At 48.6% G+C, this 263,904-nt stretch overlaps 9 protein-coding genes across 14 annotated transcripts; 3 read left to right on the top strand and 6 right to left on the bottom strand.

Moving 5' to 3' along the window:
* The first annotated feature begins 1,183 nt into the window (after positions 1-1,183).
* EIF4E2 (eukaryotic translation initiation factor 4E family member 2) lies at positions 1,184-19,546 on the top strand. Of its 4 annotated transcripts, none has more exons than XM_050308250.1 (8): positions 1,184-1,307; positions 2,015-2,129; positions 3,388-3,522; positions 5,782-5,886; positions 8,735-8,887; positions 8,978-9,114; positions 16,503-16,581; positions 19,066-19,546. In XM_050308250.1, the coding sequence occupies exons 1-7, from the start codon at positions 1,288-1,290 to the stop codon at positions 16,546-16,548; spliced, it is 711 nt and encodes a 236-aa protein (XP_050164207.1). In that variant the 5' UTR covers positions 1,184-1,287; the 3' UTR covers positions 16,549-16,581; positions 19,066-19,546. The 4 variants fall into 4 exon arrangements, with proteins under 4 accessions (XP_050164207.1, XP_050164208.1, XP_050164205.1 ...); XM_050308248.1 differs by lacking the exon at positions 1,184-1,307 and adding an exon at positions 1,819-1,862; XM_050308251.1 differs by lacking the exon at positions 16,503-16,581.
* Positions 19,547-23,990: 4,444 nt separating this feature from the next.
* On the bottom strand, positions 23,991-28,405 carry CHRNG (cholinergic receptor nicotinic gamma subunit). The gene is made up of 12 exons (XM_050308177.1): positions 28,360-28,405; positions 27,822-27,961; positions 27,674-27,718; positions 27,357-27,466; positions 27,107-27,262; positions 26,745-26,842; positions 25,780-25,983; positions 25,390-25,504; positions 25,017-25,131; positions 24,474-24,678; positions 24,238-24,371; positions 23,991-24,158 (listed from the first exon to the last, which is right to left on the bottom strand). The coding sequence occupies exons 1-12, from the start codon at positions 28,400-28,402 to the stop codon at positions 23,991-23,993; spliced, it is 1,533 nt and encodes a 510-aa protein (XP_050164134.1). The 5' UTR covers positions 28,403-28,405.
* A 1,055-nt stretch (positions 28,406-29,460) lies between these two features.
* CHRND (cholinergic receptor nicotinic delta subunit) lies at positions 29,461-33,418 on the bottom strand. Its single transcript, XM_050308174.1, has 12 exons — positions 33,367-33,418; positions 32,565-32,710; positions 32,347-32,391; positions 32,147-32,256; positions 31,876-32,031; positions 31,544-31,659; positions 31,094-31,294; positions 30,646-30,757; positions 30,409-30,523; positions 30,011-30,212; positions 29,787-29,905; positions 29,461-29,701 (listed from the first exon to the last, which is right to left on the bottom strand). The coding sequence occupies exons 1-12, from the start codon at positions 33,416-33,418 to the stop codon at positions 29,519-29,521; spliced, it is 1,557 nt and encodes a 518-aa protein (XP_050164131.1). The 3' UTR covers positions 29,461-29,518.
* A 1,057-nt stretch (positions 33,419-34,475) lies between these two features.
* Positions 34,476-40,887, bottom strand: PRSS56 (serine protease 56). The gene is given in 16 exon segments (XM_050308267.1): positions 34,476-34,649; positions 34,779-34,885; positions 35,145-35,231; positions 35,356-35,503; positions 35,852-36,014; positions 36,241-36,304; positions 36,453-36,675; positions 36,678-36,916; positions 37,002-37,161; positions 37,302-37,444; positions 37,575-37,734; positions 37,814-37,922; positions 38,530-38,583; positions 39,103-39,288; positions 39,901-40,066; positions 40,866-40,887. Coding segments are annotated over 16 exon segments (2,205 nt in total).
* Positions 40,888-43,444: 2,557 nt separating this feature from the next.
* SLC12A9 (solute carrier family 12 member 9) lies at positions 43,445-52,653 on the top strand. Its single transcript, XM_050308455.1, has 13 exons — positions 43,445-43,674; positions 45,810-45,944; positions 46,117-46,254; positions 46,462-46,761; positions 46,986-47,093; positions 47,199-47,310; positions 47,420-47,577; positions 47,837-47,919; positions 48,223-48,347; positions 49,703-49,895; positions 50,057-50,231; positions 51,003-51,149; positions 51,580-52,653. Exons 1-13 carry the CDS (start codon positions 43,494-43,496, stop codon positions 52,416-52,418), a joined length of 2,694 nt encoding a protein of 897 aa, XP_050164412.1. The 5' UTR covers positions 43,445-43,493; the 3' UTR covers positions 52,419-52,653.
* Positions 52,654-58,109: 5,456 nt separating this feature from the next.
* On the top strand, positions 58,110-68,455 carry ECEL1 (endothelin converting enzyme like 1). Of its 2 annotated transcripts, none has more exons than XM_050307971.1 (18): positions 58,110-58,390; positions 59,776-60,662; positions 62,525-62,593; positions 62,751-62,861; positions 63,405-63,497; positions 63,714-63,838; positions 64,223-64,445; positions 64,595-64,693; positions 64,781-64,855; positions 65,310-65,413; positions 65,621-65,679; positions 65,834-65,885; positions 66,015-66,082; positions 66,193-66,317; positions 66,593-66,658; positions 66,867-66,962; positions 67,495-67,571; positions 67,810-68,455. In XM_050307971.1, the coding sequence occupies exons 2-18, from the start codon at positions 59,919-59,921 to the stop codon at positions 67,907-67,909; spliced, it is 2,286 nt and encodes a 761-aa protein (XP_050163928.1). In that variant the 5' UTR covers positions 58,110-58,390; positions 59,776-59,918; the 3' UTR covers positions 67,910-68,455. The 2 variants fall into 2 exon arrangements, with proteins under 2 accessions (XP_050163928.1, XP_050163927.1); XM_050307970.1 differs by having other exon boundaries at positions 59,773-60,662.
* Positions 68,456-68,786: 331 nt separating this feature from the next.
* Positions 68,787-72,046, bottom strand: LOC126636101 (intestinal-type alkaline phosphatase-like). The gene is made up of 11 exons (XM_050307973.1): positions 71,857-72,046; positions 71,241-71,357; positions 71,010-71,125; positions 70,604-70,778; positions 70,290-70,462; positions 70,057-70,191; positions 69,895-69,967; positions 69,661-69,809; positions 69,365-69,569; positions 69,136-69,246; positions 68,787-69,049 (listed from the first exon to the last, which is right to left on the bottom strand). The coding sequence occupies exons 1-11, from the start codon at positions 71,918-71,920 to the stop codon at positions 68,787-68,789; spliced, it is 1,581 nt and encodes a 526-aa protein (XP_050163930.1). The 5' UTR covers positions 71,921-72,046.
* A 662-nt stretch (positions 72,047-72,708) lies between these two features.
* On the bottom strand, positions 72,709-76,886 carry LOC126636350 (intestinal-type alkaline phosphatase-like). The gene is made up of 11 exons (XM_050308439.1): positions 76,814-76,886; positions 75,143-75,355; positions 74,873-74,988; positions 74,623-74,797; positions 74,351-74,523; positions 74,143-74,277; positions 73,994-74,063; positions 73,745-73,877; positions 73,439-73,632; positions 73,199-73,315; positions 72,709-72,995 (listed from the first exon to the last, which is right to left on the bottom strand). The coding sequence occupies exons 1-11, from the start codon at positions 76,884-76,886 to the stop codon at positions 72,709-72,711; spliced, it is 1,686 nt and encodes a 561-aa protein (XP_050164396.1).
* A 425-nt stretch (positions 76,887-77,311) lies between these two features.
* DIS3L2 (DIS3 like 3'-5' exoribonuclease 2) lies at positions 77,312-260,529 on the bottom strand. Of its 2 annotated transcripts, none has more exons than XM_050307968.1 (22): positions 260,486-260,529; positions 257,431-258,132; positions 242,103-242,261; positions 241,660-241,802; positions 236,711-236,764; positions 232,494-232,595; positions 202,558-202,792; positions 190,090-190,196; positions 188,649-188,896; positions 182,617-182,790; positions 167,092-167,171; positions 151,507-151,619; positions 144,432-144,539; positions 139,692-139,925; positions 114,344-114,423; positions 87,837-88,020; positions 86,586-86,672; positions 81,913-82,060; positions 81,667-81,797; positions 81,322-81,426; positions 80,538-80,639; positions 77,312-77,851 (listed from the first exon to the last, which is right to left on the bottom strand). In XM_050307968.1, the coding sequence occupies exons 2-22, from the start codon at positions 258,110-258,112 to the stop codon at positions 77,753-77,755; spliced, it is 3,375 nt and encodes a 1,124-aa protein (XP_050163925.1). In that variant the 5' UTR covers positions 258,113-258,132; positions 260,486-260,529; the 3' UTR covers positions 77,312-77,752. The 2 variants fall into 2 exon arrangements, with proteins under 2 accessions (XP_050163925.1, XP_050163926.1); XM_050307969.1 differs by lacking the exon at positions 260,486-260,529 and adding an exon at positions 242,825-243,045 and having other exon boundaries at positions 257,431-257,560.
* Between the last annotated feature and the right edge of the window lie 3,375 nt (positions 260,530-263,904).

Genomic DNA, 263,904 nt, shown 5'->3' with positions numbered 1-263,904 from the left:
CCAGGGAATTCTTTGTGAGTTTTTAATCTATTTCTGCTACTATGTATTTATAAATAATTTTTTATGTCTTATTAGATTATGAACACAGTTTTGAGCCCATAAAACAGCAGGATGGGGGTGACAGTGGTAAGGATATTCGGCCTAGGACTTAGGAGACCTTTTTCCCCCTGTTCTGCTGTACTTCTGTGATTTCAGTCATATTGCTGAGACATCCATTGCCTTTGCTTTCAAATAGTAAAATAGCATCACATCACTGTGCTTTGCAAGGGCGAATACACTCAGTATAGAACAGAGGACATGTAGGACCTTACATATGTCAAACACACTTTTTTCATACCTCTGACAGAGTGTTGAGAGATATTAGTTGTTTAGGATAAATAAGTAAAAGTAGAATAAGTTACACAGCATTATAATACAGTGTGATTTATTATATTTTTTGTTTTACTTTACTCGCTTGAGTAAAGGATTACACAGATGATGAATTATCTATTACTCTCTCCACATGAAAAACCGGTGGACAAACAGAATCAGTCAGAAGTCCATTAACTAACTCTGCCAGATAGGAGAAATTATTGGTCAGATATTTGCAAAGTACTGTGAGAAGATTCCGTGCTCGTGGAGTAACCTGGGGATGGATTCACGAAGTGCAAGAACACGCTGGAGGAGAGACTATCTCCCTTGTCCTCTATATAGGGTGTCCGTTATCCTTGACTAGCACTCCAGGCGTTGCAGGCTCTTTACAGGGACAGCGTTTTTCCCACTTTCTGTGCCACCCCCTCACTGTGCATGAAAGGGATGGGGATGGCGGCCGGGACGGGGTTTGCGTGTCAACCACAGGAGGCAGGTCGGGCAAACCCTCTGACGCGTAACTGTGCTTACCAAAGCCAAATGAACTGTACGAATAATTTGTGAACCCACTTTACAAATCACGATGGGACAGCCCAGCGCCAGCCACGCCGCACCCAACATGGCGGCTCAATCCCCCACGCCACACTCAACATGGCGGCTCAATCCCCCACGCCACACTCAAGATGGCGGCTCCATTCCCCACGCCACACTCAAGATGGCGGCCCTGGCCCTAGCCTCGCCCAAGATGGCGGCCCTGACCCTCAGGGGAGGTCCCAGTAAAGCGTTCCCGCCCCGTCCCGCCGTGCGCCGCACTCACGGCTCCGGGGGGAAACGTGGGCTGTGTCCGCGCTGGCGGAAGCGGCGGAGGGCTCTGGCGGGCGGACCCGGCGGGGCGGAAGGCGCTGAGGCGGACGGGGGTGGCGGCGGCAGCGAGCGACGATGAACAACAAATTCGACGCGTGAGTGTCGCCCCCGCGCCCCCCGGGCGGCCCGCGGCGCAGGGCCCGCACGGCTCCGCGCCCCGCCGGCGCCTCCCGCCGCTGCCCCGGCGCCCCTCGGGCCAGACGCGATGAGTCAGGGCGCCGCACAGCCCCGTCCCCGCAGCCGGGGCCCGGCCCGGCCCCGAGGGGGTGCGGGCCCGAGGGCTGGGGCCGTGGGACGGCAGCAGTCCCGCACCGGGGAGCCGCGGGCCGCCTCGTGGCCCCGCTGCGCGCTCGCCTTTCCCGGCGCTTGGCAGGGAACGGGGCGGGCGGAGAGACTCGTGGGTGCCGGGTGTGTGTGCTCGCCTGTGCTGTGCCGAGGGGCGTGGGGAGCGGGGTGGGAGAGTCAACAGAGTTACAGACTTACGGTGACGGCTCTTCGTGCGGTCCCCCTCTAACAAGTGGCTGTGGTTTTCTCTGGCAGGTCAGTATTAGTCAAAATTACTTGAGTTTGTTCTAAAAAGCTGTTTTGTTGCTCTCTTTAGCTGAAAAGTGTGTGCTCAAGATGCCTGTGGTGGGCGCTGGCCGTGCCAGGTAGAAGTAGTTTTTACTGTGTGGGCTGTCAAGTGCAGATTCCCAAAGCCTGGGGGCCCTTGTGCCACGGGGGAGCCTTGAAGCAGAATTTGGTATGAACCTGCCCAGCTGCGTGGTGCCAGACTGGCTTTCTTTGTCCTTTCCTTTACCAGATTGAAAGATGATGATAGTGGAGACCATGACCAGAATGAGGAAAATAACACACAGAAAGACAGTGAGAAGGAAAAGAATGATCGGGAGAAGCCACAGAGTACTACCAAGAGGAAGGTATGGTGCTGCCATCTGCAATCAGTCCACTGCCAGGGCGTGATGGGGGAGTGCTAGAGAGTCAGCCCTCAGTTCAGGGATAAGGAAAATACGTCTTGGAGGGCTGTGTCTCTTAACGCACTGTCACTGCTGTGATGAAGACAGAGGGACTGTGTCACATTTTCACAATTTGATGTAGCATTTGGAGGTCTGTAATCTGAGGGGTGAATGCTCCCTTCACAAACACAGCTAGTGCTCTGTCAGGCTTTTGAAGAGGAATGAGAAATAAACCTTTATTTTGGAAGGGGGTGTTGGGGGGGAGGATTGGTTGACTGGGCAGTAGAGGCTTGCAGTTGGTTTACCAGGCAGTGATGAAGTAACTCATAAGATGTGTCTGTGTGCCTAGTATAGCATGGTCAAGAAGGCATAGGGCATGTATCTGTTCTGGTTTGGGGTTTTTTAATCTTGTGTTTAGGAAAGGCGCTCTGTCTAAATTAATGCAATCCTTGTAAACTTGCAATAGAGGAGAGGAGGGATTTAAGCCTTGGCAACCTGTAACAGCATCAACTGATACACGATAAGGGCTTTGGTTGGGTTTTCTGTGTAAGTTTTGACTCTTGGGTAATGAGCTCTCATTAGCCTCTTTTATGCTCATTAGAAGTCTTTTAAATCATTAATCAGTGTTTTGGAAATTGAAAAGTGATCGCTGCCCACTGCTGGTGATGGGTTCTGCCAAAGCTGACATAACGAGTTCCAAGCCTAATTCTCCCAGAGCACTGGGGTGTTGGTTGCTTAAGGCAGTTGGTGTCACCAAAGACTTATAATTGCTTTTGAATCATGGGTTAGTGTAAGTGGGGTTTGTCCTTCCCAGAGGGAAAGAATGTCTTTTTTATTTTTTCTCAATTTGAAAAAGCTCTTGCATTGCCCTTTTTAGTTTGTTTTTTATTGCCTTTGAGACAGGCACAGTTAAGGACTAAAGGAAAATTCAGTAGTGCTGCCTCTAATTGTTATAACAATGGCTTTTGTTGTGATGCTCTGCTTGGTTAAGTTATTCTTTTCTTTATTCTTCCCTGCACTGCAAATTTCCAATATTTCTGAACTAGCCTAATCGTCGGGCTGTTTTGGGCAATTAAGAGAGGCAGACCTTTTCTGTAAGAACAAGGATCGCTTTGTTTATAGAACAGGAACATGTGGACTTCTGATGCTGTGGATGCAATTTTTCCCATTCCCCTTTTAGAGGTGCACATCAGGGGTAAGCCAAGGTCTTCCTGTCTTGCAGGCTGTTGTCCCCGGGCCAGCTGAGCACCCCTTGCAGTACAACTACACCTTCTGGTACTCCAGACGCACGCCCGGGCGGCCCACGAGCTCCCAGAGCTACGAGCAGAACATCAAACAGATCGGCACCTTTGCCTCGGTGAGTGCACCCTGCTGCCGTGGCTGCTCCGTCCCTGCGTGCGCACACAGGCTGTGCTCTCGCCGTCAGGAGCAGGGGGGAGTGACGTGCCAGGACTTACAGATGAGCTCTTGAATTGACAACAGCAGGTGATGTGTCTTGAGCAGTTCTTGCTCCGTGCTAGACCTCCGTGCCTGCAAGTAATGGTGGCAGCTGGGATAATAATAGCAAAAAAAAGAGAGCTCCCACGTAGCTCAGATGTGCTGGCTGGGGCAGGACTGGACAGGCCAGCAAGAGAAAAAAGGAACATCTTTTTTGGGTGTATGTGTGAAGGAAAGACTGTACAGACCCCCACATGCTTCCTTTATTCCCACCACAAAGATCCTGTGTTTGGATCAGGCATTGGCTTGCTGTATTTGCAAGCACCTGGAGGTCTGTTGTCTGTCTGGAAGTGATGGACAGGGTGCAGTTTGGTTTTGCAGTGAAGTTCATTAAAAGGCAAACTGCTCTCCCTTTCCTCTTACACTCTTTGTGGTTGTTTATTCCTTGGATAAAATTGAATATGTCCTTGAAAGGCAGTGTTGGCTTGTTGTGTGGTACTGGGAATGCAAAACAGTCATGAAGAACCCAAGATATATAAGCAAAATATATCTCCATTGAAATACCATTCTCAAAGCCAGGAAGTCTGTTGGCTGTTTTCTTTTTTTTCTTTTTTTTTTTTTTAAATCTGGTAGTTGTCCAGTTTTTTCAGGGTCCCTTGTTAATTTTTGCCCCCAGTAGAATTTGTAGAAATACCCCTTTATTCCTTCTGGAGGCTGCATAAAAGTCTGCCCATCAGAGCAGCTGGGTTGTGTTGTTGCATCCACGGAGGATAAGAGTGAAGAGCTTGTTGTTGTGGATAGTTACTGCTTCTATTACCCTGTGTGAGCAAGTGCTTTCAGTTCAGTGATTGAAAAATGTGGCTACTGCTTGATGACCTGGTAATAACTTTTCAGTCTGTTAAATCAGTACTGATTTTTAGCTCCTTAGAGGAAAAATGTCACATATTCTTTTGTCTGTTGTTTCCTGCAAAGAATTTGTGGGTGCTGTTGTAGGCTGGAAGTGCTGAAGTCAGGATGGAGAGAGACTGGCCAGCAGATATGATAACGTGTTTGGTTCCAAATTCTGTTTAAGGAGAAGGAAGTGCAAGCTTCAGAAGGAATTGCCTGAGCTAAGTCTGGGTTCAGATTTATTCTTGGCTTCTTTAGAAAGCTCTAAAAGCTGTGAAATGTGAACCACTAGAGGGCATGTTCCCCCACTCTGGAGTGCAATTTCCACGCAGCATTTGTATGTGTCTGGCAAAAACAGATTGCTTCTGACCCCTCCTCAGCCTTGGTTCATAATTTTATTGGCTATAAAAGGGATGGCAGAGGTCACAGATTGGAGCAGAATTCCAACTGCTGACCGAGTCATTAAGGTCTCTGAAAAAGCACTTGGGGTGGTGTCTGACCTCTCCAGCTGCACTGCTGATCTGCTTAATAGCTGTTGTCTTTAATGAGTAGAGTCCTCTTCAGCTATGGAAATTAGTATAATGTCTTCCATTGCCTTGTTTTGTTTGAAAAATCTATATCTCTAAAATCCTTTCTTACCCAGAGATTCTCAAAGGATGAATATGTTATTTTTAAGAACTATAAAAGATAACTCCCTTTCTTTGCAGACAGATTGTCTGACCCAGGGGTGCCAGAATGGAACTGGTTAAAGTGAAGTGGTCCAAGTGTACAGATCTTAAACTACTACCAGAGCATGTTTTTTGTCTTAAAATCTAGATACAGTAAAATTAAATTTAAAAAATGTCTCATTTGGAAGCTCCTGCAGTCTCCATGGTCACAGAGAGCAGTGGTTATGCAGGGTAGAGAGGCTTGGCTGTAGCTGATGCATTTGACACATATCCAGCAATTGAAAGTTTGGGCAGTAGGGTTTACAAGATATGTTTGGAACTGTTCTCCAGAGCAGCTGTTATCTTAGCACAGATTTCTTCAGGCAAACACCGAATGACTTTTGAGGCACTTGTTGAATATTTCAAGTGGTGATCTGGGAATGGAGCCAGTCAGAAACAAGCACCCAAGCTCTGATCCTACTGCTGCCTTCCGTGTTTCCTAATCAACATCCGTGTGACAGGAGAGTAGAACAGAAGAAGGGAAGGTGACTGGCCAGCTGGTGTAGAAATGGAAGCCTATTTCTGTAGGAATCTGGACTGTGAACAGTTTGAGCAGCCTCACTGTGTGGTTCCTGTTGTTGCAGGTGGAGCAGTTTTGGCGGTTTTACAGTCACATGGTACGTCCTGGGGACCTGACAGGCCATAGTGACTTCCATCTTTTCAAAGAGGGCATCAAACCCATGTGGGAGGTGAGTTGGAGCTCTCGTTTCTGCCTGGATATTTTCCCAGAGTATTTTGGAGGGGACCTTCTGCAGTAAAGGGACTCTTGTCGTTAAATGGCACTCCACTGGCTGCTTTTGGGTGCAGTCCTTTCTTCAGGGTTTCCTGTTAACTTGTCCTGAGAGGTCTGTCCCATAGCAGTCCTGGGACGTGCTGCCAGAGAGGGAATGTGTGGTATTTGCTGGTTGCACCCACACAAAGGCTGCTGGATTTCCTTTGCCTGTGGGTCCGAAGGGTCTCTGGGCAGTGTTGCCTGGACCCCAGCTAAGCTCTGTGCCTCCCAATACAGACACTTGTCCCTTAGTGCCTCCAGTGACACCAGTGCAGGGCTTTCCTCTAGAAGGTCTGGACCTCTGTAAGTGCAATTCAACAATGCTTATGAAAACCAACCCTCCTTTTTCAGTCAAGGAAGGCAGAGGTGCATGTGGTTAAAAGCCTACAGCTGCATATAGAGCTGGAAATGGAAAAACGACTTGGCCCTTTATTTTTCTTTTTTTTTTGTTCCAGGGCACTGAGTTTGCTTCTATTCCTATCTAAATCTGTTAAAAAAATTTAAAAACATCTTGGCCCAGCAAATCATTCTTCCAGTTCCTGGCCTGCTCCCAGCAGTGACCAATAGCATTCACAATATGAGGATTTTATGTGTTGCTCTGAAGTACCTAATTATACCGCTTGGTCCTGAGAAATTTATATGTGACCCTTGTTGGCAATTATTTTAAGCAAGGTGTTTTATAGCCAGTTACTGCAAATACAATTTATATAAAATGTTTAACCCTCTTTGGACTCCTGGTGATTCAGCCGCTCTGATAATGTGTCAACCAGAGAGTCCACAAGTTAATGATATCAGAATTTCTATAAAGCATTTCCCTGTAGCCATTTTAAGATGAAGGTGGAGAGATTCTTTGTGGTTTTTTTACTGTGGCCCCACTCACTTCTTTTAGTTCTAGAAAAGGACCTGGGCTCTTACTGCTGGCCTTCCCTTTGCTGTATGGTTTGTAGGGTTTTGTTTATGCTCTTTTCTCTTCCAAACCAATCCTCAGTTGCTCTCATTCTTGTAGGCACATATGTGTCTGTATGTAGCTGATCTCTTTTTCTGCATCCATCTGAGCCTTTTCTGGTAAAGTCAGAAGCACTAAGCATAATGTTCCCTGGTGATTTACTGGGCTGCAGATCATTGTTATTCTGGTAAAGGAAAATCAAATGCTTGACTGAACTGAAGCTTGTTTAACCTGAAGGAAAACTAACAATAACCATAAGGCACATGATACAGCATCTGCCTCCCAGTCACTGCTCTCTTTGTAGCCTTGAACCTACTTAAGCCACCTTTGAGGTATTTCAAACAACGTCAGTGTCTCTTCTGGTGCCCATAGTCATTGTGGAAAGCTTGAAGAGTTAAACCCAACTCCCAGCTTAAAGGCCAAAGTGTGATGTTCACGACTTGGAAAACAAGGACATTTAACAGAAAGTAGTTTGGATCTCATGGGAGTATGCCACATTCCCAGAACTTGTGTTGTTTTGGATGGCTGCTGTCGTGCTTTGAGGTTTGTCTGGAGCTGACACCTTCCCCTTTCAGTGCAGGCTTTAGCACATACATGAAAACTAAGAATCAGGTGAATGCTGCCATTATTCTGGCCCTTTGTGTTTCCTCAGGATTGCTTTGTTAGCAGTTGCTGTCTCTGAGAAAGCACACAAATGTTTAGTTTTATCTGAGCTCTAGAGAAGCTTTAAGGCTAAAATAAAGTTAATTTTATTTCATCAAGAAGGGTTGGGCTGCCTTGCCTGGCGTCTTTGAGATGTGTCCGAACTTGGCAGAAGGGGTTGCTAGTGATTTGACCAGGGATGTCCTGTTTTCTGCAGTCCTCCCTGAGTCATCCTTTGTTCTTCTCTGTTTCTGTTCTATACCTGTCTTCCCTTCCCCTTCCTAACTGCCACCTCTTTGACTTGTTACTACCTCTCTGTCTTCAGCTTTGGATGGAATTTGTTCGCTCTTCATCTTGTAAGATTTCCCAGCTACAGTGTTTTACGAGACAATGCCACAGTGTCCTGCTGTTCTTTGACACGGCTCTATGTTCTGGGGAGCAGGGGAGGCTGTAGCAGTTTCCAGCTGTTTATCAGGTGCAAAATACAGAATGACAATATTTAGGTGATAGACTGGGTGCTTAGCATAATTTTTTTCTTTTACTCTCTCCCCTCATTTTTGGTTATTTCCCTGACTCACCACAGCCTGCAACAAACATTCAGCTGTATAATGTGTGATACTGTCAGTGGTTCCCAGAGAACAGACTGGTTCTTTCTTGTAAGCCCTAGAAATGTGGAAGGAAAACGTTTATTTACTTTTTGCTTGCTTTTAAATATCACTTTGCAAACTCTTTCCTGGCCTTCCATGTTCTGGGATGAGGGATTTTTCCTGTTTTACAAGCAGAACTACATACACAGGGAATTAGACAAATGGGGAATCAGTCTTAGGTTTAGGAATAGTTTTAAGGTCCTTTCTTCCCGGTCTGTGTGTAGGTTGGTAGGCTGGTGTTAGTCCTTGCTAGTGAGATCAAAACACTAGAGCTCAAGTCTTCAGAGAATAGAGCTTTGTCTGGAATGCTGAGAGCCATTGTTTTCAAATACTTCGTATTCAAAGTAAGTCTTTCACCTCTGTCTCCGCTTCTATGGGGAGAGAAGCGAAATGCTTTTGCTTGAAAATACCTCCATTCTGTCCCTTGCCCCACCCAATCAATAACTGCTCCTATTTGTGGCTCTGCTGTCTTATGGGTAGCAGAAAAACAGCTCGAAGAAAACAAATCAATTTCTTGCCCCTCTTCCTAGGATGATGCCAACAAAAACGGTGGTAAATGGATTATCCGTCTGCGGAAGGGCTTAGCGTCACGATGCTGGGAGAATCTCATTCTGGCCATGCTGGGAGAACAGTTTATGGTGGGGGAAGAAATCTGCGGGGCAGTCGTCTCTGTCCGATTCCAGGTAGGTGCTTTTGAGAGCTGGCACGTGCTTCCATTTGGCAGGGCTACAGAAAGTGCATGGCCCGCTCACCCCTCACGTGCTGTTCCGCAGGAGGACATTATCTCGATATGGAACAAGACAGCCAGCGACCAGGCCACGACAGCGCGGATACGCGACACGTTACGACGAGTGCTCAACCTACCTCCCAACACCATCATGGAATACAAAACCCACACCGACAGCATCAAGTACGTGTGGGGGCAGGGGGGGTGTTGCAGGTTGCATGTGTTGCTTGAGCACGTCAGCGCAGGCTGTGGGGACTGAAAGAAGTGCTCGTGTGCGTTAGGGCTGTTCCCTGCAAATAGCAGCAGTTGTTGCCAGCGTGCTTTGAAAGCCAAATACCTGTGTTGTTATGGTGCTGTTGTTAGGGACATCTGGTTCTAACAGCAAAACCTTATTTTTTGAAATGTGTGGTCCGGGGGTATTTCAGCAATCCACCCAGCCTGTCACCTGGGCGATGGGCAGCCCAGGGTGGGACTGTGGCCTGATATACTCAAAGACAAGATTGCAGTGGGGGGGGACAAGATCATTTGAATAAATAGAGATTCTGGGGAATAAAGTGCGGAAGCTAACGGGGATTTATAGTGCCATTAGACTTATAAATGGTCTTGGGAAAGTGCTGTGTGAATTTACAGTGCTGTACAAATGATTTCTAATCATAATAAACGTCGTATATTAAGTCTTTCAGGCTCTGGTGACAGAGGCTCTTTAACAAGACTAGAAGATCACGGTACACAGAGAGGACAGCTGTATTTTTAAATAAATGTGTTATACCTTACCATACCAGGCCATTCAGGGTGACTTTTATTTCCCACAAGGTGACAAAAAATTGCATATATAGGTAGTAATTAGAGGTGAGTTATGTATTTTTTTTCTTTTTTTTTCTTTTAAATTTTATAAACCAATACACTGATTAGGTCCTATTGGTTAAATTAACACTTGAAAAGGTGCACCTGGAAGAAATGAAACAAATTAATAAGACACTGATAGGGCAATGAGCTTTCTAATCTAGCCTGTAATCAGGGTGCCAAGTACTTTTCATGACTTCCTTTCATTATGCTGGCTTGTCGTTTCCACGTAATCACCTTGTCATCAGTGTGCTGTCAAACAGTTTGGTGACATCAGTCTTGGTTTTAGTAGACAGCTAGCTTCTGATTGTGGCCAGTTTTGAGTGTGGGTCATAAGTAATTATACAGAGATCTTGTTGAAACAGCCTAGTGTTCCATGTGGCCCTCCCTCTGGAGTGCATGGGAAAGAAAAAGGAAGGAGAAGATTTTTTTCCATGACTTTGTCAGTAACATTTCTCATGCAGTTTCTGCCAGGAGAGGGCACTATGGACTCTCTATGTTGGAAAATATCAAAGTGCTCTCCTGGACACATAGCAGAGTATTTTACTCTTGTTCAGCAGCAGCAGACTGCAGACTGGTGATGCGGCTTTGTGGTGAGAAGAAGGAGGTGTTTGACTTCTCTCAGTCTCTGTAGGGAAAGCTGTGTATGGAGCCAGCTGTCCTAAGTTGTGGTGGTGGTTCATGTAGCAAGTGTAGAATGGGAATGTTGTGGCCTTTCTCATTTACACTATTGCCACTAGCACTTCCTAGCACAGAAGATGCATCTGTAAAATGTTTGTAACTGTTTTCTGCTCTGGCAGGTGTCAGGCCTTGAGTGATGGTGCATCCAGTAGTGTGGCCTTATTTCTCTACACCAGTGTAATGTGTTGTGCTTCCTGCCCTCTCTTCCTGCATAGCATCCAAGTTTCATTTTGTGTTGCTGACGTATGGTGCAAAATGAGCTTGTGTGAGAATAACAGGTGTTTGGGGTATCAAGTTTAGTAGTTCAGATTACAGCTGGGAGCAGTTCTTAAACAGAGGCTGACTGGCTTGTCTCCCACTCATTCTTCTGTGGGTAGGAAGGTTAGACAGAAGCTGGTTTGATGGTGTCCTAATCAGGTAGGTCTAAGCAATTAACCTTTTGCCATGTAGGGCATCAAGAAAGCCCTTTTTTTCCCATTGTCTCGCTTGAGCTGCAGCAGTCTGATTGCAGTGCTGTCCAACATCCCCTTCAAATGGCACTGGTGTAAATTCAGAGCAGAACTGCTGTCAGTGGAGTTTCTGTGTAGTGATGCACAGACTGACCTCTTGTGCCTCCCTTGCCTGGTACCAGCAGGCAGCAAAGGGGCAGCAGCTGCAGAGAGGTGACGGTGGCTGCTTTGTGATGGAGGAGAGCAGGACAGCCCCAGCTTTCAGTCTGACTCTGCTTGGCTTCGCTTCATATCATTAAGGTTCTCTCACTAATGAAGAATCTCTTGTGTAACTAGGTCTATCCTCCATGAAGTCTGGCTCCTTTTCCTCACCCATCTATCAAGCCCTGTTGAAATACTGTCCGTCATGAATAAACTCCACTTATGCTGCACATGTACCATGTGATTTATGACTCGGGAGGGCTTTCTAGCCAGCACTCTATATTCACACTCTGGCTGTGTTTCATGAAAAGCTCTAATGGAAGAGCTGTGCTGTAGGCTTTGTCAGGGCTGCCTTTTGAGGGGGGGCTTGTGGCATTTTTCATTTGTATGGGCTGCATCTCTCCACTAGAGCTCTGCTCATGTGCGGGGTTTGATTGGCATTGATTGTGCTTCAGGGAAGGGAGCACGCTTAGCAAGAAAAGAATAGGCATTTCTCAAAACCTTGACTTTTAGGTGGTGAATTGACCTGGATTAGCTTTTGACACACTGTAAATGAACACTTCTGTAGAAATTACTAGCATGCCCCTCACTGTGGAACCTGAGACCCGTGTTTCAGGTTTTATGTATTCCTTTTGTGATGATGCATTTCATATTAAATCATTTTTAGACACCGTTTTTCATGAATTGTCAGTGAGGCTGCAGCCCCTTTTGTTTCAGAAAGCAGCAGTGCTACCAAGGGGCATCTGAAAAGTACCTGTTGCATCCCAGCTATTCCAAGGAGCTGTTCTGCATTCTCTCCTTCTTGCTTTCAGTGGTGGGGCTTGTGCATTTAGCTAGATAAGCAGATCTTTCATTGCAATTTTCTTGTGTTTGTCCTTTATCTTGCTTGTGATATTGACAAGCTGCCTAAATCCCAGCGAGTGGAAGGGTCAGCTTAGTCTGTATGAATTTCCAATCTTGCTAGGAGAGCTAGAACAATCTCTTGGACTCTGTTTAATTCCAAGGGATTTATAGTACCTTAGACGTTACAGTGCTAAGCACCTGAAGAGTACATATGTGATGTTTTGTGGGCTACCTTGTTTCATAAACATATTGTTTCAGTAGCTCTTTGTTCCCTCAGAGGTGGACTGAGAGAGGTGCACTCAGATGCAGTGAACCACTTAATGGGTTCTGTTCATCAGCATTGTTAACCTTGAAGGTGACATGGTCCAGAAGTGACAGTGGGTAATGGACAGTGGTACTTCCTGTGGTTTGGAATTAAAGAAAAAAAAAACCAACCTCTTTTGCTGCCATAGGAAGTGCACTGTGCTTTTTTGAAAGCAGGATGTTTGCAGACACAGCCTGGCCATGTCTCAGTGAAGCCACTGAAAACAGGTGTCTGTAGTCAGTGAACCGCAGTTGGGAGAGGGGTGGAAGGGAAGTGAACATTGTAATATTTGACTTTTGAGCACTGCAGCATGAAGTTCTTGTCTGTCTGGCATACACCTTTGCCCGATCTGGGGTAATCAGCCTTTCTTTTCTGCACTGATAATTTTGTGGTCAGTGACCATCTCCTGTGGTGAGAGCTCCCACCCGCAGTACCATCCAAGAATCCCAGGCAAATTCAGCAACATTTCTTCCTGTGCCAGGAGGGAGCAGAGCAGTGGCCATCAGCAGGCTGCCACTGAGAGGGCTGGTCTGGAAATGTGTTGGTTGCTGTGTGACGTTATGGATCGTCCTGTCAGCTCTAAAGCAAGGCTGCTTTTTCTGAAAACAAAGCTTCAGTTATTCGCAAGTGCCTGCTGCAGTGAGAGCTGAGCAGAGTATAAAACTATCCTTTCCTTTCAAAGTCACCACTGATAACTAATGGGATGGCTCGAGTAAATGAGAAGAATAGTTGATCTTAATAGAGCTGGCACTGGGTTCATTTCACTGCAGGCAGCTGGAGGAAATGGCCTCAGACTATTTTAGCTAACAAACAAGCAGATACCCTATGAAGGCAGTAAGGGTATGGACTGTAAGAAGACCACAAGGTTGAGGTTCTCAGGACAAAAAAAGTGACAAATGACAAAAAAAGTGACAAAGAAGAAAGAGAAATCCCCGTGGAAGTAGCAGGTGTTGGACAAGAAGATCAGCGTTTGTGAGACAGTCAGGTGGTGGTAGAGTTCTTGTGAGGTCTCCCTTGTCCCAGCAGAGTACAGCTAATTCTATAACTATTATGGTTTTGTAGCACTGGTTTCCATTTGCTTGCCAGTTTCCAAAACCTTGGGGGAACTCCTGAATATTGCTGGCCTACTTGTGTCAACCTGTGCCTTTGACTGTGTCTTAAATGATGTGTTCAGGGTTAATCTTTTCTGAAGTTAGGTGGTTGGCCAGTGGGACCCTTACACACTGTCTGGTGCCTGTCAGGGAAAGGCAGGTTGCCTTGGGTCATGGCAGTCTGGAGAGCTGCATTTCACCCTCGTTCCTTCAAGTCTGAGAGCAGGAATAAAATCTAGAGGAGAGCAATGAGGTTCCAGATCTGATAGCTGTCCTCTTCTCCTGAATCTCTGCAGTTCTGGCTTAATTCATTTATCACTCCATTCTCCAATTCCAGTAATGTTTCCAGGTGCTGCAAGTCTAAGAGCACTTCCATAGACCTAGGCTTTGAATTGATGGATTCATTGATTTGTTCTCCATCACCCATAGCATGCTTTATTTATAAGTGTCCGTGACTTTGAGAAAGGCTTCCTTATCTTGGGGAACTGTCTCTTACCAAAGAAGTGACAGTTCAGTTTTGTTCATTTGAGAGTCATGATGGCTTCTCTATTTGCTTTTGCTACAGGTACTGCCAGGTAGGTGAAAGAATAATATCAGGCTAGGAGATTATCCTAGATTATTTTTTTTTAAAGCTGTTAGTCACAAAGTTTTTGTCTGGCTGCGAAGAAATCCCAAGGGGAGCACCCATGAAGAGGCTGTGCTGCCCTGGGCACCTGCAGAGCATAGTGAGTGGTCAGTGTGCTGGGAAGTTGCATGTGGGCTGCCAGAAGGGCCAGACCTTGGTGCCTGTTGTGAGGTGCATAAGTGCACTATGAACTCTCTGAATCCCTTAAGGGGCAGGGCTGCACAGGGAAATACTGAAGGGAAACTGCTATGACATACAGATTGAGGGTGGTTGGAGAAAACAGCTAGTGCTGCTTGCATAATGGTGATTTGGAAAGTCCCTTGAAGTGGATGTGACTGTTCTGTTCTTCCTCTTTTTGCTGGAGTCTTCCTCTTTTTCTTTTTTTTTTTTTTTGGTTTGGTTTTGAGGAGATAGCGGCTCTTTTTTTGCATTTTTTTTTTTTACTCCAACTTACTGAAGATAAAGGGAGCCTTGCCTAGGTCCTGACCCTTGGCAGTGGGGAAGATGGTGGGAAGTTTCAGCAATTGTGGGTCAGGAACGAGTGTGGAAGAACAGCACTGGCTGGTTTTATTTAGCCTGCTAATGTTTCTATTTCCCATCTGTTCAATGGGAATAATCTAAGTGTTGGGGATCAATTCACTGAGTATCTGATGGCTGGGCAGACAGTATGGCAATAAGGTACTAAAAATGTCTATACATAAAAATAACCTCTTAGTCTCTCTGGCGCTGTGCCTTTGGCATGTCACAGGTCGTAAAGATTCTGCCAGACGGAATGAACTGGCAGAACAGCCTCGCTCGGTGCGGGATGGAGAGCAGTTCGCTCTCTAGCATAGCTTCGGTACATCAGGGCGGACACATCCTGGTGGATTTTTTCAGTCAAGTCAGCAGATAGTCATTAGTACTATAATATGTATGAGGGTCTTGGCTTAAAAATTCTTGGCTGTAAGAGCTTTTTCTCTACGTCTGTGAGGACTTGGCAGATGAAGGGCTGTGTGCATGATGTTATTGGGTTGTTGGAACAGGGAACTCCTTAGTTTGAAAGGGGTAATAAATTACCGATTATATTGACAGATAATCTGCCCTTGTGTCCGTCCTGCTGAGAACAGAAGTTACAAGTTTGGGGAGGACTGTGGGACAGGAAAAAGAGAAGATGTGATTGTGGATGATGGGAATGTGGTAGAAATACAAGGCCTGGGAGATTGGAGGGAAGACACGAAGGTGGAGACTTTTTATTTAACAAGGCTGGAGATGTGCAAAGCTTTCCAGCCCCATATTCAGCAGCTAAGAGGGCTTCACATCCAGAATTTCTCTTCTCCCTAACTTTCTTCTGGAGAGAGACAGTTGTACCCACAGTGTCTCTGTGTTTATTTGGGCTATGATTTTGCTGGGAAAGAGCATAAGAACTGAGCTGCTTTTGCAAATACTGATTTGGAGCTTGATTCTGAGGCTCAGGGAAGAACCAGTCGAGTGGTCTGGTTTTGGCACAGATGCTGACTAACCAATGGTTTCCATTTCTGGAATCTCCTGTTGTGTTGTAGTGGCCTGATGAGGCAATGCACAAATCAAAATGTGAGGTAGCTGGTAAGTATTAGCAACAAAAACTGCAGAGCCATCTGAGTTTATGGTTAACCTAGGTTTCCTTGAAGGTCCCTCCAGCTCCACTGGACTCTGGATCCAGAAAATGGCTTGGCGTGTGCTGTAGGCACCAGTACTGTTTCGCTGGGCATGGAGAGCTGTGAGGTTCTTTGATATCTCTGATCCCAGAAGATAATAGTCATGCTCACATTAACCTCAGCATCTTTTCCCTGAGAGGGCTCTCAGTATGCTGCCTTCGTAAAACCGACAGCAATTTCTCAGTCTGCTAACTTCATCCATCAGTAATGTTCTCCACCAGGGAATGCAGCGTTAGGCCTGTCCCTCCAACTTTATCTGAAAACGTTTTCATTTCAAGTGGCTGTGATGTTTTTACTGGGTTGTCATTAACAATGCAGGTTTACAATAGGAAGTAAGACTTTCTAATAACAATTGGATTCTGCTGCCTGATTGAAGAATTTCGTAATAACTAAAGAAGCATTAAAAGAAGCCCCTTTTGGGGGGATTACCTGCATATGCAGTATGTGGTGAAGCACAAGGCCAGTAACTGGCTGAGTTTAACCAGCCAAGGAATGTGATAATCCTCCAGGAAGATGTAACATCGGCTATTTTATTAGCAATAGGAAATGGATATTCCATTTGTGACTAGGAAGGTCATACCTGTCTCTGGGTATTAATGTGGCTTTATCACCAGCAGCCAGTGGGAACGCTTCATGTCTGTGCAGAACGCTAAAGCTGCCTCGCGCTGTCAGATGTTTGGCTGGGTTTTAAGGATGCTTCTATCCACTAGGGCTATCAGAGAATATTGCCTTGCTCTCTGAAGACAAGTGCCTTTCAAATGCCATTGAATGTTTCTGCTCTCCTTAAAAGTTAAGAAGCCTTTGATCTGAAGTGCTATTTTTTTGTTTTTTGTTTCATTTTTTTTCCCTCTGGCTTGCCAGGGCCTGGGAGGAGTTTCATGGCCTGGTGAACAGCAGTGGCCGCTGATCGAAGGCTTCCCCTCCCTCTGTCACACCCAGGGTAGGGCCTCATCTTTTTTCCTATGTGACTTCATGGCATACCTCTCAGCTTCCAACCTTCATCCCGTGGGCTGGCATGTTCTCTTGCCTTATGGGCCTGATGGTGGGCCCATTCTGCTATTCGTTCTTTCTCAAAGGTCAAAATGATTTTTTTAAATTCATTTTTTTTGACCAGACATCAGCATTTTCTGTTGTGCTGTTTTGCTGTGTGCTATTTTGCTGATGTGTCCTTCCTCTGTGTGAGGCATTTGCATCCCAGACCTGGTCCCGGGAGGCTGAGAGGTATGTCTTCAGCTTGGGTGTGTTGCCTAGGGTTGACTGTAAGCAGGTGTGGAGTGGTAAATGAATCCTAAGCACATCCAGGTGATGGACACAGAGAGACAGCTAGAGCTTGACATACTGCCTTTGCTCTTAACAGTGGGCTGGAGCAGAATAAATTAGCAGGTCAATAAAAGCTTGTTTAGAAAGGACACAGAGTAGCTATTATATGTAGAAATAAGGTTGTGGCTAATGAGAAGACCACCAGCTACCGCTGGTAGCGGCAGCCGAGATGTGCAGAGAAAGTAGCCCAGGTGAGCTCAGGGCGGTTGGGAGCCTTGCAGCTTAGATTGTTTTTCCCCTCCAGTGTCCACCTCCCTGCTGGCAGGCCCTTTCCTTAAAAAGGGACAGCAAGAGGGCTGGCCATGAGAGTTGCTTTTGGTAGTAGCCAAGTAGGATCACTGCACTGCCGAATGCCAAAGCAGAGGAATCCGCTGGAAGGAAGCATTTACATTCCTGGGCAGTGGTATGTAGCTGCTCCAACACAGCTGAGCTCTGAGGAGCTGCTTGGGATCCCAAAACCTCCCCCAACAGTGTTGGGCAAGCAGTGTTCCCATAGTTTGCTCTGAAGTCATGGGTGAAAATAATATCTCTCTTCCCAGGTTTGGCTTTTTGTGAGGATCAGTGGTTACAAAATGTTATACAGGCCCTTAGTAGTGTTGCTATTCTTAGATGACATTCAGGTGATCTTCCAGAAGAGGAAACCAACTCACTTGATGAAACACCAGCCTCTGAAGGCAGTAAATGTGCCAAGGGTGTAGGAAAGCAGTGGCAGAGTTGATTTAGCTCTCAGCTGTATTGGGTTGCCTGTGCTGAGCAAGGATGAGCAGAGGGACTGGGGCACCCCAGTAAAGGCAGAAGAAGAGGAAATGTCCAAGAAAGAGCTGACCAAAGTGTACTGTCACGGGTGAAAGTCCAGTATGGGATAGAAAGCCAAACGACTGTTGCAAATTAACTGGAATCCAGTTAATGAATCCTGAATCGTGTTCCCAAATGGCAGCACAGCCTACTTTGCTGGCAAGTGCAAAGGTGAACCCTAATCTTCTGCAGATGGCCTCCAGCATGGTTTTTGCTGTCATGTCATAGCAAAGTAACTTTTTTAACTCTACAAAGTGTTTTTCACTTCCTTCTACACTTCCAGCTCCCCAGCCCAATTCCTGGAGGCGTTCCAGTCTGCATTGTGCTGTGCTGGTACAGCTGCTGTGCAGCTCTCAGCAGCGCACACTGCTAGCTCAAGGGTTTAAGGGATTTCACAATCCTGCAGAGCACCTTGCTACTGAAGCTGCTGCCTTTGCTCTGCAACCCAGCTCTGCCCGTTTGGTCTGCTTTGTGCTGGGACATCCTGGGGTGTTTGGTTTGGGCAGCTTGCTGCCCTATCCCTGTTTATGGGAATAGCTGCCAAACCTATCCTCTCAAAGTACTTGTAATCTCCTTTGTTTCCAACACACCACCTCTCAATGTGTAAATAGGCTTGCCTGTTGCTGCTGCTCCGAGGCTGGCAGTGAGCATTCACACAGGTTTGTGTAACCCCACCTTCCACTGCTGCCCCATGCTGCAGCTCTGTACGGAGGAAGGCTGTAGACCAGCAGTCCTTTCTTTGTCAGTAGCCCCTGTGACTCATGGCTGTACTCATGTGAGTAGAAGCTGCTGAAGAAACTCTTTTATTTAAACTTGAGAGAAACGCCCTTGTCAGATTAGATATTCTTTTAAGGTAGTAGAGACCAGGGAACTAAATTCGTTGACAGTATGATTAAATACAAGGGACAGAGGCAGGAAGAGGTTGGTCTGACGGTATTTTGTGCTCCAAGCAGAATCCCTGAAATCAGATGTTTGGTAAGGAAGAGGCTTTGCAAGTTGTTTAAACAACAGAATCCATCAGGGAGGTTGCCAGATTCTATTATATGCTTTGCTCACAGGAGATGACACTTCTTTCTTGTCATTGAGTGAGGATGAACCAGGATCTCCCGCTGTTCCAAGTGTTCTGGAGTGACAGGTTGACTTGTGTGAAAAGTCTGTAGTTAGGAAGCAGATCTGCACAGGAGGTTTAATAAGCATTTGAGTGACATCCTGGGATGGCAACACTGGTAGCTGTGGTGGGTAGAATGGGGAGGTGCTGTGATCTGAAGGAATGCACATCTCTAACCTCTTTCTTCCCTCTGTTTTCCAGGGATAATTCAAGCTTTCGAAACACAAAAATCACATTGTGAGAACAAGAGTTGGCACTAAGCTCCTCTCTCCATGTTGAAAGCACTGAGGGGTCTCTGCCGGTGCCCTCGACCTCTGAAGGGACTCATGGGCCACTCTCGCACTCCTCCCTGGAGGAAGGATCCATCTGCAGCCCTCCAGCAGCGGTGATAATAGAGGCCGATTTTGTCTTACACAAACTTTTTTTAGCAGTGGGGCGGGAGGCCAGCCTTTCAATTAGCAGCGTGCCCTTGGGGCCGCATCTTGCAGCACTTTCCTCTCTTTCTCTACATGGCATGCAGGATCTCTGGGATTCTGCCTCAACATCAGAGCCTTTTGCTGAGGGATACCAGTATTATAAATCTCTCTGCAGCTGGGCAGAGCATCCCAGTTGAGAGTCAGCCCTGTGGTTTTCAAATGCCCCTTTTCAGTTCTGCCAATAAATTATTGGGTCTCTTTGTTTCTTTCAGTCTCTTTTTTTTTTTTTTTTTTCTCTGAAATTTGGTGGGGTGATATTTCTGTAGGCAAATCCACAGGCCTGCTTCTGCCAGCTCCATAAAGCATCTTCCCCTGAGCTGCCCACCTGCATGAAGCTGCAGAGCATCCCAAGTGCAAGTGATGGCCAAACTTCACTGTATTTGTGGAGTTATGTGAGCAGAGGGGTTAGAGATGTAGCATCTTGCTTAAAAAAATGAGATGCTTTCTTTGTCTTTGCCTCTGCTGGATTAGCAGCGCCTTATTTGTTGGGAAGAGGGATCTGAGCTTCCCTTAAACTAAGACAAAGAGACATTTGGTGTCAGTTGCCTTGACTCTGGCTGTCATGGTGGAGAGCCAGCAGTGCTGTCCTGTGTTGAATCCAAGGAAAGGCTGAATTTGGGCCAGACCTGTTTCTGGGGTGCAGTGGGGTTTGCAAGTCTCTGGCCACCTGGGAAACTGGGCCCCCAGTGGGGGTAGCAGGAGAGGGGGGATGGCCCAGGCCGCTGCTCATAGCTGCGTGACAGCTGTGACCAGAAGAGGGGCTGTGAGTGACCCCCTGTCCTCTGGGGTGAGGTTGGAATGAGGGGTTGTTGCCTGGAAAGCCAGCATGGCTGCAATTTGGATGCCACGGAAACAATAGGAGCTAATTATTTCCTCTGATTCTGCTTGACTACAACACTAATTGTACTCATTAACAGCTCCAGCCTTTTCCCCTTTTCCTTGGGGAATCGCACAATTGCCTTTCATTTCTAATAGAGCCTTTGCACTGGGCCCAGGAGGGGAGTCTGCAGTCAGTGCTGGGACACATCTCCTGCCCCACGTGCTCTGCACAGTCCCCCAGGAGAAGGGGCTGCTTGGGCCAATTTGGTCGTGACCGCAGAACTGTCAACCCGTGTCTGGGACAATTACCAGCCTTGGGGACTGGGAGACCTTCAGCCTCATGACTCCAATTGCAAATTCCTTGTCTTACTACTGAAGTCTAGACTGAAAACAACCAGGACTGGCAGAGAAAGCAGTTGAAAATATTCAGTCTTCTGAAGGGTTTGTTTTCCGCATTGAGGGTGTCAGTCCTAGGCTGTCTCTAGAGACGTTCAGTGCTCTGACAGCAACAACTAACTGCTCCCTGTGGTCAGGCACTTGGCATCTGGCTGTGTTCCCCAAGCTGTGGTGGCATCCCTCTCCATGTTTCTTGAGACCCCATGGTCCTGTTCCTGCTCTTGCCACATGTTTGTCACCAGCTCTCAACCAAATGCTCTATTCCAGGCACAATTTGTTTTCCCTGCTGTGATCAGGTATTACTATGGCTGCTACTTAAGATTCCTTTTAAATACAACTCTCCCCTGCTGCTCTCCAGTATTTGTTAGGGGGGATTTAGTTGTAATTACATTCTGGCAATCTAAGCAAAAATAGCCTTGCAAGGCAGGACTGAAATACTAGCTGCAGGCTCCTTTATTCACAGCACATTTAGCTTCTTGCAGATGACATCACTTGAGGTTTTAGTGCTGTTGTTGTGCCCAGCTGCGTGTCACGTCCACCTCTGCTATTTCATGTACTCGCCCACTTCTCGCCTCTGATGCCCCGCGTCTAAGCTGGTGCTGATGAGTGCAGGCTTGCTATTAAATCTGAAAGTGCTGCGGTCCTGCTGTGCTCGCCCTCAAATATGCTTTGCGAGTGAGCTGTGGAAGGGCCCTTCTCTGGGAGGCTGTTCCTCTCCTCCCACTGCCGCTGTGGTTGAGATTTGGAGGAACTCAGCAGTGGTTCCTGTTGCTCAGCCCTGAAGGGAGAGAGCTGGCTGGGGGTGGAGTTTGTCCTCTTTAAGGCTACAACTTTTCCAGAGGTCAGGAGGAAAGCAATGTGCGATCAGTGCCAAGCACCAAGTCTGGTGCTTCCTATGGCCTGGAGAGCCAAACCGGTTTTTGGGCAGGACTTTTGGTTTGTGGTCTGCTGTGTCCTGCTAATAAGAGTGGTGAAAACAGAAGCATGGGGTTGTTTGGGAGCAGAAGGATCCTCTGTCAAGCTCTAGAAAAAGATTTCAGGTCCTCTTCACTCTGTAAGGAAGCCTCTAGCCACAGAAGCCCCAAATTTGCAGTGAGTCAGGACCTTCCCTGCTTTCCTCATCCTGAAGGCTTTGTACACCCTTAAGGGTACTTCCTCATATTCCTGCAAAGTGGCCTTTGGGGAAACTGGAAGGGCTTTGAACCCCTTGAGGCCCTGGAGCCCAAAGAAGAGCATCCCCTTGGGCTTTTTTTTCCTAAGGGGATGTTGAGCTGTGGTGGGCTTATGGGTCCTGGGTGTTTCTGGCTACAACTGATCAAGTGGGGGCTGATGGCTCTTCCCAGCCCACAGAATAAAACGAGTTCCTGTTTTGGAGGGGTGCAGTTGGGGAATGCTTAGAGGATGCTATTGTCTTGTCTTAGTGCTTCCTGATGGAGTGTGGGCACATGAGGCTGATATAGGGCTGGGGAGGCTTTTCCTCTCTCACTGCAACTCACCCCAGCACCCTGCACCTGCAAGGTATTCCCTCAGCAGATCCTGCAAGGCACATCTACTGCTCGAGACTGTGACATGCTGGCTGTTGCTCTGTTCTTATCTCTGGTGTGGTGATAAACCTCAGAGATCTCCTGAGGGCTGGTAAAACCGCTGCTTGGGAATGGTAGAGAGTGTGGTTTCAGTCATGTGCTCTTGGCAGGCTGGAAGAGCTCATCTCTTTCCACTTGTGCTGTTCACTGAACTCACTGGAAGAAGCAGCGTATCTGTAGAGTGAGGAGAACGAGGTGATAGTACCTGCCCCTAGAGACTGGCAGAAGGGCAGTGGGGATACAGGAATCAATGGGAAATGGCCAGGCAAAGACAGACCAGAGCTCATTAATTCTGCACCTTCTCAGGGACAGAGGGCCCAGGGGCTGCAGGTGTGCCTAGTGCTCTGGTTTGGGCAGCTTACAGCAGCTCCTGGCTCTCACTGGGCTGGGAACACGTGGTCAGGAGAGTGTCCCTTTAGGCACTGAGAGGACATAGCTGTGGTGGGAGTACGGTGCAGTGCCATCACTTACCAACAGGAGGTCAGTGGCTTGGATTACAGTGCTCCGGGACTGGTCACCTCACCTGGTTCGTGGCCACAGGGCTGCCCCCAGGGGAGGTGACCCAGGCTGGGAACAGGATCCAGATAAGGTCCTCTGGGCACCTCTGCCTACACTGGTGAGCACCATCCCCACCTCCTTCAAGGTGCCAGCCTGGAGCACCGGATCCACCCAATCTCAGTGCTGTGGGCACTCCACATCTTGTAGGGATAGGCAGAAAAAGCCACCTTGTGATCTCACAGCTACTGGGTATTTGCCTCCCTCCTCCATCCATGCCTGCAGTGCCCTCACCTCTGGCAGGCAGTGCCAGGAGCAGTTGTGAGCAGTAACCAACTGGTTTTCTCCCAGCAGCAGCAGAGACAACCAGTACTGGGACCATGAGGCGGATGGAGACACAGCATGTCCCAGAGCCAGGCACAGGTGGCATGAGCTGGATCACAGAGGAGCAGATGCTGCTTCTCACCATTCCCAAGCTGACCTCTCTCATCTCCCCTGCCAGCAGGGACAAAGCCAGGGGGCCCCAGAGGTCACTGAGGGGTCTGGGGGAGATGCGGCATTGCTGGGAGGGGGGGAAGGGGCTGTGCTTGACAGAGTTGATCGCGTGGGGCAAGGAAGGCTGGTGGGGGAGGGAGTCATGTGCTGATGCTCGTAACAGAATAGATACCAAGGGGTACACATCACTGAGGAGGTTTTAGTGCCTGGTGGCCCAAGGTCTTCTCACCTCAAGCTGCTTGCTAGGGATCAAGGACAGCACTTCAGCTGTCCCCAAGAGCACAGCCAGGGCATAAATGGAGGGAGGAGTTAGCTGCCCACCCCTGGCTCTGCTGCTGCCCCAGAATGGTGGGCTGTAGCTGTCATTCCTGCCCCATTGCTATGGCAAGGGATTCCAGGGACCCCATTTGCTGTGGGTTTGAAGCTGTAAATTTGCAGTGGGGAAATGTGGCTCTTGCTGCCAGTGCTGCTGCCCTGCCCGTTAGATGCCTGTCTCTGCTCTGAGCCCCCCGTGTCTCATCTCACAGGACTGTGTGGCCTAGAGGTGTGTGGCCAGCCCACACAGGTGGCACATCCAGCCTGCCCAGGAGGGTTTGGCATGGAGAAAAGATCCCATTGAGGATTGCAAGACTGTCACAGGCTTTATTTCCACAGTTAGCACAGCATGGCGACCCCGTGTTCCCATTTTCCCCATCTCCACCCACTGTTGGGGTGTGGCAGACCCACCACTCCCAGCCCTCCCTCTTGGCACCAGGTGCTGCTGTGCCCATAGAGATCTTGGCCAGCCAGGGCACTTTAGGGGTGGCCAGCTCCTGGCTCCAGCAGTCCTGGCAGCAGGAGGACTGGTGGGCACCTGCGGGTGTCACTGTGGCTGGTACGGCTTGGGGTCTCCGGGGAAGGGCAGGGCAGGTGCCTGGTTGAAGTGAGCCACGAGGAAGATGCCAACAGTGCCACAGACGAAGAGAGAGGCCATGATGAAGAAGCAGACACGGTCGATCACCTGTCCCACCATGATCCACTCGTCGCTCTCCTGCCGGTGGTACAAGGAAGGTGAGGGCTGTCCCCAGTGCCCCCCATGTGAGTCCCTCTCCCCCCTGGTCCTGACTCACGCTGCCGAAGTCGTTCTGCTCCCGCGTGGCATTGGCGATGTGGTTGCAGGCATCCACGCATGCACGAATCTCGGGACCTGCCTCCTCCAGGCTCTGGCAGAAGTCCTGTGGACTGCCACTCTCCAGGCCACGTCCTACGAGCAGCAGAGGCAGCACAGCAGGCACCACTGAACACTCAGCCCCCTGGCACATTGCCCAGCTTGATGGGAAGGTACCAACCCCATGGGGGCACTCACCAATTTTCTCCAGCACAGTTTTCATCAATCCATCCCTCTCCTTTTGCTTCTCGAAGAGCAGCTCAGTCCGGGCTTTCCAGAGCATGTACTCATCAGCTTTCACCATGAGCCCCAGGGAGCTGCATCTCCGGACAGCTTGTGGTGGCCCTGGTGTCTCCTCTGACACGGACATGCCCAGGTAGCGAGGCAGGAGGTGCAGGAACACCTGGACACAGTGTTACCTGAGGGGATGTGACCCACTCACACCCAATGGGTGCGATTGGGTCCCCTGGCATTGCCTGGAGCATCCCCATGGAGTACCCTTGTCCTACTGGGATGTTGGGTGTGTTGACACCTGCTGCTCCCCACTGTTGGGAGTGGCTTGGAGGGGTTTAGAGGCACTCTGTGATCCACTGGGGACATCTAGGGGGCCCCTCTTTGTGCCAGGACTTGCACTCAGATGAAGACATTCCTGCCACCCTGCTCCATGAAGGACCTGGCCTCAAACCGCAAATACCCATCCCGTTCCCCATGTGTAAAGGGTAGGGGGATGATGGCAGGTACCTGGCGGACTCTTGGGGACATGGAGTGAGTGTTGGGCGTTCTCAGGGAGACATTGAGGACAATGACAGCATTCACCACGATCACCACTGTCACCACCATGAGGAAGGTCAAGTACCTGGAGAGAGGGCACAGACCCTCATGTGGGGCTGCTGGGTCACAAGCTATGGACATGCAAGGTCCTTCTCAGTGCCCTCCTGGACTGGGAGTTGGGGACTGGCAGTGGGACATTAGGAAGTTATAGCCCTACCTGGGCTAGGGGTTATTTCTGTGCCAGAGTCCTGTGCCTGGGCACTGGCTGCTGCACAGCACCTGGAGACTCTGCTGGCACAGTGTGACAACAGGGCTGGCACCCCTGTCCCCATGTGTCACTTACTTCCCAATGAGAGGCACAGCCTGAGAGGTCTCGGGCACCTTCTGGGCAATGAGGAAGAGAAAGACAGTCTGGGCCAGAAGAACGTTGATGGAGACGGTGCATTTCTGCCCACCCGCTGCCAAGGAGGGAGAAAGGCAGAGTTTGGCATGGGGCAGTGGTGTGGGCATTGCCCTCCTTAGGCAAAAAGCCCCCACCCCAAAGCTGAACTGGCCAAGTCCTGCCTTGAGGCTTTAATCAGGGGGTACCTAGAAATTCACACGGTCCCCCCCAGATATCACAGGAGCAGGTGAGAGATGACACTGATGGTCCCCAAGCACAGATGAGACAAGAAGCCCTTCCTGGCGTGTTTGCTGCCCCCGTGCCCGCAGTGGGCACAGCACCAGTGCGTACCTTTGGCAGGTAGAAAGTAGACAAGCACGGCCATGGCGGAGATGAGGACACAGGGCACGATGATATTGATGATGTAGAAGAGCGGCTTGCGCTGGATGATGAGGTAGAAGACGATCTGCTGGTACTGGATGTCATCTGGGGTGAGGTGCTCCGAGTTGATGATCTTCCGAGCAGGGCGGTGCTTGATGGCCCATTCGCCATTCTCTGCATCACCACAGCACCACGTGAGCCCCACTGCCCTGGTGGGGGCGCTGGGGCTGCCAGCCTCCCAGTCCGGGTACAGGAGGAAGGGTAGGACTGGTGATTATCACGAGCCCCACAGGGCAGCCAGGCTGGGCACAGTGCTAGAGCCACTTGGAGATGAGCACTGTGCAACATGCCATGGTGCCTGTGCAAAATACCCCAAAAAAATGGTGGATGGGGCAGCTGGGCACATATGGGGAACCGTGAGCCCCTTGGGCGCTCCCAGGGCTTTAGTGTGGGGCTGGGGTCTCCCCATCTCCAGGGTGCCACGGAGGGAAGCTGAATGTGACACTGGGTGATAGCACACTGCTCTCCCCTGCTCTCCACAGGAGCGATAGATTTTTTCCCAGTCAAGATCGCAACTCAGGCCGGTAATGAAAAAATAAATCTCGCTGCCCGAAAAGCATTTCGTTCCTTCAATATGCAATTAAAATGTGATGGAAAACGTCATTGTTTGGCCATGACAGCTACGTTCTCAGCATCAATCAAGCTTGCTCTACAGGAGCGGCTGCCAGGCAGCGAGAGCCCTGAGCCGGGGGGGTTAGAAAAACAAATCTCTCCTACACTCCCGCTTCCACTAATAACTTAAGTGCCCATGTAATGGTGGGAGCTGCTAATAGTCCCTGAAGCCCTGCTTTTGGCAGCCACCAGCACGGCAGCAGACTGCTACTTGGATGCCCCTCATGGTGGGACACCCTTATGCCGTGGGGGGCTGCAGTTACCTGTGAAAGCCTCGGGGTCGATGACGATCCACTCCACGGTCTGGCCTTCCTCCACTGTCAGCAGCAGGTTGATTTCATTTGCACTGTATGTCTGGGACCTGGAGAGGGACAAGACAGTGGCAGAGGCTGGCATGCAACGGCCTGGGTGGGCAAAGGGTGCCAGTGTGGCACCAGGTCATGCTGGCCACCTCCAACTCTGCTTTGGGGTGCTTGGCTTGTCCGTGGTTCTACTGCCAGGTAGCAGGGGACAGGTAGGTGGCATTTATCTGCCATTTATCTGGGCTCAATGCCCCAGGGCAAAGGTGGGCATCCCATGCTAACCCCTGTGTCCCAGGAGGACCTGCCACAGAGCCCATGCTCACTGGAAGACCATGGTGCAGTTCTGCCAGTCGAAGGGGAAGTAGGTGACGTGGATGACGCAGACACTGCGGTAGATGGCAGGGGGCAGCCAGTAGATGCTGCCATCAGGAGATATCAGCACATTGGCGTAGAGAGTGATTTCAAATGTCCCGTCGATGCTGAGGGGGAAAAGGGTGGGTTCAGCCCCAAACTGTGCCTGGGGGCAGCTGCCACCCTTGTGTGGGATTATGTCCCCATTGCCCTGTCACCTACTTGTTCTCCAGAACAATGTCAGGCAGCCATACCATGGTGGAGGGCACCCGCAGCTGCTGGATATTGTCGTATTTCTCAGGGTCCCACTGCAGGCGATAATCGGACCATTGCTGCGGGAAGGAGAGCAAAGGAGGAGGAGTCTTGGTGCTCCCCAAGACAAGGGAGACTGTGAGCTGTCCTGTGCTGCCCACAAAATGGACTCAGCTGGGGCTACCCACAGAAGGGGATGCAGATTACAGTGCCAACCCTCCATGGGGTGCCACCCTGAGGTGCAAACGTGGCAGAGCGTGATCCTGCCTGGAGGTGAGGGGTCTCACCATCTCGATCCAGACGTTGGTGGTGAGGGTTTCCTCTCGCTCATTCTGGCAGGGGATGAAGGAGGGAGATTGGTTTAGTGTCCTGCCTGCTGACCCACATGTGGGAACAAATCCTCTCCCACTATGGGTGCCAGGGGGCATCTCTCACCAGGGAGATGAGGTTGGTGAGGGTGAGCTTGAGGGAGACATCGATGATCTCATCCCCTCGCAGGGCTGGTCGCAGTTGCCGGTTGTAGTTGCTCATGAGGTCCTGGAGCAGCTTCTCCTCCTGGTTTCTGCAGCCCACCCCTGGAGAGGGCACATGCCAAGGGAACACCCTGGAGTGGGGACAATGGGGCCACCAATGCCCCAGAGACCAGATATGTTGAGGGGGAGGCAGGGGGTGTGCATGAGGAGGGCATGCCCAGGTATGTTACTGTGAGTGTGCACACTCGGCTTTGTGAGCCTGAATGTCAAGTCAGTGCCCCACAATGCAAGCAAGGGGGGTGCTTGCCCCCTATATCTCCCACCCCACTCACCCCAGGGACCTCTCCAAGGGCAGGACACAGGGACAGCAGGCTGCTAGCAGGACACCCAGGTAGGAGGGTGCATGGCACTGTACTCCCAGGGGGGACAAACCCTCCAGTGCAAAGGTGGGGGGTGGCCAGGTCCCTCCCAGGCCTCTCCCTGGGGCGGGCACCCCTTACCTGCCAGGGCGCAGAGGACGAGGAGGAGGCCGTGGCAGCGCATGGCGGTGCTGTGGGGCGCCGGGGCTGGGGCTGTGCTCCACTGCCTGCCTGACGCTGTTCTGGGCTGGGCGCCCGGAGGGATGGGACAGCTGTCCCCTGCCACTGTCAGCTGTTCCCAACAGCCACGGGGACTGGGGAGGGACGGGTGACCACCCACCTCCCCCCGCTGGTGGGGTGATGCCAGTTTACTGCGAAGCTTATCTGGCGTTTTGTGCCAGAGGGGTTGGGGTTGGGGCTGGGGGCAAATTAAGCTCTGTGCCTCAGTTCCCCCATGCTCCCCATGGAGATTTGCATCCCCATGCAGTGGAAATCCAGGTACCCATGGGTTATGGAAAACAGGTGCCAACCTGCCAGGACCTCCTGTCACCACCAGGGCAGTGGCTGCTTGCAGGCTATAGGGTGAGGAAGGGGCAGGCAAGTCCCACCACGCCTGGAGATTAATGCCCACCCTGGAGGTTCAAATGCTGCCAGACCACATGTAGGGGGGCCACACTGCGGGGGAATGGGGGTGTGGTGAGATTCCTGGCTCAGCAGAGAAGATATGACAGCTGTCCTGGGCCACTGCTGGTGGGGGGACGTCAGCTGTGCCCCTGAAACCACAGCCCTCGCATCCCACTGCTGAGCTGGGGAAGGAGAGAGCCCTCTGGGCCCCCAGCTCTGCACTGCGGGATGGGCTGTGCTGGGGGGGAACACTGTGGGTCTGGCTGGGGAATCACAGGGCAAGGGGGGTTATGTGGGCACTGGTGGCATCTCTGATCACTGCAGTGTGTCTGCAGGGGATAGTGCCACGTTAGGGAGGGATACATCCCCTTCCCCAACCCATCCTGCCCCCAGTGCCCAGCCCACAGGGGTAGCAGGGCTGGTACCACCACACTCCTCTGGAAAGCACCCCTTCCAGCCACAGCTGAGGTTCACCATGCTCAGGACACCCACATCACCCATTCCCTGGATGGACATCACCCTCCCCAGCACACACAGTGCTCAGGGTGGGCACTGTGCCCAGCGGGGGACTCTGAGAGAAGTCACAAGTTCAGTGCCCCATGGCAAGAAACACCCAGCTTTATTTTACCAAGCCAAGGCAGGCGAGGGAGAGGCACATGGGACCCCCACACACCCCTTAGACAAAGCGCTTGTTCTCCTCCTGGTAGTCATAGGGGTCTCCGGCGAAGGGCAGTGGTGGAGGATGGTTGTAGATGCCCATGAGGAAGATCCAGAGGGTGCCCACCACCAGCATGGGGGTGATGAGGAAGAGGCAGAGGCGGTCCAGGGTCCGGGCCACACGATTCCAGTTGTCGATCTCCTGGGGAGAGAACCGAGAGCCAGGCAGTGGGGGGCACAGTGGGCACAGGGAGGCCCCTCTGCCCTCCCAATGCCTATGGTCCCACCTCATTGTAGCTGTTTTCGTCCCGCATGTGCTTGACAATGTAGTTGGCGTTGTCAACGACAGGTTTTATGTGCTCGTAGAGCTGCTCGTCGCCTGTGACCGTGCCCTGCGGCGCCAAACCTGGGGGCAAGGGGGGCGGTGAGGTGGGCTCCGAAGGGCTGCCACCACTGCAGACCCCCGCTCCGCCACCCTTCCCCTTGTCCCAGCGGAGGGGCTGTGGCTCACGGGCAGGGGTGACGCGGCTGACCAGCCCGTGCCTCTCCGACTGCTTCTCGAACATGAGCTCGCTGCGGGACTTGACGCTGAAATACTCCTCTGCCTTGGCGATGTAGCCGGCGGAGCTGCAGCGCCGGATGCACGGGGCGCCCGCCGGGCTCTCGTCCGGCTGCGTCATGCGCAGCAGCCGGGGCAGGCTCTCCAGGAAGATCTGGGACACAAGAGGGGTTGTTGGGTCCCTTGGACACCTCCCCAGTGAGATGCCACCCCGTCCCCACTTTCTGTCCACAGACTACATGTGGCAGAGATGGGACACCCTATTGCAATGCCAGGGCTGTGCTGTCCCGAGTGCTCCGTGGGGCACGGGGTCACCCCTGTACCCACCAGTACCCCCACGCCCTGCTCACCTCTTTGACCCAGTCTGACATGACATGGGTGCTGGGGGTGCGGAAGTGGAAGTTGAGGACCACAACAGAGATGATCACCACAGCTGTCACCAGAAGCATGATAAAAAGCAGGTACCTGGTAGGGAGCATGGACTTGGAGCTGGCATCGCCACAGGGGCTGGGCACAGCAGAGCTGCCCTCTGGCACCACGAGGACCTCACAATGTCCCCACTGCACCCAGTGGTGCCCAGGACTCACTTGCCGATGAGGGGGACGGCATGGGAAGTGGCAGGCAGGCGCTGGGAAATTAGCAGGAGGAAGACAGACTGGGCCAGGAGCACTGAGATCACGAGGGTCATCTTCTCACCACCTGGAGAGCAGTTGAGCTCAAAGAAAACCCTGCCCCATGTGCCTTTCCCAGTGTCTCTAGTGCCAGGGTTGCCCTTGCAGTGTCCCACCATACAATGCCCCATATAAGGGTTTTCTATTATGGGGGTACCCCAGGGTCCCACATGGGGTATCCTGTCCCCAAGTGTGCCTCTACTAGGGTGTCTGGCTGAGATGATGGTGTCTTACATGGGGATATCCCAGTTCTAGGATATCCCCGTGCTGAGCATTGGGGTGTCCCCCTGTCCCAGGGCCTGGTGCAGGTGTGGGACATGGAGTGCCCCGGGGCTGTGACTCCCATGCCACAGGGCTCACTCACTGTCGGCAGGCAGGTAGAAGACAAGGATGACCATGAAGGCAATGAGGATACAGGGTATGACGATGTTGATGACATAGAAGAGCGGCTTGCGCTTGATGATGAGGTAGAAGGTGATGTCCTGGTGCTCACTGGTGTCAGGGGGAATGTCAGGGTAGACGTTCTTGCGGGCTGGGCGGTGGATGATTTCCCATTCCCCATTCTCTGCCAGGGCACAGGGAACAGCACACGGCATGGGGACATCTGCCATGACCATCCTCACCAGCACCACCAGCACTGGTCTCCCCATCCAGGGTCTGGGTAGCTCCAAGCCTGGTGGGTTGGGTGCCAGGGTGCAAGAGTCCCGGGTACACGGGTGTCTCTATGACAGGGTGCCCCAACTCCAGAGTGACCCCCAGCCCTCCACAGGGTGTCCCGCTGCCACATGGACATGGCAGAGAGCACAAGCCTTACCTGTGAAGCCTTCGGGGTCGATGATGATCCACTCCACCGGGTAATCCTTGCCTGTGTCCGGGTCGGTGTCTGTCTTCAAGTGCATGTTGATCTCCAGAGCACTGTATGCCAGCGACCTGGACCACAGGGCACAGGCAGTGAGGAGCTGCAGCTGCTACTGAGCACACACCACCCACCCACCCTGACCTCCAGCATGATGGACTCAGGCCACCGGGTCACCCGCAGACCCCCACCTTGCTGTGCCCCAAGAGCAAGGGGAGGGTGCTGGCAGCAGCAGGCACCACAGGGGGATGGGATGCCCACCCTGCTGCCCTGACCCAGCTGCCCGGCACCTGAATCTGAGGGTGCAGTTCTGCCAGTCGAAGGGGAAGAAGTCGACGTTGATGAGGCAGGTGCTGCGGAAGATGGCAGGTGGCAGCCAGTAGACGTAGCCCGTGTTGTAGATGAGGACATTGCAGTAGTAGGCAACCTCGAAGAGCCCATCATTGCTGCACCAGGAGAGAGACAAGGTGCTGGTGGGGCTGGGAAGGGGCCAGGGGAGCTCTGGGCATGCACCAGGCACAGTTCAGGGGGTTTGGGAGGGGAAACTGAAGAACAGCTCACTTGTTCTCCAGGACTATCTCAGGCAGCCACAGCATGTCTGGCGGCAAGCGGAGCACCTCAATGTCCCCAAATTCTGACTTGTTCCACTGCAGGCGATAATCGGTCCAGCCCTGGAGGGGAGGAACCCCAGATTACCCCCTCACCATGCTGGGCCACCCCACGGTGGCACAACTGATGCCGTGACACCTGTCCCTACTCACGTGCTCGAGCCATACGTTGGTGGTGAGCGTCTCGTCCACTTCTTTCTGCAACAACAGTGTGGGGCAGTGAGATGCCAAGGTGTCCCCACAGCTCAGGACCCCCAACACTCAGCAGCAGGGTGGAGGGGAAGCAGCCTCAGGGATAGCATCCAGCCAGCCCTGGGGGTGAGGCATGGCTGTGGGGCCCCCCACAGTCGGCACTGCCCACTGGGGCTCACCAGTGAGATTAGGTTGGAGAGGGTGAGGGCCAGGTAGACGTCCACGACCTCATCAGTGGAGACAACAGGACGCACCTCTTTGTCATAGCCCTTCTCCTCGAAGAGGTAGTGGATGAGCCTCTCCTCCTGGTTCACGCAGAGCCTGCCTGGGGGTGTGGGGTCAGGCAAACCAGGGAGCTGGTGGGGCTACTGGGCCCAGTGCCACCCCATAGGGTGGTATAAGAATGGAGGAGACAGGAACAGGCCAGGACACTGCATGTCTGCTGCACAGGAGCACAGCCATGGACATGGGCATGCAGGAATGACAGACTTGTGGGAGCTCATGGGCACACGTGGGCATAGGACGAGGACGTGGGCATGGACACAGGGACACACAGGTACGGACCCAGCACACAAAGGGACATACAGACACAAGACACTTGGGTACAGATCCAGTGGCATTGTGCACACAGGTGTATGCACACACAAAGGCACACATGCACTCATGGACATGGACCCAGTGTATGCAGGGACACGTGGTCAGAGATTTGGTGTCACTGTGCACACAGACAGGCACACACAGGGACACACAGATGCAGTGACACTGGGAACAGACAGCACATGACCTGGGCTGAGATACAGCTTTGGGAAAGAAGCACAAGGGATGCACAGTGAGGGGACTCTGACAGGTAATACCCAAAAAGCAGCCCTGGGGACCCTTGTGCCCTGTTTGGACCCTGCCACCGTTATCCCCCACCAACCCCATTGAGGGGGCCTGGAACGCCCCAGCAATAGGGCACCCCATGCCCCAGACCCCGCTCACCCGACAGCATCAGTGCCCCGAGAAGGGCCAGCTGCTGCAGCAGGTTCCCCATGCGGTGCCCGCGGTGCCCTCACGCCGTGCCAGGCCCTGGCTGCCTCCACCTGGCCTGGCCGAGCGGATGTCCGGCTGCCGGACAGCCGAGGAGATGGATGGTGCCAGGTGCTGAGGGGGAAGGGTACCGGCACCGGATACCCATTCCCAGCCCTCTCTTCCGGCACCCTGGCGTGCAGAGAAGGGGAGACAGGCAGGCACAGCTGGACTCACCAGCCCCACGGGTGACAGCCCATCACCCTGAGCCTGGGCACCCCAGCACAGGCTCAGGGAGGAGCGGTCACTTCCCTGCTGCTCAGCAGTCCCAGCGATGCTGCTCGGGGTGGCAGAGTCCCCACAGGCGGGAGGTGTTGGTACCCACTGATGCCCAAGCACAGGGGTGGCACCACCCCACCACCCACTGATGGCCCAGGGCACACTTGGCCCCTGCACTGTGAGGTTTAATGTGGGTCCCTGATGGGGTATTACCAGGGATGAGCACCAGTGCTGTGCCGTGGGTGCTGCAGTGGGCAGGAGTGTCCAACTGGAGGATCTAGAGAGTCTGTTCCAGGCTGGACCCAGCGGGAATCAAGGATGGGGGCATCACTTTGGGGTTCAGGGTGGATGAAAAGGGGGAGACGCAATGAGATGTCATAGCCCCACTGTAAAGTTCCTCCACTGTCACCCACCTCATCAGCACCGCATGGCACAGCACTTGCTTCACACTCACTGGCTACTGGAAAATAGAGCCCTTCTTTATTGAAAAATAAACGTTTTCTGTACAAATAAATAACAGCTTAGATACCTTTGGGGAAAATGGGGTGAGGATGGGGTAAGGATTGTCAAGGTGGGGGTCCCAGGAGAGAAGAGGACTGTGATTCCTGGCTGAGATGCTCCAGGTAGCACCTGGGGCACCACTGCCCTGGGGGGAAGGCAGGAAGTGCTGGTGGGAAGAGGGAAACTGAGGCACAATGAGGGTGGAAGAACCTAAGACAGGGAGAGGACTGTGTTTGAAATACATAAGGGACACCTGCCCCAGTGCCCTCTCCCCTTGCTGGAATGCTGCCCCAGGGGCACCATTAGGTTTTCAGCGCTTCAAGTGCCAGAGCGACGAGGCCGGGCATGCTGCGGGCCAGCGAGTCGCTCTCCAGCCCCACGAGGCCAGTGAAGGCCGTGGGGCGGCCCCCTACAGTGGCCCGCACCTGTGCCCGGTACAGTCCCTTGGTGTTTTTGGAGCCCAAGTCCACCAGGATCTGCGGGGAGACGACAGCACCGTGAGTCCCCTGGGGGAGCCAGGGGCAGAGCAGGACAGTGATGGGCTGGGGGGAGCACTTACTGGTTGCCAGGGTGGGGAGATCAGAGCAGATGGGTGAGGCACTCACCTCCTGGAAGGTCATGGCCAGGTCGGTCTCGGGCACCCGCAGCACCCAAGCGTACAGCTCCCGCACCGCACCCACCCGCACTGCCGACTCGTTGAGGCCGGGGCAGGCTGCAATCCCAGGAATGGGCAGGAGAAACATGGAGGGGGACATCAGGGTGAATTGCGGGGACACCATGCTGTGGCCCAGCCCAGGGAGGAGCCCTGGGGACATTATGGGAGCATGGATCCCTGTGGAAGGGGATATAACCAAGGGCTGTCCCACTGAAATGGGACTACCAGTCCTGGGACCAGGGTGCAAGGCTGAGGCTGGGGTTGTCACTGTTCCCATGGTGGCACATGGCATCCCGTAGGGTTTGTGGGAGCTTACCTCTGCCAGTGCCTGCCTCCTCCTCCTCCTCCTCCACCCTGGGCAGCTCTGTGGACACCAGCTCACGTTTCTCCCTCAGTGCGGACCCTGCCACCGAGAGAGGTGTGAAACTCCCAGCAGGGACGCGTCCGGTGGGCACTGCCCGGGCACGGAGACGGCCAAAGAGTGGACATCCCACTGTCCCCAGACCCTCCAGGCTCACAGGGCTCACGGCTTGGCAAAGAGGTCCCTGCCAGCTCTCCGGGTGCCTGTCGTGGCTCCGTAGGTTCCAGGGCGGTGCCAAGGTCCAACTCTGCCTGCAGCTGGGTGAGGAAGGCTCGTCCCTGTCCCACCATCTCCTCCACCACATCTTCACCCTGCTGAAGGGAAGGTGGGGTGATGGGGCACCCACAGGACACCTCTGAGAACAGCCAGGTGCCCGGTGACAGAGTGCAGGGCATGGCTGGGCTTGTGTCAGATGGGGCACTGGGGACATGCAACTGCTTTGTGGCTGTGTTGGGTTGGAGGCCGAGCTGCAGGGTCAGACCCATGGCTGGCTCTGCACTGTCTAGACTGGGAGCACTGGTTTCAGCTGGGGAGGATTAGATGCCCCCTTTGTAATGGTAAAGTGAGATGGTTGCACAGGGGACAACGGACCCATGGGATGTCCCTGGCAGCACAATCACCAGAGGAGCAGGGGGTTCTGCAGCCTGTCCCTCCCCACATACCTGCAGAAAGAGCTGCATCTCCCCGGGGAGCTGTTTCCTGTCCCTTGTGGGCACCAGAGGGCTGCCCCCTGCCATGGCCCTCAGTGCCTCCACCCAGTCTTGCAGTTGGGGCCCCACTGCCTCAAAGAGGTCTGCAAAGGGGGGGAGCCGCCTGGCCCTCCACCTGCAAGCACATGAGTTGAGCTCAGACTGGTGTCCAGTAGCACCCATTCCCAGGGCAGTGCCACCCTGTGCACACCACTGGGCACCCCTGGGAGGGTGCCCTGGTTGCAGGAGGAACAAGACCCCAGTGTTTGGGCTGTCCCCAAAAAGCCATACCAGTGTCCACTGGCATCTTGACCACCTCCCCAACCCCTTTAGCCCATCATCCCATGCCCACCATGCCTCACCTGGTGGGGACTTTCTGGGGTCCCTCTGCTGTGGGCCTTGAATGGCCCCCTGCCACAGCCAGGTCTGAGGGGACAAGAAGGGGAGAGGAGAGACAAAGGGCAGGAGAGTCCCATGGGGATGACAGGGCAGGCTGCTGGTGCTCCAGCCATCAGCTCTGGGGAGACTGATGGGACCCCAAGTGAGTGTGGGGTAGTCCAGCTCAGGAGAGTACCTGGGATATCCCTGCGGACACGGGGAGGGAAGAAATGCCCATAGATCTTGCCCAGGAGCTGGGGCAGAGTGCGGGTGAGGAAGGAGAAATCAAACTGGTTTCGGATGAAGTCCCCAGCCTGGCGCAGGAGATCCACCAGGGTCTGGGCGTAGGAGTGCAGCTCTGTGGGCACAGAGGACCCTGTGTGCACATGGCCCTGGCACCACACCAGCCTCACGCTACCAGAAAAGGGGTCCCTCCCCACACCCTAGCTCTGCCACAGTCCCCCAGCTCACCACATCGTCTTATCCTGGCACGGCAGGTCTCCTCAGCCAGGTGGGCACAAGTGGTCCGGCCCTGAGGTGCCCGGCAGGATCCAGCGTAGAAGGTGCAGAGACGGGCACGCTCGGGTTTCTGCCGCTCTGGGGGCAGCTGGGCCAGCGCCAGCAGGTCAAAGCAGCTCGGTTCTCGGCTGCCAGGGGCAGCTACGAGAGAACCGGGGCTGCAATGAGGTGCTAAAACCTCCCTGAGTGTCTCTGTCCCCACTATGGTGCAGCCAGTGGCACTCACAGTCCATCTGGAGGCTGAGCCAGTCCGTGAAGGCAGTGACGCGGGTGTAGACTCCTGGTTTGCCCCGCTCACCACAGCCATCACCCCACGAGGTGATACCGTAGAGGACAAAGTGGTGTGAAGTGGGGTCCTGGCACGCCAGTGGGCCCCCTGAGTCGCCCTGTGGGGGAGATGCCCATGCATTGGGCTGGGCTGGGACCCCAGTCACACTGACTAGCTGTGGCACGAGCCCAGCAGCCCTGTGTGCCCCAAGGGATTTTTGAGGTGGGGTGATGACAGTCCCTCAGGCCCGGGTGTTACCTGGCAGGAGTCGATGCCTCCAGACAAGTACCCAGCACAGAACATGGCACTGGTGAGCAGGTCCTTGCCCAGGGCACCCCGGCACGTCTCCTGGCTGAGCAGGGGCACCTGCGCCTCCATCACCACATCGGCCACTGGTCCCTCTGCCAGGCAATGCACCCATTGCAGGGTCCACTGTGCCTGGACATCTCTGGCCCTGGCTCGGTGCACTGGAACTTGGCACACGAGAGGGCACAGAGGGGGACACCCCACAGGATGTCAGAGTGGCTCTACCTTCGTAGAGGGAGCCCCAGCCCGCGATGTAGCAGGGGGTGCCAGGGCTGGGCTCTGTGGGGCCACTGGGAAGGCACACAGGGCTGACGGTGGGTGACAAGGCTAGTGGCACCGCCAGCTCCAGCAATGCCAGGTCCCCGTGAAACGTCTTGGGGTTAAACTGGAAGGAGATTTGGGGGTGTCAGTGGGGGGCCCTGGGGCATGCTCAGGGGGGTCTTGGGGTGCTCACCTACACCCACCTTAGGGTGAGGCAAGATGCGCCGGACGGGCACTGCCCTCTCGCCCACACCCGGCTTGCCCAGCTCGTGGTCGCCCACCACCACGGTCCACGCCAGCTCGTTACGGTTCCTGGCAGGGTGGGGGGCAGCTAGTTACAGGGATGTCAGGGTGCCACCCCGTGCACCCCTCTGCAGGGACCTCGTCCCCGCGTTGCCATGCCCCACGCCATACCCGGCAAAGCAGTGTGCCGCGGTGAGGACCCAGGAGCGCCCCACCAGCACCCCTCCGCACATCAGCTCCCCGTGCAGCCGCACCGACACCAGCCAAGGCCAGGCGCCCCGCGGGGCCACGCTGCCGCCCATGATCCGTCCTCGGAGGGCCGTGGCGTTGGCTTGTGGACCCCCGCGGCGCCCACAGCTCCCTGGCAAACAAAGCCGGGGTGAGAGGGGGCCCTGCAGCCCTACTGCTGGGACACCCCCTCTGCCAGGTGGGCACGGGGCGTCCGGGGATGGTCGCGGCAGGTGGAGGGGGTGGCGGGGGCTCAGGCGCGTCGGGCGCGCTGTCAAGCCTCATCGTGCTCACAGAGGCGAGCGGGCGGAGGGCCGGGGGCACCCCGCAGCCCGGCAGCTGCCGACGCTAACCTCTGCCCCCCGGCCCAGCAGGCAGCCGGGGGCCGGGGGCGCCCGCTGGCGTGGTGGGGGGATGGCGTGGGCACCGCGGGGCCGCCCCGGCTCACCTGGCGTTGCCACCTCTGCTGCTGCGTCCGGACTCGGGACTGCGGCTGCCGTCTCTGCAGGGACAGGCTGTCAAAGCACGTGGGGACACTCCCCTCCGGTGTCACCACCACATCCCTGCTGTCCTCAAGTCCCCCTCAGTTCTTTTCAGTGCCCCCAGAACCCCATCACCCCGAACAAACACCCCTGTACCACCCCAGGATGGCTTGTCACCCCCAGTTACTCAGCGTCTGCAATCTCTCAGCCACCTTCCCTTGCCCGCTTCTCCCATCCCAGATTCTCCATTACCTCTCAATGTCCCATTCCCCCCAATGTGCTCATCGTTCCCAATGCCTCCATCCCCCAAATCTCCACCTCTAACCCAGATCCCAATATCCCCTCCAACCTTCCATCCCACCAAAGATACCCCATCACTCTATTGCACCCCTACATTTCCCATTCCCCCACTCCATCCCAGCATCCCGTCACCCCCAATGTCCCATATCCCCTCCAAGCCTCCCCTGGGAATGCCCCGCTTTTCATCATAGGGTCTTCCCTCTCTGGGAGGAGCCAGGGGGATGCGGGTGCCCACTCACGGCACTCCTGGAGGCGGTGCTGGCAGAGCCGGGCGCTGAGTGGGGCACAGGCTTGTGGGGCCCCCTCAGGTGGGCACAGGTGCTGGTAGGGGGCACAGGCCTGGCTCAGTGCCCAGTTGCGCTGGGGCAGCTCGGGCAGTGCCTGGGCATCCAGCAGGGCCTGGCAGCTGGGGGGCACGGCTAGTGCTGCAAGGACAGCAGGGCTGTGGGCATCACCATGTTCTCCCTGCCCACCTCTGCCCAGGCCACCCCAAGCTCTGCTCTGGTGTGGGTGGGAAGGGGGCATGATGGGCTGTGTAGTCAGCACATTTTGGTAGGGTCTTCTGTGTGCTGGGGTATTTTTTTGAGGGGGTCTCTGAAAAGGAGACAAGGGATCACGCAATGTTTTGGATAGGGCTCCAGGTGATAGGCTACGATATAGAGAAGATGGGAACTGCTTGGGTAGGGTCTTCAGATGGTGTTTTGGTAGGGTCTCTAGCAGTTAGAGATACATTTTGGGAATCTGGGCACTGTTTTGGTAAAGCCTTTAGGGTAAGCCTATAGGGGAGAAGGTACAGTTTAAGTAGGATCTTGGGGTCCAATTTTGTTAGGATTTCTAGGGGATGAGGGTGTGCTTTGGTAAGGACTCAAAGAAATATTTGGGAAGGGTTTCTAGGCATGGGTGAAGGTTTTGGCAGGGTCTTCTGGGCATGGAATGGTCTTAGGACAGGACCCCTGGACTGTGTTTGGGTGGGGATCCTGGGCTCTGTTTGGGTAGGGCCTCCTGGGGATGGGGCAGTGGGGCCATGGGGTCATGACTCACGTGGGCAATGGCTGGTGATGTTGGCGCAGGGTGGGAAGAGGCAGGGGGCACAGAGTCCACAGGCCCCCCGCTGCCGCTGCTGCTCGGACAGCGCCCGTTCCAGTGCCAGCAGTGCACTCCTCAGTGCTGCCTCCAGCACCAGCGTCCCACGGCTCGACAGTGCTGATGGACATACATACAGGGTGCTCAGACCCCCAGAGCCCCCACCACTGCCCCCTACCACAGCCACCGAGTGCCCCCAGCCCACCTGGTGCCTGTGCCCCGATATCTCTGTGGTGGGTGTCAGGCTGGGCATGGCCTGTCACCTGTTGACATTGCCTAGGGTGACAGTCGCTAGTGTCACCTCTCTGCTGGTTGGCACATGGGCACCTGGGTGTTTGCCCAGGTCTCTCTGTATCCATCGTACATGGAGACCCCGTGGACACGTGTGTGCAAATATGGGCATACAGCAGGGTGTGAGCCTGGGCAGGTGTGCCCACGTGTTGGTGTGCAGGTACCTCTGCACACTTGTGTCTGCACTGTGAGTGAATACTTGTGTGTGCCAGGGTCCATGTGCCCATGTCTGCACGTCCCCATGTGTGTGCAGTCCTGTATGTGCCCTGTATGTGCATCCCCCCCTGTGTCCCTACCTGTGACCACCTTCCTGCTGGCCATGCCCTGGTAGAAGGTTCCCTGGGGCTGGCAAAGGTACCTGGGCAGGAGGTAGCACTGGTGGCCGCAGGGCATGAACCACAGCACTCCCTGCATCCCCTGTGCCCCCTAGTGCCACTGGTAGCACTTGACACCCAGTCCAGGCAGCACAGCTGTGTCCCAGGATCTGGGGTCTTCACCAGGGACCTGGCCATTCTGCTTGTGCTCCCTCCCCTCCTGAAAGTGAACCCAGAGGTCCCAGCTCCTACAGCAGCCCTGTTCACAGCTAAACCGTCCCACAAAGATGCCCCCGTTCCCGTGCCCCACTGACCTTGCAGGATGCTGGATGGCATGGGGTACAGCCCCTGGCCCAGGGGGGCCCCCCGCACCAGCTGCAGCAGCGGCAGGAGCGGCAGAAGCAAGGGGGGGACGAGGCGGACCCCGAGGAGAGCTCCCCGCGTCCTTTTCCCTCCTCGCTCCATCCCCGGGCGGGCAAAGGGGGGCAAGAGGGGGGAGCCCCCGAAATGCCCGAGGCGGGCGAGGAGGGATGGATATATACGGTGCCCCCCGGGCGGTGGGAGGAGAGAGGGGCCGGGGGAGCACAAACAGGCGAGTTCATTAATGTCGCGCCAAGATGCCAGCTCGGGGCGGGGGGCGCGGGGGGGGGACGCAGCCGGGGCCTCAATGCCGCCTTTGTTCGACGGGGCCTCCGGGCGGGCAGCATCAGACGGGCGCTGCGCTCCGGCGCTGCCCGCGGCCCTTGATCATTTTCACGCCAAGCCCCGGCCGCGCCACCCTCCCTCCTGCGGGCCCCGGGCGGGTGGGAACGCACCGGCGGCTGCGGGCGCGGGGGGCCCGGGCTGGGCGTGGGAGCCCCGCCGGCGGTTTCAAAGGCGGGCAGCGGGCCGGGAGCGGCCGGGCGGACAAGGCGGGGGAAGGGAGGCGTGGGGGCTCGGCGGGGGTGTCCCCGTCTCTCTGTGCCAGCCCAGCCCTGGCTGAACGGGCCATCCCGTGCCCAGCACCGCCCCCCTCCCCGTGCTGAGCACAGGTTGTCCTCGGGAACCCCCCTCCGGTGTCTCTCCCATTTTTCCGTGTCCTGCCTGGGGTGCAGGAGGGAGGATGTGCCCCGGGGAGGGGGCTGGGGGCAAGTGGGGCCGGGGCACCGGCGGTCCTTCTTGCTTGCTCTTCTGCCCTTGTTAAGCCGCGGGCCCGGGTTGGCGGCAGACTTGGCCCCAGGAATGGGGGGCTGCACTCACCAGCCCAGCTGGAGAGGATGCCTCCCTCCGTGCCTGCCGCTCGGCTTGTCATTGGTCCCACACTTTTGAGATGCCACCGTCCTGCTCCCATTGCCATCCTCCTGTGCCCACGGGCTCAGTCTCAGTTCCTGCGGCGGGACAGGGTGCGGCTGCATGTCTATCACCTATTTGGGATGCAGGGGATGCCTGTGCCCCCATCTCTGTCCCTGTAAAGAGGACTGGGGTTTCTGGGTCCCACGTCCATTTGGAGGGTGCCCATGTCCTTTTTTTGTCGTTGTTAGGGGCAAGGGGTGCCCGTGTCCCCATGTCCACTGCGGGACAGCGGGTGTCCGTGTCCCTATCTCTGTTCTCCTTAGGGAGTACCTATCCCCCGCTCTCTGTCCCCATTAGGTGCAGGAGGTGCCCGTGTCCCCATCCGCATTTCGAGTCCAGGGGGTGCCCGTCCCCATTAGGGGCAGGAGCGCCTCCGTGCCCGCGCTCCCCTCGGCCCCCCCGGCTGCGATGGTGCCAGCGGGGCGCGGACAATGCCGCTTCAGTGGCACATCAAAGGCGCGGGCTGCCCGCGGCTGGCACGGCGACAGGCCCGCCGCAGATGAAAGCCCTGGCCCCGCCGGGCTCCCACCTCGGCCGCGGGGGCACGCTACGCCTCCGCCCCACGGGGGACGCGGGAACGGGGCGGGGGACACATGGTAGCGGGACAGCGGTCCCGCGCCCCGCCCCGGTGTCCCCGCGCGGATCCCCCTCCCCACCCGTGACACGTGGGGGTCCAGCCGCTCGGTGACCGCAGCCGGCGCCCACGCGGGTACTTGAGGTCGACGTGGGGTTCGGCTCCGGCCGCACCGTGCCCCCCGCTCCCGGCCCCGGTGCCGGTGCCAACCCCATTAACCTAATTGGCGAGGCGCTCGGCCGCCCCGGGCGGCGGCGGCAGTGGGACCCCGGGGCCCGAGCAGATCCCAGCCCCGGCGGCGGGCGGGGCGGGGTCGGCGCCCCCGGGGCCCCGATTGTCCGGTAATTGGCGCGGGCAGCCGAGCCCGGCCGGCAGCGCCGCGGGGCGGGGGAGCGGCCACTGGCGGCGGCTGTACCGGGGATCCTGGGGGTGCCCGGGGCGTGGCGGGCGGGATGGGGGTGCCGGGTCGGTATCAGGGTCTCGGCCGCTGGGGGGTCGGGAGCAAGGGGGCATGTGACGATGCAGGCGGCGGGTTTGGGGTGCCAGGAGGAGTGGGGCGAGTTCGGGAGTGCGAGGGGGATGCCAGTGCTGGGTATCAGAGTGCGGAGACCCCGGGAGGGCCGAGGGTTGTAGGGATTCGGGGTATGGGGTGACGCTGGGGCTGTGAGGGGATCACTGTGAGGGTGTCGGGGTGGGGCTGGGGGGAGGTGGAGGGGATCAGGATGGGGAAGCATTTTGGGACAAGGGGTCGTAATGAAGGCGGGGGCTGTGGGCAGGGCCAATAAAGGGGGACGGTATGTGGCAGAGGGGGCGGGGCCTCAATTGTTGAGCAGGGCTGTGGGCGGGGTCTGACCGGGTGGGGCGGGGCCCAATGACGGGGCGGGGCCATGGGCGTGGCCTGTTCTCCGGGGCGGGGCCATGTGCGGGGGCGGGGCCCGGCGGGTCGGGCCCGGGTCGACGGGGCGGGGCCGGGACCGGGACCGGGAGCGAGACCGGGAGCTTTTCGGGGCCGGCGGGGCCCGAGCCGCGCCGAGCCATGGAGAACTCGGAGCGGAGCGCTCTGCTCACGTACCGCCTGTGCGGCGGCTCGGCCGAGGAGGAACGGGGCCGGGAGCGCGGCCGGGCCGCCACCGCCCCCCGCAAGCTGCCCACATTCCTGGGCGTTGTGGTGCCCACGCTGCTCTCCATGTTCAGCGTCGTCCTCTTTCTGCGCCTCGGTGAGTGCCGCCGCCCCCGGGGCGCCCTCCGCTCCCCGCCGCGTCCCGGGGCCCCTTGAGACTCACCAGCCCTGCCTGGTACCCCCATCTCGGGCCTGGTATGTGTTACCCCCAGCCCCGGACCCCCCGCATCTGGAGTCCCGAGCCCCCCAGTCTGAGTCCCCAGTGCCCTCTTCTGAACCTCCGTCTCTGGAGTCCCAGTGCTCCCCTCCAGTGGTTACCCTAGTGCCCCCAGTCTGGAGTCCCAGTGCTCCCCTCCAGTGGTTACCCTAGTGCCCCCAGTCTGGAGTCTCAGTGCTCCCCTCCAGTGGTTACCCTAGTGCCCCCAGTCTGGGGTCCCAGTGCCCTCCTTGTGCCCACTCAGTTCTCTCCCGGGCTGAGGTCCCAGTGCTGTGTGTCCCTGCCTGACCCCACCAGTCTGGGGCCTGGGGACCCAGGAACAGGAGCCTGCAGGACAGGAACCCAGTTAGGAACCGCTGTAAGGGACCCTGGTCCAAAGCCCTAGTGTCCCTGGGGCAGAACTCCTGTGTCTTTTCAGTGCCTTCCCTAAATGGGATTCCAGTGCCCTCGTGTCCACCTGTCCCACAGTGCTGGGACCCCACTGCTTCCCGGGCATCCCCCAGTGCCAGGCTCCACCACCCCAGTTCTCTCCCACATCCCACCTGATGTCCCAAGAGCAGGACCCTGGTGTCCCCCGTCAGACACCCGGCTGCACCTCTGTGTGTGTAAAGGGTACAGACTGGTTCCCAGTCTGCCCCCAGTTTGGGTTATGAGTCTGTTACTGTGACCCCTGGGAGAACTCAGAGGACAGGTTGGGCATGGATTGGGGCAACTGGCAGCCTTTTGGGGGGCCCTGGGGTGCCCCTGCATGGCCTGGGGCAGGCAGAGGCCCGAGACATGCAGTGTCCGCTCTAGTCCAGGAACGGGAAAAGCTTTTCCTCTTTCACTTTCCGCCCACGGAAAGCCCAAGGCAGGAGTTGGCTGCATGCCCGGAGGCCCAGAAGGCCCTGGGGGCGGGGGCCTTGAGCCCCTTCCCCTGCCTGGCGGGCCCCCCACTCTGGGCGCAGGGCTCTCCCCTGCCATTACTGCTTCACTCCCCTGCTTGGAGTCCTCACACAGGCTCTGACACCCCAACCCCACAGCGGGCACCAGGGTCCCCCCACCCAGGAGTGTCTTGGAGGGGAAGTATGGGGTGGAGCAAGAGGGAAGCTGCCAGGAAGAGGAACTTTCCCCTTTTGCCCTCCCCGTCAGTTCCCCATGTCCCCTACGCCTCAGATGCTCCCCAGATCTCCAGGGTGAGCACCCCCTCCTACTCATCCCTGCACTGCTTTTGGGGCAGCCCTTTGTTTCCCCCAACCCCCCTGCTTGCCCTTGTTTTTGGCACTCGAGCACCCTCCAGCCCTTTGGGGACCACAGTGGGTGTCCCAAAACCCAGCCTAGTGCCCCGAGGGCTCCTTGTGCTGCCAGTGCCCCAGTCAACCCCCCCTTGCCTCCCCACAGGCACGTCTGTGGCCTGGCTTGTGGCTGAGATAGGGCATCGCCCACAGCCGCGGGTGTCCCCTTCCTGCCCACAGCGCTGTCAGCTGGGATCGCTCCCATCAGCCCAGGCAGGGCCGGGGGGGCTCTGGGTTCCCTCTCACCACAGAGTACACACTCCCGCCCACAGGGGAGTGGTGCCCTGGCTGGCAGGGACACCCAGGACTGCTTCTGCTTCCTGCTCAGCTGTAGGTAAGCAGGGCAGCAACAGGAACCCTGTGGGGAGCGCCTCACTCCCTTCACTGCGAGACAAGGGTGGCATCCAGGCACAGGGTTCCTAGCATCTCTGGGGTGGGCAGCAGAGCCCATGCCCTGTTTGTTGGGTTTCTGGACATGCCTGGGCCTGGCATGGCAGGAGGATGAAGATGCCCTGAGGTGGGGACACTGGTGAGTGCTGCTGTGGGTGGGAGGTGGGAACATCCCCACACTGGCAAGGAAGAGGCTGGCACATCCTCAGGGGAGCTGTGGGCGTGGGGATGGGAGCAGCCTCGTGCCTCAATGGGGTGAGCTCTTTGTGGTGGCTGTGCTCAGGGGCTCTGTCCTGGGGGTGACCCATGCCCAGCTAAGGGGCACGTTGACCTCTCCTCTGTCCTCGACAGGGTTTGTGGTGGGTCATGCCGGGTTGTACCAGGCCCTGGCCATGTTCGCAGTGGCCTATTTCATCATCGGCATGACGGTGCTGTCTGTGTGTGCCATCGCCACCAACGGGGCGCTGGATGCTGGAGGAGCCTACTGTATCCTTTACTGTGGGTGCTGCTGGGGCAGAGCATATGGGCCAAAGGTGGGTGACTACCCAGTGACCTCGGGGTGCCACGCTGAGGCTGGGACCCTGTTGGCCCATGAGAGAGGGGTGAGGGCACCTGATGGTTGTTTGGACTGCTGACATCTTCCCTTGACTCATGCAAGATATGATCAGCCGTGCCCTGGGCCCGGAGTTCGGGGGCAGCATTGGAATCATGTTTTTTCTGGCCAATGTGTGTGGCAGTGCCCTCTACGTGCTGGGGCTGGTGGAGGCAGTCGTAGACAGCTTTGGGATCCCACCTGGTGAGTAACCCCATGTATGATGGCAGGGGACAGCAGGTGTCCCTTACCATGCATGACAAGCACTGTGCCCAGCATAGCCAGCATGGCTCACCCAGCCCTCTGGATAATGAGTTGTTGCCCATCGTGCCTGGCACAATGCTGGTAGCTCTTGACTCCCAGTGATGCCCCCTCTGAGTCTCACTGATCCTGACTTGTCTCTCCCTATAGGGCAAAAAGAGGGCACAGGTGTCCACGTCCTGCCCCAGAGCTACTGGTACGAGCTGCTCTATGGCACTGTGCTGCTGGCGCTCTGCCTCCTCGTGTGCCTCGTGGGCGCCTCCATCTACGCCAAGGCCACCTTCCTCATCTTCCTCATCGTCGCGGGTGTCCTGGGCACCGTCCTTGTCAGCTTCTTTGCCAAACGGCCCATCAGGGTGCCCATCCGCCTGCCCCACCTCAATGGCTCAGAGATCGAGAACGGCTCCTTCACTGGCTTCTCCTTCGACACCCTGCAAAAAAACCTGGGAGGTGAGGAGAGGCTCCCCGCACCTGCCTGCCTTACCCACCATGGCACTGGCACTGCCCCATCAGCAGCGGCTTGCTAGAGGGTGGGGGCAGCTTGTGGGCACAAAGCAGGTGTCGTGGGGTTGTTTCTCCTGTGTTTTTTGTATGGGGACATTGAGGAGAGGGCATATGGTGGAGCAGTGCCACCCTGGACAGCCTGTCACAGCCCCTGCCTGTGTGTCCTGCAGGTGACTATGCGGTGGACTACACCACCGGGCAGCAGATGAGCTTCAGCTCCGTCTTCGCGGTGATGTTCAACGGCTGCACCGGCATCATGGCAGGCTCCAACATGTCAGGTATGGACAGGAGGTGCTGGGCTGGGTGGCACCAGGAATGGGAGCTGAGGCTGGAGGAGATTGGGGCTGCCTATGGGCACTAATGCTGCCTGCTCCTGTCCACAGGGGACCTGAAGCGCCCAAGCTACTCCATCCCACGGGGCACCATCTCCGCTGTGCTCTTCACCTACCTCGTCTACAACCTGCTGGCTTTCCTCATGTGTGCCACCTGCAACAGGTAAGGCCACCTGTCCCCTAGCCAGGGCCATCAGTACCAGGCTGTGCCTGGTGCCAGGTCATCCTGGCCTGAGCCAAGGCAGTGCCAGTGTGTCCATGTCCCTCTCCAGGGTCCTCCTGCAGAAAGACTATGGCTTCTTGCATGACATCAGTATCTTCCCTCCTCTGGTCACCGTGGGCATCTACGCTGCCACCCTCTCTGCAGCTATGAGCAACCTCATCGGGGCATCCCGCATCCTGTACGCCCTGGCCCGGGATGATCTCTTTGGTGAGTGCCCAGAGTGTGCTGGCACTTCTTGGAACCCACCCAGCAGGTCTTCCCTGCTGGGGACCAGCCCTGGTGTCAGGGAACTCCCTTTTTGGTATGGGGGTGTTGCTTTGTGAGTTGGAATGTGTCCATTTGGGTCACCTGTGTGTGCCCTGCAACTTGCCCCAGCACCCAGGGTGGGGATGGGACTTGTGGCTGGTGGCTGAGCCTGTTGATGCCCACTGGGGTGCCCCAGCCCAAGCTCCCACTCTGCCTGCAGGCCGGGCGCTGGCTCTGGCCAAGAAGACATCTGCCAGTGGGAACCCAGTGATGGCGGTGATCCTCTCCTGGCTGGTGGTGCAGGTGAGTTTGTTGGCAACACTCCTTTGCTGTCCTCGCTGGGTGATGGGGGGTTGGCACCTCGGCTGGGTGTTGTGGAGCCTGGCCTGTCCCGCTGCCCCTGGGGATTCCTCCCCCAGGCGCCCTGCCCTAGGTGTCCCACTGCGGTTATTCCCTTCCCTCCCTGAGGTGGGAAATATCCCATATATGAAAGATAAATCACAAGGGGCAGGGATTCCTGCCTGTACACTTTCCCATCATACCCCTTGGGTACGCCCCAAATAAACAGGGATGGCTCAGGTGTACATCACCCTGTGATCTCTGCAGCTGGTGCTCTTCTCTGGGAAGCTCAACACCATTGCAGGGGTTGTGACCACCTTCTTCCTCCTGGTTTACGCCACTGTTAACCTGGCCTGCCTGGCACTGGAATGGGCATCAGCCCCCAACTTCAGGTACCCATGGGCACAAGGGAGAGGGGCTGTGCTGAGATGCTTGGAGGCATCCATCCCTCCATCCTTCTGTCTTTGTTTCCCTTGCCTCCCTGTGCCTGGGCATTATGATGAGATGGTGGGCAGAGATGCTTAGCACCCCTCTTCTGGACATTAGGGGGGGCAGAGGCACACCTATCCCTGGGGACGGAGAAGGAGACAGGTCCCAGCACGGCACTGGCTTGGCACAGTTCTCATGCCCTGGCACCGCTTTGCTGAGTGGGTACAGATAAATCCAGCACCACTGGGTACCACCCGCCCCCTCCCCTTAGGCTTTCCAGAGGTAATTTATAGCCTGTGCCCGGCCGGCATCCCCCGGGCAGTTTGCCAAGCGGTGATGGAGACCACTTTCCATTAGTGCTAATTAAACTAAGGAGAAGGGGGAGGGAGGAAGGGGGATCCTGGGTGGGGGGAGGAGAAAAGATCTTCCAGGAAAGAGGAATACGTGTGGCAGGCAGCCCCAGCCTGCGGCACAGGGTGTGGGGTATTCTGGTATGGGGCTGGGTTGGCAGGGCTGCTCACATCTGGGATGTGAGGTCCTGGCAGAGCAACCAGGGGGAGCCTGATCTCCCCCTTGGGTGATGCCCACTGCCCTCAGTGCAGGATGCTGTGACTGCACATTAGGGGGAGTCCCCCAGGAGCACAGAGGTGGTGTCCTAGCAGGGCCAGGTGGCACTGCCCCAGGGTCCCCCAGAGCACTCCACTCCCAAGGGAGAGCTGGTGTCTGTGCCAGGATGGGGCTTGGCCCCCATCCACCCTGCCCAGCTACTCCCTTAGCCAGGCACGGATGGGGCAGGATCAGTGCCTGGGGTAAGCTACTGGGGTGGGGTAGCAACAGGCCCCTCGCCCACCCCACATCTGGTACCTCCCCCCCCCCCTGCACTAAGGTCTCCATCAAGCACAGCGGAAAAGGATTTTAATTACCTTTCAGGAAAAACAGCAATTAGAGAAAATAACAGCTTCTCGCCTCCCCGCCTCCACCTCCCTGCACCAGACTGAGCCGGCACTGTGGCTGCTAGCACTGCCACGCTCTGCCCAACTCTGCCTGAGTGTGCCAGGGCAGCACCAGCCCCATGGCCATCATTGCCCCTGTTGGCCAGGGGCTGGCAGCAGGGGGCTGCATGCTGCCCTGGGAGGTACCGTCTGCCCTCCATAACCTCTCCTGCAGACATATGGGGTACCCAACATGCCCTAGGATGGCACCGTGGGATCACTGGGGTGGCTGGTGTGTCCCCTTGGCACAGCTCCCCTTGTTGTGCCCTCCCTGCAGCCAGCATGGGCACCACCAAGTAGCAGGTGTCCCCTCCTCCCTGCTGCAGGCCCACTTTCCGGTACTTCACCTGGCATACTTGCCTGCTGGGCATCGCAGGCTGCTGCGTCATGATGTTCCTCATCAGCCCTGTGTCAGCCTCAGCGAGCCTGGGCTTCCTGCTCCTCCTCCTCCTCGCCCTCCACTACCTCTCACCCAGCAGCACCTGGGGCTACATCAGCCAGGCCCTCATCTTTCATCAGGTGAGCCCTGTCCTCCTGCTATCCCCTTATGGGGTGGGAAATTGGTGTCCCTGTGGCAGCTCAGCTCTGTCCTGGGCAGCACATCCTCAGGACTGGCATCCCCATGGGGTGGTTTGTTGAAAGAAGTGTTCCTCACCTTTTCCCCTCCCTTCCTCTTCCAGGTGCGCAAGTACCTGCTGATGCTGGATGTGCGGAAGGACCACGTCAAGTTCTGGCGCCCGCAGATGCTGCTGATGGTGCAGAACCCGCGAGGCAGCGCCCGCCTCATCGACTTCGTCAATGACCTCAAGAAGAGCGGCCTCTACATCCTGGGACATGTTGAGCTACAGGACTTGGGTGAGGATCTGCACTGTCCCCAGTGCTGGTGGACTCTGTCCCTTGCTGTGGTGTCAGTGTACTCTCAGTTTGTGGACTGATGCTGCTGCTCAGCTGTCAGTTTGGCAGAGTGGGCACAGCATGGGAATGTCAGCGTTTTGGGCACAGCTGTGGCACCATGAGCTTGGCTTTGGTATGAGGGACGTTGGTGGCTTGGGTCTGTCCCGTGTGCTGCAAGCTTGTACATGCGTGTGCTCAAATGTTCATCCCTGCATGTGCACATGGGGCTCCTGCCCGTGTCAGTGCTGTGCACACGTGGCACGTGCCACCCCATCAGCGCCTGTGCACACCCAGCACACGCATGGGCACACACTCAGCACAGCCCGACATGGGCATGTGCCTGTGTCCATCATCACCTCATACCTACTGCTCTGTGTCCAGGTGCTCCAGACATGTTCGCACCCTGGTGTGTGCTGGTTTGCACACCCCTGCTCCCTGGCACACGTCATGGCTGTCCCCATCCCACCCCAGTGGATGCACAGGCTCTGCTCCCCTGCTCCCCACTGTTGCTGTGGTGACTAATGGCCTGAAATTGGGGAGTGGGGATGGGGCTGTCTGGGTACTTTTTTACACATTTATGTATGATTTTGTATCTCTGTCTGTAAGCATCTGCTTCCCCCTCTCTGTCTCCTGGGTGCTGGAGTGGGTGCAGGGATTGGCACTGGTTTGCATCAGGGACAGACAACAGTATGGGGTACCCATCTTCTGATGCTGGTTTTGCTCCCCACCCAGACACGCTGCCCTCAGACCCGCTGCAGTCCCAGCAGGACTCATGGCTCAGCCTGGTGGACAAGCTGAATGTCAAGGCCTTCGTCAGCCTCACCCTTGCGCCCTCAGTCCGGCACGGTGTCCGGCAGCTCCTCTTCACCTCTGGCCTTGGTGAGTGACACCTGGGTTGGACATGGGTGAGGGTCCATCCTGCTGTCCCTGGGGGCTGAGAAGTGCCCAGAGGTTTGGAGGAACCTGGACAGAAAATGCCAGAGCCAAGTTTGCTCTTGGAGGCATCTGGGGTGAGCAGTGCTGTAGCCAAGTTGAGCCTTGGAGGCATCAGTGTTGGCAGTGTTGAGGGGCTTGAAGACACCTGGATGGGAGATGCCAAGGGGTTTGGAAGAACCAAGTGTGGGCAGTGCCAAAGCCAACTTGGAGAGATACTGGGTGGGTTATGCCAAAACCATGTTGGGTCTTGGAGGCATCTCTGTGTGTGATGCTGAGGGGTCTGGAGTCACCAGTATGAGCAATGCCAAAGTCAAACTTGGCTGGTGGAGCCCTCCACCTCTACTCATCTGGGTTGGCATGGTCTTTCTGGCAGGTGGGATGCGCCCCAACACCCTGGTGCTGGGCTTCTATGATGACGAGGCACCGCAGGATGGTCTAGCCCGGCACCCTGCCTTCACCAGCACCCGCGAGGAGGTTCCCTTGGGCTTCCCCCCGCTGCGGGCACCCACCTCCCCCAAGCTGCTCTCGGCCCGGGAGTACGTGGGCATTGTGGCTGATGCCCTGAAGATGCTTCGCAACGTCCTGCTGGCCCGGCAGCTGGAGAGTCTGGACAAGGCCTGGGAGCTGCGGCGGGCTGCCAGCCCCCCGCCCACCATCCACGTCTGGCCAGTCAACCTGCTGCGGCCCGACAGCGCCCGCTACGCCGACACCTGCAGCCTGTTCCTGCTGCAGATGGCCTGTGTCCTCAACATGGCGCGGGCCTGGCGCCGCGCCCGCCTGCGCCTCTTCCTCTGTGTGGAGGCGGGTACTATGCCCCATGCCCAGGAGGAGAAGCTGCGCCAGCTCCTCAAGGACTTGCGCATCCAGGCCCAGATCCAGCTGGTGCCCTGGGATGCCATCACCCGCCTGCACTGGCAAACCTACCGGGGACCCCCGGGGGGACCAGCAGAGGAGGAGGAGGAAGAAGAGGAAGGGGTTGTGAACTTCCCGACCAACACCACCCAAGTGTCCGATGAGTACGTGTGTGCAGCCAACAAACTGGTCCTGGAGCAGAGCCCCGCGCCGGCCGTGCGCTTCCTTTACTTGCCACGGCCGCCGGCCGACACCAGCCTCTACCCGCTCTACCTGCACCAGCTGGAGCTGCTCACCCGCGGACTGGGCCCCACCGTGCTGGTGCACGGGGTGAGTGCCGTCACCAGCACCCAGCTCTAGGTCACCCTGCTCCCTGCACCCTCCATTGCCCAGTGCCTTTTGCAACCTAAGCCTGGGGATGCCCCCAGCCCTGGTGTCCCCACCCTGGTGGGCAAAGAGGGGTTGGTACCCCACTGTGGGAGATAGGTAGGGAAGAGGGTTTGCTTTTTTGGGGTTGTCTCCTGCAGAGGATTAAAGCTGCCCTGGCAGGATCCAGACACAACCCTGGTGCTGGCCGGGCAGCACGGTGCATTCACGGTGCCTTTTCTGTGGGCTGGTGGTGGGGGTTAGTGGGGTTCCAGGAGGTGCCAAGCACTGGGTGCCCCAGTTGGCTGCTGGGAGGCCCTTGGTTGCACCCTGCAACCCCCCTCGCGCTTCCCCCCTGCCGCAGCCCCCATCCTCTTCTCCGCCAGCTCCTCCGGGCACCCAGCCAGCAGCGGGGATTGATTAAAGGCAGCCTCGACCTTGGTGCCCCGGCTCCCCGCCATCCTTCTGCCTTTCATTAGGAAAAATTAAATGGGAAAGGGTGGGGGAGGGGAGCCCAGAGGCCTGGGTTCCCTGTGTGAGGCTGGGTGGGTGGCTGGGGGGTGCTGGCCCTAATGGCTGCAGGGTATGGTGCCCCTGGTCTTGCTCAGCACCCCCAGTGCTGTTGAGTGGGGGGCACCCACATGCTTTAATCTGTAATCCCCCCCACCCCCATGGGTGCTGAGCTCCTGGTCCTGGCAGGAAGGGGGGAAGTGATTATGGTGGGGATCCTTCCTTGCACAAGACCCCCCTTGGTGGGGGTCTCCTGGCTTTGCTCTGGGCCCTGTTTCACGGGGCATTGTAATCTCCCATGACCTGCAGGGGGGAAGCTGGCCTTGCCCCCTGCCCCCCCTTATTGATTAGAGGAGGGCAGGAAATTGCCTGGGCGCTGGAGATAAATCCCTCGGGTGCCTGGCGGGTGGGCAGCGTGCCCAGAGCTGCCTGATTGATCACTTCCTATTAGCCCCAGGACACGGGGGTGGGGGGACTGTTCCCAGCCAGGCTGGCCTACAGCAGGGGTGACAAGCATGGCACTGCTGCCTGTGCCTGCTCTCACCAAGCCCGGCACTGCCGCCTGCCAGCTCTGTTCAGGCAAAGGGCTGGAAAAACCCAGCTGGGTGGGTGCTGCTGGTGGGGAAAAAATGGTGGGGACCCTTACTCCCCACATTTTGGAGTGGATTGTGCTCCAGTGGGTGGGCAGGGGACTGGAGCTGGATTGCTCCCTGCCGTGGGAGGTGGGTGCCCTGAGGTGGGCACCACACGGCCTGCGGGATTTATTTACAAACAGGCAGGAGCTGGCACAGGGCAGCCGGGCACCAGCGGGACCCAGCGGCCTATAATGTTAATTATCACCACGTAATTAAAAGCCCATAAAAAGCCTCACACTTCATTAAATTAAAGCTTCCCAGCACTGTGCCGATGGGCTCCAGCACAGTTAACCTTGGCCGTGCCAGGCACCAGCTCCTCTGCAACTGGGCACCCACAACTGAGCATGTGTGGGACCCAAGGCTGGGACTGTGCAGCCCCCCACAGTGTTGTGGGGTGCAGCATTGCACATGCATGGGCACCTCACAACACCATTCGTCACCCCTGTTTACCATGTGTGCTTGGGCACACACAAGGATGCTGTCCCTGTCCAAGATGCCCACACACACCGCATGGACATGTATGCCCGTGCCACTGCTGCAGACACACCGTCACACAGGCCAGGGGCTGACACGGACTGGGGGCTGACACGGGCACACACACAGCACCACGGCCGCTGCAAAGGCAGCATCTCACGCCAGCACCGCGGCTCCGGCAAACCAGCTCCGGCACGCAACGCCCACGCGGCACACACCTACACAAACAGCATTCTTCCTTCCTCCCAACGTACAGATGTGCAGACAAACAGCCACACATACCCCCTGCATCTCCTCCAGGCTCCCACCCATTGCTGTCAGTGCCTGCAGGCAACAGGCTGTGGGGAGAGCACCCACCTGTTCCTGCCCCCTCTGTGCCTCAGTTTCCTGAAGGGCTGTGCTGGAGCAGAGAGGAATGAATGGGGAACCTCCAAATCCTTCTGGTGGCTGGGTGCTCTGGGTTAGGGGTGCTATGCCAAGGTGTGGGGGGAGACAAAGTGGGGGGGACCCTCCAGCGCGCAAGAGTGGACATGTATGCATGTGTGTGTGTGTGCATGTGCACATGGGAGGGGGGTGCTGTGCTGGGGGATGTGCACACGCACCAGGGGTGTCTGTATGTGCACATGTGTTGGTGTGCGTGTATGTACCCACCCCAGCTGTGACGTGCTGATGTGCACACAGGGCTCAAGGAAGGGGGGAGTCAGGGAAGCATACACACCTGTGGACATGAACATGTGCAGACTGGCACATGTGTATGCCCAAGACCCCAGGGTACCACTGCCAAGCAGGGCCGTGGGCAGGGGGCTGCGGGGAGCAGGCACCAGTGGGGGCCCATGCCCTGGCCCTGTGGGGGTGGGCAGCCAACAGGGCCCCGGCTATTTCTTGGAAATTTCGCAGCATTCATTTCAGTGCAAATAAAAGCTGTCATTGCCGGAGAAATGATACTGATCGGGGTCTGAAAAGACAGCAAATTACCCGCCTGAAAATGCACCGCTGGAAAAAAATGCATATTAAACACACAAAAAGGCACTTTGCCATCAGCCGCGCTTCCCCCGCCGCTCCAGAATAACCACACTTTACATAATTCTCCCTCTCCACCTCCGAATTAATTTTGCAGACAGAGGCAGAGGCAACCCTCTGACAATAGTGGAGGGGAGACGTGGCGGCGGCGGGGGGAGTGAGGCTGGGGACTGCTGAGGGGTGCATGGCTCTGGGCTGGGGGCATGGTGGGTAACAGGAGCCAGGGTTGAAGTTGGGGGAAATGGAGGGGCTTGTGGGGGCCTGAGGGGTTTGGGAGAGTTGAGTCCATGGGTGCAGGTTATGGGTGCTGGGTGGATGTGCCCAGCTGTGGGGTGGAGCATTCTTATGCTCCCCACTTGGGTGCTGGGGATGGAATCCCTTGGGGTAGGGTTTTTGGGGCGATTAGTGTCTTGGGCCAAGCGTTTCCTATGAAGGGCAATTCCTCACCCCCTACCGCTAGAATGATCCTGCCACGTGCCCGCCCCAGAACCTGACACTGTCTCTGGAAGCAGGCAGGCCCTGGTGGGGTGCACATGCCCTACTTGGTGGGCACACCGAGGCACCCCCTGCCCTGCTCACCTACCCGCAGCGCTGGGCATTTGGGTGCACCCCAAGGACACCATGAGGCCATGCTGCCCACCCAGGCTGACACTCCTCAATAGCATCTCTCTAAGAAACCCCCTGGGAACCTGCCCCACTGGGCATGAGGGCACCATGCCCAGCATCCCAGGACTGCTGAGGGACAGCAGCGGGTGGAGCAGGGGGTCTAGCAGTGATAGTGGGGGAGTTCATCTGTCTGGGTGCTCAGCACTGAGAGGCTGACAGAGGTGAGGGCGGGTGGTGGAGGTTGGCACCGCACTGCTTTGCATTTTCAATGACAGACCCATGCCGGGTGCTCGGGAGAGTGGAAAAATCTTATTTGTCACCTGCTGGCGATGCGCGGAGGCTCCCGCGCCGCGGCTAATCTTGGGGAAAATGAGGATGCTGGCGGGGTGGCCCACAGGATGGGCAGGGCTGAGTGGGGCTGGCGAGGTGGGTGATTGAGGGGCCCTGCTCTGGATCGGAGCCCTGGGCTGTGGGGTGGGCAGGACCCCGGGGTCACACCTGCCTGGTGATCCCTGTGTATATTGACCCCATGACATGGATCCTGCCTGTTGGGGGTACATGGGCTGGGCATCACTTGTGGGATTCCTGGAGCAAGTGCCCTGCACCTGCAGCCCTGTCTGCTTAGGTATAAACTCTTTTTCTTCCATCCCAGCTGCAGCAGCAGCCAATTCCCTCACAGTGCCAGCTCTACAGGTTGGCAGTGCCTGTGCATCCTTTCAGGGCACTCAGTGGACTTTTTGGGGGTGAGTCAGGACATGGAAGTGGGTGCAGGCACTGCCTGATGTCCTGTATGTACATGCAGGTGCCCATCACACACCTGCCGTACCCTGGCTTTTTGAGATGCCAACACCTGCGGGACGCTGCAGCGCTCTGCGGCCGGCTCAGATTTATCCATTATTTTATATCCACACGCCTTTAATTTTTACAGCCCTGTTGGAGCAATACCCAGGGCTGTTAATAACACCAGGCCTTCCCCTGCCCCCTCCATGTGCATCCATCATGCTCCAACCAAGGTGCCAACTGTGTCTCAGCACTGGGTAAGTGCAGGCATGGGGAGGATGGAGCAGCAGGATTGGGCTCCCCATGCCCACCTGTGAAACAGCCTGACTCTGGGTGCCCTTGCACCCCACTGGGGTTGGTGGTGCCTGGCTGTTTGGGATGCCCACGCCTGGGGTGTCTCTCTGGTAGGATTCATGGAAACTCTGTGCCTTGGCATGAGCCCCAGGAAAGCTGTGCTGCAACACACTAATGTGCTTGTAAGTGTACGAGGGTACGTGTGGGTGCCAGTGAACGCCTGAGTGTGAGTACGTGTGTGGAGGCACAGCGTGTGTGTCTGTACAAGTGCGTGTCCATGTGTGCGGGTGTACATGTGATGCACACGTGTGCCACTACCTGAGCAGGTGTTGTTGTGTGCCTGCTGCAGCAGAAGGCACCTTGCCCAGGCCATGCCCAGCATCCTGGCATCCCAGCATAGGAGAGTGCAGCTTCAGCTGCCCCAGGCAGTGAGGGCTGTGCCTGGGGCCAGCTCATGGTGCCCACAGGGACTAGGCAGTGGGTCCCACATTACTGAGCCACCCGTCCCATGGCAAACAGGGCTCCATGACGTAGCACAGCACCCAGTATGTGCTGTCCCACCCCAGCACCCAGGAAGACTCAGAGCCCCCTCTGAGCACCCAGGGATGTGCTGGCTCGGGGTGGGGGGAGGGTAGCAGGGCACCCCTGAGCATGGCAGGCAGGACAGCCGTGCGGGGCCAGGGTACGCAGCCGCTACAGGGGACCACCGCGGGCGGTGGGAGTTGCTGGGCTATAAATCTCCGTGTTGGGCCCCCCCGTGGCAGAGCAGCTCACGATATTTATGTTGGGGATTTATCTGCAATGCAGTTTAATATTCCCGGACCTTCGCGTGTGTGTGTGTGAACGCATGGCCCCCTCCCTGTGCCACCCCATGCCACCCCCATGCCCACCCTCTCACCTGGAGCCTCCCAGGCTCTGTCTCCTACCCACCCACAGTCCTGTCCCCTTGCACCAACCGTGGCAGGACGGGATGGGCCACCCAGAGTGCCTGTGTAGGGCGAGGGGCACCGAGCTGCCGGGAAACTCCTGGCACAAGCCGTCGGCGGTGCCCACCCGTGCCCCTCCGAGGTGCCCGGCTGTCCGGGGAGTGGCAGCAGGGTCCCCGGACTGGCGATGTCAGGCGGAATGGCACTTCCAGCCGTGCTCCATCCCCGCGGGGTGGGGGGCCGAGGGACCCCCCTGCCCTGTCTCCCTGCCGGCGGGGATGAGGTAAGGCTGGCGGGTGGCACAGGGCTGCTCCATTTGCATAATAATCTCGTTAATGGAGCCTGGCCTGCGGGAGAGCCGGGCTGGAGACACCACCCCCTCCCCGCCCCGCCGCCTCCCTCCGGCCCCGCCGCTCCGCCAGCCGCGGCGCGGGGCGCGGAGCGCGGAGCGGAGTGCGGGGAGCGCAGCCGGACGGGCAGCGCGGGGCCGGCCGGCCCCCGGCAGCCTCCTGACACCCCCCGGGAGAGCCGGTGAGCACCCCCCAGAACCCCTCGAGCATCCCGGACAGCGTCCCCGAGCATCCCGGGCAGCATCCCTCCAGCATCCCGTGAGCATCCCCCAAGTGTCTCGGTGAGCAAACGGCGAGCGACCTCCGAGCACCCGCGGACATCCCGGGCAGCAGACCGAAGCACATACCCTCAACATCCCCCGAGCACCTCGGTGAGCACCCCGCGAGCACCCCGGGGAGCAGATCCCGAGCCTGCCGGGGAGCACTCTGAGAGCATCGCCCGAATATCCCGGGCGTCATCCCGGGGAGCACTTCCCCAGCAGCCTTCGAGCATGCCCCCGAGCATCACTGGCATCATCCCGGCAAGCACCTTCCCCGTCATTCTGGGCAGCGTCCTCCGAGCTTCGCGGGCAGCATCCCCCGTGAATCCTGGGCAGCGTCCCCCGGGCACCCCCGAGCATCCCCCGAGTATCTTGGGCAGCATCCCGAGCAGCATCCTCCGAGCTTCCTGGTCAGTTCCCTCCCCGCCCCCGCGCCCCGCCGTGCTCGCTGCCGTCTCCGCTAACTTTCCGACGGCGGCAGCTTTCCGGCACGGGCACCGCCGGTTTGCGGGGCCGGGGCACAACTTCGCCCAAGTTGCGGAGGGAACGGGGGTGCGGGGCGCGGGGCGGCCCCGCCGCGGGGATACTGACCACCTCCCGAGCGGGTCTTTATCCCCAGCCTGTCCTCCCCACCCTGCAAATCCGGATGCCATTCTACACCAAGCGAGACGCAGGGTCTCCTTTTGAAATCGCGCTCACAACTCATCTGTGCCCCCACCCTCCCTTCCCCATGGGCAGACCCCCTCCTCCCCAGTCACCCCTCGTAGACACCCCTGCCCATCGGGCAGCAGCCAATGGGGAGCAGTTGGGTGGATGGTGGTGGTGATTGTGAGGGAATGCTGTGAGATGTCCACAGGGTCCAGGGCTCCCCACGGACTGGAATTAACTTTGCTCACACATCACGCATCGCACCACGATTTGACACAACGCAATGCAACACGGCACACCAGCACCCAACCCAACACAATGCAATGGCACAGCGCAGGGCCACACAACCCCACCCAACCCACGACACCCCAACCCAACGCCTCCCCTCATAAATCTCCCCAAAGCCCCTCTTCCCCAAGCTGCTCACCCCATCCGTACCCCACCCAGAGGGACTGGCAACTCTGTGCACCCCGTGGTCAGGAAGGGTTCTCAAGGTGTTGTGTGAGGATGGACTCACTGGACTCCCCTGGATATCCACCCAGTGTGGATGCTCTTGCTGGTGCGCTATGTGGGCATGGAGTGTGTGTGAGATAAAGCTGTGACGGGCTGAAACCTACCTGGGATCATGCAGGCAGGCCCCTGCTCTGTCACCAAAGGAGCTGATAGAGGGGACAGCCATGGGATAGAGCTGTCACCAAGCTCTGGGCACTGGGGCCAGTCCCAGCACCACCAGTGGGGCGCACAGGCAGGGATGGTGATGCAGACAGCAATGACGACAAGAAGCAACCCCCCCGCCCTTGCTCCTCCCAACTCCCCCCCTCAATCATCTCCTCTGCCTTTTCCAGGAGCTTCCTGACTCACCCGGACACCCTCCACCACCTCCCTGTGCCAGGCACAGCTCCAGCATGAACCGTGGGGTGCCTAAGCCTGCCCTCCACTTGCCCTGAGCCCTCTGCACCTGTGCTGCTGGCAGGGAGCCTCATCCCCGGCCATGGAGAAGACCTACTCCTTGACAGCACACTATGATGAGTTTCAGGAGGTGAAGTATGTGAGCAAGTACCAGAGCGGCACCCTGCCCAATGGCTTCGCCCTCCAGCTGGGCACAGGGGCCAAGAAGCGCCGCGGGGGGCTGCCTCGCTGGAGCCGCCGGGAGGTCTGTTTGCTCTCAGGGCTGGTGTTCGCTGCGGGTCTCTGCGTCATCTTGACGTGCATGTTGGTCCTCAAGTACCTGGCGGCTGAAGGGGACAGCTACTGCCTGGAGGGGTGCCAGGAGAAGAAGGCCTTCCTGCGGGCGTCCCGCTTCCTGAGCGCCAACATGGATGCTACCATCGACCCTTGCCAGGACTTCTACTCCTTCGCCTGCGGCGGCTGGCTCCGGCGGCACGGCATCCCTGAGGACAAGCTGGTGTATGGCACCATCGGGGCCATCGCCGAGCAGAATGAGGCGAAGCTGCGGGCGCTGCTGAGCCGCCCCGTGCGGCGCCGAGCCCCTGCCTCAGCTGAGAGGAAGGTCAAGGAGTTTTTCCGCTCGTGCCTGGACCGGGCTGAGATCGACCGGCTTGGCCCCCGGCCCATGCTGGAGGTCATCGCGGAGTGCGGTGGCTGGGACGCCCCTCCAGACCGTGGGGACATCAACGAGCTGCTCTACAAGACGCAGGGGGTCTACAGCGCTGCCGTGCTCTTCTCCCTCACTGTCAGCCTGGATGAAAGGAACACCTCCCGCTACGTCATCCGGGTGAGGGCATCCTGCCCCTGGGGCTGCCCCCCATCCCAGCCAACCGCCAGTGCTGGTGACAACTGCCTGATGTCACTGTCCTTGATGCAGTGGCACTGGGTGTGTGGGCTTGGCTGCAGCATATGGCTGGGCTGGGGAATGCCTCTGTCCCTGGGGACCCTCCTGTCTCCCCACCATGGGATCCCTGTGTCAGGCTGCCCCGGGGTGAGGATGGCACCTCCAGAACAGGGGTGGGGATATGGGCAGGAGGATGCACAGAGTGAGGCAGTGCCACCCACCTGGGTGCTGAGGGCAGCCCAGCAGGGCACCAGGTTCTCCAGAGTGCTGGCATCCGAACCCCTCACCTTGGCATTCTGGCTGCCATCTGTACTCAGGGGCAAGCCCCAGGCAGAGGCAGGGGGATGCCCACCAACCCCACAGCACTATGTCAGGGTGCCAGGGCATCTGCCCATGGCTTTGTCAGCTGTTCCCACTCCTTCCAACCCATGTTCTTTGCCCTGTGGAGCCACCTGGGAACGGGTGGGCTTTACCAAGGTGGCCAAGCCTCAAAGACCTCTGGTGGGCGTGGGGGTGCAATGGCGGGCATGGTGGGAGCACAGCAATGGCACAGCAGAGATACCATGGGTGGCGTGGGGGTGGGCATAGCAGGCACAGGGTGGGCATAGCAGGGACATGGGTGCACGTGGTGATGGCGTGGTGGGGAGGAGGCGATGGTGCTGGCGGGAGCAGGGGGAGGACACAGCGGTGGGGACGAGCGGCCCCGTTCCCTGTGAGATGGTGGGGCTGGCGGGTGTGAATGTGAACGGGAGTGTGAATGAGTGTGCGGGGCTAGGGAGGCGCGGTGGCGGCTCCGGACCGAGCGTGTGTACACTAGAGGGAGCGTGTGTCACAGGGAAAGGGTGGGCGGGCTGAGCGGGGTCCGGGTGTGCCCGGGGTGGGACGGCGTGGGCGTGAGTGGGGGGAGATGGGTGTGACAGCCAGGACTGGGGGTCGGGGCTTGGAGGAGCGGTGTGTGTGTCGGGGCCGAATGTGTATATGTAGTGGGTGTGATTGGAGGTGGGTGTGTGATGGGTATGAGCGTGACAGGGGGGGTGTGAGGGGGCCGGGTGTGTGTGTGAGGACTGCAGGTGTGGCAGCACCCGTGTGGGAAAGCAAAGAGGGCAGGGGGTGATGAGGGAGGTGGTGAAGGAAGGCTGAGGGTTCCGCTTGGTTTTCCGGGCAGCATCGTGGCTGTGTGTGTGGGACACGGGAGGCTGAGACAGAGACAAGGGGAGGGGGTGTGCGTCTGTGTCTGTGCATGTGCACGGGGAGGGGGTAAGATGCATGGGTTGTGAGTATCCACAGGTGTGTGCCGTGAGGGATGAGTTACAGGTGCGTGTGTACACAAATGTGCAAATGTGTTCAGGTGTGTATGTGTTAGAGGCTGTGCCTGTGGTTACAGGATAGCAGAGGGTGTGGATGTCCATGCAGCTCATCCCTGTGGCCCCTCATGGGGGGATGCAGCACAGGATTGGGGCTGGCCATGGGACAGGTGTGGGGATACTATGGGGCAAGGTCGGGGTGGAGTGTGGTGGCATCATAGGGCAGGCTGTGGGGCAGCCTGGGTGCCAACCTGGAGCAGTGGCCTGCCCCTTGCCCAGCACTCCCACCCCACTGTATGCTGGCCAATGCAGCTCCAGCAGCCTCCAGCAGGAGGGAAACCGAGGCACCGATGTGCTCATGCCTGTGGCTGTTCCACTACACTGCCACCCATGGCTCCAGGGGCACCAAGGGCACAATGCAATACAGGAGAAGGCGAGGGGTGCCTGATTCAGAACAGCCCATTTCTCTGCTCATCCACTGCTCCCGTTTCTCCCCCCTAGATCGACCAGGATGGGCTGACTCTGCCCGAACGGACCCTCTACCTGGGGCAGGATGAGGAGAGCGAGAAGGTGAGGGGGGCACACTGTTGCATTGGGACACCAAGGAGAGGGACCAGCAGCCAGCATGGGTTGGCAGACAGAGGGCACCCCAGCTGCAGCAGTGTCAGGGCCTGGGGTGCTGCAGGGCGGTGTGGGGTGGCACTCAGCATCCCTTCCCTCTTCACAGATCCTGGCTGCATACCGGGTGTTCATGGAGCGACTGCTCACCCTCCTGGGGGCTGAGAATGTGGAGCAGAAAGCCCAGGAGATCCTGCAGCTGGAGCAGCACCTCGCCAATGTGAGGGGATTGCCAGCACTGAATTTCGGGGTACCCCTGCCCAGCCCTTGGACACCCCAGTTACAGATTTTTGGGGACCTCCCTTAGGACATCATTACAGTTCCTCCTTGGGGACCTCCACTCTCAGCTCTTGGGGACCTTCACGCCTGGCCCCTGGGGATCTCAGCCCCTTGAGAACCCCATGGTGGAGTCTCAGGGACTGAGAGCCACATCTTGAGAACACCCAGCCCCAGCCCTTGGGACAGCCACTCCAGCCCCGCATCCACTCCTTGAGAACCCACTCTAGGCCCTTGGGGACTCCATACCAAGGCCTTGGAAACCCCAGTCTGGTCCTTGGGGGACCCCTGTGTCCATCCTTTGGGTACCCCAATTCCTTGAGGACCCTACAATCAGCTCCACTGGCAGCAGAGGGTTCCTGGGGCAGGGAGCGGGAAGGATGTGGGTCAGTAACCCCTCTTGCCCCGAAGCTGTGCCCCATCCCAGTGCCCTATCCCTGTGTCCCCCTCAGGGTGGGATGGTGACAGCCATGCCCACTCTGTGCAGATCACGGTGTCTGAGTATGATGACGTGCGGAGGGATGTCAGCAGCATGTACCACAAAGTGACCCTGGGTGAGCTGCAGCGCATCACCCCCACGGTGAGTATCCCTCGTGCCAGCCTATCAGCCCTTTTCCCCATCTGCCCTGTGCCCCACACTTGTCCCTGTCCCCCTGCTCCATGCCCTCGCTGCACCTCCCCATTTTGCCCCTAGTTAAGTTTACTTGAGGGTGATGAATCCTGCACTTTTCTGGGTGGGAAGGGGTGGCAAGGAGTGGGGGTCCCTGTGCCCCCCTGACGGTACCTGCCCTGGCAGCTCAAGTGGAAGCGCTTGCTGGACCGCATCTTCCATGACAACTTCTCGGAGGAGGAGGAGGTGGTGCTGCTGGCCAGCGACTACATGCACAAGGTGTCCAACCTCATCCGTGTGACACCCAGCAGGTGAGGGGGGTTCGCACCCCCTGTGCCCCCAGCACCTTCCCCAGCCTGGCACAGTGTGGCTGTGGCTGGTCCCCCCCACTCCATCACCCTCTTCCTGGGAAGGCTGGGCTGGGCACAGGAAACCTGAGAAAGCTCCTGGAAGAAGGCACTGTTGTGAGCCCCATAGCATCCTGGTCATGCCTGGACACCTGCTGAGCCACCCATGCTGGAGGTTACCAGGCTCATCACACATCCGGGAGGGACAGTGCCAGACTGTTCCTGTACCCCCACAGGCCGTGGCCCCCCCGTGTCCCTGAGCAGGGGTATCCCCATCCTGGCGCATGATCCTGCCCTCCCTGTGTGCCCGAGGACATGCCCAGGGCTGATCTTGCCCCCTGTCACCAGGATCCTTCACAACTACATGCTGTGGCGCATCGTGGTGGTGCTGAGTGAGCACCTCTCCACCCCCTTCCGCGATGCCATCCACGAGCTCTCCAAGGAGATGGAGGGCAACGAGAAGCAGCTTGAGCCGGGTAAGATCTGCCTGAGCCAGGCCAACAAGCACTTCGGCATGGCCCTGGGTGCCCTCTTCGTTGAGGAGCACTTCTCCTCTGCCAGCAAAGCCAAGGTAGGTGATGCTGCCTATGGGCATGAAGCCACCACGACCCTCCCATCACCTTGCCAAAATGCCACTGCCACCCAGCACCCCACTGAGGGCTGTCTGGCAGGGGATGGATGGCGAGGATGCTGTGCCAGCACTGTGGTGACCCATCACAGGTGCAACAGCTGGTGGAGGACATCAAATACATCCTGGACCAACGCCTGGACGAGCTCGACTGGATGGATGAGGAGACACGAAGAGCAGCCAGAGCGAAGGTAGTGGCCACCAGCATGAACCACTGTCCTTGCCCCAATAACCAGCCTGGGCTGGGAGCCTGAACCCACCACTCACTTTGCCCACAGCTCCGGTACATGATGGTGATGATCGGGTACCCTGATTTCCTGCTGAAGCCAGAGGCCATTGACAAGGAGTATGAGGCAAGGAGTGGGCCAGGAGCACATGGGGGAGTGGGCATGTGTAGAGGGAAGATTTTCCCCACATAAGGGTCTGTGGAGATGCCACCCTAAAACAAGCCACCTCCTGGTGCTCATTGTACCCACCACTGGCAGGGTGCCCACACAGGCAGTGCTGTACTCTCCCTGGGGTCTGGGATGGTGTCTCCTTCCCCACATCACAACCCCCAGAGCTCAGCCCCATCCTCAGCAAGGTCTGGGATTGCCAGCATGATCCAGAGACCCCACAGAGACAATGGAGAAGCAGCTATTCCTGTGGGCACAGTATGGGATATGAGGACAAATTTGTGCCACATCCAGCCCATGGCCACAACCCCACACTCTCTCTCACTAAGGCTCATGGGGTGGGAGAATGCCCCAGCCCTGCTGCCCCCAGTCTTGGGGCTGGCATCCCCTCTGATGTGGCTGTGCCTCCCAGTTTGAGGTGGATGAGAAGACCTACTTCAAGAACATCCTCAACAGCATCGCCTTCGGCATCAGGCTCTCAGTGAAGAAGATCCGGCAGGAGGTGGACAAGTCTGCGTGGGTATCCCCTTGCCCTGGGAGGAACATGAGGGGGCACAGCATGGCCCCACCAATGCCCCCTGTTCCCATGCCCAGTGGCACCCCACAGGGTGAAGGGCAGAGGACAAGCCAGGAATGCCCCCTTTTTCCCCAGCTGTGCAAAGGGGTGGCCTGTCTACGCCCTTTGGTGCCCCCACAGCCCGGCACTGCTGTCTCTCTTTGCAGGTGGCTGCTGCCTCCCCAGGCACTGAATGCCTACTACCTGCCCAACAAGAACCAGATGGGTGAGCACTGCCCACCCCCTGATTACCCCTGGGGTGGGGGAGTGGCAAGGATCTGGGGCGGGGGCAGAGCCCAGGGTCTGCTGGCACTGAGTGATGCTGTGGGTGGGTAGAGGGCAGGGTAACCCCCAACTACAATGTTCTCCTGTGTCCCCAGTGTTCCCAGCTGGCATCCTGCAGCCCACTCTCTATGATCCTGAGTTCCCGCAGTGAGTGTGGGGCTGGAGGGTGGCCGGGGGGTGTAAGGGTGGGAGATGGGGTGCCAATGTCCTGGGGTCACCGCCATCCCTGCCAGCAACTTGCTCTCCACCCTCTCACCCCTGTTCCCCACCCAACAGGTCGCTGAACTACGGTGGGATTGGCACCATCATTGGGCATGAGCTGACCCATGGCTATGATGACTGGGGTGAGTGTACCCCCCATATCATGCCAGCGTGGGAGGTGGGCGGGCTGGGGGCAGCCAGGCAGGATGCCTGGGTCCCTTGGGACTACTGGAGATGGGGGTGGCCTTGGCAGGGGGACAGTACGACCGGCACGGGAACCTGGTGCACTGGTGGACAGAGCGGTCCTACAGCAAGTTCCTGAAGAAGGCGCAGTGTATCGTCAACCTCTACGACAACTTCACCGTCTACAACCAGCGGGTGAGAGCCCCCTCAACTGCTGGGCAATGCCCCCCAGGGCACACACTGCCCCGTGGGGGGGCCCTGACGCTCTGTTGCTGTGGCTTGGTGCCTGCAGGAGAGGCTGGTTCTGCCCGGCCCAGCTCTGAGACCCAGCAACTCATCACACCTCAGCTTGGAAATTCCTCAGGGTGCTGAGTGGGGGCAACTGAGGCACAGCCTCCATGCCAGGATGGGGATGAGAGGATGCTGGGCTGAGGAGAGATTTCTGTTCACTCTGTCATTTCTCCTGGCAGGTGAATGGCAAACACACACTGGGGGAGAACATCGCTGACATGGGGGGGCTCAAACTTGCCTACTACGTAAGTGTCCCCCCACCCTGGGGTGTCACAGCCACGGGACAGCTGCTTTTGCCATCCCCACTGAGTGGGCAGGAGACCCCCCAGCCCCCCCTTGCTCCCTGCAGCAGGGAGTGGGCATGATCCTGCTTACTGGTTGATGGGGGCCCTGAGGGGTGGGTTCAGGGTAGGTTTGGAGGAGGTCGTGCTGAGGGCACCCCTTGTTCTCCAGGCCTACCAGAAGTGGGTGCGGGAGCACGGACCTGAGCACCCTCTGCACCACATGAAATACACACACGACCAGCTCTTCTTCATTGCCTTTGCCCAGGTGAGCCCCTGTCCTCCCCACACATAACAAGTACTGGGGCAGGAGGGTCACCCTGTGTGGGTAGCCCAAAGGGATGGTGAGAGAGCTCTGGGGGACCCAGTGCCAATAGCCAGGAGCCAGGCTCAGCTGCATCAGCAGGTCCTGGTCTCAGGGTACAGGGCTCAGCCCCGCACAGAACACCCCATATTGCCCCATTGCCCCTGGGGACCCTACAATAACAAACGTGTGTCCTCCCCCCCATCACCTCCAGAGGCCCCACAGTAAGAAATACACGTGATCCCAAACTTCTAGGAGAACAATACAGCCAGGCAGCTCACAAACCAGGACACCCTACAACAACAAACGTGCCTCTATACTCTCTCAACCCACCTGCACCCCATACACAGACTCCTGGGAGACCCTATAATAACAAGCACAACTGGGGCATCGCTGGCTTAAACCCCCAGCAGCCAGAAGGGCCGTTGTGCCCTGGTAGGTGTTAGGACCTGAGGTGCCCCATCTGGCTCACCCATGGAACCTTTCTCCCCTGCAGAACTGGTGCATCAAGCGGCGGTCCCAGTCCATCTACCTGCAGGTGCTGACAGACAAACACGCTCCCGAGCACTACAGGTACTGGGTGCTCCCGAAATGGAAGGGGCATGGATGGTGCCAGCCTCCTCCACAGCTGTCAGTGCCATACAGAATGGGGTGGGCAACCTTTGGGGTGCTGGTGCCAGCAGATTTTGGGTGGATATCCCTGCGACAGGAGAGGGGGTAGTGCTGGGATGAGCAGGTGCCCTGAGCAGGGTGTGTGGCAGCAGTAGGAGCAGGGGGTGCTCAGCTCTGAGGTGCCCTCCTCTCCCGACAGGGTCCTGGGCAGTGTCTCGCAGTTTGAGGAGTTTGGACGGGTTTTCCATTGCCCCAAGAACTCTCCCATGAACCCGGTGCACAAGTGCTCAGTGTGGTGAGGCCAATACCCCTCTGGCAGGCTGGCAGCCCCCAACCCTGTCCCTGCCTGAGTGACACCCTGTGCCCACTCCCCACCTTCCCGTCTCCCTCTCCTACTCTCCAGGCATAAGGGGCACCCCTGTGTGACACAGGGGGTCACCCCAAAGACAAGCACCCGCCACAGGGGTGGAGGCAGCGAGGAAACACTTTTGTTGGGCAGCTGCCTCCTGCCCATCCCATTCCTACTAATTGCCCTGTGCACTGGGGTGGCGCACATCCAGGCACCCCTGAACCCCATCTTCTGTCCACCCACCCCAAACCCTTCACCCAGACCTACCACATCCAGCCCAGCATCCAAGGCAGGGAGAGCAATCCAGAGTCACCATGGGGCTGCCCCATGCCAAGTCTCCCCTCCCCCGTGTCCTCTCTGGCATCCCCCACACCAGCCTCATTCTGCCCCCTCACCAGCCCTGCCAGTGGGGGGGGCACAGTGGCAGAGCTGGGGGCCTGGCAATGCCAGCCTGCCTGGGAACACAAGACATCTGCTGTATTTTTCGCTGCTGTTTCTGGTCAATAAAGCACTGGATATGCCGGGCGGTTGCAAGGATCCATGGCTGGTATATGGGAGCAGTGGGCAGCATCCCCAGCCCTGCCCACGTGGCACCCCCCCTCTGCTAACATGCTTGTCCCACCAGTGTCACACCCCGTGTTTATTTAACACTCCCGGTTCGGGTGGTGTAGGACCCGCCCCATGCTCAGGATTTGGTGACCCTTTGGCTGCTGCATCCAGAGCAGGGATGCTTCGGAAAGCTGCTGCTCACCTGCAGGTGCCGCACCGTGGGGAGAGGAGGGAACATGGGTCTGGCAGCTCCCATAGCAGCTTCCACTGACACGGAGTCAGTGGAAGAGGGGCAGGAGGAGGATGGGCAGGAGCAGGACCAGGGGGGTGGCACGGATGCCAGGGGCAGAGTCCCGCTGGCGGCACTCGGTGTAGGGCTCGATGCAGGCGGCGTAGGCCATGACGTGGGCCACGTAGGTCTGCTCCTGCACCCCATGGAAGAGGTGGGCCATGGGGCCCTTGGCCAGGATGGCCACGTCCTCACCGCCGTGGGTCTCCGAGTCGAGGGGCACGGCCGCCTGCTGCAGGTACTCGAAATCCACTGCAGAGGGGAGAGAAGGGGTGAGAGGGGGCAGTGATTGCTCCCAGCCCCATCCCACCACCCAGCCATGGTCTCTGTGCTCTCACTGGCTGTGTCATGGTCCACATTGGGCCGGTCGGGGCCCGCGTGGCCTGGCCCGTTCCCGTAGAGGATGGATGTGTAGCTCTTCCCATCAATGGCCTGTGAGGGGGCCAGACCTGGGGAGGGGGTGGGTGATGGAAGGGAAGGATCAGCCAAGGAATGCCCGTATCACCCCTCTGGCCTCAGTCAGGGTGCCGCAGAGCCAGCAGTGCCCGGCACAGGGCAGAGCCCCACCGAAGATGGAGGTGCCACGCAGCGTGTAGCCACCAAAGGAGAAGACGTGTGAGTGGTCAGCAGTGATGACGGTGAGGGTCTGTGCCTCGTCTGTCAGGACCCCTGCCCGCTCGATGGCCCGGTCGAACTCCACCGCCTCCGTCAGCGCCTTCTGGGCTGCCCCGTCATGGTGGCCGTGGTCGATCCTGCCGCCTGCAGACGGGCACTCGCGGTGGGCTGGGACCGAGGGCAGCACCCCCAGCTCCTACCCCCACCTTGGGATGCGGGACCCCCCCTCTCGCCAGCCCCAGTGGCACCAGCCCCAACTTATCTTCCACAAAGAGGTAAAAGCCTTCAGGGTTCCTGCTCAGGATGGTGATGGCCGCCTCCATCATCTCAGTGAGCGACGGGTCCAGGGTGGTGTTACGCACCAGGCTGTACTTCATGTCCCCGGGTTCAAAGAGACCTGGGAGGGGACACATTGGGGACAACCTCAGTGCCTTCAAATGTCCTGGTGCGTGTTGGGTCCCGGCACACGGCACATTTGTTACCCATCAGATAATTCACACTGGGGTTGTCAGCAGCAGCCAGCATCTCTGTCTTATTCCAGACGTAGCGGGCACCCTGTGTGTGAATCCCACAGGGAGGTTAGTGGCTGCCTGGCCCTGTGCCAGGGGCAGTGGGCAGAGGACTGTCCCTGCTGCGTCACCCACCGGCCGCGCCTCCAGCCACGTGTCAATGAGGTTTATCCCATCCTCCCGTATCCCATTCTGCTGGCTGTTGGTGGGATACTCAGGGTCCGGCGTCCCCACAGGGGTCATGTATTTCCGACCACCCCCCAGGATCACCTGGAGGGGGTGAGACAGGTGCAGTGTTAATGGGGCTGCCCTGGGGTTGGGGGGGAGTGTCTACTCCTGCTCCCCCCGTCCTGTGCACGGCCACTCACGTTGATGTCGACGTTGTGGACCAGCTGCCAGGCGATGTCCTTGCATCCCTCCTGCCGTGCATCCATGGGCATGCTGGCGTCCGCATACCAGTTACGGTTCACCACGTGGGCGTAGGTCCCCGAGGGCGATGCGTGCTGCACCCGCGTGGACGTCACGATGCCCACCGACTTCCCTGCCAACCCCCCAGCCGTCAGACCCCATGAAGGGTAACAGGGTTCCCCACCATCCAGCTACGGGGTGCTCATGGGGGTAAGCCCCCAGTGTGATGCCCCTCGTCCCCATGGGGTCCCTCCAGCCCTGCAGCCCCTGTTACCAGCTTTGCGGGCTCGCTCCAGCACCGAGATCACCTCATTGCCTGCGGTGGTGCTGCACTGAGAGTGGCGGGCGGCCGCGCTCAGCCCCACTGTCTGGTAGTTGCCCTTCACCCCGCAGAGATAGGCTGTGGCTGTGCCCGCGCTGTCGGGGACCTGCCGGTCCACGTTGTACGTCTGCCGAGGACAGAGGGGCTCAGGGCAGGGGGCAGTTGGCAGAAGCACACAGGGGGGTGCCCCCCCAGCACTCCCTGCTGCACTCATTGCTCACCCAGGGACAAGTGTGAGATGGGCACGGACCCCACGCACTCCAGACGTGCATCCCTGTGCTGCCAGCAGCCCCACGGGCATCACCATGGCCCCGTGCCCGGGATCACTCTGGCCCCTGTCCAGTATGGTGGGGTTTACCTTGGAGAGAGCCACGTAGGGGAAAGAATCCAGAGCAAGAGGGGTCTCAGGGCCCAGCCTCCCCTGCAGCTGCCCCTTGAGGATGCGGGTGGCTGTGATGGTGGGGACCCCGAATCCTGGGCGAGGAGAGAGGGTCCTAGTCACCCTCTGGACTAGGTGCCCTCCTCACACCCCACTCAGCAGAGCACTGGCCATGCCAGCCTGCCTGCCGGGGGTGCCAGCAGGACTCACCATCCCCGAGGAAGAGAATGAGGTTTTTGGCTTGGCCTATCCTAGGCTTGATTTTCAAGGAGGCGTCGATGGCTGCAGCTGCCTGCTTGTACCAGAAGGATGGATTCTCCTCCTCCTCTAGGACAGGGTAAACACCTGTCAGTCAGTCCCAGCTCACCAGCACCTGCATCCCTGGGGCACACCAGCAGGGATACTCATTCCCTGGGCGTCCCTATGCTGGGGCCTTCTCTAACATGGACCAAGGGGTTCAGGGTGTTATTTGGGGTGGGAGGACACCACGCAGGCTTGCACCTACTGCCTGGACTGGGGTCCTGAGGCAGAGAAGGAGGGGAGTAGCAAAACCAGACATGACGGGGAGTGATCTTGCAGGTGGGATGGGGTCAAATCCATGGTAATGGGGTGGTGATAGAGGATAAAGGCATTTCCCCCAGCCCAGCCCCCAGCCCAGAAACAAGCAGGAACCCATGAGAAAACTGGCTCAAAGACCCCAGAGAAGCAAAGTTAAACCCTATTCACCCTTGCAGAGCTGGGCAGCCCCTGCCTTCCTCCCCAAGCCCTCCCTGTGGCCAGCCAGGCTGATGACCTGCTTCCCTGGACACCCCATCCCTGTACCCACCTGGGATGATAGCAGTGCTGAGTCCTGCCCAGAGGCAGAGGGTGAGGGATGCCAGGAGCTTCATGGTGGGGTCCGACAGCCCAATGACACTGGTAGTGTCTGCAACTCCAGCAGATCCAGGGAGGGACTTTGGACAGGGACCAGCCCTTGCAGGGTGTGTGGAGGGGTTCGGTACGTGTCCAAAAGTCGGGCGTTCGGCCGGGCAGCTCGCACAAAGGCCACAGGGCTGGGCTGCTGGCACCTCCCTGGCACTCCAGCTGGGGCTGCTGGGGCACAGATGGGCTTGGGGTGCAGACAGATGCAGGGACAAGAGGATGTGCAGTTCCTGGCAGCTACAGAGCTGCAGTGCCAGGCAGGGGAATGCCCTGTCCCCAGGTGCCAAGGGCAGTGCTGAGCATTGGAACTGCGACAACAGTGGTATCAGGAGCACCTAGGGTCACTTGTGCACTGAGCACCCTGCTCTGTGCCCAGACTTTCTTGAGTAATAAATCCATGGATGTGGACAAAAACTCTGCTCCTTGCTCAGCTCCTTTCCAGGAATGTGTACTTGTACACGTGTGTACTGTGTACTGTGCCCCAGCCTGGCAAAGCTGGGGAGGACATGGCCTCCTCTCACTGTCATTTCCTTACTTCCTTCACCCCAGTGCTTTCAGTGCTGGTCCCTGGGGGAACTAGGAGCCATGACCAGCTGGAAAAATGAAGGCACAGGGCAGCACCTCAGGAACTGACCACTACTTTGAACCTTTGCACAGTGGACTGAGACAAACAACATGTGTTTTATTGCATCCCTTGGTTCTGACCACAGTGGTGACCTGGCTGCCAAGACCCTCAGAGGGACTCAGCCAGGGGCTCTCAGCCCCCCACCATGAGGGCAGCTCCACAGAGGGCCAGGAGGGTGAGCGGGGTCTGTGGGGAGCACTGGGTGCTGTGGGAGGCCCTGCGGGCTGTCCTGCACCCGGGCTCTGTGGCATAGGGCTCGAGGCACGCTGCGTAGGCCATGGCATGGGCAATGTAGTGCTGTTCCTGCACCCCGTGGAAGAGGTGGGCCATGGGGCCCTGGGCCAGCACCACCACGTCCTCCCCGCTGTGAGTCTCCATCTCCAGGGGCACGGCTGCCTGCTGCCTGTAGTCCTTGTCCTCTGCAGGGGGAGAGGAGAAATGGGGCTGGGGACAGCAGGCTCCCTGAGGCTTCCCAAGGGGGGGGGGAGTTCCCATCACCTCAGTCAGAGCAATTCCTGCCCAAGTGACTCCTGAGCCTCGTGGTGTGTCCCCAGTGGCCGTGCCAGAGGGATGCTGTCCCCAGCCACCCTGTGCCTCCACCCCATCCCCAGAAGACTCCTACCCGCAGCGGGGAGGCTGGCGGCTGGACGGCCCCCGTCGCCGATGCTGTAGCCGGGACCATTGCCATAGAGGATGCTGGTGTAGGCTCGCTTGTCCTTGGCTTTCTTGGGGGCCAGCCCTGGCACAGGGAAAGACATTGTCACCTCACACCTCGCTCCACGTCTGGGCCAGCTGGGCCTTGGGTGGGAGCAGAAGGGTGAGGTGGGAAGAGGGATGCTCGCTGCCCTTCCCCAAGACCCACCGAAGATGGAATTGCTACGTGGTGTGCTGCCCCCGAAGGTGAAGACATGGGAGTGATCCGCCGTCACCACGGTCAAGGTGTCCAAGGGGGAGGTGAGCTCTCCCGCCCGCGCCACCGCCCGGTCCAGCATGACGGCCTCCATCAGCGCCTGCTTGGCCCGCCCGCTGTGGTGGCCATGGTCGATCCTGCCACCTGCACAGGGAACACAGCCTTCACCTTCCCCTGATCCCCTAGGAGCCCACCTGCTCCCAAGACCCACATCCCACCCCAATCCCAGCCACACTGCCCTCCTGGAGCTACTCATCTTCCACAAAGAGGAAGAAGCCATTGGGGTTCCTGCGCAGGATACGGATGGCCTTTTCTGTCATCTCCACGATGGAGGGATCTGTGGATGTGTTGCGGTTCAGCTCGTACCTCATGTCCTTGGGCTCGAAGAGGCCTGGGGGAGCAAGGCAAGGGGGGTCCATTTTGGGGCTGCTTTGTGCCCCTACCAGCACCTCTGTGGAGGGGTTGAGGAGGAAGCACTGCCAGTGGTGCAGGCAGTGATGCTCCTACCCATAAGGTGGCTCACAGAGTCATCTCTGACCGCATCCAGGCCCTTCTTGTCCCAGACGTAGCGGGCACCCTGCCAGCAACAGCAGAGCCAGTGCCAATGGCACGTGCCCCATGCACAGAGGCACATTCCCTCTGTCCCGACATGTTACCTGCTTGGCACTCAGCCATTCGGCAATCAAGTCCCGGCCATCCTTCCTGGTGCCATTCTGGTCTGAGTCCTCTGGGTACTCGGGGTCCGGAGTCCGCTTGGGAGTCATGTACATCCTCCCTCCACCCAGGATCACCTGCCCGGGAGCTCAGCAGACACTCCCAGTGTTCCTGGTGGCCCCTCCCTCCCACACCCGCTCCCCAGCTCACATTGATGTCCGTGTTGTGCACCAGCTGGTAGGCGATGTCCTTGCAGCCGTCCCGCAGTGCCTCCTTGGGCATGTTGGCATCCGCGTACCAGCTCCGGCTGGCCGAGTGGGCGTAGGCTGCCCCGGGGGATGCATGCTGCACCCTCGTGGTCGTCACGATGCCCACCGACTTGCCTGCAGCGTGGGCGAGGGTTTACAGGGAGCCCATCCAGCCCTGCATGGCACAGGGTGGCCATGCCAGGCCCTCTGACAGGGTCGCCTGCTGCCCCATACCCGCCAGCCTGGCCCGGTGCAGGATGGAGTCCACCTCGTTGCCGAAGGTGGTGCGGCATTTTCCATAGACAGCCGCCCCACTCAACCCCAGAGTCTTGGCATTGGCTTTCACCCCACAGAGGTAGGCAGTGCCTGTGCCAGCACTGTCGGGCACCTGACGGTCAATGGTGTAGGTCTGGAAGCAAGAGGGGTCCAGTTGGGTTTTGGTCGGGGGCAGCAAGAATGTCCCCCCTTGCACTGCCCCACTCACCTTGGCCAGGGCCATGTGGGGAAAGGTCTCCATGGCCAACACGCTCTCCTCACCTGAGCCACCAGCCAGCTGCCCCTTGTAGATCCGAGCCGCCGACATGGTGGACAGCCCCATGCCTGTGGGCATGTCCAAGTCACAAGGTGGCACAGGCCGGGACCAGGGACAGTCCTGCCCTTCCCAGGCACTGCCCTGGGACCTGCACCAGCCCCATCTTCTCATCAGCCACATACACCAGCTGTTGAGGGCCAGGCAGGGACCTGGGGCACTCACCGTCACCCATGAAGAGGATGATGTTTTTGGCCCGCTGTGCCTCTGGCTGCAATGCCAGGGCCAACTCCAGCCTCCTCCTGGCCCCTTTATTCCAGTAGCTTGGGGACTTCTCAGCATCTGGAGGTGAGAGCAGAGCTGGGGGTGTGCAGGGGCACTGAGCACCCTGAAGGTCTTCAGGGGCACACCCCAGGGGTCCAGAATGGGCATCTCCAACTGAAACGAATTCAGCTGCTCAAAGCCCCCTCCCAGGGATGACCAGGAATCCTCTGGGAATCAGCATGGCCTTTGGCACTCCAGCATTGTTCAGAACCCACCTGCAGAGGGGGAAACTGAGGCAGAGTTTGGTAGGGAAGCTCCTTGTGTCTCTTGGCAGAGGGAGTGGGGTGCCCAAGCACAGGCCCCCATGGTGAGGGTGTAATGGCCGGGCAACTCCCCCTGGCTGTGGCTACAGAGTCGCTTGATGCAAAGTCAGTGCTGGGGGGTTGGGGACAGCAGGGATGGGGGGAGCAGGGACAGGGCCTGCTTTGGGGGGAAGTTTGGGGTCTCAGACCGTCCTGAGGTGGCTGTGAGGGTTCCCCTTTGCTGGTATCCCATGGGAAGTCAACAGGGTCCCCAGAGACCCCTAGGGAAGTGACACCAGCCCCAGCACCCCCCACCAAGGGCTCTTACCCCACTGTCCCACACGTCCCCTGTCAGTGGCTGCAGCGGTGAGCTGAGCGAGGAAGCAGAGGAGAAGGTAAGTTCCAGGGGAAAGCGGCCGTCCCATGCTGCCCACCCCAGGTGCCTCCTGGAATGCTGCCTGTGTCCAGGGCAAGGGGACAGCCCTTTATGGCCCTTCCCTGTCCCTGAGACGATGGGCTGATAACATTCAGGGACTATCTCTCAGGCCTCCCAGGGCCCTCCCAATGCTCCCGACCCCCCTGGGGCCATCCCTGCCCCCACCAGCGAGGCAGGACCTCCAGGCCCATCCCCGGGAACCGACAACTCGTGGCCCTCAGCTCCACAGTTTTCTGCAGGACCCCGGGGAGCAGCAGGGAGGGCGCAGGGCAAAGGGCTGTTATTGCAGACAGGCTGAGCTGGGCTGGGCTGGATTTGCCTGCTTTTCCCCAAGACAAACCCAAGGAGGGGGACACTGGGCTGAGGGGTAGGGGATGGACATCTTGGCTTAGGTGTCAGTGTCCTCCAGTCCCTTCTCCCAGGAGAGTCACACACTCAGCCTGCCAGGTCCTGGGACAGCCCGTGCCCAACCTGCTGGGTGCACTGGGGCAGCCCATGCCAGCACACCTGCACAACGAGGTACTTGTTGCAGGCAGGGAACAGCCCCATGTCACCAGTACCAGGTGACATCCATCCGTGACTGTATCAGCCCCTCCGGAAAGACGCTGCAGGAGCACAACCCCTAGGGACTGCAGGTGTCCCTGATGGCTTTCAGGGCTCACCAGCTCCTGGGAAGTGTGTTTTACCCACTCCTGACCCATCCCAAGACCTGATCCTCCATTCTGAGCTGGGCATCCCAGATTTGGCCAGCTGCTGGTTCCTGCCAAGGGCAGATGTGTTGGTGCCAGCACCACAGCTGTCACCACTGACAAGGAAGAGTGATGCAGGGCTCCCTTCCTCCCTCCTGGCAGAATGGATCCATTCCTTCTTGCCAGACTGTCTACCAGCCACTACTTGTGATAAAATGGGAGCTGTCAGAGCAGCCCATGCCCTTGGAGACATCCTGCACACTGGGGAGGGTGGACATGGGGACGGAGGGCAGACAGAGGTGCCTGGAGGTTGCAGAGAGATCGGTCCATCTGCAAGATGGATGCTCTCTTGACTGGCATGGAGAAGCAAGAACATGGTGCTGCAGCATCCCCAAGAAGGGTTAGGCTGGAGGCCACGGTGTGAGGAACTGGAGCAAATACATGGGGACTCCTGGAGAAGGCTCAGACTGAGGGATTAGCCACCAGACAGGGAGAACCTATCCTGATCTCTCACACCTTCTGGACAAGCATACCTGGGGGCTGGGAAAGATGGTGAGATAACTTGGATTTCATAATGCCTGGGAAGCAGAGGCAGGGGAGGCATCAGACTGCCATGGAGATGAGTTACTGCTGGGATTCCCTGACTGCAGGACACATGGAAGGCACAAAATAAAACCTGCACAAGCTCCACATAGGGCTGCTGACCCGGCTTTTATTACATGACACACAACCCTGCAAGAAACCCTCCTGCATGGCCCCACAGCTGCATCCCAATGCATCCCACCACACATCCCACCTGGGATGATGGAGCCAGCCCCTCTCTGCTCCTGGGGACATGCATCCCCACTCGGCCTTCACCACGGGCACCAGAAGCTGGGGATGGACACCACTGCTTTTAAAAAAAAGTAAGAAAGCATCAAGCTAAAAATACCCGAGAGTAGAAATGCTCTGCCTGGGGCAGGCTCAAGCCTTGAGCCCTTCTCCCAGCTGGAGTTAAAATCCAAACCAGAAATAAAACCACACTGGTTTTAAAACTCAATCCCCAAAGTCCTCGTGGGTCCCTTCCGCCTCTGGCAGGTGCCGGTGCAGGGCCTGGGAGGTGAGGGAGCGTTGGCAGCGGGAGCACGTGCAGCCTCCTCCGAGCTCACTTCTCCGAGCTCGGTCTCTTGAGCAGGGCACTGTACTTGAGGGAGCCGCTGTCCGCCGTCAGCACCACCTCCACCAGCGTGAAAATGCTGATCACCTTCAGCCAGGGAGAGAAAGACAGAGAAAAGAGAGCTTTCAGGTGATTGGCAACACACTAAGATTTGCTTAGAGCCACGATGGCTTTTGCTGCCTCCACCAGTATACCTGTGGGGAGCGAAGGAATGGAGCAAGATGGATTCAGATAGCCCTGCTGGAGTCCAGGGTGCTCGTGGGGCTGGGGCTGGAGGCAGCATCTTTAAGAGCAATACCATAGGCTCTGAAGTCATACAGGGAACCCAAACTGACCTAAACGAGCCTTCCAAAACATCCTCACTTATTCCAGCCTGATCAGGCCCCATTTGTGTTTTTTGCACAGTCTGGGAAGGATTATGGGCAATTATGCCCTTGGCTGTGGATCCCAACCCCCCTCAAGCCTGCCCGTGCCTTCCCACTCCAGCCACATCATCCCTTAATGAAGCTTGGCCAAGTTCCAACAGGAGCTGCGGTCAGAAGCGTTTTCCACATCACACTGAGCATTTTATCAGCATCCCACAAGGAGGGAACAACCTGCCTGTGCTCCCACAGCAAGAGGAAACCCGGAGGAAGCACAATGGATGGGACAGATGCAAGGGAATAAAACTCCCAAAAAATCAATCCCTCCTGTTCAGGAATGGTGCTGCTGCTGCCACCTCCCCGCTCCTCTGAACCCAGCTCTTCCTGCAACTGTATGGATCAGAAATGTAAAGCATTGATTCAGTCTGCCCTTGAGGCAGAGTTCAGGGGCTGGCTGGGACACTGGGAAGGGCTTTCCTGGGGCCACAGCCAGGCACCTGGGGATTTGCTTGTTGGAGCCTGTCCCCAAGCCCTGTGCTGTAGCAGGGCTCGCTGGGGCCATCTGCTTGGGGCTGGCCCGCAGGACGAGAGAGCACGGAGCTACCGAGGTAACCTTGTCCAATCCTTCCCAGCTCATCCAGTGCCAGCTGCTCCCAATTAATCATTTAGAGCAGGAAAATCTCACTGAGACTTAAATGTACTGAAGTGGCCAGCAAGGAGCAACCTGCAGGGAAATCCTTCTGCAGTTGGCTGCCCAGAGAGTTGCTGGCTACTGAGCACCAGCCCCTGCCCACCCTAGCTGGCTGCAGTGCAGGGGGTGGTGGTCAAAGGGCAGCCCCCACACCTGGGGGAGTCAAATGGGGATTATCAGGATTCTCCCTTGCAATCCTGCCTCATCCCTTTGCTGAACTGCTGCAAAACAGCACAATTTCACATCAAGTTCCCACGAGTCTTAGATCCACTTCATACTCCGGTCCTGAGTGATGCACACTTGAGGTTCTGGTCATCTTGAGATCAGGGAGAGATGGGGGCACCACCTTCCCTCTGTGGCAGGGACAGCCAGCCCAGACCCCTGCACAGCTTTCCATTAACAGCCTTCACTGACATTCCCACTGCCTGGCCAGGCTGAGGTAAAGCGGGAAGCAGAGGCCAAGCACCGGGTCTGGGTGGGGAGGTGGGGTGATTGGTGCCATGGGGTGTCTGGGAGACATCTAACGTGGTTCAGCACAGCTCACAGGGAACTGGCTCATCCCAGGGCTGGAGATTTATCTACTCAATGATCTGCCTGCTCCCACGGGAGAGCTCTGGTGTTTTCTTAGGAGGTGTGGAGAGTTCGTGAAGGAGTTTCCTCTACCAACTGTTTGCTTAACCAAAATGGGCCCTGCTCATGCTGGGGCGTCATTTTTCATGCAGCTCTCTGCTTGGGTGTAAGTGATCCCTGCTCCTGTAGGAAAGGAGGAATGGAGGCCACTTCGGGCCACATCCAGGGAGCTTCTCTGAGCCAAGCTGAGAAAGGAAAGCTCAGCTTCAAAGGGAGGGAGGCCTGCAGAAACGTCTGCAGCAGCCAGGGACTTCGGCCAGCTCTGACCGCAACCTCACCCCTGGGAAGGGAAGGAAAGGACTGTGCTCTGTATTAGGAGCCCGGGGCTGTGCTGGGCTTGGATGGCAATGGGGCTCAAGTGCAGAGCCCCCAGAGTGGTGCAGGGAGAGGTTGGGATTCAGTCCTCCCATCCCCACCCTGGCAGCAGGCAGGGATCACAACACTCAACACAGCTGTGATTTTAGAGCGATGCCAGACAAAAGCTGGCAAAGAAGCACCACTTAATCAAGCCAGACAAATGCGATTGCTCCCTTTGATTGAGTTACCAAGTTAATAGATGACAGGGACACAAAAGAGAGATTTCTAAATGCTGTTAAAACATTTGACACTGCATCTCAGGAAGTCCGATGTAAAAAATTTCTCCTAATTGGGGCTCAACCCTGACAAAGGGACGGAAACCCCAAGAAAAGGCCATGTCAGTGAGGGGGCAAAGAATGCCAGGATGGGGGGAAGGGTCTAGACTGGAGCTGCTTTCAGCCTGATTTTACTTAACGTCTTAACTGATGATATGGAAAGAGGAAGTAAACAGCATGTTAATTCAGTTCCTGGAGGAAACTGAATTGGGATGCAGGACACACAGCAGGCAGGGCAGAGACTAAAGGGTGTAGAGAGGTCAGATGTGAGGGCAGTGATGGGATGGAGCAGGGTTGGATGTCAAAGGAGGTTAAGATTGAAGTTGGGCTCACTGGGGACACAGAGAGACAGCAGGACCCGATAGCCTGCGAGGCAGTCCTGCCTCCCAGACATCACAGGTGGGCATTGCACACCACCCTCATGGTGTTGAGCCTATCCCACGCTGTGGGGGTCTTACCTGGTGCACAGATTCTTCCTCCAGCTCCTCTGGTTCCCACACAAGTGTCAGCTCTGGCTTCTTCCCCATCTTCTGGAAGCGGAAGTCCAGCAAGGGCAGCGCCTGCAGGCAGGAAGAATATTGGGAACATTCCCCTACTCAGCCCTCCTCCTTCACTTTGCCTGTGGATGGGGCTGACGCTGCTTTGCCCTGCACGCTCTTTAACAACTGGGATGCAGCAGCCTGTGAGCCTGAGCCGAGCACGTAAATCAGGGGCTGCTGTGATACACCATCAGCCTATATATCATGCTCTATGTCCTGTTTAAAGATGTCATTGCCAGCCATATAACCAGGTTATTAAGAGAGGATGCTGTCACCAATCGCAGGTGCTGGTCCACAGCACTGCTGTCACAGCCCCAGATAAACCATCTGATTAAATGAAATGAAAACCAAGACTCGCTGCCTGCCCTCGCTTCAGATCCAAGCTCATCTCTGTTGGGCTGAATCTGGCTTTATTCCCTTTTACCTAGGCTACATCACCCAGTACGTCACAGGGAGAAGCTGGTCCTCAGAACCTGAGCTGATCCAGACCCTCAGCCCCTCGTGCCTGCCTGGGCTGAGGGATGGAGTGGAAACTCCAGGAAGGCTCCCTCCCCTCTGGCTGGCCTGGCTTGTGCGCAGCTCTGCTGGTTGCAGAGTGGCACAAAAGGGGCACTAGTACAGCAACTGCCTCCAGTGGCCCCAGGCTGCTGCAGCCACCTCTGGTGAGAGTGCTGGCACTGTCTCACACTGGTGAGGCACTTACATTGCAGTAGATGCGCTTCTGGATTCCAAACTTCAGCACCAGGACATCAAAGGCCTTGCTCAGGACACCCATCACCATGGCTTCTGACTCCAGAGGACCACATTCCTGTCAAGAGACAGGGCTGTCACTACACAGCAGCCCTCATCCATCCATCCATCCCCAAGGGGAGCCAGTGTCTCCAGCTCCTGGAATATGGCTGAGTGGTGGTTGCTGAGTGTGTCCCCTCACTGTTTGCCTTTCCTGAGGCCAAGTGGGCAGCCACAGCCCCCTGCCTGGTGGCATCTAGGCTGAGCCTTCAGAGGGAAATCCAGAGACGCCTTGAGGGAAGACAGTCTTGGCTCTCACCCTGACAAAGACGGAGAAGAAGAGGTCACTGCTGAGCTCCTGCACCCTCTTGGAAGCCATCTTCCGGTCGTTGCAGTGCTCCGCCTGCCTCTGGATGTCCTCTTTCTCCATCTTCATGGGGGAGCTGGCACCTGCAGAGGGGACAAGTGACAATGACATGCCCGTGTTCCCTCCTGCTACAGAGCCACCCCACGGCACCCTGGACCCAGGTGCCCAGGTCACCCCCGAGCAGCCGGGCAGACCCACCGAGCGAGGCGGAGAGCAGCCGGTGCACGATGATGTCGGCGTAGCGGCGGATGGGGGAGGTGAAGTGGGTGTAGAAGGGCACGTTCAGGGCATAGTGGCGAAAGAGGGTCTCGTCCTCCACGACACCAGTGCAGAAGTAGAGAGCCATCTGAAAGGGGGGAGAAACAAGGGAAGAGAGTGAGCAAGGATGGTGGCAGGACCCCGCGTGAGGCTGGCGCGGTCTGGGTCTGCGAGACAAGATCTCCAGCAGCCAATGGTCCTTCTAATGACATCCTGCATGCTGATGGCCCTTCACCTGCTGCTCAGTTCAGGCTGTGCAGGGACAAGGCAGGTGCTGCAGAAAACGAGCACAGAGCAAAAGGTGCGAAGCCACTGCTGGCTGCCAGCTGACCCTGCCTGGCCCCAAGGATTGCATGAACTTTCACATCACACATGGGTTTCAGCATTCTCCTGCTTCTGTTCAGGCCCTGTGTCTCATTAGCCATCCTCCCATCTTCCAGGGGAGAGCCCAGCTTGTTCCGTGCCCACCTCAGATGCTTTCCCAACAAGGAGCCTTGCAGAGTGGCTCCTGTGCAAGGCTCTTTGGTTCTGGGTCTGGCTGCAGGCTCTCCAAGTGCCTGCAAGTGGGGGCTGGGATAAGTGGCTCCTCTATTCACTAAGGAGGAAGAGACAGCCCCGCTGTGATCCCTGCTGCTCCATCCCACCATGACAGCTGGGAAGCCGAGCAGATGGACTGCCCATCTAAACCAACACCAGGGCGACAGCGGCACCGTGTTGCCCAGCAGCCTCTTCAGCAGGAACCTCTCCTGTGTCGCCCCTGTTATCCCACATGTTAAAGCTCTTATTTTTACATCTGTGAAACACCAGCTCTCAGGGCTGGGAAAACAACGGGGGCCGAGCCCAGGCGGGGAGGGGAGGCTGTGCAGGTCAGGGGGGTTGTGGCGGGGTCACGGCACAGTGGCGATTGAATGAACCCATTCGAAAATAAGAGCAAGTGATTTAAAAAAAACAGGAGTAGCCAGCTCTGATTACAGAGCTGTCCTGGGATCCTCAGTTTGGGCAGCTGTATCCTCTGCTCTCCAGCCCAGCAGCACAGCCAGCTCCTGCTGAGCAGCAATGCACTGATCCGGGCAAGTAAATAGAGCAGGTTAAAAAAAGCAGCATCAGTCCTGGCCTTATTATGAGACCCAAGAGCTGGGATAGGAGCTGTGGTGGCTGCCAATTTCCACAACCCAGAATTAAATTGTTTCTGATGGACTCCACAAAGTATGGTCTCCACTCAATTAGCTCGGCTCCCACCGAACGAGGCTTTGTTGGGCAGGGAGAGACGCCAAGCACTGGAAGCTGCTGCGGGAGAAGATGAGTGCCCTTGTGCAGACAGACAGCGTGAAATCACAGGGGGTTTACAGGCACTTGTGCCAAGCTTCTGGGCAGAAGGGAGGAAGGTCTTTACAATGCTAGCCAGGTAGAAAGCAGAGCACCAGTCAAAATCCCTGCTAGGAGAAAGCCCCTGGGAAGGGCCCCTCCCTGCCCTACGCCCAGCAATGTTTCAAGTTATGCTCTGCCTTGTTTCATGTTAGAAAAGATGCTGAAGGTCTTGGGCTGCTTGCTGTTGTCTGGGGCACTTTGTCTTGATGGATGTGCCGGCCAAACCCAGCCACTGCAGGGTCCAGCACCATTTTGGACACCCTTTTGGCAGCTCCTGACTCACTGACATTGGCATCAGCTTGGGTATCACAGCACAAATACTCCCTTGGGCTGTGGCAGGGTGACACACTGCAGGGAGCCCAGTCCAAGCCATATCTGATACCTGTCCTCACCACCATGACGACACTACCCAGTGACACTAGCCTGGCATAAAGCAGATGTTTTCTCATTAACAAATTTGACTCATAAGTGGTCTCAAATCCCCAGGGTTTGCTGCAATCCCCGGAGAACTGCGAGGAGCCTGGAAATAAATCAGCCCCAGCCAACCAGGGGCAGCTTTGCTCTCACGGACAGATTGAATCCCCAAGTGACTGAGCCCCTGAAAAATGGTATGTCACTGCTCCTTCATCTGTTACAAGGCTCCTGGCATGGCAATCCAAGCGCTCACCCAGACACACACATTACCAGTTGCTTCCCATCTCCCTCCTCCTTCAAGAGGCTGATGCTTTGATCACCAGCATGCAGTGAAGATGGAAGACACAGGCTTGGCACAATGAGGGGTTAAACCTGTGGACAGATTGTTTTGGCTGATTTAGCTGCAGCCTTGTCCCTGAAACACCAGCTTTATCACTGGGAGCTGAGACATGTGCAGGGATACAGGTGACTTCTCAGTGCCCTCACCAGACGGTCTCACCACACCATCTGTCAGAGCGATGGCCCAGCCCTCCACACCGTCCTGGGCCCCCATGTGGCTGTGCTCCACAGCTGCCAACACTCAAATCTGTCCTCTCCCCCACGAGGGACTGTGACATCCAGCAGGATGGGGCTGATTCTTCCATCTGCTCTAATACAGACAGCAAAAAATACTCCTCCCAGGGAAAGCTCCTTCCTCCCGGAGGCTGTCTGCCCTTTCCAAGGGGTACTGACACGGCTTTAAACTACCAACCCTCTGCATTTAGCAGTAGGAACAAGGGTGGGAATCTGAACTGCTCGGGATCTTGGGGAGCTGTGAGTCCACCCCACGACAAGTCTGGTCAGAGACCAGAGACCACGGCAGTGCCATGGTCCTTCCTTATGGACTGGAGGTCATATGGATCCTCTGCTGTAAGCACACACTGGGTGAGATTGGAAAGCTGCCCTGAAGACAGGAGGGGAGCGTCTGCTCACCTGGCCAATGGCTTTGGGCAAGTCTGAAACTCCATTTACAAACTAAATTGCATAAGCATATCCCAGGATCGAGACTGATTTCTGCTGCTTCTGGCTCATGCACCACTTCCCATAACGAGAGCACCCCATCACACGCAGCAGTACCACCCTGAATGCTGGGGAGTGACAGCCGGTGGGAATGCTGCTCACCATCCAGACACAGGCTGCCCTGCAGGGCCAACAGGCTCAGCTGTAAACAGGGTTTTGCCTATTATGGGAGTGTGCCAGGCAGCAGGTTTGCCAGGTACGAGTGGACCTAAACTCATGGGCACCTTGTTCTTCTGATGACAAAATGAGTCTAGTTTCTGCCAAAATCAAGTCTCATGGAATATTTCCTTTAAAAGTGCTTCTTTTTTCTTTCCCAGACTCTCTGTCAGGTATCTACTCTGCAGAAGACTTCATCCCCAAAACCTTGATATCTCTCTCACATAAGATCTAACGTGTATTCACAGGGTTAAATCTTAACAAGAGCCACTGTGAGGTATATCAGAGCACACACATCACTTCTCCAACCAAAGTCTCAGGAGACCACAGAGGCAAAATCTCAGCAAGACAGTGGGTCCGCAAAAGCCCATCTCCTTGGTGCCACTGCAGAACTGAGTTGCCTTCTCCTTGCTCATCCATCCTGGTCAACAGCCAGGCTTGCTCCATGTGCTTCTACTGGCAAAGCCCAGGCTTGTGCCAGTCAGCAGGACCAGTCAGGGACTCCAAGGACTGCATGTAACCAGTGCACCTTCCACCAGAAAAAAAAGATGTAACAGAAGGGACCAGAATAACCCAAAGCAGGCCACGGGATCTGGGACAACACAGCCAGCTCTAGAGGACACTCCCTGCTCTTTACAAAGCAGCACTCCTGAGCTGGACACATAGATGAGGGGGTGATTTATGAAATGGCTTCAGACCCCAATCCCAGTTGGAAGAAAGCATTAAGTCCCTGAAGCACAGCAGGACTTCAGGCAACTGCTAATGAGTAAATGAAGCAAATAAGCTAATTAGAAGAGAGACAGTCATGAGTGATGTTGGGAAGATGATTCATTCCTGCAGTGATAAGCAGGCCACAGCGGAGAGACCATTTCAAGAACGTTCTCCCCGTGGGGTAGGACTTCCCCAAAAACAGGCTGTGCTATGCCCAGCTCCAAGTGCAGCTGATGATTCACAAAAACTTTTTTGGATGGGGACAAACACCCAAATAAGTGTCCTGAGCTGCAGATACACCAAACATGACAATTGGTGTGAGCAGCACAAGCCTCCATTGCAGAGACTGTCACAGAAAGCCACTTGGGCTGGAAGGAGACCAAAGGTTTTCCAGAACTTCCCTGATTCTAAGAGAAAATACCAGACTGTGCTTATGGCCAGTTCCACACCCCTACATCATCCTCGCTCTTGATTCCTTCTTTGGACCAGTTGGGATACCATGGTGTGAAGAAATGGCACAAACATGAACCCTGGAGCCCACCACCAGCTCTTCATAGTGCAGGCTGGGTCCTTGTGAGTCTGCTGACACCCTGCATGCAGCTTCAAGGGTGAAACATCCAAACATGGGATGTCCCAACAGGGACACTATGGAGGGCGAGGAAAGACTCAGCCTGACCCTCCCATCCAGTGAAGCTCTGTTGCTCAGAGGATACTCCCACTGCCAGCTACACAAGCCTGGAAGCACTGGGGGAAGCTGCTGGCAGCCCCAGAACACCACGTTCAGTGTTCATTCACTCCCCCTGTGTGCAACAACCAGCCCAGTAATGCAGAAGGGGTGAGGATTGAAGATAGAGCCACAGCAGAGAGCTACAGCTACAGCCAGACGAGTCCGATGCTGTTCTCACCTGCATGGGCCTGGAGAACATGTAGGTCAGCACTTCTTTCCTTGCTCTGGAATATTTGTCAGCACCAAATATTTCATTTAGGCTTTTCTGAAGGAGAAAAGAGAGAGCATTCAGTATTGGCATGTTATGGTGGTAGAGGGACCCAGGCAGATCTTACTGAAGCAAACAGCAGCTTGTCAAAGCCAAATTGCTCCTTTTCCTGGAACTCCCCTCATAAACCAAAAGGTGCACATGAAACTGGGCTTTGCTGTGGTCCCAGCAGCCCCAGCAGGACTGCACATAGAGTCCTGAGGACTGACCCACCTCCTGGGCTCAGTGGTAGGGAGTACCCAGGGCACAGGGACTGCTGGCTTTGTCCCCAGTCGTGCAGTGTGCAAGAGTGCCTGTAAACCCTCTCCTGACCTGTGCCTGGCTCCCATCCAGCTACTGAGAGCTCCAGCACATGGACTAATGGGACTCTGGGGAGACATGGATATGGGAGGTCACTGGCTGGGGCTAGCAGTGAGGAAGGGCTGGGGGGTTCAAAGTGCAGGAGAGGAGCTGAGTGAGCAGCCCCAAGTCTGCTGACATAGCCTGGGTGCAGCCAGCAAGCAGGGAAAGCAGTCCCAGCTGACAGAGGGGTGTGCAGAAGGCCAGTGGGGATGAGATTAACAGAGGATTATCCACAGTCCAGTTGCTGCTGGAGTAAAGAAAATCCTGGAACCTGTGCTGTGCTGTTCAGCTGGAGTTCAGCCTCAGGACAAGCTCAGCAGAGGAGTGGTCAGATACCTCTCGTGCTGTCTGCATCTGACCTTTCCCAGAACCGCTCTCCAGTCCTTCCCAGTCACCCTGCTCCCCACCCAGCCCTCCCTGAGACCTGCAGCAGCCCAGACAGAAACACCCCCTTGCAGAGTTACTTTCCTTGAGGTATGGAGCAAATTCCCTGCCCAAGACCTAGCTAGAGAAGGCAGAGAAGGAACTCTGGGTGTCCCAGTGAGTGCTCCTGCACTGAAACATCCTTCCCATCAGGGAGGGCAGCACTGGGGTCACCTGCAAGGTCCTTGTTTCCCTGTTCTAACCTCTGTGCACAACATGGCAGACCAGGACAATAGGGAATGAGGGGGGTATTTTGTTTTGGCATGGGATAGCTGTCAGCTTTGCTTGGGCAGAGAGGGACAGGGAATAAACCACGCGCTGGCGCAAACATGCCATCACATAGCTGCCCACCCTCTGCCCCCAAGGCCCTGCTGCCTGCCAGGCCAGTGCACTCACCTGCAGGGTCCCTGCACTGCTGAAGTCGATGTCGAGGCCGACTTGGTTGCAGAAGTCCATGAGGTCTTTCAGCAGCTTGGTTTGGGGTGGGGGGTGGCGGCGAAGGAAGGCCTGCTCGGGGAAGAAGCGGTAGATCCGATGGGCCACAGCCATGTTGGCCAGCAGCATGAACTCCTCCACCAGCCTGCAGCACGAGAAACAACCCCAGGCCCCAGTTAGAGAGTGGAGTCCCCTGGCAAGCCAAGCCAGGCCCCAGTGATGGGAATTAACACGACACAGGGGGACAGGGGAGCAGCTTGTAGTTGCTGTCATAAGCTCAGATTAGATGTGGGACTGCAGTAAATCCCCCCCAAATTCTCACTTTCTAGCTGAGGTTTCCCAAGAGACTCAGAGTAAGCTGTCCTGCTGGCACAGACAAGCAGAAGTCAGTGAAAAATTGACAGCTTAAATTAGGATAAAATAATCTCCCTTTAGGTCATTTTATCTCCCGAAATGCTCGACAAGCAAAACAAACGCCGTGCGAAAGATAGCATGGAAAACAAACACACATCTCTGTCTTCCTGGGCCAGAGAAAACAGTGCCTCGCTCGCTCCCAATCCTGAGCTCAACATGTGTGGTCAGGCCCAGCCACCGAGCCCTGTCCCAAGCCGGCCTTCCACCCACAGCACAACCCAGCCAGTCCCTGTGCAGGGCAAGCCACCAGCATCTCTCAGGCAGGGCTGCCTTCGGCATCCAGGCAATGGTGAGCCCCTCACCTTCCAACTCTGAATGCACACACATTGAATGTAAACCTCAAGGGCTACACACCGCTAAGGAAAGCAATCCCAGCACTAGGGATCATCTTTGGTGCACTTTGGGTTGTGCTACCAGATGCAGGGCTGTGCCACAGGAGACTTGTTTAACCGGGCTTAGATAAGCAGAGATGTGCTTAAATGGGCTTCCTGCTATTTGCTGCATGTATTCCCAGGGCTGCTAACTGGTGTTAATTGCCAAAAAAGATAACAGATTTACAGAAGTAATCTCACCCTCCCAGCAATGCCTGAGCGAGATGTGCCTGATTATGCCGGCTCAGCCCTGTCCTCCTGCAGGCAAAGCAGTGATTTCGCAGGGCTGACTGGGGGACCACGGCGGGAGCCAATAATGCTGCAGCTCCCAACTGCACTCGACACTGCTGGTGAGACTGGTCAGGTGAGATGTGCAGGGTGCTGTGCTCCTGGGGTACTCGCTACAGCAGCAATACATTCTCAGCCTGGGAGTACTTGCCAAGAACTCAAAAGGGAAAGGAAATAAAGACAATCCTAGAGAAGGAATAAGCACCTGACAGTGATAATCTGCAGTAGAAATATTAGTCTTTAATGGGAAGGAGCTCCCTTATTAAGAGCCTTGTGGATTCTCCCAGAGTGTTTTGTGCCAGAGGCCAACACTTCAGGCACCACAGGGAGGGCAGAAGAGACATCCTGGCACAGGGACAGTGTGGGCAGGGGGGAGCAGCGCAGCCTAAATGGGAATGGGCTCCTTGCCCTGTCCCCTGGAACATCTGCCCATGGGGAGATGCTAACAGAGGCCAAGGGCTGGGTCGGGGGAGGGCAATGCCCGGCAGCCTGAGCAGGATCAGGACACTCTCCTGAGGGACCACTTCCAAGAGGGCTGAGCCAGGCTCTTGCTGCTCCTATGCAGCTGAGCCGGCAGATGGCAACCTCGGTCCCTCTATGGCCACCGGCTCCAGGGGTGCAGGACAGCGCTGGGCACCCTGGCGGTGGGGCAGCCAGAGCCATCCAGTGGGTTACGGCATGGCCATCCCCATCTCCTGGGTGTGGGTGACCCACCAGCTCTCACACCAGAGGCACGTGGGAACAGTGGCCTGAGTTCAGGTGTGAGGCTGTGCCAGCCCATGCTCACACCTGAGAAGCCCTTTCTGCCCAAGTCAGCTCACAGTGAGGAACAAAAAACAGTGTGGGCTGAGAAAGGCAGTGCCTCTCCCTCTGCTGGGCTTTAGTGAAATGAAACACGGAGACTTTTCCAGCTCTAGCCCCAGCTACACAGATGCATGCGTGGGCAAAGGTTGGCCATGGAGTCCCTGCCCATCCCTCGAAATGTGGCCTCTATGGAGTGAGATACAAACCTATATTTAAGGATAAAGCAATAAAAAACTGTGAACAAAATCTCTTATTTGCCACAAATATAATGGGTTCATCACATGTCCTAGAGACAAAAACTGCAAGTGAGGTCTCAAGCAGCTCCTGCCATTCCTGTTCCTGTTGAGCACTGGAGCGTGAAGCTTCATCTCTTACCTTCAGTGACACTTCAGGCTGGATGCAATTTCCACCTGATTATTAAGTTCTGCATTTTGTTTTACCACTCTGGGACTTGGGCTTTTACAATTTCCTGTAGATACCTTTGTTCTGATGTTGTAGGTAGCATTGAATGGAAGCTCGTAGCTAAGCACGCTCCTGCCAGGGATGTTTTTACTCTTGAAGTAAAACTAACAGCCCATATTACCCACTTTGCTCTGCAAAATCCCGTCCTGCGAAGCACCCAGGAGCTTTGTACCCATGACAGGGTGTGCAGGATGTGACTGTAGATATTCAGAACTGGAAAAGTACTCTTGCTCTCTCACCCAAAGGCAGAGGTAGGCTTTGGGAGATGCGCCTGCAGTTCGGGCTTTCAAGGAGCAGGTAACACAGATAAGGCTGGACACTGTCCTGTACCTGGGGGGAAAGGAAGCCCCAGGATCTGATGGGTTGGTTTGTGTCAGCTGAGGTTAATGAATCTAGAGTGCTCTGGGAAGGCTGCAATGCCCTGTGGGCTGATGCCAAAACGCTGCACAGACAGAGGGTCCTTCCCATCTCTGGATCACTGCTGGGTGTCACAGAACTGCTCCCTACACATTGCAGCAGTCCTGAAAGCTTGAAAGGGAACAACAGTGTGGGGCTGCTCCATAATAACTCCTAGACAGATTTGTTCTAAACATCAGGAGTTAGTCCCCAGGGAGAGGAAAGCAGCTTCCAGAAGGCAGAAATCATAGCTGGCTAATCCAGAGCATGTGAGAGCCTGCCAGGGTCAGAGGGAACAGGCTGGGGACAGAAAAGGAGCTGGCATCTGTGACTGGAGTTAAGCCACGTCACCTCCCAGCAGAGCAATGGGGTCTGTGGCTCAGAACATGAGGAAGGAGACAAGATCTGCATCAAACAGCTTAATGTGGTGGTCTCACTGCATCTAAAAGGAAAACCTTATTCCCAAGAGGAGCTCACGCTGCATGGGATGTTGGTGACTCAGTAGGATGAGCCAGGGTTAGGACAGCCCACAAAGCTGGCAAGGCTTCAGGTGCTGAGGCACAGGAGGGCACAGCAAAGCTGCTGCCTTTCTGCCCTCCCCACATGGCCTTTTAGTTACACTTTTAGCTCACCTCCTCCTCAGGGCTTCAACTCAGCCAGCACTATGCTGTGGCTTGGAGAAAAGCAATGGATGCTGAGGCTAGTGGGAGCAGAGGCTGGCAGCAGCCTGGATCCACACCAGTGCCTGGTGCTGATGTTACTGGGAGCTGTGCTGAAGCCCTGCTAACTTGTCAGTTAAACGTCAAGGCAGGTCAAATGACAAGAGCTTTTTGGCTTTGGGTTTTTTTTCTTGAAACAGCCTAGCTTGGAGTCTGGCTCAGTGCAGCTGGCAGACAGGAGTGCAAAGAAAAATATTTCATGGCTAAAAAAATGGAGACAGAAAGACTGGTCCATCTGAACATGCACTGAATGAATCCCATGTGAAATGCTTTCTAACGCCATCGCTACAGTTTCCTCTGGATTAGCTGAGCTATCCTTGGCTCCTGGCTCCATAAAATCTCATAAACAATTTGATCTGAACTTTTGCCCTTTCTGTGCTGATGTGAGGTTTCCTCTGCCATCCCACAGACAGGGCTAGAGGTCAGCAGGTGGCTGTCCCTCCCATAGGTGCCTGCAGATCTCAGCTGTCCTGTTCATTCAGGCTGCAGGAGGGAGCGTTTCCAAACCCGTTCAGTTCATCATTTAACATGTGCACATGTGAGAGGGAGGAGAGGGAGTGATGGGATGTCTTGTGAGCTCTGTAACATGTACATCTCCTGTTGGCTCTTTCAGTACCCTGATCTTTCTTATGAGTTATGTGAGTGAAACTCTACAACCTGCCTTATGCAAGAGGTCAACCCAAGCGTATGGTTTACACTTTGAGTTTCAAACATGACCAAGGCATACCAATGCCTAAATTTCACCAATTGCTGGGGAGATTTCAGGTTCCTGAGGTGCTCTTAAATGCAGGCAGGCCTTGGTGCTTTTCAAAGTATCCTAAATGATGGTCACAGCTACTGTAGGCAAAAAGCCACCTATAAAACCATCCAGCTGAAGAGGACTGATGTAATCTCGATGGCAGCTCCAAACCAAAGCTACTGGGCTGTAACTCCTCTTGGACAGCTCCTGCCAGAGCCAAACATCCATGGGACATGGGAAGAGGAGCTACACACTCAGATCCTGGAATTGCTTTAGTAGCAGCATTACCATTTGCTCTGCAAAAGGTTAGGTAGACACTTACCAATCTCTTGATAGCAATCTTGAAAAAATACCGACACCCTCAGCAAGTTGGTTGGTTGATGGCAAATAAAATACTGGTTTCTCATGCCAAATCTCTGCAGAGCGAAGCAGGGCGAGTAAAATGTCTATGTGGCTGCTTGTCTCCATGGCAATACAGCCAGGCTATACAGCAGCCATCAAAGTGCCCACTCTCCCTGATTAACTTGACAAACGACATTAGCTAAGCAAGGTTCGCTGAAAGGGAAAGACAAGGAGTACTTTGTTTGCAATCCAGTAAGTGCAGGAAGGAGGCAGGCAGCTTGCTTAAAGAGAAATGCCACTGAAACATCTGCTGTTCCACCAGTGCAACAGACTCACAGGCCTCAGAGCCAACAGCAGCAAGGTGGGGCTGGACACATGAGCACAGCTCTTCCCCCACACTGCCTTCTTCACCTCCATCCCCTCTGCAAGATGTAACTGATGGGTGCATGCAGGTGTTGGAAGAGTTATCACAGCTGAGGCATGAGAGACAAACCCAAAACACCATGCAGCTCTCCCATGGCAGGGTCTTTTGCTTTTCACAGGCTGGAGAAGTTGGTCTTTTCATCATGTGTAGCTCATTGTGGAAACCTGTTCCCAAAGGGACAGAGCTGAACTATTCTGATTTGCAGTCTGAGCCCCCTTTGGTCCCTCTGGCTGGGTGAGCTGCCACTAGGTAAATCCCCAGTATCTTTCCAGCAGCTCAGATGTGAGCCAAATGTAACCAGCCATTTCTGTAAAGGTTACCAAACTTCTTTCTCCTAACCCATCACAAAATCCCATGTGCCCCTCCTCATCTCGCCTCTCCCTCACAGGACTTGCTCCCTTCTGCACAGGGAACAAAGCTTTTGCTGCTCAAACTCCTTCCCATCTATGGATGGATTTACCATCCCAGCTCAGCATGGGTTTGTGCTTCAATCTGCAGTCAAGACCTCTGGTTTCTCAACCCATATCTCCGTGCCTGCCTCAGGTGTCCAGCTTCACGCTGGGTCCAAACAGGGTTAGGACAGTAGAGCTTTGAAAGCATCACACTTGGTTTGTGCTTGAACCAAACAGTGCCATCGAATGCAGCCCTGATGTGTCTGTGTGTGTTTGAGAGGGCTCTAAGGACAGTGATGGATATATATCCCTTTGCTAAGGGTAGTACACTGCTGAGAGCCTTTGCTCTCTGCTGGCTTGGAGGGGATTATAGTTACAGCAGACTGTCATAATAAACAGGAGATCTACAGCCACCTCCTGGGAATGGGACTCTAAATCCTGCTGCATTTGCCCAGAGAAAAGTCACCTTCCACAAAAGGCTGCAAACAGTCCTGTGCACATCCAACAGCAGCAGCAGCAGCAGCTGAAGGAAAGTGGTAAAGAAACAGCACCACGGTTCAACCAACAAACCCTCTCCAGGGTGTTAAGTCCAAAGACGCTGGATGTGGTACGACTTTTTCTTCTTTTCTTTAAATCATGTTCGTTTATTTTTGATTACAGCTCTTCCATGAAGCAAAGGAACTTGAGAGGTTTCTATAAAAGCTCCTCTAAAAGCAACATTACCTAATCCCGCATCTCCTGAGAGCGCAGCCAATGACAGAATCATGCTCTTTGGCAAGTAGCTGGACCGGCACTTGCAATGGCTCTTTTCCATGCAAAATTCTGCAAGAACAGTGTACTGTCTTCCTGGTGACACTCTGCCTAACCTACAAACAGGAGCATCTTCAGCCATCCTCTCTGGAGCAGCACTGCTGCTTGAAGAGTTCTGAAAATCAAGTCCCCTGTTATCCAAAAAAACTGGATTGCAGTGTTACATACGAGCCTTGCAATGTTGGTGTGGAGCTCCTGTTGCCAATGAGGGTTGCCAAAAGACCAAAAAACCTACTTTTTTCTGAAAGAAAAAGTAGTAAAAAGCAAGAACACTGGCGGTTCCTGGCTTGATGAAAGTAATTTTTGCTCCTCTTGCAGCTAGCAGTAGCCTTGTACAAAGCATAGCTGAATAATGGAATTACTCCACTTTCTGAGATTGCTCAATTAGCTCTTGGTTAAAACTGCTAACACTGAAACTTGATGAGAATAGCAGCTCTGAGGCAGTTTTAGATTCATTTCTTACTAAGCAAGAATGGCTTTTCCCTCTAATGAACTCCCTTTCTGGGGTATAAAGAATGCCCTTTTCATTTGCTATGGTGCCTTCCCAGTAATAGATGACTACAACACAAATGCATGGGAGGGTTCTCTGAATACAAATGTCACTTACAGACCACTCTCACACCTTGAGGCTGAAAATGCCATGAGACCACTCTCTTTGCTTTACCCAAATTATCTGCGGTGCGGTGGAAAACCGTTTTAAGCTCTCAATATTGAAGCTGGCTCCTGAAGGCATTTGGCATGATTAGGAATTAATTGCCTAAAGCCTGATGTACTGGTTTGCACACAGGGATTTAGCCCACTAGAAAAACCTCAGCCTGAGTTCCTCTGAAATTATCAGTGCCATTTTGCAGCCCCGTTACGTGAAATTGCTGCCCTGATCTGGCAGCACGACATCAGGGTGGACATCGGGGTGCTGGACGGCGCAAGTGGCCCCAGAGCCTTCAGCACCTCTTGGCTCTTGGCTGTGTGGGTGAAAAACGCACCCTGCCTGGCCTGGAGCTCCTCACTCTCATCTGTGGTTTGTATGGGAGGGATAAAGTCAACACCTGCCTGCCCTACCACCCTACATCCCATCTTGATCCAAATGGCAATGGAAGCACCACTGGACTGAAGAGTCAGTGTTGCAGAGGACACAGGCTCTGCGGGCTACGCCTCTTCATTAAATGTTAATATATCTGCAGTCTGCTCCTTTTCATGCAAATTGGCAACAACCTTCAGACTCCTGGCATGACGCTGAAGCGCCCCTCTGTGCCAAAACAGCACCTTGAGCTGCTGCGGGCCAGGGATGAAAGTTTAGACCTGCAACCATGTGCCGGGCCACACAGGACATGGAAGCACAACTTCAGCAGGCTCCCTCAGTCCCAGCTCCAGCGTTCTCTACAATTTTCTCAGGACTATCACATTTCTGAGCCCAGGGCAGAGGACTTCGGGACAGGGCAGAGGAGAGGGGAGATACCTCACAACCAGCCAGACTGGCAGTCCACATTCCTGAGACGTGCAGTCTGATATACCACTGGCTCCAAAAGCACAGCTTATGACAAGACACATAATATTAATGTCATCCAGAGTCTGGCTAAGAGGGGAATGGAAAGAATTCCTGAATGAATGCAGACAGCCCCTCTGCTGACAGGAAAGTCTCTGGCCCCACACATCAGGCCAGCACCGCCTGTTATCAGGCTGCACTTCCCACTGAAAGGAGGAAGCTGGAATGAAAGGCACTTTTCCTCACCATTAAAAGTTTATGCAAGTGATTTATGGGTCAGAAAAATTAGCAAGCCCGTCACTGAGTGCTCCATACAGCAGCGTGTGCTACGTGGTTGCTGACCAGAAATGCCAAGACCCATTAGGTGGAAGCAAAGGGCAGCACGATGGAAAGTTAAAGATGCTTTTTGCCGATTTAATTAATTAGCCAGGTCTTTTCTCCATCCCCTGCAGCCTTCATTAATGTAGCATTGAAGTGAAGAAATATTAACAATTCAGACAACACATTAATATTAACACAATACCTGCAAAATGCAAATGTAAGTCCATTAGGTAAACATGATCTTAAGCCATCAAGGCAGAAATAACATTCTGACATTTTGTAGCACAAGTATCCTGCAGAGATACTGTCCATCACTTATGCTCCATTATAAAGCCATGGCCCCTGGTACATGGGGGGCTCCTCATCTGTTACTAGTCCCTGAAAGGATGAGAAAAACTTACATTTCCATTAAGACATTTGCCTGTTCCATATGCAAAGTGTCTTACTGAAGCCATGTCATGAACCAGAAAGATCAAAAGAGATTTTTAAAAGGATTTTATCTCTAGCTAGCAGGGATAGAGATAAAACCTGAACCTGATAGCTTGTAAATATTAACCTACACTTGGGATCGCTCCAAAACATGAGCTTTCTATTACAGTGGTTTCATCTGAGACAAGTTTTCATTAAGGGAGAAACAAACAGTTAATCACCCAGAGAACTGATAGTGCCGTAGGGAGTCAGAGACTGCTAGAACCAGCCTTCCTATTCCACATTCCCCATCAGCTAATGCTCTCCCAGACATTCCTGCTGAGGAGACATTCACACCCTCTGTGTGTTTCTCCTTTCAGCCTTTGGATGTCTTTTTCCAGTTTACCTGGCATTAAAGAGTTGATTATTTCCAAAGTAGGAGGCAATCTGATAGACAAAGGGGACATAAAGAATAATGGATGAACATCCCAGACTAGAAGCATATTCTGAGATGGTCAGTTACTGGAAGAGCATCCATCTACCAACCCGGACGTGGCCCAGGGGCAAACAAGCAGGGGCCTGCAGAAGCTCATGAAGAGATAAACAACAAAAGATAACCAAGAAAAGTTTAAAATATCAAAACCATGGAAAGTAATCTAAATAATCTGGCATCCAAGGGCACCAGTGGCACAACAACTCAACATGTACCCCCTGATGTTCATAAAGTGCAAGCCAGGCAGTGACTTGCTAAGTAATATCCTCTTTTGCTGCAAGTCTCTGGTCCAAGCAATGCAGGATAACCAAAGTTTGGATCAGATTGGCCTTTTCCAGTAGAGTTCTAGCAATCTCCAAGGTCAACTTTCTTACAGCCCCTCTAGGTGCCTGTTCCAGTTACTAACCACGCTCACAAGTGTTGTTTGGGCTTATAGAAAGAGACCTCCAGGACAAGCAATCACCCAGACTGGCCAGCCTTCAGCAAGGGCCTTGCCAGAGGAGGAATGCTCAGGAGAAGCTGGCTGCAGATCAAAGGAACTGGAATGACCACTGGGATCACTGGTTCGGAGAAGATTTGTGTCAGAAAAACACACTCAACTTAACGAGGTCCCCAGCAGACAACACCCAAAGGCAGCTGCTCCCTGGCCGTGGGATGCTCTGCTGGGGGTGCTGCTTTCCAGGCAAGGTCAAGGAGCAGGGCTCCCAGCACTGCCCTGGTTCAGCCTCAGATTTGCAGTTGTAGCACTGAGTGTGGGCAGGTTAAGGGGAACAGTTGTATCAATACCGAGCGAGGGATCCAGCTGGCTCCCGCTGTATTATTCTTGGTCTGAAACAATTGCGAAGCACAACACATGAACCTTCTGGTTAGCAGGACTTTCAAAGACATGGAAACCCTAAGGGGAGGGGAGCAAGGTATGGGGGACACTGACAGCAGATCGGGGTTAAAACAACCAATAGAAGTTGGCAGGGAGATGAAAGGGAAATGGGCAACACAGAATTTGGGGGTGATGTTTTCTAAATACCCTACTGAAATACTCTGGATAACTTCTGTTTTCAAGTAGACTCTTGGCAGATTAAAACGTCCCAGAAGGTTTTATATCCAGCTCCTACAATCTTAAACTAAATATTAGGTGAGAAAAACATGCTGCTAAAGGAAAGTCAGACATAGCTCTGAGTGAAAAACAATGATCAGGAGAATGAACATATTGGGTTTGTTGAATATACAATCAACATCAGTTTTCTTGCCCAAAAAATAAAGCCAAGGGAATAAAATGCAGAGATGAGCAGAATGGAAAAGCTGTAGGAAATTTAGGCAATCTCCCCCCCACCCCATCTTTCCCAGGCAGGACTCTCACCCTGCCTGGCCTCAGCAGATGGGTTTGGAGCTTCGCCGGGAATTCCTGACAGAGCCTTACCCCCTCTGCAGCAGGACAGGCTCAAGGTACAATGGGTCTTTTCCATCTGTAACTTCTCTCTCTTGACTTTTATGTGAATTGATTCAAAAGCTATGTGATTTACTGACACAGGGGTTGTGAAGAGTCTGGCTTGGTCTAAGGACAGCCTGAGGTTAAAGGTAGCAATGCAATTTCACCACCCCGTCCATTACAAGAAAACGTTCAGATCTGGATTTACAGTCATGTTCCAGCAAGCCCACACATCATGGCAGGCTGAAATCACCCTCATTTACACATAGGATTGAGGAAAAACTGCTGAACATCCTACTGGAGTTGGGTACACCATGGAGAAAGCCAAGCAGCACGGATGGGAGTGGGTGATGAACGGCACCTCACTGCCAGAGGAGGATGTGCGGCCCTGGTGACAGAGGGTTGTTTGTCTCCAGCTGGAGCTACTTACAGTCAGATGGAAGATGAGGATAGATAAGGCAGTTTCAGTGAGATCATAACAGGTAAGGATGGGTGGCATCATTCAAGCAAGAAAGAATCATATTCTAAAGTCCAGAGATGGATATGACAACTCTCCAGAGCTGGATTAGTAACAAAGGACTTTGTTTCACATCACAGTCCCTCTACTGAGATCACATGAAAGTGAGAACAAGGTCTGTTAATACTGAGGTCTGCAAAACCTCACACACTGTTGGGAGAAGTTAGCAAATGCCTCTGTCCCTGGATCTCACTACCAGTGAGTAACCTGGTTACTCCTGCTAGTTCCTCCGCTGACTTTTATGGATCCCTCAGCTTCATCTAAGAGCAGAGATAAATCCACAATGATAACCTGAACTGCTCCTTTTTCACTAGATCAAGGCAGGTTTGGTTAAAATGAAGACCCAGGTGTGTCAAAAAAGAACTCTTGCTATGTTACCTTCCAGGCTCTGCAACCAGAGTTCAGCAGCACAGACCAACCTCCTGAAAAAATCTACCATCACCAAAAAGCAGACACACAGATCTGTCAGCACATTTGTGCTGCTGAAACCAACCAATCTAAGCACTGGATTGTGATAAGATTTGCAACACTGTCATCTTGCAAAGCCTTGGCAGTGCCTTTTAATCCTTGGAAAAGGAGCACGTCAGCCATCCATTCTTGCCTTTATATATTAATGTTGCAAAGCCAAAACAAAAACCTCTCTTGGAGCATGGGGCATATCCTAAGATGCCCTGGAGTTTTCTTGTCCTACAGACACTGAGTAGTAATCTCCAAATGACAAAACAGAAATAAAACCATATATCCTCATGCTTTGGTGAGCCTCCAATCCAGGCCTGACAGATACCTGGCTCTGAGTGCTGCATCGCTCAGATTACTTAACCCTTGAATGAACAAGGAAGATGGACATTTAGAAGAAGAAAGCCTGGTTCTATCCCCCTTTAAGACAGGTGTACCCTGCCTGTCACCAGCAGACCTGGTACTGTGTAAACCAACCTATAATCAAAAAAACCACAAATTCTCTCAGTGACCTCAGGCTCAGAATCAGGTATTGATCTGCTAGTTCTTTCTGTTCCTTCCCTCATCATTTCCTACAACTGGAAGGATAGAGGAAACACTATCTGTGCTCCTATCAGTCATCCCAAAGCCCTGAAATACCTCTTGAATGCCCTTGGACTTCTTGTTGAAAGTTCATCACTGCCTACCTGAAAAATCCATAATGGATAATATCCGAGGGCTGTACCAGGGTGGAAAGTTTCCTCTTCACACCTTTAACCTGGGCCCCAGGGAGGCAGCAGACTTCCCTAAGGAGTGGGTCTGGTCTGCATATTGGGCCTTCAGCTCTCTACCAAGGGTTATTCGATAACATTGAGTAAAAGCTTTGGGAGCTTCCTCCATCTGATCAACCTGTTAAATCCAGACAGCTGTGGAAGACAGCAAAGGAGGACAGATGCCCTTTCCTGACCTAGCAGGGGACAAACCCACCCAGAACCTCTGCCTGCAGCAGCAAGGTGACTGTGCCAAAAGGTGTTAAGAGAAAGGGGGCACACACTAGTTAAAACAGACAATTCAAGTACCTGGGGAAGGGCAGGGATTACAAGAACTTGGTAACCCACCACAGGGGATATAAAAGCTTCTGTTACTGCCCACATTTCATGTGCTCATATGTGCTGCCTGGACATGACAGTCACCAGAAGCTTCTGTGAATGCCTGTGAGGGAAAGTGTGTCCCTCCGTAGCAGGAGAGGTACGAACCCCATTTCAGCCTGAGCTTGCTCCACAACACACAGAGACAGATCCCATGTAGAAAGGAAAAAGTTCGAGAGTGATACATGGATGGGCTAAATGTGAAAGCATGGGAAACACAGCTTATGGTACGTGCAATCCAGGCACATTATACCCTCTTTGAAACTCACTCTCCCATTGTTATTTAACATCCTGCAAGTTTCAGCCAGAGACGCAGTCTCCCATCTGCGCCCCAAACTGGCCTGGGTATGGCTGGGAAGAAGAAAGGGAGCTTGAAATGAACTGTGGAAAGATTTAAGTGCTCTAACTGCTGCTTTCCAATACAATTTTCCACTTGGGGCAGGGGAAGGGAAGGAGGAAAGCCTGACAGTAGTTTAGAGCCAGTCACAATTGTGACAGGTTTTTCTTTTCCATTTCCAAGCAGCTCACAGGCAGAAGGAACACTTTAACTTCCATTAATTATCACAGCCTTATTCCAGCCTAGGGTTTCCGAGCAGCAGTGGCAAATTCTTAGGACCTACTAGGTGCAGGTCCTACCTCAAATTGTGTGCTACTCTGATCAGTACAGTAAAACTCTGTCATTCATAAAACCAAGAACTACTGCCACTCTCCCTAGAGTACCTTAGTTTGCAGCCAAGGGCATCTCCCATAGGCAGCGCCAGTACTGTCAGAGAAGAAGATCACACAAACAAATTCTTGCACTCCAGACTCTGAGAACAGGTTAACAGCCATTTAACAGACGGATCTCTTGCACTCCCAAGCTGTACACACAGAAAAAAAAGGAGCTTAACACAGGAATACATCACTTCTGTCTCCTCCCTGGCTATCAGAGACTCCTATTGTAACTCTACCACCATGTGAAATTTATTGCATTTATCAGTACTGATCACTGGATGTGAACCTTCAAAGGTTCACATGGTGCTTAGGGAGATGCAGACAGCTTGAACACACAGCCCTCACACAGCTGGGGTAAAACTATTATAAAGTATTTTTATGTGGTTTCTCCCACTTCTTGGCTTCATCACAAACTATCAATGAAATAGTCAGCAATGAAAATGTCAGCTGTAACTGACATGCGCCTGTGGAGGGGTAAGATGCCCTAGCTCAGCATTTCAGCCCACACTGCCCCATGTCCCTTCCTGCTTCTCTGCCAACAGGGCTGATCCATTCTCTGCTGGTATCCTCTGATGAGACCCAGATGCAGTCCCTGCTCCCACCCACTCCCAGTGCATGACTGCAGGTACCATCCCTTCATGCTCAGTGATGACAAGATATGTCACTCTCCCTTCCCCAGCCGATATCAGACCTTTGCAGAGCTGCCCCCTCTGACACTCACAGCTTGCAAACTGCTCACAGGTATTTTTAGGATTACCCTTTGGCACTGAGTAATGAATGGAGGGAGATGCTGCTGCTGGATGCAGACAGACCTCTTCGCAGTCACCCCACCGTCACCCCATGAGATGCTGGTGAGCAGCTGTCTTGAGCTTCAGGTGCTTCGTGGTTCTGAGTGGAAAACAAGCCCAACCACAAACAAGGTATTCATTTCCCTGCCTGCACACCTGGAAGAGCTGATGGCTCCAGCTCTGGCAAATTTTTGAGTACAGAGCAGGTAAGGAACAATGTGCGTCCGTGCCCTAAAGGAGGAAGGAGGACTGACTACAAGTTCAAATTTAGACTGATTGAGATATATTGTGCCAGGATGCCAAGGTTCACACAGCAGTTCCAATTCAACTCTGAATCACACAGGAACCAGCCTGGGGAGCAATTACTGGTGTACAAATGCTCTTGAGTTGCAAAAAAAGGATGGCATCAAAACTCCTTGAAGTCTTTATCTCACCCACTTAGGCTTGGGAGGATACTTCCTTCTGCTTAGACAAGTGAAGGCCCAGCAGAGCATCTGCTGGGGGGCCAGGGATGCTGGAGGGGAAGTGCCCAGTGACGTGAATCAGGGGTGAGCAGCAGCCACAGCAGCACAGCAGGTTCGTCCTGACAGCATCATTCCACTCCCACACCAGCACTTGTGACTGCAGGAACTATGCTGCATTAGGAACAAGCTGTTCCTCTAATTCAGTCCTCCTGACTCCTCTGTTAAAGACTTTCCTGAAACTGTCTGGGGCTCTGACTAGCCAAATGCACTTTTACATCTGACTTCAGTCCTCTAGCTGCCCCTGCACTATGCCCTGCAGCCCAGCCTGGGCTACAGAGAGTCACGGGTCAGGAGGAACCTCTGAACCACAGCCTGACCCCCAAACCAGGTCTGCAGCTCTTCACACTTTAATCCTTCCCCCTGCATCCTCACACACATAAGCTTTTCATTCTAGCAACCACAGACTACTCTAGGACTGAAGGGGAAAAACATAACAGCAATGCACGCCCAGTGGTTCATTTTGTATGTGCTGACAGTCTCAATTTAATTCTACTTTCCACGTTTAAGGTGTTAATGGGAACCTTGATGCATTTCAGAGGGAACATGCACAGATAGAAGATAGATGAGCGAGTCTAAAACCCTGCTCCCAAATTTCATATCAAGTGCTGGATTTGTTTATATCCATATGATACAATCTCCATAAAAGCAATCAACCACCACCGAAAGGAGATGTTTCAATATCTGCACAGCCTTCACACAGACTAGGCATTAGGTTTTCTTTTATGATGCAGAATAATATAATGGATTCCTTCCACAAGTTCCCGAATGTTGTTATTAAGTATTGCTTCTCTAATAAAATATGCTGCAACATACAGCAGTACATGATGTGGTATTGACACGAGTCTTTTCTCTATATAGGACTTGCTGGCTTTTAAACAAATCTGTCTCTTCTATACACTACAGAAGCACAAGATGAGTAATTATGTTCTCTGCTTAATAATGTTTTTGCACTGGCCAATTTAACAGCTAATCTCCACAAACCTCTGAGATAGTCCCCCAGCAGCTACATTTGCATGTTGTAATCAAGTCTTGCTATTAAATCACACTTTGCAACAATAGCTGAGCTGTCAACTACAAGCAATGGCTCTTGCACTGGCACCATGCAGGCGAAAACCCTGGATAAACATGCACAAAGCCACACTGCTCTGCCAGCTAAGAAAGCATCTCTTTGCAATTTTGGGAGCTTGGGAATGGCTACGTCCACCACAGATTTCAGGACAAACATCCTTTGTCTCACTCCGCTTTCTGGAGCGGTCAGTCAGCTTGCAGGTTGTTTTCTCCAGGCCTGTCTGCTGCTCTCAGAAGTGATGCAAAGCCCAACTGGTTTGGCTGTGGTGCTCTGTTGTACTCCTCAGTCTTTCTATGGCATCCTTAAAAAACTGAGCACTCTGGGTGCAAGAGAGAGAACTCTTTGTTGCAAAGGTCCTGCCTAGGCTGTGTGGGCAGAACAGCTCGTGAAGCTGTGCTGAGATCAGAGCACTGCACCCTTCAGGACTAACCACTCTCCTTGAAAATGGCCTGCTCAAATTTCCAGTTTCTTTGCTGTCCTTGTTGCTCACAGTGCAGCATGGAGATGTGGTTGACAGAGAGAGGGCATCCCGGCATCTGTTCAGTTAAGTGTCCCTCTTAGTGTCATCCTATTTTGGCTGTGGAGCCCCGGAATGGCAGGTATGACACATAGCATGAAGCAGATGTTTGATCTTCCTCTGCTGGCTTCGATCAAGGACTGAACTCCTGCTCCTCACTTCTCATTTGCCCTCCCAAAAAGTCATCCCTAAAGAGACTCAGATAAAATTGGCTTAGCTTGCCACCACACTTTTATTCCCATACACTCACGGGTGTGACATGTCCTTTCTCCTCTGCTCTCCCACAACCTCAGTTTTCACTCCAGGGGGATAGGGGCTGTGAATACCAGAGCAATCCAAATGCATCTGTCAAATAACCGCACCTAGAGGCTTTTCCTGCGAATTCCCTGCAGCAAACATCACCGCACCAGTCCACACTGTTATTGTTGCTGAAAACTCATGTTCTGAACCAGATTCTGACTCTCTGCAAAACACTGCAAAATGTGCAATAAATAGCAGAGCCCTTCTGAATCCTGTCTTTTGTAGTAGCCGTACCAGAGGCAGAGTTTCAACACAGCAATGTGGATCAGCCATGGCCCGGCTGCATAGGTAATGTCTCTGTCCTAATGATTCTTCCTACGCATTAGCACAACATTTATTTCTACCTTGCCCTGTGCCTCCCATTTATCCAGAAATCTGACAAGGCCTCCTTCCTTTTAACATGGAAACGGAGGGAACGGAGAATTTCTTGCTGGAATTGGCTCACTCTGAGAAAGTAGACAGATCAATCTAGATTCAATCTGTCTCACTAATTGTTGGGGGCTGGAACTGACCTGCTGTTGGCCGGGCTCCGAATGAGCATGTGAGCATGGGCAGCCAGCTCCCAGCCTCTCCTGCTTTATGCTGCAAACAAGTCACATCAGACATCTCTGCCTTTGGTGGACCCTGTCTACTCCCCTGTTACCTGGATGATTGTGCTGGGCAAGTGGCACCACACCAGAGAGAGCCTGTCTGGCAGCAAGACTGCAAATGAGCACTGAGCTTAAATAAAGCACGAAAAACACATTAATGATGACTCCTCCAAGAGGTGCCCTGTTTTATTGCTGCAGAACTGCCTCCTCACCATTTTAGGTCCTATTTAATCACTCAGTAGCCAGAGGTACTTCCAGAGGGGCCAAGCCAATGTGGCCTTTCTTGAAAGCCAGGACAACTGCATGTGTAGCTGCTCACTAATCTGATTATGTTGAGATGAGTAGAGTTTGCATGAACTCTTTTACTACATCAGACTGTTTAACCTGGACTGTCTCAGCAAAATGAGATTATGCCAGAGATGCAACACATACAAGAGCCCTGCCAGGGTTGACTTTCATCACAGGGGTGGTGTAATGAGCAGTCGGGATGTTGGTCTCTGCTCAGCTCAGTGGAGATGGAAAGAAGTATCTACGGGCACCCCAGAAGGAGGTAAAAGCTCTGCTGAACAAGGCAGGAGTGAGGAGTGATGTGATCAGCAAGAGATGCTCAGGAACAGTTAATCACCACAGTGTTCAAATGTCAAAGTTACCAGATTAGTAGGATGGCAGAGAGCAAAGAGAGAAGGAGGGGAAGCTGGGGATACTGTGCTGCTCAGCTCACAGGGCCAGAGTACTCAGAGTTGCACGGCCCTGCAGAAGCAGAAAAGCCAGACAAGACCTTACCCAGGCTAAAACCCAGGCTGAGCTCTGCACCTGCCTGTACCAACCAAACACTGCATGCAAGTAATCATGCCCAAAGCAACAGAGCTTTGCTGTAACTGAGAGTTGAGTGGCAACAATAAGTTTGCTTTTCTCTATTCCCTTCTGTTTGATGATTGCAAAGTGCTTTATAAATGCTAATTAAAAAGTCACTGAGGATTCTTTCTCTTTTCTGCTCTGCAGATGGTGGTGGAGCAGAGACCATGCAAGGGACAGCCTCTGAGTCAGGAGCTGACCCTGGACATCCTGCTCCACGTGTGGTGAGCTGGTGAGGGGTCCAGTGGGATCACCAGAGAACAGAACATTTCCAGAGGCAGAAAAATCTTACAGAACATCTTGGCCAATAATGACGCTGCTCATTTAAGGGTACTGCATTTCAGATGAGACAGGTGAAGGACACAAAATTTAAGATGTTCAAAGCTGATCTGAGAAATTTAGAAACATCTCCCATTAAAATTAATGGAAACATTAATGCAAAGTACACTCAGATCCTCAAGCAGGTTCTTTCCAAGCAAGATCTTTCCATTAACTTGAAAGGAAGTTGTGCCCAAATCCTCTTACGTTACTGGGAACGGCTCAGATAATACAGGCAAAGTCAGGTTACAAATCCATTAGGCTCCAGATTGACTAATGCATGGCAAATTGAAAGAGGTGAAAGTGCTAAGCTGTAACAGGAACCCCACTCAGGGTGACCTTGACATGGTGAGGAGCTGAGCACACAAAACATGCTTGTGACTTGGAGTTCCTTTTTTTGATGGGGAAGAAGCCGGGAGGTGTGGAGGGAGCAGACTCCACTGCCAGACTGATTTAGCTGCTCTGAACTGTGGAAAGAACACTGAAAAAGCAAAAGGACCCAGAACAAAGCACAGCAGTAACTGTATAAGTAGAACAGCAACCTTAGTTGCTCAGGATAGGGTAAGGAGAGATACTTCCACTCTCACCCTCTAATTTGTGAGGACATCATTTCAAACAATAAGGTACGTGGAATGCCCAGCTCGGCAGAGTACATGGAAAGAGAAGTGGTATGAATGCAAAGCTGATCCTTTACATTAACATAGAGCAGTGTGGCAGGAATTAAAGACTCGGAGGATTATTCCATCGGCTGATCTCCTGTGCCTGGAGGCCTTCAGGTTGCTACTGGTCTGTCAAATAAACTGATGTGTAGGGTCTAAAACTCCTTCCAGAACTACATTTGCCCTTGAAAAAGAATTCCCTGGTTTCTCTTGGCACAATTTGCCAGTTAATCTCTCTTGCCTTTCAAATGTGTGCTTTATTTCTAATCTGAACACTTCAGCTTTCAGCCAGTAGCTCTTTCTGAGAGAGCAATCCCAGCTGGCTGACAATCCACCCGGTTATTCCAGTTTACACTGTGGATTCCCTGGGGAACAAAGGTACTTAGTGCTGAACAGACTGTGGAGGTCCTGCCCGTGGCAAACTGAAACCCTCACTCCCTCCAGGCAGAAAGCACAGATCGAACAGTAGGATGGGGAGCAGGACTGGCAGGTCCACCCCCAAGGCTGGAGAGCTGGAATGGCAGGTCCATCCCCAAGCAGAGAGCCCCTTCATTGCCGCCAGTACTCATGATTCCCTTCATCACCTTGGGGTTACCCCACTGTCTGAGATCACATGCAACTCTCCACCCCTAGTTTGTACCTAAAGCACCTCCTGACAAAGCAAAAGAAAACAGCACATGCACTTACCCGCTGTCCCAGTGCTCCCTGCTTGTAACATTACAGGGTGGCCAGCAAAACCCACTACTGGCAGAGAAGTCACTGTGCACTATGCCTATATATTCAAGGACACAGAGACCAAGCCAAAACTAGGACTCCTTCTCCCTATTATGAAAAGAGTATGTCTAGAAATCCTACTGGGAGAGGGATAGCTAGGGGGATCTGGTGATTTTTCTAGCCAGATGTCAGCCCAGGAGAGGGCCTTCCTTGACACAAAAGTCAATCCAGCAACTTGGGTTCAAGGTGAAATTGAGAGGTGCTTCTTGTGGAAGGATGATTATTCATTCTTTCCCACGCCAGATCTGTCCTCTCCCATGTTCCTAAGGGCTAATCATAGACTCATCTAATTCAGGGCTGCTAAGAAACCCTCATCCATAGGTTAGTAATTCTAGTCCAGATATAGCTCACTGCCTTGGCCATTAGTCAGACACATAGGCCAGGGAAAATGGTGCTGAAATGCAGCTGAGGGCTTTCAAACCTATTGTTAAACAAATGGATATGTAAACAGATCTCAGAGGATGACACATGGAGACAGCATCTCTGACTCAATTACAATAGCAGGATATTTTCTCGCCTACCTGACTGCCACCAAATACCCAGACACCTAACACTGATAACGAGGAGGTTTTACAGCTCCTCCCCAAGCAAACACTGAAACAAATAAGATGACAAACTCCTTTGATTCAATCTAGGGAGAGAAAGGAGGTCTTGCACTCACTGAGATTCAAGATCCCAGTCCTTCCTGCCCCTTAAGGGTGGGAGCACACACTGACTGCTTTGGAACCACGATGAGGATTTAGAGAGGGCTACTGGTCACTGTGGGATATTGTGCAGGACACCAAAGAAGGCTTCAAACAATCATTTGGAAGGGATAAGGTTATCTTCGAATCCCATCTGACTGCTCAAGGGAAAGGTGGGTTTCCTTGATCACCTTTTCTATTTGCATCCCCCATATCACACCAACACTCCAAGGATTTGGCAGTTACTATTTCTACAGCTCTGATGGACTGGAAACCTGTTATTAAACAGCAGGGTGGCTGAAGGAGGCAGGTCTGTGTCAACAAAAGCAGTTAAGTAGTCCCCAGGCAGAGCCTTTTCCAAGAGCCCTTCTTCCCCAGCTACAAATGGCCATAGGGGCCCTTCTGCAAGGAAAGAACAGCTCTCTGCTCCTCCAAGTCTCAACTGACAAGGGCTGTTTTGCAGCACACATCCCAGTAGCCTTTGGAGGTGGCAGACAGAAAACCAATCTCATGCCTTAGGCAGGAAGGATTACGTATCTTTTGAAGTTTTAAAGGTCAACCTCCAGACTTATTCTCCTGGACAATTTACCCTTCACTGAACCAATACCAAAACCAGGAGGACTGGTTTATCTCCATGTAAAGTGACAGAATAATTCACCAGCCTTGCATGGCCAACTCCAGTGCTAATGCTTTGGTAGGTGAAGGGTGTACTTGGATAAAGTTTAGTGCCAATAAGTCAAACAAAAACCAAGACATGGTATCAAAAAATAAATTCCAATGTGCTCAGTCTTCTCTTTTTTTTTCCTGGAAATTACACTGATTTTATTTTGATGTGAAATCTAAACAAGGCATTTCAAGGCTACTAGACAGCATCCTATGATGTCAAGGGTCATGTACATGGATTTCCCCTGTGAAATTCCAGCCTACCAGACAAGACAAATATGAGAAGATGCCACTTTCAGAGACTTCCCTGGCCTTGCAGGTCTAAGTGGGGCAGAGCACATATTTGCTGATCACTAACCAGAAAATCAGATGACAGCAGGGAGCTCTTTTACACCAACACAAGCAGTGCTGCTCCACTGGGATGCGTGCCATGAAACAACCATGTAATAAGGCAGGTCAGGCATCCAGGGACTGTGTGAACTGTGCAGCAGCTCCTTGTGCAAACAACCCACTCTGCAAGCCTCAATTTCTCAAAAGGAACAAAACATCTTACGGTAAACCTGCCAGCTCATTGCAGAGCAACCAGGTCCACGCCAAAGTCCAACACATGAGCTGTGCACCCGGGAAGTACCTCTGAAAACAAATCAGTTACGCTGCGTCAGCTGCTTTACATATTTTGTTCCTAGCACTGCCAGTCAACAGCTCTTCTAGCAAAAAAGAATAAATTCCAAACAATTCTGCTTTGCTCTTTTCAGAAAAATAAACCTTCCCAAACCTCCACCCAAGCTCTGTTTACACCAAACCTGCTGCAGTCCTGAATGGGAGCAATAAATGGAGTGAGCTAATGTGTTAGTGACAAATAACCCGTTCAAACAATTCCAGCATAATTATAGGTTGGCTCTCCTGATGTAACACCGGGTACATCACTGCAGATATTACATTCACCTTATGAAAATACTGCACAGAGGAGCTCAGCTGGTAACCCAAACAGCATTATGTATCTCGAGCCTGTCAGCATCAGGAGTGCATGCACCCTGGCATTTGAAGTCCTGGTGTTTTAACTGATAATCCAATGTATCGGGTATCATTGATCTCTCTATAAAAGGGGGCACCACTTTTCCTTTCAACTGGAGCTATTTTTCACTCCTCATTCCGAAGAGTTGTGTGGTGCTGCCCGCAAGTGGCTGCACTGCACAGCAGCTCGATCTGCAGCACTCCGGGTCCCCAGGGAGACAAAATGATCAATACACCAACGCTGCTTTTGTAAGAGGTCTTTAAGTGCTTCCATGTGAGATGCTGCTCCTCTGGGTTTAGAAATTACTCTGAAGAGAACATGAAAGCCCCCTCTGCAAATTCATAATCCTGACACAAACCGCAGCTGCAGCAAGGAATTAAAATGAAATTCATTTGCGAGCTGTGAGCTGGTCTATCGGCAAAGGTGGAATCTGGGATGTAGGGAAGGGACCTCAAAAATAGACCAAAACCTGGAGGCTAAGAGAGCAGAAAAGCCATATTAGAGGAGAACCAGCTGGGGACAAGGAAGTGTCACATTTGACAGGGATTTATAGCTTCTCAGTAGGTCTGGGATGGCAGGGACCCTGAGCGCTGCATCATCTGAGAAAGGTGACAGTAACCAGAGAGTCTTGGGAGGAAAGACGAAGGCATTTGAAGGGTCAGACTTGCTGTGGGTAGGTGAGCAGAGCATAGGAGGTCTTCAGAGAAGAGTCTGGACAGTGACGGTGAATGTAGAAAACAGATTGAATTTTCTATTTCTTGGATACAGCCAAAAGAACTGGTCTTCTTGCAATTAATTTCTTCCAGTGGAATCTCAAATTGGCTTTGGCTCTTCCTGCACACAGCCTGGAAAAAGTCTTTCATGATCATCTGTATCCTTTATGGATCTCCTCCTTCCCACTGCCTGGAAGCCCACAGGAGCAGGACCAGTCACGCTGGGCCATCTCCAGAGTGGGCAGCTGGCTCTTCCTCAGCACAGCCAGAATCACATTCCTAGAGCAGGGACTGGTGACTGCATGTTGTAAGACAGGATTCATGAGCCATGGTGGTGGATGTGAATGGACTTGATGGTCTTTTACTGCCTGGCTGGGTTTTGCAATTGGATCCTGTGCAGGATCAGAGAAACGCGGCCTGTGTCAAGAGGCAGTGACAGAAAGCCATTCCCACTGTCAACACCCGACACATGCTGCAGTCACGCCACGGGATGGCTGGCAGGGCTGTCCTCTGCTGGATGTCATTGCTCTGGGGCCATGTGAAGGCTGACAGTACCCTCCTGTTCCAAATGTCATGGCACAGTGCTCCCATTGCAGGGCAGTGCCCCACAGAGCCCAGAGCAGCAGCCCAGGGCTCTGTCTGTGTTACACTGACTGATTCCCATTAGGGAGAATTTAAGCAACATGGTTGAAAAATGAGAAAGCAGATTGCTTGTTTCTGTGTTAGGTCAAGCCATTTCCTCCAGGGCCAGGAAGGATTGAAGGGTTGGGAAGGACGGGCAGTCAAGAGGATGGAAGTGCCTAGGTCTGAGCAGGAAGAAGAGGAGAAATGATGGCCCCTGGTCTCACTCCTGTAAACAGCAGTCTCGCTCCTCTCTACAGCTCCAAGTAGGGCACTTGGATCACTACTGGGACTATCAGGTGCCATTGGGTACCCAGATATTACAGCAGGGGTTGGAAAGGTGAGCAGCTGGCTGCTCAGCATGTCTTTTGCATCCAAGGCTTCTAAGGCTCCGCAGAGTCCGGTCTACACAAAGTGCTCGGCACCCAGGGTGCAATAGTGGAGCAGGCACTTGGTGAGCACTGTGCCCGTAAATGTTCCGGCAGGCAGGCAGGCAGGCAACAGGAAACTGCCAGGGGCAGGCAAAATTTCCTTGGGTTTTATCATTTTAAAGGGAACAAATTGCAATTGATTGCCCTTGTAAGAGCCTGCATGGTACTTGCACTTCTAGCCTAAGCAATAGAAATTTTAATTGCTCTGGTAATTACACTTCCAGCAATGCTGCAGTCCTTTGTTCTGCAAGTGGGAGACCAACATCCACTGTTCTCCGCTGGCCCCATCTGGCTGCAGCTTGGAACAGCATTTGCCACTTGGAGGGAAGGGACATTCCTTCAGTGACCAGGGTGACACCAAGCCTTGACAAGCACAGCCTGGCTTGCACAGATCTCTGGGGCACCGGGTACACTCCCCAGGTCAGAATGGGTTTTTGTTGACCAGAATCACCTCAGCTTCCTCCTGTTAAAACTGCTGCTCAAGATCCTTGCAGACCTGCACTCCTGCCCTAAGTCTTTCCCCGGAGCAGGTCCCAGGCCTGATGCTCTGCCAAGGGCACTGAGCTCTGGGGTGCACATTTCCAGTCTTTCCCATGCATGAGCTTGCAGTGTGTCACCAGTATTTCTTCTCTGGGCTGTAAACAGCTCCAAAACACAGTGTAGACACCAATCTTACATTGCTTTAACTTCTGGATACATCTTAAGAAGGAGGCAGAAGAGCTGTTACCCCCTTGGGTTCCAATGGATACCGTCAAGAGAATGTAAGCTCTACAATTTACCTGGAAAATTACTGTAAGGAAAAACTATAGTGACATCTGCTACGTTACTCTATGGATATCAAATAAATCCTATGACAGGCCCAGTGCTTGAGAAGAACCATCTTGGCTGAGCAGGAACCACATCCGGTGCTTCCCAAAACTACTCAAATGCAAAGCTCTGTTGCCAGTAAAGCTGCAGCACCTGTGAACTCCTCCAAAATCACCCAGGGTACAACCAGAACCAAGTGCACGTTTGGCTCAAGGGCATTTTATCTGCAAGAATACGTCAGCCATAGCACAGACCTTCACGCTTCAGTTCACCAGCCAAGGATTTTCGGAAGTGCTGGGCTGCACACACAGGGTTTAGGGGGATAAGTGTGTGTGCAAACTTAGCCAGGTTCTCCCCAGGAAACAGGATCCTGTTCCCCCCAGGTTGGCCAAGCAAGCTATAAAATACAGCACAGTGGATTGGGAGCCTGCAGGGAGATGTAGTTGCAGTTTAGATCCATCGGACATGTGCAAAGTCTGGGTTTATTTGCAATTCCACTCATCCTGCCCACGATGTATTTTTCTAAGTCATGATCCCGGTTGGCATGGCCCAGGGAGGCTCGGCTCTCACACTTGCCAGAAATGCAGGACACAGCCATACATCTCTAAATCAACAGCTGCCAACATGCCACAGCTACTTTGTCACATACTGGACCCCTCACAGCTAAAAGCAAGGCTTCCAAGTGGAATTGCTATTGGCCTTAGTGCTTATACAAAATAGCTCCACTCCTGTCCCTAGAGTTTCCTCAAACAATGGCACAAAACACCCACTGGAGCCTGGGGAGAGGAGGGTCTGTGGCAAAAAACCCACGGTTGCTGATTTTTGAGATACACACCACACAATTAGAAACACTGGTCTATAAACATCCTTAACAAACCCCAAAAGGCCTGTGGGGTTTCTTTTCCTCGCTTTCCATTGTGTGTCACCGACCTCAAAAACCTCAAAAACAAACGCTCCTCCCTTGTTGATTTTATGCTTTAGCGCTGAACTGCACGATTCCCTGTGAGCTTGGTGGTGCTGGAGGTACCAACTCTGCCCATACCAGCCTCTGGGGCCAGGATAGTTGGAGTGGGATCATGTGCTAATCACCCATACACTGGCAGGAAGGAGTCTGCCCCTAATGATGTCCCTTCTTGTTTAAATATTAAGATTTCTCTTGGCTAAGAAAGGGGTCTGTGCATTTGCAGATGTCCCTCTTCCTCACTGGAGCTGTTCCTGTCAGTGTTTCAGAGCAGATCTAATTACAGACTGTTCTGTTCATTGACAATTTCATATACCCTCCTTTTTCAGGTTAACTTCAGTAACTGGCAAGAAGAAGAACTACATGGGTGGAGTAACAGGCCATGGATTTATGACATGCTGGTATTCTGCTGCTGCTGTCAATTTGATAATGAGAATGTGATTTGATATAAAAACATCTTGGGTGCCAATTCACTACAGCAGCTAGTAAAAATAGGCAGAATACCTAGAAATAGAGGACTCTGTGCTCCAAACATCCAAAGCTTGAATATCATATAGTATCTTACAAAAACAGAGCATGTGGCTGCACTGGGGCTACAGTACCACAAAGGCCACTCAGTGAACCCAGGCATGAGCTTTAGCAGAGAGAAGGGGCTGCTGTGTGGGTCTAGGTGGGCACAGGTGAGGGCTGTCCTTTTCAGCAGTCTTTGGGTGCTTTCCCCCAGCCCATGCTCCCAGAGCGACCCCAGCACAAAACACATAGGGTGTGAGTTGCAAACACACCACGGCACAGCCTGGGTTTGCTCTGCCAGAGCCCGTGATACTCAAGAGGCCTTTTAGACAAATAAAAGTGACTTTTAAAAGCTGCAGAGAAAAGGGGGCTGCAGGGCCTCGTGCATTTTAAAGGATCTGGCCTTTACAGGAGCTGATCCCAGTTTCAGGTCAAGTCTGAGGCCTGCTTTAATTTACTTTTAAGTGGTACAAGAAGTTGCAATCCCTTTGCCAGAAGGCAGGGCAGTCTCCTTTCACTGCACCTTTCCTGTATTTGCTGCATGCAATCTTCCACAGGCCTTACCTGTTGCTGTCCCGGTACTGATAAACATAACAGCTTTGAGGCATCCCACTCTCCTGGTCCAAGGTAAACGAAAGCTTCATCTGCAGAGAGGAGAAGGGGTGTGGGACAAGGAAAAGGGAGAGAGAGAGAGAAAAAAAAGCAAAAAAAAAGCAACATTTTAGGCTCTCAGTCATCACAGCAACTTCTAGTGAGGCTTGTGGGGGAAAGCTTAACTCACCAAGCCTGACACGCAAACACCATGGCCTGGAACATACCGTGGGGTTCCAAACCTCAGGGAAAAGTCACATGCATTGCAGAAACCTCTTGCTTTTTCCACCCTTTGTTACTATAAAGTGTTCGTGGTTCCTCTGAAATGCATGGGTCATAACAGCTCACCCCTCCAAACCCACCCACACACACCACCCTTCACCAAAGCGATTGCGGTTCCCCTCAGACACTAAAGAAATGAGTTTCTCCATCGGCAGCTGTAGTTCCCACGAGTCTTTCTCTGAAAACTTTCCCGGCTCCATCTCGTTCCTCCAGTGCATTAGAACAGAGGAGAAACCACAGAGGGAAAGGTGACAGATTTTTCCTTCTGTGCAGAGTTATTAAAGAGCTGTTAGAAGGGTTTGCAGTTTGGATCCGCCTCCGGCAGCAGGCTATGATGGGACCTGGAAGCTGCTCTCTTTGCAGCTCCAAGAAGGCATTCAGCAAGGCTTTTCGGATTTCAAACATGGCTCATTTTATTTAAGGGGGAAAAATTAATCCTCTTTCAACAAGCAGCGGAATGGTTCTGTGGGGAGACTTTTTTGCTGAAAATGTCTCCAGTGATTTTATACACTGAACTGCCTAGAAACCAGCATGGAACTGAGTCCTGTAATAGCCCTGCACATCCAAGCAGCCCCTCATTCCCCAGGGGAAAGCTGCTGGCGCCCAGACCAGCGTCCCACAAGCTCTCACAGCCACAAGATGCAGCCCCTGGACTCAGTAAAACAGCTGCAGACACTGATCAGAAGCCAGCAGGCTGAGTAAGAGGGGTAGCATCCTCTGGAGGAGGCAGCTGCCAGTCTTCATGCACCTTTTTGGGGTCACAGAGGTTACTATCAGCAGGGCTGTTGCCACTGCTGGATCATGCAGGACTCCAGAAATGGTCTGGGAAGACCATCACAAGGGCTAAAAGTCAAAGGAGATTTGTTAGGATGAGCCTGACCTTTTTAAACAAGGGAAGGAGGAGAGAGTAGTATTGAGCCACTCCATTTGATCACAGACTCCTCTCCTCTGGGCTCCAAAAAAATTGCTAACTCAAATTAATGGCTTATTCAGGAATGAACACAGAATTAACAGCTTATTCAGGAATGAACACAGAATTAAAATGGTTTTCTCCTGTAGGCTGTTAAGAAACTCTGTGTGCTGAATCACTAGATGATGCACTGATTTTCCCTTCCCTGAAGGGTAGCAAAGTCATACACTGTGCTCTCACTGACCCAAATAAAACTGCATGCCACAAAATCATTGAAAAATTCACCATCTGGAACACTGAGAACCAAGTACCAGGCTGAGACCAAATTCAGCTGCTCTCCCTTGACTTCTACACCCCTAACACTGTGAGCCATTCTGAAACACATGATCATGCAACACCATGTCACACATGTGCCTGTGTGACAGTTACCACTGCCCAGACAGTGACTTCTTACACTCTCCACAATTCCTCTTCCTGAAAGCCCTGATCTTATGACAGCTTACCAGATCACTCAGTCCCAGTCTGGAGACTGGTGCCTCAGGCAGGACTAAGGCAGGCTGGTTGGGGATGCTTCGTTTGGCCCAGATTCATGAAGCCTGGCTGTGGATCCAGCCTCTCCAGATGCCACGATGGCAAACGGCAGCTACCCCACAGGAGCAGGAGGTCAGCGAGAAACAAAGGAACCTCTCCAAGGGAGACAGCCTTGTAGTCCATAACCAGAGTCCTCCCAGGTGAGCTGCCCTGGTTTGGGGAACTGAAGAAGGAACTGAGAACTTCTCAAAGCCATTTTTTCTGGGAGAGGTTTTCCAAAGTTTTCTTACTAGAATATCAGGAAGCACCTCTGAAGCAAAAGAGACAGCAGTTATCTCAGACACAGTTCCCCTGGATCCTTTGTTTTGTGGACTGGGCAGTGCGCTACAGAATCAGTGAAGACAAAACACGAAAGAAAGTGCAAAATTTGGGAAAAGTGTGACTTTGGCCACTTACAAAAATAATTTTGATCAGGACAAACTCAGCAGTGCCTGTCTTTTGTTTGCAGCTCTCTCCTAAGTGGGCTTTGGGGTAACTGAGTGGGCTTTTGCAGTAACTGAGCATCTCTGGTTACATCTCTGAGCATCACCAGCACAGCTCGAGGTTGAAGCCAGCTCTATGCAAGAAAACAAGTCCACGGTGAGGGAAGGAAGGAAAAGGGTTGGGAAGGAAAACAGTCTTGTCTGGACAGGCTGCCAGGGAAAGCTCTGGGCTAATCAGGTATGGGAAGGTGACCTTTCCACTATCTGGGGGGATGGGGTGCCATGGAACCTGCCTACCCAAAAAGGAAAAATCATAGTTCCCAAAGATAATGGGTTTTCAGTTTTCTGTTATTTTAACCCCTCTTTGTCTACTCATGGTATTTCAGACAAATAAAACACACCCTGTTTGGCAGGCTCAGCCATCTCTGCTACCCATCAGTGCCAGCAAGGCATGGGTAATGGAGACTCTACATGGCTTGACCATCTGGGGCAATACTGCCAGGCAAGAGGATGCTGCTGTCACCCACAGTGACAAGAGGACCCCACTCGGAGAAATGTCACACAGAGATGTGTAACTAAAGGTCTGTCCTTCAACCATAGCTCAAGGTAGCTGTGCTGTCACTGATGCACAAATCATGCTCTTATGCAGATCTGCCCTGCTGATGTCCTGTCATGGTCAGCGCGGGGGGAGAAGAGTGAACCTGTGATTGTTGCCCAGCCCAGGAGTCCTCACAGACACCAAATGAATAGGCCAAGCTCTGTGGCCACTAGCAACACTCCAGCTGCCTTTGCTCATTTGGTGGCATTTGGTCTCAGCAGGAAGCAGAGCCCTCAGGCAAAACTCCTCACAGGGTGGAAAAAGAGCTGGTAAGGCAGGTAAAGAAGGACTGCCTGAACACTGAAGGAGGCACAGTGGGATTCAGAGACTGTAAGCTTCCCACTAAGCTTAAAAAAATTGTCCACACTATTCAGCATCTTGCAGTTGGGTCTTCCCTGCCATTGGAGCTACAGGAGAGCTCCACAGATCACCCTCTGACATGTGCTCACTTCTGCACGGCCGTACTCACTGCAAAGGCACTTATGCCTCCCAGCACCTCAGTGCTTTGGAAGGTCAGCACAGATTTTTTCCTCCCATGCTAAAGCTAATCTATGAAGTGCTTGCTGCCACAGACCTCCAAGAACAGAACTCAAGTGTCCTTTCCCAGCTCTCTGCACCCCCCACGCTGCTGCTTCTCTCTGCTCCCATCTTCTGCAGCTGTCCTTCCCTTTTGCCTTCATTCACTACACACAAAACCTCTGGTTATTTCTGAATTACAGAAGGTTGCAGGGCAAGGCTGGGGCAGATGTCAGGAGCTGATCGACCACTTCATCATTCCTCTATCGGAATTCTGCCACACTAATGTCACGAGACATCCAGAGCCTCCTGGATACATGAAGCCCTACAAAACAAGCAACCTTTTGCAATCATCCCTCTGGCACAGCTTCAATTCTTAACCAATTTGACAACATTGCTCCAACACTACATTGCCGCTTTGAAGCTCCTTTTTGTGTGTGTCAGTGTTCCTTGTCAAAAGGAGCTTGCTGTAAAGTCAGCAAACAAACTAATACCCTGGCAAAAGAAAGGCCACTGCACCTCAAATACTGCATTTTATGCCTGCAGGGGCAATGGAGGATTAAGTTTCTTAGATAAATGCAAGTGCAGGGTGACCCCATCACAAGGATGGATCATCAGATCAGGGAATCTTTGCTGTTAAGCATATGAGAGAATTTCATTTTACAAGACACTGCTGGGCTTCAGTGGGAGAGGAGGGGGAGAGGAAATTTCCCAGCGCCGAGCTGCGGTGTGATTTGGCTTGCACTGCCCCCTTCGGTTGTGCAGCCCTGGAGCTCACAAGCTAATAAAGATCCCTTTCCACTTCAATGGCTCTGCACATAAAGAAGAGTTCGGCATGGTGTGTGCGTGAACTCTGCAGGAAGGGGAGCTGGAACACAACCATGCTGAGAACAGAGTGCTGCCTACCAGGAGAGCCCCATCAATAATTGAGACGTCAGAGGCACAGGGAGGTGCGTGAATAAGAGCTGTCAAAAGGAGTAATTGGGATCTCTTTGGATACAGTGATGGATAGGCTCGCTTGTCACCAGACACAACTGCAATACACCCGGAACAGAAGAGGAGCAGGGCACTGAAATTCAAAGGGGCTGGGGCAGGCTCTTTGATGGGCAGGATGATGTTGACTCCATGGATGGGAGTATCTCACTTAAGGTACCAAGCAGGTGTGAGCATGCTGTCCTGTGACTGGTCAGTGGAGCAAGAGAATGTACCCACAGCATACCCTTGGTGAAGTTTGGTGGCACATACTGCAGGCTCGAGGTGAAGGTAATGCCACATCCTTGAGAAAAGCCACCTCAAGGAAAGTCATCTCCCACCCAAGCATGAGGGCTGTGTGCACATAACGCTTGTTTGTGCAATGGCTCCACTCTTTGGATTAGTTAACACACTCCTGTTCTCTATTCCTATGTCCTTAAAGCCAGCAGAGTTGCCTGACAGTGGGATGCTACTTGTTTATCCATCAGACACTGACATGCTTCGTCTGCACCCAAGGGTTCCCACACCCCCTCAGTTGAGGTGAACAGACACCAAACCAGCACACAGACACGGACAGACACAAGACACCAGGGAAAGCAGAAAGGCTCAGGGAGCTGCCCCTCAGTGCACTGACGCCTATGGGGACGCCATGCCCTGCTCAGGAAAACAGACCTTGGTAGGGATATTGGGGAAGCTGCTCACATCTTGGGGCTTCCTCCACCAAGGCTGGAAAGAGGATTTTCAGAAAGGGGGAGCAGTGCTTCACACTGTCACAGACCGTCAGGTTGCCTGGGCTTCAGTGCAGCCAGCAGCCATCCTCATTTTAAAGAATTTTTTAGGCCTGCCATAGTTAGAGGCTCAGTCATGCAATAAAGCTTGGTAGCTCCAACAAGGAGAGAGCATGAGGAGTACTCTTCTGGCTGCTGAAATGCTGCCAGTACCTATACTGACCTGACTGGGCAAATTCTGCATGCCCCTTGAGTAAATGGTTTGGCTTGGATCCCCCCGTTCCCAGCCCTGGCTCTGAGCAGCAAACCTTCGTCAGGAGATGAAAAGTTTTCTCTACACATGCCCTGTATCAGAGAGGTATTACGGGTTCAGCCAAATAACCAGGTCAAAGACTTCAGCTGCCCCAATTGTAGGGCAATGTAAGGGCACACTCTGGCCAGCCTTGGTTAGAACTTCTCAAGGTAATTCCACTGATGTGATGGGGTATTCAAGCAGAAGGAGTTCACCCAGGGCAAGGAGGCAAGGCAGAACATGAGCCTCCAAGACAAAAAGCAGGGAACTTGATCTAAAGATTACACTAAAAACAGTCAGGGTTCTTTTTTACCCTTGGCACTCATTCAATTTTAACCCTATTTGCATGGAAGTACAAAAAAACTGGTAGCTGCTCCCTGTTGGAATAAAGACTCCCCTCTCCAGCAAGCTCTAGAAAGCTTTTTAAGAATAAACTTACTCATCAAGCAGGTTTTCATGCCCCGCCCAAACTTCGGGTTTGACCCAAAAAAAAAAAATAGTCCTGAAGTCCTGACACTCACTTTTAAAACCACAAAAAATGAGCCATGCTCCAGTAACGTAATCACAGAGTTTTCTGGCACCTTGTCCCTTAAAAATACATCCATCTGCCTCCACGCAGGCCATCAAACTCAATCTTGTTCACAATGGATTTCCCAATTCCTGCGTGCTGGAAGGACTGCAGCAGTGCTGGCTGTGCCGGCTGGACGAGCCCTTACAGAAGCGCAGGCTGCAAACCTCACAGCTGTGTTTTCACTTAAAGAAGCTGCTCTTGAGACCAAAGCACTTCTTCCATAAGCTTTTCTATTTGTGCTGCAGCTCAAAATTGCTGAAGAAAGACCCTGGGTAGCAGCAGAAGAACATGTGGTAAGGACAGGATGGGGGTAATAAAGGACAGACCAAAAGTCCTACAGTGGAAAAAGAGGAAAGACAAGGAAACTTGCTACCAGCTTAACTAGTTACCTCTCACACTGGGTTGGAGCAGTCCTTTCCTTTTGGCTTTGCAGACAGCAAACATTTGGACAATCTCAGCACCTTGTTATAGGACTGCTGTTGCTATTGTTTGAAAGTCAAAAACTGCTCCTAAACTGATACAATCACACCTATTGCCTCCTCAGAGAGACTCCTTCTCCCCATCCTTAAATGCACAATTTCCAGGTGAAAGTTTAAATTCTCTGGGAGGCTCTCGAAGCCGTCTCTGCTGCCCTGTGTCCTCAGCACATTAGTCAGCAAACTACTTTTCTTAACAGGCTACAAGCATGTGGCTAAGGACAACCCCAGTCCAGCCTAGGAAAAGGAGCTGAAGCTCATTTGGGGCATTACTCTGGTCTGAATGCCTCTGCTTACTTCTACAGGTGAAATACTCACAGAATCACAGAGTATTCTGAGTTGGAAGGGACCCATAAGGATCATCAAGTCCAACTGTTTGGTGAATGGTCCCTATGGGGATCAAACCCACAACCATGCTCTAAGCAACTGAGCTAATCTCAGGTGACTATTTTAAAATCTTCATCATTTACTTTGCTGCTGCCTGCATCATACAACTGCATAAAAAATATGCAAGGCCAGTGAATCCCTAACACAGAAAACGGAAGATAGCAGAGAGCTTTTGTCCCTTAAATGAATCTGGAAACTCAGAGGTTCCCAGTCTGGGACCCAAAGTCACAACAAGCTAAATTATCCCACAGGCTGCAGCAGGTCTTGCTCTCCAAATATCAGCCCTGGGATGCAGTGAGGACCCTCGGGTCTTCCCATCACAGGAGTGAAGTCACTAACACATATTCCCTAGCACATAAGAGCACTGCCCTGCTGATGTCTAGTGGCCCCAAAACCTCTACTACACATAGTCAGGTAGTACAGCAAACAGAAAGGAGCGTGGCTGAATGCTTTGCAAAGATCAGGGCAAGTGCTGACATCAAAATGGCAAGCTGGCTTCATACCCCTGGGCTTTTATCTCACAGCTGCAAGTCAAAGTTGGAGAGCCTTTTGGGTAAGACAAGGCACGAGGCAACTTTCACCACTTGGCAAAAGTATAAACTGCAAATGAGTTTATTTTTAAGCATTCTCACTTGCCCGCACGGGAGGTTTCGGACGCAATCCACAAAGAAATGGATCCAGATTTATTTAGAAAGAAGAGCTGAATACTTCCGTTCATTTTATAAACTGGATGAGCTCATTCTCTAGATGCACGATTAGGAAACCACAGAGCTAAAATGCGGATTACACAGTTGCAAAGAGTTTAAATTTGTGGATTAAAAATACCTTCTTCAGAAGCTAACAAACTGTGACACTGCACCACATGCCCTAGACCACTAGAGAACCGTCGATGAAGTTAAAAGTATTTTCTACGCATACATCAATTTGAAAATAGAAGCAAAACATCCCTAGGAAATGCCACATAAAAAAGCTGTGACACTAACAAGACACATGCCAACTTCCACTGCTTGGCCATTTTGTTTTCTTTTACTTGGAGCCTGTCTCCCAGGCTCTCCTTAAAGCATTCCTGACTCTTGCACCTCTCCCAGCACCGTCCATGCTCTGACAAAACACAATTTCACTGATTTCACTTGTGCAATAACATTCTTGCATTTTGAAGACTGATGATGACTACAGTCTTAGCAGGACAGTTAACACAATTATGTCCTACCCAGTCCCAATGATCTCTTCTTCACTGGAGAGATATGGAAATTCACTTGTGAGAGCAGGAATTTGGGAGAGGAGGATAATCAAGACTCTAATAAGATGCTAGATTGCAATCAGGAATTTGAAACAGCCCCGGAGACTCCTGGGAAGGTAGGACTGACCCTTGTCAAAGCCATTAGAGTTGATGGTAAGTGAACTTTCCCTGTCCATGAATAAGTTGATGGCTGCAGGGCAGCACTTGGACATCATGTACCTTATCAGAGGGTTAAAATTCCCCAGGAGAGATCAGAGGCAAACAGCCAGAGGCCAGGGAGCAGCAAAGGGACCTGTAACTGGTGTGAACAGGAACAGGCAAGACCAGGGTCTGCTGCCTGAGAAGAGAGATGGGAAATGGAGCTTCTGACACTACACTTCCAAAGCACCTGCAGTTGATGCGGAGCCCGGAGAAGGGGAGAATGACACCAGCAGCACCCACTGACACCCAGGACTGAGAGAGGCCCTGGGCCTCATAATCCCTGGCTCGTCCACCAGGGGCTGGCAGAGCAGCAAACACCACCACTGCTCTGAAAATCCTGGAGCAAACAGACAAACCAAGTGAGTTAAAGTAACCATGAGAAAAGGAAATATTTCTCACTATTAACAAGGAGAGGAACTTTTGGGGTAGAGCTGATGTAAAATTTCCCCTAAGCTGACCAGTGCCAGCGGCCAACAAAAGGGTGTTTCCGTGTGGCCACAGCACCTGTAGCCCAATTGGTCAGTCACAGGGAGGACCTGAGGGGTCTGTGGGACCTACACCAGCTTTGTCACAGGTGGGGCAGTGTGGAAATCTATGTATATGCCATCGTGATCTGATGGGAAAAAGAAAAGCCTGATCAGAAAGAGATCCCGAAGGCATTTCTGTCCCAAAATTGTTCAGTAAGAGCCTGAAGACTTGAAAAGCAATTGGTACGTTCCACTTCTGCGGTAGATGAAAAGTGACACAACCAAGCAGAAGCCCTCTCTAAAGTCACTGCTTGGTATGTCGTTATTAGAGGGTACTACAGGTAACAGGCCATTATCCCCAAGTGCTGTTATTTCAGACACCTGACACAAAACAGGTCTCAGCATACTGACCCCAGGTGTAAGCAGCCTGAATTTTAACTTGGCCCTGCTATTTTGTGAGAGCCCAGAGTCAGCAGAGAACAGCATTGCAGAAGCTGGCAGTTCCCAAAGGGAGGGCAGATCCAGCACTGCCACTGCCAGTGACAGAGCACATGGCAGTGGTTACCCGAAGGAGGACATGACATTGTGCTGTCTCCAAATGACTCAAGTCACAGGGAAATGCAAGGTAAGAGCCATGGGTGCAGATGTCTCTGTGTACATGGCAGGAGGAAAAATGGTTTGGTGTCTTTTACTACACCTGACCGCAGCACAACTTTCCCCCATCCCATGAGCTCTGGAGGGTGCTGCTACACATTTTACAAATCAGCCTATTTTGTGTCTTCCCTATGACTTTTGTGTGCCTTCCCATTACGTGCCCAGTCTTTGTCACTGCTATTGGGAGGATACAGGGAGCCGAGGGCAGATCAAACACAGCAAATCCTATTTTCTTAAGTTTGTTAATGCTAACTGCTTCCCTTGCTAAGCCACTAATGGAGCTGTGAGAATCCAGGAGCACAGATTAATTCAGCACCCAGGTACTGCCTCATGCCCGGAGGGATTTCCGTAGAGTTGCACTGAAGACAGATGAAAGCTTGTAATACCCTCCATACAAGAGATAAACCCATTAAAATATGAACAGCCCCTGTGCCACAGCGATAAGAGCTCTGCCAGGTAACAAGAGAGATCACAACAGTATTTCTAGGTTGTTATATCTGCCACTAAACTGGAGCTGGAACTACGAAGAGGCAGAATACCCCGATCACATCGTGCTGATCTCAGTTTGACAGACACGCCGTTCTCCCCCAGCCCTTGGGGTGATGCTGTGAAATATCTGGCAGTCCTGAAGTCCAGGCCTAGCACTGCTGACTCCAGCTTTGCTCATTCTCTGGGGATAATCTGGACTTTCTTGCAGCATTTTACAACCTGCCAGTACTGCAGGCAGCTGAGCTGTGTCCTTGGCCAAACCTTTTCCTTTGACACTGTTAGTAGCACGGAGATGGGAAGGCATCTCCTGCCACACACACTCAGCCCACCGCCTGCTGCAGAGCATCTTCTCAAACGTTGCATGCCAGGAAACACCATTCTGCATCCCACCACGGCAGTGCTGACTCCATCTTCCCTGGGCAGAGGTGGGTGCCATGACCTCCTTTCTCTTACTTCAGCAAATCTTGTGGTGTGTCTAAGCGCAGTTGCTCGGTGCACGAGCAGGAGATCCAAAGCTTTCCAAGGACATCCCTGCCCATTCCCATGGACAGCAAGTGCTGCTGCTGTTAGCGCAACCACCGGGCTCCCCTGGGAAGGGGCTGGCTGTGGCTCAGCTGAATTCCTCTGGCAACGACCTGATCCTGCTCACACTTTCCTAGGGACCCCGCAGCTCCTCTGTCACAGGGAAAGAAGGAAGCAGGAGTGGATGGGGGCCAGGAGACTTGTCCCAGCACCCCCGCTGGCAATGGGACGGGCACCCTGCCCTCCAGCTAACCCACAGCCAGCTGTCCTACTCCAGCTCCAACACAGCTGCGCTTCAGTGGAGAAGCAATTTCTGCGTGTAGGCGCTTCAGCAAGGGCTCTGGCAAGGTTCACACTGAAAAGGTGAGGTGTAAACTGTAAAGCATTTTTGCAGGGCCAAACTGATGTCAGAGCCCATGACGCTGCTGTCAATCCCTGGGTTGGAGTGTGAGGGGTAGGATCAGTGATCCTCTTCCAACGCTAATGCACAGCAGGCTGTTACAACGCTCTGTTCCACATGGTTATTTAACATATGTGAGGGGCTCGACACGGTTTATGTTCAGTAGCTGTGCTTTCCAAGCAGTATTGCATTTCTTCAAAATGAAGATGCATAATATTTGAAAGCTATTTTTAAAATCAGTCACAAACCTGCAATCTTCTACGTCATCACTCCTTCCTCCTATCAAACCCAAAACATAACAGTCACAGAAAATCAGTGAACTCATGCCCGAGAATTTGGCTTCAAGGATCTCGTGTGTGCATGTGTGCACACACACACACACACACACACACACACAGAGGGAAGTTCAAAGCTGTAATTCAGGTACAATCCATGTTTAAGGTTTCAAAGACATCCAGGATATAGTCCACTGCTGTGGGTACCAGCACACTGTATGCAGAGCAAGACAATCTAAGAGCTGAACAAAAGCATGGGGTTGTTTATTTAACAATCTGCCTCAGCAAGTGTAGGTTTTCTGCCCCTGGGAGTTCAGCATACTAACAACCTGACCATGTATCATCCTAAAATCTCACCATAGCTTTCACTTGCCAGGACTGATCCCATCCACTACTAAAGCAAATCACAACGCAACTGAACCGCAAATTCCCATTTTTATGCCTCCACATGGCAGCATCAGATGGGGCAGGGAAATCATAGAAAAATCTTTAGAAATTATCCTTAAAAGACATTCTGCAGAGCTCCACTCCCTAGAAATGCCTGGCTCCTGTGAAGCACAGCAGCTCTTGCAGAGCTCTTTTTTGCAGTAGTCTTGCATAAATCAGGCTTTGCAGTTCCCCAGCTTTATGGACTTGGGGCTTTGTTGGGTTAATTTTGTCCAGTCAGCCCTGGAATAGGAGTTGTCCATACCAAAGTGGTAAGTTTTAAAGGCAGAAACCAACATCATATTTTACAGAGACAGTCAAGTTCTTAAAATTAGTTATTTATTCCAACAATATTAAAAGGAGACACACGGCTTTCTCAGTCATTTTTCCATTCGTAGTATTTTTTTGTGTTTTTTTTAAACTCTTGAGTCTAATCCTGAATTTTTCTATGGAAAAGCTGGAAGAAAAAGATCACAGGGAAGAAGGATCAGTCTGCTAGTGCATCCACTGTGCTTGCTCTCCCTTTGGAGAGCTTGCTGGGTTTGTGGTTGAGACTTTATTTTTAAAATACATTCTGAAAGTAAATAAATAAATAAAAATATCTCCAGGCATCAGTATCAGCTTGTGAAGGAGATCCAGACAATGCACAGGAGGCTAGAAAGGAGCCAGTAAATTCTAAGAGCGTAGAACAGGAGAGGGGATTAAGCCTGGTGATTAAATTAGGCGATGCATGAATACATTCCAATGCACAACATCACTCAAGCACTGGACAAAACATATGGCAACAATGGAAAGCGCTGCCCACGAGGTCACCTTTAATATGATTAGCCATGGACGCCTGAAAGGAGATCTCCCAAGTACTGGCATGCTAACCCTCCTTTGAGCACCCTGTGAAAGCCTTTGAGGCTCCGTGAACCCGGCACAAACGGCTGCTGTGTGTTAAGGGATGTGCCCAAGCCCATTGAAAGAAGGACAAAAAAAAAAAAGAGCCTTGAGGCTGGGCAAGCGCACTGAGAGTAGTTTTTGTTCCCCTGCTCGCAGGGCACCGGCGGGATCTGTCCCCAGGGTGTCCTGCCTGACAGCTGGGTCACCACACGGGCTCTCCTGTTCCGCTTGGACTTTTCAACTCCGCTGGCCCACATTCACCGGCACGGCTCGCCCCTTTGAAGGGGGAGAAAGCGCCTCATCCATCACTGACACGAAGGCAGTTAATTCACTTCTTTACAACTGGAAGGGCTTTTGCTGCGAGCAGGAGGGAGTGCAGGAAGAGTAATGAAATCCAAAAGGGAGCCAAATGATGCTTTCCTCTGCTAGACGCCAGCACTGGCAGCACTTGCTGCTGGCACGGCCCATGGTGGGTGAAAGGAGACTCTTTTGTGGTATGCCATTAGCTACTTCCAAGGCCCCAGTTCATGTTTACCACAGCCACTGTGTTACTTCACTTGGTATTTTTTTCCAGTCCTGTTGATCATAATGCAGAACTGACCGAGTCCTTTTGGAAGCCTCTCTCACAGAAAGCAGAAGAAAACTGCTTTTTTGAAAAGACTATTTTTTTTTCTTCTCTTCTCTTCTCTAAACCAAACCTCACACTACTTTCCATAAACCCAACCTAAGGCTGAAATCCCCACTTAAAACTGAAAAGCAAAGATCTCTGCCAGGCTTTACCCACACTGGTTGTCATCCAGCCACGCCACTTGCCCCTGGAGATGCCACCAGCCATGGGAGCATCGAGCTGTGCTGCCTGGACTGCACGAGAGGGCATCTCACACCACAGCATTGCTCTGCAGCCCCATCCAGTAAAACCCTGTCACAACTGCAGCCAGCAGGTCGTCCTGTCGACTGTAACGGGAAGAAACACTCAGTGACATCAAAGATAATCTCATGTGAGTCACCCTGCATGATGACCTTGCTGCAATCAGGTGAGCCCTTCAGATGCTGAACTCTACCCCAGAGGACCTTGGCACACTCAGCCGAGTTCCTAGCAAGGTTTCTGCAGGCTTTTAGTATTTCAGATTCCAGGCGATGACTAACTGGGAACACGTGAGGGACAGGCCCAAAGGTAACTTCTTTCACACACTTTGTATCTGCATGGCTGAAGGGTGAAAGTCATAGAGAAAACCTCAGGAGGAACTCATTCTGGCTACACAGGTCTCAGCAGCTACGAATAACAAACTCGACACAGGACTGCCACCACCTGAACTCCTGATACTGCCAGGAAAAGGAAAGGATCATCTCCTAAAGCTCTTTCTAGTTTTACATTTCTGGGATGCCATAATTGCAGCTCAAGTCTTGACACAGCACACCCCAGGCACTGCACTGTCACAGCTGACATTCAATAAGCTGGGAGATTCCTACCCTCTCGTACCACAGATTCACTTTGGATCCTTCTAATAGATCTTTTAGACTCTCATGGGATCTGCCAAGACTGAAGATCAAGCCAGTTTCTAATGAGACAAAACAGACCAGGCAGCTGCACCCTAGTTCCAAAAACACCGGAGGTAGCAGCTCCACAAAGGAGGGTATTATTTTTCTTTATTTTAGACAAACAAAAAAACCCTTCCCCAAGCATAACTCTTTCACAATAAAGATTAGTGAGGGTTAGGAGAAAAGCCTGTGTGGCACCCATTTTTTGGCTGTTTAAGCTGTTTGTAGCAGAAAGTCTTCCTCCTCTGAATTATGTTTTGTACCCATTGCTCTGCTACTACTCTTACAAAGGCTACTTGTAGCAAAACCGCAGATCCTTGGTGCTGGGTCTGAAGCAAGCTACGGCAACCTACCAAACAGCAAGAGGAGGGATGAACCAGGCCGGGCAGCATACCAAGTCCAAAGAAGTCAGGTTTACTGTCCTGAAGGGATGACACCCACGTGATGTTACTTTACCCAAGTGCTTGGGGGATACGGCAAGTCCTCTCTCCCCTGCAGAGCCCAGCTGAGGGTGCTAGCTGTGAACTCAAAAGAAAGAAGGCCATGGATTCACCTCTGAGGAGTATCTATTTCTACCTACAAAGTAGGCACACAAGGGCAGATTTAACACACCTTTGTCTGCTGGGTTTCTTCATCCCAAAAAGCACGTACAAATTCCAGTTGGTCCTGGCATGTGGAGACCAACTGGCTTCTGTGCTGGGCCTGATCTATGGAAACTCCGGTTAGATACCATATTTCTACCTGACATCTCCCAGTGTTCATTGTCTGCTCAGTCTTTACCTTAAAACTCCTGGGACTCTGAGCAAAAGCATTCCTCCCGCATGGAGAACCTCCGAGGGTTTAATGCTGGTTTGCACTCTTTTAAGGAAAGACACACCTGTCTGCTATCACATCTGGTCTTTAAACTGATTTCAAGGAAACTCTATAAATGGTTGAGAATTTGAAAAGAGATGACCACACTGCAAAAGGATTTCAGGGTTGGTCCCCCAGGGTAAAGGCTATTTGTCAGCAGCTCCCCCTGGCACAATGTTATGGATCCATCAATACACCTACCTCTTACTCCTACCTAAACATGAGAAATCAGTAACTCCCCAGCTCATTTAACCACCTATATGCTGCCCAGTGTCTTCTTAAAAGAAAAAAAAAAAAGAAACAAACCAAAACTATAGAGAAAGGCAATGCAAGCACAGTATTAAAGACAATCAACCATCACTTTCAGTAATGTTTGAAAATAAGAGAAAACAGAGAGCTGAAGTGAGAATTCAAAACCTCAAAGTAATTTCAACCATACATACATGAGAAGGGAAAAGTTTATACATGATACAACAGAAAAAATGACTCACTTTCTGAAATGCCAAAGCCTGTTTTAGTTCATTCTGCCTTCTATACCTGCTAAACACATCACCGACCGAGAAATCATTTAATAAACTGCATTTTTTTTAAAACCCATTTTAGCTATTTAAGCATTTTATTTCCTAGTATTGTGGGTCAGCTTCTACTCTAACATGCTAATCAGAAGTGCTTGCTGGATCAGTGGGCTTTTTTTCTCAGAAAAACAAGTAGAATCTTGAGATTAAAACAGAGACCTTGAAATTGAGGTGAAACTGCAACCATAAAGCTAATGCAAAACCTCCCATCGACTCATGAGACTGCAAATTTCTCAGCATTGCCATAAGACACCAAATAAGCTACAGCTCTGCATTCCCCAGTTCTGCAGGATCAGATGGATCAAACCCATGGGGGCCAGTTTACTCCAATTGTCAAGGAAGGTATAAATTAAATTTTGTTGTATTCAGGCTAGGTTGTTTTAAAAAAAACCCCACCACCTCCCCCAAACAAAACAAAACAAAACAAAAGAAGCAAACAAACAAAAAAACCCGCACACGCACACAAAAAAACCCCAAGCATCAGTGACTGCTTGGTTACTTTGTATTTCTGTGACAGAAACAACTTTTTCAAGTCCAGTTAAAGGAATTACCCACAAAACCCCTTCCCAGGGATTTTGCATGGCTGGTTTCTTACAGATATCTCGAGTCCCTCACACCACTCCACTCCAACGAACTCGTGATGCTACTTTCTCACTACCTCTCGTACGGTTTTCATGTGAACATCACTTTAATGATAGCCCATCATAGATGGGCAATGGACTGTGCCCAGCTTAGTTGGCAACTAATTAGCGCAAATGCAAGATATCTGCTATCAGCTGAGATCCAAACTGGAACATGCTTCCTTCAGAGGGCAAAGTTTAATACGCTGGCAGGTTTAAGGTGCAGACAACGCAACAACTTGTGAACACTCATCTTTGGGGAGAGATGGGTGTTTGTGCCTCAAGCAGGAAGCACCAGGGAATCACAGTGTCTCCCACAAGCAAACGAAGCACTGCACAAAGAAGGAGCACTCTCAGGGAGGAGGACTTTCTCAAATCTCAACTATGGACAAATCTCAGAAACAAGTGGAACGTGGACCAACCACCTTATCTGGGATGTCATGCTTCGAGCTCCCATTTTACGCAATTCCATATTCAGGGGAAATCCATACTGTGAACTGTTAGTTTGCTTAAAAAACTTCCCTGTTACCACATGAAGATGCAGAAAAGAGCAAGATAAATGATCCAGACTGCTAAAGACAGATTCAAAGCCACTTGCTTTCAAAACAAACCCAAGAGGTTGCTCAACAAAATGTACTCCAAATGAATCACTGCAAACTTTAGCAGGGCATATAATTTCAGAAGATGTGAGCTTGGACTTGGAATGTTTAAAGATAAATCCTCAAGGGGACTTCAGCAGGAGTTGGCTTTCTCAGATGACACAGGATCAGCTCCATCCTCAGCTCAGCTGTTGGTATCTTGGATAAGGCTTCCGCAATCTCATTTCAGAGGGTTGTGAAAACCCCAGGTGCTTTCTGAGCTTCTTTGTACTTTAGCATCCGTATGCTATGGATCACAAAAGATAAAACATCCCAGGACTTCGAAGGAGTGATCCTGCCCAGAAACACCTGATAAAATGAACTGTGGTCATGGAAAGCAAGAATTTTTTCCCTTCTCACTTCGGAATTGACATGAGAAATCACAGAACTGTAATGTCTGAATCTTTCATCTCCTTCCAAACATTGTCTTTTGTCATTACACAATTAGCCTTTCTTCCATATACCATTGCATGAAACAGAAATGGCTCTGACAAAGAGCTGCTACATCTTCACCTATGGCAGACTGATCACATTTGAAGTTACATCACTCAACACCAAGTGACTCCATCTAAAGAGGATGACGGATTAGCCACGCAGTCAACTATAATTAATACCTGAAAAAAACCCTTGTCAAGTCTCTGTTCAAATATGTGATAAACAGAATCTGGAACAACAAGAGACTTTCTGATGACGTCTGTTCATCACCAGGGAAGAAAAACACCATCAACTGGAGGGCAAGACTCTCAGAGCAAGGATTGTTTCCTCAGCAAAAAATGTAAAATAAGAATTTCCTCCCAACACTCACCCCACTTGCACCTCTACACAAACACATGTTTTTCTGGGTTTTATCTTTCTATCAGAGACACTGAAGAACCAGTTTGTTTCTGCTTCATTAAGAACCAGTTCTTCCATCCTGAACCTCTTTCAGTATAGCCAGCAGAAGCCACTAATTCTCTCCCTACCAACCTCAAAAATACCAATGAGTGGTTTGCTCAGCTGGATCAAGCACTGAGTCCTCTGTTCACCTGAGCTATCAGTTTCACATTTGGGATACATTCCACCACACTAAGCCACCACCTGCCACAGATGACCTCTCTTTCCCCTAGAAATGCTATTTGGTGCTCTCTGAGGTCCCTGTGAGCAGATGACCCCAGGCAGCCACAAGCAAGGGCAGGATCCATCTGTGTCCAGCTAATCCAGGAAACCAAGAGATGTGTACTTCACATGTAAATTTGGAGTACTTGCAAACACCTTCAACCTTGCTTGCAGGTCAGTATGTGATGATTTCCAGCTCACCCCCCTTCTACAATGGCTGATCACCAACTGGATTCAATAGAAAAAGCCAAACAATTTGGAAGGTCTGATGATATACTGCCTACTGCACCTCTGTCCCACACAAGCAAGAGAGACTTCCATGGGATAGGAGCCCATTGTCTTGATCCTGGCACACATGGGTAAAGCCTGAGATCTGAAAAGACTGGAGAGAGTGGCCACTTGTGAAACACAGCAATTGCTTCTGCATTGCAGAGACATGCTGGCCACACTCAGCCCTCTGTGCTGATGTGCCTTGTTTCTCTGCTCTGCACTGTGAGATGTATCTGCTGGGGACAGGGATGAAGAAATCCATGTCCTTAAATGGGCCAGCAATACACAACAGAAACAGAAAAGCACCAGCTTTTATTCAGAAGCTGTCAGTAATAAATGTGAGAGGAGGAGAACGGTCAGCCTTGGCCTAAGGTGCTGGATTTGGTCTGGTAATCAGACCTGCCAGCTCTGCCACTGACGCACCGTGTGAGCTCAGGCAACTGCTTCACCTCTTCATGCCATACCCATTGTCTGGAAGGATGGAGCCAGCCTCCCCTCTGATACTTGCTCTTAGGCTGCCAGATGAAAGAACAACTGACACTGTTGCTGTGTCAAACAGCATCTCAAAACTAAACCGTAAGACCTCTTTTTTATGGAGAAGTTTCTCAGCTTGCAGGTCTGTGGTAGATTTAATAAAACTCAAGGGTTAAGCTGTGTTTGTTTAGAAGAAAAACACTTGTACATCACCAGAGGACTTGAATATCTGAGCTAGCGGCTGGAATATTTACTCCAGGAAGAATAAAGTCATAATCCACTCTTGCATTACTGATGGTAAATTAATGCCAGAGCACCACTGTGTGGGGAGCTCCTTCCTGGCTGTGTTTGCCCAGACATCTGGCTGCAGTGGCTCCCAGCACGATGCTCCACAGCCGAGCCCTGTGCTCCAGCGTCGGACTCTCCCCTCCTGCCAGAGCCAGCTCGACCACTTCACCACCTGCTCCTGCTGGGACACAGCTGCTCAGCTCTAAAAGAACGATCGGGGAGCGGCGGGACATGAGCGAGGACATCAATCCTACTCACACCCCTGGGAAGACTTCATTAAAATCCCAGGGCAAAAGATTAGATTCAGAGAGCTTTCCACTCAAAATCCTAATTTAATCAAAATACTTCAAAACCTACTGGCAATGCAAATATCTCCATGTGAGCTAAAAGATGCTCAGCCAACACATCCCCTCCATAACGTGATCCTGCAATGCCTCCATCCTTCATGGATCCTCGAACTGCCCAACCTAAGCCATCTCCTGCTCCTGACCACAACAGTGACACCTCATATTTGCCTGCCAAGTACCATGCTCCTCTGTGGTACTGTAGGAAAGACGTGCTGAAAATCGTTCCTACTTTGCTGACACACCTTTGCACGTGCACTTCAGGTACTCGTGCAAGGAAGGGCAGCATCCACCAGTAGGAAGCTGTGGCCTCAGATGCTCGTTTTGACATATTAACTGGGACTATGCAAAAGACATCAAATCCCCAGAGGAAATTAATCTCCAAATAAATCCAACATTCCCCCAGCTGCTTTATGTATCACACAGTATAAGCAACTGTCCATAATGATCGTATAGCACCTGCTGTCCCCATTCTGGGTTTCAGTGATGTCTCTTTAGCCAGACATCAAAGAGAAAGAGCAGACAATGGTGGAATTGTGATAGGAAGTGAATAGTGAAAGCTCCTTGTCAGTCTGAGTTTCCATTTATCTTACAGCACTGTACATATAGCCCACCCTGCCTCTGCTGTCACGTTCATGCACAGTTGCTGTAACAGCCTCGTTAGGCAGTTTTCAGGATTTTATAAATGGGCCTTTGGGATTTTCTCCTGGGCAAAAGCAAGTGCACAAGCAGGTACACACCTCAATCTATGCTGAGGGAACCAAATCCAAGATGAATTTGGCACCAAGGCCACATCCCAGGTAATGAACATCATGACTTTCTCTTTGAGACTGGCCAAGAGATGCAGCCAAGAATCAGGGGATGCAGCAAAGCCATTTACTCCTCCCCAGAAAGGTGCATGCACTGAGAGTGTGAAGGGGTAGCACATACATCAGCCATGGACAGAAAACCTAAGCATCACTCAGGCCAGGATGACCTTTCTGCCCCAAAAGCATTATAAGACATAAATTCAGATCATGCTATTAGGGCAAACATAGGCACACTCAGTTAACTGAGGTCTATGCCGTATTATAGCCCTTTGTTGTCCCATGTAAACAGTTCTCCCAGCCAAAATGGTCTTCCATTCATTTACTAATATATTGTATTTTGTGCACAATGGCTGTTTAACCAGGGTAGAAATATTTATTACTTTCACGTAGCAAGAACAAAAGACCTGAATATTTACTATATGGATACGAGGCAGGAAATATGACAAAACAATTTGCCATAATTATTTCCAGCAGTCACTCATATTGGAAAATTTTAATAGTGATAGTAATTAATCTGTGGTTCTTGGGATTTCCAATTAAACAGCATTAGCAGGAGCAACTCTCTAAAAATACGTGTTTCTGTCCTATCCCATTAGTCACAACTAAATATGAAATTTCCCAACATACAGTGTCACATCCTGCAGTGTCCTCCCTCCTCCTTGTTTTCCATGTGAATGGCTTGAGCTGTTTGCATCAAGTAGTCAGATTTGGTTCTGAGAGCTTCAAAAACTGTACAGAGCTGGTTACTATATCCAGTGTGCCATATACCTGGGTGGTTTGGAGCTGTCACTCTGCACACAGTCTGGTGTTTGTTCGGGATCTTTGTGCTTGTTTCTCTATGTTTCCAGAGGCAGAAAGACTCTACAACTTTAGGAGTTCCATCAGCCTTAAAGAAACAAAGCAATTGTCAAAGATCATCCGTCTTATCCCCAGCAGCCATGGGACAAGACCAATGGTAAGGTCTCCAGGGAGCTACAGAGTTACAATAACACAGTTTTACTACCTCTAAGTTATTCAGAACAATAGAGACCCACAGGTAACAGCAACCTTGCTCCGATGGTAAGACAGCGGCACAGTACACAGGCTGGGAGCAAGCAGAAGTGAGACCATTTCGCTACCAATTCAGCCCTTACACTTGTGTAATATTCTCATCTTTGCCATTTTTGTCCTTTTATTCCTTCCCTTTTCACATACACCTGCGAAGCTGAACATCTGCCTTGCAGAAAACAAGGAGAAAAGCTATTATACCAAATGATTCAGTGTCATTAACTGGCCTAATGCAGACGCACTTCGGGTTGTTCTCGCAAAGAACTCTGGTCAATGCTGATGTTTTGAGCACCCAGGTGTAAGTGTGCTGGCAAAGGTAGAATCACCAGCACAACAAAAGGCATTGCTCGGCTCACAGACAGTTGTCATAGAGACAAATCAGCATCCTGGGGTATTCTCATTTTAAATACGCACAGAAATCCTTTTTAACCTGTCTTCCTGTAGGCATCCATCCTCGTGATTCATTTATAAACTGCTGAGGCCAAAAAGAGAATCATTTATCAGAACGTCTCCTCTAGGCAGGCTGGAGCTAAGGAGCTTTTCTGCAAACTTCATGGGTTTTGTTGAAAGCAAGTTTCTATCTGATTCTCTGGCTACTGTTTCTAAAAGCTGTGGGTTGGGGAAGCGATCCAGCTTCCAAGTAACCTGGCCAGGAAAAAAAAGGAAAGTTGTGGGTTGTGCTCACTTTGCTTTTTAAACCAGGTCAGATCCCTGCTCCAATTTAGAGAGCGGGTGCACCAGGAGCTGTGAGAGGACAGCACAGGGGTGGTATTTCACAGACCCAGGTAGGCACGAGGTTTTGGGGGGAAGACAGTATTTTAAATATCTGAACATTTTTTTTCTTAAAGTCACATACAAGGCCTTTTGCCTTTACATCTAAAAGCTGCAGCTCTGAATGAGAAAGAAAAGAAATACATTAATCTCTGTCCGTGTGGACAAAGTTCCATAAGCTCCTTAGCCACTGAAGGTGCAAAGTCTTTAAACCTCTAAAACTCAGCTCAGCTGCTGTTTAGAGCTAGGGAGCACAGCAAACCATATTCCAGGGAAAAGGTTCCAGAAGGGGCCTATGGGGACAGCTGGATCCCACAGAATGACTGATGTGTGGCTCTGGTTGCACCCATGGTCCAATGCAGCAGGATTCCCTGCAATCTCATCAGGATTACCAGACCTCTGCAGAGACATGAAAGGAACTGAGGAGGGGGACAAGGAGGAGGCTGCAGGTATGAAGGTTGGCATGCCAGGACTAAGTTGAAGCAGTAATTAGAAAATACACAGCCCCAAAGAGACACATATATACTGACACCAAACCCACAAATCCTAAGCTTTCCAGACCATACGCTATCTCCACAATACCTCAAGGTCTTCTGTGCGACCCAGATATCTGATTCCTTAGTTATTAAAGGAAATAAAATATTCTTCATCTGTTGAACTACACAGATCCCTTCCTCTAAAATTGCTGCTAAAAGATAAAACCATGGGCAAGCAGATGCCGCTCTCACATTAGGTCATAAAAATTCAGCAGTGACATTCAAACAGAAAACATTCCCCTCACCACAGCACAGCCAGCCTGACACTGCTGCATCCTACTGGAGCCATCCTGTGTCAGGACCAAAGAGCTCCCTGGCCAACCAGTATTTCTGCTATTACAAAGATATGCCTATGAATGGATTCATCTGAGAGATGTTCTTTGTTTTAGGGAATAAATTCTAAATTATATGGATAGTATGGGGGAGATCAATATCATTCTAAAGAGAAAACTGAGGCAGACAGGGAGAGTACCAGCCCAGGGTCACCACAGCCAGTGGTAAAGGAGGATGGGAGATTCTTTCCCCCATGATTTACTCATACCAACAGGAAGCCCATGAGCACCTCACACTGAGAAATGGCACAGTGGAAGGAAGAAAAAAAAGTCGTCACTGTTCAATCAGGAGTGATCCCATGATAGAACTCTCAAACATAATGCAATGTATAGGAAGAAGGCTCACATCCCTTGGGAAAAAAAAGCACAGGAGTCATTCACGCTCAGCCATCCCCTCCCATAAGACTGTGGGATGATCATTTCCGTCATTCACGTATTTATTTGGAATTCGATAATTCATTGCCCCTAGTTTCCTGCTGGAGTTTGCCTTCCATTGTTCATGATTTACATTACTCAACAGGAAATCAGTGAGAGGTCCTGTGATTAGAAAGGTGTGTTTCCCATTCACACCCACCCTTGCTTGCTCACTTGGGGCTGGAAGTGGGAAATGGTGTACAGCTGTGTCCATGGAAACTCAGGGAAGTGGGGGAGCAAAAGCAGAGGGAGTTATCCCATTTTATTAAAAGATACAGATTGCTTTGTCTGGCCATCGCCGCTGGCCACGTCCACAAACGGATCCCTAACACACTGCTCATACTCAGGCCTTACAGCAACCACTTTCTCCATGGCTAGGGAGGGTGTAGTTTATCAAAACACAACTATCAGGGCAGTACTTGAAAAGAGTAAGTATGGTGAAAGTGTCCCTTGATCTGAAATATGCTTCCTTCTCAAAGACTATTACTTTGACACTCTTGCCAGGGGAGAGAGATTCTGCACAGTGTAAAGTGCCACTTGTGAGACATAACTCAGTTTATCATGGCGTTTAGGAACTAGGCTGAGCAAGAATCAGCCCTCTCTGGTGTCCTTAGCTGTGGCTTTTAACCCTGATCTCACAAATGATGCTCCAATATGTTCTCTTTAATGGCTCCTCTGTAACAGCACAGAGCAAAACAAAACACTGCTAATCTTTTATGGGGTATCATTGGAACAGGATGCTTCCCTGGCCAAATCCTCCCATTGGAAATGTCACAGCTGTTTTAAAACATATTTCCCCCTAAGTTACATTGATAACAGGTACTGAACTCAGGGTTACATGGTGACCCCTCAGCATTACACTGTAGCAGTGACTTGTGGAAAGCAGCAGGTGAACTTTCTGGGCCACAGGTCCCAGCCACACCGAACTGGTTTTCCAACCCAAACACTTTCAAGGCTTCCCAGTTAGGTAATCCCATGCAAAGGCTGGCTCTTTTATGTTCCTTTAGAATTTAGAGCGTGCTTGGAAAAAAAGGCCCAGCTTATTAGCCATTGTATGCTAAACCTCAGACAGGGAAGCCTCTGTTCCACAGAAGGTTAGGAAAACTCCGAAGTGGAAGTTTGATTTCCAAAAATTATTTAAATATAATTTTAAGAATTACTATTTCCTTTAAGCAAGGAAGGACCTTAAGTAAACGTCCTCTTCAGGCTCACTGGTGTGCCACACCAACCCTCCAAGATCTCCTACAACAGAGGGCAAGACAGCCCCCAGCCACCACAACGCCTATGCCAGAAGTTTTATCCTAAAGTAAAACCCCAATCTCCTCTAGCGGAACTGAAGATAAATGTGTGTCATTTTGTCCATTTTAGACATGGGGAAAAGCACATTGTCCCCTCTTCATGGCAGCTTTGACAGAATAAGCCACATGGTCTGTCGGGGAAGGACACAGATTACAGGCACTTCTTGCTCCTGTTGCTCAGCAATGATTTCTCTAAAATTACACCTTTCCTGCAACTGGAGACAACAATGCAATGCTGAGTAAAATGGAAGAGTTACAACATATGTCTTACATACAACAGTCCTGTTTACACCTCTTACATAGCTTCGGTCTCAGCAATACCCTCATGTTGACTCACGCTCCTTTTGCAAAATGAAACAATAGAGCTTCCTTATGTTAAGAGATTATTTTGTCTCCTGCTCAGGAAGACCACAGGGTTCTACAAATTACTGGAACCTTCTATCCAAAAAAACTATCAGAAGCCACCTCAGAGCAGCTGAACATCATATGCAAAAGTATTTTTGCTGTGATAGCCTAAAACATCTGGATTTCCTTGTAAAATAGAAAGGACACATACCACAACTGATACAAGATTATTTAAATCACCCCAGACAGAAAACCTCCCCACTAGCATTTCTTTCCCTGAAACACACCCAACACATATAAGTATTATCTTAGATAACACTTAGCCATTTTCCCAGCACAGAGAACTGCTATGAAAGCTGTGGAAAACAAGAGTATTGCAAGCACAGAAATAAATGTGGAGGATGAGCCTCTCACAGCGAAATGTGCACTAAGGATATCTGAACTGCATGATAATGAACGACACTGTCCTGATTTGTTTCACTGTATGAATTACTTACCCAGTCCAGCAGGGTTTTAGGATTTTGAAAAATGTTGAAAGATGGACCACTCCTTAAAAAACAGGGATTTTTTCTTTTAATCCTACTTTACTTAGTGCTTTTGGTACATAATTTGGTGCCTCTCTTAAGAAGGCATTGGCACCCAAACCTGCCCTTCTAATCCAGCCTTAACTTTACCCTTTGATGTCTTGGACCGACTGGGAAATTCTTAGGGGGTACAAGGTAAAATTGCTTCAGTGGAGTGGGAGCCCCTTAAGGGCTGTACTAACTCACCTGGTCTAAGTGCAGGGCACCATCAGTGAAGCGCTGCTTGCGGAGGTTCTGGGCAATTCGATGCAGGTTCAGCACAGCTTCCTGGATCTCAGCTATTGAGTGCTGAGGTGAGACAGGGGGCAGTTCTTCAGGTGATAACACCTTCCCGGGGCTTTCAATCATAATCTGTGCATGCTCGTAGCTTAGCTTCACGCAGGAGCAGATGACTGTCCGCCCAAACCACTCATCAAGGATCTGCAAAATTGGAAAGTGTACATTGATCTGAGGACTCATTCTGCACAAAAGCTTGGGAAGTTGTACAAACACTGGAAGGAATGAAACCAGACCTCACCACTGCCTGTGATCTTCAAGTGAAGATCTTGTCCTACTGAGACCTTCGGGCCTTTTGCCCATACAGATTGTCTAGCGTCAAGTAACTTGTACATGCATGTAATATATAACAATATATTGTGCATATACATAGGGAACTGCTTGGATCTCCCTTCTTTACCTTATTTCCCTCCTTCATAGAGCCCAAAGAACTACAGCCAATTAGGACGTTGAAATCAGTCCACTGACTGAAAGGTTACCAGGTGCAGGAGTGGCAACAGCCAGATACCCACATGCCAATCTCCTACCTAAAACATGGCAGAATGAATTCCACCACTTCAATTAAAGTGTGGCCACCAGGGTACGAGGGGCTGGCCTTCAAATATGCTGTTCTCAAGAGTACTGGAAGAATCTCAGTGTATGACTTGCACTTACGAAAGTACCCGAGGAGGACTTTGGTGGGTCTGGAGGAGAGATGGAGAGTCACTGACCCCTTGTTTCTCTAATCATGTTTATGGTCCTAGGCCCATACTCAAGCCAGGAACCTTTCTGGGCTTCCAAACTACTTTGGAATCAAAAGGAAAATATTCTATAAATTGCTTATAAAGCTCTTTTATTTTAAATCAGAAGTTACTCAATTTTAAACTCCCCAACAGAATACCAATGTAGAAGTAGCAATTCAGAATTATGTCTTAAAAGGGAAAGGAAAATCTATTTTCAGCTGAGATATAGAAGAGAATTCAACAGCTCATCAAGCCAGTGAGAAAGCGCAGAAGGACACAGGCAGAAGGCTCTTCACAAAAGTCAAGAGCATTGGCATGAGGGCTCTGGAGAGAGATGCAGTCTGTGATAAACCATTCAAAGCACAAGTGCTCAGAGAATGATTGGAGAATTACAATTCTCCCTTAGCTACCCCTTCATCAGCACAACAGGACAAGGTAAATTCTGCAAGTGACGGTGTCCAGGGAGAACAGCCAGATCTCTGTGACAGCCTCATCAAGGACAAGGCTTCAGAAAGACAAACCCTCTGCTTAGCAGCAAAGGACTGATCCCCAAAATACACTTGCTGCCTCACAGAAGATATGTGCAGTATAACTCTGCAGATCAGAGCTCTGAAAGTCACAGGGCATTTAAGCTCATTTCTAATTCAAAAGTGTTCTAAGAGTGGAGATGCAGGAAGTGACATCTTGCAATGTAAAGTGCTCTGACCCTCAGCTCATGGCTAGTCTATGTGTGTCCCTTCCTCTATGACGAGGAGAAAGAAAGGAAGAGAAAGCCACAAAGCTGAACAGAGATGCTGCGACAGTGCTGGCAGCACCTGCACTGTGCTCTGCTGCACCCCATTAAATGTGGTTCAGCTTCTTGTGGTGATGGGGGATGCGTATCTGGCAGGTCAGTAACATCTGATGAAATCTGCTGGACCCAAGAAATCTGATATTAAGCAAACACAATCTCTGGTGTGGAAGAGGCTGCACTGCTCTTTAAATGATCCACGTCCTGAGCACAGCATGTGATGGCAGCCAGTGCTGCTCTGCTGAAACCCTCCCAACAACACAGCCTCTGGGGCTACAGGTCTCTCTGAGGGTGCGGCATAGCTGCGCAGGGGGCTGAGGTCTTTCTCCACACAAGGCAGTGTCTGTATCATGTCTTGGCGGACGACAACAGTTTTGAGCCTGGAAAACACAGGATGTTTGAGACTGAAGCAATTTTTCCTTGTCAGTGTTAGAAGGAACCAGCAGGGCTGTGCTTCAAACATCAGCAGGTAGTAACTTAAAAAGAAGAGTTGCATTGTTTGTTTTCAAATATCTTTCTGTTGACTGCATCCCAACAAGAACGTGCTATATCGTTCCTATAAACGCCCAGCTCTGCTTCAGAGGAACAGCACAGATGTAACAATACCGTTAACGCCTCTGCCCTTAGAAAGTCATTTCTGATACATCGTGTCACACTATCTCGCTGGAGTCCACGGAGCTATCTGGAGTGCTGCTCAGGCAACATTTTGTTACAGTCAATGAAAACTCGAAGAGAAAAACTTCAGAAGCCAAGAGCAACAGCAGTAAGAAAGTGCCTGTCTCCCAGAAAAGGCTAAACCTGGCATTATTTTTCTAAAAGAAAACAAGAAATAAAAATCCCAACAAGTTATCAATAGTTACATTCAAACGTGGAATCTGCGTGTCTTTTCCTTGTGAGCAGCATAAGCTTTAGACTTATTTGCTTTGGAACAGGAACAGTGGAATCTCGGAGCAGCTCTCACCTCTGGTAGTGCTGCTGGGCTCTGCCTTGAAGGCTCAGGGTTACAGTACTGCTGTGCACTTGGGGTGCAATGAAGTGCCCTTCAGCCTCTGAGGAAGGAGGGCCACAGAGATGGTGAAGGGCCTGGAGGGGAAGCCGTGTGAGGAGTGACTGAGGTCACTTGGTCTGTTCAGCCTGGAGAAGACGAGGCTGGAGGGAGACCTCCTTGCAGTCTACAATTTCCTCGTGAGGAGAAGAGGAGGGGCAGGCACTGATCTCTACTCTGTGGTGACCAGTGACAGAACCGAGGGAATGGCTTGACGTTGAGTCAGGGGAGGTTTAGGTTGGATATTAGAAAAAGGTTCTTCACCCAGAGGATGGCTGGGCACTGGAACAGGCTCCCCAAGGAAGAGGTCACAGCACCAAGGCTGACAGAGCTCAAGAAGCATTTGGATGACACTCTCAGGCACATGGTGTGACTCTTGGGGATGGTCCTGTGCAGGGTTAAGGGTTGGACTCGATGATCCTTGTGGTTCCCTTCCTACTCAGCATAATTCTGTGATTCTGTGAACGTCCTGTCCTCAGTGTCAGTGCTCTCACGGCTCTCCACCAACAGCTGAGGTTCAAGGGCTGTGTTGAGGCCTTTAACTCACCTCCCATTCACCCAGCAGAGCGTGGGGGAGCATGTGATCCTGTTTACACTGAGATATGGACATAGTAACACCTAGAAATACAAGCTCTTAAAAGAATGTCCCCCCTAGGCAAAAGCCCTACAAGCACTTTTCCTCTTGGAAGGAGTAAATTCTTCTCCAGCCTTTACCAGGTATTCACATCAAGTGACCTCAATTAAGACTGAAACCCTGAAAGTCCTTGTAGGAGTGGCCCTGTAGGAAAGTCCTTTGCAGGGATGGCCACAGGCAGCCTGCTCTCCCAGGGGCAGCATGGCCAAGGCCCAGACCACTGCTCCTCCAGAGATCCACTCCCTGAGCCAGCAGAAGGCACACGCTACATCTATTTTCTCACTGGTCAGACAGGGTTGGACTGAGCACTGTTTAAAACACAAATAATGGATATATTGCGTGGAACAAGAGAAAAGATGTAATTAAAGGCTCATTTTAATTAAGACTTGACTATTAGCTGTTCAAAGATGACTCAGAGTCAATAAAAAGCCCACCAGGAAGCTTCTATTAGAAGGTCTCATAAGTAATCACACTGTTCTTGTAGGAAGTGGAACGCTTTTCACAGCAGACATACAACCCACCTCAGTGCCAGAGCAGGGACTTGCTGCAGAAATATAGAATCAGGACTGCAACTCTATTTTGCTAAACCACAAAGTTAGATTCTGTATGCTTTAGAGCAGCTGGGACCATAACAAGGAAGTAAAGTTAAACTTTGTGAAAAATTACCAAATTGGTACAATAGTGTCTATAGAAAGAGTTGTGGTTAAAAAAAAAAAAATCACAAAAAGTGATCAGAGAGTGCTCTGGTAGTGCCAGTCTTTAGCCCTTCTTGGTTAGTTAGGGGACCCTGTGATCTCCAAAGAGGAGATTTTAGGGTTACAAAGAGTGTGGGAAAAGAACAGGGAGAGAAATGAAGACCTAGGGAGCGCAGGCAGGCAGCTGAGGGCAGCTCACTGCACCAACAGCTTCCACAACTGCTCCCTGGAAATAACACATGCAGAGGATGTAGCTGTGCCTTTGCTGAAGGGCTATCACGCTTTATTTGGACTGATGTAATTTGCAGCTCTGAAGAAGAATTAAATAGTCTGTTTACCAGAGGGACACAGAGGGATACTGCCCACATCCACCGCATTGCACAACTGCCTGTGAGCACAAGGCAGGGCTGGAGTCAGGGGGCACATCTTGTGCCACCCAAAGCATTAGCTTTGAATTGCTGCTGGAGGCAAGACATTAAATGGTTGGGTGACCTGGCAAGGGGTAGGACATTCTCTATTCCTGAGATTCAAAGAAATATTCCTCCTTTCTCCACTATGCTGAGAGATTACTCCAGTTGGAAATTCCACAGTGTATCATCAGCAAGACAGGATACAGGGCTAGTTCTACATCCTCCAGTATTGTTCACCTTTGCTATCCACCTGGGTGTTAAGGGATGTCATGTTTACCACTCTCTCTACAAGAGTAGGGGCTGGCCACCAAGGGAGAACAGATTAGCAGGATGACTGCCTGCTGCTTGAGGTACCTTGCCTTCCGGAGTCAACTTCCACATCACAGAGAAAGTCAGTCTATCTTGCATAGGATTGAGACTGCATAACTCCTCACAGAGCAGCCTGGGAAGCATTGGGATCACCTGGAAGAGAAGAGAGCCTCGATGAGACACAAGCTTTTAGTGTGGTCAAGCTTCCCTGACCAGTTGGTAAAGGGCAGGCTCAACAACACACAAAAGGAGAAAAAGCGTTACACAGTCAGAATCACATTCTCGGTGGCAGGAGTGGCTACATCACAGCTCTGGGATGCATCATCCCTGCCAGAGCTACATCACATGGAGAACAGCATGCTGGCATGGAACAAATAAGTAAATCAAATCCTCTGGAATGAGAGGAAGTCAGACATGACACCAACACTCACATCCCTCAATGAGACCAGAGGCAGCTGTCAGTCTCCAGCCTGGGAATCATTCCCAGTGCTCCCCTCCAAAGAATGGAGTAAGCATCCTGCAGCATCCTGCATCCTCGGTTATGCAAACACTTACTCTGCAGCTTTTAAGGTCACAAAGTTTGCTTTGTTTTCCGCTTATTTCCCACTGCTGCTTTGGCACTGGGAAGAATGAGGAAGGCTCAACACATCAGGAAACTTAATGTTGAAGAAACATGGTCCTGGCAGTCAGGAGCTGAAGAGCTTGGATTTGAGAACTGTGTTTCTTGCTTTGACACTGAATACCATGTAATCAGGCAAGTAATGCAAGCCTGCTCTCTGCAAAGCATAAATGAATCTTCTCTCATGCATCACAGGAGCCATGTTTGACTTCAATAAAGACTGAACCATGCTTTGCAGCACAGACAGGAATGTGTAGATGCTGGTGAGATAAACAAAAGTGCCTGTTTTATGACTATTGACCATGGTGCTTGCAAATGGAGAACAATTATTGCTTTATTATACTCAACTCTGTTTAACAAAATGTCAGTCAACATAAATTTCTGGCAGGATTTTTTAAACCATGTTCTAATTCCTTACAACTAATCAATATTTCTGCTGCTGAACACTGAATTACCAAACCATGAATTAGCCACCTCACTACACCAACAAAGCTAAAGCTTTTCAGCATATTCATGTTAGAGTAAACCTGAGCAGCCCCAAGTGTTTCTACCATTCCTGAGTTATTTCTCAAGTGAAGTCTGCAGTAAAGATAATCTTTAGCAGCTGTTTAACGAAGCAAACCTAATTATTAGAGTTTCACTTCTTATTTCCCTTCTCATTATTTACCTTTGTGAAGAAGCAGTAAATGCCCTCAAAAAACCACCACGTTATTCCTCTTGTTTATTTTGAGTGGCAACGTGGGCTGGTGCATTCCAGAAAAACAGAGAAAAATGCTCTACTTGGTTGCCATAAAATAATTTAGCTGTTTAATTTAGTTTCCGTTTTGACTGCTCTGAGTGCCAGCCTGTAAATATAGGACCAGCAGGAAGCTGACTGGCATACAAATCCCAGCTCTTCCAAACTCTGTGACACCCATTTAGTGATTTCAGAGATACCTGGATGCAGGGGAATAACTGCTCTTCAAAGAACAGTCTCAGATGTCCATATTCTCCTCAAGTGCACACACTTTATACTTACCTTTTGTTTTGAAGGAAAGACTCTTAAGATATTTAATCACATTTGTGGTTTGGCACCAGATGATGGCTATAAATCCATTCTAACTGCAGTGCATGCTAATGCCAAAAGGTTAACTGTACAGTCTGGGACTGTCAGGGAGTCACAACATGAATCAGCAGCCTTGGTTCAGCTGGAAGGTCACAAGGGCACAGCCTATGATAAGCTGTTTCCCGCAACACAAAGGCCATCAACTCTGTTATTCCAGTTGTGAACAGAACGTTAACAATACTGGTACATTCATAACTCACAGATCCAGTACGTGAGCTCAGCCACGCTGCCTGGGAGGACCCGCACCACAAGCTTATAAATTTAGCATAAGTGGTGCCAACCCACACCAGGAAGGAGAGAAAATAGCTTTACAGACTATCGGAAATCCCTGCCTGCCTAAGATCACCCATGACCACCATGAGACCCTGACGTTCAGGTCACAGTGAACAAAGTGCTAGTAATTTAATAAAAGCTCCCATGCCCTTTTCCACCCAAATTAAAAGCTGCTTTTCTCTCTCTCCTTAACTGTGTGATTGATCATCTGATAATAGTCTGTACTTATTGAATATTTCTGTGCCTTAGCATGCCCTCTTTCCCTTCACGCTTCCTGCAGCAATACCAGTCTGCTAGAAAAACACCTACATGAAACACGAAAGCCCATCCACGAAGAATAGCCCAAACTAAACAATGGGATGCCCGTTTTAAGTGTACTTGAGCAGGATTAATATCCAATTCAAGAGGCTATAATTCAATGGAAGGGCTTTCAATGATGTGAAACACAAGCAAAGCTTTAACTCAGATCGTAATTACAGCACTAAACACTCAACAAGCAATTAGCTGTAACAAATCTACTGTTAAATAGGGAAGCATCAACGTGCGCTACCCTTGTTTTACAGGAGAAAAACTTTGGGCAAAGTAACTTAACCTAAGCCATTGAGGAAGTCTCATGGGAGAATAAGAATGCAATCAACTTTTTCCTGGGCTCAGCAAACACATACATAGCATAATGCGACCTTGAACTGAAGGTATTTCAGTTTTATCTACCTTACTGAATTAAAAGAAACCTGTTTTCAACACCACGACAGCCCTGGCTGACTGCCTCTCCCTGCTTTAACATCACGATTCCTCTTCACCCTCTACATGGAGAATAACCCAACTGTCACAAGGCACAGAAGTTTAAGTTATAAAGACACATTTCCTTTTTCCTTAACACGATACGGTCACAGCCTGAAAGGATTCCTAGTAATTGCAAGCCCAGCATTTAACAAACAAAGATGTCACAATTGTGTTACACTCAGAGAGTAAGATGTTTCAGGAGAGATCCCAGGGGCTGCCCAGAGGAACTATGGCAACACGATTATCTCCATCTCTTTCTGACGGAGACACGGGATGAGAGGAGATTTCCTTAAGTACGTCTTTCATGTCCAGATTTGCAAAATATCAGAGTTGCGTAGCATCACCTCGAATAATCCAGAGGTTGCTCAGCATCTTTTAAATGCTTTGCCCTTCCCATGACTGTCTGCCAAGAGACAGTGGTGCCTGCCAGCTGCCCTGTGGAGTGCCACGGCACGCAGAAATCCAGCGGGCTGAAACGCTGCCGAGGGATAGCACCTCCAGTGTGAGGTGGTTTCCTTGGCAAATTGCTACATTGGGGATCACATCAATTCAGCTCGGTTTTACTGCAGGTGGAAATAAAGTGACCTGGGCTTATACAGGGATCATAAACCTGGGATAAGGGGTCTATAAATGTAGCTGAATCTAGAAAGGCAGTTGGAGAGGATCAGCAGCGCTAGGTAAAAGAATTTTAGAACGTAAAAAAGGACCTACACCCCCCAGGAAGTCCTTTCTAATGAATGTGTCATAGAAACCAGGGCTGAAGAAAGGCTTGGGTGGTGGGAGCTTGTCTGGTTTTCATCCCCCTCTATCAGTCAGACTAATAAAAGACATCATCTCTCTCCATAAGCCTAACAAGGCTCAAGAGATACCGGAAAGGGCTCTTCTTTGAGTGAAAGGCTGATATCCACTATGCTGGCAGATGCAGGTCTGCATTTCAAATAAAACCACAGACAGAGGATTTCTCTCTTCCTATTTCCAAGTCCTACACACAAAATCTTCAGCACTACCCTGGAGACTCAGTGTTCCAGCAGTGCCTGATGGCCATTCTCTCCACGGATAGTCCCACATCCCAGCTAAAGCACTGGAAAACCAAACTGAGAGAAGGCACTGCTGGGGCTGGGGAGGTTCCTACACTTGATCATCCCAGCATTGTAAAATAGACAGACCTCTGACCATGGCTGGTCACACTGCTTAGCAGCTGGTTCCTCTGCATGGGAAGATCTAACCTCCTGATTGTGAGAGCCCTTGGGTTTGCTTCATTTAATCACTTCGACAAATAAAGTGCTTCCAGAAACCAAATGCCGAGTTTCCAGTCTCAGACTCATTCCTAAAGAGCTGCGCAGTGGGAGGGAGCACAGGCATGCTGAGATGATAAAAGTTCTGATAAAACCAGAAACAGCTGCTGCAGCCAGGACTGACTCTTTGGCCAGGTTCGGAGCAGGTTATCCAAGAGTGGCTCCCACCAATGGACTCATTGTAGCAGCTTTGCAAAGAACAGAAGGGGAAAACTGGCCAGTCAACCAAAGGGAAAAGGGAACAAACGCTGGAAGAATAACCCCTTATCCTCACAAAGTTACACGAACAATTTTACTCTCTTCAAACAACTCCATTCTGCTGGCATCCTGCTTTGGTTGCCCACTTGTTCTTCTTTCAGGTTGGTTATGACCACTGCTGACTCCCAGGGTGATTCCTTCTCCCAACATCCACCTGATGGGAAGGGATTGTATTAATCAAGAGTTTCCATCAGCTGCTCTCCCCAGAGTGGGAGGAGGATGCTGAAGTCCAGCAGTGGAGTGGGTTCAGCAAGTCTCTTGCTTATACACTAAAAGACACTCAAAGGAAACAGGCAATTTGTTTATGAGCCAAGATTTCTGCTCAGAAGTTGTATCAACACTTCCATGAATTCAGATTTTGAGCAACTCTTTGTTACTCAGCCTGAGATTATCAAAATATCAACACCCTGACAACCTGCTGGTGTCAAAAGTGAATGTCTTGAAGTCCTTGGACTCAACATGAAGACAGGCTTACAGTTCCGATCTTTGATCTCCAGTGTAAAATAGGACCAGTAAAATATTATAGGGATTTATGGCTGACCTCTCACTTTAGCTGCTTCACACCTAAAATAACAGTAGAAGATGTGCCAAAAAAGAGGAAACTGTTTAAGTTTTCTTGCTTCTTAAAACCTGATACATTCTTATTTCAAAAACTTTTGACTTTTATTAAAAAGACCACTAGCAATTACACAATAACTCCCCTTTTGGATACATGGTTCAGGAAAATTAAATATGTGGCTTTGTTTAACTTTTTGGGAGGATTAGCGTGGTGCTCTAACCTCTCGCAGAATCACAGCTGTCTCAGGAAACAGTTCCATCAAAGGAAAGCATATTTTCTACAAGAGTCATGCTACCATCTTGTTTCAGACAGCCTGGCTGCTTTCCTTTGCCCATCCCCTAGCTCCTTTTCATCTCTTGCAACTAAAATATTGACAATTTCATCATCTAACACAATTTACTTTTTTAAAATATATTTTCTGCAGGGCAGAAGTGTGGGTGAAACATTTATCCTGACTGGTAGGCCAAGGAGTTGAAGAGTAATTGAAGATTAGGGGCAACAGGTAACTTATGTTGGCATCACACAGGACTGACTGGCAGTGCTAGGGGGAAAAGGTGCTTTGAAAAGAAATTGAATTAGCTTTTGCATTCAACTGGATTTTTATGAAAAATGTCTCCTTCCTTTATAAAAATCTTCCTTCTCCTTTTAAAAAAGAACCAAATGCCTTCAAACCACAGTATTTTGACTTGGAAATACTGCCACAACATCCTCCTGGATTACAGCTTTGCTGCCCTCAGTGACATCCCCCCCTTGGTCAGCCCACATCTCCCACAGTGCTACAGCCATCGAGTCATCCATCAGAGGGGCAAGCAGAGCACAGCAGAAGGAAAGGGTCTATCACAGGAGAGACTACAGGATTGGGAAGACTGGTGCCAGAACTGCTGTTTCCATGAGATATGCATTGCTTCCCACTCCTGGAGAACAGCAAGTCACTGGGAACTGGGGTCTTCCAGTGCACGGCACCCATGTGGTGTTGGTGTCACTACCACCAATCCAGCTGGGACACTCTGGCATTGCTGCCATGGCTCTTCCACAGGGAGCTGGAATCCACCAGACCCATTGAGGCCCCCTAAAGCTGTGCCTTGCTGTTTCTACCCAAAGAAAGTTACAGAACAGATATTAAAGGTTAATGGCTTGATATCAAACCACTAATTTGATTTCACTAATGTAACATAAATCATTTTATCATCTGGAAAGTGTGGAGAGGACACAGGAAGCTACTGGAATAAGGATCATTACAAAACCCTCCCCAGATAACAACCCTGAAAACAACTAGGAAGGGAAGGGAAGAATCACTCCTAACCTAAGTAGCAAGTAGGATATGTTTATTTATTACAGAAAACATCCTGTCATCCTGGAAGAGGCTGTGGACAAAAGGACTTCAGCCTGACAGAATGGAAGTGTGAGCACAGGCAAATTAATCTGCTTCAACACTCCTCCTCATGCAGCTGATGACTCAAGCCTACACAGGACACTGACAGCCAAGTTCTCTAGCTTCCCTGCAAGCATGGTGCCCATGGTATCTGATGAGCTACGAAGCGTTTCTGCTCATTCAACTGAAAAGGAGACAGTCACAGACAAAACCTACATGTTTCCTTTCCAAGTGTTAAACTTGAACCTGTTCATTTTTCAAGTTTAGACAACAACATTAAACTTGAGTCTAACATTTAATTCTGATATGCTGAAATCCGTATTATTTCAAATATCTTTTCATTGTGTGATGAAGGAACACCATTCCCCACTATTTGTGATAGCCAGATAAAATAAGAGTGTAAGCCTTCTGTTTTACCTCAAGATGTTTGTTTGTTAGGGTGTTTTACACTCTACTCTGCCATGCATCCATCTGTGGGAGGGATGAGCTGTGCTACTGCACCAAACTCTCCACCACATCTGCCCATTTCAAGCTCCCAACAGCAAAGCAGAGGAGCCAGCTTGGGGCTGTCACGCTTGGCTCAGGTCAGCACTGAGCTGGTGACCCCTGGCAAATGTGGGTCTCTGATCACAGGCACAGGGTCACAAACTGCTCCACTCCCTGCTCTCCCCATTAACTCCAAGGTGGTCAGCAGCCACGTTAGCTCTTGTGTTTGCATCAGCTTGCTCATTTTTGTAGGTTTCCTGCAATAACAGCCAGATTTAGATCGTGAGCATCTGGCAACAAACCTTGAAAATTAATTTATGGTAAATGTAAGACACAGCCACAAGACAAAAACAGGAGAAGCTGTCCTTACCTTCTGCACTAGGTAGACACTCGTCGCCCTTTCGCTTGCCACTTTATCCAGTTCTGTTTCTTCCAGTACAAAGTAGCTCACGTCCGCGATGTGAACTCCCACTTCCAAGTTCCCTGGAATTGCACAAAGAAGTCAGTAGGCTGTGGGTAGACATAAACCGCTGACATATTTAACTCTAACTCTTCTCCCCTTCTCCCCAGTGCCAACTTTTTGCCTTATGCTGATATCTCACAAAAATGATGCGTCTTTCTATCTCTTCCATCTGAGATTAAAACTGTGGTCTCTCAGGACACTACCAAATTCACAACCAGTGTGGCTACAGCATACGAGGGAATACACATACAAGTGAATCCTTAAGCACACTGGTGGGAATGTGAAAACCCTTAAAAACCATGTGGATAAGTCCTTCCAGTTAGGAGCTTATAATAGCGAGCTCAGTCCTCATCCCTTTGCTGTCAGACAATGGTATGCAAGAAAAATGGGACCCCACCTTACAAGCACACAGGCAACGCAGGATCCCATTTCCCAGGTATGGAGCAGTTGGTCACATATGCTTTTGGGTTCTTAGAGCTGCACTTATTTCCACTTCAAGCTGGCTGAGCCCGAATTGCTGCTGGGGACCTGGGAAGTCTTCAGTGGCTTTGGATCAGGCTATGCACAAGTGCAGCTTTCCAACAACGAACTATTCCCACTATTATCCTGCCTTCCCTTCAGATTTGGCTCTTTATCCTTTAATTAGAGTCCAGTCTAGAAGTATCTTAATTCAAAAGTTAGGCTAGAGAGCAGTACTACTGAGGTTTATCATGAGGTTTTGGCAGTAATTCGGATTTGGAAGTAGTGATCATCCTCAGCTTTGGAAGTAATTAGTAGCTCGGTCCAAGAAATTCTGGTTTGCTAATCCTCAAAGCAGCCTATTGACCTTTGTTTTCTCTGGAAGAACTAGGCTAGATTTGAGGTGCTTATTTGTAGAATACTTCTAAGTGCAGCGGGTTCCTAATTATAACATTTGGTTCTTTAGAGGAATTCACTAACCTCTGGGTATCTATAAATATTTTTTCTTTCCTTAATTTTTTTAAAGAGACAAAGTAATAAGATCCCACAGTGGTGTCAATCCTGTTTATTTATACACCTCACAAGGAACATTATCAAAGCCCTTCTCTGGAATGTCACGTTTTTCAAGGAAGAATGCTTTGTTGCTGTTGTCATTAAGCAGTACATCTGCCCGTGTGCCCTTCTGATGGCTAATGATGCAGGATTTCAGCAGAGTGGGATAGGAAATGTGTACAGGTAAAGAGGAAGTGTGAGCAGGATCAAGCTCATATTAGGAGAGGCACCCAGCCCACTGTATCCAGCTGGGAGCTCAGGGAAGTGCGCACTAGCCCACCCTGCACAGCTGCTTGAATTGCTAACGATTTTAACTTTATTAAGCTATGTTTGCACAGCACTGTGAGTACATAAAGTGTCATCTTGCTTTTTGAGTGGCTTCTGTACACTCTGACAGAGCACAGATGTAAAGGCAGCAGAAACACACTTGGAAAACGGGAGCGCTGGGGTTTGGATCTGCCCACGTAACCTCCAGTCACTGGAAGGTCCTGCAGAGAGCAAATACGATGGCAGCAGGGAGAGAGGGCAATAATCCCATCACACACCAAGGGACAAATTCCACCACTCGTTAGGAAGCTGGGAGCAAAGACTGCAGATTAAATGGTTCACCTCAGAAAACTGCCTACAGCTGTGTTGTGATATTATCACATGCCTTGAAAGCTGCTCTACATGGATTAGGCATCCAAGCCTGAAACTACTTAGACAGTAAGTCTTAGACCAACAGTTCAACCAACAGGTTTAATATTACACACACTCAAAGCCAACACACTCAGAAGGTAAAAAAATATTGAACACTTTGAAGTCAATATTGTAATGTATTGACCCTGCAGGCAAATATTGACTAAAGGAAAAGGAGAGGGGGTCATTACATCATGCCTTTAATCGTACTTTAATTCAATATGTGCACTGTTACATACATGAACTTTTTGTCCTCAATAGAAAATCGACAAACCAAGAAAGATCTCATTGCATGAGATAATAAAACATGGAGTCAGCCAACAAAAACACACTGAGCGGAGTTAAATTTCATTCAGGTTTCCCACCAGAGCTTCTAAGAGCTGGGGTCAGCACGAGCCCCTTGCTTTTGAACTTTTAATGGAAATTCTATCTAAATATTTTCTTACATACATTGACATAATGCAAACTGGCAGCTCTTGCATTTATCTTGCTCAAGTATGAATCACCCTATCTCCCTCACCCCCAAAATATTCAGACCAAGAGAACTTGAAGATACAGCACATTGATCAACCAATCTGATTTCTCTCAAATCACTGCTTTTGAATGTGCTAGACAAAATATCAGCCTAAGCCTGCAAAGAAATACCTGCCTGCTGGTTTATTTGCTAATTAAAATGAGAGAGCTTTGCAGATAGAGAAATACTATTCACTATGATTCTCTTCCAGGTCCACAAACTGTTTTTCTAGTCTCATTAATTTTTATGACAAAGTCACAAAAGAAACATGTCACATTGTAAGTCTAGTGTTATGTCCCCAAAAAAAAGAAAATGTGCCCTGAATGAAAGGAAAAGAGAGTTAAACCTGAACTCTTATTGAAAAAGTATTCTCAGAGAGAGCAGAGAAAAGGGACACCATAAGGACCACCTTCAACAGGCTACTACAAATGGTCTACTCCACATTAATTTTGATGAAAAAATCTACTTTTCCTAGCAAATTGAGGTTTCCAACCTTGCCATGTAGCTCTCCATCATGATAGATGTTTATACCCTAAATTTCTTAGAGAAACAAGTACTTTACAAACCACAGACTTGCTTCATCCCAAATTCTCTTACAGAAGAGCAGAAGCTGCACAACAACCCCTAAAGCTAGGTATACACTACCAGTTTAAGGTTTGGGGGTTTTTTAAAGGAATTTACAAAAGAATGTACAGGAGATTAAGCCAGACACTTCATACAGTGCTATTAAAGCAAGAGCTGCGGGAAGCATCTATTGCAATGAAAAATGCTGAAGGCACTTGGATGGCTTCTCTCACGCAGGATCTCTGGGACTTTTTCATTTCACATCATTTCATCTGAAAGTGGGTGCAAAACTGTCACGCCATTCAAACTCTACCACTACAAAGCTGCTCCTGGGAGATGTTTAGCAACAAGGAATGCAGTTTAGAATCAAGCAACGTGTGTTTTGTTAACCAGCTGAACCCTATTAGCTCCTCTCTGCAACTACAGAGATGCGGTGACAGAGATGGATGGGAGACAAGAGCATTGTTTGAAATTACACCATAGCATTGCAAAAACCAGTAATGAGGCCCTTTGCAATGGGGAGCTCTCCCCCAAGGTCTGCAAGTAGAAATAGGAAAAGGTTTGGGCACCAAGCCACCAAAACTCCCCTTGGGAGCTGGGAAAGGCAGGTCTCCCCCAGCACAATGCCGCACCAGGCACACAGCTGTTTTGGAGAAGGTTTGGCTCCTTGATCTGAGAATTTGGTTTGTTTGAACCCATTCCAAAACCTCATATGATGCTAAAATCAAAGAAGAGTGGTGGCACCTTGCAGAAGAACAAAAAACAAGCTGTTCCTTTTTTTTTTTTTTTTTACTGATGATCTCACTCTCTATGACAAAACAGTTCAGAGAACTTCTTTTCTTCTTTATTGAGGAAAATTATAAACAAAAAGGATTAGCAAGAAAGAGCTGGAAGAGAAGGAAAAGGTATTTCCAGGCTGTAAATGCTTCATAAAAACTACCAACCCAGCAAGTCACGTCATTTGCCCCAGGAATTAGAAAGCTGAGTTGAATGCATTTGAACAGTAGGTGAGGGAACACACCTTCAGCAAATCCCTCTTCCCCATCTTCAGCAATCCTACTCAGTCATAGCACAAATCCAGAGACAGACCAGGTAAGTTCACTTCATACCTTAGCATATGTGAATTTTAGGACCATGTAAATTAAAAAGGCAGCTCTTCAAGGATAAAACATCACAAGGTAATTCTCTACCATGCAGACACACACTCCTTTATCTCCATCTCACCTTCAAGTATCATCATTCTCAGGAGGGAAGACAAACATGAGCAAATGTGTTAAGTCGACTTAAAATTGAATATCAGGGTTTTTGTATTAACCTGTATTTCTCATAGTGTCTTTACCCCTCAGTGAGATACAGAAGAGTTCAAAGCAGATATAAAGTGTTTGCTCCAGCCAGAAAAGAGCCAACTACCCAGTTGACTGCTGCCAGCGGTTCAAGGCAGTCAGCTGTTGCCTGTTCCCTGGTTAGACCAAACTCTTGCAGCGAATAATTACAGCTCTTTCCCATTCCCCTGCCCTGGGGTATCATGCTGCTGCTCTTAGCTGCAAAGCAGTATTTAGCACCTTGCAAAAATATGAAAAGCTTGCATAAAGAGAGAGAAATGAGGCCTTTAACCTATGTGCACATTATGTTGCTATTGGCAGTTCCAGAGAAGAGCATGGGTCTCATCAAGGCTGAGGTTCTCACATGTGACCCTGGCAAACAGGAGAGGACAGTGTCTGCCATGGAGCATCCCAGTTACAGAAGGGACAGCCTGAGGGGCTGCAGACCATAATAGGGGTAGACACAAAACAAATGTAAGTTGCAGGAAGGCAGAAAATAGCACCAAGACTTGGGGAAGCTGCTGGAACCAGGCAGGGGCCACCAAAGATGTTTAACACACACTCTCAGAGGAAGGATCTAATCCAAACCCAAGTATTTCTCCTTCTCTTTGGCATGTGGACGTACATCTACAACTCAAGGGTTACAGAAGTGACCATCTTGGGATAAAGAGAACAAATTAGAGAGAGAAAAGAGCAAGACTGACTGGGAGAAAAGAGCAGGTGGGAAAGCAAAGGAAATGCAAGACAGAGAAGAGGAGGAGAAGAGTTTATTAATAAATAAAACTGGAACCGCAGAAAGAGTGAGTTATTTGTCTGCTCTGGAGCCTGAAGACAAAGGTGGGTGGCTTTAACTCTCATCTGAGGTTACTTTTCCACCACAGGAAGCCAAGCTGTTGTTCAGAAAATCAGTATGTTTTACTTATTTTAAAATAACACAGAAAACATTTAAATTTTACTTGCGTGCCCTATGGCCATTTTGCTTTTTGAAAGCACAGTGCAACTGAGCATAAATCCCTTAACTTGTTTACCAAGAAACCAAATTTTTTAAATTATCACATGATGGTCCTTTAGCCAACTGAAATGCAACTAATTACACCTTTTTTTTAAAGCAAGTAATAGGGTTTTTTCCTTCTCTAAAGGTCTCTTCCTTGACATAACCTCACAAAAAGACTCTGGCAGAAGGATCAGAGTCCTGTATCTCAAGAGAATGGGACAAGTCCCTGGGGCACAGAGCAGCAAGTTTTCCATCCAAGCATAAATATGACTTGAGTATATGTTGCAATAATTTCAAAAGAGGAAAAACTGTCTGCCCAAGCAAACAACAAGCACTTCTGAAGGGTAACAATCCAGACAATACTACATACTACCAAAGCCCTCTGCAAGGGGTTTGCATGAAAAATGTCCCACAGAAATAGCCCCCTTCACCCACCAGCCACAGAGAGACTTTGACACCATCAGGAACAACCTGGACAAGGTTTCAGGGAATTTAAACTCTTCTCTGAATTATGTTTAGTCACTTTTGGGGGGGATTGTAGCACCTGAAGATGTGACCATGGTCAGGCCCTCAGCATCCACAGAGCAAAGAGGGAGGGAGCCAGCACACGCAGCATTGTCAGCACAATCACTCCAAGTGCCTGCACCAGACTGCACAAGGGCTGGCTGGGTGTGGGCTTTTGCTTTCTTTCTCAAATCACATTTAAAACCTTCAACCTTCACATTTACATCCCTTCCTTCAGGAGCTGGGCTGATGGAAAGACAATAAAAGCTGTGACTTTTCTCATTTAACTGCTGAAACCCAGGAGGTGGGAGATGGACCAAATCCTCAACAACAGCAGAACCGAGATTGGCCCCAGTTGTTTCAACCTAAGAAACAGCATAAGATCACAGGAGAAGGGAAAAAAATAAAAATAAAACCATCTTAAAAAAGTTAACTTTTCCCATACTGAAAGTCTTAGCACTTCATTGACTTCTGGAAGTACGTGAGAAACCACTGATAGGAATGGTGACATTGCAAAGTGATGTTTGTAGCTGTCCTAAGAGAATCAGAAAACATTCAGAGTGTTTTACAAAAATAAAGCATAACAGGTTTTTCTTTTTTTATTTTTTTTCTTCAAGTTAAAAGGTCATTGTGGAACATCAATGAGTCTGAAATTCAGGATAACTTCTAGCTGCTTAGTAGTGGCTTTTAAAGCACTGTTTTACTCCAGTCTCAACTATGCTGACCTTTGGCTATTTTATCCTTTGCATCAACTGAATGTTAGAGACAACTACAATTTTACAAACCAGTTTGGGAATGGCTCTATGTGAGGTCCAAACCTCACCTGTTCATTAAGTGCAATGAAGGGCAAGTGAAGATGAAAAGCAGAAATATCTTCTAGAGTTTTCCATGAGCCATCAGCAGTTCTTTCAATAGTTTCTGAATTATGAGGAGACTTTATCTATTAATAAATTAAATGTCTTTCATGCAAATTGCATAAAATTTTTGTCTGCATCAGCTAATAAATTCGGCAACATCCTAAAACCACTTAATAGAATTTAAAAGCCACCTTTTGTACCTCAAAACAAAGTCAGGACACCTCCATAAGATGGCATTTCATGCGCCATGCATTACAGAGCCCTGAGTTTTATACACAAACCAGCACAAACCCAATCAGTTAAGCACTGTTTCAAACACTTTGGTTAGGCTTAGCCCCTGCAAGGAAGGTGCTCCCCCACTCCTGAGGAGTATGCTCAGAGATGCCTCTTGGTCAGCACAAGGCATTCCCAGGCTCTCAGGAGAGTAGGAAGGTCAATCCTCCCACAGGAACACGGGACAGATCTTTGTGCTGGTGGTGTTCTCCCAGCTTCCAGTTTCCATGACCTGGAAACATCTAAGCTGGTGCCAATCACAAGTCAGGTCTCCAGACCTCACAGATCATACTGTGTCACTGAGGCAGAGAAACATAACACGTTTCCTTTCCTGTGGGACGCCAGTGAACCCACATCAGCTTTTCATCACCTTGTGACAGAAAATGCTGCCATCCAGAAGGCACCTACTACCTACACCTTTCCTGAAAACTACCTTAAAACCTAATGCAGTAACTCTGCAGAAGAATGAAAGAGCTCTTCTGTGTAAGTGGCATCACTGCACCATTAAGTTGGATACTTACACAAAGAAGGAATTCTCCCAAGGGAAAACCACTAAATACTCAGGACAGAATTCACACAGCATGTACAAGATAAAACATTTAATTGCAGATTGAAGGACATGGGTAACGATATCCAACAGAATAATCACACTGAATACAGATTTTTTCACACTGCTGAGCAAGATGCAAGCAGAAAAATACAGATAAAAGTGAAGCATGAGTATTTGAATAGATGAAGTCAGGCCAGAGCACAGAGCAGTTGGGGACAAACAGTATAATGATGGAAAACAGAGAGAATGTGGCATTTCTTTGATGTATCAAAGGTGTCCACTGAAAAACTGAGCCCAGACAGAGTGGTTCCTTATGCACAATGACTGTGTCCCACCTCCTGCCCATGCAGGTTCTCTCCCCATTCCTGTGCTGGTCCCTACTAACTCTGCAGAGGGTCACAGGAGAGCTGGTTTCCTCTGTGCTTGCACAAGTGCCTAACAGACCTTGTGAGCTGCCAAAATAGCAAGTTCCAGCTGGAGGTTTTGCAAATTGTATTGATTTCTTTGCAAGATTCAAGTGTAATGAGCAACACGAAGAGGAGTTACAAATCTCAAATATATCAGATTTATCCACTGAATTCCAGTACTTGTTATTTGGTCATCTCTGAGAGAACCTCTAGATGACTACTTATGACTTAGACCCAACACGAATCTTAGCTATGTAGTCTATCCCAAGCACTTGGAAGACAGACCTTGAACCCTTCATTGAGTCAAGATGTCAAGCAGGACACCAAGGCAATGACTGTGCTGCTGTGACTCGGATTTCTGGCTCAGAAAGCACTCTCTGTTGATGGGGAGGAGTTACCAAGGCAGACTGTGCTTAGCTCTTTCAAGCAATCTCTTAACAGTGAGGCTTTCAGCCAATGTGATGGAAGTAAAAGGACAATTTCTGGTATTCCTGCCATTAATTACTTTTATCATTATTCCAAGACCAACTCAAGAGGCTAACTCTATCAGAAAATCAGCAGACTTTGAATTTAAAGAGATGGGAAGTGACACCCAGCAACTTTCAAGATGAATTACAATAATTTTGGGTGTAGGATGTCATCCTGTTCCTGAAATGAAGGTTTACAGTGGGGAGGGACCAGCCTCTCTCCACTGCTAGGTCAGTCCCTTCTGTGATATCTCTACTGTACACAGCAATCCAAGGCTGCTTGAGCACTCCCGGGCATTCAAAGAGACCTTGGGATTTAGTCCTAGGCCAAACACACACAATGTCCTTCCGTGGAGCAGCCTTGACATTTCAACTTCTTTGGGAACAGAAGGCAGCTGATAGGATTTCACTTTTAGTCATCTAACTCTTTTGTTTATTTTTTGAGAGATTTCTAAAACATTCCCATCTGCACCTGGTTTTACTCTTCCTGTGTAACTGCCATAATAGTTCACAATCAAGAAATACTGCAGTAGATTACAGTCTAAGATGTTTTTCCTGTTCTGGGTTCTGAAACTCTGCACTGCAATAGATTAAAAGTCAAAACAATTGCTTGGTGATTCTGAGGGATCCTGCCATTTCAGAAAGTTAATAATAAAGAATATATACAGCAGTAACTCCTTTGCTGTCTACATGTAACAGAACGTGTAACTGAAGATAACCATGTGGGAAAGTATTCCCAGCTACCTTTTCAAAGTTTATTTTCCTCATGTATCTTCTCTTACCTGCTGAATTTACTGAAAGATCCTGTTTTCTATAGCTCTATCTGGTCATGCCCAATCCTTTTTGGTTCATCTCCAAAGATTCTCCTGGTCCCTGAGGTCCTTTTTAATGAACAGAAATCCTGAGCAAAGTGCTTTTAGATCTTTGTTTGTACTAGAATTTCTGGGTCTTCTTTCCATTATCCAGCTCCTTAAAGGCATTTGTTGGGTTTTTTTTCCTTCAATATACAACCAGACACTCTGTTTTTAAGTCTGCATCCACAAATACCCCTGAGATCCACCAGGACACAAAATCCTGCACCTCTAAATCTTGGGGGAATTGTCCCAGGTCCTGAATTTATGAACTGAAATGATCCGGAAGAAGACTTTGCCCAGAGCATCCTTCTTCCCTGCAGGAAAGTAAACTAACTTTTATGAATAATTCTACTGGTATTTGCACATCTGTTTGCATGTTCTGCAGCCATGGTCTTCATTACATTAGTCCTTCACAATCTAACTCTTATTTTGTTTTAATCCCATGTATTTTTCCCACACAGCTTTCTTTGTATACTGTAAAAAAAAGAGTCTTTTGGGATAAAGATGAAATATTTATAAAATACCCATACTTAATACAAAATTCCAGTGTAATAAATATGAATTACCAATAACAAATCCTGACCATTTTTGCTTAACCAAGGTTATAATCAACCTTCTTACAAGCAGCTTTCAAATATATGCAAAAAAAGTCTTAACAAATTATGTTCCAGCAATCAGTGCTCCAATCAAATCCAAAGTTTCTTAATCACACGGATACCTTATCAACCAGTTTAATGCAATTGCCTGGGAATTAGGCTCAGCCTATTTCCCTTTCAACACCAGTAGATTGGAGCAAGCTGTCCTATTTCCAGTGACACTGAGGGGAGCCCCACGTCACCGAGCTGTTGCACCGAATTCAAGAGAGATGTTTGGTGGAGAAAAGGTGACGCAATTCAACCCTCTGATTCCATTCAACCCTGCACTGGGAAATTGAAAGTGATGTGTGTTTCCTCTCACCACCCCATGTTGCTTTAAAAGAAGAGGTAAAATATACTGCACATGCTGCAGTTCCCAGCGTTACACAGGAGCCCACTGTGGGATGCAGCAGGGACCTGGATTTGGCACAGATCTGAGGGCATTTTGCGTATTTCAAAGACTCTGCAACCACAAGCCCTTGATAGGAAGAAAGGATATGCACCTGTTTTTAATCACTGTAATATGTCTTTTTCACTTTGCCAGTGACACAACAAAACCCCACCAAACTAATCAGCAGGTAACAGGAGAGACCAGCTAATTATGTCTGATACTAAAGCAAAACCTGACCAAATGTTACACACAATCCCACTCCTTGTAGGTCTTCTTTAATTTTCCCATATTTAGCTCCTGCAGTAAATTTAAATAAATTGCAGTTTATGGTCATTTTACATTTGACTCATACATAAATGTGTCTCTGTCATTTTCTCTCCGGGTCTGGTGTCTTTTCATCTTATATATCTTATAAAGAAGGAAGCATGGTAATTTCATAATGTAACTTTTGATTCAACACTACTCCATTCTTCAGTATTTATCTTAAGGAAGTCAGCCCAGCAAGACTCCAATTACAAACTCTCCCAATATTCTGTCCTGAAGGGGTGAAGGGGATTAGCTGAAGGGTCCTGTACCATGCGAATTTCCCCCTACAGTCCTTAAGTGTCCAGGGGGACAAAGCTGAATAGAAGAGGGAATATTTATGTGTTAAAAAGCAAAATATAAGTGCACACAACAATGCAGAATTAAAACATCCCAAGTGTTTGCAACCTACATGAGGAAAGAATAAGGATGAAAGCAGAAGAACATAAACACTGGGAAGATTCAATGGATGTATCTATGTATGGCCTCGTTCCAAAATGCAGACAACCAGTGTCACTAAGGACATGAAAACTAGGGCAAACAGTCTGTACAATATATCTCTATTTTGCCATCCAACAACTTCTCCTAGAAAAAGATTTAAATTACTTAAACCTGTATTATTTTGTAAAGATTGCAGGGATACAGGAATGAAAGAACAACAGTGAGAACCATATCAATATACACACAAAAAGATGCACAGAAGCTCTATCAGAATGGCCCAAAGCTCCACTTTGAGATCAGCATCAAAAGACCTGCACATAGGTTAAGACGACCCCTCAGGAATACATCCCAATCATTTCTGCTGCATCCTTTCCCATCGCAGCCTGACCTTTCACAAGATGGAATCGTCTGCCTTGACATGTGCCAGATTTCATTTCTGTTCCTTCCAGTAAGCAGCCTTCGAACACAACTGCATCAGCAGTGTGCACTGCCAGAAATACAAACACCACTGGCAGGTAATTCCCAGAAGAAATTTGGCAAGTGTGAGAAACCCGCCTGGTGCCACACCAGGTCTCCTAATCTTACCAGCTCTTACGTGCTGAGATCAGAATAAATCTTTAAACCTCTGAACCTTGAGTGAAAACATTCAGGCTTAAAAGCAGTACAGTTATTTTCTGTGAAGGTCTGCAACATCTGCACGGCCTGAGAACAGTTCTGCTGTGCACTCCTGGCTGCAGTAATTTTCTAGAAGACGTGCAGAAAGGATCACAAAAGAGCATGGACTGAAATGAACTTATTTAAAACCTCAAGCTACTCTGAAACAGCTCTACAAAGGGTGTAGAAACTAGGTGCAGGCCAGAGCCATCTTTTACTCCAAGGTTATGCTGAGTCATCTAAATGGAGTACCGTTTGTTCATATTTCTGCAGCTGTTACATAAATAACCCTATTTTCCTTCTTTATTGGAGCTGATCTCTTTTAAAATATACACTCACAAATGTGAACAGCAAGCTCACCTCCCTACTGCTATCATTAAACAATAACGAGGAGCACGACCGTTAATCAAAAACAGACTCCAATATAAAATCCTCTCAAAACCAGACTGGCCCACTTAGGACATATATCCCTGGAAAAGTTTCCAACTGCTGCAATATCCTACTGCAAGCTCCATTAAAAATACAGCTCTTCCCACAGCCATCCCATGCTGCCTTTGCTAGTGACACTCTGCTACCGGGTAGTTTTTCATGACAGATTTGTGGACTACTTCGTCAGAAAGATTCCTTTCCACCTTTTACTGAGGACGTAGCTCAGGAGCGTCCTCCATCCACTCACAGGGGCCACACTGAGAAGTTTTAAAATTTCACAAAGGTGCAAAGACAGTCCCTTGTCTCTCTGCTTGTTGCCTAAGATCCTTCAAGGCAAAGAAACTGTCACAATCTTGAATAAATTAACAACAAATACTTGAGGACAAACCCAATTTCATTCTCCAAAATCTTCTGAAATGCCCTGATTTACCTGCCTGATAAAAGAAGTACAGGTAATGAGTGTGGGTTTTTAGTAGTAATTCAAGGTGCTATACACCAACAGAGAGACATTTTCTGAATCGGGTTCTACATTCTCTGTCGATTTTTGGAGATCTCCTGACATCATGAGGATGCCAAGATATGTGGTTTGCTCATGTTGGGATTTTACGGTGGGGGTTTTTTAAGTGTTTTACATATGGGCAAAAGAGATGGAAAAACTAATAATTTCTCGTAACCACGTTTACATTTTGAATAAAAGCTGTGTTAACTCTTAACACAACTTTGCCCTCGTGAGAGACGCAGCCTTGCCAGACCTGGATAAGCTCTTAAGGTCTACAACGTCTCTTCTTTGTCATACTAATTACAGCTAGCATAGCAACTTTTAAAGCCAAAATTCCTCAGGGTATCTCCAAAACATGTCAAAAGTTTCTATTAAGCACATGATTGAGGTTCCCACAGGGGCTCTCCTAAACACCGAAGAGCTGGGAACAGCTGTAGCTTTGCAAGCAAGTGAATACAAAGAAGTCACCCCAAAGGACTCTCAGCACTATTTTTGGCTGCTCATACCCTGGCTGAGGATCCAACACCTTGTCTCGTGGACAACAAGCTCTGTATCTCTAAGGTGACACCTTAAAAATGGGCACAAAATACATCTTATATTGCCAACTGCATGTGAAACAGATATCCCTTATAGGAGGCTCACAAAATAATGTTTTTATTGGGTTCTTCAGATCAGAAAGTATTTGAAAAATTTAACCTTTGGAATTCAGAATTTCAGTGCTGAACCACAGTGGGCAGAGGAGAAGGTCCACGAAATGCTGCATCAAGTTTGTGCCTCAAATAGCAGCACACTGAGAGGATAAAGGACAAGAGCCCATCAGTTCTTAGTTGTTTTTATTACTCATGTTCACTAAAAGACTCTACAGGCATCTCCTTGAGTGATATCAGGAACCTTAAAAATGGAGATGATTCCAGCTACTAGACTGGACATCTCTGCTTTAGAGATTTTTCAAGTTTTAAAAAACCACTGAAGCACAGATACAGTGCTGAGATTTCCTTCCTGTGCCTGCTCAGGAAGCCAAAGTGAGCTGGCCAGCCAGCCACCAGGCCTGCTCCAAGGATGCAGAGGGGCTCCCTGCAGCCACTCCCGCTCCACTCCTCAGCTCCCTCCTGAACGGATCATAACTGCATCCAAGACCATCAGCACCTAGTTTCCTGTCTGTACTTCCTTCTGAGCCACAAGGTCTCTTCAGAATAAACACCAGAGATTTCCAAAGAAATGAAAGGGTATTTCCATGTTGGTTCTTTCCATACTGATTTAAAATCTGGTCCCTAGGATTCATCAAAATGGCTTCTCCAGGGAATGACTTTCCTTAGCCAAAGGCTGAGACAGCAATGGAGTGAGATTAGAGCATGGTGTTAATAACACCAAGGTCATGGCTGTGATGCCTGTGAGGGCCATTCACTTAAGAGCTGAATTCAATGATCCCTATGGGTCCCTTCCAACTCAGAATATTCTGTGAAACTTGCCATGTGAAATTCTGTGAGTGTGAGCACCACTCTCACAGCTGATCACAAGCCAGAAGGAGAGGCTGAGCACACAATGCCCAAGACAGGCACAGATAAGGCCACTCTTAAAGAAGGCTCCAGCTCAGAGCATCTTCTCACTGAGACCAGGGTGAAACGAGGACCTACAGCTCCAGCCAAAACGCAGAGATCTGGCACAGAAAGGGCTGCTGGAACAGGCTCCCACCTAATGGTTCATGGAAAATGAAACATGGTGGTTACCAAAGGCCTTTGAGATGGCACAGCCACCAGCAGGTGCATTCACTTCTCTGCCCTTGGATTTTCTCCTCTGTCAGGGTCAGAAAGATAAGGCAGACTCAATGGTGGCCACATCCCTGATCACTAGCCCATAAGCCCCAAGTACTAGTGGCAGCTCTGCAATGGTTTTGCAGACTTTCTGGGAAAGAAGAATTCTTGTTCAAACTGGTATTTTCCCTGAACATTTTCTCCAAATGGCTTATGGATGAAAGAACAATGCAGATGTATGCACCACAAACCAGCTCCTGTAGCATCTAAAACCCACACTTATGAGAGCAGTAAAGGCTCAGAAGCCAGAGTTTCTGAGGACCTGTGGGATCACAACACTGTCATAAACCTACAGTAAATTGAGATGACAAAGTGGAAAGAGAGAGAACAGAGTTCAGCTTAAGATCTCTCAAGAAGACTGTTTACATTTTCTGTGAAACAAAATGGCAATTTTTCCTTAATTTTGCCTCAAAACTGCTATCGTACAGCACAATTAATTTTATAGGCTTCAAATTTTCTTTCACCTCTGCTTTTTTATCAGTTTTATGGCACTGTGATAGTACTCTGTACCTGGGCCTAAATGACATGGTAATTCACTGGTCAAAACACACAGAATGAAACCAACCCAAAAAAATTATGTCTTTGATATCATCATATTGCGATGATAAGCAAGAGCAAGAAAAACTAAACCCACACCCAAAAAAATCACTTTAGCTTCATTATTAGTGGTGGATAGGCTAATCTAATCATGCAATATTCAAACTAAATGAGCAGAACTAGGATGGCAAAGCAAGCTTACAAGAGAGAAGTTCCTTTCATCAGAATCATCAAGATTTGGCTTCTGGAGCTTTACTTTCTGTTCTGTTGGCTTACAGCAGAGTAAAAGTACAAATAAGGCAGAAGACAAAGCTCAAAAGGGAAGAAGAAGAAAACCACAACTTATAAGGCACACTGTGCTCATCTGACAATTCCCAGCATCCCATAAACACCAAAAAACAATCCAGCCAGTGACCTTAAAAATACTGGATCCTTTACCCACAGACTGTGTATATAAGGTCAAAGTTTCCCCAGACTTCAGTCTGCAGGATTGGTGCATTAGCTATTTAGCTGTAACTCCCATAATGACAGAAGACAGCTGAGATCTGCTCAAATCAAATTACAGCTCTGTTTATGCAAAACACTGTGGCTCTGCATTATCTGACACCAAGACTGAGTGCAGCTTGAAGATGTCTGCTCTACAATTTCTGAAAACAAGCAATTAAAACAACAAGAGAAAAACTAGTTTATTACTCTACTTATATTTGGTAAAGAATACCTCAGGACAAATTACAGATACAAATGTGTCTACAGCTAAATACAAACACTAGAAGTATTTTGTAAAATATATCTCATACCGTCAGGGAGTTGTTTACAGGACAAAGCATCATCAAGATCTCTGGCAGTTGATGGGTCGATGGTGAAAATGCATTCTTTCCTATCCAAAGAAAAAAGAAGAAAAGGAAAATTTATCTCCCAGTCATGAAGAAGGTATCAAAACACAGAGCTCATCACAGATATCCAGACAATAACAACAACTGTGTTTTCAGAAGACTGTGTTGAAACATCTTCCAATCTCATCTGAAGTCTAAATGCAATGTACTAAAAAAAAAAAAGGTATTTAGACAAGTGAATCTCCTTGGGTATTTTTTCATTTTTCTTTTTTGGCTTAACTGCTTGCTCTTAGCAGCTTTCATTTCATTACAGATATTCCTCCACTAAAGCTAAACAATTTAGCCCATCAAGTTCACTACAAAGAAACAGGCAGGAAAAAGTCCCGATGCCTTGCAGCTAGAGTAAAAATAGAGTGTTCTTAATTGCAAAGTTAAGTGGAACACAAATAACCCCCATCCCCGTGCAACAGAGTAGATATCACAGCATCTGACTCTCCATGAGCACAGCTAGCATGGAGCAGAGGCACTGAAACATGTATACCAAGCTCAATAGTAACAAAATTGACAGAGTTTTGGTCTCAGTAAAGACACCCAAGAGGTGCAGTACTTTATATCATCTACACTGCCAATTCTGCACCAAAGGGAAAAGCAGGTTCCATAGCCAACATCGTGAAAGTTACAGAAAGTGAGAACTCCAAATCAGCTCATTAGATCTTACAAATCAACTTGGTGCTCAGGAAAAGCTGAACATCCTTTCAGATGTGCTGTACTAGGTGGCACCTGGAATATGTAGCCCTGCTCTGGAAGGCTCACATGTATGTCCTGTAGCAGTGGATGACAGGAACACCAGGACCACAGATACAGTCTAGGGCCACACAGGTGGAACAAATAGAGCATCTGACTCAGAAACCATCATGTTTCCTAGAGCAGAGACTGGCACTAGTGAGACCCAAAATCTGAAGCACTCAACAAATAAAACTTCCTAAGCTCCTGCTTCAGGCCCTCCCTTCATCCTGGGCTGCCCTACATCAACTTCTTGGCCAGACCCCTGGACTACAGCAGAGTTCACCCAAGCACTGTGAATGTGGGACTGGAGCTGAAGAGCAGTGAAGACAGTAAAAGAATGGGTTTGCTGGTTTATTCTGCTTGTATCTTAACCTTTAGGATAAGTCCAGCCCCTCCCTAGTTAAAAGATCCCTGAGCACAATGGCACAGGCTGAGGCTGCCAAGGAAGAAATCCGACTGCTGCTTTTCTTCTCTTTGCAACAGACTCATATCACAATGGCAACTCCCTTCTAGAGATGTATAATGCAAACATGTATTATTTTTCTTACAACATAACCACTGTTATACTCCTGGGGTAGGAGAGGTGAGAAAATTAGAGCGAATTTTTAAAGGAGCAGGTGTCATATGGAATTAGCAAGTCTTAGTCTTTCTGTATGGGTGTTCTCACAATGAGAGCGATGTCCCCAACTTCACAGACCCACCACTTCAGTACTTAAATGCTCTGGGTGGTATCTGCTGGTGTCAGACAGCTGGCAGTATGTATTTATATAATTCCACCAGGCACACTAAACAGAGATTTTCAAAGACATAAAAATCAGTAAAGCACTTCACTGCCTTCCGAGACTTTGAAAATCTTTTGGAATATGCTGGCTTTCAGATTGGATAGCAAAGCTGCCTTAATCCCCAGATGCACGTTAGTTTCTGATCCTTTGCATGCATCTAAACAAATTAAGAGACTGTGACACTGAAAGATATAAAATCTTTCAGCTACACCGGGACTTTGATCTGTTGCTGCCTAGATATCCAGCACTGGAAATCAACCCATTTTTAAAGGTTTGCAAACAACCTTACTTCCATAAATATATATTCCTTAAAATTTCACTCCAAGGTACCATGCAACTCTCTTTAGGGAGACTGCATATGCAGATAGACACTCCTATAATACAAGCAGTATGGGGACATGCATGTGTGCCAGCCTGCATGTATTTACACCAGCTCCCACTAATGCACAGGGTATAAAGTCCCCCCAGCCACATCCAGTAAATCTTTAAGTTACTTCATTTAAAAGAGTCAACTGAATGGACATGAATGGCTTATTTTATCTGATAAGTGAGCAAGAAAAAGGTTAAGAGCTTCTTCAAAGAGAATGTGGGTTCCTGTGTCAGGGGAATAGATAGCTTATCCCAGATGTTCAGGGCTTGCTACCACAAGCATCTGCCACCCATTGCGAATCATAGCTCCAGGCAGTTTAAAAATTAACAGATCGGTTTCAACAAAGTGCACATTTGCAGCCTGCCCTGGAAAGAAGAGAGTAGAAATCCAGAGGAGCCAAATTTTGAACACATTTAAACAATGGTGGCAACTAACTGGTCGCTTTGCTGAGATGTATTTGGCTGGTCAAGTATTATAGAGGCCAGTGGTGGCCCCAGTTCAGAGAGCTCAAACCTTTGGGGCCAGTGGGGCAGCCCCAACCTCCCCAGGCAGTGCTTTGTGCTCAGCCTGCTGCCCTTCAGGACAAGCTGGCTGGGCTCTGAGCAGCCTCTCAGGTGAACAGCAGGCACAGACGGCTCACAGCCGTCTGAGACACTTAAATTCACAGATGCAAAGCTGACGAGGGGTCCAGACAAATTCTGATTTAGCATTTCTCACCAGCTCAGATACATTTAACCACCAGGCTCAGATTTGCCTCTCCTTTAAAACTACTCAAGGGACTTGAACCTGTAGATTGTCACAGGCAGTTTATTCTGGGCACAGACTGCAAGGTGAGGTGAGAAAGTAACTGAGCAAGTAAAACAAGGAATTATACTCCCTGGCACAAAGATGCTGCAGAAATGTTGCAGAGCCCATGGCCAGGTAGTCAGTGGGAAAAGAGAAGCTGATCTGCAAGCAGAGCTCAAAGTTCACAGCAGTGAGATAATCCTGGCACACAGGCAAACACCTCACTGAAGTTTCTAAATGAATTACGCTCACCACTAACTGCATTATAAAGTGTGATTAATTATATTTCTGGTTTTCAGTTTCTATTACTGGAGAAGTTTCAGATGGCTATAGGAACCGGGGCTGGTAGGTGGGAAAGCAATCAATCCACTGAGTGATGGGATGGCAGCACTGAGCCCAAGGGCAGTACCCCACATATGTCCTCCTCCAGGGCAAGGTCTCCAAGGTAGGTATGTTCTCAGCTATCTCCTCCTGCTTCTCCTCCAGGCCTAATGGTATCACTTTTATATTCAGGACACTGCAGAGAGCTGTCTCTTATTCCAGAAAATCAGGCAAGGCAATGAGAAGCCAGGGGAGGAAAGGCTGGGTGTGGGTAGAGCACCCTGCCTGCTGTTCTGCAAGCTGTCCCCTCCCTTGACACCCACACCAGCCACCCTTGCACACACCCCACTGAGAACCCTGGAGGCAGCTGACAAAAACCATCTGGGTGAAGAAACAACATTGCTCTCAGCTATGGGGCAAGTCTGCCCTGTGAAGAGGAAGGAGCCATTCGAATTCCTCCCCTGACCAAACTGTCTGGCTGTGCAATACCCCAAGGGCTGTGGCACAAGGGATCTCAGAGAGATCAGACCACATTTCTGACTGTAACCAATAACAAGACCGACCTGCAGTGGTTTGTATGATTCAACCACAAGGAATAGAACTTTTTATGCACCTGCTAACAAAGATGTTGCTTACACTCAGGGCTACATACTTGCACATTTGCACTGACCACAGGTATATATGAATTGGCAGCTGTCTCCAGCTTCTGGAGAAGCATCAAGGTGATCTTGTGGGTTAAGAAGCTCGATCATTCCCCTCTCCCCCTTCTTTAAAGGCCCTGAAGGAGCCATCTCTCATTGTCATCACACTTAATAAAAGTCTGTTTTATTCATTTCAAATTGTCAAAACATACTTTGTAAAAGTAATGAGAGGATCCAAGTCCACTTGTTCCAACATAACACACAATTTGGTTAAAGGAAAACTGTTTAGGAGATAGAGACACACAGAGTTAAGAGATTTTCTGGTCTTCATGCTAGAAAGGACTAGAGGTAAACATGTGCCTTTAAGAAACCCCCAGCACTCATTGAAAACAAAAATTTCAGTGTGGAAACTTCCACTTCTTACAGGACACTCTTCATGCAAAACAGATGTTTAGTGCAGGTTTGCAGAGGTGGGTGGACTTGCTCTGGCATGGAGTTTCTGTCAATGGAAGAATAAAATCTTTCCTCCCTCCTCCTTGTGGCCAGAGGGTTCGAGCACCAGAGCAAGGCAATGCTTGCAAGAGTTTGGGAGGATCAGTGGAACGATCTGCACTGAGCATGGTGGGCCTGGCGAGCAAGAGCCAGGAAAGCACGAGCCACACAGACTGCCCAGCCCCTGGCAGTGCTGACCCAGCCACCTCCAGCCCTGAGACAGTGACAAGGGCACTGCTAAAGCCGGCCCTGTCACCATGCAAATCAACCACCTGGGAAAAAAAATTGCAGGATAGAGCACTTAGTTTATTAGACAGTAACGACGGTGTCAACATCTACAGGCTGGTATATCAATCCTAATTTAAGGAAAGATAATTAAGTGCAGTTGCTCTTTGCACAGCTTCAGGAAGACTAATTAAAGCAGACAAGCATGTCTGCAGAGCAGTTAGTCTTTTTACCTTTAACAGGCCTTAAAATAAATGACTAGTGCAGCAGTAGAGGTAAGATAAGTAGTTTGTTGGTGAGTTGGAATTACCGTCATGGTAATTACAACATTCACAGATCACAGGATCGCAACAGCAGTTTGTTTTTCTTTGGGCAAATACATACATCTATGCAAAGGTATGTACAAGAATCAGCAGAGAAAATACTGTAGAGCTGGTGCCTAAAGGTTTGGTACAATGTATAAATTTTTGCCAGTTAAACTGTTCAGAATTCAACATATTGTTAGTTTAATGACAGAATATGAACACCTATGGCACAAGGAAATTACAAGTACCAGTGGTCAGGGCTCCCTCTTTGTTTGAATGGAAGGCTGCTTGGATCAAGATGAAGCATTGCAATTGTAAGCCATGGGCTCAGACTGTATTAGAGGCCAAGTTTCTGCCATGGCTCGTTGTTGGGCAAAGCGATTTTCTGTAAAAGTAGCTTGGTGTTGCTGATAGAGAAAAGCACCAGTTTGTACACAGTAGACAAAGCAGCACCAAGCACATCCTCCTGAAACAAACAACTCAATGGTCTTCCCAGCCAGCAGCACACAGATGAGTCAACTCAACCAGTGGAGCCCAAATTTTCACCACTAATAAATGCCAACAACCATGAAAGACCAGTCCAGAGAACTGCATGTACCCACAAGAGCATCAGAAAACACTTCATGAAGCAAGATGTTGTCCTTAGCAGCTGATGTAACCATTTGCAGGAGGCAGAAGCAAGTATGACCCAGCTATTCAGGAATCAGGGAAATCGAAGGATGGAAGAACTTCATCCAGGCACTGCAAGCACAAGTCAGCTGGGCAGCAAACCCATGCCCATGCTCCTGTGCACCACTCCTGGTCCTGGCTGCAGCCACCACCAACTCAAAGTTGGCTGAAGCCCCAACTTTGCCATTTCCCTGAACTTGGACTGCTGAGGGATGAGGCTGTGGGCAGACTTTAGGCTGCCAAGTCTCACAAGAGAGAAAGAGAGAGCTGGGTGCCTCTGCAAGAAAACCAGAGCACAAAAGAAATAGGCTGAGAAGTGACCCACCAAAAGTCTTTGAACAAGAAACCCAGAGACAGGAGCTGGAATGGAAGGAAAGGGAATTAAATGGAATAGAATAGAACTATTTCAGTTGGAAGGGACCAACAATGATCACTGTTGGTCCAACTGCCTGATCAGTTCGGGGCTGACCAAGTTCAAGCACATTGTTAAAGACATTTTCCAGGCATCTCTTAAACACTGACAAGCTTGGGGCATTGACCACCTCTCTAGGAGACCCGCTACAGTGTTCAAACACCCTCTCTGTAAGGAAACGCTTCCTCACATCCAGTCTAAACTTCCCTTGGTGCAGCTTTGAACCTTTCCTACACATCCTGTAACCAGGAAGAAGAGATCAGCACCTCCCTCTCCCCTTCTCTGTCTCAGGAAGCTGATAGAATTAAGATGTCTGAACCTAATCACCTTATTCACCTCCCCATCCAGACTCTCTCCCATGGCTAACTTTCAGACTGAAGCAGTCTCCTGAGATGTCTACTGGTCATTCACAAAGACCAGCACATCCAAAACAACAAGAAAAGAGAACAAAGAACACACCAGAAGCCACAGCATCCACTAGCCTGGAAAAGGTGACTGAAACCTGCTGTCTAGAATTCCAGCAGTCAAACACTGCACAATTGTAGATTCAAGAAGCTCAGTGGCTACCCACACATTGCCATCCTGCCCTGCCCCAGGCTCAGTGCTCATGGCCCACAGTCCCTCCTGTCAAACAATGGATCCTGAAGGACCAAGCTGAATCTTTTGCAGAAGCATCAGCCTTTTTCAAAGCCCAGACTGCTGCAGCTGGAGGTGAGACAGTAATGACCATCTTTTTGTTTATTAAAGTTTCAGCAGTGCAAGCCTTCTTTAAACTTGACTATGTCAGTGGTAAGACATTTACAGTACGAGTGACTGCATGTCTAGACATTTGCAGTGCATTTACATTCTTCTAGGGACTCCTTTAGATTGTCCTGTCCTCTCCACTTCGTGAGTACATACAATAGCCTGGTGGGAGTGAAAGCTCAGCCTCCTGGTTTACTCTTATTAACTCCAGCTCAAAGCTGGCATTTTAAAATTAAGCATCAAAGGCACTTTTAGAATCTTTAAGCTCTTCGGGTCATTTCTAAGACCCTGCTGAGCTCCATCTTGAAAAAGTTAAAGAGAGACCATTTCTCAGAGCTGGAAACAGTTGTTTTAATTTGGGAACAGGCATCCTAGAGCTGTCAACTCACTCCAGTGAATGCTACTAACATTTTTTCACACAACAATCCAATTGTTATGGCAACCACAAAAATCAATCTTGTTCTTCAATCACAAGAAAACCCAGCTCAACCACGGTGTCTGTGCAGGTTTGTTATAAAGCGCCAATAAGCATGGGGCCAATTCTGCCAATATTCATCACTCACATGGGATGAAGAACTCTTTCTCCAAGAGACATTTCAGAGACCAATCAGTGCCTGAACATTTTAGAGACTTCAACATTCCACTCCTAAAGACATCTATTACATGTAGTGTCTACCACATTTGTCACACTTGATGCTGGCAGATCTTAGTTAAAACCCGAGAGTCGCTGCTTCCAAGACAGCCTCTTAAAAGGAATATATTTTAAAAATATGCCTGCAACAGAAGTACCCTGACAAATCTCTGATGGCACTCTGAATGCCCTGTAACACACTAACAAAGATACTTGACATATCACAAAACTCTCTTGGCACGGTGCATAAATTTCAAAATTAACCAAAATTATAAAATAATTGGAAGCAAAAACTATCCCCTCCAAACACTGTGTGTTACAAGCCCCACAAAAATCCAGTACAGCATAAAATGCATTGAAAGCCCATCTAGCCAGTACTGTTCTTTTTAATATCTCTGTGTTTATGTTTTAGCTAATGTCCTATTCTGGTTCAGAAAATAGACCTTGGTCCAAGAGAGCAGCTGACAATGACTCCTGATGTATTACACATCTACAACGATAAACTTCAACATTTTCACCAAGGCCCGCGCACTGGATTGCCGAACCAGAATCAATTATTCCTTCTACTTATCCTTCCAATATTTCCTCCATATTTATGGCCTCCAAGTAAGGGGGAAGATGGGAAAAAAGTAGCACTGCAGTCTTGTAACACACCTATATGGCTCGAACAGCCAAAATATATATATAAATGAGATCAGAGTCTCTGGGAGACCAAGCACCAGCAGTATTTCCCACAAGTCATGCTGTAATTGTGACACAAATATAATGAGTTCTCTGCACCTCCACTATCCCACGCAAGAAGGCAGAGTGTAATTGAAAATGCACTTGCATTATATAAACTACCTTAATCATAGATGCACAGAGCTAGAAATGGAAGAGACATTAGGTCATCCAACCCCCAGAGGTCAGAGCTGGGCTACTCATGACAATACATTTGCAGGGACTTTCTCCAGTATGGTATTAAGTGATGGTGTTTCCAGTACTTTCTTTAGCAGTCTACACTACATTCTATTTTGGGTTGGACAAGAAAGGTTTCCTCTTTGCTTCACCTTACTTGTCCTCGTAACACCCCTTTCTATCCTCCCACCACTGTAAATGATTCTCATTTTTTCATTTTAGTCCACATATTTTTAACTATCAACCACTATATCTTTCACAAACTCCTAGTTTCAGTTTTGGCAAATACACATTGAACAGTTAATCCTTCCTTGTAAATCAATCCCTTATCTCCCAGAATATTTTTGTTAGTCTCTTCCAAACTGTCCCATTTCTAATCCATGCTGTGATATCTCCAGGACAACTGTGCCTCATACACCTGCATGTGTGCCACCTATATAATGATTTATGGGTTGGTGCTTTTTTTTTTTTTTTTACAGAGTAAGGATCTGAGAATAGCCTGATAACAATGATCCAATCACCCAAAAACCTGAGGACAGATGGACAGCTCAAAGCATGCTTCATAGCACTCCACCTGAGCGGAGCCATGAGGAAAACACTGCTCCTTGTAATGAGCAGCTCTGTTGGTTAGAGCGTGGTGCTACTCATGCCAAGGTTGTGGGTTCAATCCTTGTACAAGCCAGTCACTTAAGGACCTGGACTTGACACTTTCTTCTGCTCATCAAAACTCCATCTTGTGATCCAGTGGAATCTAGCAAGAAACAGACACATTCTCAAATTTATTAAAGATTTTATTCTCATCTCCCTCTGTTTTTCTCTCCATTCTCTCATCATCCAGGCAGGAAAATGACAGTGTGTATAACAACCTAGGCACAAAATTATTACTGTTTTTTCCACAACTAAGCAGATTTTTAACAAAGCAAGCTTAGGTGTGATGGCCTACAAGATCAGAAAGCAATAATCCTGTCCAACTACACACCACCAATTCTGCTTGAAGCTGCACTTCCAATGGTCACATGCACCTTCCTGCAAGATAAAACACGGGTGTAGTTGCTCATGTGTCTGTGTACACCAGCCACTGGTAACAACAATGTCTGAGAGCACAGACCACGTATCATTTTGTACAAACCAGTGCCACCACAACTGCTGCAGCTGCAGTGTAGTAGACAATGTTATGAAAACAGAGATGAGGGCCCAAAGAAACCAACCAGAAGCAAGAAGCTGAATCACCATCATTTTTACAGCAGCACCATATTTACTCCAAGTTTTACTTACTCAGCTAATGGGAGAGAATGGAGAGCTCTCCTCATCAGTCCAAGAAAAGTAGACTTCCCCAGATTACCTGGACAGCAGAAGTACCCAGAGTAGGTACAGTCATCATCACTACGTTCTGGAATCAATCCTGTTATAGTGAGACTGGATCTGATATACTTTGACATCACTGAGTAATCCCTTATATGCCATGTATCTCTCTATGGAGAACATTTAATTAGTCACAGAACAGCTCAGTGAGAGGGCAGAGATTATAATCGGGCCCTGTTTGTGTCTCCACTCCACACCAAGATAACATTCAGTTCTGCAGCAATATTGCTTATACGTTTGCTAAACAAGTCATTTCTCAGTTTCCATCAGAAACCAGAGCATTTTTACATATCCTATTATAGCTGAGTAAGTCTTGCTCTACTTAACTCTAGCTTTTTGTAGTGGAAAATCTCCAGGAAACAAGCTGTTTAATGATGTTTTATCTGACTTGTACTCATTTCTAACTAAAGTTGTCCACCTGCCTTGAAAAGACATCTGTTTCAGAGACTGACTGCTTTCCTCCAACACCCCTTGCACAGCCCAAGGCTGACATTTTTACCATCACCTCTAATTTTATCAGCCAATAATCTCCTCGGGCACCTACAGCAAAGGCTATGATGACAAACCCTTACTGTACTCACTGCTAATCCCTGTTACCAGCTGCAACACTCCATGAGAAGGAAACGAAGTGGGCGGAACTGCAGTGCAGGTACCGACAGTGCTACAGAGCTTCCCTCACCAGCAGGCACAGGGACACAGCAGAGCACCTCTGCTCTTCTTATCAACAGAGGAAGGATGCCACATTTCTGAATGGGCAGCCAAAATTACAATTTGGCCTTCAATAACTTGGATCAGTTCCAACTGAGGTCACATGCTGAAATACCGAGATGCAAATTTTAACTGAGAGCTTCATTGCGTTTGAGCGCTTTGTCTGCCAAGAGCAAAGTTCATTAACTCTGCCCTGCAAGGGAAGCAGGTCAGCATTAACTGTCTCCTGCCAGTGCAGTGGATCCTTGCTGTCCCCAGCCTGCCGCCCTCCAGGTCTTTTAGCCTCGTGGGAGGAACGGACAATCGCACTGCCATTCAGAGGGACCTCGGCAGAGAAATGGGCTGATGGGAATCTCATGAAGCTCAAAGGGAAAAAGAGAGTCCTGCATATGGAGAGGATTAACCCTGTGCACCAGTCCCAGCTAGGGAACAACCAGCTGGAAAGCAGCTTGGCAAAAAGGCACCTGGTGTACTGATGGACAAGCTAAACATGAACCAACATGTCACTGTAGGATAGTTGGGCAACAGCCTCCTGGGCTGCAGAGGAAGTGCTGCCAGAAGGCTTAAGGATGTGTTCCTTCAATCCCTCCCCTCTGCTTGGCACTGATGAGACCACAGCTGGAGTGCAGTGTCCAGTTCTGGGCTTCCCAGTACCAGGAAGACATCAGCACACTGGTGCGACTTTGCTGAAGGGTCTCAACGATGATTAAGGAATCAGAGCATCCAACAAGAGGCTGAGAGAGCTGGGCTTGTTCAGCTTTGAGAAGAGAAGGCTCAGGCAGGGAGATCTTTTCAATGTGAAAATACACCTGATGGTAGGCAGTAAAGAAGACAGAGCCAGACAATTTCCAATAGTATTCAGCAACAGGACAAGAGGCTATGGGCACAAAACACAGGAGATTCTACTTAAAGGTGAAAAACACACACATTTTTCTGAACTCTAGAACATGTTCCTCAGAGGGCTGTGGAATCTTCATTTTTTGAGATAGCCAATCCCCAGACATAGCCCCAAGCAGCCTGCTCTAGGTTTGAGCAAAGGGTTGGAGTAGATAACCTCCAGAGTGGTCTCCCAACCTGAACCATTTGGTGATTCTCAGGAGCTCAGCCCGGCTCAGTTGAAATCAGCCAGTTTCTGCTCCTCAGAACACATCCATCTTGTAGATATTTCAGAGTTCCCTGCCACAGCACCCTTTCTCTGCTCAGTATTTTTAGCTCATTGTTTTGTATTTTGCCAGCTGAGAAACTGCAGTTTGTAATTTTACCTTCAGCTTCATATTTCTTCTTAAAAGTGAATACAATGTCCTGTTTATAATAATAAAATCACTAGTTGGCAGGATGACATCAAATGGAAAAAGAGAAAGCAACTGGAAAATTTAGAGCAAGCAATTTTGAGTGCCAAGTTTCACATTTGTAATAGTCCAGCAGAGGTCAACAGGCTCACTTATTATTAGGCAAATGGTAAAGAAATAGATATCCTGTAGTTCTTCCATGTTAAACTATATAAACCATCTTTACTTGAACAGGTTTTAACACTTTCCAAAAGAGTGATGTTATACATTTTCCACAGTAACACCAACAATGGGAGACAAGCAAAAGGCAGAACTGCTTTGCAAAGAACAGCCTTTTTTCTCTCTCCAATATTTAGGTTTTTGTTTCCCACTATGATTGGACTTTCCTGGCTTTAGTTCCTTGTCCCAGTTAAGCAGTAAAGGAAACAAAAAGATATGAATGAAATTAGAAACATTTGGAATGAGCCTTAGAAATAGCTTTTGGGTTTCTTAGATTCCTGGCTACACCTCTTCAAACGGCCGCCGCCTCCTCCAGCCCCCAGCTCCTGCAACCATCTCTGAAATTTGTATTTCCTTCTTTGCCCTGACCTCTCTTCTCTTCGGGGGCTATATTTTGTCCCACACCATTGAAATACTGTGCAAAGCAAAGCAAACAGGGAAATGAAAATTACATGTTGTAACACTGGAAAAGAACGGAAAATGGTTGAAACTTTGCACCCATCAACATTTGTCTCTATGACAGTAATCCTCCAATGTTTCCCTAAAAGCAGAAACCAAACACTTCTCAAACTTCTAATGAAACAAATGCCAATTCCAGTCAACCTGAATAATAAAATGAGAACTCTGGCCCTATCTGTATTATCACATTTAAAGTCTCTGGAAGGGAAGTTTCCTCAATCACATCATCCTGACACTTCATGAACCTTCAGGCTCTCTGTAAAATTCAACTGCAGAATGCAGTGCCAACACCTAATACTTGCCTACTGCTTTTCATTACAAGTTTTGGGTGCTCTTTAGAAACAAGTAAGCTGGAAGTGCCCATGAAATACTCATCTAATTTTACAAATAAACCCTTGCAGGTAAAAAACAGATGTCCATGGCAAAACTGTGCAAAAGCGGTAGAGCAGAGTGTTTAATCAGCTAAAACATTTCAAAACCATCTACGAAGTTTGGATCTTTTCTGCCTTAAGCAATGTTGAAATATTATGTAAACCTTTTTTTGTGAGCTATTACTGGAGAAACGAGGGAAAAAAGATCTCCTGGAAGCAATTCTGCACAGGCTGTGTAGGTGAGATCACAGTTGCTAAACAAACAGAATATGCATGGCAAGAAGAGGCTTCCTGTAAAACTGAAAGACTTGCAGGAAGATCAAGGAACACATTTACAAGATGGCATGGACAAAATATCTTTCCCTCTTGCCCAGCCTTAGCAGTTGGTGAAACACATCATCTCACTTTCCTCTAAAACCGCGCTCCCAAACACCTCCGGCACAGAACGTCTGCTCCATGTTCCGCACACCGACTCCCAGACCCAACCACACTGCAGACACTGGTCAGCAGGACACAGGAGGAAAGGGCCTTTTGAGGAGGAAAGGGCCTTTTCCCAAAACGAAGGGAAACCAGGAAAAGTTATCTCAGGAAGAGGAAACACACAAAAATACAGTGCTTTTTGGGTCTCAGTTCCAAATCCCACAACCTTAATGCACGACCCCAGAAAATCCACAGCTCTTTGCTACAGAACTGGAGAGAATTTGCTGAAGATAGAAGTATTTTTAAGCCAAACTCTTAATATGTGTTTACTCCGGTCAAGTGAGCAATGTGTAAATTGAATTAGGATGAGCTATTTAGAAGTGTTAACATGGCTGTTTCAGGAAAAAAGATGAGTCTTTACTTCATTGTAATTTATTTGATATCATACTCTCAGACTACTATGAGGCAGGTGCCATCACACATGGTGTGAGTTCCCCTGGAAAACAAGGCACAACTCCCATGGGCACCCAGACCAGATGCCCAGGGTCAGGTGCCTTCCTCTGGATGCCAGTCTAGACCTGTGTGTACTGGTTCTTTGTAGGACACTGCAGACCACAGAGCACTTGTTGCTGCTAATATGAAAAGTTATATCTGATACCAAGTCAAGGCCAAGAGACCTTGGGTCTTGTCAAGAACAGTCTCTCTGATGGGTGAGACCAGAAGAGATGGCATCCAATCTCCAGCTGCCTGACTTCATTCAGCCACAATTCACACTGCATTTATTAATAAAACTCTTCTTATTTCTGGGTAGATAAACCTCTTTCTGTGAGGAAACAACAAGGAAGACTCACCTGTATTTTACTTTCCATAACTAGAAATCTCATGTTATCTCCATATGTGTTTAGACCAGAGACTAGTTAGTCAGCAGTGTGGCAGTTGACATTAAAAGGATTAGGAAATTCAGCTCAAATAATTGTCTTAAAAACTTTCACTGTTAAATGTTTATATTTGAGAGGATCAAAAGGAAATCTACTTTGTAGTGTGCACTGTGGTCAGGAAGGGGCAGAGAGGGATTTAAATGGCTTAACTGCAAAACTGTTATCACCTTGATAAGTCCCAGTGTAATAATTCAGCAAGAAAAGCAAGAAATGCACTTGGAATTCATTTCCAAAACCAATTGTCTGACTGGAGAAAAGTCAAGCTCTTTATTTGCTTAAAAGAACTTGGTCAGAAGAAACAGAGAATGCTACTGAACTGTAGTCAAGAATATAAAAATAAGCACTTTCCAGTGACTTCTGAACAGCAGCATTCAGTATCTTTTTGTTTTTTGTTTTTTTGAAAGCTACTTGAAGCCTACAGTCTGGATCTGGTGTCTGGCTGTTAGCACAAGTCAATCAGGAGTGTGATTCTCCACCGAATTAGTCCATTGTATGGCAGTGGAAATCCAGAAAGCTGAAGTGATAGGGAGGCTGCAGGCTCCAGAGCAGGATTAGCTCCAAAGTAACACCTGGAGTGCAGGTACAGATACAAATGGCTGCAGTTCATCACCTGATCTGCTCAAATTGCTTATGTCAATATAATAATGCCAATAACACAGATAAACTAAGAGAGGGAGGAGCTTGCTGCGTATATGCAGGTGCTCACACCACTGCAGTGTCTTGTGGAATCAGGCTCATGGGGCTGCTTCACCTTACCAATACACAAGAAAGCAATGAATCATTCCAACTGAGACAGGATGCTCTAGCATAAGCAAGGGTGGAAGTAGAACACACCATATATTCTTAATATTGCATTTATTGTTTTGTTTTCCCACACCTTCCTTTATTTGGTTCTAAATAGGTTTAGAACCAATAATGAGCTTCTAAACAAATTATTTTTCTTTGGCCTTTAAATGTTTTCTAGTAAGGATGTGTCTGAAATCTGACACTTCAAGTGTAGCAAACCCACTAGTTTTGGGTAATTCAGCACTGTCAGGGAGTTGACCACTCAAGAGACCGGAGAAAGCTGATGGGATCTTCACTAAGTTGCAGGGATGGATAATGCGAGGTAGGTGGACAGCACAGAGCTGCTGAGCTGCAGGGAAAGACTGCATTTGCCAGCTGCTAACTGACCAAGAGCCATCACAAACTCCACATGACACCAGCTCTTCAAAACAGGGAAATACGTTGAGACTAGACAGGAAAACACAGAGGACAGTCTCTACCTGTGCTTAAGTTTCAAAGTAACAATGTCCAAGATCATTTGATCTGCCAGGCATTCAGAAAATCTCTGCTATAAAACTACCACTAAAATACGTAATACATTCCAGACAAAAACATAAAGCTTTCAGAGTAGGTGCCAAACACCGAATTTTCAGTTTTCAATAGTTCTTTTGAGAAAAGGCCTCTTTACCTCAGGAAACTCTTCTCCTAGCAACTGATCTTCTGGGTTTATAGGTACTTTCAAAAGTAGTTTCTTTCCATGCTTTCTAGTACAGATAAGGTATAATATGGTACGTGTAACAAAGTCAGTGCCTCTACAAATGTGATGAATGCAAAACAAAACAGCGCAAACCTGCAACAACCCAAGGAGAAGTGTCAGACCACGCCTTTTGTTGTTACCTTAAATCTCTTCTTTTGGCCAGCTCTTCTGGTGAGATAACCCAGGGCAGGTTCTGGGGAAGACATTCCAGGGCTTCAGGAGAAAAGTCAGAAAAATCCACACCATACTCCGTCAGGATCCCTTCTGTTTCCGGCTCAATCTCCCCAGCCTGTCCAAGACTTTTGCTCAACTGCCTGCAGAAAGGAAGAGATGCTTTTTAAACTATGTAATTACTACTGTCATGTTGTTACTGTCCCCACAGAGAGGCTGCTGAGCCCTCAAATACACTCTTTCACCCATTCACTTCTCCCTGAGTTTTGGCAGAGGACTTAACAGGAATTCAGACCAGAGCGTGACTTACATCTGCTGGAGATGCAAACACTCACCAGACAATACCCTGGGCTGTTCCATGCATCTCATTTGAAGGAGATGTTTTATATTATTATTTTTTTGCAGAGGTGAGAAAGCTTTCCAATTTTAGAAAAAAACACATCCAGCAGGGATAAGAAAAGCATAGCCTTCCACACAGGCAGCTCCAGCTTTACACAAGGCCGGTTCCATTGAGAGTCTCTTTACTCTTCTTACCCCTGAAAAAGGTGACTCACCCCACTACCCAAAATGAAGAACAGATTCACACCAGATCCCAGAGAACTCCGCAAAAGACAGCTCCCAGGGAGCTCAGTACACTGCTCTCAATCCCAAAGGATATGCATCTCTGCCAGAGCAAACCAATGCCCTGTGGAGACCGTGGTGTGAAGAACCCTTCCTGCCTTCCTTACAGGAGTCATACACACAGACGTGCCCACAGATCATCTTTCCAACAACTTTCCCAGCTCCTTCCAGCACCTAAGCAGTTGTAGTTGTTTGTCCCTCCCCTCCTGGATCAGCAGAAGCCTCTGAACCAGGACCTAACTGGAGAGGAGCCAAGGACCTAGAAGCAAGTCACAGACAGGGGAAATTGTCCCCCCATGCTAACAGTCCTTGATTAAGTATTCTGCATATGTGTGGATGAGGCTGCTGCTCTGTTATGCTTAGAGAAAGTTTCCATCTGCTCCAGTGCAAACCCCAGGATGGATTTGTCCAACAGCTCTGGCGTCAAAGAAGCCCTCAGCTCTGAACACTGTGCAAAACAGGTCTCCAAGGGAGAGAGATATTTGTTTCCTTCCCAGCTGGTTACAAATATCCCATGAGAACCTACATCCCATGGTGGCTCCCCTTGTCCCCTTTCTCACCTCTAGATTGCTCTACAGTACAGAGAAAAATTATTTTTTATTTTTTAATATACTACCATTAGGGTGGATGGCACACTACAGTCAATAGAGATAATGTTCCTGACCCAAGAAAATTACAACTGAAATTAAAGCAGATCCATCAAAATATGACACAAAAGAGAGGGGTAATAACACAGCACAAAAACAGCCACTCTAATAAGTGTTTTTCCACTGCATAAAATACACAATCATTATATCGATCCTTCTGCTTTGATTCCAATGAGTGAGAACAGACACTAATTACTTTCCTAAATTGGGGCCAAAACAGTGCACTTGTTATTTGGACAAGCAAGACGGTCTCAAGGCTTCAGATGTGCCATAAACCCACACAACAAACCCCAAACTCGCAGTGTAAGCAAGACCATCTTCTTTATGGGAGCAAAGCTCTCTCTTCTCAACGGGAAGGGCTGGGTAATAAACCTGTCACATTGTGTAATATGCTGGAAAGGATTGCGCGCTTCGTGGTGTGGTAAATTGTAGAGTTCCCATCGTCTAGCTTTAAAATAAAAATGAAAACAAGGATAAAAGATATTTCCCTCCATTGTTTCAATTTTATGTACAAACTGTATGGCAGAAATACGTGCGCATTTGGCACTGTGGCTGAGTTCTCTGTTCCTGCAGCTGGGTCCCAGGCTAATCCTTATTTTAATGTAAATAAATGAGGCATCAGTTTTATCTCACTCTCTCTCAGTAGTAACAATAAACCAGAGAAATCATCACTTCATTTCCAGCGTCTAATGCGGAGCTGGGACTGAGCAAGGACAAGCCTGTGGGTCTGCAGGCCCACCAGCACCACCAAGGATGGACTGAAAAAAATACAGCTGGAAAAGGGAGGACGCATTGCCCTACCCAGAAGAAATGTCAAGAGCTTGAGTCTCAGGTGCCCCTTCTCTTGGCAGGGCAGAGCTGGGAAGTGCATCGGCAGGGCGGCTGGATGTCTTCAGGACAAGTCATGGAAAGCACCTCTGAATGCCAGAGTGCTTTCCAGCTCAGTCTTGAAACCCATGTTCCTCTTGATCCGTTTACTGAAATTAGATTACGAACCATAAGGGGTTTACCCAGAGGTCTGATATAGGACTAATATTTTTTTAATAGTAATTAACATTTGATTTACAGTGTTCCAGGGAACATTTCCCAAGTACCTTGAAATAAAAAGTGTATAACTGACTTTAATTGGGGCCATGTTACAGTCACGCAGGAATGATGACTTGCATCAGAGCAAAATCTGACAGGACAGCATGTGATCAAAGGTAATGCATATAGGATCACCGCTGGCCCTGGAGTAACAGCCAGGCTGCAAAATCACTCATGGGGCTCCGCGGCCACCAAGGGCAGCAAGAATAGTTCAAGAGGCTTATAAACAACAACAGGCACAGGGCCCAGCAGCAGTCAGACGTTCACTCCCAGGGAGTCACGGTGCCTGTGACACCCCAGGCTTGCGTGTATCTCTTTTTGTTTTTTTCTAAATGTCAAAAGTTAAAAAAGTCATAATGGTTACAGACGTAAACATTTCTTTACTGTGACGCTGATGGGGGAGCATTACCTTGAATTCCTTGAATACCCTTGGACTAACATCACACATGGTGGGAGCATGCACTGACTGGAACATGCCATGGTTGGGCAGCACAGGGTACTCCTTCAAATCAGCCATTGAATCTGGTCATTTGTCCTCACATCAAATATATTTTTGAATTAAAAAAAAAAAAAACCAAAAAAAACCAGAATAAAATGCCAGAGATGAAAAGAACTCTTGGATGGCTTTGGAAAGAGTGTCAAGTGAAATAACATCCTGCAGCATTTCATTTTATTGCAAAAGCTGGGACAAATCTTGTCACCTTGACAGAGCAATATCTAAGGTCCTGAGTTAGAATGGTCACAAGCCCCACGTGACACAGAGGGAGTCAGTGATTCCATGCTTTACTATTACAGGATTTTTTTAATAGTCTCATCCATTATCATACGTTGGGACAAAACAATTCCACCTTAACCATATCCAAAAGTGCACAGACGTCTGGACTAATACTCGGAACAACCCTGGACTCCAACACTGAAAAAATGTCCCCAGAAAATAACGGTACATCACAGCACTTGTGATATTTATCTGGAAAAGGAGGTTTTGGAGATAATTTGCTTTACCTACTACCTGAAGCAGGTCCAGTTCAATGGCATTTTAGTGCCAAGGTAAAATCACTCCACATGCAGTGGAGAGCACAGCAGCCCACACTCAGGGCATTGCCAGCAGGACACAGAACCATTAGTTCCTCCCTGCTCCTTCCCAGCACAGGCGGGGTGACAGCGTGGCCTTCCGAGGGGACAGTGTCACTCTGGTGACCACCAGGTGGCAATCACGACACAGAAACGCACCCCCTCCCCAAGGGGACCTCCAGGGACTGACAGGTTGGCCCTGTGCAGGTGGCCACCCTGGGTGGCCAGTGCCACCACCAAATTCTTGGTCAGGGCATCCCACTGCTCCAGCCACACATGGCCACTATGAATATCAGACTGTGCCATTAACTGTGCTTGGAAACCTGGTGCTGAACTTCCCAAGGCAAAAGGAAAGCTGAGGAAGGAGAATAACTGGCCTGGGAAAGTTCAGCTGCACGATGGAGAGTACCTAGCAACACCCAAGACATCCAGGGGACATGACTGCCAACTGAGGAGGAAGTTTCCCTTGTCCCACTTCCAGCAGACAGCGCAGGGTGATGACCTACAGGCTCTTTGTCCAACACCTTCAAAACCATGGTGATGATGCAGTCAAAGAGATATTATGAATTTTGTAGGCAGAACTACAGGGTGCACCAAAAAGTTCAGAAAATCAAGCACAAAATAAGATCAGCTGCTCTTCTCTCCTTCAGGCCATGACAAGCAACACAGCTCATAAACAAGGCAACATAGCTTAAAAACAAGCTTATAAATGAGCCCAAAAGCAAACAGAAACTTTTGGGACCTTCAAGAGATTTCCTTGTCTTTCCATGTTTAAACAAGCATTATTTATGGCTAAAAAGAATAAAGGGGTCAGCAAGGTTTTATGCTCCCATCTCCACAAGGCACTTACTGAAGTGCAACCGACTCCCAGAGGAAACAGCTATGGTATGAAGACAATCATGGACATTTTCTTTCCTGACAACACCCTTCACATCTTGGAAACAACCAAACCAGACAGATGAGAATATCCAATGTTGTCAGAAGCGCAGAGTAAAGACACAAACATTAGCCAATAAAAAAGATATTAACTCATCCTCCTAATTTCCCATTCCTGCTGAAAAGGGGGGTTGCTCATGACAAGAAGCCAAGCAGTACAATTACCCTCCAGTCTTTTCTCAGTTGGAGTCAAAGAAGACAAAGAAAATCTCTGCCAGTAAGAAACTTAGTCACAGTGAAGTTCACAGTACAGCCAGCCCATAGTTAAGTGGGGCTCAAAGGGAGGCCACTGCAGTTCATGCACTGCAGTTTAACGAGGAAACACTGAGTGACTTCATGGCTCATGTGGCTCTCGAGGAGTACATATGAAATTTGCTATTACTGGGCAGACAAAGCAGCTATAGCTGATAAAAAACAAACTCTGGGAAACAGGGACTTCAGTTTAGTTTACTTTTAGTTCAAGCAAACTCAAGATCTGTCTGGAGACAGATCTGCACCAACATACCTTCTCTTAAAAATGTTTTCTGTAAGTTTTAAGCTTTACCAATAGTTTGAGCTGAGGACTCTGAAGCCTGCAGTGATAACAGTGTATATCACCTGTGCTACCCCATCAGAACTGCTGTGCAAGGAGAAGAGCAAAGCTGGGCTTTATGTCCAACCCCCACCACTGCACATGCTCCAGACATTACATCCAGACTCCCATCATCTGTTTAAATTTGATCACAGTATTGCCATAGGTCAGTTACCTACTCTGAACCACCAACTAAGCCAGGACTACTTAGTTTTCACCAAGATAATTGAAAACATTTATCAATGTCCATTTTTATTGAGACCCACTCAATAGAAACAGCATGGCCACTCCAGGTGGGAGCTTGGCACACTGCAGCTGTTCCAAAGAAAAGAGTGGCAATGCTGGAAAAAAAAAAGTCTTCCTCATGGAGAGGCAAAATGAACTTGCAATCTGGATCCAGCCCAGCATAGGCCATTTGTGTAGCCCTGGCTTAAAATCTCTTCCTTCACGGCAGTGCCTGCAATTTTAACTCTGGACAGCAATGGCTCTACAGTGCCTGTTAAAACACACAGAGTGCAACACCCTCCTCACAGGCTTCAGGAGGGAATGAATCTTCTCTTCAGTTATAGTATCCTTCCTTGAAGCAATGTGACTTTAAAACCACAACAATCTGTGACTTCTTTCTATTTCTTATCAGTAAAGGCTTATAAACTAAAGATAAGCCTCACAGCTACTGATCTTCTTCCTCTGGCAGAAGTGAAATGCCTACACGCTGTGTACTACTCTTAAACATAGGGTGGAAAGACAGGAAGGCTGCCAACACCCCACGGTGTTTGTGCTGGTCAGGCTCAGCACGTGTGTGTGTGTGTGTTCCCTCTGGAACACGTGCTCAGTAATGCTGCCATGTGCCAGCACACTGAAGCAAGCGCTGGAAGAAACTAACACGTTGTAGCCAGGAGCGATGAACTATCCTGCCCCTCATCATACTTTATCCAATAAATACCAGAGGGATACAAGACAAGTGTCTTGTTAACAGATTTCTGTCTCTATTGCTTGTATTAAATTAAGTGAAACCAAGAATTCTGACTAGAAATCTCAGTCATCTCTACTTGCAAGGGCAGCCACATACCCTTTTGCAAAGTTGCTGTCTTCTTTCCAGTCCACGATGCGACAGATGAAGAGCTTCTGAGAATATCCCTCAGGCCTGGTCACAAAGTCTGGAGGACAATCAGCCAAGGGCACATAGACCCTGGGCACTCTGTGGTCCACAGGTGAGAACATGGCACACCTCTTGAAGAGTTCACTGTTCCTGTCTGCCAGAAGTTTGATGAAACCTGTAGCTGCCCGGGAATGCTTCTTTTCCAAAATATATACCACCTAGGAGAGGCACAAGTTTCTACAGTTAATACCTTCAGAGAAAGTTATTTTCTTTAACAGAACAGGGATACACAGAGGCTTAGTAGAGTGTCTGGAAAAGTCACAAGGTCTATATCTTGTTTGCCCTGTGTGTGTGTATATGTGTATGCATTTTTTAACTGAGTACCTATTTACAATGTGTTTTCCTTGCCATCTTGCTCATGGCTATAGAGGAGCAAAGTGCCTTCCAAGTGCTAGCTCTCTACAGCAATTTTCTTGATTACAGAACAAAACCAGACAAGAAGCAGATGCTTCCAAATGCAGGGAATTAGCCACAAAATACAAGCAACTCCTGTAAAATCTTTCATTTGTATCCTCGGCCTGCAATTTCAACAGTCAGCACAGAACAGGTCAGTCCAAAAACGGTGCCGCTGGCAGATCCAATGCTAACCACAGGAAAGGATGTGCTGTTGGGAATTTGGCAGTTCTCTCCTCCTCTCTGTGCTTTCTGAAGTCAGGGGTTATTTTACCTTTATACAAGATGGCTTTGAAAAGAATAATAAATTACAATATCACTAAATAATTGTTCCAGAGAGGTGTTCATCCAGGCTATATTTTTGTAGACCGTAATAAATCACTGGATAACAGAAACATTATAGCCGATTTCCTAAGCTGTATACAGAAGAGTCCTTCCAAAAGGTTTCAGGAGCTGCACCTCTGCACGATTCTGAGTGCTGGAATTGCCACATTGGATGAGACTCGAGCAGCCCAGCCAACAACAGGGACCAGAATCACAGACTGCACAAGGGAAAGCACAAGACGTGGAAGAGACCTGACCCAGTCTGACCCAGCAGTCTTCTTTTCTGGTCTCTTAACATTTATAGATTGACTCAAATCTTGAATCAACAGCACTAGCAGCCTTTCCAAAGTCTATAAGAATTAATTCTGACAACTTTGGATATCCTGACACTCATATTAGTATCCAATCTTTTTCCTGAATCTTGCTAAGTAATTTTGCATGACAAACAAAGGGAACTTAACCTAGGATAATTGGTAAAAAGTCACTTGATTTTTATCAGATCAGACAATTCCTCTTTTGAAATGGGGAATGAGACTCAAAGATCAACAGATGGAGAATACGGGGAGGCCAGGGCTGGTCCCCTTCAGCCTTTGGGAGCACACAGGTGCTCGCTTGTCACTCTCCTTGGAGTTACCTTGGCTGTCCTTTGGAGAAACTCATCTGGGAGGAGCCTGGGATCATTCACCTTGGGTCCATCATCTTGCTTTGTTCTGTGCACACCGCTGACCCCAGCTGCCTTCCCTGCATCAAACACACACACCAGTTACTGTAGAACATTTCCATGGCAAATTCATGTTGGGCCTTTGCTGTAAACTACAATACAAGGTGCATGTAGTAGACTTATTTGAAAGGAAAAAGATCTCTCAAGTGATAGAACTGTCAAGCAAGAAGTAATTATTATTTTTCCAGACTGCAACAGACAGCAGATATATGTTCACTTACCATGCACATCTGCTGAAAACCAACAAAAATCAAAATAAATCCCAACTTTGTAAGGAGGACTATACCAACCGTAATACACAAAATGATAGAAAACACATTCTGTTTACTAAATACTGAGAACTACATTAATTTCCTGTCATTTCTTAGTTGAAGTCATTAACGTTACATAAGCAATTCTTTAAGTACATACGTACATTCATTTTAATATTCAATTTCCTTTAAAAACATTATGTAGGGTTATAAAAAGCATGTTTATCTTTGAAACTGAAACCATAACTACTAAGCTGACCCTCCTCAGCGGTGGACAAGGATTATGAAAAGTCTTATAAAAGTAATCACTGTGTATGACCAAGAGCTCCCTTCCCCTGAAATCTCTGGACCAGACACTGATAATATTAAAATCAAGTGTCAACTAATTTCTAGTTTGACATTTTCAAATATTCAAGTATGTGACTTCGGGCGTATCTGCTACAGATGGCTGGCATTTAGTGTTTACAAACATCCAAAGTGATCTTTGCCATGGAAAAGGCTGGATTTGGTCCCTTCTTGAGCTGCCTCCCTGTTGAGTGCCTGTGGTTACTGCTCTGCCAGCATTTTTCGGATGGAAGCATCCAAGTGCTCTTGTCTGGAGGGCTCATGGAAGATGGCTGCCTTTTCCATTTGCATGGTAATCACATCCCTCTCAAGCACTTGTGCTAAAATCAGGCCTTTAGTGTTCAAAAGAAATTTTGCTTTCCTAAGGAGAGACCGTGGCACCGACTGCCGGTTCCAAGGGACGTAGCTGTCACTGTCTCCCTTAGAAGACCAGAGATAAAGCAGGATTTCGCTGAGGGCTGTGCTCCAGCAGGCCAACAGTGCTCACCCGTGTCAGCAAGCCTCCGGGAGAACGGCGGTGACACGCAGACCCCGGCCCCCACATGACACCCATCTGTCCCACAGAGACCCTCAGTGGAGGCTGCTGGTGACATGATGGATGGAGGGGCTGCAGGAGGAGCTGAGCAGTGCTGGGATGTTGTTGGGATCAGTGCTCAGGGGAGCCGGAGGGGGGCAGGAGGGGTAGCAGCTTCCCCGAGGGGGACAGCTTTGCACCACCATCACCAGGGCACGTTCACAGATGGCTGTGGGACAGCCCGGGCTGCCTTCAAGCAACGTTATCCCAGCAGTTGTTTGACAATGACAAACTCTGGTTCTCATATGCTGCTAATAATCTCCAGCTTTGCCTTCTGATACAAAGCTCTTCACACTTTGTTCCTCCCCAGAGATCTTTTTCTAAGTGACTCCACTTTTATTTTATCTTTATTGACTTGCTAGCAAGGCTGAGAGGAGAATGAACAGGTATTCAGGGGTTTAAATAAAAATGATCTTTCCTAAAAAAAGCACCAGTAATAGAAGCAGCAAAAACATTTCTCTTTTACTTCTACTGAAATGAACTTGCCACAACCAGCATTACTAAGGGATAAAATCAGCCAAAGTTTCACAGTGACAAATAAGTTGGGAGAAAAAAAAAAAGCTTGGATAATTGTAAGCAGTTTAAAAAGTGGGGATACCCAAATTACCTCATCTGCTTACCTCTTCTAATGTATCTGCCAGCTAAAGGTCATATCAGGCAATCATTTAGCAAAGAATAAATGTAAGGAGCCATTTTGTTTTCTTATAAATTGTCAAGAGATCAGTTAACAGTTTATGGTGTGCCAACCATGAAGACAGCTTGGGTAAAGAACAGGATGATCTGGAACAAAGAAACACTGGCAGGGCCAGAGGACAAGGGGAGGTTGGGAGCCTTCCAAAGGCCAGGCCTCCAGACACACCTGCCACAAGCCCAGGGCTTTACTGGAGCAAACTCTCCCCAAGGAACAGCACATACTGGTTGGAAGAGAAGCCAGATCTAAACATGTTTTGGAAAAAAGAAGGAGTTGTATTCACTCTTTCCTAGCGCAGTAGAACAGCAGCAGTGACTCAAGGTCCAGCAGGCATGAATGAAAAAAGCACCCGGAGTCACATGAGGAACATGCCCTTGTTAGCATTGCCTTCTTTCCACTTATCCCTCCAACTCCCAGTGCTCCAAAAAGCCACTTGGAAATTTTCACTGAAGCAGCTTTCCCTGCCAAAAAGAAGCCAGCAGTGATGTCCTTGGGAAGTATCACACAAACACATGCAAAAGCACAGAAGCACCAGGATGCAGCTATCACAGAGAGCACAGCAAATGGGAGAACAGGTCTTCCTTTTCCTGGGATAAAAAAACATTCAGGGCTGGGGCACCGCTCCCCATCCTGCAGAAGATGAGCCCCATGTGAACCCACTAAAGATACCAGAAAACAGCTAAATTCCCACTGTGGCACATGGTAGAATTTGCCTTTTCCTTCACAGCCCAAATCAACCAGGGGCCTTTAGCTGGCTGGAGAGCATCTTCTTCTTCAGTGGTCTCTCCAATTTCAGCATCCCTCCCCAAAAATCCTGGGATTACTGGAGACTCCAACAGACAGAGCCTAGGATCTACAACTGATTCCATCAACAGAAAGAAAGAATGAAAGAAGGAAGCTAATCCCAGCCAACTACTTCTTACACGTCTTTTTCAATCACCTTCACTATCTGAAATGTCATCACACACATTTACTAATGGGGAACGTTCCCGAAACAAAGGATGGGGAAGAACAGACATGAGAAACTCCATACTCCTGGAGTCAAGAGATGTGGACTTCTCTGTAGCTTGTAGCTGCTCTCTTGAAAGTCAAAATTCTGTTGATACCAGGGCTACATCTAATGCTCAGAGGTCTACAATGGCAGACCACAGGAAATAAGGATTCCTTGCCACAAAATCTTTATCTCAGAAAGGACAACTATCGACATCCAAGGTCCAGCTGGCTCAGTTGTTAAATTAGTGCACAGAAAACTCATTCACAACACCCATAATCTGCCATGAGAGTCTGGTTCCCAAGTCCCCCGAATACACCTCTGACAGTCCCTCTCCTTCACTGCACATCCTCCTTCCCTCCAGTGAAGCTGGAACTTGGTGGCTGGGGCAGAAAGAGCAGGTAAGAGGGACCCACTGGAGACTGGTGGTCTAGAAAATCTGAGCCGGGAGATACAAACATCTTCGACAACAGGGTAGAGGCAAGGAGGCAATCCTAAAGGAGAGTTAACTTATGAGAGGAGCAGAATTTCGAGCAGGGAAGGTAGGAAGAAACTCCTTGCATTATGCCAAACTAAAAATGAATTATTCTGACCCCTTTACTGCAGTGGTTATCCAATGACCATTCAATATTTCCACCCTGGGCAAAGACATGTTTTCTGAGAAAGATTTACTATGTTAGCTTGGGCAGTACTTCATAAGCTTATCTTACAGTGAAAACACACTTCAGCAACCAGGATCCAGTGAAACTGCATTATAATCTCAGTGTTTTCCTTTCAGCGATTATCTGACAAACCAAAACTGTAATAGTCTTACTTAAAAAAAAATTAGGCATTAGATACAAAAAGCAACTCAAATTAGTTATGTTATTACCAATGAAGTAGATCCAGGATACTTGGAATTTGCCTCCCTCTTACAGAGATCAGTTTAGGCAAATTCAATACACACTTAGATTTGCCTGACAGGCATTCCTAGGTCAAACATTATTTTTTTAAAAATCCCCCCAAATTTCCTTCTACAATTCAATTACCACAACATTAAAAGGTAGCCAAAACAGACCAAAAATCATCAGACTAGAATCCTGATTACTTGTGACAGATCCAAAATTATTTTCACTAGGTTTGCATTGGTCACTGTGGAAATTTGCAATTCTGTCCAAAAAGAATACAATTAAAGATGCAATATCCACTTGCAAATGAAAATATATCACAGTTTCAGATCTCAAACACAACTTACTGAAAGGAAAAAAAAAATCTCTCCCTGAATGGAAAAAAACAAGGGTTTTTTTTAAGAAAATAGTTCAATGTTTGCTACCTCAGCTAGAAAAAAATATGTACTTGAGAAGCTGGTTACTCTGCATGGGAGTATTTAAGAATCCCATCAGAAGGCATTATTGATACGAAGCTTTTCAAAAAGAAAATACTGTTCTTCAGCTCACTGCTCAGATACCAGCACAGCTGTAAACCTTTCAATGACAGAGTCTACTACTTACTAATGAAGCAACAACAGGTTCTCTGGTATCTGCTTCATGAAGCAGTTTTCAGCATATTATGTCTTAATACCAAATACATAAGTGGTGTAAAACAGACCGATTTATTATAAACACCTCCAGGACTGCATGTCATACTCAAAAAGGATGTGTTTTTTGAATTCTGTCTACATCAGTACACAAGAGACATTAGGAAATTAAAACTCCCTTCAACCAAAAAGTGATACATTCACATGCATGTCCTGATTTGCCTGGGTTATATTACTCTGCTACAACCTTCTTTTTTAGGGACAATGAGAAGGAAACATGTTATTGTTCAGAAGAAAGTACAAGGTCTCTTCACATTCTGCAGCTGATATTTATTGGCACAGAACTTTTTTTTTCTCCAGAACACAAATCTACTAAAAGGTAGCAAGGAAGCAAAGTGCCATTTCACCTGGTACCAGGTACTATCCAAAACTGGAATCTATTTTTAATAGGCTATAAGAAGGCTCATGCAAGGAAAATGTCATGCAAGAAGCATTAGGAAATGTCATGCAAGAAGCAGTACTCTGTATTTGTATCTCCAGACACTGAGCTTTCCACCTGTGACAGAGGAAAGACAGGTATTTCACTATGATGAGACTGTTAGGCCAACAGCTTTGGAATGTAACACATGCAACCTGTCCAAAATCAGTCTAACAGCTCCTGTGTGCAATGGAATAGGGCTCTGCAGGTAAGAAGCAAAGCAGCTCCAAACCACCAGTACTCCTGAGCTGTCTCATTCCAGACCTGTGTGTCTAATGAACAGGGCTAACCTCCTTAGAGATGTTTATTTTTGAATACTCATTTAAGCAAAATCACCCTGCCACAGCTGTTCATGTCTTAACACCTGAGCTCACACACCTGCCTGCCCAAGGGCACACTGAAGATGAGGACCAGGAGACTCAGATGATTAGCATCAAGATTTTTAAAGATGCACAAGTGAGAGGAGACCCTCAAAGAGGGAGAGGAAAGGCATTATAACAGGTGTGTACAGCACAGACAAGCATCTGCAGTAACACTTAGCAAAGGCAATGTGAAGAGGTGAGTACAGCTGGCTTCCTTGGACTCGCAAGGCAGCCAAGCGTGTAATTATTTACTTATATTTAGCCACCTCCACAAGGAGGGAGGGAGGAGATGGCAGAATGATGAGACAAGAGTGTCACTTCTCCTTAGAATCCTCCAAGCCTGATCCACAACAAAGATCAAGATAATTTTGGGAAGCTGCCACCTACCCCCAACAGATCCGATCGTGGCTGTCTCAGTAGCCACATAACATTACTACAATCACAGCATGGGTGCTCAGGGCTCCTGGCCCTCACAGGTCCTTGAGAAGCTGCCAGTCCATTGAGTATTTTGCCTATTTACTTAATATTCTTCCTTCCTGCGTGTGCATTTGTTCCTAAAGTCAGTGTGTCCAGTATTACTATTCCATGGAAAATATGTTAGCTGAATGAATCCTAATCTGTTTCATCCTGGAAATCTTGCTGCTAACAATGGCCGTACTCTGTTTGTCTCCACACCCACCATTCACTCTCAGTATCGTGCCCTCTCACTTACTTGACCTAAACTTGTAACTCAGAGGAAAAACATAGGTGAACTCAGGAACATATTTTAACATGCTGAATTTAATCTAATTCCTGTTACCTAATTGCCTAAGTAATTTATTTTTTTGCCATACTTAGGAAGTCATTTGGGGGTCAAGATAACTTACTAGGGAAGAACAGCATAAGGAACTTTCCCAACATTAACTTCCACTGCAGGTTTCAGCTGTGCAACAAAAGAATAACTGCAGCTTTTTCAGCCTGTAGCATTTAATCAATGCAACCATAAAGTCCAATTTGTTCAATACCAGTAGAACACTTCTCTTCAGTTGCTATACTGTTTATTCTGCTAGAAATCTATGCTCTCATTTAAGAAAAGTTATAGCAACAACCAAAAGAGCTGGATCCAGAGACTCACAAACATGAACTTGGGATAAACTAATAGAGAGCTGTCTCGAGCAGCTGAAATGGCTCCAGCTCCTCTGCTGGCTTTCCAGGCTGCAGCAGAGTGAAACTGATCCGATTTTTGACAGTTCCACCTCAAGGATTTCTATTAAAAGCCGTGTAACTGAGAAGATTTCCTGGTGAGCTTTCACTCTGCTGTGGCCTAGAAATGTTAAGAGCTATGCAGTGGAGACGATCCATCTCCAGAAAGCTGCAGGCTAGGAAAGAACAGTGAAGACTCCTTAAAAGCACTCTGAGTGAACAGGAGCCTTTGAAGAGGAGGGATAAGAACACTTGTTCCTTCCAGTGGCCAGTGATGTTGGTGGACTCTGAATTTGCTGGAGACTTCATGGCAGCTAAACTGAAAGAAGGGGGAACCTGAGCAGAGCAGAGGGTCAGCATGGGGTCCAGATTTTTGTCATCCTTTCCCTACCTGAGCTGGCAAAGGAGAGGAATGGAAGGAACTCCCTGAACTCTGCCTGTGCCAGCAGGAGACACTGCTAACTGTAGAAGGACTCCAGGCACCAGAGGAAGGCACAAAGAGCAGGTAGGCACCTTGTCAAGCTTAAAAGAAGAGAGAGGACACAAAAGAGGACATGACACAACATGAAATTGCATGAGAAGGTGCAGAAGTGCAAAACAGAGACTAAAACATATACCATAAATACATATTTTTCCTTAGCTAGAGAGATCCAAAAACCCTTTGTAAGCACTGACTCTAAGAGCATCACCTTGAGAAAGAATGGCTTGATGCATTATTACACAACCCTGGCTGAACCATAGGGAAGTTACCAAATGCCACCACCTCTGTTGAGCCAAGCAAACCTGAAATACTCAAAATACAGCCTCCAGTCAGTAGCAGTGTGGACACCAAGCAATTTTAGCTTATCACTTTTGACCTTATCAGGCTACTAGAGACTTACAGTCACATTTGACTTGAAAAGAGATCGACCAGTATCCACCTGGCAAACGCTGAACAGACAGGGAGACAGCTGCAAGTTCTGCAGCAGCTCCAGCCCAGATTCTGCTGACTCTACTCATTATCCATCAGTTATTCAGTTCATGTGAGTTTACTCTGCCTGTAAATGAGCTATTTCTATTCAAACTTCATTACGTCAAGGCGGTGAGTAAGCTTTGGACATTCACATATCCAAACTCTGATTTGTAGAAGGGTAGGTGTAAGTGGAAATCCTGAACAAACACAACTATCTGATTGCTGCCAGGGCAGCCAGTCCACCAGCTTGATGACTTCCACCCCGTGGGAAGCAGGATACTCTGTATCTGGTATAGTAAGATCTCCCATGAGAAGAGCTGAAAAAAGCCGAGCAAACAAGTTTGACAAGGATAGCTTTTGGCATGGTGACACAGTTTTACAAACTTTTATTTGAGTATCTTTTTGCTAAGAAGGGCTGAGGCACTTTTATGAGTGCAGCTGCCCTTCTCAAGAGTGAAAGTAGCTGCTACTGTTCAGTTGCTGGTGTTGCTTTATCAGAGTAACCCAATTCCGATATTTAACAAGGGACAGCTCACATTTGTACGAAACTTGTGACACGTAAGTCCGTGTAGGGATACAGCATCGTAAAAAATTCTGTACAGAACATTTTGCACTTTTCCCAGGTTGAGAGGGTACAGAGAGGTTTTAATTTTTATTACATATTGAAATAGAGTATAAAGAAAGTCCTTCTACTGCAGTAAAAAATCAGAAATAATGTATTCTAGCTCAGTACTAAGTGATAAGATAAAAGTTACATGACCTCTGTTGCAGTAGTCAATGTGAATAACGGTTAAGCAAAAGAATTACAGGCCTGGTAAAGGTCATGTGAACTGGTGGATGACTTCTGTGGATGGCAGTGACACAGAGTAAGTTGGGGTCTCAGTAAAACACAGAGGACTTGCATGTCAGTACCAAGCACTACAGGGTATTAATTTTTTCAGTGTATACACTGGCATTCAGAGCAGTGTCAAGATGCTACTGCCTTGTTCTCTGCCTGCATTTCAACGGGGCACAGAAACCCCAGAGAGGGTTTGAAGGACACTACTAAGGGAGCTGAGAAACTTTCTTCAGGGTGCTCATTCTTACTGTCTTTGTAACGAAAAAATACAGAGAGAAAGTTTATTCAGCATGTAAAGACATTTTTGCTTGGAAATAGAGCTGAAAATGTAAGAGGAAAGAGATTTTAAGCTTTGCTGAAAAAGAGCAGTGACCAAAGCTTAACATTCAGACAATTTAACTTTGGAACAGGACAATACTGCTCTTTGTGTACAACAGTGTGATGGGGAAGAAAGTGGCTCATCACTTCCTAGACCAGAGACTTTTCTGAAGATAATCTTTAACCCAACTTCTTTGCAAGGAGAGTCCAGAAAAGTAGAGCAAACTCGTTTGACCAGAAGTGCTTCTGGCAGAGTGACACCAGTTATGAACTTCTATTTAAATATCCTTGAGCAAAGGAAGATTGACACACTTTTATGAGAACAAGAACTTTCAGAAAGTACATAGCCTGAGAATTAGGCTGAATGTGAAGGTCTCTTCCCTCCTGTGGACTTGTCTCTTGCTTATCCCATTTCTTCTGGGGTCTTAGGAAGAGGGCAGGAAGCACAGCTCTCATAACAGCAGCACTTAGTGAAGACAGATCCAACATCTGAGTCTCAGCCTGCAGACTTGTGCATAATAACAATTTCTACCACGTTGCCCTAAGCCCCAAGGAGGCACGGCAAGTCCAACGTACAATGACTTCAGGGAAATTCAGTCCCTCAAATCTGGGCCATAATCAGTGTACTCAATGTTTCATGCTTCAGAGCTTCTCACAGCAAGGGCCAACCCCAAAATTCCTTGCTCCAGCATGTAACTAGAGATGGAGGGGTGACTGTGCCCTGAAGAGGAACAGAGCCACGACCAGGGATGGGACATAGGCCAGAGTAGAAAAGACATCAAAACAGGCTGCACTCCCAGCATGACCCAGAGTGCTCTTATTCGAATGACACATCTACTTTTATTCTTCATGGTTCATTCTGACCATCAGCAGCAGAATAAATGAGCCAGCAGAGAAATTGCACAATTCCACTCCTACTTCAGAAAGGACAAAAGGCATCTTGCAATTGAGAGCAGCAATTTGCAGAGCTTGTGTTCATGCACGAAGATTTGAAAACCATCTCAACACGGTTCTGGGTTTTTTGCCCAGAATAAGCAAAATTTACTTTTGATTCTATTATAGTACTTACCAATATTTTTCACCTCTAGAAATCTGGTGGATTTCTGGTTTAGTTTTAATTTTGGACAGCTCTTTTATATATATATATATATATGTATGTGGATCCTTTTAAACATACATACACATAGACACATATATGTATGCAAATACATACATACATAAAGTGCTCATGGGAACATAATAAACTGTTTCTTGATTTTGTTTCATTTAATATAATATCCTTGATGGTAATTTTGTCCAGCTTGAAACCTTAAAAAAAAAACCTTCCAAAAAAGGAAGCAAGCCCACCACAAGTGTTCATTTACGAGTTGCACCGGCCATGGAAAATTCCTCCTGCTCCCTCTTGTGCATAAGGCCATGCAATGGGGCTGTGTGACAAACCCTGCAAAATAATGCTCTCAGGGAAAGCAAGTGAAGCACTGGGATTAGTGGGTCAGGAAGAAAACCCCCCCATGGGATCCCAGCTCCCATCCACCTTTCTGTTTTGCTGCAGTAGTTGTTTCCAGCAGACAGGATGTAACACAAAAGAAAAGGCTGGTTAGCTGGAAAGTTCAACAGGCAGAACCAGCCAAGCAGCTTTCCCAGGAGAGGCCCACGTTACACAGGGGAGGGCACCTCCACTCACCACAGTCCAACCCTGCAAGGCTCTCTGCCTCCTGATGCTGGCACCACATTTCAGTGCGTGGCCTTAGGAAGTCCAGCAGATGTTGCCCTCTAAGGTTAAGTTCTGCCTTGAAAAAGTGTATGTTTGGTCCTTTTAAAAAAGCATTTTGAGCCACACCTGTGAAGGTTGTATTTGGCAGGATTTTTTCTTTTTTCATGACAGTTATCAGTGATGCTAGAATAACTATAGCTGTTTTCCAGGCAAGACTTAAAATCTGGATAAGTGATGATATGAGAAATTGCATGAAGGACAGGAAACAAGCCAAGGCAATCATCAACCACTCAAAAACACCTTCAGAAAAAGCAGCATCGTAAACTTTATATGTATTAAAAAAAGGAGGGCATTAAAAAACGGAGAAAGAAGAAACGAGGGAAAACTCCATGAGTTATATGGCCAAAGAAGCTGAAGCAAGTATAAAAAGAGGTGATAGCAAAATACAAACTCAGCAGAAATCCAACTGGCACTGGCACATCCACACCAGCAAAAAGGCTTGTTAAGGATGAACACAGAAAGGCCTTGAAGACAAAAGAAAACAGTTGGCTTAGGCAACAGCAGTGGAAAAGTAAGTTGGATTTCAGCTGTGCAGACAATAAGCTGATCTCACATTTGGCCTACAAACATTCTCCAAAGACTGAATTGAATGGCAAAAGCCACTTCGATGGCACAGATTTTGAGAGATGACTTGATAACCTCCAGCATAGGTCACTCCAGAGCATCTCGAGGAACTCAAGGAGTAACTCTCATCAAGTTTTTACACTAAAGCACAGTCACACAGCTGAAGTAAAATACTGGCTCAAGCCTGTACCTGTTTTAGATGCCGGTATTAAACTAGAATGTATTTCTCTGGAGTTTAATTTGGCATTGCCATCAGAAGCAACAAGGTTGCAACAGACACGAACAGGTGACTCAGGAGTATTTCTAGAGATTCAAAATTGTTGAGTCAAAGTGGCTCAAAGGTGTCCAAAACTGCAAAACAGAGGGGGTTAATAACCACTTGTGTAAAACATCCACAGACAAGGCGAGTAACTCCCAACTCAAGCCCTGTGCTGGAAAGAACAGAACAAGATGTGAGTTGGTTCACATACCTTGGCAGGAACTCAAAAACACAGTGGAGGTACCCAGAAGGAAATAGCATCACAAACTGGTGAGGTGGCAGCTCCATTCATGAGCTGAAACCAATGTTTTGTCATAAAAACTACAACACTTCCACACAAATGTTATTTCCAGTCTTATTAACAGATGGGTGTGAGAAATGGAACTCTACCAACAGTACAGGCAGGGGTCTGTGCATCTTCAAAAGAAAACTCTCAGAAAAACACGAGGTATTAAATAGGACAGCTTTACAACCACCACCAAGATTTGTCAGAGTCCAACATCTACTTATGTCCTGAGTTGCTGCCATCTTTTCTGGACAACTGGGGCATGCAACAGGAACACACCAGAATATCTGCCTTAGCAAATTTTTCGTGAGCAGCTGAAGGCACATGTTAAATGTGCCAATTGTCAGAATCCTTTCAACACACAATTCTTCAGGAAGGGATTTAGTACTAGAAAGGACATGCAAAGAGCAGCATAAGCATAGTTTGGGACAGGGGAGCCTATTTTATTTTGCCCTAAGCAACACTTGATGGCTTGGATGGAATTCAGATTCAGAATAAAATAGGTTTGCCTTCAAAACAGATTGCATAATTGGCTTTAGGTTTTAGTGCAATTTTCTTTTTAAATGGACCAAATCTTTAAGTTGCTCATAACTCAACTGTTCGAAAACAGCAACAAACCTAACTGCCCCCAAGGAAATATATTCTTATCCCCAAACTGAGACACACAGATTGGCCAGCCAAGCTGCAATGAAGGAAACTGCTACAGCACCATCTTGACTTAAACAGCAACCAGCAGTCCCCAGACAGCCCCGAAAATTGCAAATCTAAAGGTGTGACTTCTGTTTCATAGATTTGCTTTGTACCAATCAAAACTACATAAAACCCAGTCATTAATATCCACTCAAAACCATGAAGGCAGTTTCGCAGAAAGGGACAGAAGTAATAAGGCATTAAGCTTTTATGCCTGCATTTTATACCTCACAGCAAAGCAAGGCAAAGCGAGTAATACTTCAACAGTTTGCTCAAATAAAGGCTTAAATCAGCAATCTGATCTACTCACCCTTTTCACCGGTATCCAGGGAAAGTCTCTTAATGTCATCAGACAACGTATCCTGCAAGTGGTCTTGTCCATGCTCTGCATCATTATCATCAAATTGAGCTTCTATAATGACATCCGGACTTCTAGCATCGCCTTTCGCTGCCTCTTGAGGAATGCAAGTCCCCAGCATATCCTCAGGGACATCTGATTCATGTGTGACTTCTGTTTCTTTGTCACTACCATCTGGCTTTATTACCTGAAGGAGCATGGGATTAAAAATACAGAGGCAAGCTAAATTACTGGACTGAAGAAAGAAAACATTATCTTTCCTTTTTCATCTGCATCCCCAAGGAGCTGACAATGAATTGTGGGTGGCTGGTGGCACACTGCAATTGCCGTGTAATTAGCCACAGACATTGCACAATCAAAAGAGGTACCTCACCAGGATAAAGATGGGAATGGCACAGCTTTTGCAATACCTCAACTGTGACAATAATGTATCCAGAGAGTATCTAGAGCATAACCAGACAGTTCCTGCCAAGCCTCTAATCAGCTCCACAGAAGTTCTGAGTGAGCACAGGCAGGGAGGAGGATACACTACAATTTAATGAGTTGCTTAGACCATTGTTCACCAAGAAACACTAATCATCCTGGGACGTCCCAGAACTCAGGCAGTTCCAGTGAATTCTGGGATCATGTCAAAGCACATCTCCAGGAGAGCTCCCCAACATGCAATCAGGAACAGACTAAAAAAGGACAGATCAGAGAACACGGTGCCCTGTGACCTGCAGGGGAACGGGACTGTGGCACCTTGGTAAGGCACCAACTTTACATTTATTTCAGGCTATGGTCTTTTTGTTAAAGGCACTCAATTATTGCCGCTACTTATACAAATCTCCCAATTAAATTACCAAGAGGAATGAACTCAATTAAAGTACAAATTAATTAACTATTAACTAACTGATAATTCAGATAAGTAACTATGACCCTTGCTACAAATTTGGCCCCACTTTAGTGCAGCAATGGCACAAGGGAAGGAGAAACCACACATGTAATCACATCAGACAAAACCATGAAGAGTCCATGTCCCAGTAAAGCAGACAGCAGACTTGGATGGCATCCCTCATTGTATGTGACTGCTCCATCTCAGGATATAATGACCAAAGAGGCTGATACTTTGGGTATCAACCCTAGGCCTTTATTATCATTCTTCATGCAGCCAACACCGAATTGCAAACACCAATCTGGCTGGGGAACACAGATCCAGGTCTCAGTTACAACAACGTTTAAGTTTCACTCAAGATGGGATACTTCAGTGCGAGATGCAAATCAGCACAGAATAAGAAATAACCTATTAAACATTAAAATCTCAAAGAAACTGGATAAATCCATTCCAATGCCCTCCTGGTGACTGAGCTCCCCTCCAGCTGGTGCTGGTGTTTGCCAGAGATAAATTCCCACGGATGCTCCTCCAAGGTCCCTGCTCCTCAGCATCACTAACCCAGTACATGACAGCAGCAACTCATGTCACCAGCAAGGCAAGGAAAGGGTCCTTTGAAAAATGCAATAAAACAAGAAAAACAACTTTCTGGTAACATACTGATCTATATAGTCACTAGAAATAACATAAATAGCCTCAACAGGTCTTAGCTGAAGGTAAACATTCCAAGTAAGAACAATACATTCAAAAAGATCCACAAATTATTGTTTAGTAACTAAAAATAAAATAGATCAAATAAGACCTGTACAGGGAATACTTTCAGAGCTTTACATATTCAGAGCTACAACCATGCTTTCAAGCAGTATCCATTTCTTTGTAAGCTTTTCACAACACAAAATAGAAATAAAATCAATTTTAAAATGGGGTTGAATTCAAGTCTTTAAAAATAAAAAACTCAGATGACATTCCTTTGAACTCTTGTTACCTTTTGTGACTCTGCTTTCTGTCTTTATTTTCATTTTTTAACATGTATATAATTTGTTACCATAGCAGATTTTGATTCAAACATTAAATTGTGACAAAAAGGGAGAAGTCTGGCAGAAGGTGGGTAAATGTCTGATTATTAAAGCTGGCTACATTTGGTACATAAAATACTGACACACAATGGTCTGGGCAAGAACAGTCTATTAGATTAGAGGCTGACAAGGCTCCACACGCTAGTGACTCTGCCAGTGTACCTAATCCAAAAAGAAAACCAGTGTCAACAGCAACGTTTGGACTCTACCACAGTCAGATGTGGATGTATTCAGCTCTTAAATTTCAATTGCACCAGATGTGTGCAAGTGTGCAACTGCAGCAGGAGTTCATTTTCTTCCACCCCTTCAGGCTTTGCCTGTGTTTCTTTTCCTCTCCAAGTTGTACTTTGGAGAGTGTGAGATGAGTTTCGGGTGCTAAATTAATCAGCTTTCTATATATAAAGCAGCAAACAACATCAAATATATCTTAATGATAGGAAATGCTTCTCTAAAGATGTAGCCCTGGAAAGGTTATGCTTGAAGAGTTTATGTGGCATTAAAGAAGGCGGCAGACACAGATTTCATTTTAAATGCTCTATGCTAAAACTGCCTTGCTTCCCCCAAGCTAGAGGACGCACACTGCCGTCACCAGCAGCACGATACTCCAGCTGTGACTACCTAAGCCCCCAGCCACACATCTCCTTTAGGATTTGCAAATGGATTTTTAAGTAAAGTTTTCCAGAGTCCACAAAATCATGACCTCCGTGCAGAGTAGAGCAGCAAAATGTCCAGATTCTGGCAGGCATGGGCAATAGGATTTGTTTTCTTTTTAAGGCCAAGACAGATCATTTAGGCTGACTTCACACATAACAAAGCAGGGGATTTCACCCAAGATTTCTCATATCACACCAAAAATTTAGGAAAGCTGTACATCACAAGACTGGAAAGCTGCGTAAGACTTTACAAAACTGGGAGCTCAGTGAATACAATTACTCCATTTAAGATGATCAGAGGTGCTGGCCAACATGAGCTCATCACACAGATTCCAAAGAGTAGGATCCTTCTGTCTCTGAGCAGCAGCAAATGCAACCATGACAGAATAAGCATTTCTTACATGTAGCATCTCAGAAACCAGAATCTGATGACATTGCACTCTATTTCTTCTGATGCTCCTGCAGCTTGTACATGACATAATGCACACAGCTAGAATGTGTTGGTACTGACCAGAGACACAGAATAAATCAAATACACAACTGGCTCAGTCCATCACATAGTCATATGTGCAGTACAGAGACCCATTCCCTGCCAATGCAGCTGACTCCGCGTGGACCAGAAAATGGAATTCCCCCTTGCTGCATATGCAGCATATGTATGACCCCACTGACATGTAAACATCCCAGGATGCATCATTAAAGCCCCTTAGGTCCTTTAGGACCTTAACTTCCTACCTGGCAAGTCACATGTCAACCTTACGGTTTTATTTTTAAATGTTCTTTAATAGTAGTTTAAAAAAAGTTTTAATAGGCATTTTGACTAAAGTCAATTGCTTATTTGAATGTCTGATCCTTAAGATAGCGGTTGAATAAGTCTTCTTCCAACTTTAAACAAACATCTATCACTGAACAAGCATCAAGTTTCTGCCCCAAAGTGACTGGTTTGGTTTGTAAAGTCATAGCTGATTGAACACAAGATCTTTGAAAGAAAATCCCATTTCAACCATAAATATAAAAAAAAACAGCTAATGGGCAAGAACATCCTGGCATGGATATGTACAATCTGGACAGCAGAGCATCCAGCCCAGTCTTGAAGTAGCCATCAAATGAATTGTCCTTACTCAGAAGGAACTTGTTCCACCAGAAAACTGAACTGGGAACCTGTGCATCTGAAAGCACAAGGGTTACCTCCTAAGATGCAGGAGAAATGGCTTTCTCTGCCAAAACCAACCTTATATCTGTCCTGTTAGATCCAAGCTTTCCACCTAAGCCTCACATCCATACAAGGGCAAAGGCCCAGCCTGTTTACTCTCAGATCAGGCGTGGGGGTTTTGCTGCTGCCTCCTCAGTGGCAAGAGCCAACAACTCAGACATTTGCCTGTACACTCAAACTGCTGAACAAGATCAGTGATTATCTTTGAGCTATTGACCCCCAGGCTCTTTCCAATAAATGCACCAAGCCCTTAAAGCGTTTAAGGCTGGTATTAATAGATTTGCTTTTCTTTCTTATTTATCTCTGATCCTTACAAGCAATCCATGAATCCTCACAGATCTGAAGATGAGATATGGATGACTAGACACGGTTGGATGAATACACCTTGCATGGCTAAAAACTGCCAAAAACTTTCCACTTAGGGTCACTGTTTTCAATGGAACCTTGTGCAAAGCGACCTCCTTCACTGAAAGCTCCTGGCAGGATCATCTTCACTACAGCTGTTTTGGACACAGGTTCAATAAAAATTAAGTTCTTCATCTCACTCAAAATGCTGGTATTAAAAAGAGTATTTTCATAAGGATGCTGAGGAAGAATGAAGTTTATATAGCACAACACCTCTTCTCTGTAAGTCAGTCAAAACTCAGTAAAATGTCTCCTAATGAGTAATCAAACCCAAAATGTGTAAATTGCCCAAAAGATTTTAGAAGTGACAAGCCATCAGTGGTAACTCCCTTCACTGGGGCAGGCAGATGATGCAAAAAGAGGCTCCTCACACTGCTACAAAAAGGTGCAGTGGATTTACCAGTGAATGTAAGCTGAGGACAGGTTCATAGTGGGCAAGGAGCTTACATTAAACAGGGAGGACTGAATATGGGAACAGCTAGAAGGGAAACAAGGTGTTAGCCCAGGCCTACCTTCAGAGATCTGCAAACCAAGGTAAAATGCCTTTCTTCAGGAAAATATTTTGGTCAAGTTCTGCTTTAGCCATACACAAGTCATTATACTCAATACTGGGTAGGGAGACAAAGTTTAGGTCAGAGTTGTTGGTCCTCTCTGCAGTTGAGCAACAAGTCTCAGAAACAGTTGAAAGCGGTTGTTTCAAAGGGAAGACAGCTGAAAACAGGGGCCTTGGACCAAATTACCATCTCATCGTTAAAAGGACCGTTGCTACCACAACACTGATACAAACACCACATTTCATACCAATGCTGAGAACACCTGCATCTATTAGTCTCCCAGTTTTTGCCATATTAAACAGGCTTCACTTAAAAGCTGATTCCCTAACGTTCCCTTACGAGGGAGTAGGAATGGAGCCTGGCTAACATGAGGATGCTGTCACAGCTCATACATACATGCTAGAGCCAAGCTACCCATAAATATTGTGAGGAGGAAGAGGTTTGCTTTTTTGAAAAGAGTAATCAAACAAAGGTTGGCTCGCTCTAGCTCCTCCTTGGATAAAGAAAGGATGGCACTTCCAATAGAAGAAGAAACACCTGCTTCAATCACCCTTCCTTCTCTTCATAATCCCATCCACACCAAATAACTCTGGCAAAGACAACAACTCAGCATAGGTGACTAGTCTCAGTAGGAGCAGTTATAGCATTACATTTAAAATAGCAAAGATGTCAGACTGAGGGTTTTTGTTGTGGTTTGGGGCTGGATTTTTTTTTTTTTATTACAACCTTTTAATTCTAAATCACTGGAAACAATTGCTAACAGCCCACAGGATAGCTATTTTATATTAACAGCACATTATACTTCACATTTCATGCATCACGTTGGATGCAATAACCAAACAAACATCCATATTAAAATCTCTCCCTCCTGATTAGAAAAAGGCTACTGGCTCCTCCCCAGTGGGCTCTGTTGTTCCCAGATGTCACACACAGTGTTGTCACAGCAGTTGCTACAATGCCATCCAGCTTGTGGATTCAAAGGGGCTAATGATCTGAGTACACAAAAGCTTCTTGGAAACAATGACTTTTCAGAGTCTTCTCTGACTCACACCCACTGCAATAGGTGAGAAGTAGGAGAGAAACAAGTGAAATCCAAGGCCTGTGTTTTGAAAACAAAATATAGAGACAGATCTACAATATGGCCACCAAACCTGTCAAACCCTCAAAGCCATCTCACCTGCCCTCCCCAGCATCCTGCAGCCCCTCTGCTCAGACTAACCTGCAAAGTGAGTTTTTACTGCAGAGGTAATTCAGGTAATCAGACTGAGCATCCAGGTTTAGTCCAACCAGAGCAGACACAGCAGACAGCCCTACATCCAGGCTTGTCAGGAAGCTGGACAAGTAAGAGAATTAACCGCAGGAAAAAAAAACACCTATCTTCAAAGAGCCACCTCTTCCCACCACTTCAGTCTGCTTCTACCAATAAACCTCGTTCCTGAGTTGTTCACTCAACTTCTCCCTGTGCTTCAGGCTGTACCGAAGCACCCCAGATTATAGTGTGTTCCCTCCAAGTCCAGCTTAAGTCCTTCTCCTACCACCTTGCACAAATAACCAGAATAACAAGTGGAAAAGCATCAATAGGAAAAATTCTCAAGACTGACCTTTCTGAATCCTGAAGCCAAAATAAGAATTGTCTCCTCACCATGTATTTCCACACCCTATCTGGTCTCTGACCTGTCATTTGCCTCTGAAAGCTCCCCATTCCTGTTGCCCTGGACACCCACAGTCTGCTTCCAAACATATTTACCTACACTCCACTATCACTGACTAGGAGACAGTTTCCTCTGACCCCTGTCTCTCCTTGAGTCTACTCCTGCCTTCCTGCTCTCCTTGCCACCCCTGTGATCTCCTTTGGACCTATCTCTCCCAAATCTGGTTCTTCCACAACTGTCTGTAGGATACACAGTCCTAGAATCAGGACCGTGTCTCCAAAGGTTCATTTCGTCGGGTTCTTCATCTGGGTAAACAGCTCCATCTGTGTTTCTGCCTTTTGTATTCTTGAACAACTGGTGAAAAGCAGGAAAACAAAAAGTTGTCAGGAGCAGCTGTCCCCTGCTCAGCACATGTTCTCCATGTACTGTGGATCCCACCACTCTGAAACTCCAAGGAAGAGTCACCTTGCAGCCTGCTGAAAAAACATGTGAGCTCAAAGTCGACCCCTTGTCCCAGGCTGCTTGGAAAGCAGAGCTGGTAAAGGCTCATAATGGACCCTGGGAGGTCTGTACAACCTCTCCCAAGGATTAACTGGGAATACCTCTTAAGAGATATCTCTCTGGGCTTGAGAGGATTCACACTTCAGAGCAGCTCTGTGATATTTAGACGTGTTGAGGGTGATGGTGTCAAAGAGATGTGGGGAAGGATAATGTCCCTGATCCGCTTGCAGGGAACACTGCACCATCTCCTCTGTAGGCAAGCCAACCTGGTAAGGACTCCCAGCAGCACTACAAAGAGTTGTGTATGATTATAGCCAGATCAACAAGCTTGTGCCACACTTTCCACTCCTGCTACCACCCCTGGGATTTGATTTGGTGCTAAAAAAACAGCCTCTATTTTCAGAATACCTTCCCACACACATTCCCCAAGGCACAGGAGTCCCTGGAGGAGCAATGATCCAGCGAACACTTCATCTCCCAGCTTCCCAACCCACACGCTGTTCTTCTATACAGCTCTGTGTAGTCACACTGTAAGCAGGGATGAACACTTGGCCACAGCCCATCATCTGTACAGCAAAGCTCTCTAGTGAGAGAAGTCTGACCCGAGGGACGCGCAAAAGAATCAGTTCAACACCAAGCCTTTAACAACACCCAGGAATCAGCCTTCTCCTGCACACGCACAAAATCCGAAGAGGCACGCACAGCTTCTCCATCTCCTACCAGCAAATTCTTCTCATAAATGAGGCCCTTAGAACTGGCAGCCTCCCTGCTGGACCCCAGCAAAATGTTCCTTGTACCTTGGGTCTTTGTATTGCCTGCTCCTCGCAAGACCTCCCACTTTGGTGCATCTCATGAGCTGTGTGTTGCACTCCAGGCCACAGCGAACTGGAAACGAGAGTGCAGTGCACAGGGCCCAGCTCTGAGGTTGCCAGAACATATTGGTTTGAAACATCACAGAAAATATTCGGCTCCATATTTTCAACAGTAGCCAGGAAGAAAATGCATGGAACAATTTTGAGAACTGTTTTTCAAAAGTCATTTAAATCAAATTATGCCCCGTCCACACCGGCAGCAAAACCCTTCTACTAACTGGAACTGGTTTTCTTTTCTTTGCCGTGTGTGTTCTTTTCTTTTTGGTTTAATTTTTTTTTTTTTTTTAAATGTCTCCCAGCCATCTTTTTCTGGTAATGTGCACAGGCACTGCAACACTACAGGAATGGGTGCCAGGACAAAACCTATGATGCACAGCCCCCAGAATAAATCACTCAAGAGGGGTGGATTAGAACAAGAGAGCAACGTAAGGTTACATCTTCAAAGGTATGATTCTCTGAAACCCCTGCATTTTCAGCAAACTGCTGCAGAAAGATATCCAGTTTGTATCTGATGTAAAGAAGCAGACAGGTTTTTGGATCATTTGCAACATCATGACAGTAATACCATGAATCAATATATATTTTTAAAGATGTAATTATTACACAGTGCTTGCATGTAATCAGAAAAGAATCTACTTGTGCTGAGTGTGTATCATTTGAAAGCTGCAATGCCAAGCAAATCCACACCGCTGGCTTGCACAAACCTAAGTATTATCCATTACTGCCCTTCTTTTTTTTTTTTTAAACAATACAAGTATGTACAAAAAACATATTTCCTGGAAACAATGATACTCTTTGAAGACTTATTCAACATTTCACAAACCAAACAAGCCTGTACCCGCACGTGCCCACAAGAGGAAAGTGGGTCAACAATGCAAACTAATCAAAAAGCACTGGAAGGGCTATCCAAGATATTTGCATACCTATACCTCCCAAGGGTTTGAAGTTTTCTTCAGAACTGTATAAAAATTATTTCCCACATCTCTAAGAATATCTCTTACTGGTGATCAACACTAACTCATCAAGGCAGGAAACAAACAAACCAACCAGGAGTTCACATGTTGGGGCTCATGTCTTAAGCCCCTTACTTGCTTTTTGTTCCTTTTGATCGGGCTCCGAGTGCCACCTCCCAGGGGTCACAGCCCCACACATGTTCTGACACACTTTCAAAGCCCAGAATGGTACACCTGGGACAAAACACACACTGTCCAGGAAGTGCACAGGGGCCAAGAAAAGCAATAGAAATTTCCACAGTTAACTTGCATTACTGGTTGCCAGTAAGCCTCTTATTATGAAAATCCATAATTGGAAACTGTCACATTACAGAACAATTTATGGAAGTTTTCAGAGTATGCAGTTCCCAGTGGGAACTTCCTTTGACTGGTGTGTTCCATCAGCCCAGGTCTGCTTATTTATTCACACAGTGGGAGAAGGGCATCAGGAACCTAAACAAGTCATTACTGAAGCATCACTGAGACTCCCACTCCAGGAGTGCTTCAAATAGTTCTTAGCTCCTTAGCCTTTCCAGTCATCCATCTTCACTGCTACATTCAGTCAACAGCTAGACTGTCCTGTCTTTATTTCTTTTTAATTTTCTGCAAGAACATTCTTGCACTTCTCTTGTGATCAACTGTTCCCTTGAGGATATGGAAGGTAAATTGCAGCTGCTCTGGGCTAAGTGAATCCCACAATGCCTGTCTCAATCCCATCAAATGAGCTTGGCAAAATTAGAGCCTACTCCTATGGTCTCTACCTTGTCCCACCAGGGAAACTGGCATCTACATTAATTTCTAAATCAGATTGTAATTGTATTAAAATATGGCTCCAACCAAGAACAACAGCCTCCCTCAATCCCATCATGATATTATTAAACTTACCCACACAAAACCAGCCAGTACTTCCTTTGCAATTAAGTCTTGGTTTGGTGTGAAAGTAAAGAGATTTGATAACAGCTGATGGAGACACATTCCAGAAAACTTCACAGCAACAGAAGACTGGAAGTCCACTTTAACACCTTTTCCACGAAGGAGCCAGGTGGTACCATCTGTCAGAGTGGTTTCTCACTATGAGAAGCTTCAACCCTAGGAAATGGGTTGTGACATCAACTGACTATTGAGTTGACTGTGTTTTGTCATGTTGTGCTGCTGCCAGTTCCAGTCGTGCACACCAAAATCACCGTGAGTTCAGTACCTTCCCCATCACCCCAGGATGGGCACTGGAAAGGATTTGTGCTCATGGGAAGCTGTGGCAGAACAAGGGCAGCCAGGGCTGAAGAGGAAAGGAACTAGAGGAGATAATCCCTGCAAGTATGGTGAGTGGCAGAAAAGAAAATCACATGATTCACTGGGGATTGAAATAGAACAGCTTCCTCTACTGTTGAGACCTTTCTGTATCCCTTAAAGTTATTTCTGAAGAGAAGACAAGCTGTGAGGCAAACATACTCCTTTCACATTTGATATCAGCAAATTCTGCCCCTGATCTCACTGCCACATACAGCACCAAGAAGATGTGGAGGAGAAGAGGGAGATGACAGGAGCAAAATTTTGCTCAAAGATTCCTGCAAATACATAGGCTGGGTTATCAGATTGGGAAGGTTCCCCACCTGTGACCTAAACCTGCTACAAATCCATTTATTTGGGCAAGGAATCCTTGTATACCTAGCTAGACAGTACAGATGGGACTGACTTCATGTTAAATCACTATTACAGTTAGGACATCCCAAACTTCCACTTCTATTTTAGACTTTCAACGAGTTCTTTACAAAGTGCATAAGGAAAGTAATCCTGCTCAGGAAAAAAAATCCTGCTCTCAGCTGCCCGTGACTTTTGGTAATTTGGTCATTCCAACCACGTTGCCCAGTTTTGCAGCACTTGACACTGTGCTAAGGAAGATCTGCACACCCTGTACTGAAGATGTGTGTGGATTTCACACAGCTGGCAAGGTCGAGTCCAGGTGTGAAAAGAAGGCTGAAAATAGCACAGCATGCACCTGGGGTACAGCAACACAAATACCTGAACAATTTTCATATATTAAATAACAAGGATCTTGGATTCGCTCAGCTTCACAGGAATTAAAGCAAGAGCACACCAAGGAAAAATACATTAAGGTAGCTGGGGCAGGCAGGTGTCCCAGGAGAAAGTGAGGGGGGCTATCTCCACTCAGAAAATGGGGATGATATTTGGTTTACATGAATACATGAGGATTAACGTTTACAAATACTTCAAAGCATTACTTAACTCTTGAGGGCTTATCAGAGACACTAACACACTAGTTGGTTTCCTATAAACAGAGAGGGAGGTTTTCCTCTTCCCACCCATGGACTAAGGCTTAACCACAGACCACGTTCAGGGTTTCACTACTGTGGATCTGACTTTCACAGCAGGAACTCACATAATCAAAGACCAGCATTAGTTTATTTACAGCTGTTGCATGAAATCAAATCAGGATGGAAACAAACATCCCACAGCTCCAAAAACAAAACACCACTTCTTTTCTTCTGGTTTTGGGATTTAAAAAAATTCTTACTTCTACACACAAAGCTAATAAACTTATCACTAATCAGAGCCAGTTATTGAATTCCTAATTAAAGATGACTGAGACATCATTCAATTGCCACTCCCGGGCAGATGGAGCTCGTTAGCAAGCCATCTACATCCTAAGGACCTCGCTGCCACTGTCCAAGCTCGCTTGGCCCCGGCAGATGAACCTTAGGATTAAAGGGTGGGCTCAGTTCCGCGCACACTGTGTCTCACCTAAAAAAAAAATCCAATGTGCAGGCTGGAAGGTGTAAAGACCTTCCCCGGATCTTCGCTTGCGAAGACTGGCCATTATTACCTGGAAATATCATTAGAACAGCAAAACAGAATCAAATCATGAATGACTTCACAGTTATGACCATAGTAAAGCTACCTCTTCATAAGCTTCAGGTACTTACTAATAAGAATTTTTGACAATTTAGTTATCCATGACTTTCCAGAATTAGTTCATACATTGGACAAAACATTCAAAACCAAAATTTCAACTAGTTTAGAACGAAATTATCTGACGCAAAAATGTTTAGGTAGTTGTCTACTATAACAAAAAATCCTAAAGTTTTCATAAAAATTTCTTCACTGAACTCACCTCCAGCAGCAAAACTAGTTCATTAAGGTGCTCTCCAAAACTACCTTCCTGCCATGACTTTTTCTTGATATGCAGCTTCATCAATACACACGTGACAGCAACGGTACCAAAGAAACAATCTAAAAGTGAGCCACAAACCTGCCACAACAGAAGACATTCTAAAAGGAAAGGCACAAGAGCACAGTCGTTGGTTTGTCTCCAGGGAATTGGTATCTCTGTCTTTTCCTGCTGGAAGGCACAGAAATGCCCACTGAAGGCACAGGTTCTACACACCACTACCTCTGACAAAATGCATCCTTTACAGGGTTATTTGTTTTCCAGTCGTGCTCAGATGCCACAGTCAGGACCAGGGACACACCACATTGAGTACTGCACCAACCCATATACAACATTGTGACTGCTCAACAGAACTCTTAGGAAGCTTCTGTTAAAGACAAAGCCCATTAACAGGAGGGAATAGATGAGCACAAGAAGGTTACACACAGATTGCCTGTGACAGGAGCACATCTTAATGGAAGTTGAAGCAAACTAGGGGCCCCAGGTGTAGGAAAGGTGCTCTGGGAAACTGGGGAGTGATGCTGAAGATTTTGCTGAGGACTTAGATTGCTGCAGTGTTTTCTCTCCTTCTAGTGAAAACAATCAATATCACCAGGTTTCCTCTTCAAATGACATCAGGGAAACGACCGCTGGCATTTGCGTCACGAGGATCTGCTCACATTACTTAGTGACGAATCTTATTAAACAGCAAGCACCTCAAGCAAAGAGTCTATAGCTCAGTTTGTTTGCATTTACCTTCAGCAACAGGGCACGCTTCATTACATTTTGAAGTGGTGTTTATTAGAAGAGTAAAATGCATCAGCATCCACCACCAGGCTTCTCAGTTTATTTTCGTGACATCAATATTCAGATTTATTTAATCCAGTGAAAATATACATTGATTAAACATGGTCTCAGAGCATCTCCTGCAGCACTGAAAAATGCAGTTAAGTAGGAATGGCATATTTTTACTTCTTTCTTTCAGAAATAGATTTACCATTACCATAAAAAAGCCTTTCCCTGCAGTGAGCAGTGGGAAGGACAGGCCACCACAGAGTCCCCTGCTTCCTGATGCCAGGTACCCTCCGGTCTGGTTTTCCTGCCTGGCTGTTCTATCAAAAGCTTTTCCACCGAATGAATCAAAAGTTACGCTCAATTGTTATAACTTAATTTAAAAATGTAATGCAGGGCAAGGGACTAACACTGGGGGGTTTCTGTTGCACAAGCCAAGTACTGCTAACAAGAGATTTCAGTGTATACTTCACCTCTGTAACCTCAACTTACAGAGCAGTTCAGGTTTTCCTTCCCTCTCTCAAGATTCGTTAAAAAGTCTTATTCGAGCTGAGATGTTGTACACAAGTTCTCTGCCAAGAACAGATTTTTACAACTTAGTTTTTAGGCTCCTTTTAAAAAAATCTAGAAATTTATAATGGAAATAGTGACAGTGCCCATAATCACAAGTACAGAAACATTATTGCAATAGGTAGTTTGCATCGCATCCAAAAAAAAAAGAAAAGTTGGTCTCTCAACCAAATTCCATATGTGTTCTGGAACAATGGCCAGTTGTGAGATCAGTAAAAACAGGTGCAAATAAAAAATGCTGGGGATTTAAACACTGGTGATGGCAGCATAAAGCCATCACCCTGGTCATTAAACTCTGATTCTGTAAGACACTTTTTTAGAAAGTCTTGAATTACTTTATAATTCACTTCTCCTGGGCAAATTCTTTTCCTAGCGATCGTCACAGGCTAACTTGGCAAATCTTTGAGTCATGCTTCCAAATCCTAATAGCTTGGCCATTCCCAGATATAAGTAGTATAGGATTTATATTCAGATTTGTCAGTTTTGTCTGCTGGTTTAGTCTGATGAAGCCCACCGCTACACGTGTGTGGCTCAGACAGTCACACAAGAGCCAGCTATTCCTGGCTGACAGATTAAAGCTCTGCACTAGGACTTGCCCTGAGTTCTCCCCTCTGCCTCAGGACACATTTTGTGTGCCAGTAAGGGATGGCTGCACCCTGTAGCAAACTGCATCTCACAGGCTATGCAAAAGCAGTGATGAGCTACCTGTGTCGCTGCCCAGAAGGGCAGAACCAGAGAGCGTTCACCTCTATATTCCTCTTAATATTCTGAACACACTTCTAATTCTCTTAGCAAACATGCAGCAAACACTACAATGCAAAGCAGAAATACAAGAAAAACTCTGCACTTGGTTATGTTAAAGAGGTACAAAGCCAAGGTGCTCATGAGCCACATGGGGAAGCAGCACAGCGTCAATTGTTAACCCCATTCAACACTCTTACAAAATGAATCTGAGAATGGCAAAATTCAGAAGCACAGCTCAAAAACATGTGACTGTGAACTAGCCTTGACACCTGCTTATGTCATTAATGAAATATTTAATTTATGAAGAACACTAATCTCCAGAAGTGCCTTAACCAGAGCTGAAATGTGTTAGTCATCCAACAAGAACTCTCACTTGAACACTGGAAATTACAGAACAAGGAAATCAAATCAAATCTTTACAAGGAAGCCTGTTCAAATGCTAAATCTGGACTCTGCTACCTGCAAACGTTCATTACCAACAATGACAGATTGCTACTTCTTTTAACCAGAAAGGAAAAGACTCTCTCCCTTGCAGTACATTGTGTACAATTATTGGATCTGAGACAGGGAGCTACACTGGGCTTTCAATATGCTCATTAAACAAGCTCAGGAAATTCAAAGGTGCTTCATACAGATCAGCTGAACTCAAGGCAATCTTCACTTGTTCAATCTTTCCCTCTGGGTAAAAATAAGTATGGGATGACATTTAATAAGTTTCCTTACCTGGAAGAAGTTATTTGAATAATATTTACAAAGTTAAACCATAATATAGTGAATATTAGTGTGTTAATGATTAATTGTTTAATCAATTTGACAAAAGAAAAAAAGACAAATTGCACCCAGCAAAAAGGCAGGCTGTTCCAAAAAGTGGAGAAAGTAAATTTATATTCCTTACAATAATTTATATATCATTTAAATAAGATGGTTCCATAACAACTTCTGCCACGTAACCTAAGGAGTCTTGAGAAGTATATTCTTGAAATTCCACAAGTGACAGCACTAAGTCTCAGCTTCACTTCATCTTAGGGAAGTTTGGAAAGCAGCCTCTGGAAACAGTACCACTGCTCTGCAATTCCCCAATGAGTTTATGTTTATCTTGTTCAGAAAGAAAAAATTAGCCCTTTCATATACACATACTTTTAAGATAACAGGATTTTCTTCAGAGCTTCAAGTTAGGCACTGAAGTACTTTGTTATGATTAGTTTTATCACACTGAATCCAAATGCTCTGGATTATTAATCAACTTTTCTGACAGGTCTCCAATGATGAAACATGCCATACAGCTAACACTGACTCACCATTCATCTGAGCTGATAAAACAGAAAAGGAAGATGGGCAAATTCTCAGAGTCTACCCACGCAGCCCACATCTTTAGGAAACCCCTTCCACTTGCTTTCTCCCCAGTGTGTTTGTTGGCTTTGATATGGCAAACTTCCCACCTGCTTGCTGCCATTCTGCCCATCAATGAAAGCTACCCCATGGAAGTCTGTTAGTACACAAAGCATCTACATTGTCTCAGCAGCTAAGGACATGTGAAAAGCAAGTTAATGCCCTCTCAAGTAAAACATTAAGTCCTCCACTTCCTTGTTCCTTAAAACCTTCTTCAATTCCCTGCCTTGTTTTGAAATATCTGTTGACTCTTCAAGCTAATTTGCTGGTTTCCCATGAACCCTGCTACACTCTGCTGTTAACAACATTATCAGAAAAAGAAGCCACTTCACACAGCAGTTTGTCCTCGGGCTGCTGGGGATTCAAACTGAAATTCCACTCCTCCTCCATTTGGGACCAAAGATGCCACTTCCACCTCCACAGTTTGGCTTCGCTGGGCCCTGGCACTGAGGGATGGAGGATGTGCAGAGAGAAAGTAAATGAATGAGGTCACATAGGGGTAGAGACCAGCCATGTGAAGGGTTGAAGTGTGCACACACTCTGCCACTTCAGTCTACCCATCCACACCCACAGATCACGGAATAAAGTACTTTGTAACTCCTAGTGCCATAATTACACAGCACTGTGAGAAGTCAAATGACACCAGGACGTTGCACTTTAGGCACTGGGAGTAACTGCAATTCTTGCTTAAGCAATTCTAACAAGCTAGGGAATACTTGCTCCATCCCAGCAACACTCCCCTGCACACACTGGCTTTTACAGTCCCTGATCCAAAACAAATTAAAAGGGATACAAGGTATGCAAAAATCATCCGGTGATAAGCGCTCACTCGCAGTGAAACAATTGAACGGAAGGATTTGTCTCGTTAAACACACAAAAGGTTATCAATATCCTACCAGTTCACACCGTGTCTTCCAGCTCCAGGGAGGGACCGGTTCCCACCCTTTAACAATGTACCTGTGCTGCCAGCCGTGGGCAGACACGGCCAGTCACCTCCACCAAAGACATCCTTCCTCTGAGGAGCACAGTCAAACCACCCCAGAGAGGCTTCTGCAGAACAAAGGTATCTGCAATGCAAACTTCACACCGAGTACATGATCAAACCTGCTTCCTTCTAAAACATTAACAGGACTCCACCAAAATAAAACTCAGCAAGTTCTCAGTTTTTAACTACTAATTTTCCTTCTAATTTGATCACACTGTAAAGTTGTCTTAAAGCCTCTGAGAAGTTATTTTACTGCACTTTGCATGGTCCTAGGAGTAAAATTAAAATGTTCTACCTAAGCTCTACAATATGTATGGTTTTCATAATTTCTTAACAGAATATTGCTTTATTGGCCTAACACAGTTCTAGACCCCAAATTTATCAAACTCTTAGTCTAGTCTTGTTAAAAATAAAGCCAATACTTTAAAAGCTGGATGAAAACCAGTTTCACTTCTCACACCATTCAACTGCATGCCTCTTATTTTATCCTCTCATCACGACTTTATGAGCTGTTCCCACCAAATTACACTTCAAATGACACTGAAGAAAGACATGAATTTGTAATTGAAAGGTGCAACTCACACAATTAATAGCTTCAAACCTGCCAATCGTATACAACAATGAGCCAGGATCAGTGAGCCCTAAAAGCACTGAGACCTGACCTAAAAGAAAAACAGAAAGCTGCTGTGGGGCTTTGAATTTAGGGGGTCAAGACAAATTAATATACAAATCAGTCTTATTACAGACACTGTTCTCATCTGTACAAATATTTCACAGCAAGTCATATAAAACATGGATGTTGCAACAGAGGTACTGTGAAATGAGCATGCTACAGCCTTCCGAATACAAAAAGTAATCTTTGTTTTCTTTAATGATAAAAAACTGAACTTTTAGTAGTGTAAGTTACTCCAGCATACTAGCTCATAACCTTGCAGGCTACAGTTCATGTAACAATGTACTACCTGGGAATTTAAACCACTCTTGGTTCTTTGGAACCATGAAAAATTGCCACACAAATACGAAAGTACTCTTGACCTCCACAGGGAGTGGCTCATTCCCATCTAACATGCCAACAACCACTCAGGCTGAAGTTTCCCCATCACTGGCCTAACACGCTCATCTATCATATAAACATTGTCACGTGTACTTGTATGAGTTACTGGATCCTAAAGGTCCTCACTTCTAATGAATATTACCTTTTTCAAAGCAACTCCCGAAAGTTTAAACACATCCTAATGACTCTTGAGTATTTCCCTTTTTTTCTCCCCTCGTAGCCAAGTGAAAGCACATTTGTCAGGATTTCATCCTGGAGTCATCAACTGCAAAGTTTCATCATAAGAGAAAATTCTTCAGCTAAGTCCTTCCACAGATACAATATAATGAAATTAAATCACTTCAATGCTCAGCATTCTACTGTCATTTGAGAAGAATCACTGAATAGACTTACCAAATTTTGTCCATAAAACATCGACTTCAAAACAAATCTCTTCCGTCAGTTTTCTGCCCCAAACAAGTGTTACTGTCAACCTGCACTCAGTTCTCTAATCTTGTAACACAGAAAGGTTGACTAACCTCAGGTCTAAGTATGGTGTTTACTTAAGCATAAATATCCTGTAATGTGTAATGCATTAAGGCATTATTTCAACCTCCTTCAGTGAAAATTTTAGAAAACCATCTCTGTCTCTTTGTATTCACTTTCATCTATCAATGGCACATGAACTGGGATTCTCTGCTGTCAGCTCATTTATTCTGTATTTACTTCTGCAGAATGAGAATATCAGAACGACTGCACTGGAAAAAATCTGACAGTTGTTGGGTAAAATTTTTTTCACAACAATGGATCAAAGATAATTAATGCTTGGGCATATTTTTATTGTGAAGAAAAGGTTATCTATACCAAGTAAAGAAATAGAGCAAGCTTCCCCTGGCATATTTTGATGGAGAGCAGAGGTTTTGCTAAGCCCACATCACTTTTCATTTCAGAGTTGAGGAGATGCAACACAGGCAGGAAGACATTTGTTCTGACCAACCCCAAAAACAGACTTGAAAAATTTTAAAAGGTGGTAGCAACTAATAAAGAAGCACCTGTGGCAAATTTAAAATATGTTGATGTTTTTCATTACTTTTTTTACTAACATAGTCATATCATGACCAGTGCATCCAGCTATGGATTCAGCTGGAAAAACACTTTACACTAGAAATGGTCAACAGAATTTAAACAAAGAGCATTTCCTGTGGTTTCTTGCTAGCCAGGACATAGAAATCGTGCTACACCCTCCTCACATCTGCAAAGGGGAAAAGGTTTCTTTAATAGGCACAAGGGCACAGAGCTGCTGCTCATTAGAGGTAAGTATTTCCTCTCATCCCAGCCCCTCACTTCACCCAAGCAACATGGATCAACCTGTGCCACCAGCTACTTTCATGTAAGAATTTAAGGCTGAGGCACAGTGCAGGCCATGGCATTGGGGCCAGGAGGAAGGGTAGGAGGGAGCACACCCAGCCCGCTGAGCAGCAGAGGTGTTGAGGCAAGTCGATGAAGACAAAAGGATCCGGATGCCAAATATCCGAAGGAAGAGTATTTGACAAACACTTACTGCTTTCTGAAGTCATTGATCCTGAGCTGGTGAAACCACAGTGTTTAATCAGAGGGTGATGTGCCAGTGTTGGGAGCTCTATTTCCTAATACCACAAAACCCTGCACAAAGAGTTGTGTATATTTGTTGTCTGTCATTTGGTACAATGCCCTTCCCTCGAGCGCTGGTCCTCAGAATGCATTAGACATTGTTAGGGGAGATTAATTTAACTGCAGATTATTTTTTGATTATTTTTTTTTTTCTTTCACAAAGCACTTAACAGAAATCAGTGCTTGGGAACTGGAGCTCTGAAGCACAGTCTATCTGTTTATTTATGATCATAGCAACTAATTGCTCAAAGACAAGCCTTACACCCCAGGACCATTCCCATGTCACTGAAGTTGGCTGCTGCAGTGACGTGCCACTCATTCCCAAAAAAACATTGTTGTTAACTTGTTTAAGTGGCTTTGCTGGTACAGAGGGAGGACAGCTGGATAACTGACCACTGGATAATGCTGACTCCTTCAATGACAAAGAGACAATGGCGGGAAAAATAAAAAATCAATTTTGACATGTGGTAGTGGTTTTGTTAGCAAAAAGTCTGTCCAAGGTCTCAGTCAGCTCATAGGAAATTACTGTGTAGCTGGAGACACTGCCCTGACAAGGCCAGCCTTCCCCTCCCAGCTTTTCCTTTACTTGACAGCAACAGCTGCCACCACACCTATTCTTCGGGCTCCGTTATATCTCAGCACTGATAGGAGTCACCCCATGGGAAAGCAGGATGGTGGGACTGATGTCAGGTACCATGAAGAACATTTTCCTTTTTTACTTTAAAAACTTTTGAACCTTACAGAAGAGGAGCCATCCGCTTCCATGCCTTTTTTTTCCCCCTACAAACGAATTTTAACAATGCATATCCTGCCAGGAAATGTTACCATGCATTAGTGATAAAGCATTACATAAAAAGGTAAATTAAGTTTCCAAGACACAAATCTGAGCTGATAAACATATTACATCCACAGTTCAACAACTGTGCACAGAAGAAAAAGAATAAACTGGTTTAGAGAAAGCCTCAGGAATATGGGGGGGAAACAGGAAGAGTAGATAAAATAATGCCATGCTGTCAAAACACAGCTCGGACACACAGCTATGAAATTGAACCAGATTAAAATAATGGCCATCCATTAACCTTGGGTATGTCTACATGGTACAACACAGACCAGAAGAGGAGCTCAGGCACCAGACGTCTTGCCAGCACAGCACTCACTCATGGCATCAGCTCCCTTGTTCAGCTGGATAAATAAAGTAGAGCCAGATGAGCCATTTATCCTCACCCAGCTCCTCAGCACAGGAGGCAGTAACTCTGCTCCCAGCCGGGTGACACAGCTGGGCACAGTCACTAGAAAGGATCGCCGGTACTTTCCCTCTGGATGCTGCTCTAATATGGAGATACTGCAAGAAATTAGCCAGGAGGTCATATGCTGCCTTCTAACACCAGCACACCAATTGTACATTTAAGGGACAGCTGCAAGAAAGGCTGAAGGGAAAGGCATTGGAAAGCCCTGCAGCTGCAGGGCTGCTCTGCCACGGGCACGAGCCTAAAGGTCAGGAGACGGTACTTGCTTAGAAAGAGACTCCTTTTCACACAGGCAGCAAGCTGTTCCCAAGGCAGTCGGGCTGTGCAGGGCACAGAACTTGTCAGACACTACTGGGCTCTGCCCAGATTTGTCCTGGATGCGACCCTTTAGAGAGGATGCTTGTCACTGGACCAGCTCTCATCCTCACACTGAAGGAAGAAAAGCTACAAGTTCAAACCCAAGCCAGACCATCACAGTAGTTGTAGTTACTGCAAAGGGCTACAGTTGTAGACCTGATCTGCACAGAACAAAAAAAAAAAAAAAAAAAAAAAAAAAAAAAAAAAAAAAACCACAAAAACAAAAAACAAAACAAAACAAAACAAAAAAAAACAAAACAAAACAACACAAACTCGGGCAATTTGGTATCAAAAGGGGTGATAAAACCTGGAGGAAATTTACTTTACTGGAAAAAAATTCAAGTAGGGCATAGAGATGAGTTACCCACTGTCCTCAAGTTTTTTACCAGACCTCCCCATAGTTTTTTACCAGACCTCACTAAACAGTCATTAGGTCAGGGAGAAAGAAAAGCTGCTGAGATAACCCTCTAACTTCACACAGCTCCTTGGGACTTTCCCCAGAAAACCTCACAAACATGATGCCATGAGGGATTTAAAGAGACAACAAAAGACGCCAGTTTCTATGGAGCTTGCCCGCAAAAGTAGCCAATGCTCATTCCAACAAGCAAGCCAAAAGAAAGGAGAAGACAAGGATGTCCTGGCAGTCAGCTAATTAGCAAAAGCATTACAGTCAGGACTTCCAAGCACCAACAAGAACTAAGCAGGATATACAACTTTGTGCAGGATTTTTTTCAGACAGAACAGAGAATGTGTCTGAGGAATTCTTCACCAGTCACTTTTTGCGACCAAAATACACAAGCACTAATTAGATCACGCCAAGTCTTCATTTTCACACTTCCAAAGCTGCTCAATTAAAAGTATGTGTTTTGGCACTGCTCTCTGTTTCAAAACAATTTAGACAAAGCTAAAAACAAAGGAATGCTTCAACCCCAGGAGGTGACACAGCTGAAGATGGATGAATCAATAGCATAGTGGAAACCTAAAAAACAACAGCAACACAGACAGACCTACTTTCATGAAAGAGATATTGTCTGATATGACAGTACACAGAAAACAAAAATAAACTAATAGAAACAGTGAGAAAGTAAGGAAGCTTTGCCTACTTCAGCAGAGTTAGTATATCCGCTCTCTGTCCTGCAGTATTTTCCTAGAGTCGTTACCAACACATTTTAAAAAGCCTCCAGGTAGTTAGGGCTGGGATAAAAACTGGAAAGTGCAGATAGAATCTAGAACCGTCAAAAACCCACACCTTATCAGTGAGCACATGCTGAGAAATGATGTCACATCCACAGCTATTGTAGTGAGGAATTTGTGGGAAAAGATAATCTGGAGGAATTTTAATTTATCTTTCAGTGTTCTGAGTAGTACCTCTTAAATAAGATACTTGATTGAAAGTATCAGTTTCAATTCTTCAAGATGCTGCAGAAATTGACACAGCTACAGGTTCCAGGGTATTGATCTGTACATTAATTAAGTGAAAGATAATACCAAGTGGCAAGCAAGAAAGAATTCCCATGTTAGCAGTGCTACAAAAACTGCTATTGATGCATACAAATCACCAGCCACCTTGCACTGCATGAAAGTGTACCAAGACCAGACTCATTCCCAGTTCTTGTGATGTGCACAGCAGTTAGGACACAACCTCAGAAATTTGAGAAGCAAATAACATCACAAAGCCACGACAGGAGGGAGTGGGAGGCCGGGAGACCTCCTCAACCTGGCTACACCTGGCCTCATCCGGAGGGAGACACAGGAACAGTGTTTGGGAGAAGGCACAACCATCCCAGCTCCCTGAAGCAGCAGCACACTGACTCAAAACCCAACTGTTAGACTTCAGACACCTTTATCTTCGATGGTTACAAATCACATTATGCCAACAACAAATTTAATGCATCCCATCCCTGATGACAAATATCCTCCTTATCTCCAAGAACTACGTGGTTATAAATGAGGTCCCATGTCTTGCCCCAAAGAACCAGTTGTAGAAAAATCCCTGTCACTCCTCCGGCTGCTGCAATTCTTCATTTACATCAATCACCTCTATTTTAGATTTCACGTCCCTCTGATTTATGGCTTTAAGAAAAATAAACACGAGTTTAGGAAATAAGGGAAAAGAGTTAATGTGCTAACCTCAGTAGCTTTGACCACATGTAAATACTGCAGCCAATTGCTGTTTCTCTGCCAGCCGATAACAAGAACAAACATGCAAATAGACATGTAGCACTTTTCCTTTTCTTCGGAACTTAGGATATGGTCCAAAACCACCTCACCTAGGGACTTGAAGATTAACAGGTTTTTAGTGTTATAGTAGTTCTATGTTTTGCCAGCTCTCAAGATAAATTAATGGTACAGTCTCCTGAAAAAAACCCAGTATGACATTCACTATACAAAGTTTAGGCCAGAAGGGACTTATATCATCAAGTGCACTTTATTTAAACTTATTCCTAATTATGTAGATCTGAAAGAAACCCAGACTACAGAAAATCTGGACAGTCTTTCAAGAAAGCATTTATAAAAAGTTAAGTGAGTTTAATGTGCGTGACATTCCAAAAATCAATCCCATCACAACAACAGGTATCCTGACTTTTATAAGGTGCAGGCTCCAAATACTCATGTGATATCACCAAATAAGTCTCCAAACTGGCAAAAAACAAACAGTTCTAAGAAATACTAATTCCACAGGAACCAAGAACTAAGAAATGCCCAAAATGATAGTGGTTATATAAGAGATTGGATTAAGAATAATCTACTGTGATGTGTGCATATTTACAGAAGACTTGGAAGAACAGAGTTTAAAACAATCACTTGAAAAAAGTTTAGTTGTTAAAGGAAACAATTTGCTGTACTAGATTATATTTATAAGACCAAGAAAAAAGAAGTGAGCAGGAGCAGGATCAGGTATTAAATGTTGGCTTGACTCCTTTTTTAAAGTAAGATCAGATGCCCCAAGAGCACTTCCTTCCATGCAAGATGAAGGCCTCTCAGCAACACACACTGAAATTTAGTGGTATCTCACACAGCCTGAAATCACCCCCATCACAAGGGGCTTATCTGCCTTTATTTCACTGGGGATATAACAACTGACAATGTGTAATGAATGATTATTTAATGCCTGATTGTTCACCTAAGAGTAACGTTTTTATCTTACTCTGCGTCTGTGCAGCCAAACCACAGCTGCAATATGACTGCCCTGGTGGGACAGGATGCAGGCAGTCAATAAAATGAAGTTTGCCTTCCTACCTAACTAAATTATTTGCCTTTTAATATCACTCTTACCCAGCACAGTAGGAGGAAGAATAAAAAGGATAATAGATTGTTCAAAAACTCTGTCCTATACCTTTGTTGCGATTTATTATTTGGGATCCTGGTTTTGGCTTTACCATCAGAGAGACAGAGGCAGGTATTGACAGGAAAGGCCCTTCTCAGGAAGGTAGGGTTGCTTGCAACATCCAAAAGCTGGTGTTTCTGCCTCCTTGTTTTACACATGGAGGGGGAGGCAAGGGCTGAATGCAGCAGTGGGTCGTGGCAATCTACACAACCCAGATCATTACAGTAATTATATCATTATACACCATAAAAAGCATGCCAGGGCTTGCTGTTAAAATTCTCTGTGTTAAGATGTCGGTTGGTTCACTTCAAGTGACATTTGATTAACAAAATGTGATAATGGCATCTGTAAGAAGAGTAGATGTAATGGCACATGTGTCTCGGTGGGCAACACTTCCTATTTTCTCAGCCTTTTTGCTATCAATTTACGCAGTCGGTTTGGAGCTAAGCAAAGCCTGGAAAAAGCCATGCCAGCTCACAGCAAAAGCCCATCAGGCCCAGCAGTGTGGAACAACATGTGGCCATCCAAAGAATGGCACAATTAGAAAGTAAGCATGTAATGAAGCTTTTCCAGATTCCACCAATTTGCAGTTTGGGGATTTGCCAAGATGGGGAGGGTTATGCATGCACATGTGTGTGACCATCAACTTACAGCCCTCACTGTAAAGCCTACAGCAAAACAAATAAAAAACCAAAACAACTACCCTTCCTCCCTACACCATCCATCAACCTTTCAGATTTGCTAGAGCCCTGCTTTTCTGGACGTCTTCCTAGCTGGCTTCTCAGGCTTCCCACTTTACTCCTGAATATCATGAATTACACTTGAACGTTTTCAGCATGCCAGAACACTTACTATTTCAATAATGACTTCTCCAGAACTTTTTTTTTTATTATTATGAATGTAATGTTTCCAAACAACATTCTTGATTCTTAGACTCCAACAGTATTGCTGTGATAACCCTCTAAGAACCCCATCTCCTCCTGAGTTACTGTTATCCTTATATTAGCTGCGAGATTTTGAGAAGAAACTGGCTCACAGAAGAATTTGGTTGAAATGAATTATTATTCAGTAGGGCAAATCCAAAGCTAGCATCCCCTCTGGACAACTAATGCTTCATAAGTTTTCACCAACAGTTGGAGGCAGCGACTTGCCAGGATATGTAGCTCTGTTCAAACTATACATGGTGATATTTGTGATGACTGCTTGAATCAAATTGTTCCTTCTCTGCATTTGTTTGTACTTATGCCAACAAGAGTCACAGCTGGGAAAAGTGAATTGCACTTTATGTCTTCTGTACAGAAAGTGTTTAAATATTTATCTCTGATGTATGGCTCAGAAGAGGCTTGAAGATCTCCTGCTGCACTGTATTGCATCTGACAGCTCAGTGTTGAACAGAACATGTGCTTTCATGAGCTATGAAGAATTACTGTTTCTATCACTTTTGGACACCTCGTGACTAAAATGCTGGACCCATTATCCCATTATCCAGCAACACACACTGTACGTAAATGAACAGTTCTACATCCTTAGCCTTAGAGACCTTCTGACAAGCTCAAAAGAACTGGCAATTGTGCAAAGAAGCACTTTAAGCTGAGAAGAAATGTTTCATGAAACAACAACAACAACAAAAGATACCACTTGCAGGCACTGAATTGCACTGCTTTCTGAGAAACTGGCAGGTTAACCTATCATTATTTTATCTACACACATAGTATATATAAGTAGAACTGGAGATCTTCCTGGCACAATGTAGCAAGCGTTAGGAGGTTAGACCCCAAAATTCTTTTGAGGAAGTTTTGGGCAGCACAAAGTCCTTGTCTGGGTACTATTTTCAGACTTAGACTCTAAAATTGCAGCCATGGCGTGCAATGCGTGAGACGGTTGTCATGAAAAACATTCCACGTTATAAACTACTACTCTAAAAGCACCAGGGATTGGGCCAGGAATCCAAGCCCCAAGTGATATCAAATGACTTATTATGCTATTTCCTTCCACCAAAGAAATTACATCTTGCAAGAAAAACCAAAACAGATACCTGAAATTAAACAAATTCTGTCTGGCAATTAAGCAGGCGGTAAAAGAGCAAAAAGAGGCTGTGAGGAAAGATGGGTTAGGTTTATCCTCTATACTGACACGCTGCTTCCCTCCTTGATGAGCCTGAGAAATATTGCTGTAATCATCATATCAACATTTTTTTTGCCTTCCAGTAATTATCCCACCGTATAATTGAAGCTTCTGAAATTGATGTAAGCACAACTCCATAAAATATAATAAGAACCCATGGGTGGAAGATAAAGCAGTGCAAATCAGTCAAGAAATAAGGCACCATTTTTCTTCTTTATCAGAATAATTGACAAGGACTGAGGTAAATCCTCTGTCACTGGCTATCTTTTATCGTGACGTTCTTCCAGAAGATAAAGGCACAGGCTCAGGGAAGCACTACGGCTTGAAGTAAGGAGACAGCTCACTGCAGTGATACTCTGACTTCATTTGCTAAGAGTAGGTTAAGTACCTGGAAAAACAGTCTAAGTCAAATACCTTACTCTGCAAAAGCTAAATATTTGAAAGTTACCATAGCACCTCAATATTCCCAAGATGTAACACAAGAGGACAGGAGAGGAACTTCTGAAATACGGCCTCCAAATGTGGTCACTGCAACGCACGCTGCTCAACCCTGGCAGCAAGCCAAGGGCCACCTTCTTCAGGAGAGCAAGATAACAGATCTCAGGGATAACAAATCCCTCTCCTTCAAGCCAGTGGTGCCACACTGAAACTGTTGGCTCTTCATCAGGACTAATAGTAAGCACAGAAATATGAACTGACAAGCTGATCATCACTGAACAGCACGCAGCTCTCCTGGCGGACAGATGAACAAACAGAGCTTTAAGACCAGACAGAATTAGCACAGGGAGGACCACAGTAGCTCATCCAAGCAATTGATGCACATGCTGGGAAGGACATGATGTTGAGAAATTCAAGCCTGATAAATTTCCCACCACTGAGCCAAGAAGTGGAGGGCTAGAGGAAGAAAATATTGCTGTCCCTCTCAAGAAAGTATTACATAAAGTATAACCACACACCCAGAGTATTTCACCATCCCCTTACTGTGGCATTTATACCTGTGTGTAAGGTATCACCACTAAAGAATCAGTGGAACACAGTTTATCTCTGAAGTAACTGCTCTCCAGTTGGTGGGGGTTTTTTCCACAGGTACCTCATCTGCAATAATCGACTCACTGGGGACAGGGTAGCTCCTAATTTGCTCAACAATTCAAGCAAACACACAGATTTCCCTATCCAAAATCCATAGTTTGTTACCAGTCACAGGTTTTCCCTCTTCCTCACCTTTTACACACATAAATTGAACTGAGGTGCCAGCTAAGTCCTGCCATTACTGAGATGCAGAACTACACTGTGACTGCAGGCAAAGGTCCATGATAGGAACTCCCTGCACTAGCAATGGGAAGATCTGCCCCCAAAGCACCCAGAGGCCATCCAGGGTGCTCGAAACTCAGAAGGCACAGACACACCGTGCCACTGAATCAACAACCTTATCTTGGGCAAGATATTGACTCACCATTAAAAAAACCCAGCTCAGTTCTCGGTGGAGCACAGGGTAATGTGTTAGGAATAGTGTGCCATAAATATAATCAGCACGCACATCACAATCCTAACAAACCAATATGTACAGAGCCTGTAAAGTCTCCTTTGAGAGCATCAGTTATACAATATATCTGATTTACATTTTTCAAAGAAGTAATAAAAGCTCTTCAGCTTGTTCCAAAGGCCCAATGGGAAGGAGAAAAACCCTCAAGACACCTATGTGGCAGCTTTGCAGCAGCATGAGACTAAACAAATGGAAAAACCCAAAATAGGCTGAGACAGTTTATCATTAATCAGTATGAATTACTTGGCAGAATGCAGTTATCTTTCAGTGCAACTTAGTGGCACCTTTCCCAAAGAACTAACACAAACATGAGTACATAGCAAGAGATTCAGGGAGCAGGGGAAAAGGGATGTCATCGCTGACTGAGTTGCTGATGGCAAGAAACAAAGAATGAGACTACATAGGGCAGCACCTGTGTGGCTGAAAAACATGACTGGCATGTTCCAGCTACTTCATTTGGCAAGGTTAAATTCACCACAGAGGAATCATAATCATATTACAAAACACTCAATTCTTCTGAATTGCCTCCTTGCAGTCAGATACCACCTCTCCGCCAGTTCTATTTATTCCAGCATTTTTGCAGGACAGGGATAACAATCTGAACCCTTTCTCTTGTATTCATAAAATATCATTCCTGTTGAACATACGAAGGTATAAGAATACAAGAGAGAGGCATTATCTTTATTTAGAGACAGATATAAATGGAAAACTACAGACAAAGCTTCCAGCTCAGGCAACCTCTATCAAGCCTACAAAGAAGTCCTTGTGCTGGCAGGTCCTGTCAAAGGATCTAAGTGTTCAAACTATTCAGTTTTTCCAACTAAATGAAACAGTTTAACACAAAAGATAATTTATGTATATGGATTTGGTGATCAAAACATATAGCTATCAACACAGTTTTAGTGAACTCTGATTTGAAGTCTTGAATAGCTATCAAAGAAATTTTGCTTTGACCCTCAAAGTTCATTCCCAGAGGTCACACAGATTGTAGATCTCTTTCCTGCATTTGCATATGGATATACCTGTGATATCTTGGATCCCACTTATGATTGCCTTTTGTATAAGATAGTTTTGCATTTACATGCATCAATAAATACTCAGGTAATTTACTCATTTTATGCATACTTAAAAGGAATAGACAAGTTCTAAAGTGATTCAAAATATCAGTTCCCTATCAGATTTAAACAAAGTAGGTGGAAGATTCAGCAAATGACCAGACCAAAGACTTTGCATTTGCAAGTCTAAAAACACCTAACTTCAAAAAAAGACAGGTAGAGAAAGTAGCTGGACTGAGTAAAAAGCACCAGGCCAGGGCAGTTCAGATCAGTCCCCACCCTGTTGGAATCACCTTTACTATAACTTTTGCCCAGAAGATAGAATAGTCTTTAAACTCTCAAAAAGAGTTCAAAAGCCATGTTTGGAAAACAATTTGTGGTAGTCCTGTTATGCTTACATGTGAAAGCCTATGTTAAAATTGCTAATTGCAGGTTACAGCTCCCAGTAACTAGAGAAAAGGAGCAAGAACTTCCCTTGTATAGCAGTGTTAAAAGATAAACCTGCAAACAAGGTCAAATTATTCAGATGTTTGAAAGGACTTCGAATTTGATCAGTGAAAATAAAAAAAAAGCCCAGAGAGACCTTAGTGAAATTCTCAGACATGAAAAGTGGTTGTCCCACATTTGCATTGCTCCAGTCATTTCACACATGCTTCATTTATGTAAAGAAGGGTATTACCACAAAATCTGGAGCTGTGACAAAATAAGCTTCCCATGGACTGAGGACCCACAAATTAGAGAGAGTTAATCATTATTAAAGCTTTGCGAACAACACTTGTCAAATACATGAGCAATTGCAAACACCTACACAGTGCTATCCAAAGCCACAGCATGAAGACAGCTAAATAAGAGATACCAAAAGTCACCTCTGTCAACTGAGCTTTGGACCAGCCTTGTCATCAGACTTCCACACAGAGATAAAGAAGGCCATTACCATGCAAAGAGTGAGGTTTCAACACTTTTAATGGATAAAGTCTTTTAATCTACAGCAGCATAAACTGCAAATAACTGATCTGTAGAAAATTCTCTGTTCTCTGTCTGAAGTCCTAAAGTTCAGTGATGAAAACAGTAATAAGCTCTCTCTCTCAAATCACAGAAAAAATGTACTGAACTGACCTTCCATTGATCCTTGGGAAGCAGTTTCACTACCACGATGTCACCATTCAGGGCTCTGTTGCGAGCAACCACTCCATCAATAAAGATATCGCGAGCTCCATCCTAGTCAGAGAGGAAGAAAAATAAGTGCCAGACCAAAACATATTAAATTACAGTTGTTATGAGGTTTAAAACACTGCCATCAAAAAAGACACACACCCTAGTGAGACAAACATCCTCCAGTTTAGCATAGGAATGAAATGGATTCACCATATGTCCTTCAACGTACAATATCTTTCAGCAAACAGAAGAAATCCTTTGTATTGATGTGCCAGTACAGTAGTTCCACACTATTTACTCAAGACAGAGCCAAGCCCTCAAGATGTGTCGTCTGCAAGCTCTGCTCTGTTCCTCTACAGTTACTCTTGGGCATGGAGAGAGTTTTCTGCAGTCACAGCTCTTGACACGTTAATTTCCCACCTCAAGCACTCAAAGCCAGTGTTCAGAACATGTTTACAGGACTGTCTCTGCAAAGTGCTCCACACAGAGCTCCTGCTGCTCTCCTGGTGAGGTGAGAAAGCAAGGACATGCAGCTCCTGGATCAACAGGTCACTCTGTGAAGGTGGCTTGGATTGGAGCTGGGGATGAAGTCTCTTGTTTTTCAAATGAGTTAACACCATATATTCTGCATTTGGCACAACTAATGTTAGAAGATATTCCAAATAATGATGATTACAGATGCCAACTGCAAGCCAGAAGATCTTTTACTGTAACAGACATGTTAGGACACCTTCTCTGAATACTCTAGGTTAACATCCTTGCACAAGAGCCTCTACTAATTGCATGCAGTTTGATTATGCACCCCAGACACGTTTGGCATTCAGTTAATCTAAATGTGGTTTGAAAGATTTTCTTCATGGGGTGAATAAAGTTTCCTGAAGACACCAACACAAAGATTTTAGCTTTTAAAGGATTGCCAGTTTTGTCTCATTTATTATTATTATTATTGACAGTGTTCTTGCTGCTTTCATTTCTGTTTTTTCCATAATTCAGTATATGAAGAATCCTATGTGTCTGCTTACAGTGCCATGAACATGTCAAACTGTGAGCTTTTAGTATCAATATGAGCAGTTAACATAGTTTCTCTAAGGAGAGTTTTTTAGCACAGTTTTGAGGTACAAGAAAAGAGGATGAGTTTCTTTAGATTAGTACTTCATTGCCTTTCAATGAAAAAACCAGCCTCACAAGAATTCAGATTCACAACTTTAGTCGCTTCTCAGATACACACTCCTGAGTCTCACATGCATGAGTAAATCCAATCAGAACTACCAGCATGCTCTGTCTCCAAGAAAAACTTCTTTTATAACCTGAAAACATGAAGTCCTAATATCACATAAGTATCTTACTCTGCTTAGATACCAAAACAATGAAAGGAAGAACCCTGCCATGATGTGAAACTAAGCCGTCCTCCAAGAGACCGAATTACTCTTAGAAAGAAAAGCAGCAGCAGCTCAACAGCTGTGTGAAAGCTGCCTCCCATGACAAGATGCAGAAAAATTGCAAAGCCTCTTGGACCAACATAATTCAAATTGGAAACTGTTCTTTTCAAAAAGCCAGATTTTTTACACATGGTCTTATTTCTCCCCACCCTTTCCCTTCAGCCTCAACTCTTTACCTAAATTCACCATATACATAAAAATAAAAAGTTCAAAGTCACTTTTTAAGGCAATTTTCTGGTTTGTTTTTTTGTTGTTTTTTTTTTTCTCTGTACCTGTAATTGCTCTGTGCTGCAGGACACAGGCTAGCATTCACAAAAATTTGTTTGTTCTAGGTTTTTTTCCTTCTCTCCTGTGTCCAAGAAAACACCAAGCAGACCTTCTCTTCCACTCTCTGTAAAGGTGCCTGATGTGTCACACCACCTAGTTAAAGCTGCATCTCCACACTCTGCAAGAGTCTTGTCTTTAATTGCAGTCAGTCACTCTCATTCCAAACTATATATACACACACACTTATATGTGTGTATGCACACCTGTTTTGCAACAAAGTTGTAATCAGAAAACTGCCATCAGTTTTGGCTCTGCCTCCAAAAAGAAACATCCCTATATCTTGAGCTACAGGCTCACGATTGCTGGGCGAGCTTACGCACTTCGAAGAACATTTGTGCATCCCACTTCTTCCTTTGCACAGCTGTCCCTTGAGATTACTAATGCAACTAAAACAGCACTGAATGTCCACAGAACACAATCACTTGCAAAGTCTCAGCTGCCCCCGGGGTGCATATACTGTATTGGCCACAACAGCTTCAGACTTCCACAGCCCCCTCCAGGGAGCGCAAGGATTTCACTGCTCTGTGGCCACTTGGGAACATCACTGGTGGTGCTCGCTATCCCTCTCTGATAAAAGGAAGATCCGCAGTACTTCCCATCTGCTCTGGAAGTGTATGTCACAAGCACAGCAGAGCTACAGTCACTCTGTCACTCATGCTCAGCAGTACCATCCTTCACATTGACAATGCCGGCATTTCAAACCACGCTGTGCAGGGAAGACACAAGATGGGAGGCAAAGATTTAAATGCTTGGGTCTGTTCCCTGGGTAGCTTTCAAGAGAAAAGCCCTGGGCCTTCCCTTCAACTCTTCATGCAACAATGAGATGAGCAAACAGAGCACATGTGCAGCAAGAAACACACTGGAACTTCTGGTGCCAGAAGGTGAACAGCTGTTGCATTTGAACTCCATGAATCCCTGGCCAAGTCATAGCTGAAGAGAAAGGGGTACAGTGCCCTAGTCAACAGCAGGAGAGAAAGGGTGATTTTTCACAGCTGCAGCTCTTGCAGCATCTGGCAATGATGGGAAGTCCAGCAGAACACCAAGTCTGCAAATCCTCCATTACGGCAAAGCATATTTTACAAAGGATGAGCTTCCCAAAGCATCTGTCTTAAAGGACTGTGCCTACACTAGCCAGAGTCATCTTCATCCAGGTGCTGACTCTGGTGGTTCTGGTATTCAGCTCCATAAAGGACAGAAAAGTAGAAAGACAGCTGAGACAACCACCTCTGCCAATCCTCCTTAATGTATGTATTCCTGCACATAAAACAGGCACAAGGCAACAGCTGGACATGAGAGGGGTGATTAGGGATAAATCCTCACATCCAATTAACTCTTGCGAGTAGCTGGATTTCTCTTTTAACCTTGCATTTTGTAATTTCAGAGAATATATTTAACAGCTGACACCACACCTACAAGGACACCTGTAAATGAAGAATCACAGTTCCTTTTACCTACACACAGAGCGCTGCCCTACTGATGTACAGAGGACTGGTCTGTACTTCTTCCTCTAGCTAATCTTAGTCTACTTCGTGCACACCCAGCCTTTCCCCACTCCTGTAACGCCAGCCTTCTCTAACAAAGAGGGCTCCAAAACAGTACCCCGAATCAACAATGTGCACTGACAATGCCATGAATTTCAAGGCTTTCAATCCAAGCCCCAAAACAATAGCGCTGTCAGCAGCAGGGACAACAACAGAATCAGTGTTTCTACTGTCTCAGGGCAGGCTCTGCCTTCTCTCCCCCACACCAGCAAAACATTTCAATATAAAACTCCCTCTCATTGACAGTAACATTTTGACCAAGTCAGTTCCAGATAAAAAGATTCGGTTGTGCCAGCTGTGAGGTCACCATCTCAACTGGAAGGCCCTGAAATTGCAAGAGCCCGTCTTTTCTGTCAAAATAAGGAAAGAAGAGAGAAGAGGTGCAAGCCAGTCCCATGTGACAGAAGCACATCCCAAGCCAACCAAGATACAGTCCATGCCAAAGCGGGCACATGAAAAGGAATCACGCATATTATTTCTGGAATGACTTTTCAAATTAGCTCATGCAGCAGATCGAAAATGGAGAGCATATTTGTTTAGGGAAGATTAACTTAAATCAGTGGAAAATCTATAAAACCTCTGCAGCCATAAACCAAGGGTTTCTGATTACGCTATCTGGTGGTCCTCAAACCTGACTTCAGCTGGCCTCTGTGGGACCCAGCAGTATCCCCAATTTCAGCACAAGAGAAGTATTTCTTTGAGGTACAAAAAAGCAGGATTTGTTTGGGAATATTTGATATAAAAGAAAAATCCAGATCGTGCTCATTTATTCCAACTCCTTCACCTCTGAGTGACCTTCTGCGCACAGCATAACTCCTACCTTAATGCACCTTTACTTATGAACTTTAAAGCATTATAAAATTACACTTACTGGAGATGGAATGAAGGCTTCATGGTACTTCTTAGGATTTATTCTCAAGGGCCCCTAAAAAAAAATAAAAGAAGGAGAAAGATTATGCCTGAATCTTATTAATTTTATATAACACCAGTTAAATTAGAGAGCTGTGGGTAATATATCTACTGTGAAACATGAGAGATACATCTAAATTTCCATTATACATTTCAAGTCTTGACAACTTTGCATCCAAGCAATTTCAAGCCAAAAGGCAGTTTCATGATAGGTTTAAGCTGATCTACTGCAGTCTGTCGTCAAAGAGATGTTGAATCATTAGTTGTTGCTGCTACTGGGTGAACCAAGGATCCAAGCCCTCCTGTTCCCTTCACACATTTTCTGCTGAGCATCCACCAACTTCACTAGCAAACAGACAATAGAAACAACTTGGTTTGCTCTGTCTTGGAAAAGGAGAATGTTGGTTTTGCTTATTTTGGAGGACATGAGGAAAGAGGAAAAGCTGAGCTTGCATGGCAGCAGGTATCAGTCTTATGGGGCTCTGGCTGCTTAGGCAGTTTCTACAAAGAGACAGCAGCAGTAACTCTGTGATAATAAAGAACATTACAAAAAAAGAATCAAAAGGCTTTTCCAAAAACAAACACTTAAAGTCTACAGGATTAAATTCTGTTTAAACGTGCTTAAAGTCAAACTATCTTAAATACATTTGAAACTCCATGTTCTATCTATTTCTGCTTTGTTATCTGCCAACTCAAAGCCCAAGTCACCTGCGACAAATTCATATCAAATTCCTCCAAAAGTAAACCAACCAGTTTTGCTGCTTGCACTCAGGTCCATCCAAGAGAAAGGCAGAGCCAACCAAGGCCTTGCAAGCTACACAGCAGTGCCATTCTCATCCCAAGAGGATTCTGGCAATTGGGATTCAGCTGACTGCAGTTCAAACTGACAGCATTTGATTCCTATAGGAATACAACTAGGTATGTGCCTTCCAACAGGCTTCTGCTCTGGGCTGAAACTTTAGAAATTTCTCCACTTGTGTATTTGAAGTAACATTGGCCAATTTATTACATGAACAGATTCCATCTGTTTGCACTTCTGTGTTAAGCAATCATAGGAACATCTCACAGGAATTGCTTCCTTAAAAATTTACTGCAGCAAATAATCTTTCTATGTAGTCTAGGAAACACTCAGACAATATGAAAATAGAGCTGATTACATGTGAAAATTTTGCTGCCTTGAAGAAGATTTTGCAGATTTATGAAGGTTTTTCACTGTTCTTATTTCCTTTTGTTTGGAAATATTATCAGTGTATATTCTTATACTCTTTAGGCATTATTTGAATACTTTGCTGCACTATCTGACTTTAGGCCTTACATAACTAGTACTAACGAGCACACGAGTCCCATGGCAGTCACAACCCAGGACAACAGTACAGAAACAAAGACGACCTGCTGGGAGCAACCCCAGGGATATTTTATGCTCAGGCAAAGCAAGAGCTGACTCGCTGTCATCAGCCTCTATTAGCACTGGTACCCACTGATGGAAAACTCTCAGTGGTTGTCTTTCTCCCCTTATTTTCCAGAATCAGTCATCAAGAACAATATGCTGTTACTAAAGGAAGCTGCTAGAGAGAGAAAGGAAAAATTGGAAAGCGATGGTGGCTCCGCTTGACGACGAGTCAAACAATTTCCATCTACCCACCAGCACAAAGCAGATGAGGGGATATCCTGTGTTCCTCTGCAGAATCCCCTTGAATAGTTTGGGACAGCTGTCAATCAGTCAGGTGCAAATGCCCATCATGACCATAAAAAATCAGGGTTTGTGTCTGTGGCCCAGAAGGCGCCAGAGCGGCGACGTGCACATGGATGCCCAGCCCCAGCACACGCACAGGGTTACCACGCTTACCCTGCAGCCTGTTTGTCTGCATTTTATATGCACCACCTAATTACGATCGGCATTAGAATTCTTACGTCAAGTAGCATTAAAATACTTCGGCTCTTTCCTTTAAGCAAGAAACTCCCAAAATTTATCTTAGAAAGCAGATGGGCCCTATTATCTGTGCCTATGAAAATCCTATTTACAATGTTGTACATTTCACGCTGTGATATCATATCTGGAACCAGTCACTCTCCCCATCTGCAACGAACAACTGTTCTCATATGTGTATTAGGGGGTGAGGATCTGGCTGCAGAGTCTCATGATGTCACACTAATGTTGTATTACTTTACAATAGCTTGCAAATAATAGCTGCTATATTTATCAATGTTTTTCTGTCAGTAGGGCCTCTGTTATGAAAGGGAAAAGAAAGGTCTGCAGGAAGGTTTCTAAAACACTTTCTGATGATTCAAGTCAGCTTCATGTATACTTGCCAAAAAAAGTTTCTAACCTTATTGAGTTTCCCCAATGAGACACAAAAGCTGCTCTGCTTGAACCAGGGTAGGCAATACTCAGACTAAACTTCAAGCGTCCTAAATCAAGCAGTTTATAACACCTATCGTAAGACATCTGCCTAGATCCATTTGTATGTACAAAACACCAAAAAAAGGGTAGGGTTCACAAGTATCTGCTTGCTACCGAGGCCTCCTATGAAAAAACAATTCATGAAAATTAGGGAAACCCCATCCTTCACACCCAGGAAAGAGCAGCTTTCCAAGGAAAAACATCCTCTTAACAGCAAAGCAGGCTCTGCCTCTCTGTGTGCTGCACAGTCTCGCTCCGCCTGACCCAGCAGCCCTGTAGGGGAGGGTCTGGGAGACACTGGAGGCGTGGAGCAGACATGAATTTCTGGCTGATGCTTCACAGGATGATTATGGTCCTTTGGGTCAATGCTCTTTAATACACAACCCGATTTCATCTGTTGTGTGTAACCATCATCCTGCGCTTACGTAACCACGCAGAAGTTATTCCATCTTGTTTGCCTTCAGACCACCCGATGGGATTCCAACAAACCTGATACACTTGGTGTTTGCTCCCTGCGGTTCTAAGGGCAGGGAAGTGGGAATTCTTCGCACTCTTCAGCGCCTCAGTGCAGAGCCCCTTGCTTGCGGAGGGACACTTCTGCACATGTTGCATTATGAAATGAATCCAGGAATCCACAGGGCACTTCTCGGTGCTACTTATCACAAAGTGACATGTCAGACACAGTACCAGAAGTCATTAAGACTTGCATTATTGACAGACGTCAGCACCCATAAAATAACCTTTCATTCTTCCTGATCTAGGACCACGTAATCTTCATGGCACTCATGTTTCATCTGAGTTACATCTGCCAGTAGTTTCCATGGGTTGGGCTTTCAGAAACATTTAGTTGCCAGAGTTCAGTAAAAGTCTCAGTGTTCATGGTAGGCTCTTTTTTTCTCTAACAGATTTCTTAAATTCTCACAAAAACACATGCAGATTCAGTGTTTTCAGGATGCTCCAGAGGACAGCCCATGCTCAGACAGTCGTGCTTCTGCCTGGGAGTGCTCCAGTTTGCTCAGGACCATCAGATCCAGACCAATAGGTCTGAATCTCCCCTTCCACGGGCTCTTGTGGAGCCTTTTTGCAGATTACCATGCCAGACCCAATGCCCTGCTTTTGGGGATTAACACAGCAGGTATTTGTTCAGTGTCTCTTGCCATTGTACAGAACAACGCTGAATGTCTGTCCATTCACTAAAGTTGCTTTCAGGATCTCACTTATCCTGGTTAAGGCTGCAATGACGACTGGTCTTGACAAGACCATAAGGATGAATAAGCTGAAGATGAGAAATACTGAGCTGGGATGCCCATGATCTGACACTCAGTTCTAAATGATTTAATCCAACTTCTACAGTCTCAATTGTTTTCCTGAGATGTGGAACTGGATGAAAGGAAAACAGACACAGCCTAAGAAAGCACGTATGACTCTTCCAGTTACGCAGCACATGACCTGGAGTAGACACTACACACTTAAAAGAATTAGGGATTGTTTTGCCAGAAATCATGCAATCACAGGTCCGTCGGGACTCAGCATCTCAGTGGGATTCTCAGGTGATAGTCATTGCCTGGATGTGCCTCATCTGCAGCTGCACTTGACCTCATAGGCAGGCTACACACACTGCACTTAATGCTATCGGGCTGTATTATCAAAAATGGGTGCCAAAAACTCCCCTGAAGGTAAGGCAGAAGCTTTAGTTGATGCCATATGCCACTGCAGCCCTGAGGGAAGTCACGACTTGAGGCTCCCATTTCTTCTCTAACCATTTGCTTCCTGTTGCAGATGTCTATGATAGTCTTTAAAAAGGCACTGGCCTAAGGCCCAAGTAGCCCAGCAGACCACGCTGATCATCAGCAGGGATATGACACAGAGCTGTTTTTCTGAAAGTTAAGAGCGCATCAGACTGGTCTGCAGGATGGAATCAGGCAGTCTTATAGGTGAAAGCCTCATCATACCTCAAGAGATTATGCCACTATATTATTATATGAGAATTACTGTACAAATATAACAAGAAATCAGACAAAATTTGAGGTGATGTCATTTGTGACTTCAGTGTATCAATGAAAGTAAGTATCCCAACCTCAGCAGCATTACAATGCTAATTAAATGGCAATGCACCAGTGTGTGTTTGGGTAAATGATGCCTCAGCATGGCTGTCATGCCCTCAGTGACTTCCACCTGCCCTTTTTCCCCAACCAGTCTGATCTCACTGGGATGCCAGGTGTGTCCTGGAGAACACTAAACCATGCTGAAGATTGTACTATGGATGTGGTTTGAGGACACTGTCCCCTTCTTCATCTCAGCCCTGCCTGCCTCTATGCAAATCTCCTTCTGGGATCCAGCTACCCACACGAACAGCAGGTCCACCCTCACATTCTTCAGAAAAGAATTGCTGCCTAAGGAGGTTGTGGTTTTGCTGTTCCAAAGGAAGCACAAATGTCTTTGTGAGAAATTTCAGCAAGAAGTATCCTGCTAAGGGCGCAAAAAGCATGGACACTGGACATTTCAGGCACCTGAATTAGCTCTCCCCTTTTCAGTCCCGCTGAAACATCTTCCTTTGACATGTAGGCTTCAAATATACTCTTCTTCCTCCCTCGAGTGGGTTTATTTAGATTCTTTCTGTCACCTGATGTTGGGGCAGCAGCGTAGGATCCTCCTGCAAACAAAAATTCAGAAGTGTTACCTTACCCCCCAAACATGTCTGTGCATCTCAACAGCAGCTGTACAGAGGCTTAATATTCTGAGTTGAACTTCTGAGAACAGTTTGCCTAGAAATACTGGCACCCGACTTCAGAGCACCGAAAAGCCTGGAATAATCATATTGTACAATAATCAACAGTCTTTTACAGCTCATTTTAAAGTCAATAGCATTCATCACAGCCCATCTTTTAATATTGCTCAGCACAGGCTTCAAGGCAGCTTATTCCTGAAGCATGTACACACTCTGCTTTAATACCTCTGGGAGTTCCCAGTTGTCTAGGATTTACTCTGCTGTCTGAATTGTTCATTGTTTCTGTCTGCGATTCAGAGAGTTGCCTCTTCCTATCGAAGTTCTGGGGAGTTCTTGAAGATTCAGAGTTGTTTCTGGTCCTTGCAAACCCTCTCTTTTCTGCACCTGAAATCAAATACAGGTTTGAAATAACAGGGGAGGGAAGAGGAGCCCCAGTGCCAGCTTGTGGTCCTGGTGAAGCTCACAGTCTCCAGTACTTCAGTACAAGTCACAACCGTGAGTCATACCCTTTATCCAAGAGAAACAATGTCTTCATTAGTTCATTTGTAATCTGTTGGCTCTTTGGGCCTCATAATCCACCACTAACTTATTTTAGCATAAATAAAACTCTGGAAATTACGATGCTAAAGTTGGATACAACCCTTCCAAAATCCTGGGAAATTCATTAGAGCACATAAAATGTGAAATTGTTAAACTGTTTCCAAAGCCTCCACCCCATTAAGCCCCCAAGTAGTGAGAAAATATAACTTCCCTACAACTTAATTAAGCAGTTCAGGAATCGAGAAGGAAAAAGAAAATTCTTAACAACCCACGCCGGAATAATTAATTTTGGAGCTACCAGAGGCAGCAGGGTACACAGTGACAGCACAAAGAAGTGCCAAGGCTCCCAATGTCCAGTCTGTTCAGAATAGGCCAAGATCATATGAAAATATTCTGCAAAGACTCACCCCTTACTTCCCTGCCATCACCTCAGCCCCTTCCCTACAGCCAGGAGAGCAAGCAGCAGCTTCCAAAGTGTATGCCAACGCTGTTCCACGGATCAGCACATTGGAATGCAACCCAGCGCCGCGCAGCTGCCCTCTTGGCCCTCCACCTGGATACTGAACATGTCATCACAGCTTTGCCTTCCAGCCCCTCCTGGCTACGCTCCCTGGGTCCAAGCTTGTACCTGCAAGTCAGAAAACGTGCAACGCCAACTTATTTGCTATGGCGCTATCCAAGTTACAAGGCAAATTTTTTACCTATGGTGTCCTTCCCAAACAAAATCACAGATTGCTTCACAGCAGCGAGACAAAAAAAAATGCTTTAAAAGCTGTGCTTAAGCAGAGATCTTTAAAAATACGGTACAATAAAACTGCTCCTTTACCCAATCACAGACAAACAGCAACTTTTATATATATAATAATAAACAAATCAGCAGAAGGAGGGAGGGATCCTTCTAATTAAGGAGAGGAAACATCAAGACAGGCAGAGGGACAACTCAAGGTGCCATTTCAGGCCAGCCCTGGATGAGATCACATGTCACAGTGGTGTCTTCAAACAGGAAGCTGAAACGAAGAGGGGTCCTCTGTGTTCAGTGACAGTAGTTTGGCCTCCTTCTACACTATCAAGCTTTTCAGACTCCGTGCTTCCAGGGAGTAGACTATTTGAGGGAGGTTGCAGCTTTAACATGGCAAGAGCACAGCCCCAAATTTAGGTTTCAACCAATGTGACCAAGGTGACGCTACCTGTGTATGGAGCACGTGGTGAGACAGAACTAAAATTAACTGATTTGCAAATGCCTAATGAACTGATTTACAAATGCCCTAACGGTCAAGTTATTAAGTCTAAAAACAGACACCAAAAGTAAAAGCTTGGACTAGAGAATTGGCAACACAGTTTGCTCTGGATAGGGTTTTCAGAGGCATTTTGGTGAAGGAATCTGACTTAAATTGCAACAGGAGGGATTTTAGGAACACTATTAAATAATCAAGGCACTAGGCTGATCACCCTGAGAGGTCAAGCAGTCAGCTTCGTTGGAGGTTCTTAAAAATAGGTGAGGCAGATGTCTGCCAGAGTTGGTCTAAAAAGAGTCGTTTTTTCCTTGAGGTAGTGAAAGGGATTACACGAGCTCGTAAGGTCCTCTAAAGCCCTTGTTTCTATGACAGCAAGTCACAGAAAATACTACTATGAATTAAAGAACCTGGGATAAAAAGGAAGCAAAATCTTAACATGTAATTAAAGAGGTGCTGAAACAAAATAAAACAAAAAAAAGGCAGAAAACTAAAACACAGGAGGGAAAAGAAAAAAATTAGGCACTGCAGAACAGAGTTGTCCTAGAACTTGGCATGGTCATTGGTTCAAAAAATCTGGGGCCACTACAGCCAGAAATAATGTTCAGCAACAGCAAAGGGTGGAGAAACACCTGTCTGTGATGAAAGGTGAAATGCAGAAAGAAATTTGCATGTTTCTAGCGTTTAAACCTTGTGCTTGCTCTTGTGGGATTTTTCATTTGCTCAGACTGAGACACAAACTCAAATTAAAAATTTACTCAAAAGAACAAACTGCTTCGACACAGCTGGCCTGAAAGGCAGTTTACACACAGCCACTCCGATAAGGATTTGACCCCACTGGCCACAACATTTACGGCAAAACAAAACTACCCCATTAGAAAGCCACAGACAACTGTCACAATTAGCATTCAACTGGAACACACCGAATTCTGCAGGACTGTAATTTCTTGTATTTCTCCTTTTAAAAGAAAGGGAACTAACTACAGGTCACCATCTGTTTCAACTGGAGTCAATATTTGCTTCTGCAATGCACCTGTCCTCTAAAACTGGAAGTTAGAAATACCTCTGATGATGGGCTTTCCTGCTGTCCCTGCTGCCCAGCATAAATATTCAAGTGGATAAATAGACGTCATTTCACAAAGTAAACTGTAACTTGACTACTCTATGGATAGTGTAGGATATATTGAGATTAATCTCTCAAAAATAACTATCACAAACTTGGTTAAATTTTATTTCACCACCAGGTGTGTCAGAGTCTTAATTTATCTTTGATGTTATAGTTATGTGATTTGTAAGACAGAAAAAAATATCTCAGGGCAAGATGTCACACAAAGGAATAACACGATCCAGGCATTAAAATAATCAAAGGCTAAATAAATCAATAAGCAAATGAATACAATAAAAAATTAATAATAATTTCAGTAGAAGGGAGACTAAAGTGCAGTGACTGAGAGCTGAGGTTGGTTGCTTCATAGGAGACCTGAAGCAACCACAGAGCAGCAAATGTCTGCTGTGCAGAACCACTCAGGTTTGAACACAGAGCAACTCTACTGCAAGACATAAACATTCACAACACACAGCAAATGCAACATGCTTGGGTATGTTTATCTGGCTGCACAGATGATGCTCTCTGTGGATGCAGCCAACACTTGCTTGGGATTTCTAGGTATTGTGCCATTTCCAGGGGGAAATAACAACGGAGTAACAATTTGAGGAAAGGTGGTTGACTGTTCATTACTTGAAGTCCTCTGGAGGGAGATCTGGGTTGGAACAACCCCAACATCTGTATCAGGCACGGAGGCTCCCTGGAAAGGTTACAGTGACACACCTAAACAGGACCAGTAATTCCACACACAGAGCAGAGAAACACTTCAAACTAGTCAAGGGGAAGCACTTGTGGGAAGTAAAACACACAACTCCCACTTCCACAGCAAGAGAGGCATGAAAGCAAAGTGGGCTTTCAGAACAGTTCACAGTCAGTGACTCACTCTCAACATGGGCACCAGGAAAATGAGCAGAAAGGATGGAGCTGGGGGCTGGCTCCCACCCAGCAGCCCAGTCCAGCAGTGGCTGGTTGAGCTCCGCTGGAAGGACAGCACTGGAACTCAACCTGGAATCCAAACCATCACACTTCATCTCCATCACAACAATGACATCACACAATGGCACATTTTGGTCTTTAAACTTAAGTACCTATTAATCTTCTCTTATTTGGGAATAAAAAAAAAAAGCACACAGGCAGCTTCCCAGAATAATTGATCTGGCTTACAGTAAGAGAGAGGTTAGATGTTTTAAATCAGCTTATTTTGACATAATTTATACAAAATCATTCTAGAGTTTAGCTTTTGAAAAGTACTGCATTTAATTAAACTTACATCTATTAGTCAGTTGATCAACTAGATGGACAAGTAAATCAACTGAAATGCTCAACTAAACATGAAGTTAGCAAGGCCAGGTCTTTAATTTTATATTAAAATTTGCATATTGCTTTACATAAGAAAGAACCAAGACCCTCAGTTTTATTTACCAAAAATAAAACATTCCAACTGCCTTCTAACACCTGCCAATCTCTTTGATTACTGCCATACTTCCAGAGAAGGAAGGTATCTCTCACTGAATTTTCATCGGCACATCCACGACCAGCAAGGATCCAGCAAGAACTAGTTTTACTTGAGAGATCCAAGTAAATTCCAAGATAGGGAGATCTGGGTATAGCTTCCTCCTTTCCTGCCAAAGGGCACCTACACTGTCACTAGACATTTTTACCTCTAACTAAACTTCCAGCTTTGTTACCATCTCATTATTTATGAATATACTAACATTACTTATGCAGCTCCCTGGGGTAGGCAGGACTGTGAGAGCATCACAACAACTCTGCTGGTAACACCTCTAGAGGTTTAGGACTCTGACCCCACTGACAACTCTCTCAACATTTAATGACTCCTTTTACATTTTAAAAAAGGAATTAACGCTGAAAGCATCGGATGGAACAATATTGTTACAAACTTTTCCAACACAAAATACTTCCATCTACTATTTACCTTTATCAGTCCATAACTGGACATCAACACCTCCTCCAACTCTGCTATTGCTTTAGAGGATTTTCCATTGCTTCCCAGCATTAGATCATGGTCTAGATATGGAAAGGAATCTTTCAAATACCCCTGTTTTCCAGTTAGTTTATGCATGAGAAGAAACAGAAGCATATCCCCAGAACTGATAACACGCAATAGAACAATTTGTTATCAGTTAATGAGACACTCTCAACACACACTTACTAAATATTTGTCCGTATTTCTACAATGTTCCATTTCATTGCTGACTCATTTCAATTACTTAATCCTATTTCCTTCAAGAATTTCAAGTAATTCTTCAAGACAACCCAGATATGCACTTAGTAAAACATGATAGGGATACACCCATGAGCTAGAAGGGATGGCAGCTACCAAATGAAAGGTCACCCAACACTGCCCTAGCTCCATAACCAGGAATTAACCAACCAAAGGCAACAAGAACTACCCCGATGCCAGCCCATGCTTAGTGCTACACTCCCATTTAAGTCAGACTAGGTTAAACAGGGCAAGAAAGCTAAATAAAGCCTGTTACTGTTCATCCTTACTAGAGACTTAATGAATTTGAGTTCAACCATGTGACAGCCCAAGGCATCACCTCACAGATCTGTAAATTCAAAGTTGGCCCTTGACTCCTGGCAGATTTGGCAAAGCAAATTTTAGAAACCATCAAATTTGGTCTTTTAGCAAATGAATACCCTCCACGAGCTGCCAGGAAGTCCTATCTGCAACAACTTTATGAGCCACTATGGATGCTGATGTGTAACAGGGTATATTAATAGTCTCAATACTAAAGTTCAGCCAACATAAACTCTGCCTTGTTTTGGAAAGACGTCTGGGATTTAAAAAAATCCCAAATCCTACATAGCCCCTGAACAACTCATCCCAGGTTCTTGTATGAATCTATCTCTGCCCAGCCTCGATGAGCTGGGGGGATGCAGTTCCTGGCTGGGAACACTGGACAGGCACAGTCCAAGTGTTGACACTGTTGTACCAGGCAACGTTTCATTCTCCAAAGTCAAACTCTCCCAGCAGAAGCACACTTTGCCAGTACAAACTGCATTAACATCAGGGTGGTTTTGCAAGGATCCCTGTGTCTGCCCCTTTCGTATGCTTAAACAGGCAATTACAAAGCTATTTGATATTTTCTGCAGCTCAGAGAAGCCTCTAAAATAATTCCCTCTCAAATTTTAAAAGCCAAAATACATTTGTTAGATTATTTTGAATTTCTAATGCACCAGTGACATCCAATAGATGCCATATTATAGAAATGACTAACTCAAAAATCTTCAAGCACTTAAATGACTACTACAATATCCGGGATCAAATTACCACACACAGGCAAAAACAACAGGCAAAACCAACAAACACCATTGAAGTGATCTCAAATGCAAGTTATGTCAACAAAAACACTGGTCATAGACAGGCCAGAAGTAACAAGCTATTTATGTTTAGCAAAATATTTTGCAGATTTAAGAGATTAAATGTCCCACTAACGGTAACAGCCAAATACTTTTTTGTTCTTGTTAGTTTTAAAAGGAAAAACACAAAGACAGCTGCTGGTATAGTTGCTCAGGGAAGGAGTTCTGTACCAGCAAGGAAAAAGACACTCCTTGGAAGCTCTCTCATCAAACAAAGCTCTGTGCTAGAGCCCCAGTAACACACACAGGACCAAACCCCATCCACCACACTCCCCGCAAGCACAGCTCTGCTCCAACCTGTGCTAGGAACAGCCGTGCTTCCACACTGCTCTCAACATGAATTAAAGGAGTTCAGAGTTCCTGGACAGCCTTGGAACAGAACCACCTCCATGCATTTTACAGTATCTTGAAGCAAAGAGGTTAAATAAAGTAGATGGCTCAAGATTAAAGACAAAGCAATAGAGAGAAATAAGGATGTCATGGGAAAGAATTCATTAGAGGTGTAGGAGTGGAAAGGCAAGTCTGGGAGATACGTTATCAGTACAGTGAGGTTCCATTGCAGCAGAGAGACCTGCAGGAGATAAACCTGGTAGGCAATATTTCAGATGCTCAATCTGGGGTCTAAGAGAAAGTCTGAGAGCACATTCTTCTTATCACAGGCAAATAAAAAAAGGTCCTTCTTTTCTCAGGAAATGTAAACTCAAAGAATCATAAACTGGAGGTTCTGCAGCACATTCCTGTGCTTGGTCCAAGCCTGACCACAGAGCTAAGAGAGTTCCTACAATGTTGCTGTGTCCTCCTCAAAAACAGCCAAAGAAGTGAATTATTTGAAATCATCTTAATGACTGAAAAGTAGGGCAAACTTCCAGGAAAGGGAACATCTTGGTGGAAGAGGAAAAGGATGATGATATAACAGCACTGTAGGGATTTAGGCAGATGGCATATTGCATAATTAAGTTTAAAGTTAATTAAACAGTCATTCAAGGAAGAGAAACAATGCAGACCCACATTTACATGGACAGGCTCAGCCAAAATGTAAATTCTATGTAAATGTCCTGAAATGAGTGGATGACGTCTTGAAATCCAGCTGCCAGAAGCAGCTCCCATGACCACCAGCCTCTCTAATTGACCCATTACAATGGGCCACCAGGGTGCAGCCACAGCATAAATCTAAAGGTAACCTTCTACCACCAATACAAACCAAATCAAAATGATAAGACAGCACTTAAAGTGGAGGCCTGTCTGCAGAGATTTAAAACTTGAGTTCAGGAGTGATTCAAAGAACTGGTACAGCCCAACTGGTTACCAGCAACCCTCTACAACATGACACAACACGGCTCTGTCTGTGCCAGCCCAGCAGTTTTTCTACGGGCACAACTGTGTGTGTGCACCAGGACAGTGGGAGCCATCTGTGTACCCATCCAGGAACAAGTCTGGAGAGTTCTGGCCCTGTCTCTTTGGAGAAGGTGATTCTCTAAACAATTTCGGCAGCAAGTCTGCCAAAATCTGCACAGGAGAGCTGAATGTCCAACGAAATAAAAAGCATGAAGGGAATCCTTGCCACACAGGGGGCAAGTTGGCTGCAGTCAGTGACTTAGGCTGTCATGATTTGTGAGGGAGTTCTTAGGGCCATGAGCTGCTTTTGGAGGTGGTTGTAAAAGATTCAGACATCCAGCATTCTTACAATTAAATACTGAGGAAGAAACATTCCTATTTAGGGATAGAGGTAGCAAAAAAGTGGCATGTCCACAGATACTAAGGAAAGTCAGGAGCATAGACAGATGCTCATTTCCAGACTGATGAAAATGAGGTGGGAAGCACGCTTATGGTGGAAAGCACATGTTGCCACTGCTGTTTTGTCTTAAGCTGCACATATTTATTGAAAACTCTTATGCTGCATGTCCCTAGATTTCAATATGGAACCAGGGAAAATGAAAATGTTCTTGCTGGTTTTGGCTTTCATAAAGGGTCTAGGCTTTGAAAAACTGAAATGAAGAAATATGCACAATGGATTCTTTCTGCTGTGGAAAACAACACTTTGGAAACTGCTCCTGACCGCCAAGATCATGTGCCCACGACGCCACGTTTCCTCTTCCAAAACACTTCCAAGCATCCTCGTGCTTGCAGGGTTTTGACTTCAGTAATTCAGATAGTAATTGCAGTTTTATTCAATTCCTCTGCAGGGTTTGTGTTGTAGGAATACTACAGGAGTGCAAGAGCCAAAGATACCATTCCAGGCTCTGAACGAAGGGCTGGTGACGAAACTCATTTAGTAGCAATAGACTAAAAGTTTATCAAAATAGTTACTGCGCTCCAGCTGTGTGCGGCAGCACAGTGGTGTTGTCAGGGAGGGGGTACATCTCTTTTGGTTTTCAGGACTCTCTCTGAACCTGCTCCACCCTGCTCATGACCTCCTCGCTACCTACTCCGCCTGATGACTGCACTCCTCCAGACTTCCACTCCTGCCTCAGGATGTGGGTCAGGGCTGCTTCCACTCCCCCTCATCTTTCCATCTTCCCAAAGAATCTTCCACAATACCCTTTGCTCTTTATTTTATCCAGCAACTACACTGTGAAAAGGCTTCTTCAAGACTTCAAGAAAAACACTTTAAAAACACAATATTGAGGAAGTTCTCTCTTTGATTTCTCCAGGCTTCAGTAGTTTGAGGAAAGCAAGTTGCTCAAAGATCAGAAGAAGCCAAGAAGCTTTGAAAGGCAAAGTACCTGACAGGAGGTGCTAACATACTAGAAGATATTAACAGCTGAAGAAATCAAAGAACTGCCTTCAGATTCCTTCGTATCCCAAGGTAACCCAAGGTGATGCAGAATTTGTTTATCTGCTGATGAACCCTTCCCCACACTGCCTATTCAGTGTAGTAGGTACATAAATCACAACACCTAGCAGTGTGTGGGGAAAATGCCTAAGAACATACAAACTGAACAAAAACACATTATGGCTGCTGGTTTATATTTGCAGAGAGCCTGGAATATTCTCCAAGGCATGACCTGCCCCATACATCTGTGGGCTGCAGCTGCTAGTGTTGACATTTTCCTTCAGCACTCTGGAAATCTTTGTCACAGAAGACGGTATTTTATGCAATAGATCCCAACATTTTGTTTTCCATCCTGCCCCAGCCAAGTTTCAACTCTCTGTAGCTTGGATTTCCCCACAAGAGGGAGTTTGGTATTTCAAGCCCACAACATTTCATGGAGCTGGTTATCACGGGCATGAGATGGGAGGGCAAAACATGGGCAGCAGCACTTAGGACAGGAGAGGCAGAAGCAGAGCTGTAGAGGAAGGCAGAGAGAAAGCCCCACAGCAGCCACAGCCTGGAGAGGAGTCATAAGAGCCGCTGAATTCAGCTGCAAAGCACCTGTCCTACGTACCTGGATACCCACGGCAAAGGAGACACTTGGAGATCCCCTGAACAACAGGCCAGACCTGACTAGGGTGTGTGGGCTGACTGACCTCATGGACAGCAGAGGACAGAGGGCTTTTACAAATTAATTCCTCTTTGAACTGCAGCATATTTCAGGGGTAAAAACTGTTATCAGGGGTTTTAAACATGCTGGTGACAGCCCACATACCACAAGCCTTAGTAAAACTGTTCCAATGGTCATTCACCCTCACTGCTAAATTGTGCTGTATTTCAAGCCTGGATTTGTTTAGCCTCAAATGCATTATATCATAATATGCTCAACTGAGTAGCCTATTATTGAACATCTGTTCCCCATGTAGGCAAATTACTGAAAACTCCCCTCCCCCAAGCATCTCTTTGATAAGTAAAGCAGAGTTCCTCAAATCACTCACTCACAATCCCAGCATTTTAATCTTCCCTGCGACCGTCCTCTGAGTATTCATCAATTCATCACCATCCGCCCCAAACAGAGGGCATCACCACAGGATACAGCACTCCAGAAGCTGCTGCTGCCACGCCAAAGACACACGCAGTCCATACTCCATCTTCCAACTCCCATGCTCATACATTACCCTTTTGGCCACATTTCACAGGAGGGGGATGTTCAGCTGATTAATCCATCAAGAGCTCAAAACTTCTTTCCAAGCTGTTGCTTCCCGCACTGGGTTCCTCACACTGCTAGCACGGCTCTGTGCTGGCAATCCGATGAATGGATTTTGTTCTGCCTGCTCCCAATCCACCAAGTGATCCAGATGGCTGCCAGTAACTGCCCCCATTATTCAATACTCTTCAAGTTCATCCAAAAAACCCTTTCAATCCTACTCCTATGTTTTCTTCCTGACAACTGACAGAAGTATTAAGCAGCACAGGGTCAGAACATGACACTGCAGGAACCAGACACACCTGTTGGTAACAATTCTCAATTTATTGCTGCATTTAATTAGTTCAACTAAACAGCTTTTAAACCATTGCACATGTGCTGGGATTTAATCACACTCCCACACCAGCATCCACACTCACACCTTTGCCATCAGATCCCTGATGTCAGAAGAAACTGACACCGGGGGAGTTCAACAAGGCCTTTGTTAAATAAACTAATGACAAGTCACATGAAAGAAAAGATTTAAAATTAATTAAAAATCTGTTCAATTCTTGCATTACCCTACTATTTTCCTAGGATCAACACCATGCTGACAGGCATAGTTACCTGAACTACATAATTGGGGCTAAAGAGTAGAAAAAAATACCGCTTAAAAAAAATAGCAGGTTAACAGCAACAAGTGTTTCCACTGAGGAACGATTTCACATGAGCACTAGCAGGTGAAGGAAGGGCCTTCATTCACAGAGGTGAAAGCTTTGCTGCCAAATGCAAGGGCTCCTGCTGCACAGTGTGCTCAGGACTATGGTAAAAGGGCACGGAAGACAGTTATTAGATCACATATAAAAAACACAGTCCCTGCAGGGGCAAGATCTCATCTCCCCAAGAGAGGATACATCAGATATTAACTCACATACTATAGCTGATGTTAGCCAAAAAACATCAGTTGCACAAGATTCAGGAATGCAACATTTTTTTTCTATCAAAAGCATGAGAGAAATTTATGTTTGTGATGACGTTGCTGAACCGTTAGAGAGGGGAGCATTCTATTTTTCATGTGTTTCTCAGATGGGGCCATACAGTAAATCCAGTCTTCCCTCCTCTCCCGTATCTTATTACTATGATTAACATCATCTAAGGAACATTACATTGAACCTGGCGAGATTAGCTACATTTTAAAGATTTCCACAGCAACCAACATTCTCCATTTATTGAGTTGATTCTGTGGTCTTTAGCAGATTGCTGGCTCATATTTACTGGTGCCAGATAGGGAAATAACGACATTCTTCAGAACTGAATTTCACCACACAAGAATTGGAAGACTCGCCACTAAAAATTAGCATTATCCTAAATTTACCCTACAAGAAGGGAAAAGCAGAAGCTGTTGTTCTTCTTCCAAAGCTCCCCCAGAGAAACAAAGGCAAATACAAAATTTACAGCACTGTACCACGGGAAGACAAAATGCCTGAGATTTTGCCATCTTGTTAAGGCTGGTATTTCTTGAGCAGCTGTGCCCATCAAACATGCAGGAAAGCCATTCCAGGATATTTCCTTTACCTATCATGAACCTTTTAAATGTCAAGGTTGCAGCCACAAGCACAACACCACCATCCAACAGCAACAATTGTTTTTAATGCTCTGATGCTAAACACCAGCCTGCTTGCCAGCGACACTCCTCCATGGAAGCTGCCCAAGTTGGTTAAGTACCACAGGCTGGGCAAATAAATGCCAAGTGTCAGACAGATGATAAATCAGAAAGGGCTGTGGAAACCTTAGGCTGTTGCAGATGAGGCATGCTGTTACCCAGGAATTGTCTGTTTCTACTCAGGGGGCATGCTGACCCTGACAGATGGGTAAGATGCCTCCATCACATCATAAACTCACAAAGTTTTTAGCGAGAGGAGACTCAGGAGGATACCCAGGGAAGCTGGCAGTTGGTGTTCTTCCCAAGGAAGCTGCAAGCAGATACAGACTGAGACAGTATAACCCTGCAAAATCTGAATCTGTATCAGAGCAATCAGCCTTGACCAGCATCCTGCTCCACCCAAGCTTTCAACATCAACAAAGCCACCTCACTTCCAGGTACTTCGGCTCCCAAGATCCTCTGAAATCAAGTGTGGCTGGGAGATGGTGTTCCCAAAGACCATGCTGCATGTCATGTGGAGGACAGTCCTTGTCTGCAATGTCTCCTTTCTAGGCTTTCCAGTAGACTCAGGAACGTGCTATCAAACAGCAACATTCCCTCAAAAAACAGGCTGGGAAGTGCACGAACTCAAAATGCAGCTGAAACCTTGCTGTGCCGAATAAAACACGCAGCTTGGTCTAAACTACCTACTGACAAAGCGAAGCATCACAGATACTTAAGATGAAGTTCCACTTAGCAGCCATGCAAATCTCAACTCCCAGCATGTGACAGACAGATGCCACAGGAAGAGTCATTATTTCTGTCCTCAAGGGAAAGGGAGTTTTAAGCCCTTTCATGACAGAAACATCCATCAGTTCGAAAAAAGATTTCGATTACTAACTCTGAAGTAGCAAAACCCTTAAAGTCTTTGATGAAAACCAGAAAACAACCCAAGGGACTTGATAACTTTCTGCTAAGGAAGTTTAACCAAATTTTAGCACCCAAAGAACCTAGAGAATTGGAGATTTAAGGGAAAATACCAGAAGGAAAATAGTATTAGATGAAAAACTGTAAGCACCACACAATTTAAAGTGGCATTTGGGGATTATTTTCTGGCTTATTGGGGTTTGTTTGAGAAGAAACTTCATAATAGGAGGTTTTACCTTGCAGAGGTTCTAACTGCAAAGAAAGGAGCGACCATCTGTGGAATTTGTCTATATGGAGCTTTGTCTACCCAAATCCAAGCATGCTGATACCATAGAGTGAATCCGACCTGCAGTCTCAAGACTGGGTTACGTTTCACACAAGGCACAAAGGAGTTCTGTTCACACTCAGCTCTCTCAACTGCAAAGCCTCCAATACTTAGGAAAAGCAGTTCCTGTGTGGAACTACCGACAGCAGCACATCACCAGCAGTAGCTCTGGGGCTCAGTGACATTTACTTGGGGCTCCATAAACCACTCTGCTTTCCCCCAAAGCCACAGGAACTGCCCTGCCACTGGAAGGACATTAACAGGGACCAGTCCCCTCACTGCCTACAGTCTGTCCCAGGGCACTCAGAGGATTTTCACAGACCTCCACATTTGCCTTCAATTTTAGTACTGTCAGCTCAGGGTCATTGCAAAAGCAACCATGGCTAAGCCTGAGCTGAAGAGCTGTTTAAGAAGAGGACAATGAAATAAAATTACATAAAAAGAGATGCTTGGCTTTGAGATTAGCTCAAAGAGCCTTTTGGAAAGCCTACAACAGTCTGAACAGAGCTAATTTGTAAGGAAATGTCACTACTGAAAAGATGATATGCTTCACTGCTATGACAGAAGCAATTCTTGCCATCACAGTTTCACAAGCCTTGATTTAAACTGATCAAACCAGACACCTGCCTATGCAAAATAATATGACTTATATCAGCATCAAGAGACAAAGACAAGCTTTGAAGTGAGAAAATATTAATCTGATACTGTGATGTGAGACTTCTTATGTATAAGCACTTTCATACTGCAAAATCTTCATTTCACTTAAACAAGAATCCTAAAATATACTCAAACTGAACAGTAGAAAAGACGTTTCTCTGAATTAAGTGACAAATTTATTTCTTCTCTATTTCTTTCCTCCCCGAGAAACTGTTTTTATGTCCCTGCAAACGTTCTAGAGAATAACCAGTCCCATCTACACAGGAGGGTGGCTGGGGAGGCATGCAGGGAAAGAAGAGGAAGGGTGTCACTGTTGAGCAATTAATTTTCCAATAATCTTTCCCACTGTGTGAGTTTTCCACCTGGGAGGTCAAACACAAGGGTCAACATTTTCTGCTTTAGGTCTTTACACTAAACAAACAACTAGTTTTGAAAGGCCTTGTGCAACCCCACTCCCAACTAGAGCAGGATGTGGGTGCTTGCTTTTGAAAGCCAGGGTATTTTTATTTTAGACTGAAATCCATGTAGGCACCTACCATTTTCATGGATATAAACTACATGCCTTCTAGACTCTACATCTCTGTCAGCTGCTCTTCCTACGCTTCAAAAGCTGAAGGTAGCAAAGTCTATTATAAGAGGCTAGACACAATAAATAGTGTTACAATGAACCATGTAAAAAAAAACCCTCACAAAAATCAAGCTCATCAACAAATTTTAGCATAATCTGCATTAAATCTCTATCTGTGATCAGTCTTGCAAGAATTCATGGAAGTTTACCAACTTTAGCACATTATCTATTGCCAAAACCTCAAATACACTACAACCCACAAAAAAAGCATATTACTTGCCCTTCTTGAGTCACAGGGCTTAGTTTTTAAGACTGATTTAGTTAAATGGTTATTTGATTTCCAATTCAAGAGCTGTGATAGGCCTCAGGCTGATCTTACCCAGCTAAGAAATCAATCTCTTCTCTGTTTGTTAGAGAAAATTTAACACAGTGACATTTATGGGTTCCTCGTAAGATCAGACTACCAAAATATTTCATCATAACTAACATTCAGAGAAAGTTTTGACCCACTACACTGAGAAACCAAAATTAAACTTCCTGGCTTTGGCTGCTTGCTGATGCTGTGTTTCGGGGTTTTTTTAAATCAAAAAAAAATTATTTATTTCCATAAGGAGGCTTTTTGCCTTGAACATCCCATTTAAGAGGCACATTCACTTTAGTACTGCAAGATCTCTGTTACTAACAGTAAAATTTCCTGGAGTCAACGCTATCAGGGATTGGCTATTATACAGGCATCTTAGTCCCTGAGTATTGGATGGACTCGGACCAAAGGCAAACCAGCACTCCAGGTTCAAAGCAGCAATGCAGAGACAAGCATGACTCTGGCCTGAGTCAGCTCAGATCCAGTGGTCTTATTAAATTGGACTCTACACCACAGAAATTGGGCTCTCCTAGCCCTGAGCTGATCCTGGAAGCAGCACAGCCACACTCACAGAGCTCCAGCCAGGGGTTTATGTCCTGCCAGCCCCAAGCTGGCTCCACATGAAGCCATTCACACATGCCACACGGCTTACTTGTAAACCAGGACAAAGCCACCCACAGGTAACCAAGGGCTGACTAACTTGGACAGAGTAGAACTGGCTCATGTTAATGCACTCATGACTAACACATCACATACATTTCCTCAGTAATTGTAGTTAAATGGACCAAACAGTTCATTAGTGTGAACTCACCTTGGACTTGACCTGGAGACAACTGACTGTTTTTTCTGGCATTTATTGCCAGCATATCCTCACCAAACTGTTCAGTCAACAAGTGTCCAGCTGCTGCATCAGTATTGGCAGGACATCTGCCTCGTTTCTTTTGTTTTTTCCTCCATGTGTCCTCCTCATCAGAACCAGAAGATTTCTGCACAGCCCCACGGTGCCTCAGGCTGTTTGACACCCTCCCACCCAGAGTATCACTCATATTTAACAAGTCAGACCCAGCTCCACGCTGATGCAAGTAGTAGTAGTCCTCCTCCAGCTCCAAGTCTCCTTCAACAGCATTTTTTTTATAAGGGCATCTGTTCAGAGCAGTTTGGGGTTTATCATTCTCAAATCCAGGCAGGGGCTGTTCCAGGTGAGATGTTCTGACCGGTGAATAGCTGTGCATGTTCAACCCGTTCCTGGCTGGATTATCCTTCACCAGGCCTCTCCTCAGAGGCAGGTCCAGATCCCAGCCGGGGTCACTGGAGGTGCCTTCTTCCAGCTGCATCTTCTGTGCAATGTGATTCAAGTAGAACTGGAAGCGGCCGCTGTGGTGCTTCTGCACGAGCCTGGCGTACGCGTTCTTCTGGGGGGCAGTGGGCTTGCTCAGTCCCTCCTTGGCACCTTGGGCAGAAGCAGTACCTCTCGCGTGCCCCAACTGATCCATAGTGCAGTAAAAAGCCCAAACTTCAAAGAGTTACAAATAGACACAGGTGAAAAAAGGGTTATTGTCTTGAAACAAAGTGTCAAATAACTGATTACACTATAAGACACGAAAATTTAAAATGTACAGGAATTCTGGGTTGGTCAGTCTCTCCAGTAGGGAGAAGGGGTTTCACAATGTACTCAACAGTGTCCTGCACTGAATACCTGTGACCTAGGAGTGACCACAGCCCATGAGCCCTACCTGCCCACACACCACATAAAACAGGGATTTTGTGCTGAGGCTGACACCCCAACTACAAGGGATTCCTTTAACCTGCTCTTTCTTGCCTTTGAAAAAGCCAGGAAAATTAAAGCAGTGACTGACAGATTGCACCAGAAGCATCAGTTTAGTAGTTACCAGAAGCAAAGTCTTGTCATGTCCAGCTCAAAAACAACTCCATTCTTCCTGAAGTGCTTCACTGTTACTGTCAAAACATACCCTGCCTGTCACCTCCCTCCCACAGCGACCTTTGAATTGCTTCAAACAGCAAGACTACCCATTTCAGCTTGTCTTTCTAGCCACAAAGTCCCTCCCAGAAATAAAATAATAACTATCTTACAGGAGCTCATCTTAGTGATTGAGACACACTGGCTGCAGCTCCAACCAGTAGCAGTTTCTGTAGATGGTATCACCCCTCCACCTTTGCTGCACAAGTGTGGAGCTTGAGCAGGTCAAGCATCTTCCAAACCTTTTTCAGCCGCTCTAGCTTTTAAGCTTTTGGAGCAAAACGATTTAGTAAATTGTCCTCAGCTACTGCTAAGGTAAATTATAGGTATAGACAGGACATAGCAATGATTTTTGCTGTATGTAACATGAAAGAGGAATATAAGAATTTCTTGATAATGGAGCCCAGTGCAATTGGCTTCTGAGGGTTTTCACAAAAATGCCTCTTTTTCCCTTCAAGACATGTTTAGAACTAAACAGCAGAATTTCACCCCAGCTGGTACACAGAAAATTTCAGGGCTCACTGTCATCTCTTCTATGCCAGAACCATGGGGCACTGAAATGACCTTAAGTTTAAAGAAAGGATACTGTCCATTAAACCTCTCTCCTCACTTCTCTGGCAGGACAGAATACAGAGCTCAGCAAAAGAGGAATTTATATTCCCTTCCCTGCTCCCACCACGCTTGGAATTTTTCTTTGCCCTTACTCAGCCCTCTTCTCCCTTTCTCTGCAGAGGATAAGCACCCAGGCAGTCTCCTCCATGCAGACACTACCTGGGAACAGGGCATGATCCCTCAGGGACCAAGGGCTGCAGAGCCAGCCCCTCTTCAGCGTGGCTGCTCTGGCCCTTTCAGAGAAACAACGCGTGTTACAGTGAAATTTACTTAACTAATTGAGCACGGATGTGAACAGCCTTCACAACACCAATCAAAAACTAAAAATCCCTGAATAAATAGGAAAAATTCTTTGTGTGGTTTGTGATTCTTTGTGTTCCTAAGATTTTCCATTGGTGCTGGCCAATAGCTGAACTCTCCTAACAGACTGACCTGCTGCTGAGCTCTTACAAAACCCTCGCACGGGTAGGTCCGCACGAGGCTTCTCCGAACGTCACCTTCTCCTGCTGCCAATTCAGCAGGAGCAGATAACATTTATAAAAGCCAGCGAGGCTACTCTCCAAACAATGGTTTGGTTCCAGGAAACAGGAGTTTTGTCACCTTTATTTACAAGCAGAGAACGAACATTCACAGCTTGCCTCGCACTACAGCTCTTGCAGCAGTGAGCAGGCAGCAGTTGCGGCATGGGGAAAGAACAGCAACGTGCGAGCCCCCCCACGTTACAGTTTCATTGTTAGCCTTCTGTGGTCAACCGAAGTATTCCCAACAGAGCAGAGGGAAGGCAGAGGTGGGTACGGGTGAGGGTTCTGGGGACGGCGATGAGGGCGAGTGGAATACCAGGATGGAGGCGCCGAGGGAGAACGCCCGTTTAACTGGGCCCAGCGTGTAAACATCCCCTGCCCGATCACCCGGCCGGTTCTGAGGGCAGCGCTGCCCCACCACCCGCCCCCGGGGTGCCCGGCGCCCCAGCCCCGGCAGCGCTCCCGGAGCGGGGCACGGCATCCCCCGCGCCCCCTCGGACCGACCCCTCGGCAGCGCGGCCCGGGCGGGCACCGCCCTCCCGCCGGGTCCGGCCCGGGCGGACGGGGCAGCGAAACGCCGGGCCCGGTCACGGCGGCGCTGCCACGGGGCTGAACGCTGCCGGGTCGGGCCGGGAGCTGCTGTCACCCCCCTGCCCAGCACCCGGGACCCCGTGCCCGCTCCCAGACCACGGCCCCGCTCCCGGCCCCGCTCCCGCTCCGCTCAAACCCCTCCGCCCCGCTCCCGTCCCGCTCACCGGCACCGCGGCCGCTCCGCTCCGTTTGAATGTCCCAGCGCCCCGTCCGCTTCCGGGGCAGCGGCGCCTACGGGCCGCGGCGGGGCCCAGAAGGGCTCAGCGCGAAGCGCTCGCTCGCACCCGTCGCCTCACGGCGGGCCGGGGGTCCCGTGAGGGGACAGGGGATGTCCCAGCCCCGCTCCCTGCAAAAGAGGGAGCTCCCCGAGATCTGCACAGCCTGCCGGGAGAAGGGGAGCCTCCAGACCCCTTGTCCAGTCACAGCGGGGGAGGGTGGGAGCCCACCTTCTCCTGCGGGAGGCTGAGCTGGGGCATGGGGCGCTGAGGGGAGGTGGGAGGCAGGAGGTGCTGCCACCCAACCCAGACCGTCCCAGCCGGCGAGGTTTGCGGCCACCGTGGTCCCTGGGGTTGGCAGCCACCCCCTCCCAGCCCGGGCAGCGGATCTGCCTCTGGGATCCCCTCTCTGGGATGGGTCGCTCCAGCTCACTGCCGGCGCTCCTGCTTCTCCCGGAGGAGAGCAGATGGGTAGCCAGATGGGTGAGAAAAGCACACGTTAGCTGATTTAATATTGTAAAGATCTGAGATCTGTATTGACCCTGTGAAAACTCTCAGAGCTTTGCAGGCACCTTCAAAAGCCGAACAGGGAAGCTTCCTTCAAGACCTGCGTGGCCTCACCTTCACTGCAAAGAGGAGCAGTCTCCCAGGATCTGTTCCCTGAGCTCTTGGCGGTCCCCTGGCCTGGAGGATGGACACCAGGAGACCTGATGATCCTCCAGCCCACTCACGCGAGGGCACCCAGAGTGTCTTAACTCATGGTGCTGAGCAGCAGTGGCCTGATCTCCCCCAGGAAAAGTCAGAGCCTTGTGTCAGAGGGTGACATGAAAGCAGGAGACCAGAGTCAGGAGCTGTGACTCCCTGCTCTTTCTGTGACTGCAGACCTCCCACAGAGCTTTATGGCAGAGTCAGGGTCTGGCTGACTGGGAGTACGTGGTTTGGTCACCTGCAAACTCAGGCTGGGTTTGCCAAAGAACTTCAACCAGAAGAAAATCTGGAGAGCAATAAACTGGCCTCATGAGATCCCTAGTCAGTCCCGTTTGAGCTCTCTGCCAGGGAGTGTGCTCCAGTGCTTCCTCCTTCTCCCCTGGCTGCTGCCAAAGCAAGGAGGTTGATGTCTGCTCTGTGAAGGCAGGGTGGTGGCATATCCCTGGCTGTGCAGGGATGACTCAAACCATCCTTCCAGGCTGCTCTTGCTGCATGGAGAAGTGAGGAGCTCAGCTGCCTGGAAGAACAGGCATGGGGCAAGGGGAACCCGGGAGCCTAGAGCCCCACTGTCCCCCTCCCTGTGCCAGCCATGTGGGAGCAGCAGCTCCCCTCCATGTCGCTGAATCACACTGTGTCTCTGCTCTTCGTCACCCCAGTGGGGATGAAGTGGAGCCAGGAGCTTTGCCAGGCTCCCCCCTGCACCAGGTGGTGCAGGCTCCCCCCTGCACCAGGTGGTGCCACCAGCTGGAGTGGCCTCAGTGTGCCCTGTTCCTTGCACAGATGGGGGAGGAAGCGGGGAGGATCCAGTGTTTGTCAGCGCCGCTGCCAGCGCTGGGCTCTGCGGTTTCATGGTGATATCATGTGTGGTGAGTGGGACACGGCTCCTCTGCTGGACGCCTCCGTCACCCTCGCCTCCTGCCTCCAGCTGGGCCCCTGCTGCACGAGGGGCCAGGAGCCCCAGCAGATCAGCAGAGCATTTCTCAGCGCTCCTCTCCTGGAAGCAGCCAGGGATCTGGAAAACTGGTCTGGTCCGTGGGGTAGAGCCTGCGTTTGTGCCCACTTTTGCTCTGCCCCATCACTGTTCCCAACAAATGAGAGATACAGCAAATACATGTTGCCCTACCAGTGTCCCATGGGAACACAGCAGATCCTGAGTGGGACTGGACCAGCTGTGTGCCCATCCTTCACACCCTTTGGAAGAGGCCATGTGCAAATACGGCAGCAAGTTAGTGCCTCATGCAGGATGTCACCAAATATAATCCCTCCCAGGGAAGGGCTGGACTGCTTCAGTTCCACCTTTGGCTCCATCTTCCTTCCACAACATCCTCGTGGCTGCTAAGCAGAAAGGAGCAGTTGCCTCGCTGTTGCTTCCATGACCCTCCGTGGCAACTCATGGGCTTCCTGAAAGGGAAAGGTCCCTGGGCAGATTTTTCCCCTGCATTCTCATTTCCTGGGGTCCTGTAGCAGCAAGCCCAGCCCGGTGCCCTGGCTTGCTTTCCCACAGTGCAGGATTATCTCACCATCTTCCCCCCGGCAGTAACTGGTAGCTGTTTCCCCGACTGTTGGAGGCTGGAACGTGTTGTGGCACCTCGGCTGAGGTGAGAGCAGCACATGGCTCCTTGGCTGGGAGAGCCTCGCTTACGAAGGCTTTGGCTCCTCTGCCTGCAGTTTCAGTGAGGAGTGAGGGCCCGCCCGGCGCTCGTTTACATCAGTGCTAATCAGGAGTGACTGGCCAAAGGGCTGGAGCCGCCCCGGGATGACTCAGCAAGGGGAACCCTGGATGGGAGCAGGGCAGTTCCTCTGACACCTCCATCCGCTTCCCACAGCCCACCTGCATGAACTGACACTGCAAGTGAAAGTGCCACCCCTGCCAACCTGAGTGCCACATGTTGTTGATAGTATTTCAGGTTGCAGGCCGTGGCAGGGGGATGGAGTGCAGCGGGTGCTTGGCCTCTGTCTCCCTGCTGTTGCCCAGAGGATAGACCCCCACAGCACAAGGATATACTCAGTGGCAAAGTCGGGCCATGGGTTTGCTCTGAAGTCCCTGAGCACCCTTGGAAGAGTGTCTCGATTGCAGCAGCAGCACCCAGCGTTAGGCCAGAGTCTCGCTCCCTTTGACATCTCTCAGGCACTGGGAGCCGTCTGGGCACTTGACCTGAGGACTGAAGCCATGCTTGAGGGGATACAGGGAAGCAAGACAGATTTATTACCATAAATGAGCTAAAAATCATCTCTATCTTCAGGAGATACCATCTGCTGTGTCACAACACATGTGGTCTTGCCCCACCCGTCCTTCAGCTTCTCCAGTCTTCTCCTGAGCCCTCCATACCTCTGATTGGGAAACATACCACCCAAGATCAGGACTTATGGGTTTCCATCTCCTTCAGTGCCTGGAGAAATGCCTGCAGCATGCCCCAGACAGGAGGGAAGGTCTGGTTTGGCTGTGTTTGTCCAGTAAAGGAAGAGAGAATCGGACTTCAGCAAAGAGGGAGAGGCAGACAAGAAATAGGTGAAAGAGGCAGTAGAGGAGAGAGGTGGGATGCCAGCTAGGATGTTGAAGCAGCAGGTTTAGTGCTTTGCACCTAATTTAGTTGGGATTGCCTGAATTTGTCTCTTGGATACCTTTAAGTCTCTTCCACAGTAATCCTGCCAGGCCATAA

Source organism: Myiozetetes cayanensis, unplaced genomic scaffold (assembly GCF_022539395.1).
Source record: "Myiozetetes cayanensis isolate MyiCay16 unplaced genomic scaffold, myiCay2020 scf13, whole genome shotgun sequence".
Lineage (NCBI taxonomy): Eukaryota > Metazoa > Chordata > Aves > Passeriformes > Tyrannidae > Myiozetetes > Myiozetetes cayanensis.
Note: the sequence above shows the minus strand (reverse complement) of the source record. Positions and strands in the feature narration are given on the sequence as shown.

Bases quoted from the DNA above. Each gene is read 5' to 3' on its own strand.
- EIF4E2 (XM_050308248.1), top strand. From the start codon at position 1,834: ATGCCTGTGGTGGGCGCTGGCCGTGCCAG. The intron at 8,888-8,977 runs GTAGGTGCTTTT...GCTGTTCCGCAG, and splicing joins TCGTCTCTGTCCGATTCCAG to GAGGACATTATCTCGATATG. The intron at 9,115-16,502 runs GTACGTGTGGGG...CTGGCTTGCCAG, and splicing joins ACCCACACCGACAGCATCAA to GGCCTGGGAGGAGTTTCATG.
- CHRNG (XM_050308177.1), bottom strand. From the start codon at position 28,402: ATGCGCTGCCACGGCCTCCTCCTCGTCCTCTGCGCCCTGGCAG. The intron at 26,843-27,106 runs GTGAGCATGGGC...GTCCCTCTCCAG, and splicing joins AACTGCACCATGGTCTTCCA to GTCCCAGACATACAGTGCAA. The intron at 24,372-24,473 runs GTGAGTGCCCCC...TGCTGCTCGTAG, and splicing joins AACTGTGCTGGAGAAAATTG to GACGTGGCCTGGAGAGTGGC.
- CHRND (XM_050308174.1), bottom strand. From the start codon at position 33,418: ATGGGGAACCTGCTGCAGCAGCTGGCCCTTCTCGGGGCACTGATGCTG. The intron at 32,032-32,146 runs GTGAGCTGTTCT...CTCCTGGTGCAG, and splicing joins GAGATAGTCCTGGAGAACAA to CAATGATGGGCTCTTCGAGG. The intron at 29,906-30,010 runs GTGAGCCACAGC...CCTTGCCCCCAG, and splicing joins CAGCCGCGTCACCCCTGCCC to GTTTGGCGCCGCAGGGCACG.
- SLC12A9 (XM_050308455.1), top strand. From the start codon at position 43,494: ATGGAGAACTCGGAGCGGAGCGCTCTGCTCACGTACCGCCTGTGCGGC. The intron at 43,675-45,809 runs GTGAGTGCCGCC...TGTCCTCGACAG, and splicing joins CGTCCTCTTTCTGCGCCTCG to GGTTTGTGGTGGGTCATGCC. The intron at 46,255-46,461 runs GTGAGTAACCCC...CTCTCCCTATAG, and splicing joins CAGCTTTGGGATCCCACCTG to GGCAAAAAGAGGGCACAGGT.
- ECEL1 (XM_050307971.1), top strand. From the start codon at position 59,919: ATGGAGAAGACCTACTCCTTGACAGCACACTATGATGAGTTTCAGGAG. The intron at 63,498-63,713 runs GTGAGTATCCCT...CTGCCCTGGCAG, and splicing joins TGCAGCGCATCACCCCCACG to CTCAAGTGGAAGCGCTTGCT. The intron at 63,839-64,222 runs GTGAGGGGGGTT...CCCTGTCACCAG, and splicing joins ATCCGTGTGACACCCAGCAG to GATCCTTCACAACTACATGC.
- LOC126636101 (XM_050307973.1), bottom strand. From the start codon at position 71,920: ATGAAGCTCCTGGCATCCCTCACCCTCTGCCTCTGGGCAGGACTCAGC. The intron at 71,358-71,856 runs GTGGGTACAGGG...ACCCTGTCCTAG, and splicing joins CAGCACTGCTATCATCCCAG to AGGAGGAGGAGAATCCATCC. The intron at 69,810-69,894 runs GTAACAAATGTG...GTCCCCTCCCAG, and splicing joins CAGTGTGAATTATCTGATGG to GTCTCTTTGAACCCGGGGAC.
- LOC126636350 (XM_050308439.1), bottom strand. From the start codon at position 76,886: ATGTCCACCCTCCCCAGTGTGCAGGATGTCTCCAAGGGCATGGGCTGC. The intron at 75,356-76,813 runs GTAGTGGCTGGT...AATTCGTTTCAG, and splicing joins CAGCTCCCATTTTATCACAA to TTGGAGATGCCCATTCTGGA. The intron at 74,524-74,622 runs GTATGGGGCAGC...CCCACGCTGCAG, and splicing joins GCACCGGGCCAGGCTGGCGG to GCAAGTCGGTGGGCATCGTG.
- DIS3L2 (XM_050307968.1), bottom strand. From the start codon at position 258,112: ATGGATCAGTTGGGGCACGCGAGAGGTACTGCTTCTGCCCAAGGTGCC. The intron at 232,596-236,710 runs GTAAGTGTAATT...CTCTCTGACTAG, and splicing joins AAGCCTTCATTCCATCTCCA to GATGGAGCTCGCGATATCTT. The intron at 202,793-232,493 runs GTCAGTTCAGTA...ATGCTCCTTCAG, and splicing joins TTCCCAAGGATCAATGGAAG to GTAATAAAGCCAGATGGTAG.